The sequence below is a fragment of the Sceloporus occidentalis genome, unplaced genomic scaffold, assembly GCF_023333645.1.
Source record: "Sceloporus occidentalis isolate IW3139 unplaced genomic scaffold, rSceOcc1.0.p SCAF_13, whole genome shotgun sequence".
Taxonomy (NCBI): domain Eukaryota; kingdom Metazoa; phylum Chordata; class Lepidosauria; order Squamata; family Phrynosomatidae; genus Sceloporus; species Sceloporus occidentalis.
The window spans coordinates 10,970,798-11,259,155 of NW_028316993.1; the positions used below are offsets into that span (position 1 = coordinate 10,970,798).

General features: G+C 45.9%; 1 protein-coding gene across 1 annotated transcript; it reads left to right on the forward strand.

The window, feature by feature from the left end:
* Nucleotides 1–82,977: 82,977 nt before the first annotated feature.
* GRIK3 (glutamate ionotropic receptor kainate type subunit 3) lies at nt 82,978–220,248 on the forward strand. The gene is made up of 16 exons (XM_089479203.1): nt 82,978–83,324; nt 168,288–168,464; nt 170,879–171,136; nt 173,340–173,521; nt 179,475–179,528; nt 182,791–182,964; nt 184,119–184,262; nt 188,163–188,270; nt 191,037–191,150; nt 194,619–194,822; nt 200,110–200,333; nt 205,225–205,343; nt 208,139–208,356; nt 216,007–216,229; nt 218,072–218,322; nt 219,760–220,248. Exons 1-16 carry the CDS (start codon nt 83,114–83,116, stop codon nt 219,952–219,954), a joined length of 2,856 nt encoding a protein of 951 aa, XP_089335329.1. The 5' UTR covers nt 82,978–83,113; the 3' UTR covers nt 219,955–220,248.
* The last annotated feature ends 68,110 nt before the right edge of the window (nt 220,249–288,358 follow it).

The following is a 288,358-nucleotide window of genomic DNA, read 5'->3' on the forward strand; positions in this document are numbered from 1 at the left end:
CAGCCAGAGAGAGAGAGAGAGAGAAAAGGAAGGGGAGGGAAAGAGGGAGAAATCCCCATAAAAGAACAAGGAATTGCTCAGCTCTTGCATCAGATTGTTGAATATGGGCGGATGGGGATCTGGTGTGCATTGTGTATGTGTGTGTTTGTGTTTGTAGGCAGAGAAAGGTCAGCCCAGGCACTGTCAAAAGTGGACTGGGCCACAAAAGCTGGGCCAGAAAAAGAGCCTTGGGATCGTCCAGCTAGCGGTCAGGGTTGACCCTTGGCAACCCTTGGCCCTTGGAGGGAGCAGGACCCCTGAATGCTGATGATCTTGGGGGTCAAGTATTGGGGGGAAACAATATCAGATTGGGGGGATTGACAGAGAAAAGATAGCAGTCCCTCTTCAAACACCTGGATTAATCCATGAAACACCTGACGCTTAGCCTAAGAAAATTAACAAGCAAGATATCTGGGGGAAAAATAAATGTAAAAATGGCGATGTTTTCACTCCCCACCCCTTTTTTATCCCTTTATTCACAGAATTTATCTCCCTTTTGCATTTTTACAGAGTGGGCCCATTCTCCCTGCCTTCTTTTATCCTTTATCTGTTTTTAAAATCATCACAAAGAAATTGGTTATTTTTTTAAAAAAGAAAAATCTCACTAAAATGGGATTGCAGCTGTTTTCTGTGGGGCAGCGCAGGCCGGGGAATTTCAATATGAAACAAACAAGTTGGCTTTTAAAATTAAAATTGTTATGTGTGGCACTTTTTGGTTTGTTTGCTTAATGGCATTCACAAAGATGAAGAATAAAGCAATTAACAGGAGGGCGGCGTTTGGGTTTGGTGGAATTAGAAGGATGTGGTGAGGAGGGAGGAGATGTACAAAGAGAAGGAAGGGAGGAAGGAAGGAAGGAAGGGAGGACAGAGGCATCTCTTTAAAAAGTCCCAACCTGGGAGTCCATAGAGGAGGCTCCTCTGGCCTCATCTGCACTGTAGAATTAATGCAGTTTGTCACCACTTTAACTGTCATGGCTCCATCCTATGGAATTCTGGGATTTGTAGTGGCACCAGAACCCTCTGACAGATAAGGCTAAATAGCTCAAAAGACTTCTCTGGGAAAGCTTTCTTCCTGACCTTGATTCAACGGGGGAGACATTTTAACGGAAGGCATCCTTTTCAGCCAAATGGCCAAAGTGTCACCCTCCCAAGTGTTGGCGATGGCCGAAGGGAGCAGCAGAGGCAGAGGAGCTGGGTCCATGGCAAGGGGCTCCCAACATGGATGAAACCCAAAGGGATTTGAGTCTTGGGGCTGTCCAAGGTGCTTAGGCCAAGCTGGGCTCCCATCTCAGGGAGCCTTCTATGGGAGGGGGTGCCTTCTATGGGGGAGTGCCATGGAAAAGAAGGGAAAGGCCAGGGAAGGGGGCTTCTTTCCTGACAGATGCTCAGTTTGGGTAGAAGAAAGGCATGAGAGGATCACTGTGGAGGAGGCCATTTCCATCCACATTCCCTTCCCATTCCTAGGCCTCCCAAGGGCCCTTGCTGCCTCCTCAGCCTCGCTCGCCATCCTTTTGCAGAAACATCATGCCTGCACCCCTCTCTCCACCTCCAAATCTCTGGGCAGCCCCTCCCCCTTATCCTCATGCAGAACAGAGCTGAGCTGAAAGACCAGGAGACATCAGTTGGCAAGGAGTACCGGCTAATGAGCTCTCGGAGGGTTTCTGCCTTCACCTTTCTCCATCCTTGTGTCTTATTTATGATGGCAGTTGGCTGGTGGTGCCCCCTTTCAGGGCTCGAGAGCTGCCAGGGGCAGGAATTAGCAGCCCTAATTGCTGGTGGAACAGAGACCCTCCTCCCATCGTCTAATGGCTCTTTTATCACATTGTAACAGAGAAAGGAAGGCTGTGGGTTGCCCTGTAGAAATGGGGCAGTAGTGGTCCCTAACCTCCCCACTGGTCAGCCACCTTCCCTCAGGCCTATCATGAGGTCCAGCATCAGCTCTGCATTGCTGCTGGTGCTGCTGTTGTTTTGTTGTAGTGCGTTGTGTGGTTTGCATATTTTCATAAGCCAAAAAAAGCAGGGGATGGATATTGTCTCACCGTTTGATGGTGCAGCAATGAGAAGGAAGAGGTTGAAGACCAAAAGGAATAAGGAGGAAGAGTGAGGGACAGAGGCATGCAGTTACACACTGGGATCCTGTTGGTGTCCTCTGTAAATGCCTCACGACCAAGATGTAGGTAAATCCCATTGATGCAGTGGCTGCACTCTAGTGGGACCAACAACACGACCAAGACCCCTGTAAAAAGGTCATCCTTGCAGGATTCTGCTTATGCAGCCATGAACTGAATACTTCCTTCCAAAAAGAAGCATAGCTGCATATGTAAGGGAACTTACAGAGGTGGAGGACACCAATGAGACTCCAGCCCAGGTGTCTTTAATGTCAACCCCCCATCCCTGTCTCCACCCAAAGACACCCATCCTTCAGCTCTTTGGTACCTTCCCTTTCCTTTAAAGGTGGCCATGTTCTGGGAAGGAGACTCAAGCTGCAGGGGTCTTTCCCCCAGAAGGAAGGAGCTTCACATCTGGCTGCTCCAGACCCAGGCTTGGCCTTCTGGACAGTGATGGAGGAAGGCATGCCTCCTTCCAGGAAAGAGGAGAGATGGAGTCAAAGGATGGAAGGTTTCTCTGAAGCCTGGACCTGGCAGTTGGGGATGGAGGCCCCCTCCACCCACAAGATGCTTCAGGCCCAGGTCCAGCCCTGAAGGTGTGCTTCTTCCTCTCTGCACTTGTTTTCCATCCGGCTAAAATGCAGACGCTCCGCCAAAGAGAGAGAGAGACTCCAGATCAGTCCTGAATGAATACACAAAAGCATCCTTTGAATCTGTCACAACAACAATTTTCTTTGCCGTCAGACCCAAGCAGAGTGGTTTAAACAGTCTCTCGCTTGCTCTTTCTTTCTCTATTTTAGAAGAAATAAGGAAGAATTACCTCGCGGAAACTCATCCCAGGTGACTGCATTTGCAGGCTTGTTTCCCTGACACAAATCGTGCTGCATATACAGATGACAACAAGGTTCTGAGCAGAAATGGGAAGAGATGCCATCCCACCCTCTGGGAGGAAAAGAGGTCTCCCATGTGCCTCTTCCACCCCCCAGACCCAGCACATCTCTGATAGTGAACAAGGAAAAGGAGGCGGCTGCAGTGGAGATTTCCCATTCTGCCAGCATAGTCTTCCTTTGTCTTCTCAAGGAAGGCTCTGGGTGGCAAAGAGTCCATATGGGCATTAGAAAAAGCAACTCCAAAGCCGTTGTTGTTGTTGTTGGGTGTTTTCAAGTCGTTCCTGAGTTATGGTGACCCTATTATGGCATTTTCCTAGCAAGATTTTTTCAGAGGACTCTAATGGGACTGAGAGAGTGGGACTTGCCCAAGGTTTCCCAGTGGGTTTCCATGGCTGAGCATGGATTTGAACCCTGGGCCTCCATAGTTCAGCACTCTAGCCACTACACATGCTGGCCCAAAGCAACATAAAACAGAATCCAAGATCCACAAGCAGCACCAGGTCAACTTCATGAAGCCAACTAAAAAGAGCACAAAATACATCATGCAAGCTTTGGAAACTCCACTGGCTTCTTCATTGGGCAAAGGCATTAAAAATCCTACAGGAGAAGAATAAATGACGATGGTAGAGTTGTGGGCCCACATTTTGTCTTAAATTGTTCTTCTGTTGCCAGTTAAGATGCAGGAACAGGGCATCACTCTTTTTTGGCCATGTGGGAACTGCAAAACAAAGAGTAGTGAAATCCATTTAATCAAATTTGAACTCCAGTAGCCATAGAAAAAGTAGCCCTCTTTGAGATCCAAGCTGTCCATGCCCCTTTCTTAGGCAGAGACCCCCTAAATAAACCCCAAAGCTGTTTCTGGGAAGGGCACCCAAACTGGCAACCACTATGGCTTAAGATAATTATATCCCTCTGTTCTGCTTTGAGCGAGGGGTAGTGTTTTGGGCATTGGACTATGACCCCAGAGACAAGGACCAAATCCCCACCGAAATCCACTGAGTGGCCTTGGGCAAATCACACTCTCTCAGCCTCAGAGGAAGGCCATGGAGAGCCCTTCCAAGGGGGCTCTGGTTTAGGCCCCTGAAGGCAGTCCTGGTGCAGAATCCACCGGAGGCTGCCTCTCTGCGTTCCCTGCTTTCCTTTCGCTGTTCTTTGGATAAGTTCAAATTAGTTGTGATTAAGCTAATTTCAAGGTAATTAACTTCAGAAGATCTCCTCCACTCCTTAAAAATTCTAAGTGGCTGTTTATTAGGGACTGGAGAGGCATCCTAGAAAATGACATAATTGGAATCTGCTGGAACTACTAATGAAATATGAATATTCTTTATCTAATTAAATTGCATAATTAATGGCTTGTAATTGTAATAGCCTACGTGTGTGTGTGTGTGTGTGTGTGTGTGTGAGGAATTTTTGCAGATCTTTCCTCGTTTTTTTTTGCTTAGCTTCTGCTTTTGCTCCTTTAGAGGAGAAAGTGGTTCTGAGGAGATCTTGGAAAAGGATTGGAAACCCACACTTCCCTTCTTTCTTATGGATGAAAAAGTGGGGAGAGATCAATCCTTACTCCTGTTTGAGGGGTGAGATGGTGAAAAATTATCACACACTTCAACTAAATGTTCCCAAATAAGAAGCCAAGGGTCTGCCAGAGCCAACTCCAATGACACCCAGTTTGCTGCCCCACATCTTCTCTTGCAATGGAGTTGTGGCAACCCCAGTTGGGGTTATTGGCTCCAAGATGCCAACAGGGCTCCAATCATGTTGATGTTCCTGACAAGAGTAGAACCATTCAGTCTATTTGCTTTGCCTACATGTTGACCCACCATTTCGCCATGACCCCCTCTACATCTGGAGAAGTCAGTGCCCTTCTGCCCATAGAGCATAGTCAGCCTTGGCTCCTCATCTTGCCCTCAAACATGATCAATAAGCCTGCTTCCCTCTTCCCTGTTTCTCTGGGGTTGCTGGGAACCAACATCCCCATCCTCTAGTCTGGGGACGATGGGACCTCCCGCCCGCACCACAGATCCCATCCGTCTGGGCTACAGAGTCTCCTAGAGGAGCCCTGCTGGCTCTGAGCACATCAGGAAACGCTGCCGAATAATCCCCAGAAAATTATTCTGTAAGTGGTACAAGAATTCAAAAATTTAGCAGTGTCTTAAGAGAGCACTTTTCCGACAGATGAACATTTCCTTTAAGTCTCATCAGCTTGTAATAGATTAAAGGCAAACAGGCATTCATCAAAGGGAGAATTGTACTCCATTGTTAAACCAAATTGACTTGAGACAGATCTCACAGATTTGGCTTGTCATAAAGGCAGCCGCCGCGTCCCAGAATTGTGCCTGCCTGCTTTGCGGAGAGCAAAATGCCCCTGCGATCGAGGGTGTCACGTCTTCCATCTGAAAGGATATGTGCTGATGGGAATAATGGTTTAATCTCAGCCAACTCTGCCCTGGCCCACCGTTGTTTTTTCTTCTTCTCCATCATCAACACCATGAATGGCCACAGGTTCTGGACCCATGGCTCCCAAAGGCCTCTGCGTTGCCAGGACCTTAGGAGTCCCCAGAGATCTTCCACGCCTTCTCCCCAGACCTCCGCAGAAACCCACCTCTTAAGATGACACTTCTGTGGGGAGACTTCAATCCAGAGAAGCCTGAGATGATCTCTCTCTCCTTCAGATGGAAAGGCAGTTCTCTTCCTTGGTCTGTGAAGTCTAGCTATTCCACTTCCCTTTGGATTTCACTGAGAGCAGAACTGGGCTTTTTCTATGGTCTCATGCATTCTCAACCCATAACTGATCATTCAGAAGGAAGGGAAAAAAAACCCTAAAAGATTTGGGATGCCAGATGAAACAAGGGACAATGTACCTATAATCCTTTAACAGTTGTGTTGGAGGGAATGCTCACGCGTGCAACACCACTGAAATGCTCTCCTCTTCATAGCCATTAAAAACACAAGTTCCTTGTTTTACTTGGCCATCCTAGAAAACAGAGTACCCTTCCTTCTTTCTCCCCAAAGCCTTTCAGCCCATGGGAGAAGGATGTGGCTTCCGAGGCCAGAGGAAATAGCCACCCTTTATGGCTATCTTGGCCTACCAGGGATGGAATCAGTGTCTGTATCCCCAGGGGATCCCTCTGCTCCCCCAGAACAGCCTTCAGGCAACAGGTTCCTCCTAAGATGCTCTGAAGCAGACAGTACTGGCTTTGACCTTCCACTCTGCTGGGTTCCCAGTCAAATCCACTGGCAGCCTGGGATGGGATGTGGTCCCTGATCCGTGGCTCTGGGCTCTCTTGTGCCTCATGGGTTTTCCCAGAATCTGGCCAGCAAGCAAGCTCTCTTTGCTGTGATGCAACATCATGGTGGGACTCTGAAACAAACTGGGGGTGTTTGTGAGGGTCCCTTTGGGGCACCATGGCAGCCAGGGCCCCCATTCTGGCTCTGAGACGCAGAGCAAGTGAGCGAGTGAGAAAGAGGCAGCTGCAAAGAGACTAATTGCCCTCTAGATTAACAGCTTTTGTCACACCGTGTGCATTTCTATTGTCACAATATTAGATAAACGTTTTAATTAGGGGGGGGAATCACAATTCTTTCTTTCTTTCTTTCTTTCTTTCTTTCTTTCTTTCTTTCTTTCTTTTTAAATCTCCCTTGGCTTCCTGAGGAGCTTCGCTGTTACACACACCAACCAGCCTTTTCTGAAAGCTCCTTCCATCCTGAATGTCAAAACTCAAATTTTAAATGGCTGCCATGCTAAGTGGAAACATTTCAATGGGGCAGCAGGAGTCCTGGTTGCAGGAATATCAGCCCCATTTGCCCCTCTGTAGCTGCACCCCGGTTCCATCTTCATTCAGCCAAGGAGTGCCTGAAGTTGCCGGGGAGTGTGCCTCTGGACATGGGAAATGCGTGCTATTGTTTTAGTCAGAGCAGCCACTGCTGTGGTATCAAACTAGGGGCAAAGGGTCCAGGTAGAGTCCATCCCAGGAAATCTGTTTGTCCTCACATTACTGCTATTGTGTGAAATGGCCTTCAGCACCAGGCAGGAGATGGAGCTTGACAATGAGCAGGATGTCAGACTCAGCAGTGCCCCAAACTTTGCCTGATGGACCATCTGAACAGTCTCCTAGGGCAGCCCTGTGCTGACATGCAGTGCAGCAGTCAAGCTTCTCATTGCTGGGCTGGCAAACATCATACTCCAGAGGACAGGATTCAAAATTCAAAACAATCTGACTAGACTAGAAAGCTAGACCAAAGCTAACAAAATGAATTTCAACACGGATAAATGTAAGGTACTGCACTTAGGGTGGAAAAATAAAATGCACAGATATAGGATGGGGGACACCTGGCTTAAGGAGACTTATATGTGTGAAAGGGATCTGGGAGTCCAAGTAGAGCACAAGTTGAACATTAGTCAACAGTGTGATGCGGCAGCTAAAAAGGCCAATGTGATTCTAGGCTGCATCAATAGATGTATAGTGTTTAGATCAAGGGAAGGAATAGTGCCACTATATTCTGCTGTGGTCAGGCCCCACCTGGAATATTGTGTCCAGTTCTGGGCACCACAATTCGAAAAGGACATTGAGAAACTGGAACCATGTGTCCAAAGGAGGGTGACTAAAATGGTGAAGGGCCTGGAAACCATGAAGCCCTGTGAGGAACAACTTAGGGAGCTGGGGATGTTTAGACTGGAGAAGAGAAGTTTAAGAGGTGATATGATAGTCCTGTTTAAATACTTGAAGGGAAGTCATATTGAGGAGGGAACAAGCTTGCTTTCTGCTGCTCCAGAGAATAGGACCCAGAGCAATGGATGCAAACTGCAGGAAAAGAGATTCCACCTCAACATTAGGAGGAACTTCCTGACAGTAAGGGCTGTTTGACAGTGGGACACACTCTTTCCTCGGAGATTGTGGTGGAGTCTCCTTCTTTGGAGGTCTTTAAACAGAGGCTGGATGGTTATCTGTCCATGAGGATGCTTTGAATGAGAGTTCCTGCATGGCAGGGGGTTGGACTGGATGGCCCTTGGGGTCTCTTCCAACTCTATGATTCTATTATTTTATAACCAACATCCAGACCAGGGAGGAAGAGAAATGCCTTCTCTTCAGCTTTCCATCCAGATTGCCCTTCCTCAGCCGGGGCCATTGGTGGTAATTGCTGCTGGACCAAAGAAGCAAATCCTGTCTCTTCCTTTAGGCTTCTGACAGTCTGAGAAAGCAGATCTTGGCTTCTCAGAAGAGAGAGAAAGAAAGAAAGAGAGAGAGGTTTGTGAATATGTTTCCCTTTGCAAAAATCAGAGCGAATGGCTGCAGGCATTTTTTAAGGAAGAGGATTCTTAGCAGGGGAACTTGTTGGAGAGCTTGTGCATGGCTTCACTTGTAATGAAGTAGGAAAGATGAATAAATGCCTCCTGCACCCGCTTGACATGCAAGCCTCTCCCTCTCCCCAAATCTGTGCAAGTGGCAGCGGTTTGGGGGGGAGATTTTTTCCAAAGACATTTACTGCTTTGTCACAGGCATTCAAGGGAAGCTGAGAACTTACTTTTATTGCTCATCTTTGGGCCATAAAATTAAAATCAAAGTGCTCCCCTTAACTCAGAAGAAGCCGGCCTCCCCCAGACATTGAAAAGAGCAGATAAAGGAGAGGAAGGAGACTTTTTGGCCAGGTATTTATAGTATTCTGTCTTCAAAGCAGCACTTTCATTTTTTGTCTTCCCTCCCCTTCCCTGACAGCAGCAGCCTCCAGCTTTGTGGAGGGAGCATGCTCAGAAATGGTGTTGTGGGACTCTGCATATGCTCAGAATCACTCTGCTGTCACCAGGAATGCTCAGAGGTTGCCTTTTTGCACTGAAAGCTGGGATCTTGTGCAGTTCCAGGATGTAACTCTGCTCACATTCACATCCCAAAGTGTGCGTGTGTGTATGTAGAAGAGAAAATTAAGCTCTTTGGTTGTTTAACTGCCCCCGAAAGGTATATGTGGGATGTTTGTGGCCAAGGGGCATGCTTCCAAATACTGTATATGTCATTGTGCAACTAGGTGTGATTTCACCTTCATCCAAAGCATCGGAGAGAATTCTTGACAGCGTTCTCTGAAGATGCTGGCGAAACATCAGGAATAAACTCTTCTAGAACATGGGCAGACATAGCCTGAAAAACCCACAAAAAAACTATGGGTGCCAGCCATGGAAGCCTTGGACTTCAAACAACAACAACAACAACAACAACAACAACAGTATAGTGTGAAAGGACCTCTGGTTCAGCATTCTTGGAAAGACAACGTTGCTTTCATGCCACAGAATGGAACCGAGAGGAAACCATAAAGCCATAAAGTGCTGCTGTTTTAAACAGTTGCACAGAAGAGGGGTAATGCAAGAGGCTTTGCAAGATGGGGAGAATGGTGGGTTGGGTGGGTGTTTGCAGCCTTCTTGCTGCCCAGGCCTTGGCCAAGGAACTGAAGTGATGATGGGTTTCTTTCTGGATGAAGATGGCCAGGAGGTGGCAGTGCTGTTGTTTGAATGGAAGCTCAGAGCTGGCCTTCACCCACTTTGCTGCCTTTTGAAGGGAGGCTCCCAACAGCTGCAGGCTCCTCCTGGCTTCTGGGCTCTTAGGCTCATTCCACTGAAGGAATGGATGTGTGAAGGTTTCAGCTTGGGCTTGGCAGGAGTCCTCCTCTTCCCAAATATATGCATTTATTCAGGTTTTCTTCACGAATACTTGGTATTTCAGAGCACAAAGGCCCCATGCTCTGGGGCTGCGTATACTCAGGCCACATATGCTCAGGGGCACTCTTGCCTTGCTATGGTTTCCAGAGAGAGAGCGGCATGAGAAGACAGAGAGTTTGTAGCACCTTAAAGACTAACACATTTATTAAGGGGGGAAAGCTTTTGTGAGCCACGATATGCTTCATCGGTATGCATGAAGGGTTAGATCTGCTTTTTTGGTATGTGAGAATTCTAAATATTGAGGTAAAAGGAACATGGAACTCTTGCTTCTGTGTATACTGGAATTATTTTTTTGCCATAAAAATGTCCCCCCCCCCCCCCAGTTTTTCCCTAAAGGTGAATGGAGATAGGAATCTGGACAAGTTAAAAACCAGGACTTCTTGACATGGTTAAACATGGTTAAGCTGTGGAACTCACTGACACAAGATATTGTGTTGTTTGCCAACTGGGTCAGCTTTAATAGAAGATTGGAGCAATCTGCAGAGAATGTCTCATAATGGTGGGCCATTGTGGCCATCGATGAGAGGCTGGCTGACTTGACCCACGTGTCTCTTCTTACATTTTTATGGTGGCATGAGGTTGGGGTGATGGTGGATTAAGGTCTCCTCTTATCGTACCCAACAAACCTTGAAGGGGGTTCCAGCCATGCGCCCCTCCATCCTCCCAACCTTGCATTCCTTGCAGATGCAGAATTCTTTCCTTAATCTGGAGACATCTTCCCTTCTTCTCTCCAACCCAGTCCAGCGGCCTAAGTCCAGCCATGGACCCCAAATGGAGCAGGGGACCTCCCAAAGCCAGGGGTTGACTGACCCAGATCCCATGGACTCAGATGCTCTAGTCTGAGGCCAACCCCGTGGGCCGACAAGCAGCAGCACATGAGGCCGGTGTGCTGTCCAATGTGCTGAACCTAAGGCATAGGGTTTGGCACCTTGGATGGCTGGTTTAAAGTGTATTCAGACTAAAACCAGGAGTAGATTCACCAGCCTCACTAATGCGAGACAAGAAACAGGAGACATGAATCCGGATGTCCAAAAGATGGTCATTTGGTCAGAAATAAATAAATAAATAAATAAATAAATAAATAATCCCAATGTACTACTACTATTACTATTATTATTATTCTATTTATTTATATCTCGCCTTCCTCCTGGTACAGGGACTCCAGGCTACCCTTCTTCCCCACCTCTCAGGGAGCCCCTGCCCCACTTTCCCCACTTCTGTCTCACACCCCTTACTTTCTGCAATGAGGATCAGCCCATGCCAAGCCGTGGAAACAGGCGCCATTTGACAAACCGGGTGTTTTGTTCCTGTGTTTACAACATGTCACAGGAACATTAAGCAAGGCACCTGTTGCTGTGAGGTCTGCGATGCATTCAGGTGATCTTCTGCATTGCAAAACAGCTGCACAACTTTGGCAGTTATTATAAGGGCAGGTGTCCCTTCCTTCCTTCCTTCCTTCCTTCCTTCCTTCCTTCCTTCCTTCCTTCTTGTCCATCCTTTCTGAATGTAGCACTGTAGAAAAGTACCAAGCAAAGCAAAGGAAATAAATCCTTAGCCAGAGCAGCATCCTAGAAAACCAGTAGCAGCAGAAAGCTTTGGCAGGTATCACTTTTCAGTGTTTTAACACATATGAATTCATAGAGGAAAAAAATAATAAATTGGAACAAAGGGAGCGCTGCTTTAAGTGGAAGCAAACTGAGGAGGCGGAGGGAACTCTGTAAAAGCTGCCATAAAGTCCTTTTAAAATTAAATTACTCAAAACACAATTGGATGAGGAAATTGCATGCATCACTTTGAAGCCTGTCCCCCCTCCCCCAGTTTTTAAAAAATCTACTTTGGCACTTTCCTAGCTCATTTGTCCCTTTGTCCCTTGGCCTCTTTCCTTGCAGATTTTGGGGAGGGCAGCCTAAGATGCCCCACTTCAGAATCTCATAGGGAAAAGGTGGCTGTCTTCCCAGGCTGCATCTACACAGAGGAATTAATGCAGTTTGATACTGCTTCAACTGTCCTGGATTCAGACTATGGAATCCTGGCATATGTAGTTTGTTGTGGCACCAGGACTCTCTGGCAGAAAGGGCCAAATAGCTCTCCAAATGACAAATCCCAGAGAACTCCATAGCATGGAGCCATGGCAGCTAAAGTGAGGTCAAGGTGAATTAATTCTGCAATGCACATGCAAATTAAAAGAGACATGGTTACCTTCCTCATTGTTGATACAGGCAAGGGAAAGCTTTTCTGTACAGAGTCTTCTCCTTGCATTATTGGGAGTTGCTGGGATAGAACTTGAAAAGCTCTGGGAAACCTTGCAAGGTCTTGTATTCAAGGCTAGGCACTTGCTAGAGTTTGGTCTTCCCAGGAAAATCAAGGGGGGGGGGGAGAGAGAAGAAGATGGACACACATAAATTTGACCAGTATTTCTCTTCTAAACTAAGGATTGGACTCCAACAAATGAACCACCAATAAAGTCACTGGAGTCTGAGAAGAGGATCCTTTGATGGAACAATTTCTAGTTGGAGAAGAAACCCTTCTGGCTGTTTCTGGACTTGATGCAGACATGATGATGATGATGATGATGATGATGACGATTATTATTATTATTATTATTATTATTAAGCTTTATTTATATAGCGCTGTAAATTTACACAGCACTGTACATAAAATCATTTAATTAGACGGTTCCCTGCCTTCATGCTTACAATCTAAGAAGACACGACACAGAAGGAGAAGGGAATGGTTGAGGGGAAGGGGATCAGGTCCAGCATTCTTCTCTCCCTCTGAGGCCTGAACCAAGGCAGATGGACAGATGGAGGGCTCTGTATCTGAAGGATAGGCCTGATGGTATTGGCCTACCCTCTCTCCCCCTCAGAGGCCAAGATGTAGTCAGATGCCTTGTGGGAAGGGAAGATGTGCAAGATGTGTGATTGTCCCAAAGCAATGGATTGCTGGTGGGGAGCGTGCATTGTCATCTGTAAGCATATCTTTGGATTTTAAATAATAATAATAATAATAATAATAATAGAGAATTTCATGGGGATGCTCTGTCTGTCCTCATTCCTTGGCATCTTGGAAGGAGAGCCATTTTCCCTCCTTCCTTCTTTCCTTTCCCTGCCTCTGTCCTCCTTCCTCCTCTTCTAGTGGATTTGCTCCCTCTTTGCTCGCCTGCCTACCTGGCCTAGAAACTGAATTACCATTTGGGCTGGATGTGACAGAGCCGAAAGAACGAAGAAATGCAGCACCTGATTAATAATGGAGCACCCAGACCTTCCTCCCAATTTGGCTAAGCAGAAAGCTCTTCTCTGGCTCAGCAGGGAACCAAGAGGCAAGCTGGTCCCAGCCTTCATCTAAATTGGGGACAAGGAAGGAAGGCAGGGGAGGACACAGGGAGGCCTTGCATCTGATTTTCATGATTTTCTTCCCAGATTAAACACAAGTCAAAGGAATGGAGGTGCTGGATGAACCTCCCCTGGCTGTTCTCCCTGTGATTCAGCTTTTAGGAGAGGCCTGTGAGTCATCCGCGGGGGGCTTCCTTGGTTCCTTCCCATCATTTCAAAAGGAAGAAGCACTCCCTCCCAAAAAACAGCCCTCTAGCTTTGCCCACCTTTGAGAAGGCTGCCCTGAACACCCTGGAAAGATGGACAGAAATGGAAATGGCTGCTTTTATTCATTTTTTGGCTGAGAAGTTGGCCTAGGTACCCCGAAGGCATCAGGTCCTGTTTGTCCTTGGAAGCTAAGCAGGGCCCGCCCTGGTTATGACTTGGATGGGAAGCCCCCCAGGTGCTTTTAGACTGTTTCAGAGAAAGGATCTGGCAAAATCACCTCTGAGGATTCCTTACCAAAAATCCCAATGAAAATTCATGGGGTTGCCATGCATCAACAGGCAACTTGTAACACACGCGCACACACACACACACAGCATGGAGGAAGACTGCTCTCTGCCCCAAACCCCCAGAAGCCAAAGGGAAGTCATTCCTGCTTTTGAGAAAGGTGTGCAGTTCAGGGGTGCCTGCAACCTCCTTAAAGGGTGAGTTCTGTCTTGTGGGGACTTCTGGGACAAGTCATTTAGCCTTAGGGCCACCATAGGTTGGAAGTTACACGAAAGCACACCACCACCACAACAACAACTATATTCAGGACTAACAGTAGGGTTTTAGGTCCATGTGAAGTGGCGACTCTTGTGGAACTCAGCTTCTGTGACTGTGAATTTGGAAGGGAACCTGTGAGCAACATAGGACATCCGCTTCTGGGTTTCGGATCACAGAGCCTCTGGCGGGGGCATCTATGACTGCGTTCCCAGCTCTGAGGAGCCAGGTCCGCTTTGTCAGTCACCCAACGGACTGAAGGCCTCCCTTCCCTCTCCCTCCGAATTGGAAGATGCCCAGCCAACTGCATCAACAACAGCAGATGGTTCCAGATTGGTGCTCCCGACTTTTTCTCATGCGCCTTCCAGATTGATGTCTAATGTGAGCTGTCAGCCTGTCATTAATATTCTCTTCTCCTCCAAACCCCATGCCTGCTTTCCCCTTTCTTTCCTTTCTCCCACCCCTCTTTTCCTTATGGTTTGCGCTTCATGTTGTTTAACTGTAAATAGAAAAACCAATTAAAAACACCAACTCCTATACATAAGCTCATATGTGCAACAATGCACCTTCCATCAGTAGATGCCCCAGGTGTGCCACATTGAAGACAGACACGCATTTCTAATGTCCAGGATAGACTGCTGCAGTGTGCCATGCTTGGGGCTGTGTGCGTGGGAGCTGCATGCACAACCCTGTTTCTGCAATTGCACCCTGGACAGGAGTGTTGTGTCTTGGACAAGATGGTTCAGCAGGGTTCTGGATCATGACTTGGCAATGGGGGCTGTGGTGAATATGTGCATTTGTGTGCCATCCTTCTGCAACTGGCGAGTGAACCACTGATCCCTTTTTTCATCCCAAAATGAACAAAAGGCTTCTCCTTCTCCTCTCCATGGCCTTTGGGTGGCTTTTCATATCCTTAGTGGGTTGTTTCAATTGCTCACTCCTGCTTTAGTAAATGTTACATGCATTTTGTTAGGTCTGGTTTTAAAATTTTGTGATCTTTAGATAAAAAATTATTGCTTCTAGTCATTACTTTGGGAGTGTAGCCATTCCAGAAACCCCAAGACACTGCCAGTGAAATGTGTGCATGGGGTGTGTGTGTCAGGATGCGGAGATTGTCCTGGCCTTTGGGGATGTTGGGGACCCCCCAATTGCACCCATTTTTCAGTCCATGAGGATCAGCCCTGCTCCTCTCATGACTTGGGACTTCGGGGCAATGCTTCCCTTTCCCTCCTAGGCCTCCTTGCAGTTCTACTTCTGGAAGCAAAAGGCAAACAGCCACTTAGAAAGAGATTTCACACTGGAGAATTGAGGTCAAACCTGCCCAGTGAGTAATAAAGTAATAGTATTGATTTAGGTTAGTAATTATTTGCAGACATAAATTCGCAGATCAAGTACATTGTTCATGGGTAATGAACAAACACCCGCAATCAATCGCCATGTTGCTGAGCGAGAAGGATATTAGCCAGAGAGTCCAAGCAGCCGAAGCGCACGGTGAGAACAACAAACATGTATACTTTATATGCATAAAAAACAACAACACCAGATTAAACATCAGCAGATGGCTTCACATCTCCTTTCTTTGCCCGTAAGACATGCACACATCAATATTCCTTTATTTGGTGAATGTATATACAGTGCACTGCTCATTGTAACAAGAAGATCTCAGGGCAGTTTATGCCTTAGAAAAAATAGCAGTAAGCATTAAACACACACACACACTTAACGATATATACATATATATAGTTCCATATAGTTATAACTTCCTGAATTATGTTGTAATTTTAAAAATAATTCTTTGCCATGTTTCAAAGGCAACTAGTCAATTCTTTGTTACTTGGACTTTCTTTCATTCTTTTTTCCTTCCTTTCTTTGCAGAGAATGAGATCCCAGTGTTTGGAGGCCAAACATTAACAGCTGTCTAGTTGCCTAAGAAGGCTATTTTGCATTTTCTTGGTCCTGCTAGTTATTTCTATTTATTTCAAGGATTTAGATGGTTGATGATTTAGCCTGGAAACTCATGGACAGAGGACAGACTGGCAAGAGACTCGGGGAGCAAACTTTTCCATTGGCAACTTGTTAGTACCGTTCTCACATCTGTTTGGCTGGGAGATGGGTCACACCCCAATGGCTGACTGTCCTTTGCTTGGTTCTGCCCCATGCATCTCTGGGGCTCCACTTTCCATGGTGTTTGTGGCTACACCCGAGATGAGGAGACCCATTATCCGGCCATTCTGATCTGGGAGGATGGCTCTGGGATAGTGCCCCAGGTAGAATGCCTTGCTTTGGGACCCAGTTCCACAAGGGATGATGAAACCCAGCAGCTGAAGGCCTGGGATACCTGCCTTTGCATCTATTTAAGTTTTTAGTCCCAAATGAAGTCTTAGGAAGGCCTGGAGCTGTGCCATATCAGAACAGCCTCCAAATTATTTTGGGAAACGCTTGCTGAGTGGTGAGATCTAGGAATGTTTATGTGTGAATTGTGCCATAAAGACTTTAGCAAAGCTGCCAGAAGCACCCAGTCTCCCCTTTCCATCCTGATACCTCCAGCTTCCTTCTCCTGGGATGACCTGTGTCCATCTCTGAAGTTCAGGATCTACAGAAGGCAGGTCAAAGTCACACCATAAGCATTGGAAAGTCCCCTTTGGAGGAGACCAGAGGCCCCCAACCTCCTCCTCGGAGGGTCTCAGGCAGTTCCAACTTCTGCTTCATTCAGTTAAAGCTCTTTCTTTCTTTGGTGAAAAAAAGAGCCTCTTCTGATCTCTGGTTTTTGTTGGTGTCGCTTCCTGGCTCCTTTGTGACCCGATGGTCCTCCTCAACTGGAAAGTGCTGCATTTCCCCCCCAAGAAGGAACAACAAAGCGCTACCTTCCTCACTCATCTTCCTCTTGTATTTTCTTTTTGTACTCCTTGAAGGAAAAATGCTTCAGATGAGGCTTCGCCGAAACCTCTCAACCTCTCCAAGCTTCGTCTGTTGCCAGCAATGATTACCTACACACACACACACACACACACAACATACACACAGACAACACAGAAAGTATCTTTTCTTCTTTCCTGGGGAATGGCAATGGCTGGACTCCTTCCCTGTGTTATCTTTGGGTTTCCATGGAGATAAAGAGATGTTTGTGATCCCAGCTATTCTCTTATTGTGGGGAATTTGGGTAATTTTAGCAACATCACAACACCTGCCACTTACCCTTCCATCCTGCCTTCTCCAGGCCTGTCTTTTAATCACTAGTTAGAGGGAAACAAAGCTCATCGCTCTGCATGGGGGGGTCCCATGGGCCACCAAGAGAGAAAGCTGGGATGGAGTGCCCTGAAATTGCGCGGCAGCATTGGTTTCATTTGCCTTTCCAGGGACGGAGGCAGGCACAGAACTGAGGAGAAAGAATAACCTCCTCTTCATGAAATATTTAGTGCTCCTTTCCGTTATTTCAGCCTGCCTTTGTTTGCTGGCCCACGGCGCTTGGCTTTTTCAGGGTCGGCCCTCTGAAGTTCAGATCTGCTGTAGAGTCTTTTCTTTTTCCTCATTCTTTCTCCTCTTCCCAGCCACGATTAAGAATTTATTATGTCAGAACCTCTTAAAGGTGCATTTGAAGAGGAACCAGAAGGAAGGGATGGAAGGGAGGCTGCTGGGCGGGAATGGCCACACTGACCCCCTCCTCCCTGGAAAGAGATGGCAGATTTATCAAAGGGAGGTGTGGGGCCCAAGGGTCCAGTGTGTGGGTCTGGGGAAATCCCCATCAACCTGTATCTAGGTCCTGGCAACATGTACATTTTTGCTCAGCCAAAAAAGTGGCTTTGTGGCCAAACCCCCACATATTTTAAGGCTCCAACCCTTTTGTGGGGCTGCTCCATGTTGCTTTGGTACTGGCCCCACCGCAAACAGCTGGAGACGTGATCATCAGTGACCCACCATCACTTCCAGTCGCCAAAATGGCAGCCATGATGGGGCAGCTGTGACCCTTTGGAGGAACCAAAATTCTGGGTGTGTGGAATGAGATTCTGGAATGAGTCTGCCTCCATTGTACTCATAAGACAAGGCAACTGGAAGCTCCTCATGATGGTGGGGAAAGGCCATGGATGCTGGTCATTGGTCCAAGAAGGTTTGTCCATGGTGCCAGGTCTACTCAAGAATTCTTTTGGTGCCAACCACCGACACACATTAGTACCATAAAATCTGGTTTGTTGGTGGCCAGTGATGCAGCAGACGGTACACAGCAGCGAAGCCTTCCAGCCCGTTTGCTGATAGGGCTCAGCAGCCCCTCACAGCCACTGGGAGAACTGGGCCCCCAACAAGGACGTAGTCAAGGGGGGGTTCTTGGGGTCCGTACCCCCCCTTCCGTTAGAAAAATGAATGGTGCGTGCTGCTGCGCCACCGCACCCAAGCCCCATTATAATGGTGGCACTTAGTCTGGACCCCCCCTTCCTAAAATCCTGGCTACATCCCTGCCCCCAAACAAATCCCACCCAGACCCTTGGTTGGTGACTAGACTCCCCATTGCTAGGTAAACAAGGCCCCTGGATTGGGGTGCCTCCCCCCAGAAGAGGTCAATGGCTTCACAAGGATGATGGAGTGCAGAACCAAACAAAGGCACGCAAGGGTGATCTATCTCGGCCCCAATAGCAATAAGAACTGAGCAAGCAGGTTAACCATGGAGGACAATTCACGCTTGCAGTCCATTCTCAGCCTTCATCTCTTTTTCCCAGCTACAAAGGTCAAAGTGAATGCAAAGGTTTCCAACAAGGTCATCAATACAAATGAATCTTGCTACGCTGCTGGGCAGCTTCTAGCATTTGGCCGTGATGCCGATGAGGACTCCAAAGCCCATCTGCCTGCACCAGACCCCCCCCCCCCCGGCTGGCTTAGTTTTGCTCAACCTTTTCTCAGGAAGGGTCTTGCAATCTCCGTTTGCCCCTCTTGGCTCAGAGGTGCTCAGAAATCTTTCATGCAGCTGCGTTTTAATTTCTTTTTATCTCAGCTGGATCTTTATTTTAATCCTTCCTCAGCCTGCTTTTCCTTTCTTCTGGCTTTAAGCCCCATTCATCCAGGACTGGGAGAAAAAAAAAAACCCTTTTAATGTCTTGCTGGATGGCTCAGCCTGAAGCGGCTGCAAAGATTAAGAAGTCTTCCGGGGCTCCCTTGACATTCAGGCGGCCACTGAATCCCACCAAGGAAATGGCAGCAGAGGCCTAATCCAAAGGAGTGTTGCCGCCGGGCGGGAAGAGGATCAGCCCTCTCGGTTAGCATTGGCACCAGGCAAGAACAGGGCTCCCTTTGGCCGGATCACAGCTGCTGCCTCCAGAAGCAAGATCCCATTAAAGGGCTGCCCAATCAGGTCCATCCTAGGATGGGTGGGCATGCATGCGCATGCGTCTGGGACTGTGGGGATGATGGGTCCCAGATCTCAGGGCCAGGATGCAGGGTGAGGAGGAGGAGGAGGAGGAGGAGGAATCTTAGTTGAGAGCACTGTCTTGAAAACCCTGCCTTTATACGTTTCTCACTACCAGTTGAGTCTTCCTTATTCTCCAAAATGCTTGAGATCAGAAGTCTTGGGGATTTTGGAGTTGCTTGGAGGGTTTCTGGTTGTTATGACTCCAAGGGCTGGATCTTAAAAAACAATGCCAAGCAGAGACCCGACCGGCAAAGCTCAGGGACCGACCCTAAAGAGAGGTGGACTCCATGGTATCAGGGTTCCTCCCCTAGATGCCCTTCTCTTCTTGCATTTCTCTCTCATCCTTTCCTCCTCCTTCAGATAACTGCTTCTCTTGCCGACATTCTTCCAGGTCAGAAGCCAGACAGAATTTTTAAATGAATCAAGTGCCGTATAATCCATCAACAGGCCTTAAGTCAATAGCCCCCCGTGCCGGCTCGGCCTGACCTGGGGACCCGATCCGAACCCTTCCCGGCTCAGTGCAGGCTGGAAGCCCCCCAAGCCCCCCTCCTCATCCTCATTTAGTGTCATCACGACCCAGTAATAATAACAACACTCTTGTTCCAACTCTCTGTAGCATTAGTCAAACAGTCGCTGATAAGAGCGACCAACCAGTTCCCAGATGCTCCGAATTAATATTTATGCAGCCGGGAGGGCTTAGCTTTTTTTATATTAAAAAAAAGAAAGAAAAGAAAGAAAGATTTTAAAGTTGTCCTCCATCTTTCCCAGAGACAGATAGTTAAAATGTAGAGATACCACCTTCTTTCACCTTCATTCTGCAAACGCGGCGCTGCACTGTCTGCGTGACATATTTATAAGTCTTGCCTGCAGGGAAAAGATGTAAAACCCCAGCCCTGCAGTTCAGACGAATGAAAAGGGAAGAAGAGAAAGAGGAGGAAGATTTGGGAGGAAGGCAAGAGAAAGGTGGGGGCAGACAGGCCCCCCGGCCTCTTGTTCGAAGAGACACATGCTTTGGCTCTTGCTTGTGCGCACTGAAGGAAAGGAGTGCTTGGGAAGGATGGATGGACAATGTTGAGGGGAACTGTGCCTTTGATAGTCTGTGGTACCAAGGTGTCCACGCTCTTGATCCTGACTTTGCTTTCATGTTGTCAGGCCTTATAAAAGAATTAAAGCTGTGCTTGGCTTGTTGTTGTTGTAAACTGCCTTCAAATCAACCCCGATCCATGGATGAGACATCCCCAAGTCCTGGTGGATGTGGTCACTAGCAACACTGCAACACTGTGAAATATGGAGGAAGAACAAGGAGCAGGAAAGCCGAACAAAGAGTCTTGTGAAGTGGAACCAAACTGACTCTCCAAATATGGTGGCAAAGAAGGACCCTCAAAGCTTCAGGACCACTTTCCTTCAGCTGGACTTCCAAAAAGAGACTCAGAGGAAGAACCGCTTGGTGCTCAGAGCCAAGGCTGAGAGCTGGGCCAGCATCTCTCCTTCAAATCCATCCAAAGCAAAAAAGACAGGGTTGATGCAGGGATCCACATGGGCAGAATCAAATGGTTTGGCCTTCTTCAGTCTTTCTGTGGAGGCACCCCATAGTGAAGGCCTTGGCAGCTTGCCAGCCTGGCACCATCAAAGGTTGCTCTTGCTGCCATGCCAAACGCAACTCCTTGTATGGGACGCAATCTGGAACGGGTGGGAGGCTGCTTTGTTCTGACAGGGCAGATGGAGCCAAAGCCTGGACTTGGGATCTTGCAAAGGAGGATGGGCAGCTAGGCTTCGAGCGGCTGGCATCGCTTCTGTTGCTCCACTCTCTGCAGCCGGGAGGACAGATAAAGTTAAAGGGAGCATTACAGGGGTTTCTGGGATGCCAGTTCTGAGCTGCTTCCAGACAGAGAGCCCCTGCTGATCCCAGGCAGAAAAGCACCATGCAGCGGTTTCATCTTTCCCTTCAATAGAATGGAGGAGAGGGAGATGAAGCAGGAAGCCAGGGACACTATCTTGGCCTTGCAGGATGGAAACCTGTTTATTATTTATTTGTTATTTACCACAGTGCATGGTTTCCATCCCACCCTATATCAAATCCTTTCAGGGTGGTGCACAAGTAAAATAGATACCAATTGGTGAAAAGAGTTTAAAACAATAACCATAATGTAAATAGACTGAAAACAGTAAACGTACCAACAAGTTAAAACAGGCTTAAAACATTTGAATTGTTTAACCATCCCAGTCTCTGTTTCAAGGCCTCTAAAGGAGCAGAGTGTGCAAGGATGTCCAACCACAGCTGAATGGGTCTCAGTGGTCAAGCCAAGAGGTTCTTCCTAATGCTTAGGTGGAATCTCTTTTCTTATTACCTGAATCTATTGCTCCTATGTGTCCCAGTCTCTAGAGCAGCAGTAAACAAGCTTACTGCATCTTTCACATCAGCATCCCTTTAGATATTTAAAGATGGCTCTATCATCTCACCTCTCAGTATTGTCTCCTCCAAGCTAAACACACCCAGTCCTCTCAGTTGCTTCGCATAAGGCTTGGTTTCCAGATGTTTTACCATCTTGGTCACTCTGCTCTGGACACCTTACAGCTTGATCCTATTCTTCTGGGACAGTGGTCCCATTTCCCATCAGAACTAACACTTTTGGTCAAAACCAAGCAGCCTTCTCTGCCCTAAAAGCCACCATGCACATTTTGCATGACCAAGGAGGGATTCAAAGGCTGGTCTCCCAGTGTCCTGGTCCAACACCCAAAGCCTCTGCATCCTCTTTTCCATCTGCTTTGCCTCTCCATCTGTCTGTCTGTCTGTCTGCCCTTCCCTCTGTCCTCCCCAGCAAGGAATAGGAGAAGGGAGGGGCAGTTTTCCAAATATCCCATAAGGAAGCCTCTTTATTTACTCATAAAAGTGAAGATCAAAAGACCGTTTCCTATTGTTGTTGCATTTTTAAGCAGTTCCTAATTAGTGAGTCAGAGAAGAGGTGGAAGCCGAACAATGTCTCTCTTAGCATATAAAAGCACAAAGCAGCCTTTTTTGTCCCGCTTGCAGATTAAAGTATAGAGATGAAAGATTAGGACTGAGGCCGGAGGCTGCAAGACAATGGAGCCCATGGCAAAGGCAGGGAGGGAGAGGCTGGTAGATGGGCCCCCCTCTTCTTTGGGGTGCCCTGAAGCAATCACGCCTTCATTAACGCTTCTTAATTAAGATGCATGGATTAGGATTTCTATGAAGCACCTTCAGACACTCTGATGGTTCACTTAGAGTAGGATTTGGTGCTGCTGATGCTGCAGTGAAGGATGGGCAGCAGAAAGGATGGTTACCAACCCTGTCCCTTTGCAAGAGACCTGAGAGTCCAGCATAAAGAGGAAGGAAGAGAAGGGTTCTCCATTCTGAACATCTTTTTGGCCAGACCTCACCAGCAGAAATCCTGTGTCCATTTTGGGGAACCACAGTTGAAAATGGATGTTGAGAAACTGGAGTATCTCCAGAGGTGGGCAACTAAAATGGTGAAAGGTTGGGAAACTGTCAAGTCCTATGAGGAGCAGCTGAGAGAGCTGGAGATATTTAGCCTGGAGCAGAGAAGGTTAAGAGGAGACACGATAGCCCTGTTTAACATCTGAAGCCAGATTGTTTTCTGCTGCTCCAGAGACTAGAACATGAAGCAGTGGATTCAAATAACAAGAAAAGAGATTCTAAACTTTAAGGAAGAACTTCTTTGCTTTAAGAGCTGTTGAAAAGTGTGTTGCATATTTTGGAGGGACTCCCCATCTTTGGAGGTCTTGAAGCCGGAGCTGGATGGTTATCTTTCAGGAGTGACTATTCCTGGATGGCAAGGGGTTAACTAGATAGCCCTTATGGCCCCTTCCAACTCTGTGATTCTAGGAATATGTGCTTTCTTGGCCATTATTATTATTATTATTATTATTATTCAACTTTATTTATGAAGTGCTGTAGATGTACATAGCACTTCAATAAAATCAAAGAATATATAAAGCCTGCCCATGGTGTACAATCTAAAGGATAATAACAAATAGATAAAACAATAGATAATATTATAAGATAGAATTGAGTAAAAAGGAAGCAAGTTAAAAACATCAAATATAGAATATTGCAGGAGACATTTGGTACCTCTTTGCCCAACAAACCTGCCTTCTCATGCAACTCAATGGTGCAACCCAAAAGACAGCCATCCAAGAGCTATTCAAAATTATGTTGAACACCATTGCAATTTAAGATCCTGCAGTTTAAGTGACTCATTTAAAGACCAGTCTAAAGCCCAGGGAAGAGTCACCAACTCCATTGAGATGGGAGTCTTCTCTGGGACATCAGACAGGCAGGTAAGATGGCTTGGGAAGAGAAGCAAGTGGCATGGAGTTCCAGCTGTAAAACGGGGCAGGTTTGCTTCTGGGAGCAACCGATGCCAACCTCCAAGCCCCTTTCAGGCCCAAGAGAGCATCGGACCCCCTCCTCTCTCTCTCTCTCTCTCTCTCTCTCTCTCTCTCTCTCTCTCCCTCCTCTCCTGATGAAGTTCTTATCTGATTGAACTAATTATGCTGATTGAACTTCCTCCCTCCCTCCCCCTTTTGGAGCATGTGAAAGGGTTGCTTAATTGGATGGGGGTAATTGTTATGCGACACACTGTCACATGTTAATACATTAACATTGACTGACAGGTAATCAGCAGCACTTTGGTGGTTACACAGAGAGAGAGTGCATGTGTGCGTGAGTGTGTGTCGCATGCACAGATTGAATGGGAGCGTGGAATGAATAAAAATAAATAAATATTGCACTGGGTTTTTGTTCCCTGCTTCCCTGCAAAGAGAGAGCAAAATGCCTGTCTTTGCGTCAGGGAAAGGAGGAGCGGAGGAAGCCCTAAGTGCCCCAAGAAAGATGGCGAGTGGTCTAGGCAATCCGGGGGGGGGGGGGGTCACCTGTCCTCAGCCCCTGCCATGCACTGATCCACAACTAACCTTCCCTTTGCCAACCCCACTCCTGGCGATTCTTACATCAGGGCCCATCTGGATGCGACACTCAGGATTTCCATTTCCAAAAAGTGGACCAGGAGGAGCTGTTTTTTTCTCTCTTGCACAGTACTAGAACTTGGTGGGATTCTCTGCTTGATCTCTCTGGTGAGTCAAGCCAAACAAAAGGAAAGATCAAAAGGATAGACTGTGGAACTCACTGCCACAAGAGCTAGGGACAGCTGTCAGCTTGAAGGGCTTTCAAAGAGGTTTGCATACAATGGCGGAGGGGAGATGGCTATTGATGGCTACTAGTCCAGTTAGCTTTTCATCCTCTTCATTCCCTGAGGCAGTAGATATCTCTGAATGCCTCTGGCCTCCCAGTCTTCTCCCAGGATACTCCCAGCACCCTTTTGCTGTTGGCAGCAATTCTTCTGACTTCTCCATTGTCATCCCTTTTGGAAGAGGACATGTCTCCCTTGTTCTTATCATCTCTCCAGATGTAAAGGTCGCATGTCAGCTGTCATTGGGATCCAGCAGTGGGTTCAAGGAGTCCTGTCTGGGCCTGAATGTGGCCGCCGCTCTCATCCATCTTTGTCCATCATGGCTGCTTGCAAGAACCCAGCAAGTGGTTCCTTGAGCCTGGGAAGGCCAGACTGACAGAGGCCCAGCCAGAGGCCCAGCCGGGATCAATAAACCACCAATCATGGACATGTCAAAGGTGGCAGATAAAACCATGCATGCTGTTTGCATCAGTGATGTGGATAGCAAGTCAAGGGATGGTTTTTCAAAACCAGAAATGAGAAGAAACTGAAGCCCTATGCTCTGAATCACAAGTGAGCAAAATTGTGAAAGTTTAAAGAAAGCCTGAACAGCAGCAGATCTGTATTTGTTTTTAACTTCTCTCTTAAGTATTGCCTTAAAATGGCACATCTGGGCAGACAGAAAAGCCAGAATGAATTACATAAAGGACACCCAATGCCCACAAAATCCTGGTGACTGAAGGGCAGTTGGCTGGGATCCTGTGTCTGCTTTTGCAAGTACCAAGAGGTCTTGGCTGCAAGGTAAAAGAAACAAGTCCTCTGCCCTGGATTGATGGCTTTCTTTTCTCCATGGAGCTGACATGGGCTGTTGCTTGTTCAGCCAGAGAATGGCCACATCACTGACTTCTCTGGGCCTTGACAGCTGCCAGAAGTGTACCCATGGAGCATTATGCTCTGGGCATGCAACAGGCTTCTCCGAATTAGCTTTCTCTGGTGGGCAAAAGGCGGTCTGATGGTGGCACCTTTGGCTGCATGTTGAGGAGTGCTGGACCAGGGAGGCTGGTGGCGCTCTGTGGCACCTGGCCTGGGAAGCAGAGGAGGAGGGAAACGTCCGCCTTGTGGAGCGGAGAAGACAAGGAGTTCTGCCATGCAGCTGCAGAAGGAAGAGGAGGAGGAGGAAAAGGTCAGCCTTGACATCAGCCCATCCTTGCTCAGCGGCAGCACCAGGGATTTCCGCCCCCACAGCCATTAAGTAAAGCCAAGGGGGCTGCCAGCCTGCCCTTTAGGGTCCTCATTTTAAGGATCAGTGTGGCATGCTGGTGGGACTGGAGAAAAGGGCAGCAGGAGAGACACAGGCTCCTCTTCAGCCTTTGGATCTTGGTGCCCTGGGAAACTGGGCCCAGTGCCACTGGGCAGACAAGAGTTGGCCCTTCCAGCAAAGGGCCAAAAGAGGTGAATAGAGCAGAGATGGGGTCTGGCCCTTTTCCAGCATGGCTGGTTTGAGAGAGAAGGAGCAAAATAACTCCTATCCTGCAGCGTCGGTTGGTTTGAGGGTGAGCTGAGGGCCTGGCCCTGCTTCGTTAAGGTGCTGGGCAAGGGGAGGGATCCCAGGATCACAGTAGGACCCACTGGGTCAAACTGTATTGTTTATTGCCAAAGGGGCATTCAGCATCCCATTGCAGAGAGAAGGGCAGCTGGTGCAAAAGGTTCAGCACCCCCCAAACGTGAAGAACTGGCAAAGCTGGTCTGGTCTCTCAAAGTCTTCCCTCCTTTAGGCAACTGGCAGGGAGCAGAAACAAATCCAAATGGATTCGTGTGATTTCACAAAATGTTTCTCCCCTGAAAATATTTGTTCAGTCTCTATGGTGGGAACCCTGCATCTCCCATCAGCCCTTGGCAGAGGAGCCCATAGAGAAGCATACTAGGAGCTGCATTCCACCATCAACATCTGGTTGAAATGTGCATGATTCCCATCCCCTGCTCTCTGGGTCTCATTGGAGTAGGGCCATTAAATCACCTCCCATTGTCTTCAATATAAGCTGCATTTCATTCCCATTTGGTGGGTCTGCCCTAAGCCTGAACCCCATTCAGGACACAAGGCATGTTTGATTGTGTCCAGAATCATGACTGGGCAAGCCCACTTGGCTCCCAAAAAACTGCCTGTGCTTGGCATTATTTTTCCTTTTTGGCATTTATTATGCTCCTGAAGAAAAACCCAGAGGGGGAATCAATGAAACGAAAATATTTATGCAGCCTAAACCTGCGTCTGGCCGGGTGCCATCTCCCGCTGCTGTTTCCGGATGATTGTCATAGAGGTGTCCAGACCGGCTGATGCGCCGCGAGGTGCCAGCTGAAACCGCCAAAGCTGTGTCCCAGCGTCTGGGCGCTTCGCCACTGACATCTGTCTGTTTCACTCAGCCTCTGCCTCTCCTCCTGACACCTTGCTCTGCATAGCATCATTTCCAGGCCAGATAGTTAAGGGAATCATTATTATAAAGTTGCTTTCCCCTGGGAACATTGCTAAGGCCACCGATAAAACAGCAACAGAAAGGCAATAAAAACAAAAGTCTATGTTGAAGGGAAAAAACATTAAACAGTACCCTTAATACACACAAGAATAGCAGCAGCAGAACCAACATGAGCAAAGCCAACAGCAAACAGGGCTGCTAGGCCAAGACTATCTCAGGTGCTGAGATTTTAGGCCTAGAAACTAAACCCGAAGTCTAGGTAGAAACTCTTCTTGATGAGAGGCAGCCCCTGCCCACAGTTGCACAGAGTATGCCCTGCCAATAAGAAATGCCAAGTCTAATAAAAGAGGAAAACACATTTACGCTCACACTCACAGACACACTTTACACGCCAATGCTCTCGCCCAGGGATTCCTCCCCTTCGCCTGCAGGACCAGAAAAGCGAACATCAGAACTGGTCCTCCCAACAAAGCTACCTCTCAGCACCTAAAAAAGTACCAAAAGTCCACCAAAATTTAGAAAAGAGGCTGGTGGAGTTCTCAATATTATGCTGGCTGATTCAGGCAGCTGCTTTGCATTAGCATTGCTAAACCAGGAGTAAGCCAAGCTGAAAAGCAGAGTCACATATTTATTTACCAGGATGCTTTGCGCTTGGAAACAGAGCCACAGATCATCACCGGCAGTCATGGGCCAGTCCTGGACACCAGGGTCTATGGTCAGTTTGTGGTACATGTATGCTGTGCCTTTCTGAGCTGTGATGATCCATTATATGACACATATATGCCACAGATTACAGTGCTGACCGCCAGAGGTCTGCAGAAAGCAATGGAAAATGGTGGATTCTGTGCATAGGGAGGAGACCTGTCCAAAACCTTTTTGTGTAAGGACTACCTTCCACCTCCTGGTATCATCTCTCGCACTTTTGATGCAAAATAGAGCTACAAAACCCCATGTGAGAACACAGGTCCTTCACCATCCAGGTGACAAGTGCTCCTTAACCTTCACTTGGACCATCCTAGTTCTGAAGTTCTTCCTCACAATCCCTGCCTTGACGATCCGCTGGCACAATAATTTACTTGTTGCTCCATGCAGATGGACCTCAGGAACACAACCGTTTTAATTACAGTAAAACGCAAGAGAAGATTGGTTTATCAAGTCAATAAATCAGTTGAGCTGAGCACACGTTGCTTAAGCAGAGATAATATTTGGAGTAAGCAACTGCCTCATGAGCGATCATGGCACTATTACGCTCATCGTTTACTGCCACAGATATATTGCAAACAAAATTAAATGGAGACGTCAATTTGGCAGGGATGATGAAGCTTATAATTAAATGGAAAGCACCCCAGACCACCCTTGGCGTTCCTTGGGGAGGCGAGGGAATGGAGGAAAGGGAAGCGGAAGTAAACACATGGAAAACAGCCATTGGCGATGGGACAAAAGTGGGCCTTGGGAGCACTGAGAGAGAACCAAGCATTAAGAAGACTAGAAGAGCGTTGGATTGGAGCTGCTGGATCACACCCAGGGTCAGCTTGATTCACAATCTGGATTTCCCAAAAGGGAACAGCCAGGAGCTTGTCCACTCCAGGTTAAACTATGCATTTTCTAAGAGACTTGATTCTGGATCTTGCAGCATCCTCTACTTTTGCTCCATGTGGATTCCAGACCCTGCAACCCTGGCATAGTAGGCTTAGCCCCCGACCAGGACAATTTCTTGATGGAAACTGTTCACCTCCAAAGCTGCTATTAGCCACGGAGGAGAAACCATGAGTGACCTTCTTGAACGTGTGTAGCATGACTTGAATAGCCGTTGGTGGGTCTCCCTTCCTCCATAAATTGGACTTTTGTCCTTGCAGAGAGACGGTAGCTCCACTGCTGCTTTTCTCATTAGTAATTGCACGAGGCCAACATTCTCCCACTTGTAATATTTCTTCTTAGCAGATTTATGCTGGATTTTGAAAACCATATTTTGGGAGAGATACATTCTGTTCCACTTCCCTGTGATCAATTTGGCTAATCTGAAATATAGTGACATTTTCAAGTAATGCATATTTTCCCACGTGCAGATTTTGTGAAAAGGTGAAGGAGTGAAAAAACAGCCTGGTAAATGTCTGAGGTCAGGTTTCCAGAAACAGCTGGAATCTGCCACAGAGTCACTTGGACTTCAGAGGATGAACTTAGATGTGTCTCGGAAATGTGTGCCTCACATTTGGACATGAAGCATGTTTTTACTTTCCAGTGACAGTAGTAAACAAAATGCTCAATGCATAACACATATGCAAGGAAAATGATATGTTACAGCAAACATATCACTCTGTGCATGCATAAATACATGCATACATACAGACACACACACACATGTGATGAACAAATTGTATGGTTTGACCAAAAGGCTGTCTTCTGAGGGAGTCCAGCTCCTGAGCGTAAGGAAGAGCCCAGCTATGAAGCATCCCATCCCAGGCTGCAAAGTGCCAGAATAAAGAAAGTGAACCACTCAAATGAATGCAGTTCCCATAGAGATTCAACTATGGGGAAAGGAGAGGTGGGCTACAAATGAACAGGCGAGGATAATCACATGCCATGGCAAACAGACATCTTTCACCACTAGAGGGCACATGCCTTCTAAAAATGGCCATACCATCGGTTTTGAACTCTAATATTCACAGAAATGTGGTTTCAGTGGGTGAAAAATAATTTATGAGTCTTGAAAAGCTGTTATTGAAGCCAAGGCAAGGAAAGCAGTGCGGTGGTCAATCTGATTCAGGGTTTAGTGTGGATGATGTTGCAAGCAGGGATTCGACCCCGATCTCCTGGAGCCCCAGTCGAGTCTAAATCCCCAAGAGGATTCGGCACCCATTGACACCGAATCTTCTGTTGGATATGCTGACATGGAGGGTGGGTGCTGTTCATTTAATGATTGGGTGCCTTTTAAAAGCAATTAGAGGGAGAAGATGGGTGATGATCGTGGAAGAGAAGAAACAGGGCCCCCCAAATGTTTCCACGATTCCTCCTGTATCCCCTGGTTTGAAGCCACGGCTGCCTCCGTGTCAGTTTGCTCTCTATTTATAGCTCCTTCCGAGAGTATTAATAATACATGGGTGTGCATCTGATGAGAGCCTGTGAACTCGGAGGCATCCTCCCATAGGACCAAGCGGAGGACGGCGGCCTTCAAAGCGGAGAAAGACTGAAAGCTTTGTGCAGCAAACTCCTCTCCAGAAGAATCCAGGAATGGGAAGATCAGCTGCAGTGGGGCCAAGCAATGGGGAAGGGACGGCCTTCACCCCAAAGGCATCCGATGACCCTCCCCACTTAATGGGACGCCTGCACCCACCCTGCAGCCTCAGGGCCCCAAGGAAATTTGGCCTCTCAATTTTTGAGCAATTTTGTGCAATTTTTTAAAAAAATTGTGGTTGCAAAAGGTTTGTTTTTGCACAAAGCCCTTGAATTTATTGGACATGCAGAGACAACATAAAAAAAGTTCCAAGCGTGGGGAGGGGAAATGCACACAAACCCTTGTAATCTTTCAGACAGCAGTGAGAATCCTATTGAAATCATTTGTTTTTCCATGCAAGACCAAATGAGCAAAGATTTACATTTTTTAAAAAAGAAAGAAAACTCAATGCACCACAAGCCTTGTAAATATGTGGTTTCCTGAGGCCAGCTGTGCTCCTTTCTCAGGAGGGGAAGAACGGGCTTTTTGGTACAGAGACACAGTTCCAGTGGATTTCCCCCCAGATCCAATGGGATCTTCCTGTTCAGGTTACGTGATGCAGAAAGAAAAAGGATGGGGGGGGATCTTTAAATGGGAAACCACTATAAATATAACATGCTGAAATTCCTATGGAATAAGAGAGAAACAAGCAATTAGTGAGTATAGACATGAGAACATCACTGACTCCAATAAAGTGGTGCTATGGCCCCGTCATGAGAAGGCATGACTCATTAGAAAAGACAACAACGCAAGGAAAGACAGAAGGCAGCAGAAAGAGAGGAAGGCCTCACATCAGATGGATAAACAGGGAGGTCATGGGCCTGAACCTACAAGACCTGAGCAGAGAAATGCAGGACAAGGGGTCTTAAAGGGGTCTCAAGCACAGGGTTGACTTGAAGGAAATTGACAACAACAAAAACTGGATTCTGTCCATTGGATTAGAAGAGTTAGAGGGGAATCATAGTATCCTGCAATGCATTGCTCCCAGTTCATGGGCTGCAGGGAGATGGGGGCACTGGGGTGGCAAGACACTCTCACACAATGCCAGTTCTTTTGGGGGTGAAGGTCACTTGGTCCATGCCGTCTTGGTGCCCCAGACCTTTGGCTCCTCGCTGCCCCAGACTGGAGCCACTGGCTTTGACTGGGAGGCCGGGGTTCAAGGTTTAGGATCTGCCCATGCAAACTGGAAGGGAAGGCCCTTTCCTTTTGGCAGCTGTTGGGTGATCCCAATGCAGCAACATAACAGAGGGCTATGAGCTCCTGGAAAAGCACACTCCAACATGGGCCTCTACCCAAATTGTCCCATTCTTCCAAGAGTTAAAATACTAATATATTGCCTTTCCGCCCATTGAACCAAGTGATGGGATTGTAGTTAGTGGTAATTTGAACATGTTTGGTCATCTAGAAACACATAACGAGATTGAAACATGAAAACGCCGTACAAGTTTGTACAATTGATGTATTTGGGTTCGCTCAGCTGTTAACTTCATTGCAGGGAGGGATGGCAGAAATAATTTGCAACAGCTCTCACATTTGCTTGCTGAACCTTTGCAAATTAAGCATATTGTACCCTCCACCCCTATCTATCCCCCTTAATGCTCAATTGGAGAGCAGCAGTCATAGACACGGCTGCTGTGAACCTCATTAGATCACATATCTCACACTGGATTATATAACCAGAACTGGGAGTTGGAACATAAATTAGGACTTTCTTTTCCCCATCAAAGAAAGAAATGGAAAAAAAAATATTTTAGCTCCATCAATGATTTTCTAGCTTTATAGATGTCTTATTTGAAAGTGAAGGAAGGGAGGAACAGAACTTGGTATCAGGAGAGGAAGGCGCATGCTGAGCAGCCCCATGGCAAAGACTGGGTTTGAGGCTAAACCTCTATGGAGGGTCAGACAGGCAATTCTGATACTTACGGCCAAGATTAATGATATGAGACAAAGACATGGGAGACCTGCAGATGGTCCAGTGAAAAAAGCCCAAAGTGAGACATCATGACTCCCTTGTTTCATCCAAAAAGAAACACCAAGTGGAGGCTCTGACCTGCAGGAAACCTAGGATGCGGTGGACCTACAAAGGAGCTCTGTGATGCTCAGTTGAGAAGAGCTGGACCTGATGGAAGACATGGAAGATAAGGACTTAGGTGATGGAAACCCAGGCCTTATACAGTATTTGTAGACCCCAGAAAATGCAAAAAAGAAGCATACTTGACTAGTGGGAGTCCTTTTTAGATCCAAAAGACAGAGACCACTTGGGCTGTGCTAAACACTGGAATCACCAGGACAGATCCCACTGTCCAAAATGCAGGCAAGATCGGACCTCCTTCCTTTAGCCATAAAACAACTTGGAGGTGGACAGCGCTTGGCAAAAGTGGTCTCTCTCAAGGCAACATTGGCAGATTGCAATATATTCCTGTGGCAGTATGTCTTCCAAGCTGTTAGGCCAAGCAGCCTGACCACAGAGGCCAATAAGATCCATGTGGCAGATGACCCGACAGTTTAGGCAGTGGTTTATCTCAGACCCAAAAGCAGCCATTGGGCCGTATTTCAAGGCCCCCAGAGGTGCCAGTCTTATTGCCTTGGCTTCAAGTCTGATTGCTGCCCACCTGAGAGGCCAAGGCTCAATGAAACGCCCATAAATACTCCTGTCTGCCTTATTTACAAGCCACTGTTTTCTCTTCCCATCTAGTTAGAGGTGGTTTATGTCAGGCGTGACCATTTATCAGCCGCTATTTCAGTAATGGAAAAAGAATCTCAACACAGTCACCGTCCTAGGCTTCCCAAAAGCCTCCTGATGAATACACCCAACTGGTGGCTCAGCTGTTCCACTGACTAATCTGTGAGATCTTTTTTCTAAATAAAAAACTAATTAGGCAAATGGGAATCCAAAATCCTGGGTCATTTCCATTTGGGTTTTTAATGAATTTCCTTTGATTTTGAAATTGTTCTTGCTGTGGATGGAGAAAAGGAAGAAAAAGATATATTGACTTACAGGTCCAGGAAGACTAATCACTAATAAACTTGGGAATTATTGGATCAATCTTCACTGTCTCAGGTTCTGGCGCTTAATAGCACTCCCCCCCCGGCAAGAAGATCCTGCGCTTGGCCTCTTCCTTCTGGCCATTGCGCAGGATGGACGGACCAAGCTGCGCCTCAGACCCTGCAGGATTTCATCCTGGACAGAATAGGGCAGCTCTGTTGCCTGATGCCCCAATGCCCGACTGACCCTCCACCTGTGTGACTGCAGTCACTCTTAACAATTGGGTCCCTCTCCATTGGTTTTAACCCCATGACAATGGGGTCCCTCTCTCGGGAATTAGTTTTTGACAGGTTTCCCCTTTGACTGTTGAGCTCTTCCTTTCACTCCGTGATCCCTAAACAAAAACCTCCAGCTCTGCCAGAGAGGCTCCGCTGATGCCACAAATCACCTTGAGAGCAAGGAGCAGACAGAGCCTTTGCCTCCTTTACCTGGGATCCATCTCTTAGGCCTTTCTCCGGAGGGGAGGCTCCCTTCTCTTTGCTTTTGCAGGGGGTGGGTTTGGCAGCCACTTTCTGGATGGAGGCAAGACTGCCAGGCCTTCTGAGGCAGAGGCCAAGGGGCACGGCTGGGAAAAATAGAGAATGCTTTTTGGTCGGCAGCAACAGCACCGTATGAGACAGGAAGCAATTTCAGACCATTAGCAAGCCTATTTTCCCACTCCTATCTCTCTGGTGCTTTTGAGGCATTAGAGAGAAAAGCATATCTCTGAAATGCCCCCATCTCCAGGCACCTCTCTGCCCTCTTGCAGGCGCACAGGCTTTTTGGAGTCTGATGGAGAAGGCAGGTGAGCTGAAGCAGGCCGTGCAAAAAAGAGTGGCTGGGATGCAGAGTCACAACATCGAGGGTTGCCAGGACAGGCTCCTGTGCCATTAAACAAGAGGCAGTGTGGTATAGTGTAGTGGTTTGGGCATTGAACTACAGCGTCAGGTCAACCTGAAAAGACTTTCAATTTCGGCAGAGTAACAGCATATAGCAAGACATCGCAGTGGGGAAACCCACCTCTGCTCCAGTTACTTTGTGTGAAACTGCAATGGCACAATCCCTGCTCCTTGAAAAGTCCTGAGGGGCTTTGACCCCATGAACCCCAGGCCTACCCCCTCTGCTTTTCTTTTGAGATGAAGAACCTTATCTTATTCCAAATGAGGGTGTTATAGGACAGGGCCAACCTGAAGCTTCATTGCTTGACTTAAATCACAGGGATTTATTTTCAAACAAACAAGTCTGGGTATAAGGGGACCTAGTAAATGTCTGATCAAAAGCTCCACTGCCTTCCTCACCAGCCACCCATCTCCCCTTTCTCTTTCTGGCTTTCAGGGCTATTGTCTGGATGAGGCATGAAAGGGAATGGAAGGGAAACACAACAACAGAGAAAATTACATCTGAGGAAGCAGATGCAGCCTCTTTTTTTTTGGGGGGGGGGAAGGTTACACACAAAATGAAAAGCAACCTCTGTGAACCAGAAACACGCATCAAAGGCTGCATGCCTGAATCAAAGCCATAATGTCGGGTGCATTAAAGCAGCATTAACATGAAACCAGGTTTCCAAGGAGGAGGGTGAACTTGGAGCTTGGAGTCTGGGCTCTCCTGCTTCAATGGGGCTGGGACAAACCCCATAATAGTCTCTTCTGCTAACAGGCATCCACCTTTGGGTTGCCTGATTCAAAACCGGAGAGGGCTTCTGTCTTTTTAATGGTTGTGTAGAACAGGAAATTTCTGCAGGTGTTACTTGTTGTTCAACCAGGGAACAAGACTCACTTGTTGGTACCCCATCATCATCCCTTAAGGCTGGGCTGGGCAGCTGTGGTGGGGCTGGGCCACATTTGGGCATGTGGGGCTACTTTTAAGAAACCAATTGAAGGAGGGCTGGGAGGAGCCAACAAGGTTTCTGTTCGTTGACCAAAGAGGACTCTTGAGGAGAGCTCTTGCACCAAAAGAGGCCCCTATTCCTGAAGAGGTCATCCTTGCAGATGGACACATCCCTGGTTGGCCTCTGTCCAGCCCACGCTTTCACCCAGTCTTGGCCTTGGAGGAGGCCTTGCCAGCAACTGGCACTTCAGAGGGAGAAATGCCCTCCCATGAAGTTGCACAGGAAAGCATACCAGGAGGTCCTTATTTCTCCTATCCTACAAAGTAAAAACCTTCCCAAAGCCCTTGGCTGTCTTCTGTGGGCTTTCACTGAGAGCCAGAGGTCTGGATGGTGCTCTTGTGCTCTTGGCTTTTCCATTCACATTGAAGGCTCTTGCCCCTGCCAATTAATTGTGCCCTCCTTGCAATTAAGTAAAACACGGCTGCGCATGAGAGGAATCAATCAAGATCCCCAGCCCTCCTTTTGCTCAGAGTGTTTTGGTCCTGCTTCCCTTGCAGCTAGCTTCTTCTTTTTCATGGGCGAAGGAGGACCTGGCCCTTATACTGATGTGCTATTTCTGCATATGTTCAGAAAGGCAGTTTTATGTAGCGTGCACAAGAATGAATTAGTTTCCACCAGGAAATTCTCTCACCTATTTGGAAAGGTGTGAGGAAAATTACAATCTGTTTTGTAGCAGCTGTTGGAAGCCTCTGTTCACGCTCCATCACTAAGTAAGTAAGCCCACAGATTGGGTTAGATGGCAGTGGAAAGAAGGGGTTTCCTGGAGCTGACCAGTGACTCTGGCACCAAATAACCACAAGGTCCTGGCCTCCAGGATTTCAACCACTTCAGGAATGGCACTGTTGGTCTTTCAAGTGGAAGCCAAGATGCCTCTAGATCAGTGGTTCCCAATCTTTGGTCCTCCAGATGTTTTGGACTCGAGCTCCCAAAATTCCATGCTGTTGGTCAAGCTAGCTGGGGCTTCTGGGAGATGAAGTCCAAAACACTTGGAGGACCAAAGGTTGGAAATTACTGCTCTAGATGCTATCCAACTGAGTGAGGGAAGAGTCTGTGGATGTATTTGCACTGCAGAATTATAACACTTTCATTGCCATGACTCCTTACTATGGAATCCTGGGATTTGTAGTTTGGGCAGGTACTTGAAATTCCCTAGTGAATTCTCATGAGCATAAGGGCTATCTGGCAGAGAAGTCCAAGCGCATAACCAAACTACAAGTCCACAGGATGGAGCCATGGAAAAGCATTCTGATTGTATAATACAAATATGTTATGTGTCCCTTCTCTGAAGAACTTCTAGGAAAGGAAAGTTTTAAAAAGGTTCATAAAGACGTAAGAATATTTCAATAAGACAAGAGCAATGGCTGGGGTCTCTCTCTTGCTTTGTGGGTCCTTGGTTCAGATTTGAAGAGAGTCTCAGTTTGGAGGTTCCTTCCTCAGAAAGAGCAGCTTATTGATCCCTGGAATTATGGCTCCTGTCCTGCAAATTGGGAAGTTAATGTACAGGTTTCCTAAGCAATTTCTGTGCATTCTTTTTGTCAAAGTATTTGCAGTTGCAAAGTGCATTTTTGCACAAATTTTATGCAAGAAGACGATTGTTTATTGCTTAGTCCAACAACCATTGCAAACTGAATGTTTATGCATTCCTGCATGGTTTGCTTCACTTTCCCCTTGCATCTTTTAAAAATTCCAAAATGTGGCAGAGGAGCTCATGGTCCAGAGGAGGAGAGGAAAGGAGTGCTCTCCTTCCCAGGACCCCTTCCTCAGTGACAAAAGTGTGAAATCCTCTGCTGGCCCTGTCCTCATCTCAGCTCTTCAGAGACGAGAGACATTGCCTCCCTTCAAATAAGTGCCTCCCCTGATCTCCTTTGTGAAGGCAACATCTCTAAATGCTGGGCCTATTTTAAAGCACTCTCTTCTTCCCAAGAAGGGAAAGAGGAGGAGGAGGAAGGAGGCAGCCTTCTTTGGGGCTACTCTGCAATTAACGCTTAAACGCAAGAGGAGAGAGAGAGAGGGACGGGAAAAATGAAACGCCACAATTACCCCTTGCCAATTGAAAACAGACATTTAGGTTTCTTCTGGCTTCAACGCCAAGAAGTACTTATTAAAGGAGACAAAGAAAGCCCCGGCTCTAATTTGCGATGTGTTCGATTCCCATTGCTGTTAAAGACTTCTTAGTTCAAGTCTGCTGAAGAAGAAAAGACAAAAATGCTGGTCAAGTAATAAAGGAATTAGGACTGTGCTAATTTTAGCCCCAACAAGGCCTACATCTATAAGAGGAGCGCTGGACTAAATATAAAGCATGGACCAACAAGAGAGAATTGCTGCTGCTAACTACCAATTGCCTTCCCATGATCTCAGCCTTTATTTTGCAATGTTGCTGCTAAATAATATCCTTCTGTTGCAGCAATTTTACATCTGTAGCAACCAGGAGAGTGTTTCTTTGCTGGTTTTTTTCTTCTTTTTTGCCTCCTTTTCCCTTCTCCAATCACATAATCATTAATTAAGCTAAAAATAACCTTCCAAAGGGTGAGCCGCATCCTCCTCCTGCCGCCTTTCCCCATATTCTTGCAGTTGCCTTTAAAATCTGCAGTTGTTTCGCTGCCCCACAGAAGTGGCATCCACTAGCCATGATGTGGGGTCCAGGGACCCATGTCCAGGGGATCTTGTACTGTAGATCCCATGTTTGCCAGGAATCTGAAGAGCTGAGAGGGTTCCCTGTCGCCCTGAATTTTCTCAGCTTTTAAGCTGTATTCCCTCCCTTTTTTCCTGGTGAATCAAATCAGCCCGCCCTCCTTCTTTCAAATCCTACAAATCCATTTGTATTTATCAGATTTCTACCCTTCATTTATTGCCCCCCCCCCCAAATGAAATCTAGTGCGAGGTGGCGAGGGGAATCAGGCTAGGTTCCTGTGGCGATGATGATGATGATGATGATGATGATGATGATGATGATGATGATGATATTGATGTTTATTTATACCCCACCTTCCTCCTAGTATAGGGACTCAAAACAGCAATGAGTTCCAGAGCTTGGAACTGGCACTGGAGAAAGTCCTTTAAAAGTTGGACGGAGCTCTCCAGCTGGACAGCTCCTTTAAAATTTGGCCAGAGACCCACAGGAGTGCATGCACTACCCCACTGAAACAGGGCCCCTTGAGAGTTAGGTCTGCCTTTCCTGATCCATCTCTGGTGGATCTGAGTCTGAAAGAGGAAAGCAGAGATGGCAACAGTCCCATGGGGAAGTTTTGGGGCTCAGGGGTCCCATGGGGCTATGGCTTCCCTAGACGTCTCCTGGGAAACAGGAACCTGTTGGCGTGCCAGAGTGGCTGACTTTAGATGCTGCCTGTAAATAAATCATGTGTCACAGCAACACCGCTAAGTACTCATGGCCTGCTCCTTGGGTAAGCACTGCTCCTTGAAAGCCTCTTGCCACTCCAATGAGGTCTGCGCACACTTCCCTCCAACCTCCTTGTGCTCCGTATCAATGGTTAGTTTGATGACACATTTTTAGCATCCAGGCTGCATCCTGCTTGTCCTGTAAGGGCCCCCAAGCAATGGGTGATGATGGCATGGGAGCCACCATTTTCTGAAGGCAGTCCCTCACAGCAGCTTCCGTGGCAGCTGTGGTTGTGCTGGATTTGCTTTGGGTTTCAGTCCAAAAGGAGCTACCCAAGATGCTATTCCCAAAATAAGTTCAGCACGCAGGAGAGCTCCTTCACTTCGCCGTTTGGACTCCTTGTTCTGCTGACAAAGAAGCCATCGGCCACAACACCTAAAGTGTGGACCTTTTCATCACAGGTAAGTCACCTGGCACTCCCTCCTCTCTCTCTGTATGTATAGCATTTTGGAGTGCCAGGTTGTGTGTGGACTGAAGGGAACCAAGCAAGTGCCTTCAGGGAAAAGCTGGTCACTCTGGGCAAAGAGAGCCCAGCTGGTGGCATGGGGAGGATGGCAGCGTGGCTGTCGCCTGTGCTTCCATTTGGGAAGAGGGCTCTCTCGCATTGCCAGGGCCCATTAGCCCCTGCCCTGGGCACGCAACCAGCCCCTCTGTCACAAAGGAGCCAGACAGACAGGGTTGGCATTCAACCCACGTGGCAGAGAGTGAAGGAGGGAGGGAGGCTTCATTGATTACGCTAAGTACTCTCTGCTGTGTCCAGAATCCCGAATGAGGTGCCTTTGAGATGAGCTTCTTCAAACAAATGAATTCAAGCAGCAAAATATGGAAGCTAATGAGAGATTCGTGTGTGTGTGTGTGTGAGAGAGAGAGAGAGAGAGAGAGAGAAGCAGCTCCTGATGAGCTCCTGCTGAGGTTGCCACATCTTCTTCTGGCTTGCTCTTCTGCACATATCATCCAACTAGCCCCACCCTGGCTGTGCTTCTCCTCCAATGGAAACAACTGGGATGATGCCAGCTACATTTGGGCCTGGGGTTGTGCAGTTACACAATTGCACAACCCAAGGCCCAAATGTATGTTCTCTGTGCCCTCCAGATGGAATACCATCATGGATGCTCCCAAACAGGGGCATGATGGGAAGGATGCCTTCCAGTGGGGATAAAGTGGGCTGTTCTGCCGCATCTTTGAGTAGTCAAATGGCTGAGCTTTCCTTCCTGCGGAAGAGTCACTTTTCTTTTCCTCAAAGAATTTAGCACTAGAACTCTCTGAGGTTCATCATAGCAATTTTGCCAAACATTTCCCTGTTAAAATTACTCACTTTTATGCTGACTTGAGTCCCAATACTGTTGGCCAATTGAGGTATCCAGATCAGAGTCTTGTCCAGTTTTGTGGGAATGATTCCAGATTCTGGAGGTTGTGTGTGAAATGCAGGCATTGACATTACCCACTATGTGCTCCATTGACCCTCGACCATGACTTCCATCTTCACACACACACACACACACACACACACACACGTGTTGGGCACGTTGATAACCTGACCTCTTTCTAATCATCCCAGAGAAGGTGATGATTCCAGTGGCAGCTGGCAGATCCCATGGCACTGCGGGTGCTGAATCCACTCCAGTTTCCAAACCATAGATCTATCCATAGTGTTGACTCTATTGCAGATATAAGTTTCAGCATCTTGGAGAGCTCCTTTGGAGTGAAAGTCAACCTCCTTCAGAGATAAAAATAAAAGGCATCCCTGGTGCTGATGTTGGGGATTAGCAGCACGGTTGGATAATCCCATCCCGCTGTTGGTGTTCCTCACTGCAGGGCATCTCTCTGGCCACCGTCAAGGAAGCAGGTGGCTGACTGATAGCCTTCTGGTCTGCTGCAGTTTTACCCTGTGGACATTCAGAGGCTTTCCTTTGAAACCCAACAGGAGGCTTGGAATAATAAAGGGCTGTCTACTCCAACCCATTTCCAAGGCAAGAAATCTGCAGCAGAAGCATCCTAGATTCAGGTGGCTGTCCAAACTCTGTTTAAAAACACAGAGTAAAATGGAACCCACCACCTTCTATCCATCAGCAAGGCCTTCCTAATATCTCATAGAATCATAGAGCTGGAAGAGACCTTAAGAAGGGCCATCCAGTCCACCCCTCTTCTGCCATGCAGGAACTCTCAATCAAAGCACCCCCGACAGATGGCCATCCAGCCTCTGCTTAAAAAACCATGGAAGAAGGAGACTCCACCACTTTCCAAGAGACAGTCATTATCATCATCATCATTATTATCATGTTTATTTATATCCCACCTTCCTCCCAGTAGTGGGACCCAAGTCGTCCACTGTTCCTCCTAATGTTGAGCTGGAATTTCTTTTCCTGCAGTGCATTGTGCAGTAGGCAACCTTCCATGCCAGCACAGCAGGATGTTGTAGAAAAACAACATTTTGGACATTTGTGTTCAGTGCGATATGGCTGCAACAGAGTTGCACATGTGCTACCATTGTGCATGGTGCGCAGTTGCATGAATAAGTGCGATGGGCACCGTTATGCCTCATGTGCATTGCGTGTTGGTCTTGTCAGAACTAAGGAAGTAGCTGCAAGTGGGAGGCCCTTCTGGTCTGACTTCTTCTGCGCATGATGTGCCCTGTGTGTGCTGTTGGTTCACAAAGAAGGCAGCCTTGCCCAGCCACCATGCAATCCAGTGAGTGCAAAATTATGTTCTGCTTCCTCAGCGCAGGATCCTCATCCAAGCCTCATGCACAGGCTCCACTCTGATGAAGGCTCTTCAAGGCACATTCACCCCAAAGGGAAGAAAGAGGGAGAGAAAAAGGGAGGTTTTATTTTTATTTTTTAGCTGCTGCCTGGTTGTCTTGCCTGCCTCCCTCGCACATATTAGCTCCTGAAATCCATAGGTTTCAAAAGGCCTTTATGGATTTTTCCATTCCTTTTGCATGTCAGACACAGACAGGAGATTACCCTCTCAATTTTGCTGGAGCTGAAGAGCGCTGAACAAAAGCCTGGGAAAACAGGTATTGTTCTGGAGTGGAAACAGCCCTCCCCGGTCCATCTTCAATCAGCCAAAGCCTTTCTAACGTCTGATTGCGGCAAAGAGAAGAGTAAGATATTGGAGCAGAGACTGAAGGCCCTCGGATCCGGAGAGGAGCCCTCCGCTGCAAAGCCACTCCTGGCTCTCACCCAAAAAGGACCAGGAGCCATTCCCAAGCCATCCCAGGCTGCCAGATCCTGTTCCAGACTCTTAGTGACAAGGGAAACATATTGCAAATAATACAAATTATTCCTGGGTTTGGCGAGGATGTTTTGGTGCGGCTCTAGTGCTTCCAACCCTCAGGAGGGGATTGCATTCTTGTAGGGAAGAACACACAAATTTACAATTTCTTCCACACGCAAGAATATTTTGCTAATGCATTCTGTAATGCACAAGGAATATCTGACTCAAAAATACAGGTGGATTTTTCATCCAGAAAGCGGGATCCTCTGGTCAGGAAAACAACGCTTTCTGCACAGAAATACTCTTGTTTGCACAGCAAATCTTATCTTCTGCACAGGAAACTTGTTCTCGATGAAGAAAATACTATGTGCGTTTTTCATGAAAAAACAACTCCCTCCCACTTTCTTCTTGCCAGGTTTCCCAACATTTGGGGAACCCATTTTCCATCTGTCATTTGAATATTTTTAAATATCCCTTCCATCCCTCGCAGCTAGCAGTTGCTGCTTTCAAAGTTCGCTGCTTCCCGATTTCTCCTGCTGACAGGTTTATTTTCCTCAGTTGGGTTTATTCAGACAAGGCATATTGTATTTTCCCTTGTTCTCCAAAGTGCTCTTAAATGGTGTTATTTTGGTGTCTGTTTTAGCACCGGTGCTGTTTTAATATCACAACATGGCGTGGTTCGCCATGTATCTGTTTTGAATGAAATTGCGATTTCCTTTTGGCTCTGGAAAGGTGGCATAGCAACAGAGTAAAGAGTAATTCGTAGTAATTTCTTTCCTGTTCATAATTTGCACAGAGCCCTGTGTGCGAGAGACAGCAGTTTGACTGTAGCTTTGAGCTCCCTCGAAGCATTCATGTCTTTTCCACTCCGTTGTGTTAAAAAGGCCACTATGAAAATAAAAAGGACCCCCTCCAAACCCACTAAAATTGTGGAGAAGTGACTCTGTATGGAAGATTTTTGCAGAGCTCAGTAGGAAAGGCCAGTGTCATGCGCACAAAAAGGAAATACTTTTGGTGCAATCACATAGAGAGATGTATTTATTTTTTACGAAGGTGCATGGTTCACATTAGTAGCAGAAGCTGGAGAAGTGAATAAAGAGAAAGTTGCACAAAAGTTCATGCCAGAAAACATGACTTTTTATGAAAGATCGGAGCTGGTGTTGCAGATGGAAAAGGATTTATCCAAACAGCTGTGATGGTCTTCAGTTGTTTTAAGCTGTTTTAATTGATTCTTTTCTTTTTTTAATGGCCGCTGTGTCTGCTAAGCTTTTAGTCTGCATATATTATTTCTTACTGTTGTGGATTGTTTAAATTGATAAGACTGATTTTTTAAAATTGAACAATGCCCTGAAGGGACTGAAGGATGTATAGCCGAAAAAGAAACAAATACCTCCCTGCTCCAACGTTAAAGCAGAATTGTGGAGAACTGGGACACAAAGGAGGTAATAGGAGAGCAGAAAAGGTGGAACCGATATCATGGTACAGTGGGCTGAGTGCTGGACTCCTCCAGGAGAACAGAGTTCGAATCCTTGCCCAGACATGAAATTGCACTGGAATTTGAATTTATTACGACATACAGCCAGCATAAAATAATAAAACGTTTAGAAAAATGACCTTACATCCAGTTAGAAACATTTATATTCCAGCCTATCATATAAGCATTATATTCCAGCCTATCATATACATGCACGAGTTCATACAAATGTTAAGGATAAAACTCTGAGCCGTGTTTCTGGAAGGATTTAGGAATACAAAACTAATTGATTATCTACTATCAAAATAACGGCGAGGAGATTATACGATAGCTGCCCTTTAGATTTGGCGAATATGGATCTACACGGTCAATTGGTTTCTATAGACAAAATCATTTGTAATAAAAAAATTATGCCTGTAGCAGCTAAAAAAGCCAAGGGCATTTATTATATAGTAATTGACTGCACTGGATGACTTTGGGCAAGGCACACTCTCTCAGCCTCATCGGAAGGCAAAGGCGAAAAAACCTTCTCTGAAGAAATCCTACCCCTTTTTAGAGCCACCATGGTATAGTAGTAGTTTGAGCATTGGAAATAATAATAATAATAATAATAATAATAATAATAATAGATTTATTTCTAGGCCAACCTATCATGGAGAATCCAGGCAGGTTACAACAGTAAAATATATCAAGGTTACAATAAAATAAACTAAAATAAAAATCAATCCCTGTGCCCACCCCCTGATCCCAATGCTAAAACAAGATTAAACAATCATAATATAAAAACAGTAGAACAATAAAAACATTCGATTAAAATTTGAAGGAAAATAGGCAGATGAGGAGGCACTTTCGTGGTCATGATCATGTCCATATCATGTTTGTATCCAGATCTCTATATCCATATCTCAATATCTGGGGAGAGGTAACTAAGTTGGATTAGGATGTTGGGAGACCAGGGTTCGAATCCCCCCTCAGTCATGGAAACCCCGTGATCAAGTCACACTCTCTCAGCTTCAGAGGAAGGCAAAGGCACATCCCTCTGAACGGATCTTGCCAGGAAAACCGTAGGATAGCATTGCCATAGTTCTGGACCAACTTGAAGACAAACAGCAAGACCAACAAGGACAGCAGAGCGAGGCTCATCCTTCTTCCAGAAAACAGGACTTCCATCAAACCAAACTTCCCATTGACTTAGAGCTGAGATCGTATGAGTTGCCAAGGCTGGTGGATTTCCTCCTAGGATTATTATTTATCATCTTTATGTTTCCTTTTATAGGCTGCCTTTCCCCCACCGCTGGGACTAGAGCCAGCTCTGAAAGATTAAAACAAATACAGATTAAAACACATGCGAAAACATCAATGAAAGGACAGACAAGTAATTTTAAAATGCCATTAAACAATAGAGAGAATCAAAACCATTTGAAACCCATTAAAAAACAGAAGATGAAGCTCAAAGAAAACACCACGCCATCAGAAGCTCATTACGATGAATTTCTTAAAGACTGTTGGGATAAAAAAAGCATTTGCTTATTTGCTGAAAGAGAAGAGGAAGGAAGGAGGCTTCCTAGTTTACTGAGGGAGAAAGCACCAAAGTTTGGGAGAAGCCACCAAGAAGGCCCTGTCTCTTCTTCCCACCAAATTGGAGAGAAAGGCCTCACCAAAGACCTTAAAACCAGAGCAGGTGCATGCAGGAAGATACTGTCCTTTGCCACACAGCACTGGTTCCCAAACCCTGGCCTTCCAGATGTCTTGGACTCCAAATCCCAGAAGCCCCAGCCACCATGGGCAAAAGCCAAAGAGCCTGGGAACTGAAATCCAAAACACCTGGAGGACCAAAGTTTAGGAAACAGAGCTATTCAACTCTTATATCTGACCCACACCTCGGATTGTGGCTCATGCGCTGGGTGATGGGAGTGGCAATGCAGGCGTATCGGCCATAGTGAATGTGCTCCCCTCCCTAGGCCCTGGTTGTACCTGGTTTAATAATGTTTGGAGGGGATGATGGTCTTGCAATACCCCTTGCTGCTATGGCCTTCTTGTTGCTGTGTCCCTTCAAGTCCTTTCCAACTTATGGAGACCCAAGGTCGCCCAGTGGTTTCCATGGCCGAGGGGAGATTTGAACCCAGCCTCCAGAGCTGTAGTCCAGCACTCAGATCACTTCGCCATGCTGGCTCCTTTTGTTATTTTGCAACAAGATGAAAGAAAGCCTTGCAGAGGTTATGAAAAGCATCGTGACCTTTGGATCAGCCTAATAGTGGTATTGCCTAATAACAGACTCTGAAATGCTTCTTAGGAGCAACCCAGTGGCCTTCTGTCTCCCACCATAACAAAGAGTGAACTCCAGCCACTTTGTACCAAAGGATCACATCCTTCCCCCCAAAAAGTAAAAGGCCAGCAGCTTACAGAGGAGTATCTCTTGCAGAAAGGGCAGGTTTTGATCTCCGTAATCCAGCTTTTCTCCAGTGGCCTCAGGTCAAACCTAGGCATGAATAGCTCAGTGGGTGACAGAGGCTTCAAATGGGAAAAGGCGCATGCTTTGAAGGCCCCTTGATTTTGTGAGATCCAGCATGTTCACTTGCCCCGGCTGACACCCTCTTCGTCTCCTTCCAGCACAACAGCTTTAAGATACCAACCCCTTCATATATATATATATATATATATATATATATGAACCAGTTGCTTGCAGACAACCCAACATCCCCATCATTATGGTTTTGGGGGTGGATGAGGCAGGATGGGGACATACTTGAGGGCTTGATATTAAAACTGCCAAAAGAAACATCTCTGGGACTGCATTCACACTGGGGAAATAACCTAGTTTGGCACTGCTTTAACTGCTTTGGCTCCAGGCTATGGAATTCTGGGAGTTGGAGTTTGTTGTGGGCCCAGAGCGGAGCTCCGCTCTGGGCCCCACAACATACCCCAACTCCCAGAATTCCATAGCCTTGAGCCAAACAAAGAGTTAAAGCGGTGCATAAGTGACAACCATGGCCTTTTAGCTGACAGCTTTGAGCATCCGCTCACTGCAAGCCAGGCCATAAGCAGTGGATCCTACTAGACCATCCAAGAGCAGATCTCTAAGGCTGGACAAAGGGGTTCCCCCAAAATTTGAGTCAACTTATCCACAGGTCAATATCTAAGTACTGTACTTTCACTCTGTGCACAAGGAATGGCTCTTCTTTGTGGAGCTTCTTCAGAAAGCCACTTGCCACCTTGTGCTGGCTGCAGCTGGGTTTTAGTCTTGAGTGAGAACATTTTTAAAAAGCAAACTTTACACAGGAGAGACCCGAGACGCATGATGTGTGGGTGCCTGGGTGCCTGGGTGCCTCCCGTTATTGCTGAGCTGTGTCTGCCCAGTGCCACGTCTAAAGGTCAGTGCTTCGGCCGCTCTCTGGCCGCGGCTTCTGGAGCATCAGCTAATCACTCTTTATGCCACGTTCATCATCGACGCTGAAGAGCTTCAGTGGCAAAGCTCATTCTTGCTGGCGGAGGTTGTGCAGCCAGGTTAATAACACCTTATGTAGCAGAAAATCCCACTTCAGTGGAGCATGCTTGAGAAGGGGCCTTGATTTGGATGAGGACCAATATCAATTCTGCAAGGCAGAGTGACAGTCAGAAAGGAAGGAAGGAAGGAAGGAAGGAAGGAAGGAAGGTGTAACAATTAAACCTGGAAAACCCAGTCACTGCTGGCCATGCCCATGTTAAGTGGCACAATGTTGCCCTGGGATTGCAGCCATCAAAGAGGAGGGAAATGGACTTTGGTGCCATGTGCATGGGGACATGTGCAGCCAGTTTAAGGGAGTGGAGGGAGGCAGTTTCCATGCCAGGAAGCTCTGTTTTGGGTTTCACTCTGAAATTTAAGAGAGCTGTCCTGGCTTCTGAACCAATTTGGGGTGGATCTGTCTAGGGGTCAGCACTTGGAGAGAGCCTCTGAAGCCACAGGAACCATCCAAAGTGCTGAAACTATGCTGCGGGACAAAGCTTTAGATAGTTCTTTTATCATGCAGATTAAAACCCACCGCCAGCCACTGCTTGTTCAGGGCTGGAAGCCAAATGGCTGAAGTCTGACCCCAGCCAGCCCCGTTTCAAAATCTGGGGAGTGGAAGAACAGCCTTGAATGCCGCTCAGTGAAGATTTCATCATGCTTGTGAAACTGGAATGAAAGAGTGTTGCAAAATGTTAGGACCCTAAGATGCCCTTGTTGGTAAAGAAGGACCACAAATATTGTACAATAAAACTCTTACTCTGTACAATGTGATTGCCTCTTGGCTAACAGCTGTATAAAGTAGTATTATAGGTTCTTCAGTATTGTAGCTTCTTTTTCTTCCTCTTTGAAATAGGCTTATTGCAAGCCTTGGCATGTACCTGTCTGTCTTGAGTGCAGTTTTAATTAAGACCAACAAATGAAGGTTTTGCATGCAATATCAAGGACACTTTTTGTGCCGTTTGGTGTTTTTGCATCCTGATGTCTGTTGTTGCTTTCCTCATGATCTCTCTCTCGCATTTTCATATCAAAGCGGGAAGTGACATGAAGGCCTGTCATTGTCCCCACCTGAAAATCCTGATCTGATCAGACGCGGCAGACGCGGGGTGCCTGAGCGGCAGGAGGAGGAGGAGATGCGCACAAGAAGAAGAAACAGGGGAAGTGTGGGATGAAGAAAGAGGATTAGAGAGGGAGAAGAAATGGGAGGAAGACCCGCGTGGAGCTCTTCTGACGATGCCTCCTGGAAAGAAGCACTTCGGTTTCCCTCCCCATCACCCTCCTCATGCGGGAGATTAAATATTCACTCTGATTCCCACATTCCACCGTGGGATGGGTTTGCCCCATCTTTAAGGGTTTATTTTGTTACAGAGTTTTCACAGAGTTGATAAGGGAATCTTTTGATTCTGGAGATAAAATGAGCACACGAGTTGCTGAATGTGAATTCAATGTCCCCTTTAAGTGTATTAAATTGGGGTGAGCATCCCTTATGTATGACTCCCAGCTTTAGAGGGCTGCGTGTCTCTTTTATGCAGCTCATTATTGTCTGTTTCACATTGGAAACATCTGCTCAGGGAAAGCAAGTCCAGGCAGGCAGGGATTACTAAGCCCTCGCCCCGGGGAAGCCAGAAATGGGGGATTCTGGGTCCTTGGATCAGGTCCTTCCTTTGTCGCAGGACTTGAAGGACTTCAGGCTTGCATGCATTCATTCAAACAACAACAGCAACAACAACAAGAACCCTGAGATCCACAAAGTTATTCAAAAGAAAGAGCAACAAAGGCTGGGCACCAGATTGATGCTTGCATCGTGTAATTTGCATTTGTGCAGCTACACAGTGATTGTGATGCACCATCTTCCTGCTGAATACTGACACTGTGCACTTCATGGGGTCTCTGCCTGTGTGCCTCTGCTTCTTGGCTTCCAAGAAGGGAAGCAGGGGAAAGATTGCAAGAATGGTCAAGCAGTCAGTTCAGTCCAAATTGTCACAGATTATCCAACAAGATGGAGGGTGAACCAGAAAGTTGGTCCTCAGCCTATACCAGGAGTTCCTATAACAAGTCAGGAGTCCAGATACCTGGTAGGAGCTAGCAAAGAGGATAGGAAACCGTCAAAGCGGAGCCAGTCCAAGGTCAAGGAAACAGGAACGCCAGAATACCATCAATCATCTACTAGACACTAGGAGATTTATGGACAGCACCAGGTCCCCTGCATTCAGTAAGTGGTGGTGCCACTATGGCTCTTAAATGGCCAGAGGAAGGTGACAGGGCATATTGGACATTGTCTCCTGACCCCACTGCAGTCCTCCATTTCGCTTCCTCTCTCTAAAGAACTGCAAGAGAGGGAGTAAGCAATCCCTATTCCTTGCTCCTTGGGGTTGTTGAAATAGTAGTTGTTGCCCAGAGATACAGCTTGGCTTTTGGACACTTGGTGGAGACAAAGGGTCACAAGCAATTTAAACAGTGAACCCCTCGATTCCCACCTACCCCCCCCCCCACACACACATACATATAATCCTTTAAAATCCAGATCAGTTGAGTTTCTTAACCAGTCTTTCTGACCTTTGATAAGAGTTTTGTGGATTTCCCCCCCTGCTTTTTAAGTCAGGCATTTTCTGATGGTGGTCAGGATAATAAAACTTTCTAGGTTATTGAAGTGTGACTGTAGATGCAATTGCAGCTCTGGGCTGAGTTCTTCCTCCTTGAACACAATCTGAATATCAGGGTTGTGTATAATGGAGAAGCTTCCTTTCACTAACCTTTGGGAAAGGAAATGAGCACCCAGAAACAACTGCTTTAAAAAGGCTCAAGCTTGCTCACCCCATTCCCTGACCCCTATGAATCCTGCAACTTGCACAGACCCTGAAATGGCGCCTGCGTTTCAAAGGGAAAGCTCATCGCCTCTGGTCCCTCGGTGAGGCAGCTGTTTCTTGAGTTAATTCCTTCCTCCAAGGAGCAGTCTTTTATCCATTTAGCTATCTGTTTTAGTTGCTTAGCATGTATTGTGCTATTTGTCAGTTGTGAGCTAATTGATTCTCCTTTTGAAGCTGTGTGGTAATATTTGCTGTTCCCCATGGTGTGTACTCTCATTCCTGTGTGTTCAATAAGACAAAATGAAACAGATTTCCCCTGAGAAGCCAAGCCATATGAGCGTGAGTCACTGGGACCAATATGCGAGGAGAGGAAGCTCCGGCTCGCTTCAGGCAGGTCCAAAGAGCTTGCAGGCGCGTTTGCACCCAGGACACATGCCAGGCCTGGAGAGCACAACAGTAAGGCCCCCAGATGCTCATGGACCCATAGCATCCATACTGAGCCAAGCAGAGCTAGGCGGCCATGGAGGAGGGCTCTGCTGTGATGCCCCAAGGAAGAGCGTCTCCTCTCTTTGCGCTCTGCCTCGTCCCGCTGTCACTCCTTTCCTTATTAAACCCTGTGCAATATGTGGAAAGTCAGAAGCTCTCTGCCTCCAAATGATGTCCCTCATAAAGGACGTTCCCAGAGGGCTGGTGTCATGTTCACTCAGGTTCCTCTTCACAGCCAGGGCTCTGGATAAAAGACGCAGACAAATGCTTTCAAGAGACGAAGGAAGTGGTGATATTGGTGGAAGACGAAAAGCCATGGCAGACTTCGGCAGAGATCCTGCATTCAGGAGGTGGAGCAGAAAGCTACTCTTACAGAGCAACACGACAATTGTGCAGTGCCACCTCACTAGTTAATCTGTTCCTGCGGTGTGCCTTCAAGTCGTTTCAGACATATAGCAACCCTAAGTAGAACCTATCACTGGTTTTTTAAGGCAAGATTTGTTTGGAGGAGATTTGCCTTTGCCTTCCTCTGAGTCTGAGAGAGTGTGACTTGGCCAAGGATCACCCATTGGGTTCCCATGGCTGATCAAAGGGGATTCGAACCCTGGTCTCCCAGTGTCCTAGTCCAACATTCAATCCACTACACCACACTGGCTCCCCACTTTAAACACTGCACAATTCAGTGTGCAAGCAAATGTGTACACACAATGCACCCTGCGCAATGGTACCTTGAACAGACCACTGGACATTTTACATTAGAAAATGTCCAGTCAATCAATTTGTAGTCAATGAAAATGGACACCTAGAAGACAGGCCAGTGTTGGCATGGATGAGCCTTCATGGTCTGAGGAGGTTTGTTCAGATCCAGTAAAAAGCAGCAGGATTTGTGGATGCATGGAAGGGAGTAGAGAAAACTGACCCAGTACCCTGGATTCCAGTATTGCTCTGATAGAAAGAGAGGTTTTCCTGAAAGGACCATAGATGCTGCCCAGACAGAGTGACCACTGGAATCCTTGCCTCTCCATCTTGCTCTCTCTGTCTCCCTCTGTTTCTGTCTTCATCACTGTTTGTCCCATGTGGCTCTTCAGATGTGCTGGGAATGCAACTCCCATTGTTCCTCATTAGCGGCTCTGATGGCTGGCTGCTGATGGACACTGCAGTCTAAGATATCAATCTAGGGCCCACTTACAACCCAGGAAATCTTGGTGGGAGAAGGCAAGGCAACCCCCCAAATGCTGTTGGCCCTGCAAACACTTAGGAGGGATGGACGTTTCATTCATGGTTCCTTTAGATCCAGCAAATCACAAGCCCATAAACCAGGGCTCCTCATTCCTGTTGCCCCCAAGGGGCTGGCTATTGACCATAATGAACAAGCAGACATTTAGCTGGGTAAATGAGGGTAATTCTGTTCCATTGATTTATTGTCACAATTCTTTTGCCTTTTGTGCCAACAGAAAATTCATTGTGTCGGGGAGGAGAGCCCCAAAGACAACTTGACGGGGCTTTCAGATGAAGTGACGGCTCAGTATTTTATATGCAGAAGGATATGAAAGGGTCTGGGGTGTGCGAATTCACACAGACACTTGCACCAGGTTTCTGAACATTTATGGGAACCGTATAGGAACAGCTGGACTGAGAATATGATCCAGCTGTTAAATTACATGAGTCAGTTAGCAAAAGAAGAAGGTTTGCTCATCTTTGCTTATCGCCAGGGAACCTCTCAGGCAGAGCCTCACCTCAAGCATCCACATTTGGCCTTTGCACAGCGTCCATCTCCCAGCCTAGAACCAAGAAAAAGCACTAATATCCCCTTGAAAGTGTTTTAAAACATGTGTCAAGGATCAGGCAATTTACACACATCAAATACTTAGGAGAGCTTGCAAGCTTGGTTGTCTTCAGAAAGGAAGGGAGAGAGCTTGGCAATGACCTTTGATAATGAAGAATATTAATACTATGGGATGGACACATCGAAGCGAGTCTCCTTTTGTGCTCCTCTACACTTGTCCAATTATTAAAAGCATGGGGGACAGAAACCTGGATGCAAATCAGAGCAAAAGGCCAAAGCATGCTCATGAAGATTCAATGACCATATGGCCAAGATGCCAATGGGGAGAATGGCCTCAAAGAGAGAGAAAGGATGAGAGAGAGTCACAGAGGCCTATAGGATTCCCAGCCTGTCCTTTCCCCCAATTGGGGCCCAAGACCACCCGCAGCCCACCCAGCCCTGCACCGGGGGTTTTTCAGCCCGTCCTTGTTGGCTTTTATGTTGCCTTTATTCAAACGTAAAGCTAATAACCGCAGTTCAAACTGAAGTCGGATTTTGTTCTGTTTAACATCCAAAGGTCAGGCCTGTCTTGCAAACAAAGGAAGGATGGAGCTCAGCGCTGGAGGGAGGGGAGAGGTTGCTATATGAATGCTGGGCTCTAAATGAGGTCTTTAATCCACAAGGTTATTTCGTACAGTCTGAGCTGCCTCTTGGGGGCAGAGGGAGGATCCAACATTGGAGGAAGGGGAGACAGACCCCTCACTTTGGCTCCTGAATGCTCTGCTGCAAGAGAGGAAAGAGAGACTGAGAGAAAAGAGGGGGTCCCAAACCCTTCGTGGGGGTGCCCTGGTCCCATTGCAGCTCTGGTTCCTCTCCCCATTCCAATAGGATGCTTATGGGATGGGCGTAAATCAGTGCAAGTAGGTTCTACAAAGTAAGGGCTAGAATCCTATTGATTAGTCCCAACTAGGTAAATTCAAACGTTGAAGAGTGAGTCAACATTTAAATGTCTCTGATTCATATCTGAGTGGTATCCCACTGTCTAATTGGTCAATGTTTTGCAAAGGCCATCTCGAGGTGAAGATTAATATTGAAAGTCTGACCCTGAGGCCTCTCTGGGGTGATGCAGCAATGAAAAGGAAGGTGGTTGCTGTTTCCCACATGGAGGTTCTCAAGAGGATCATGCATTGCTCCAAACATTAAGCGACACAGCAAGACTGGGCTTGCTGCCAGTGGACCTGTGAGACAGGGGCCAACCGTGAGAGATTTCCAAAAAGCTGGAGCTGTGTTTGAAGGCTCATGGAGAGCCAGGAGGAGAGACACCAAAATGGCAGTGGTGATAATGACACACTACCCCACAAATCACAACCGTGGACACATCTTTCCATGAGACACATAGCTCTCATGCATTGGTGCCCGGCTGCTGGTAAGGCATTGGTGGGCATCCCTTCCTGCATCCATCAATCTGTGGTGCATGGAGGAGCCCACTGACTTGGGAAGCTTTGCAGGAGAACTTGGCAGAGGAAAAGTTGCTGACCGGCCCCCTTTGCCTTCCTCCCTCCCTCACTCTGTTCTGTCAGAGCTAATCAACATCAAGGAAGTTAATGGTGAACACAAAACCTATTTAAAAGCTACATTTACCACTTGGCTGATTCCATTACAGCCTGTAATATCCAGGTGTCACATTCTCCCTCGCAACGCCTGTCTCCTGGCTTCCTTGGGCTGCCCCCGAAATAGGAAGATTTGACTCAGGTTTCTGGTCACGCGGGAAGAAGATGATGAAGAAGAAGACAAGGAAGAAGGCCAGTGTTTGAGTGACTGAAAGTTTCCAGGAAATATGGTGAGGAAGAAGAGAAGGAGGAGGAGGAGGAGGAGGAGGAGGAGGAGGAGGAGGATCACAGCCGTGCCTCAGAGCCCAGTCCCAGGAGTCCTGAGGGACACCTTTCCATTGCAATCCCAATAAACCCCAGGGTCCTGGAGGAGAATCCTCTTTCTTGCCTTCTATCTTGACTAGCATTATGGCCTCTTCTAGGGAGCCCTGTCTTCTCATGATGTGGCCAAAGGACAACAGTCTCCATTTGGTCATCTTGGCTTCTTGGGAGGGTCCAGCTTTGATTTGGTCTCAGAGCCATTTATTTGCCTTTCTGGCCATCGATGGGACCCTCAGCTCTCCCCTGGCATCACATCTCCAATAAGTTGACCCTCTTCCTACAATCTTTCTCTCCTCTCCAGCTTTCACAGCCATGTACAGAAATCAGAAATACAAAGTAATGGACAATCTGGACTTTGATGTCCAACAATATCTTTGCCCTTAAGGGTATTGTCCAGTTCCTTCATCGTTGCCTTTCCAAGTCCTCCTCTCCTTCTTTCTTGACTGCAGTCTCCATTCTGATTTACGAAGGAGCCACATTATGGATAATTTCACTGTTTCAGCGTCTTCATGATGTTGTTTAAATGGTCTATGGACATTGTTTTTGCTTTCTTGATGTTCAGCCATAACCCTGCTTTTGCAATTTCTTTCTTGTCTTTCCTCAACAGTCATTCCAAGTCTTTGCTATTTTTATTTTTTAAAAAGGTGGAATTTAAAATGAAAATGGTATCAGGAGAAATAGGTTTGCTTTGGTTATCCTTTAGCAGTATTATGGATAGGATGCTATGGAATCCTGAGATCTGTAGAAGAGCTCTCTGGCAGAGAAAGCGAAACATCTCACAAAACTCCAAAATCCCAGAATTCCATAGCATTGAGCCATGGCAGGTTAAGCGGTGCCAAACTGCATTAATTCTGCAGTGTAGATGCAGGCTTTGAGAAAAGAATGAGTTAAACATAGCAAAATCCAAAAAAATATATTGCAACGATCCCTTTATTAGACCAAGCAAATGGCACAAAATATACTGTATATACTCATGTATAAGTCTAGACATTTTAGTCAAAACAGTGACCCCAAAAACGTGAGTCAACTTATCCATAGGTCAATGTAACTATATAGATAGATAGATAGATAGATAGATAGATAGATAGATAGATAGATGAACCATCTCCTGCTAAAACGCAAGAGAATAATCTGTCCTGGAAGCACTGACTTCCCTCTATTCTCCCATCCATCCAGCTTTTAATTTGAGCACAAACGGTGATCTCTCCTGGAATTTTGTAAGTTATTTGACATTGTTTTCCTTTGCTTCATCCTTTACATCCTTTGTTACATAGCCCTAAATTTTACCATCGACTTATCCATGGGTCATATCAAAATCCATAATTTTGGCTCCAAAACCTGCCCTTGACTTATATAGGAGGTCGACTTATAGTCGAGTATATATGGTATTATGCAAGCATTCAGATCTCAATAAATAGGCTTCTTCATCAGATGTGGGCAGTGAAAGTCATTTTAGGGGAAGAAACGCAATGATGGAGGGGAGAGAGCTGCATCTCCCTTGAGGAGTTAATGCTGGGTTTAAGACGGTGAGACGCTAAAGGGCACAGTTTGCCTTCCTCCAGAGGAAAGTGTCAGGAGCTGAGCTCAGCCACTTCTGGCTTCGCTAGTCTTCCTTCTCCCAAGCGGCAGAGAGAGAGAGCTACAGATCTGTCCTTTCTCCAGAAACATTAAATTTTGGCGCTTCAGCTTCCCTTTTATTAAGCTAATAAAATAATGGACCTATAAAATTCCTGGACCTTAAAGGTCACTTATAGTCAAGTGGGTGAAGCAAAAGGAGGAAGCAAACGCGAATTCTTCCAGTGCGAAGCGGACGGTTCCTGGACCCTTTTCAGAGGCCATAAAATCCCTCTCAGCTCTGGGAATCTTTCTGGCGGTTAGAAAATAAAATAAAATAGGAGAACACAAAGCCTCCCTGGAGAAGACAAATTAATTAAAACAGACGTGCCGAAGGATTTCTGAAACAAGAGAATGGTCCAGGCTGTACCTGATAAAGGCAAAATCCTTCAAAATGCAGAAAACAAAAACCTATTCTTTTTTTTTTTAAAAAAAATGTTTTTGTGTGTGCTTTTGAGAAGGAAAAAAATCCTTTGTACTATGTTTTTTTGACTTTGGGGAAGAATAAGAAATAATCCCTCGTACAGAAAATGGGAAGAACAGGCGTTGGGCTTTTGATGTGAACATTTAGCAATTTCTTCAGTGGTCTTACTTTTGAGAATTTTGTTCAAAAGGAAGTTTTGGGCTATAAATGTGCATATAAATGAAACAGGCACACGGTTTATTTGCCCCACCCGGCTCCAGGTCTGAACCAAGGAATCCCTCTGGAAGCACAAGGTGGTTTCCTATGCATTCTGGTTGCAGATGGACTGAGCTACAAAAGAGGGTTTTTGCAATCTGATTCGGGGATCCAACGCTCTTAGGAAGCTTCTGGCTGAAAGCATTTCAAATGGCTCTTTCCTGCTGCGCGCTTCCTTCTTTACCCTAAATAAATACACCTTACAAAAACTCTCTTCTCCAAAGCGGGAAAAAGTTCCACAGCCTTACAGGTCTTAAAACTCTGGAACAGAGAGTGCATTTTCCAGGGAGTAAGCATGATTGAATTCACTAGGGCTTATCTCTGAGTAAGCCCATGCAAGATCATGTTTTAGTTGTGGTTGTGGGAGGTTGCAAAATGCGGGACCAGATTCCTGGAAGATAAGACGGTTCTTAAATTCAGTTAAAATGGATGGCAAGGCATTATATGGCAGCGCATCCATGTTGTTACTGGAATTAAGCATGAGGAGGGGATACAAATTACCAGCAAAAAGTAGAATGAATATGATGAAAAATGTTTGATCAGTTGATCATAATAAATCTCTCTCTGTGTGCGTGTGTGCGCGCATGTGTGTGCGTGTGTATGTGTATATGTGTGTGTGTGTATGATGAAAACCTCCATAACTGACCAATGGAGAGATGATGTTCTTGGACATTCCTGGCGTTGCTCAGTTATGGAGGGTTCAGTTCACCATTATGTTCTTTCTCCTTAATAGTTAGTGTGGCTAGTGCTGCAGGAGAAGCCTGGATGTAGGAAGCAGGATGCACGTTGTTCCTACTGAAGAAGAACATCTGAAGGCACCTGAAGTTCAGGTGCAAACCTCTGCTCCTTTGCCCTCTGAAACTGCAGGAAGGAAAGAGACGTTGGAACCCTTGGACAGAAATTGCTTCTGGTGGCACCAGCGGGTTCAGGTTCTTGCAATGCTGGCCAATGGGCACATGCCCAAGTGGCCAAGGGCAGGCTGGACACTTGTCCCATCCAGCAAGGCACCGGAAGGGGGAGCTTTTGGGAGAGACCAAACAGCCTCCAAAAAGAGCTGCAAAACCTGTCAGGAACAGAGCCTCCCAAGACAGAGAGAGAAAGCGAAAGAGAGGGAAAGGAGCTGCGGAGGTGAAGAAAGAGAGAGCAAGAGGCCATGAGCATGAGCAAGGAAGTGATGACAGAACCGTTAGCAAAGTCTGCCTTGGCAGCTGCAGATGAAGCCCCTCTGAAACACCAGATGGGTCAAAACACTTCCTTTCCCCCAGAATAGCAAGACACTGAGCCTGCCTTTTTCTGTAAGGAGGAAAGCTGGCCTCTATTAAGAGAAATATCATTGAGAGGGAAGGAGGGATGGCATCCGCCTTCTGACTGTTTGCCTAAGGAAAAAGCAACAAAGCTTGTCCCTTGTAAGACAAGCGTGCACATGTGTGTTTATCTAGGGAATTATAGGCCACAAATGAATTTTATTATTTTTAGAAAATTGTGATTTCCTAGTGCGCTGTTACTAAGCGCCCATTGGCTGCTTTCTTCCGCGCTCTGCCTGGCATCAGTCCGACTCTTGGCGGGAGGCACATAAAAAGTATGGGATCTTAAACTTATTGTTCCCACAGCAACTGCAAAATGGCCATTATGCTCACCTTGTCCATTTCGGCTGCACGCGAAGATGTACGGACCTCCCAAATCGACACCCTTCTCCATCTTTTGTTGCAGCTTAAATACACTTCTCAGCAACCGCAGGTGGTCCAAAAGGCCAGCACCAAGGGCAGGAGCATGGCCGCCTTTCCCTTCCCTCCCTTTCTGTCCCGTCCTCCCCTTCCCCAGCATTGCCTTTGCAGCAAAGGCCCGTTCCCTCTCCCCTCGGCTTCAGAATTCAATAGGTATAATTTATTTCCAGTTAGATGGTTAGATTGACTCTTTCCAACAAACATAATTCATGGGACAGGCTGAATGAACCCCCCCTCCCCTTCTCTTTCTGTATATCATCTGTAATAAATATTGCCACAATAAAATTCATTGCTTGTGGCACTCCTTATTAATGTCAGCACCGCTTGGCACAGAGAAATAGCACTGCCACTGACTGTCCTGCCAGGCTGAAAGGACTTTAGGAGGGAGTGCAGAGGGTTATATGCCAACCCTCATTGCCCTTTGCAGAAACCCAGGGCACCAGGTTTATTCAGCTGATCAAGTGCCAAGGAGAGCCTCCTCTTGACGCCGGCAGGCCCTCCTTCCCAAGACCTCTCCCTCCTTGTTCTCCTCTGACATCAGCATTATCTGATCCTCTCCCCTTCTCTTTCATTAGCCATAATTCCCCTTGATTTATTTTGGCCTACACAAGGAGCACCCAGGAGAAGCAGGCTCCGCAGGAGTGTGCTTGCGCATGGAAGGAACCATGGACACGTTGGGACTCTTCCACAGTTTCAAGAAGGAGAGGAAGACCAGTTTGGCCCTGCAAGACTCAGGTTGCTTGGCTGGCAGGTTTGATCAGATCTGCTCCCGTCTTTGAACTTTAGGGCACACAGAGGCCTAGGAATACATTATGAATGATATTTGCTCCAGAGAGTGAAGCAGGGATGGAGGGTGAATGGAAGGACTCAAAGCTGCTAAGGTCCTTTTTAGATGGAGAAAATTTTGGGCATCTGGTCATAGTGTCCCCTTTGCCCCAAGAAAGTGTTTTGATATTAGATGATTATCATCGGATTGCAGCCAAGGCCAGCATCTCCCATCTGAAAACCAAGCGCTGTGATTGAACCGACCCAACCAACCCTCGGCTTTGCAAAGACAGAGGGGGGCATTCCCTCATTGTTTTTGTCCCAAGGAGATGTGGACTGCTGTGCTGATGCATATCAGGTTTGTTGTTCCCATTACATTTTGGGTTCATGAACCTCTTTGAGTCATTTTGACCCTTGTTTTATTCACATATGCCATAGTTTGGGGTTAAAATGGAGCTGCCACCCTTTCTTTAAGGATACAGAGCAATCCAAGAGAGTAGTCACAAAGCAAGTCAAGAGATCAGATAACCAGAGTCATGCATTCAAAGAGCAAGGAACAACAAGGCTACAAGACTGACTGTCGGTTGCAAAGAACCTCTGCAGCTGGAGGTCTTTTAAAAGGCCTCTGCTTCTCTTAGCTGAAAAGTATTAGTTCTCCTAATAGGAGACTTCTTGACCTGCCTTGGCTCCACTGGTCCTAGCACCTGAACCCTAGAGTCCACAGAGTCTCCTTCTCCCTCTGCAGCTTCATGCTGAGCTTCCTCTGGGACCTAGATCTGCCCCTCTCTCAGCCGCCTCCTCCTCCTCCTCCTCCTCCTCCTCCTCCTCCTCCTCCTCCATGTCTTCGGGGTCTGACAGGGACGTAGCCAAGGGGGGGTTCTTGGGGTCCAGACCCCCCCTTCCATTAGAAAAATGAATGGTGTGTGCTGCTGCGCCGCCGCACCCAAGCCCCATTATAATGGTGGCACTTAGTCTGGACCCCCCCCTTCCTAAAATCCTAGCTACATTCCTGGGTCTGAGTTCTCTGACTGTGCCTCTAAGTCAGGCTCAGGGCAGTCCATGACATTGTGAACACCAATGATTCAACCTGAATTCATCCTGTAGTGTAAAATGGCTGTAGACGGAGAAAGGAGGCAGTGAGACAGTAAGCAAAAGGTGTGGGAGATCTGGCCCTCCTGTGTCAGAGGAGCAGTCTGCAATGAGATGGATGGCAGGTGTATGTGTATCTGTGTGTGTGAGAGAGAGACAGCTGCAACCATGCATCCCCACCTGAGTCCAGAAAAGGGCAGGGGGCACTTCAGCAGATCAATGCTCTTTAAATGTCAACCTCTCAAGGAGCCAATCCAGGAAAAGGTAACTTAGGCGTCCCTCCCTCCACCTTTCCAACAACTGCAGCCTATTGCAGCCAGTGCGGCTTGGATTTTAGTCCACGTGGAGCCCTTGAAGCCACCATGTGGTGGCTTAAGCCCCTTCAAGGTGGGCTTTACCAGGCAGACTCTGGAAGGGGGGTTGCACCATGGGGCAGCCAGCCAGCCCTCCCACTGGCTGCTTGTGCCCTTCCAAGTGAGCCCCCAAAGGCACAGCACCTCTGCTGGTTTCCCTTATCTCCCTGCAAGGCTGATGCATTTGGGCGCCTCTTGGCTGTAGGAGATGATGAACGGAAAGCAGACAGGGTTTTGGCTGGCCTTGAAAGAGGATCATTCATTTGGATGGAGGCAGGGAGGCGGTTGCACACGCCTGCCGTGATTTCAGGGGCTGTTGCATTGCTGGGATTGATATTTTGTTCCTTCCTGGTAAAGGGCCATTGTTTCATTTGCAGAGCTGAGTTCCCAGTCTCACTGTGTCTCTAGGTGTCTGTCTGTCTGGGGTGTGACTTGACACAGCTTGGTTTCCTTTTCCTTTTCCTTCCACATGGAAGACCTCGTCCCGCCCTTCTTCATGGTTCGTCTTGTTCGCTCATCTCCAGATGCCTCTCCAAGAGAGCATTAATACTTAAATCCCACCACACAGTGCCTTGTTCGTCTTTAAACAGTATTAGTGTTGCCAACCATCTCAATTGGCTTAATATTCATCTTGTATTCAAACTGTTTAAAAGTGGTGGCACCTGATTTAAATTGCTCCTGTCACTTTTGATTAAAAATTAACCCAAGTACAGTTACAGAGAAATTGCATTAACATTCTTTTGGAGAAGTCCCATGCACTTTACAGGAACAATGAATACGTCTGGGCTGTAGATCTGCAAGAGACACAATGGCTGCTTCCCTATTATGGGATCTTGTAAGGACAGTCTGGAATCCTACAGATGAGGTTCTGCTTTTTTGGATGCTGTGCAACGGCTGTATTTAAGTCCACAGATTCACCCCCATCTTGGCTTACCATTCAACAAGGAATTCAACTAATCTCCTCCAGTTGGGATTAACCAACAGGATGCTGCACTTAGGGCGGAAAAATGAAATGAACAGATATAGGATGGGTGACACCTGACTGTGAAAGGGATCTGGGAGTGAAAGTAGACCACAAATTGAACATGAGTCAACAGTGCGATGCGGCAGCTAACAAGGCCAATGCGATTTTTGATAGAAGTATAGTGTTTAGATCAAGGGAAGTAATAGTCCTACTCTATTCTGCTCTGGTCATGCCCCACCTGGAATTTTGTGTCCAGTTCTGGGCACTACAATTCAAAAAGGATGTTAAGAAACTGGAGCGTGTCCAAAGGAAGGCGACTAAACTGCTGAAGGGTCTGGAAACCATGTCCTATGAGGAACGACTTAGGGAGCTGGGGATGTTTAGCCTGGAGAAGAGAAGGTTAAGGGGTGATATGATAGCCCTGTTTAAATACTTGAAGGGATGTCATATTGAGGAGGGAACTAGCTTATTTTCTGCTGCTCCAGAGACTAGGACCCGGAGCAATGGATGCAAGCTACAGGAAAAGAGATCCCATCTCAACATTAGGAGGAACTTCCTGACAGTAAGGGCTGTTCGACAGTGGAACACACTCCCTCGGAGTGTAGTGTAATCTCCTTCCTTGGAGGTCTTTAAACAGAGGCTGGATGGCCATCTGTTGGGGATGCTTTGATTTAGATTTCCTGCATGGCAGGGGGTTGGACTGGATGGCCCTTGGGGTCTCTTCTGACTCTATGATTCTAACTATGCAGATGCTCATTCCTAAATGATGCACAACTCTTCTTCCATGGGCCAGTTTATTTCACCAGGTTGCAGAAACAGCCCTTGTGCATTCCCCATGGCACAAGGGGACAAAAAACAATGCAGGCACATTGGTAGTCACAATTTTTTGAACTGAGCATCTATTATTCGTGCCTTCGGTGTCCCTCTTGATCACCTGGGCATCTCACAACGGGAGAAGAAGCAGAGGCTCATGGGAAGAGGCACCATTGCTCTCTCTATGCTGGCATTCAGAGGAGGGTGGCATGTCGCAGCATTCAACCATTATGTTTGTACAAAAATAACTGCTTTTGACCAAGGAAGACATTTGCGGACTTGAAAGGGAGACTCTCCTCATCACAGGAAACGTGTGTGATGTAGGGAGTCCAGGGCTTTGTTGTTGTTATTGTTATTGTTATTATTATTTTATTATTATTATTTGATGCACAGGATATCAGTGTCGGTTCCTTATTCCCTTTGCCTGTGTTGCAACATTGGTCACAACACACTTCTTGGCCTGATTCCCCAGGAAGCAGGACAACATTAGAGAAAAACTCTTTTACAGAGGCTCTCATGTCTTTGTCATCCCTTTGTCATAGCACTCCTTTAGCCTTCTGCTCTCCTCTGACAAGTCTCTCTCTCTGTGTGTGTCCTTAACTTCCCTGACACACAGCCTTGGCAAGTCTAGTAACACACTTCATTGTGCCATATTCTGGAGACTTGGGGTAGTAGGAGGTACCAGGGGGGACTTCATCAGCAGCTGCTTGCAGGCATGGCCTGAGGCACATGAATGTGAAATGGCAGGGCTGTCTTGGAACCCCCTCTGGGCATTGCTTGGTGGTGTGAGAGATGAGGGTATGGCATGCATGTGTGTAAGACCGAGAGTGTTTTGCGACTCCTGTGAATGGTGGTTGGTGTCTGCTCTCCTTGGTGGGTTGGAAGGACACCAGACCAGAGTGGCTAGAGGCAGGCAGAGATGGAGATGAATGGAGATTCAGACACATATATGCAAACATATATGCACATGGTACAGCCAGAAGGCGGGCAATCCTTCTCTCTCTCTTTCACACAAACACACACACACACACATGCACGCACGCACATACAGTCAGGCGGGCCTTCACTTTGAGTCAGTTTGGATTGGAGGCAGAATCAGTCTGAGGAAGGGAGTGTTTGGTCCAGTGGGCCAGCCTCCATCCATGTGCCAAGCCTCCGTCAAGACACAGCAGCTTGCAAATCTGTTTATAGAGAGAGCTGGGCCCAGAGGCGGTCTAAGCTCCATGAATCATTCAACAACTCTGTAAGGAACAGTTTCAGGAAATGTCAAGGAAGCGGATTGTTAACTGTTCCCACCGTGGGTGAGCTGCTCCTCATATACATCTGGGACAAGAGACCTCTCCTCTTCCAAGTGAAGCCAGAAGGTGCTGGGCAATGGCAGCTCTCATGCCATTGGGATGGTGCATCTGTTGTTGGTTTTGGATTCCAGCATAAAACTCAGATCGTCTGGGCAGCCATGGTGCGCTGTGGGGCCTGTGGGAGAGGAGCACTGAGCACCCACCAGCATCTTATAGGCCACGCAACAGACCTGCAAAGTGTGGCAGACAGAAGTGGTCACCAGACTCCAGAAAACCAGTTCCAGGGAATGCAAGCAATAGGAACATTTGGGTAGTTTACATCATAGTCATAGATCAGAGAGGAAGCTCCCTTTTCTCATCTGTATGGTAAAAGGCACAGGATGGAGGCAGGCATGTGAGAAACCAAGGTCCTGCAGGAACAAAGTCACCTAGCTTTTATATGAGTCTCTTATCTCCAAATGATGGAGACCTCATTTTAAAGTCAAGGGCTTCATCCACTATATATATATTCACATGCACTGTAAGGTGATGCAGTTGATGGCTTTCTCCATCTAAAACATCTCAAAGCTGCCAGGCTACCCTCCCTCAGAGCAGCTCATGTTGAGCTGTCTCCAGTGCCGGGCAAATGTGTGCAGATTGTGCACCATGTAGATTAGTGCCGCGACTAGGCATAGTTTAGGTTTGTCTCGCGGAGGCACCAAAACATCTTGAGGCAGTTTAATTATCCACATGTAAACAAAGGAAGAAAGCAGGGCTGCTTCTCGCAATTGTCCCTGGTCACCCCTCTTCACACCTTCAGGGACTAAGTGTGGCGGCAAATGGAGGAGCGCCTTTCTTCTGTGCCATCAGGCGCTCCCATTTGGAGTCCTTTTCAGCTGTGCCTGTGATGGTCTCTCCAGCAACAGGCTGGGGATAATTACAGTGCTTTTCATAAACCAAGTGTGGAAGGCACAAGAGGAGAAATTAAGCTGTCAATAGCCCTGCAACAATCCACAGATATTGTCTGAGTTTGACACAAAAAACCATCAATCCTCCCTTTAGTGCGTCTGAGTCTCTGAAAGGAACATAATGGCGCCGAGTGAGAAGAAGGATGGGAGGCGGCAGAGATGGGCACAAACCATCCACGAGAAGGAAGACGATGGGCCCCGGTAAGGCAAGGCGGAGGGAAGCGGTTGGATTGCAACTCCCAGCAGCCTCCCAGGGTGTGCTGCTCCTCAGTCTGTTTCCAAAACTCCCTTTTGGCTCCCTCATAACCCAGTAATAATAATAAATAATAATAAAAATTTATCTCAGAGGAGAAGAAAGATGAAGGAAGGGTGATGGGATCCATTTCACCCCTTTCTACCAGGATGATGGGCACTGCTGGACCCCTTTCTCTTCCTCTTCCTGACCCATAGAGCCCAGTTGTCCCCATTGGAGCCTCTCATCAGGAACTCAGCTCTTTCTGGGGCAGGATTTAGCCCCTGTTCTTCTAGGTGGCTTCAACCCATAAAAACCCACAGCTTCTGTGCTTCCCTTCAAAGACGGACCAGTCCTCATGGAGAAGGAGGAATCCCGAATGCCAAATTTAGTTTTTCACATGGAATCCAGAGGCCTCGTTCTCTCTCTTTCTCTTTTCTGCAGGTAAATGAAGCCAAAGAGAAAGCTTGCTGCAGCCGCTCCAGACTCAGCGAAGGCATTTGACTGACAGAGCCTCCATTTCACAAACAAAAACAACCTTCCAGAACAACTTCATTAATTTATTATTTAGATTTATGCCATGCCCTTGAAATTCATTATGAGGATGCCTTACAGTGAAACATTACAAAGACTGTAAAAATGCTGAATACATTAAAATAATTTCACAGTCTCCCTGCCTCTCAAAGGACTGAGAAGTTCCAAGACTAATTCCAGTTTCTGTTCCCATTGAACAGAGCCATTGAATCAAGAGGATTTACCTTGAGGAGACCCATTCAGTTAGTGGGTCTCTGTAGAGTCTGACTCCTCTGCCACAGTTTTCTTGGATTCCACAGGATGAATTATGACTCTTGGCCTGGACGTCTGTCCCTGACCCATGGGCCTGACCCAGGCAGGGAATGGGGGGTATGGGACTGTGGTATAGAAGGAAGAGGCATGTGCGCATGGATATTCCTCCAGGGAGTAGTGGACAATGTCCCCTGGTTCTGTCCAGCTGGTAGCCCTGCTCTGTAGGCCCCAGAGGCCCTAGGGTTCAGCCAAAGCCAGGCCCCACAGCGGAGTCCCCACCACTCCTTCCACTTCTCCAGCCCCTTCTTAGCACCTGGCACCATAAAATAGAAAGAAAGGAAGGAACAGAATCAGTTTAACTGAGTCTCCTGCACCACGGCTCCCCATTGAGCGTTTCACCCGTGAAGGGTGATTACTTTCCTCTTTAGCATGGAAGGAAGGCCTGAGTGGCAGATGAGTCTTTGGGGTCCCTTCGAAGGTTTGCGGAGGGGGAGGGGGGGAACGGCATCAGCATCCGCCGGCAGGCCGTGGGGGTCTCCTTCATGGCTGAAGGGCTGTCTATCTGTTGTTATTACCCTGAATGGAGGGGGCTGAAGCCAATAGATGTGCTGAGGAGGGGAGCGGCAGAATGAATCACAGGCAAATGGAGGTATAATAGCCATCTTATTAGCACAGTGGTGCTTATCACGATGCAAAGGGGGACATGCATACCTGGAGCAGCAGATATCTCCCGGTGAATCATGTCCTCCGCTTGCTTGAAAAAACTATGTTGTCAGAATCCCTCACCAAACAGGAGCAGATTCACACAGCCCATTGGGATGAATGAGAGATAAAGCAGGAGAAGATGCTTGATGCAGAACTTAGCACTTGGGCTGAGAGCCATTGGTTGCACTGGTGTTCAGAAACTCTTGGTCAGTGTAGCTCTGGTGGTGGTCTGGGGATGGTGACCCTGGTTTTATTCTCTGCTGGATTTTTTGGTGCAGATGGAGGCCCTGGGTGTGCATTCCCCCATTAAGGCCATGGGGAATGTCCTCTCATGAGCCATCCGCCTGCCCTTGCACATCCACAGGAAGAGAAGAAAGGCCCATTGATGTCCAGAAAAGGGGAGGAGCTGCTTCCCAAATGTGCAAGAAGAGTCCTACAACAGCCATTTGGACAGTCAGTGTCCAAAAGGGAGAGCAGGGCTGAATCCCTTGGCCTCTGACTGCTCCATCCCAAACAGGGGTCCAGGTTGCCTCCTTCCACAAGGCCTAAAAAAATACTTAGGTGAACATAAGCATGGATTTAGGACAGCATAAGCCACTGATAGGTGGCCCTGGTGGGTTTTGCATAAGTGGGTCCTTGGTATCCTCTGGGGTTTGGTTTGAGAACCCACCCTTCTGTGGATACCAAATCCGTGGATCCTCCTGATCCTCCTCCTCCTCCTTTAATATTACTATTATCTCATATTTCCTAGATTAATGCACAATGGTTTACCATGTACAGTTTTCAAATGTGCAGTTTTCAAACTACCAGGTTTCCTCTAACCTTCAGTTACTGTCTGGCATCCTGTTAGTGATTTATTCATGCAAACACTCCTTCATGTGGGTGGTTGTACATTATTGACATCATGCTGTGATGTCCACTTGCAGTTGAAGGTTGTGGAAGCAGACTTGAACACGTGGTACCATTGTGCATATGGTGCTATTGCACTCTGCAGATCCGAATACACATGGCACACTGAAATTGGGCATTTCACATTTGTTGCACATTCAGCATTGCTTTCACCAATGGACATGGGCCACGTAACTCTGTGAGTGTGAGGTGAGACTCCATCTCTTTGATGGAGGTTCTCAGCCACTCAGTGGGCTTCCATGGAATCTGGATGTGGCCATCATGGACATGCATGTTTTCATGAGCAAATTCTTGCAGCTCAGTCAGCTATTCATCCTTGAAGCTTACTCTTCTTTCTGATCACTTGGTGATTACCTATGTCTGCAAAATGGTAGATGTTGGACTGAGAGTGTCACACAAGACCAGACTGCCATAAAGGGCAGTGTGTAGCCTTCACAAACACACCAGGTTACAAAACCAGCATCAAGAAAGGTGAGAATTATGTCTCAGTCACCTGGAGACAGATAAGGTTTACGCTGCTGCACAATTTTTGTTGCCTCTTCATGATACTTTCCTAATGGCATCTTCAGAGAACACACTTAGATGCCATTTCTTTGTTCTTTTCCCTTTTTGGCCAGCATTTCTGCTTCAGTTTCTGATGCATCATAACCACCCATAGACGACAAGTGTATTATAGGAAAGAAAGAAGAAGAAGATGATGGGGGCAAAAAAAAGCTTTAATAAATCCCACATTAAAATCAGATCTTAAATTCTGCAGTGAAGTTGTTCAAAAGGGAGCAGGATCAATAGCAGTCTGTACTCCTCCATGCTATGTGTCAGCCTTATTGTTTCTAACAAAAAGCGAAATCAATAGCAAATGCAACTTATAGTTCATTTTCAACGCTCAATAGCCTCCATGCAATTTTGGCCAGCAGTTATGAATGATCGGTTATCTTGTCCAGCCAATCTTCTGCTTTACAATCGTGAGCAAGTGTATCCTTGCATGGCATGCGCAGGGTGTGCGCTCAGGAGAGTGGGGTGCTTTGAAATGTCGACGCTACTCCCCACATCTCTACGATAATTGTTCAGAAATAGGCTAGGCTTTGCTGATCAATTTCATCAGCCAAATGGAAGAGTTATTAATGCCTTGAAGGCAGGAGCCAAACTTTTCCGATCCATTAGCCATGCGCCCCATTGATTAAATAAACAAAGGACAGCCCCCCGCTGAACAGCTAGCGATTTGGAGGCTGGCTAGGTGCTTTTCAGAGCTGCCATTATAATGTAATTATGAAAGCAGCATGAAATGATGGTGCGATTCCAACACAATAACTTCCTCTTGTGGATGCAAACATCTCAGCCTCTTCCTCCACTTCTCTGACACCTTTGTTTGCCTTAAAAAAACAACAACAGCAAAACAACCCAACAGCAGCATCGGCTCTTCTTCTTCTTCAGTGAGAAATGCTTTAAAAAAAAAAGCTATAAAAGTTTGGATTCCAACAAGCACTTTGGAAAACAAAGCATGCTGACAAAGACTTAAACCCCATTGCTAGTTCCAACTAAAGAAGAGCCAAGGTACCCCAAGTTGGGGTATCCAACCCACAGCATTTCAGCCAAAGTCTTCTTTGCATCACTGACCAATGGAGATAGACACACCTGGTCACCATCTGCCATGATGGGATGCCAGCCTTTTGGATACCTGGGCCAATTTAATCTGCATTTCCCCTGATGGCTGACATCTGATTCCCAAGAGTTCTGGGCCCATGCCCTTCCAGGGCAGCTGGCAAGCATAGTATGGAGGGGAAAGACACAGCTAGCTCCTGGCTTCCATATTCTTGGAGGGGAAACCCACACTTTAAACCCTCAGATAGTTTGGGAGACTTGGATAACTCTTTACAAGTTCAAACTAAAACTTGGAGTGGATTCACTACCCTACTGACATGGGATGTGGTAGCCAGAAGCCACACCATAAGGACATCTTAGGGCTACACTATTATGCAGAGATGACTGTCCTGGTGGTCTTGGATAGCCGTGGGTATATATCCAGAAGAAACCACCATGTATGGCTAAAAAAGGGAGGAGATGGATAAGAAGTGGAAAACCAAGACATTTCCCTGCACCTAAATGTTCCAAATGAAACTCTAAGGAAGTGCACTGGGACAACTGTTGGCCAAAGGGTCCTTAGATCTGGAGCATCTTCTTTGTCACAGAGAAGAAGAAGAAAGGTCTGGAGAAGCAGCTTGAGGAACTGACCTTCTTCTGGCTTGTGCCCGACTTGTAGGAGAAAGCACCTGATACTTCCTCAAAGGGAGGTTATTCACAAGGGTTCTTGTAAGCTGGAGTGAAGCATGGTTTCAATTTTCCCCTGAAAAAACTTGGATCAGTGAATGCTGATGCTGCAAACTCTCCTTTTTGCTGAGAGACGAAACTTGGTCTCTGATCTTAAAGAGCCCCAGCGTTGAACTGCCCATGAAAGGCCCAGCAGCAGAGCATTGCAAATCCAGTTTCTTGGGAAGAAGCTGGGCTGGCTTGAGAAAAGTCAAGCCAGCTTTTGGCTGCCATGTGGAGGCTTGGCCATTCTGGAGAGCCAGTGGGCTCTTGGGAACAAAGAGGCATGAATCCCTGAGACGTGGGTCTGACTTGAGGATTACTCATCAGGCAGTGCACTAAAGCCAAGGATGGCTGAGAGGTCAAGTTGACCGTTGCTCTGGGGAAACCCAGGATTTCCTCAGGCAGAACAGTGAAGGCCAACAAAATGGCTGGGTGCCAGCAGATGGAGGCACCTGGGAAACCTTTGGGTGGTCTGCAATCCTCTTTGAGTCTCCCTTCAGAAGAAATGGCAAGATACAGATGCCCCCAAAGCTCCTGGAAGCTCTTTCATTTGCTCCTGTAGCTCCTGAGAAAGAAAAGGGGAGAGGTGCTGGAGACATCTTGATCACATTCTCATGTTGCTTGACTACACTTCACCTGTGAAATGTTGGAGGGTATGAGGCTGCTCCAGGCCTAGTGCATCCAAAAAATTGCATTGGTGTTGATTTGCAAAATATGCTCTCCTTCTTCTAACCTGCCCGGCAAACCCTGGAACATCCCTCTGGGGACAGTAACACTGCTGCAGGTGGCTGGCCAGCTATCCATGGAAAAAGAAGTGGAGGATAATAATAATAATAATAATAATAATATGTTTTATTTATATACCGCTATTCCAAAGATCATAGCGGTGAACAGCAAGTAAGCTAATTAGCAAGTAAGCTAATTTGCCCCCAACAATCTGGGTACTCATTTTAGCGACCTCGGAAGGATGCAAGCCTGAGTCGAGCTTGGGCCCTTTTGCTGGTCTTGAACTCGCAACCTTGCGGTCTTGAGTGAATGGCTGCAGTACAGGCATTTAACCACTGCGCCACCAGGGCTCCCTCTGGAGCCTGTAAGGTCAGGGCATGTACCAGGGCTCTGTTATTAGAGCTAATGCTGCTCTCCTGCACACCAGTTAATTTTCTGTCATGATGAGGCACTTAGAAGAAACAGCTATTAGTGTTCTCTCTTTTCCTGGAAAGGCTAATTGCAAATGCAGCAAAGAAGAAGGAGTAGAAGGAGAAGGGGCCAGGAGGAGCCAGGAAAAGGCCAACGTTTGCCTGGATGGGAGTGTTAGTCAGTCAGGGTAGAAGACTGGAGAGAGCTGTTGACCCCTGAAAATGACTGTCTTTATAGTAGACAATGCCACTGGAAATCAGGACTTTCTCTCCCTCCCTTCCACACCTGGGTTTTGAGAAACAGGCACATGCTCACAGATAGAGAACAAACATCTCCCTCCCTCCCTCCCTCCCTCCCTCTCTTTCCTTCCTTCCTTCCTTTCTCTGGTCTTTGGAAGAGAACCTCCTAGTTAGACCCCCCTTTTGCTATGGGAAATAATGTAATACAGTATCTGCAGACTGTAATCTGTTCTAGGTAAAGGACATGATGATAACGTGATCTGAAGCACACTTTATTCCTGGGGTGGGCATCTACAAGGAAGTAACTTGGGACCCTGGGATTCTGGGGTCCTGCTGCAGCCGTCTCTGGAGGCCCTGGTGTGTCAGTCAGTGAGGCTCCCTCACCCTCTTTGCCACACTCAGACCAGTGGTCCTGGCCAGGAGGGCATCCGTGGCCGCCCTTGCCATCCCTTTGCCATTTTCAGGCAGCAGTTGAGAGTGTCAGTAATGCAGCTGCATGAGCTTTGCTGCCATTGGTGTCCTTCTCCATGCAGAATGTGGCTCCATGTTAATAATTTTAATCAGGTCTGCAGTTGCATGGCTGGTGCTCTCTTTCCCACTGCATCTTCTTCCTCCTCCTCCTCCTCCTCCGTGTTTGGAACCTGATTGGGAGCCAGTTCTGAGGCTTGGCCCTGATGCCCTCCGACTCTCAGAGCCAGACTTCTGACTGCGCAGAAGACGCCTCTTTCCTCTCCTTTGCGCCTGGTGACCATCCTTTCCACTTAATTGCAAGCTGGGCCCTCCTTTGATCTCTTCTGCGTTGCTCCAGCTGAGGAAGCAGACTCTCCTTCCCCCAGACGCCCAGGGACTGCGCAGGAAGATCACGCCTCTCTCTTTTGCTCCCATTCTTATTTGAACACTCTTGGTGGATGAAACATCGCTCTTTGTTTGCTGTGGAAGCCTCTACACTGGTGCTTAGGAAGCACTAACTGTCTCTTCTCTGCCGATAGGAACAGAGGTAGAATCCCTGCAAAACGTGTCACAGTGGAAATCCAGTGATACGCTCTGGCATTGTCTTAGGACAGATGCCATTTCTTTACATCTGATGGCAGCTCTCACTGGCATCCTCTGGTTTCCACAAACTCGGCTTCTTCTCATCTCTTCCTTCTTCTCAACTCAGAGTTGAGCAATGGTGTCCCTAGGATTGGCATCACCTCCAGTGTGGGAACTCATGGTGTCACAACCCACCATTGGCCTCCCCCCATGCCACACCATACAGAATAGTTGCATTACGGGAATGTAAACAACTGGAAAAATTAAAATTATACCTTGAAATTGCAATGTCACATGCACAGCCTAATGTATTTACATTTGCACAGTTTCATGTGCTTAAGCTGAAAATTTGGTAAGATATGACATTTTAAAAGAAAATTTAAAAAGAGTAAAAAAAATTAAAAACCGCCGGAGGACTTGCCTTTCTCCATCCACTGAGCCTTGCGCCATTCACACCATCTTTTCCACTGAGCTCCAGGGTGAATGTCACAATCCATTTTGGTCAAAAGGCAGACCTTTGGAGATCGGTGGTCACCTCACCAATGGTCAACTGGTAAGCTCTGCACCCCATGGACGAAGGGGATGAGTTCTGGTTTACAGAGGAGGCTTCCTTTCTTTCTCTATAGATGGGAAGTCAGCAACGGCTTTTGTGTCCATGGAGAACCAGATGAAAAGCCATTTCAGGGATATGTACTTCCCTGCTTAGCTCCGGCAGCAGAAATTCACCCCAAAGGGCACTAAAGGGAGGCCCACTCGACATAAATTTAGCCACATTGCCCGGTCTGCCCATTGCAATGCTCTGTTAACCTGGCTGCCCATTTGGCATCGCAAGGTCTGCCTGCTGAGGATGGAAAGCAAATGAGTCACTGGGCACCAAGGCAAAGAAAGCTGACCACACCAAGAGAGGTAAAGCTGAGAGCAGAGGAAGAGTGTCTGTCCCAGCATCCCCCTCCATAACCCCTTTCTCGTCTTCTTGTGCAGTGGGGGGTAATAAAGCTCAAGGGTTGTATATGCTCTCGCAGAGCATCAAGTGGGACAAGGAATTGGTAGTTTGGTGAGGTTTTTAGCCTGGTTTGTCAGAAAGCTCTGTTTCCCCACCAAACTATAAATCCCAGGATTCTGTAGGATAGAGTCATGACAGTTAAAATGGTGTTTTTTAATTCTGTAATGTTTATCCACTCTTTGTTAGTCCCAAATAGAGGAGATCATTAAATCAACGGCTGAATGATGGGTCAACACACAAGTAGAACTCATTGATTCAATGGGCCTTCACCAGCCAAGACCGCTTGGATTTAGGCTCAGACCAACAGAGCTTAGCTGCTCTGTCACCAAGACTTCATGAACGCCAGACTTTCAGCTCCCAATTAAGAAAATGGATAAAAAGAAAAACAATTCTTGGTACTGGAGAAAAGTGCTGAGGATACCATGGATGGTCAAGAAGACCAACAGATGGGCTCTAGAACAGATCAAGCCTGAAATCTCCCTGGATGCTAAGATGATTAAACTGGGGCTGTTGTACTTTGGCCACATCATGAGGAGGCATGAATACCTGGAAAAGGCCATAATAGGTGGAAGGAAGCAGAAAGAGAGGAAGACCCCATGCGAGATGGATGGATTCTATTAGGGTGGTCATGGGTATGGGTTTGCAGGACCTGAGCGGAGATGTTGAGGACAGGAGGTCTTGGAGATGTCTCATCCACAGGGATTGACTCAAGGGGGGTTAACAACAACAACAACAACAACAAACAACAAGGCTCCAGGTCACCCAAATCTCACCGAGCACTAGCCACAGGCCAGCATGATGCATGAAGCACCAGAGTGGCTCCTGAGATTGCGAACAGGCAGCAACAAAGTTGGGCAAGCAGAGGATTTACCAGCACCATCTTTCCTTAAAACGATTAAAATGCTGGAAGTGCCAGTTAGTTTAAACCTACGGATTTCTGTGCTGCTTCCCATCTGCTGTGTTGAATGGAATCCCACCCTGGAGTTTGTAGTCAGAGAAACAGATGGAAATTTTCTTTTTTTAAAACCCAGAGGGGATGCAAAGGAAGGCTGAGCCTTGGCAGAGAAAGGAGGGGTGTTTTGAGTAGCCCTCCGTCCTCGCATTTACTCTCAGGGTTCCTCAGGCGTTTGCTCCACGATGGAGAAAGCACAAATGGGGAAATCCAGGCCTTTGTGTGGGAGTCATAAGGGGAAGACCTCTTACCTATGGGAAGGGACAGAAAGGAAATTTGCAATTATTCGTTTCCAAGAAGATTTAAAGAACCTTGTAGATTCAGTTGGGGGTGCATCTATTATGGAGCCAGCCATTTGCTGCTTGCACCACTTTTCCTACTGTGGCTTGCAACACACACAAACACACAATGTGCCAAAGAAAAAAATGCCCAGTAGCAGCTGTTTGCGCTACTTAAGGAGCTGAACATGGTTTGAGGATTGGGTTCAGGACGCTGGTCAGCTCCTCTAAAGATGAAGTACCTGCATCTCAAGGCTTTCTATGGAGCTTTCCATGGAGTTGAACCTATGTGCGAAGGGATATCACTTAGCACTAAGAAAACAATACCCCAAAGGTACTAGCTCCTGTCTGATCTTGGAAGCTAAGCAGCGTCAGCCCTGGTTAGTACTTGGAAGGGAGACAACCAGGTGCTGTATGCTCTATTTCAGAGAAAAGAACTGACAAAACCATCTCTGAGTAGTCCTTGCCTAAGAAAGCCAAGTCAAAAATTCATGGCTCGCCACATGTCTTGAAGGCACATGCGCACATGCCCAGATATGGTTTAGTACCTTGGATATAATCTAGGCCAGAAACCAGCAGTTGGCACGACTGTCTTCTCTCTAGCTTTTGATAACAGCCCAAGTTTTGGGTTCTTTTTAATGCTCACCCCCAAAAGCAGCTTCCACAGTGATTTTCAGCATCTTCTGGTCCCTCTTAAGTCTGCAAGGGTCCCCCCTTTCCAGCAGTCCTACTTTCTCTGGGTTTCTCAGTGGTTGTGTTCACAGTGGTGCCTTCATTTCCCCAGGCTGTTTAGGTTATTCTCACAAGTCAGGAAACTTGGATTTGACTCTCTGTGTACTGTATGTTAATATTCTATCTTGCAAATTTCCCCCGTAGCATTTATCCCCTTGACACTTTTAAAAGATTAGATAAACACCAGATTGTTAGGAACTAATTAATAATTTAAAAAATCTTCACTCCCTTTCTTGGGAAATGGAAGAGTGCCATGAGCTGCAGTGTATTCCTGAAAACCAACTATCCTGCCTCCCCTTCAGCCCATGAATACGTCTTGCTGAATAGTCAGTGGAAGTAAAAGGGTCCACTTGCCCTTTGCCAGAGCTTGGAAATCTGACTTCATTGAACTACAGTCCTCCCAAACCCTCTAGAAACCATGAATGTGGCTCCCCAGCACCAGCCAGATGGGTTCTAGAGTCCTTGCCAGCATCATGGTCAGATGTTAATTGCAGCCTAGTGACGTAAGAAGGGTTATTTTGTGTTCCCAGGAGCCTCGGTGGCATAGTGGTTAAATGCCTATCCTGCAGCCACTTACTCACAAGGTTGTGAGTTCGATCCTAGCCAGGGGCTCAGGGTCAACTCAGCCTTGCGTGCTTCCATAGGTTGCTAAAATGAGTACCCAGCTTGTTGGGAGCAGTCAGCTTACACACACTGTAAAACACTTAGGAAGTGCTTAAGTGGTATAGAAATGTACTTGCTATTGATACTGTTATTTCACTTTCACTGTAGCCTGGAAGTTCAAGGCTGGGAGAAAACCAGGATCTAGTCTGCACTGAAAAAAATAATAATGCCATTTGACACCACATTAACCATCATGGGATTTTGTGAGATATTCAGCATTCTCTGTCTGAGAGCTCCGGTGCCACAATAAACTACAAATCCCAGGATTCCATAGGATGGAGCCATGGCAGTTAAAGCAGTGTCAAATTGCAGTGCAGCTTAGACCTTGGAACAGACCAGGGGAGTAGGTCTCTCTGTTGGCAGAGGTCTTTTGTGTATGTTTCTATGTGTGTACTTTCTTCTGGTGCAGCTTGTTTGGCTCACAAATTTGCCACCAACAAATACTTTCCTAGAGCAGGTTGCTATTTGTGTGAGTTTTGGATACCAAACAAAGTCTTTTGAAGCCCTGCAGTGGCAGCACGTTCCAGCTCAGAACATCTGTTGTCTTAAAAAGTAAATTTCCGATTCCTCACAAGCTGGACCTATCAAGTCCACTTCTTTTGCCAAGCTGCTTGCAAACATCTGAAATGCCTTTCCTGGCTGGCCGTTTGTGGTCAGCCATTGGAACGGGTGTCGAAGGGGCAAGAGATGCCACCTTTTTGCAAAAGAAGGTGCTCTGTCAAAGGAGTCAACTTGTGAATGGGATGGAGGCTCCATGGGAATCCCTGGTTCAAGTGGTTCTGGGTTCAGGAATTGCCCATTGGTGGAGCAGAAATGTTGAGTTTCTTTTCCTTTTAATTGTGAAGCACCATCCTAAAACTTACCAGATGAAAACTGGGAATGAGGGAATGGTCCAGATTTCTGCCCAAATCATTTTCCCACGTGGCTGGTGGACGCCTCTTGGGTTTCGGCATTTCCCTTGAGCACAATTTGGGGCATCTGCAAAACAGGAGTTAGGGCTGGTCCTTGCGCTGGAAGAAAGTCATTGCATTTCCTTTGACTCTTGAGCGGAGGCAGGCATGTCACAAAGCTAGTCGGCCACATACAAGGACGAAGGCAGTGCGCTCTCCCTCATCTTGCGGCGGGTTCTCTCTCGTTTTCCTTGCCTGGCAGAACAGGCACAATTAATGGCCATCACTTGCAGGCAGCCCAGAATCCCAAGGGCTGCTTTGAAATATCTTTGGAGAGAAAGAAGATGAAAGGTGATTTCCAGCTTCCACAGAAAGGGAATGGAAACGAATGCAAACCATCGGAGAGGATCAGTGTGTGTCTTAGAGGCCTCCTCTGTCAAACCTTCCAGCTCAGTCCAACAGTCACCCAGGAATCAGTTGAAAGCAGCCAAAGAAGAAACAATGCAAGAGGCTGAACCTAGGCAGGGAAAGGAGGTCAGGCTGTGCTGAGGTTAACCATGGACACAGAAACAGAAGCCTCACCTGTCAATGCATGACCTTCCTGAGCCTTTCAAGGCACAATACAGGCTCCAAGCCATAGTTCTTCTGGCATGCATGGATCCCAAGGGCCACCTAGTCCAACCTTTTGCCATACAGGGGTCTATAGCTAAAGCCTCCCTGAGAGACGGACCATCCAACCTCTCATTAAAAGCTTCCAATGAATGTCCTCATAATGTCCTCACCAGAAGAGCTTGTGCGGATGATGGGACTGAGAGAAAGCCCCTTTCCCCATGGATTGTAAGCCTCATGGAGGTTCAAATGGGGAGATACAAGTTTTTGAATGGTTTGGACCTAAGTGACAGTATGGGATTCACCACCAACAAGTTCTTCCTAACAGTTAGTTGGGATGTTCTTTCTTGTAATTTGAATCCTTTGGTGCATTGGGTCCTACTCTCCACAGCAGCAGAAAATTAACCATCCTTCTCTACAGTCCATGGGATGATGGCCCTTTGCATGCTTTATCCGAAGATGGCTTTTGTGCCACGTTTCAGTCTTCTCTCCTGTTCAGTGACACCCAACAAGTCCAAAATCAGAGTTGCAAACTTATAGCAGAATTCCTCGCACTCCCCAGCAACCATTTCATCTCTTTCCCACTCTGTCTTTCAGTCCATGTTCCTTAGTTCAGGGATAGGCAGGTTTCAGACAGTGGCTTCATCCACACTGGAGAAATAACCCGGTTTGGCACCGCTTTAACTTTTTCTGGCTAAAGGCTATGGAATTCTGGGAGTTGGAGTATGTTGTGGGGTCAAGAGCTCTGCTCTGCTCTGGCCCCACAACAAACTCCACCTCCCAGAATTCCATAGCCTTGAGCCAGGATGCTGAAAAGCGGTGCCAAACTGGGTTATTTCTCCAGTGTGGATTTGTCTGGTCTTCTTCGGGGAAAACAATGTGAAAATTGGCCTGCAGGGGATTTTAAGCTGTGCCTTGCCTATGGCAACCAAATGGGCTCTTTCTTGGAAATAAAAACTTTCTTGTTTACCACCAGAAACCCCTTTCTCTGTTTTCACATCAGATGTTCCCATATCCCCCTCCCTCCTGAAACTGCTTTAGGGATCTAATTTTAACAAGAACATCGAGAAACACCAACCAGAGGCAGCTGCGAAATTTATGCACTTATTTACATATGTTTCTATCCTGTTCTGATGCCAACAGATTCCCAAAGCAGCTAATAATGAAACCAGCCAAATAAAATAGCAGCCCACCAATATGTTGGAAAAGCAAAAACACTGACCAGAGTTGTGGACTCTCGGACTCATCTGAGGCAAAGGCAGCTGGCGGTTTCTGTTTCAAGAAGGTGGTAAATCCACTCTGGGTTTGGGTCTGAACTTTAAAGAATCACTGTTTGGAGGAGAGAGTTCGGTGTTGGAGAGTTCTTTCAAAGCTCACAAAGGCAATCGCTCTGTTTCTGTTTGGAATGTGCTTCTGCATAACCCAGTTTGAGCTGAAAGACACACTGATTTAGTTTTTAAATTGCATGGCATATATTTCACCAATAAACCAACAAATCCAAGACCAAGTTCTATTCAAATGCAACTCCTCCTGATTCAGAGGGTTTTAGTGGGTGATGCACTGATCCTGAGAGATGTGCAACAAAAAACCCCACACTGGATAGCTTTTTAAAAACTTAGGGTTTAAATAACTGACCGATGGAAACTGCGGCCATTTCTATGACCCTCCAAAGCCACCCCTCCTTCCTGTTGTTACTCTTTCTGGCAGAGGAGTAACGCTTGTCCTCCGCTCTCTCTTTCCCCCAAAGGAAAGCAATCCAACTCATCAGTGTCGCTTTCCGTTCTCGCTGCCCTAATTATTTTCCACTTCCCACATCCTCTGTCGGCCACAACAAATTTTGCCCCAGGCAGGGAACAGCTGCCATAGGTGAGCCGGCTCCTTGAGGCCTGTCATTTGAGGCATTCAGGCTTGTGGGGAATTTTTTTTTTTGGGGGGGGGGAGAAGTTTATTTAAATTGTCCTTGGTTCCTATTTCTAATATGCCTTGCCCCAAGAGAGAGCAAAACTCATCCCGCCACAGAAGCAGATGCTTGGTTCAGGAAACGCTTGAGATCAGAGGCAAAGTCCTGTGCAGGAAGGTTATTTGCCTCCTTGTGAAAGGCAGAAGAAACCTTTCAAGGACCTCCATTTTCCATGGGTGGCATTTGCTGAGAGTCACCCCGAATGTGACATGGCCCAATTTGCGCCACTTCGCTCAACTCAGCAGATGTTGGCCTTCAGGCTGGAGCTGGTGCAAAGCTGCATCGGTCGGAAATTGGATGGCACCCTTTGGATCAGAGTTGCAATCTTCATTGACTGCTGAAACTCTGGAATCATAGCTGGAATACTGTGAGTGTCTGCTGGTAAATTCCCCAATGGAAACAGTTGGACATTTTGGTCTCTTTCACACAAAACATCCCCATTAAGTCCTTGTCTCCAGAAGCCCAGAGCGGCAGGCATGGTGCCTTTGCACACGCAGATGGGAACACCAATACACATGTTGATGAACACATGTGCTTGGTTGTTCATTGGGTGGTGTGTTCAGTTATGCAATGGTGCCATTCAGCACATGGTTTGCATACCACAATCAATGCACATGTGGAGACTTTATTTATTTCAAGGATTTATGTCCCGCCTTTCTCCCACAATGGGATTCAAGGCTTAACACATTGCAGCCCTAATGCAGAATCTCTGTTTGTGTGGTTACAAGAGAAACAAGTCTTTAGTACCAGAAGACATTGCATGGATCCAAAGGTTCTGCATTAGCTGAGAGCTGGGAATGTTTTAAGAAGAGTAATGTAAATCCGGTCCCTCCTTGCTTCTTTTCAGCCACACTCCTTCCCAGCAGGGCACCCAGAAAGGCAGCTTTTGGCCAGGCTCTTGCTGGTTTTCAGCAGCTCAGCACATTAACAGGCTTTTCTGCAATTGTGTTTGTGGTGTGGAAATGTGTTCATTTCGAACTGACACAGCAGAGTACAGCTGTAGCTCTTTCAAGGGCACATTCTGGGCAGGCCATATATTTCCCAGCTTTGCTTTCACCTCTCTTTCCAGATGTACAGAAATGACTTTGTTGCTTTTGCTTCCCTGGCAGATCTGCAAAAACACACTCAGCAAGGGCCGGCATCACGGCTGACTTTCCGCAGGCAGCCGTGGTACGTCTGGCTTCCAGATCATGCATCTGGCAACGGAGGAGGGCAAAGCCCAAACACTGGGCAATATATAGATAAGAGTAAATAATGTCCGCACTGGGGTACAAGAGAGTGAAAACACTGCAATGTCTGTAAATATATAGATGGGGGGGGGGACTGCAAATTCTTCACTCTTTTTTGGGGTGTCCCCTTTTCTAGGAGATATCTTACCTGTTTCATCTCTTGTGCCACAGTTGGTTCCTTGCATCCCACTGCTCCTTCCCTGTTCTTCTTCCTCCTCCTTCTCTTCTTTCCCTTCATCCTTCTAAAACATCTTTGTTTGCCAGCAAAAGAGCAGGGAGAGGGCCAGCTTAACCTCCCATATTATTATTATTCTTTATTTATATAGCGCTGTAGAAGGGGGTCTCCAGAGGTTGGGAGCAGCCACCCAGAAAGCTTTCTCTCCTGTGTTTCACCAAGGGAGCCTGGGATGGTTGCAGTATTGAGAGAAAGCCCTCCCTGGAAGGTCTTAGGGCAGTGATGGTGAACCTTTTAGAGGCCGAGTGCCCAAACTGAAACCCAAAACCCACTTATTTATTGCAAAGTGCCATGTCCCTCTGGCTTTCTAGTAACAAACTCTGGCAAACTCTGTGCTGGGACGATGGCACGTGTGCCCACAGAGAGGGCTCTGAGTGCCACTTCTGGCACGCGTGCCATAGGTTTGCCATCACTGTCTTAGGGCTCTGGCAGGTTTGTATGGAGAGATGCAGTGCTGGGCCTAAGTAGTATAGGGTTTTATAGGTCATGACCAGCACTTTGAATTGTGCCCAGAAATGAATTGGTAGCCAGTGAAGCTGTTTCAACAAGGGAGTTGTATGCTCCCTATAACTGGCTCTGGTCAGCCATTCTAGCTGCAGCATTCTGGATCCGCTGGCATTTCTGAACTGTTTCCAAAGGCAGCCCCATGTAGAGTGTGTTACAGTAGAAATCAAGGCATGTGTCACTGTAGCCAGATCTGACGCCTTAAAGAATGGGCACAGCTGGCGCACCAGGTTTCGTTGGGCAAATGCCCTTCAGCTGAAATCTGGGCCTCCAGGCTCAGAGTTGAGTCCAGGAGGAAAACACCTGAGTTGTGAGGCTATTTCAAGGGGAGTGTGTGGCCCCATTCCCTGACCTGCCTTATGACTGACCAGTGGCACCTCTCTCTTGTCTGGATTAAGTGGCAGCTTGTTTGTCTTTATTACTGACAACAGTTCAGTACCAAGACGACTGCCTTGGAATCATATGAAGAAAGAGAGGTTCCTTTTTATTGTTAGTGTAGTTCTATTTTTTAACTTTCGTATCGCGTGAATTTTTTAAATGGTGTCTGTTTTTGTAAACCACTTTTAATTCTGGACTGGGAAAAATGCAGAGTAATCATAACAATAATAATAATAGAAATTAATGTTGCTGTTAGTTTTACCAAACCCAAGAGTCCACTGTGAGCATGGACTGGATTTCTTCTGTGCCAGTCTCCTCCAAATTGTCAAAAGGCAGAGAGATCTGGGGAAGGTTTCAGCAGAGGGCACTCCAGACCGAGGAATCTGCCCTCCTCTTCCCCAAACCCGGCAGGTGCTGCGCGTATTTACTCCTGGCGCTGTTTTAGGAACTCCGGCGCATGAATCTCCGTAATGCGCACACCGGGCCTCATAACTCACCCTGATTGTGGCTGTATCATACCTGATGCATATAAATCCAGCCAGACAAAATGCAGCCGCTCCAGCTAATTCCGCCAAACACGGCTTTTAGGACCGTTCTCCCTTTATTTCATGTTTTCCAAAGTCCTTCTTTTGTCTTCATTAGTGCTGAAAACCCCAAAAGCCCCCGAGGCAAAACTGCTTATTCTACACCTCTTTCCCGGGAAGCTCATCTTTCAAACAGTGTTTTGATTTGGACTTGAAAACCCTCCGTCCCGCCACCCCCGGCCCCCACCGGCACACTTCTCCTCTCCAGAGATTAATAAAACGTTTCAACGTTTGTCCTCTCTAGTAAGCAGTTTTTCCCTTTCTACTCGAACAGGCTGGCGTTAAATTAATAGGACTGCGCCCCACTATAAATCCACACTTTTTTGTGCTCACGGGCATGAAAGGCTTTTGCGTATCTCAGCGGCAGCAGAGGCAAAGGCAGAGAGACAGGGAACCAGGGAGGGGGGCATTAGTGCCACGCCAGTCTCTAGGAAAGGACTTTTGCAAACATCTGGAGAGAAGGGACAGGGCACTGGAGGGCGTTGGCTTGGTGCAAAGCCACACTCACACAGTGGCACAATGGGAGCGAATATGGGCATTGTCCAGCCGAGGGTTTCTCTGCCCGGATGCGCCTGTGGCATCATGCACAGGGGGTGATTCTGCAAACCCTGGGAACCAATGGGTCTGTCAAAACTGTGGCATTGCTGCAGTTGGTATCACCCGGTGTGTATGTGGGGAGGCAGACTGTCCTACCCTCCCGCCCGCCCTCCAAAACTGCCCACGCACCCACCCAGAGTCTGCCGTGGCTCCTGCACAAGCAGCCATGCTGGACTCTGGAGGCACATGCCAAGCAGCAGCTTTTCCTCTCTTGCCCAGTAGCCACACCAGACCCTCCAGGTGTAGTACCCACCAGTGCCAACTGGTCTTGCACCTCAAACTGGGACCCATCTGGAAAGGGAAGCCCCCCCCGGGGTACCCCCCTCTTCCTTTGGCCAGGAGAGAGAGGAAGGGGCCAGCTGTGCCCATCCCTCTGGCAGGCGGCCCAAGGCTCTCTCCGCTGGGGAAGAAAAGGCCTTGGCAGCAGCTGGCTCTGGGTCGCCTGGCCCTTTGGCCTTCAGTGGTGAATTCATCCCACAAGCTCCTCTCTCGGCCTCTCTACTGCCCCACGGAAGGAGGGCCAGAGAGAGAGGGAGGGAGGGAGGGGGCCAGGGTCCCCCGGCCGCCCCAAGCCCCCTTCTCCCCGCTCCTCCCGCTCCTCTTTTGTGGCCGGGGGGGGTCCCTTCCCGCTCCGCTTTCCGACCCAGCCTCTCTTCTTCCCTTCGGAGGGCTGTCTCTGCAGGGACCCCCCGTCCTTCCCTCCCTCCTTCTTTCCTCCTTCGGAGGCGCTGCTGGGGAAGCCCGGGTCCGGCGGCGCAAAGGCACTCTGCACGTGGGCAGAGGCCAGGGGCTTCCCCTCCCCCTCCCCCCGCGTGACGTCCCCTCCCTCCCTCCCTCCCTCCCCCGGAAGTCCCCCTCCCTCCCTCCCCTCCCTTCCTCGCCAGGCGCCTTCGTCCGCCGCCTTGGCTGCCTCCGCTCCCGGGAAGAGCTGCCCGGCCGGGAGGAGCCCCCGGGGGCCCAGGGGCCCTGGAGCAGGTGCCGAGAAGGAGAAGCAGAGAGACCCACCGAGGGAGGGACTGAGCGAGGGCTGAGGCGGAGGTCTCTCGGCGAGTCAGGCGGCGTCGGAGCGGCTCCCGCTCGCCTTCCTCCTCCTCCTCCTCTCCTTCTTGCCATTCCCTTCCTTTCCGGGGCCGGAGGCAGCATGAGGCTCCGGGTCTCCTCCCGGGAGGCGCCTCTCTCCGGGCGGCCCTCCCTCTCCCTCTCCCTCTCCTCCTTCTCCTCCTGGGGCTCCCCGGGGGCCCCCTCCCCGCCCCTCCCCTGCCCCTTCCCCTTCCCTCGGGAGCCGGAGGCCTAGGACCCCCCCGGCCCCCCGCCTGGCCTTCCTCGTCCGCTCAGGATGCGGCTCAGGGGCCCCGGCCCCCCGCGCCCCACCGACAGAGCCAGCCCCGGGCCCCGCGGCGCCTCCTCGGCCTCAGCCTCCTCCTGGTCCTCCTTGTCTTCGTCCTCGTCCTCCTCTTCGTGGCTCTCGGCGGCGGCGGGCCTCTTGGTGGCTCTGCTGGGGCTCCACGCCTCCGCCTCCCAGGCCATGCCCCATGTCATCCGCATCGGTGAGTGCTCTGGGCTCCTCGGGGGAGTTCGGGGGGCTTCTGTCCGGCTTCAGGGCCAGGATAGAGGAGGGGGGCACTTGAGAGGAAGAGGGGTCCGGAGGCAGCCCAGCGCCAGCCTTTTGGGGGAGGGCTCCGTCCCTCTCTCTCTTCGGCCGAGAAGGGGCTGGCGGCCCAAAGGGACCTTCAGGGGGGGGAAGGGAGGGAGGGGGGCTTCCGTCCTCTGGCCCCCTCCTCCTCTTCCTTCGGTATCTGCCCCAATAAAGGCTCCCCCCCTTCCAGGCTTTCCTTCTCTGGGGCCCTGCGGGGAGGGGGACTGGGGACTTAGGCTCCGTCGGTGGGGCTCCCCTCGGACCGCCCCCCCGAAGAAGAAGAAGAGGAGGAGGATGCCCCTCCCCCGTTGCCCCCCTCGGTCGGACCCCAAAGCCCTGGGACCCCATAGCGGCCCTGGGGCTCCTTGGCCCTCCTTGGCCGGGGCTCCCCCACCCCTCCCCCCTCAGGGCAGGCCTTTCCTCGGAGGGGGCCTTGGCTGCTGGGCCCCTCAGGAAAAGGTTGGCCCAGCCCATGCCCACCGGGCAGAGAGGCAGGCTGGCATCCTCCGCTTCATGGGCTTCAGGGAAAGTTCGACTTTCTTTCTCTCCTTCAAAAGTGTGTGTCTCATCTGCAAGGAAAGAAGAAGAAGAACACTGGTGGTCATGATGATGATGATGATGATGATGATGATGATGATGATGATGATGATGGTGTGGGCTGACCTGTGCCCACAGGACCCGTGCCCCTTTCCCCATTGCTTTGCTCGTGTCCCGGGGGAGGGGGGGCTTTCCCTTTCTGCCTTGGCTGCCAGGGCAGGAAGGGCTCACAGGGTTGGGACTGCTGGGCCCTTTGGGGCTGGGCAGGGCAACAGGATGATAGGCCTTCCGATACTTCTTTTGAGGCACTTGGTTGGTAGTGTGGGATTGGCCCCCGGGGCTCTCAAGTACCACTCCTATTGGGCAAAGTGGGATTTCATGCCCTGGAAAAGGGCACCGGGAACAACAAGAGGAGCGACAGCAACCCTTTTTGCAGACAGAAGAGCTCCTGCCTTGCAGCACCCTGGACTTTTGGAAGGATTAATTCTGCAAGAACATTTAAGGGCGAAGGTGCCCCTGTGCCATTTCAAGATGACATAGTCCACTATATAACCATTCTGTCATAGGAATATATATATATATATATATATATATATATATATATATGGTTATACACTGTAATCACTATATTTGTGAGACCAAAAAAAACCCCACTTCTTAATTTTCCCTCCAAATTTTTCTTGATGGTTTACTATGGTTCCTTCTTTTTAAAAAAGAAAATGTTCCTATGGAGCCTATGCATCATTCTACTTCTTCATATATATATATATATATATATATATATATATGTGTCACTTAGAAAAGCATATGTGCTCAAACCTTGCCTTGCCAAAATGCCAACCAAGAGAAGGGAGCCAGGAAGGCAAAGCGGCGGCAAAAGGGGAATTTCTCTATATCAGCCGCAGCAATTTCTGGTTCAGAGGCAAGCCAACCCAGAGCTTTTCCTGGGCTAAGCGTCTCCCTCACCTTTCCTTTTTAAAGGAAGGCAACCATTTTCTTCCCCTGGCCTTCCTAATTTAATTTTTTGGGGTTCCTTCAGGTTGACTCGCGTCAGATTTTTACTATAAACTGAGAAGTGTTATTTTAAAAACAGCAACAACTCAGAGCAACTTCTTGGGCTTTTCCCTGGAATTGCCTAGCAAATGGATTCAAGGTTTTGATCCTCACAAAAAGAGATTCCAGGACATGTGTATCGGTGGCATTTCTTCCCTTTTCGCCGAAACCATGATTTGTTTTGCCGGCAGCCTTTGAGGTTTTGAAGCAATCTGCTTTAATCTGTATTTCATGCAAACTAATAAGTGCGATGCTGATGATATTCACTGGAACGTCTTCAAGTTCCCTAGTAGTGCAGTTGTCGTGTCATTTGGAGCACAGTCTCTTTTTGCTCTCTCTTCCTGGGAGCAATTCATTACACTGAGAGTAAATGTCATTGCAGTCAGAGCCATGGCAAAGCAATAATTGGGAGGGAGAGGGGCATCTGGCTTGGATGGATAATGGCAGGGGTCAAGGAGGTCCTTCTAGGGGGCTCTGGATGTGGCTGAGCAAAGCGCCGGTCTCTGGAGCAAACCTCCTTTCCTCCCTCCAGAAAGCCAGCGCTTTCCGCCTTTAGCTTTAAGTGCATTTTCAGCCTCTCATTCATCCCTTTCCTGAAAATGCAAGAAGGGTCTGGTCCCCTCCAAATCCAGGTCCCCATCCGTGCCTCTTTTGTGGTTCATGATGGCATTATTGTAAACCTTTGGGAACAAGGCAGCCAGCTCTGCAAAAAGAAATGGCAAATGGCTTTGCTCTCTGCAAAGCCGCCTTCCGATGGCGGATTGTGCCATATTTCGATTTCTCTGGCCAAGCGCTCTTTGGATGGATCCTCAATTACCATCCTGCCTTTGTTGAAGCAGGTCAAATATTTGTAGAGTTGAAACTGAAGTCGCTGGGGAGGAGGAGAAGGAGAAGTTGCAATGGATGTTTGCTTTCTCTCTGACACGTAAAGGGTGTGCGTCACATCTTTTTCCAGAGGTTCACACAGGTCTCTGGCGTCTCTCTGGGGCCTGCCCACCCTCTTGCATGCGTCCGTCGCCTTGCACTCTGTGTGTATGTGTGTTGTGTCTCTCTGTGTTGTGGCTTTGACTTGAATGGGAGAAGCCGATGTGTGGGAGCTGGCCTGGCACCTTGCCACACATTAGCCCCCACGGGGCTCCCAGGGACAGAAACCGCCTGCTTTTCCCGCCCCCAAACCCCACATGGCTGGCTTGCCTTGGCTTTCTGCATCTGGGATGCTGGGAGGAAGATGGAGGAGGAGGAAGAGGAGGTGGCACCTTTTGTGGCACGGTGCCCTCCTTGTTGCACTTGCATCCATCCTCAGCAAGGAGCTTTTGGCATCCGAGGGAGTTGGGCTGAGGGCCACGGTTCTGTTTCGGCTGGAATAAGAGACGTGTTATGCAAATTTAGGGACTAGGGAATAAGAAGGAGAAGGAGAAGGAGGAAAGGTTGTGGCATCCATTGTTTGGACAAAATGCCAGCGACACAGAAAAGGAGGCCTGTGGGCGGCTGAGAGTCTGCCGAAATAAAGCCGTCCATTGATTATTTTGCAGAAACGTTTTGTGAGCAAATTCAATTCATAATTATCTTTCTTGGAGAGGTAGGCTTATTGTGCTCAGGACTTATTAGGCTGTTTTTATTTTCCTTTTGGAAACATCCTTTTTCATTCTCCCCCTTCCTTCCTTTCTTCCTTTCTTTCTTTCTTTCTTTCTTTCCCTCCTTTAGGAATTTAACTGCTTTCCTCCCTTGACTCCCCCGTTAATAATTTGTAGACCATTGAGTTGCATCTGTTTGATATTGTTCTGTGATTGAATTGGCAGGAAAAAGAAAAGTCAAATATTATCTTATTCGACTTGGGTGTGATTAACAGCTTGGAGAAAGACTTGCGTTGTGCGAAGGGTGATGTTGGAAGGTAGACTGTTTCTAGAGGCCTCCAGCAAGACTGGGCTTCTGCTGGTACAGAGGGAGACCCAATTTCCTTCCTAATCCTGAGCACTTAGGAACCGATCCACCAAAGCGTTGGTTTCCACCTCGCTCTCAGCAGCTGTAGCCATTGTGCCGAAAGCACCACTAGATCCGTTGTCCCGCTAGAAACCCGGATCGATGCCTTGAAAGACAATGACTCGGCTCCCAATTTGTGGAAGCATAATTGAAAATCGATGCCACTGAAGTGAAACCAGGAGGGGGACGTTTGCGAGGCCGGGGGTGATCTTGTCACGCTTATTCCGCAGGAGTGGGATTGCTCCTGATGATGGGATGATAACTCCACACTTGTGCAAAGCAAGGCAGGAATGCACACTCCCTCCAATCTCTCCCAACACTGCGATCCGATGTGTCACCGCCGCCGCTGCAGCCAAACGGGTCCACAATGCCTGTCTCAAAGTTTGTGTCTCGTTGAGTGTAAAACAATGAGAGAGGAGCCCTGGCAGCGTTGGCGGCTGGTGATGCGATAAAGCTTAGCTGTTCAGGAGCAGACGCAACCTGAATGAAGATCAATATGTCCTCTCCCCCCCCCAATCCCCAGCCCACCCCCCTTTCCCTTCCTGGCACAAAGCAAATCGCTTCAGACAAGTGGTTTCTCGCCACCTGGGAATGGAACAACCAAGTTAGAAAACATTAACTTGAGGAACGGTCCCTGCCAGCTCAGGAAAACGCTACACACACAAATGCGCACAGCCCCGTAATAACAGAAATGGAAGCAAAGACAATGAAATGCAAGTCTGTTTGTACTCAGGCCAACTTAACAATAGGAGCTGCAAAGCCAGGCTGGAGCTGAACCAACCCCAGCGAGGAAGGGAGCTCTGCATTTAACAGTTTAATCAGTTATTTTTTTTTTATTCAGTCGTATTTAAAATGCTGGAAGCAAGCATGTGTGTCCTGCAGAGATCTTCTTCACTCCAAAGAGACCAAGTCTCAGTCTTTCAGTGTGGGAATACTGCAGTGCTGAATTTTGCCACGTTTGCTTTCGCAACAAAACAAACCAAATTTCTCTGTGCCCAAGGTGATATTTAGGCCTGGCTGGTTGGGGTGCAGTTGTGAGAAACACAACTGTGGAAATGCAGCAGCCCAGGCAAAGGTCAGGCGCTCTTTTTACCCATTTTATTTTCCCTTGCTTGTTGTGCAGTGTGAATGCAGACGCCGCATGGGCTCAGGGAGAGCATATTGTTGAAGGGTCTCTCTTCTCTTTTCCAGCCGGTGCTAATGTTTCGTACACCAGAGCTGGGGGGGAGAACATGTGGCCCTCCAGATGTTGTTGGGTTGCAGCACCCACCATCCTTTGGCATTGGTTGTGATAGGTGTTGCTGCCTAAGAGCACCTAGAAGGCTGGTCTATGACAATTATAAAGGTTTATCCTATTATTGTTATTATAGGGCTGCATGATTCTATGCTCCTAACTTAAATGATCCCAGGAGGTCCCACTGGAGGGACTCAAAGGAGCCATTTAGTGTCATGCTTGAAAAAACATTGCCAGAATCGATGTTTTGGGCCAGGTGGGGCATATACAGGAAAGTGGGGTGAACCTTCAGGTGTGGGGTGGGACTCTCCTTGCCAATGGGGCATGAGGACCCCAACCACCACCTCTCCCTTGAACCCTCTGGCCTTTATCTACAGCCTCATACTACAGCCTTAGTATTTTCCTCCAGGTAGGTTTCATATCCTGGTTTGGAAACTGTGCCAGTATATTAAAAACTAGGAATTTAGCCGATTCTGTGGCTTTCCCCTCTTTTGCCTCTGAAACCTTCCTCCATTCTCGCTTTCTTGAGCCTGAGAGTGTCATGCTCTTTTGATTTCAGGTCACACTAGTCGGCAATTTTTGTTAATTCAGCTGCTGGTGCTGTTAAAAAACCCGTACGGCAAGCGAGGTGAATTTCAACCCAGAGAATCCCCCTTCCCTCTTTGTAGCAGACAAATCTAATTACTTAATCCTGGCTCCTGAGAGATACTTGTACACAAGACGAAGGTCTGGCATGTGCATTTGGGGAGAGGAAGCCCCATGGAGGGACCCCAGCGGATGCGGTTGTGGGTTTGGGGAGGAAACAGTGGGGTGAAGAAGGAAGCCTGGTTGTAGGGGCATGGCCCCAGGAGGGAAAAGAATCCCTTCCCCTCAAATGGAATTTCCCTTCCGTTTCCAAATTTCTAGCATTGCGGGGGGGGGGGGGGGGGGGGGGGGAAGAGATGGAAAATAGTTCATGCCCAGAACCTTGCCACTTTCAGTGTTTCACCTTCCCCTGGGATCTTTTCCTTCCTTGGCAAGCGTAAGCTCTAGTCCTAAATGCTCAGTTCAAGATTGAAGTTGCTGCAATGCGAGATATCTGAGGACTGGAGGAAAATTTCCTATTGGGGCTCTGAATCCTTACTTGGGGAGGCAATGTGCCCCCAATGCCTGCACCTTTGCCTGGTTGTCATAGCCCACCCTCCAAATGAAATGGCTCTGTAGCTGAAATGCCTGATGCTTCCTTCTCCAATGAAACCCATGAGGCTGAACTAGAGGACCTTGGACAGGGGTAGGCGCAGTATCCGATCTGGCTATCTCTGGCCCTCTGATCTGGTGTGCTGTCTCGCTCTCCTTGCCTTTGTCTTGTAAGAGAGGCGCATGGAGAGCCCATGCCTTTTCCTTTGCTCCTGTTCCTTTCTCACTTTGCATTTCTTTGCTTTTTTTCCCTGGGAAGTGCTTTATAACAAGTCTCCTTGACTTGACAATGTATTAGCAGCACTGTTGCCCACCTGGTAGGCTACCTCACTTCATCTTGCACTTTTTAACGTGACAGCTCTTAAGCTGCTGTTATGTTAATAATGCCAAATGGGAGAGGTGTTGGGCTTGGTGTGTGTGTGCGCGTGTGCATGTGTGTTTCTGATGTGTTGCAAATGCTATAGCAGGTGTGGAGTGGCAGCTGGTGCTTCAGTCGCGGAGAGTCGGCAGAGGGCACTCTCTTTCAGTGGCTCTCCAAACGAAACCCAGACTCTGCAAGGCCTGCAGTTGGGCAGGATTGGATCCTACCTCCATCTTCTTCCATTGCCAGTCCCCTTGCCCCCCCCCCCCCCCAATGCTCAAACCAACATGGATTCAGGTGTATCTGGATAAAGAGGCACAGATAATCCTAGTATGCATAGCAGCGAAGAACCTGAGCGTTCTACCTTTTGCCCTATCAGTGGGGAAAAGAGGGGTGTCTAATATGGGCCACTGCATTTGTTTTATTTCCTCTAGCAAACAGTCCCCACCTCCTCCATGCATCTGATCCCAGCCTTGGGAAACAAAGATAATATCCATAGTTATACAAAGTGCAATTCAGAAACTGCTGATCTAAAGGGCTGTTGCAGATTGAGGTTTCCTGGTGAAAGTCTTTGTATTTCGTGCTCATGGGACATCCAGTCCATCTCCAACAAATCCTGGGCTGCCTTCCAATGAGAGTGAAAGGCCCTCTTTTCTGGTTCTATGGCCCCAGGAGTTGTCACACAGCCACTTTTCATGTCCATTGTTCACTCTGGAAAATGGTGGTTGCTCAGAGTGCTGTTGGGCTTTCGGCTTGTATTAAGTTCTCATACAGAAGTCATTGTCTGATGTGAAATGTTTGCATTCAGTGGAATGCGTTCAGTGGAAACAAATATTTGCACATGGTGCCATTCATTGCGAATGCACTGCACACGGTTGCTCATTGCACATGAATGCACACTTGGTTGTGCTCTCATTTGCACATTTGCTGTCTCGGTTCAGTTGTGCAATATTGCCATTCAACACATGGGTTGTGTTCCACAACTGATGGCTAGCTCTGCATGCAGATAAGAGCCCTGGCAGGAGCCTGGGACTTGGGTTTCGTATAGTCTTCACTTCAGTCGTCTGGGTGTGTAGAGCCGAGGGCAAAAAGAGAGAGGGCAACAGCTGTGCCCACAACAGACAGACCCCCTGCAGCATCTGGGTATGCAATTTAAGGTCATTTTGCTGTATATTAAATGCTCAGAAGTTGGTCTGTTGCAATGAGCATTTATTGCCAGCAAAACTCCACTCACATAAGTATGATAAGGAGATGAGCTGTCCAGCACTTTCTCAAAAGTATGCCCAACAAACTCAGAAAAAAACCATATAGATGCCAAACAGGCATATTTTTCTTTTTGAGACCCTACTTTCTTGAAAGTGCCCCTGCCAGCGAAAGGATACCCAGCTTGGCCAATGCCACCAACAGGATTCTAGCCATCATCAACCAGGACTGATGTCTCCCTGAAGAGCAAATATGCCTGGTTGAAAAACAAAACATCAGAAGGAGAGGGACACCTTCGCAACCACATTTAAGCTGGGAAGAAGGGTCATGATGGTTGGTGGGAGTGGGACCCTCTTGCGGATGGCAGCTGAGCCTTTTGCATGTATCACCAAAGAGCTGTGTGCTACCCTGGGGGCCAAAAGCCTGCCCAATAAACAAACAAACAGATAAGTATTGAGGCTATGGATACTGGGATGCTGTGCCAACCACCTATCCCTCTCCACAAGGCTCTGCACAGAGAGCTGTCTGTGGAAACAAGCCTGGCTGTTTATTCTTCGAAGCGGTGGCCCCTTGGGGCTACTATGTCAGTAGGGCAATGGATCCAGTGCGGGTTTTAAGGCAGGATTTAAAGACTCTCTACAAGGTGTTGAAATCCTATCCAGTGAAAGAAGTTCAGCATAGCTTGGAAAGCTTTTTAAAATCCATGTCAAAGCCTGGAGTGGATTTACCACCCTACAGACATGGGAGCTAACAGCTGCCACTGGAGTGAAGCAGGGTTTTCTTGCAGGGGCCACTTCCATTGTGGGCATAGCAGCAGCTGGTCCCTGCAATTCCTCTCTGCTGGTTTGCCTAGTAAAGAAAGACTCCCCCCCAATAAATAAATAAATCTGGCTTTAGCCTGGTCCATGGGGCAGGTGAGAGAGAAGGAATCGCTCCAAAGCAGGAACAGACTGCGTGGGGCTGGGAAGCCAGCTGCCTCCAAAGGTGCCAAAGTGGATCGTGATGAGAACCGAAATGCCTGATGCAGGGCTGTGTATTTCCCAGTTTAATAAATAGACGGCTGTCATCTTTTGTCTCCCACAATAAAATGCTGAATAAAATATGGAACAAGCCGCAAGCCGAGCGGAGTGAGCCAGGTCTGTGGGGGCTCAGTGGCAGATTTGCTTGTTGCATTTCTGCAGGGAATCCCCACCGCCAAGGACCCCCACTGCCCCCCTCCCCTTGACGGCTGGGGCATTTGCTTCGCTTCAGCAGGGAGGGGCTCTGGGGCGCCAGTGTGTGTGATTTTGCCTCAACTGCAGCAGAGTCCACCCCAAAACCATTGGGGCACTGGCTTGTGTTCTGTTCTTTTGCACTTGAAGGGCTGCGTTTTGCCAAACCTCTTCAAGGTGATAAAGGAGAGAAATCCCACTCAAGAGGCCTCTAAATGCCAAAGGTCTGGAGCTACATATGTTTTCAAATAACCACAACAGTACCATAAAGGGAGCAGGAGAAAACTAAACTCTGTGGCTGGTGTGTAGGGAAGAAAACAACCATGAACAGCTTTGTTATCCTTGATTTCTTGTGTAAGACTTGGCTCCGTGGGGTGAGGCAAAAGATGCTGAGGGGTCCAGCCCAATCCCAAATGTTGGTTATGATCTGCAAAGCTCCATATGGTTTGGCTTCAGGCTCTCTGGGCCCCAAGACCCCCAGCAAAAGCCTTCTCTCAGACCCACCACCATCACAGAGAGGGTCTTCTCAGGGAGAAAAGACAGGGTATACATCATGATGATGATATTATTACATAGTGGTCCTTTGCAGAGAAGGAGTGGGCATGCAAATGGAGCCCCCCATGCCGTGCCACGTCTCAGGGCAGCTTTAGCAGTGGAGGCCTGCATGGCAGAGGGTTCCACTGGATGCCCTTGCAGCCCCTTCCTGCTCTGTGATTCTGTGCCATGCCATTATTCTTCTGGGGATGGTGGTGCCAAGATGCCAGGAACCATGGGAAGACTTGCAAGGGAGGCCTGATGGGAACAGAATGGCTGAGTGGAAGAACAGCTGAGGATGAAAGGTCAGGAAAGGTTAAAGGGCAAGAAGGTAGATGCCACCAGTGGCGTGTGGGGATGCCCATTGTCTTGGTGGTGAAGAGGCTCAAAGATGGATTGGGGGCAAGAAAAGAAAAGAAAAGAAAGGGACACAAAGAACAGAGGAGCCAGCAGAGAGAGTCAGGAAAGCAGTGGCAGAGGGGGAGGGATGTCTGAGCTTCTTACAGTGATATATATATTTTCATTCCAGAGGCCTTTTGCGTGCAAGTTCAGACATTAAAAAGTCATGACTTTAGGCATCTCTGGCTGGTGAAAGCATAAGAGGGCATGCTAAATATAGTGGGTGTCCCTCTGCTCACCCGCCGGCATTTCCCAGAGTCTTTGAGTTGCAAGAGAAAGCGTTCTGGGATCTCAGCCCTTCAGGTGGATCCACAAAGACGAGATGATGGCTGATTCATCCCTCAGAAGCCTCTCTTTGGGGTTTCTCTTAGGTTTTTTTTGGGGGGTCTTCACAGACTGAACCCTGGGCACAGAGGGATCCCTGTGTCTGAACCAGTGGGCTTTCCTAGAGAGCTCTTTTGGGGTGTTGTTAATGCACTTATCTCCTTCCTTTTTTCTCCCAAAGTGGCTTACAAAACTTAAAACCAATGCAGGCAAAACCACGTGGAAAGACATAGGTAAGAACATCCAAAAATGTAGTGCTACCATGCAGCTTAAACTAGCAGTGGCATTACAGTCCTATAGAACAAATCCCATACTCAATTATATGGAATTCTGTGATTTGTAGTTTTTTGTAGCACCAGAGCTCTTTCTCAGAGGAGGCAAAATATCTCACAAAACTACAAATCCCAGAATTCCATAGCATGGAGCCATGGCAGTTAAAGCAATGTCATTTTAGCACCAGATCCAAACATGGCTTTTCAGGAAAGCCTTTGAGGTATAACAGTGTTTTAAACAGGTCTGGTTTCCATTAATTACATTCCTTAATACGTGTTTTTTTGGCTGTTTATTCCTCACTCATTTACATTTAAATTGTTGTAAACTGTTTTAATTTCCAATTTTGCCTGAGATCTCCTGATGATAGTGCGGAGTATAGATATTTTTAATAACGTAAGTGTTCCTCCCTGGCTCTCAGTTGTAAAGGGAGTGCAAGATGGTTGAGAAATAACTGGGAAAGAAATAACTGTTTTGCTTTCCACTTTTGCCTATGTGCCATCCTGAGATCTGGTGCTAATAGGGCAGAATATACATATTTTTTGATAAAATAAATTAAGTTTTCTCTCTGGCTCAGTAGTAAAATGAGTGCAAGATGGTGCAAAATAACTGAGAAAAGAAATAATTGTTTTAAATTCTATTTTTGCCTGAGATCTTGTGATAACAAGGCAGAATATAGATATTTTAAATGAAATGCATCAAGTGTGCCTCCCTGGTTCAGTTGTAAAAGGGGCACAAGATGTTAAGAAATAGCTGGGGAAAGGCCCCCAAATGATGGCTTTTTGCTTGTCTGGCAAATCATGGGAAGTAGTTCACCGTCTGCCTTCAGGGGTTTCTTTTGCCTTTTCGCTGCAAACCTGTTTGTCTCTTCCTTCTGTCATTAAAGGGGATAAAAAAAAGGACCCAGCAACTCTGCTTTCATGGGATAGAGAGTGATTTATTGAATAATCAATTTCTTTATCTACCAAATGCTTTCAAGTCATCTATCAGTGCCAAAGTAATAAATCCAGCCTGTGATCTTGCGATTTGGGCTTGCTCTGTTCTGCTTCCTGGAGATGTTTTGGTCAGGCAGAAGAGTTTTCCAACTCTTGGTTTTGCTCTTCCAGCACTTTTTGTTATTGTGTGTAAGGAGTAACACAACTCCTACCTTTTCCTTGATGTCTGTTTTGGTGCCAGGAAACATGATGCTGTTTTGGGGGGTAAGGAGCAGGCAATGTTAAGTTGCAGCATATGGTTGTTGTTGTTGTTGTTGATGATGATGATGATGATGATGATGTGTGCCTTCAAGTCACGTCTGACTTATGGCGACCCTGAAGGGGAAACCTACTATGGGGTTTTCTTGGCCAGATTTGTTCAGATGAGGTTTGCCTTTGCAGTCCTCTGAGGCTGAGAGCATGCAACTTGTGCAAGGTCACACAATGGGTTTCATGGCCAAGCTGGGAATCGAGGCCTGGTCTCTAGAGTCATAGTCCAGCACTCAAACCACTATGCAACGTTGTTTCTTGCAGCATGTGTACAGGGTTGGATGAACTCCAGAGCACAATGGTGGAGCACAATGCCTGGCTTTTGGTTCCTCCAGAGCTCTGGAGGGCTTTTGGTCTGGACCTGGCTTGAGTTCCAGGTTCTCCAAGACTTCATTTGATGCAGAAAGCTCTCACACACAAACACACCTGGTATGGAATGGCCTTCATTGGTGGGAAACGGATGCAGCAGAGGAAGTCCTCTTGGTCCATGAGCCAAAGGATTGCTGCATCTCCTCACAGCAGCTGATGGAATCAGGTCCCAAAAGTACCTGGGCCATTGCCAATGATCCAGATGCCTTGAGATGCAAAATGGGTCCCCTGGGTTTGGGTATGTCCCCTCGAATCAGGCCCCTGGAAGATGGGTCCTTGGGGTAATGCTATGAGGGAAGAACCAAAGCAAGGAAAGTGAATGGGACAGGCATCTCCCATCTTAACAGCTGTCACAACAGTATAAGCAGGTGGCAAAGAAAGCTTATTCCCTTGATCCTTGGACTGTTAGACAAAAGAAAAGCTTATTTAGCACACAAAATAAACCTTTTTATATCATGGACAGTATACCTTCCAACAGTCCTGATCTGGTGGTCACCCATTCTATGTATTTCAATGCACATTCTCAATATTTTGGGGTTAATATTTTTTTGGGGGATGTCAGGCGCTTTGGGGTTGCTGGGCACCACAAGGTCTTTCGGGCCACAAGATTGATTGACTGATTGAAAGTCTTCCTTAGGAACCAAGTTTCAGTTCATGGTTCTGATACTTACAAGCAGATGGTTTTCTGCTTCTGGAGGCTGTTTTGGTTCTTTGTGTTCCTGTGTTTCTGAACAGAAAAAAGAAGGGAAGAAAATATAAAAGGCGGCTCTTGTATCTTCCGAACAAAGGAAAGGTGGCTGTTTTGCATGAAATTGCAAGTTCCTTCTCATTTCCCTCTGTTGCATAATAAAGGGCACCTGTATTCTCTGCAAATTTGTTGGGCTTTAATCAGTTGATTGACTGAAACATGGAAACCTTTCTGTGGTCAACAGGCTTTTGAAATTATCTATGGTGCTTTTCAAGGGAAGATGAGAGAAGAGAGTGCTGTGCTGGCGCTTTCTCACTTTGGCTTCTCCAAGGATTGTTTTCACCAACAGCCTGAAAGGAACACAATGGGGGCTGGCAATGGAAACCAGGAGAGGCGCACATGGGAAACTGGAGGGAGGTTAATGCTTGAAGAGCTTCTCAAAAATGTTTTGTGTAGGCAAAAGCAAGGTGGGTGTCCTTGTTGTCCTTGGATGTGTGTTGTGTCTGCATTGTTTGGATGGGACGCATGGAAGTGGAGGGGGTTTATCCACATGTTTTCAGGCCCTTCTGCACATGAAGGTGCTCCATTGCACAAGGGAAGTGCGCATTCAGGGCCTGCTGCACATGGGACTATGTAGATGCAAAGTATTTAAGGATGATGCACCAACGTGGAGATCTCTCTTTCCAACAGCATGAAGTAGCCCCATAGAATCTGACACGACTTTTGAGACTGGTTACTAACACTCTGGCTAAAAACAATGTTACTGTTTACTCCCATTTTGTTATACAGTGTTGAAATATTAATGCTGCTTTGGATGTTTGGTTTTGGAGTGGAATCATCTCCTTTCCCCGCTGCGAGGCTGTTTTACATTTTGAGTACCTGGCGTCTGAGGCCGGATCCATTTCTTCCAATTAGAGCGAAAGCAAATGGCCCACTAAAAGCTGTAACCCAGCCCAATTTGCATCTCATTACCCATAATACCGTCCATTATGAATTCACATTTAATTTTAGTACGCATTTTTGGAGGCGACACTCAACCTAATTAAACCTTTCTCCAGGAGCAGGATGCTGCCCTCCTTCTCAAATGCCCACCTCTTTCCAGCTGCAACAACAGCTGAGGCACAATTGCAGGGAAACACATGTGAGGGACACAAATGCACACAGTCATGTGCATGCACACCTGGACATACACACCAGGCATGGGAATGGGAGTGTTGATTGTTCTGCTCTGTAATTATTATTTGGTGCGTTCACATGTTCAGTAATACATGGTTTTCTTTCTTGCTATTCTGGTTACATTGAGAATGAGAAAGAAAATGAAGGTTGGTGGAGGAGGAAGAACATCAAGGCCATGTTTTCTTTCTCAGCTTCTCACCAGTTGTCAAAAGGGCAGCAAAAGGACCTGGGCTGTCCATAATGTCTGCATCTAACCAACAGATATGAAGCAAATCCATTTGGCTCTAGAAACAAGAAGGAGTACCCAAATGCTTTGGATGCTCTTTACTTCAGTGACAACCCCTTTTGATTATGAAGCATTGAAGCCTTTTCAACAAGAATGACCCAGCCAAGGGTCTTACTTAGGTCTGTGGTCATTTCTGCGTTAATAAAGCATAGTACTAAAGTGATCAAAAATATGCATTGCAAAAAGCTGGTTTTTGTGGTTTATGAATAGTATAAGAGCACTAGTATGGTGTAGTGGTTTGAGCATTTGATTCCCTGCTCAAACATGGAAATCTGTTGGGCATGTCTCAGCTTCAGAAGATTGCAATGACACACAACAACAATAACATATGGTATGAACATGTTTGCAAAAAATTCCACTTATTTTGCACAGAGTTAAGTTTTCTCAAGAAATCTATGGCTGCCCTGAGCTTGCAGGACTTGCGCAGAGCAGCTGAGGACAGCTTGGAGATGTCTCTCATACATGGGTTGGATCCATGGGTCAAAGTCGACTGGAGGGCAACTAGCAACAACAACATTATGTTATTCACTCTTGAAGCCGACAAGAAATGGGAGGACATCTCATTAAGATGACCACAGTCCGGTCCATGAAAGAGATTTCCCATCCCTTGCCATTCTAGCTGCCTAGAATCAGTGAGCCATCCTTTTCCCAGACACTTTCAGGCTTATATTTGCAAACAGCAGGGTCAGGACTTGACCTTGTTTTCCTTTTTAATGCCACCTTTCTCACCACGGTGAACCCTGCACCCAATGCTATATTGGATACTTGGTGTGGAAAAGTGACATTCACGCCGCGTTGGAGAGAAAATGTGCTCATCATCTGACAGCCCTTTTCAGCCTAAATGCGTTTGTTCGTTTTGGCTAGAACAGACCCACCGAATCAATGGGAACCTGGGAACTTGAAATGTAGGAACTTTTCATCGATCCATTGGGCCTGCTTTAGTTAGAATGAACAAATGGATGAAGGTTGAAGTATGGGATTGAAGAAAGCTGAAAGGCAGGACATCGACACATTTGAGATGCTGCTGGAGGAGAGAGGATGCCGTGGATGGCTCAAAAGTCCAATAAATGGCTCCAAAAGCAAATCAAGCCTGAACGTTCACTAGAAGCCAAAAGGATTCAACTGAGGCTGTCATACTTTGGACGTATCATGAGGCAATATGACTCAATGGAAAATATGATAACGTCTGGTAAAGCTGAAGTCAGAAGAAAAAGAGGAAACATGGCAACACAGGTGGATTACATTTATCAAGGAAGCCTTGACTGTTGCAAAGTGAGTTTGCAAGACCTGAGAAGGAGATGACAGAGTGTCTCAGAGGTCTTTCATTCAGAGGATCATCATATGTTAAAGTCAACCTGGTGGCAGAAAACAACAACAACAACAACAACAACAACAACAACAACAATGGGATTGGTGAAAAGTCGGCAACATTTTGGTCTTTCCTACCATTATTTTATTTTTGGACTATAGCCACATAAGCACTCACCACAATGAGTTAGTGAAACATCTTCCTCTTTTCCATGCTACATGACTTTGTTTTCTGCAGTTCTTCATTACAAACTGTGCACCTCTGCTTCAAGATCCTGCCAGTAATATCTCTCTTTAATACATCCCTGAGAGCTGTAGTTGCACCCAGAGTAATCCTAATTCCAAATAATAAGACATTCCAATGAGCAGCTACCATCCATTTCTTGGCTCTGAACAGATCCCTTGGCAATCCTATACCTTTTCTCATTTTTGGAGGGTGTATTGTTGGATTTCTAGACAACTCATCATCCGGTACGGTGGGTTTTGGTAGAGACTCAGGATCGACACCAAGAATGGCAGCCATCTCCTCCTTAAACCTGGAGGAGCGTCTGCCTTTGAGAAGGGGCATTATTCCCCTTCAAGACGCTGCTCCATCTGAAATGGCTATGGAGATCTCAGCTATTGCATACACATTAATTCTCTCCTTAAAGTGTCTGACCTTAAAGGCCATCTTGCCTCCGGCTTGCAGCACTGTGATCATGCCTTTCCTGGGCAGGTGGCACCAGGCACTTAGCATTTCTTTCATATCATGAAGAACACAAAAGGTCGCTTTTGTTTGAGCTGCGGCAGGCGTCACGTGAAAAGGGCCCACCACCATGTTGAGGGTGCAGCGGAAATCATTCCCAGGGCCTTCTGGAGAGATCTGTCCAGGCCAACTTTTCGCCATCTAAAGTTAGCCTTTGGCTGTCCATCTTTCTCTTTCTCTCTCTCACACACAGAATAAATCTTCTGTTCTTCTTCTGACATGAGAATGAGAAACCCCACATGCTTTTGCTCTTTGCACCGGGAAGATACTTCCTCCCTTTTTCACTTGAGATTTTCTCATGAATAATTCTTGTGCCATCGCGCAATAGAGCAAATTGTGCAAAACTGTGATAGTGGCAGTAGTGAGTTGCACAAAAGGGCAGTACTTTCCATTAATCTTGCTCCAAGTCCTTTCCCTCCTTAGGTGCTTGGGGCTTTGCTTTGTGCAGAGACACTTTTGGAAACAATGCCAAAAAGCAAAATTACCTTGAGTCCTTCAATTTTTTGTGTGGCAAGATATAAATACAGTTAGTGATTATTCCTATAGTAAGAAAAGTGCTTCTTGTTTCATTCTCACCTTGAAGGAAAGAATTCTCCCAGACGCTGAGGGTTTCCTGAGGCATGGTCTCACATTGTTGAGAGCCAGCTTCGCTCATCCCCATTTTATTTATTGACTTAAGTATCTTATTTATAAGATCACATTCCTCAAATACACATATACACTTTCTCTTTTGTTGCGTTGCTAAAGCCTCTTTGGAATGATCCCCTGACTCTCTTGAAAATTTGTTTCTTTATAAATAATGGCTAGAATCCTGTTGGGTTCTTACACATGTTTAAGTCGCCCACCAGAGACCATTGGCCATTTTTGTCCAATGCACAATGGTGGCATTCTGTTGAAGTTGCGCATGCACTGGCATTGCAGGGGTTTGAGCATGGACACACATGAGTGTTGTGCATAGCTGCACATCACTGTGGTTGTGTCTTTCACACCCAGATGTTCATGCGCATTTGGCTGTGCTATGTCAGAATTCACTAACTGCTCCCCTGTGTGTGATATTTATGCCCCCTTTTCCTTGATGTAGGATTTCTGTTTACCTCAATGGAGGTACGTCTGACCTAGAAAACCTCCAAAGACCTGGAAGACCCAAAGACAGGCACCCAAGTGTCTGTCTTTCCACATTGGAAAGACAAGCCTTGCCATCTTCACCCGAGGAAATGTATTTGCCCGCTTGGGAAATAAATGTCCACCTGAGGGATTATTGATGATCATTATTCAACAAAAGTGTGTGTTTGCCTTTTTATGGGAAGAAAATGACTTGTAAACCGCAGGGGAGCTAATGAATTTTTTTTCCTTTAAAGTCACGTTGTATGCTTTATGGCTGGTATAAACCATCTGATTCAATTTATAATGGTAATAATTACCTCGAATCAGTCATTCTGGGAAATAATTGGCATGTTCAGGAGTCAGCCACCTTCGGTCTTTCGCTGGAGGAATCTGGAAAGAGAGGGAAGGCATCTACCTGGAGCGGGACAAGAGCGGACAGAGGCACACATCTGGAGGTGAACATCTATGCACATGAGAGACTGACATGTTTAAGCATAGATTTCAAAGATATGGGGAAAGATATTTGTCCCATCATGTGATTGCAGTCAGCTGTGCAACTTGCACTTAGCATGTGGTGGTTTTGTGGCTGGTCCTTGGAAGGGAAACATAAGCTTAACTTGGAAGTCTGATTCTTAAAGCATGTCTCTATGAGGAAGTAAAAATGTGCTAGTTCCACATCCCCATTAAAGTCCAGAGGACCCCCAGGTATCCATGGTAGTGAAAGCAAATCCTTGATGCAAGGAGGCAGCGTTAACATTTATAACTCAATAAGACTCTACCTCTCTCTCTGCCTTTGTCCCTTCCATCTGTGAACAGCCATCATCTCTGCATCAAAGACTCCCGAAGAGAGAGGAACTCTTTGGCTCCATGTTTGTCTGTCCTCTTCCTTCCAGCCAGCTGCCTTGTTGGGTGTAATTTGGAAAAAGGGGTTTTGCTCCTTACCGATGCCAGTCTTAAGGGCCAGGAACCTAAATGAGCCATGGGCTTTGAGAAACCCTGAGCAGCTGGGAGCTGGTGTTGCCTGGCATCTCTGTGTTGGTGGTTGCCTTCCGGCGTAAGATAAGATGCTTCCCTTTGGCTCTGGGACCAGCGCAGAGACCTTTAGCTTTGCTCTCCTTTGGGCTGTACATTTCAGCAATTAAGTTGGACTCTGCACTTCTGTCTCAAGCAGCGCAATTGGCAGAGAATGTGGCTTATAAATATTTAAAGCAAAACAATAACAATAAAAATCCACCGTCTTAGCTTAGAGGCAACGCTTAGCAAATATATTTCGTTTTGAAAGTTGGTGTGTCGTAAGTGCCTCTTAATAGAATAACCTTTAACTAAAAGGTCCCTGGCTTGCTTCTTCCCCAGCCCTTCATAGCTTGCCTTTCTGGCTGGTTTTCCAGAGGGTTAGAATGCGCCTGAGCATGTTTGCTGGGAAGTAATGCCTGGTGTGGAGGGCCTGACAATCTTTGGGGTGAACTAGATACATTTAGCACCTATTTAGAAGAGGTGGTCCTTCAACCTAAGTGGCAAAAGACATCTATTTGTCATAGCATGCAATTGGCATCATCTGTTGGGGCTTACCATTGGGAATCTGGGCCTGGGATAGCAACTGTCTGAGGAGGGAACTGCAAAAACCCTGCCTTTGTCCCATAATGGAGAGGTCAGACTCCTTTGCAAACACTTCTTCCTTATCCTTGCTTTGCAAAGTGACTGCCATAGCTTGGAAAGTTATTTTTTTAAAAGCAATTCTTTCCCATTACCTTCTATCATGTTAGATTAATAATCTTGGAGGCTCCCACATTTGAGATTTGTGATCCATTTGCTCCGAGTTTCACTCCAGAAATGTTCAAGGTGCTGAACCAATGTGGGGAATGCCCTGATAGCAGTAAATACCTCCTGTAATATTCAGGACCCAGTAGCTACTGTTGCTGCCCATTGCCATTACTTATTATGCTGCTGAAAAAATAGCTTGTCACAGTACAAGGTGTGTTTCCCATTATTTTTCTATTCCTTTTTGAGAAATAAAACCTTAGGATTGATAAGAGAACCTGAAAAAAATATCTTGTCATGATGCCTTTTGAAAATCACTACAAAATATTGTTTATGACACAAGTAAAGTAAGTTGAATTTTAGTTTTATGGGATTTTTAAGCCTGTGATTCCTTAACCCCAAAGGTTACTAGATGCAAGTAATATTACATTACGTGTAAGAAGGTACTCCTTTGTTCCCCAGAGTTACTCTGGAAGAGCACCATAGATGAAGCCTACCTTGGAAATACACTCAATGGGACAACTCCAAGACTGGGCCAGACCAGAACCAGGAGGAGCTAGTAGGTCCGATGAATCCACTCTGGTTCTGAGCCTGAACTAAAGGAGAGATCCAGTATTCTGGGACTCTTTGGAGGACAGATCTTAGCATGCTGGAGAGACCCTTGAAAATTCAGGCTGTGACCCAGAGCAGATCCACCTTCAGATCTTCATGGTTTGCTGCTGGAGATGTTCTCCCTGAATTGGCTTTCATGCCACCTCACTCTTTGAAGCTTTTCTTCTCTCCTTTGGCTGGAGCGCATGGGAAGGAGCCAGAGGTGTGAGCCCCCGGCCCCAATTTCCCCATCTTCTGCTGGCTGAATTTTCTGTGAAATGGTTTGCTAGCATTATGGCTCAGCAGCCAGATCCCAGACACAGCTATGCGTGTTGCAGACAAATGCATGATAATCACAGGATGCCCTTTTGAAACTACCTGTATAGGTCTTTCCTATAATGGAAGAAAGGGAGGGAGAGAGAGAGAAAGAGAAAGTAGGGGAACGGCAGTCAATTATGGGGAGCCTCATTTGAGGAGGTGCTACTGAGAAGGGAGCCATTAGTCTCACTCTCTGCCCAATTTTCAGGCTGTTTTGTATTTCTCTTCAATTATTTCAATTTAGGAACGGAGGCTGTGTTGCAGCATTTAGCCACAAATTACAGGTAGCAGAGATGGAAAGGAGCCTCTTTGGAAGATGGATAGGGTGGGGACAGGGCTGGAAGTGGTGGACACAGGGTTAGGCAAGGGACCGAGTGACCAGGAGTGACCAATCCTCTGCTAGAGAGTGAAGACCACTTGCAAATGTTCTCATCCTTTTGTAAAATGCATTTAGAAACCCCATTGACAAACAGACCAACTGCACCAATTTCTTTTTTTAGTTCAGGACTGTTTGTAAATATATTTATATATCTACTGGTATATATCCTTTGCATTTAAAAAAACCCTTCAGATTTATTTGCACAAAACCAACATTTTTGGAACAGAACACAGAGTTTGGATTCTTATGGGTTTGTCCCAACTGACTTGAATGGAAAAGCAATGCATAAGTCAATGCTGTTGGTTCAGTGGGACAAACAATAGGATTCAGGCCACAATATTCTGCACAAATTACACAGTTTTTCCTTTGCTCTCACTTTCTCCCTGACCTACCTCACAGGGTGGTTGTGAGGATAAAGTGGAGAGGAATTGTGTAGCCTTCAGTGACCCACTTCATGGTCCCTTAGGATTGCCGAATTAGCCCTTGCATATTACCTGTATTATTCCCCGTGGCACAAGGGGACAGCCAGCAGATGTGAAATGCACCTTTGGTTGCACAATAATCAAAGAATCATAGAATCATAGAGTTGGAAGGGACCCCCCAAGAGCCGTCCCATCCAACCCCCTTCTGCCATGCAGAAAGGCACAATTTGCGACAAATGGCCATCCAGTTTATGTGTAGAAACCTCCAAAGAAGGAGACTCTATTACTCTCAGAGGCAGCAGCATCTTTCACTGTTGAGCAGCTCTTACCATCAGGAAGTTCTTCCTCAAGTTTAGGAGGAATCTCTTTTGCTGTAGCTTGAATCCATTGTTCAAGGTCCCAGTCTCTGGAGCAGCAGAAAACAAGCTTGCTCCTTCTTCAAGATGACATCCTTTCCAGTATCACCTCTTAACCTTCTCTTCTCCAGGCTAAACATTCCCAGGTCCCTAAGCCTTTCCTTGTAAGGCTTCATGGTTTCTAGACCAGCAGAATGCTGGTGCAACCCAACCACTATGCAGCTACTTGAGTGTATATTATCAGCCCACAAGCACAATGTAGGGCCTTGGTGTTTCCCATCGACTACTCACTGCCATTAGATGCATGGGCCACAGTTGGGTAACTCCTGAGATCTGGGGAGAGGAGAAACAGCTGGCAATTGCCTGCAGTCTCTCAACCCACATGTCACAGTCCATCCTTATTTATCACCAGATACCACCATTCGCAGCCATGCTGCAGCTAATTAGAAAGACAGGAAAATGGTGTGTATGTGTGTGTCTGTGTGTGTTTGGAATGGAGCATTAATTTGTGGGAGCGAGATTGTGGATCTCAGAGACTTAGAGAGAGGCAAAGTGTTTTGGAACTCGTTATAGTCCTTTCCTTAATTAAGTGAATCAAATAAGGATTTAATTGGAAAGTAATAGATGCTATGACATGTTTTAAAGCAGGGGATTATTAAGCACATATTTAAAACAAACCTTTTATAGCCGTGTGCTGTGTGTGCATAACAATTACTCTGTCTCCCCTCTCTCTTTTTCTTCTTAAAAAAAGGATGAATGAAGTGGAATTGCATGCAATGAGAAGACACCATTGCCATCTGGGAAGTCCCAGCATGCCTTTATGGGTAGAGAAATTAAGGACATTTTCAGTGGAACCTCTTGCTATATATGGCGGTCATGGAGGAGGAGGAACAGGAGAGAAGGGTCTGGCTATGTTCCTATAGCTGAGTGCAAAGCATCATCCACAGGAATCCCAGAAAGACCTATGGAGACCCTCCAGAAGTCTGTCACTGAATATATATTTTCAGTGACAGACTTCTGGAGGGTCTCCATAGGTGTTTCTGGGATTCCTGTGGATGATGCCATCGCTTTGCACTCAGCTATAGGAACATAGCCAGACCCTTCTCTCCTGTTCCTCCTCCTCCATGACCGCCATGACACCAACCATGAAATGCCCTGGTTCTGGGGCCTTGATTACTCAATTGTTTCAATGCTCAGCCCTACCAGCATCATAAAGAGGATGGCATTATTTATTTCTAAAACCGGAGGGTGAAGGGAAGACTAGTGTTTCATTTGGGCGCTCCCTTGCCATGACTTGCTTCCTAGGATTTAGAAAGCCTAGCAGAAGTTGCGCTCTTCTCCTCCTGCTTTGCATTTGAAACGCCTCATTGTCCGATGGGTGGGAACCCAGCATCCATTTCCTTCTCTTCTGCTCCACATGGCGCATGTCGTCTCTCTCCGTCTCTGCCTCGCCCAGGGAGGCGTTGGCGCACGCGGCAGCTGTGCCAGGAGGAGTGATTGCGGCCCCGGCGCCTTGTCAAGGGCTCTCTTGTCTGGCTCCTTTGCCACCTGCAGCCGGCTGAATGCCTGGAGTGTGGGGAGCCTTCTCCGTGGAGAGAATAATTCCAGCGCTCCAGATATTTATGGTAAATTGTTTAAGTTTGCACTTGGGTTTTACAGCCTCATCACTCTTCATGCAATGGATCCTGCACACTGGCATTTTGGAGATTCAATTTTCCCCCTCCAGCTGCAGCAGAAGTTGACTGCAGTTAAAAAAGAAGACTGGAAGGAGGAAAAGGAAAACTTGAAGGAGGAGAAACTTTTGGGGGTCAGAGTTGGTCTCATCTTCCAACAAAGTGCCAGTTCCCTTCTCTCTTGCTTTCTGATTTAAGGTTTTGCTGTTTTTAATGCAACAGAAACACATTGGTCACCTGTTCGGACCATCCTGCCCAGATCACCCCAATGCAGTTACACCCAGATTTTCTCTTCTTTTATTTTATATTATTTTATTTCCTGCCTTGTTCTTCATAGGGGACCCAAGCAGGACTATAGCCACAGGTGGGCAAGGGTGGGGTAAATTTCCCTTCAGCCCCCACATTTCTAGCATGGCAGCAATTTAAAGCAAAGGGGAAGGCTGAGTGACGGAGGGAATGTGGACACAGGAAACACTAGGAGCTTTAGGTGGGAATGATGTTCACTGTCTCACTCTCTGCAATGCTAGAAGTGTGGGGACTGATGGGAAATTTTATTTGGGGGGTAGAATTTTGATTCCCTTCTTAATCTACTGTTGAAGTGCTCTTATAGTAAAAAAAAAAGTTCCTCCTAATATCTAGGTGGAATCTCTTTTCTTGCAATCTGAATCCACGGGTTCATGTCCTAGTCTCCGAAGGATCCAAAAACACCAAACTGTCTCCATCTTTGAATCTAACAGAAAGAAAGAAGCTGGGAGCGCATGAGCCTTTGTAGACTTGAGTGTTCTTCCTCAGATGCATGGAGTGGTCTTAAGACTTTAAGGTCTGTCCCTGGACTCTTGACTCCATGCATCGAGTCTACAAATGCTGATGTGCTCCCAGGTTCTTTCTTTCTGTTCACACTCTGATCCCCCATATTAACATGACTATATCTCTGAATGGCTCCATCTTCTACATTACTTCCCTCCAGAAATGTAATAATAATAATAATAATAATAATAATAATAATAATAATTTATATTCCACTTAATCACTCAGAATCCAAGCGGATTACAACAATAAAACAAGATACAGTTAAAAATTCTAAAAAAACACCTATCCCTCCCCACAGTATAAAAACATAGTAATACTAAACTAGAAGGACATAAAGATGTAAAGATGGCTCTCTCATGTCTTCTCTCCCCGTCTTCTCTTCTCCGAAGGTAGACATATCCATCTCTCTAAGTCGTTCTTCCCAAGGCTTGGCTTCCAAATCTTTGATCATCTTAGTCACTCTTTTCAGGATGCACTCCAGCTTATCCTTCTTGAACTGTGGTTTCTAGAAATTGAATTCAGGGTTCCTGGTGAGGTCTGACCAAATACTCCCTTCAATTGGGACACTTCTATAGAAGCCTAGACCAGTGTAGGGAATGATGTTTAAAAAAACCCTTGAGGTCCAGGGACTGAGAAGGAGAGCTCTAGGCATCCGTAGCTTGACAGCCACCTCCAATGTGGAGCTTCTTGGGTTTCAGTTGCTCCCAGCACAGAGAGAGAGAGAGAGAGAAAGAGAGAGAGAGAAAGAGAGAGAGGAGAAGGACGGTTTTGATGGAGAGCTGAAGGAACCAGAAGTCAACACAGCTGAGCCTCTTGAACTCCAGGCCGTCATTCCAGCCGCCTCATAAATTACAGGAATTAGTTGTGTAAAATGTTATTAAGTGTCTGTGGTTGACCCCATTGCAGGCAGCAGCCTCCGAAGGATGATTAATGGCGGCGTTAAGAGCCCCGAATGCCATGGGGGGAACCCCCTCCCTCCCTTCCCCTTTTCCTTGTATTTTTGGCAGATAATGCAAGCGCTCACTTGATGCTGCTGTCGTGGAAATATGTTTTATAGAGATCTGTTTACAGCTGTTATCAGAGGCCCTTGGATGTTTGACTCCTGAGCACATTAAATAGCTTTTATGGGAGCCTGTCTTATGGCAGGTGGGGGGTCTTGGGGGGCAGAGAGGCAATGAGACGGAGACGGAGGGAAGGAAGGAAGGAGGAAAAACCCTTTGGAAGGAGGCGGGGAAGACGAGGTTTTGCTTGGACCCGATCGGGGGAAACCCGTCCCATCCGTCTTTCCACCTGGTTGTGTTTCCTTATCCTTTATAAATCATCTGTTTGCTAGATGATGGATTTACAGTCTTTATGGTACTAGCCTGAAAGATGGTTATTTTTGTTTTAGTTTTATTGTCGAAAACATCCATATCTCTCATGGGGCCACTTGCAATGAATGGCCTTACATTGGAACATGCACAGTGTGTGTCTGTGTGCCTTCAAGTCCCCTGTTGACTTATGGAAGTGACCCCATGAATTTCAATGGGTTTTCTAAGGCAAGGAATACTCAGAGGTAGTTTTGCCAGTTCCTTCCTCTGAAATGGCTCCCATCCAAGGGACTGGCTTTTCTTAGCTTCCAATATCAGATGGGATCTAGTGACTTTAGGATATTTAGGCCTTTGCCTCTGTTTGTGTGTCTGTACTTTGAGGTTGTCTGCTGACTTATAGTGACCTCGTTAATTTCCTCTGACATAGAGCCTCATTGGGGCTTTGTTATTGTGGTGAGGCAATTGGCTCTCAGCTTTAACAACAGCTGGAATTCCCTGGGAAAAATCTTCTAGGGAGCCCCTGGACAACCTGGTGTAGCTGCGAAAGAGCTGGCGCTAAAATTGATGGCAGATTCCCATCCCTCAATAAAAACCATTAGCCTGACCCTGCTTAGCTTCTGAAATGAAGAGCTCAGGGTGTGTTCAGGATGGCTTTGGCAGTTTTTGGTCCTTAGTGGGAACAGGAGAGCCTCCTCCATTGTGCTTGGAGTAGGGAGGTGGGTTTAGGGATGCCAGGAGAGATCCAGCATGGCATGCACAACCATGCTCTGCCTGCCCCCCTTTCCTGCCTTGCACTTGCATGCCCCAGACAAATGCTGCAGTGCAGCAGCGATGGCACCGACCGGCGTCCCCCATTCAGATGCCCAGTGTGTGTGGTCTGGGCTGGCTGCCCATGCGCTCAGTCTGGGCCCTTTCCCCAGAAGAGTCGCCTCTGACATCTTGGAAGGAGGAAAGGGAGAGAGGCAGCCAGCCAGCCAGCCAACACTCAACAACATGCTCCGGTTCTTCAGGATTGAAAAATCAAGAACCTGGGGATGCTGTGCCACCCTCCTTCTGCCCAGGGCAGGGCTGGCCTTGGAAGATGGACACAGGCCACTGAAAGTACAAGAGTCTTGTCTCCCTTATTTTGGGACAGATTTTGTTGATGCAGCTGAGAACAGATACAGTGTGCAGAGCAGGAAAGCAAGACCCCTAACAGTCTTCTTTATGGCACCTCAAGACCTTCACTCTCCATTTCATGTGTTTTTCAGGTGGATCAAAACACAACTAAAGTGGTCATTTGCTACTCCTGGAGGCATTCAGGAGTGGTAGATTTGTAATATCCCCCAAATAAACTTGAGGAGAGGGGGAAGCCCCTGGAAGTCAATAATGCCAGTAGCTTCTGGGGCTGACTTTGCACTGCAAATGTGGTGCTTTATCCCAATGAAAGTACATAGGGGTGGAATTAGCACCTGTCACACAGTTGCTGATCCCTGATGGGAAGGGTTTACTAGCACACCTGTAGAGCATGGCGAGTTTTCATGTCCAAAAGTGACCTTGCCTCATCTCATGCACAGACATGTGGGAGGTTTGCAGGCACACTTTTGTCCCATAGAAATCACATGAGTGTTCTGCAACATTAAAGGAAATAAAGTGGCCTCTAAAAACAACAACAGCCCTTCCCTAATGGACACTTTGTCCTGTCTTGCTCTGTGTGTTTCACCCTCCATAAACACCCAACCAGCCTGACAGATATTTTGGCTCAGCACTCGCTTTATTGCGCAGAAACTGGTTCTGTCATGAGCAATATTGGGAGCCGTTTCTCAGGGAAAGACGAGACTCCGTGATGAATTGAAGCGCTCCCTGTAACCAGAAAGTTGCTTATTGGGATGGATTTCTTCCATTTGGGTGCTATGAACGTGATTGCCCCCTTTATGGAAAGAGATGGGGGGGGGGAAGCGTGAAACTCCTCAGCAACTCTTGGTGCAGACAGTGTAGCATTCTGGTTGTAAAATCGACAATGGCACTTGCTTTGATGTTCCAGGCCAGTAGACATATAAAGGTTCAGGAAGACAAGGAGATGATTTCAGATCATGCAGATAGAGGGGTGGATCTCTGCGTCTGGTGGTCCTCCATATTCCACTCCCTAGCATCCCACATTTCATGGCATCATAGAATTGTAGCATTGGAAGGGACCCCAGTGGCAATCTAACCCAGGCCCCTCCAGCCATTTTGTTCTATATAACAGGAATGGCAGTTCTGGGGAGAGGGCAAAAGGACCCTCTCCCCACTTTTCTTCCCCCAGAAACACTCCCATACAGCACACAAGAGTCAGATTTTTAAGAAACCCACATGCAATTGCAGTTTCCCTCCATTATTTAGATACACCATTATTAAGGGTTTGAGGATGTCAAATGCACTCTCCATCTCTCCATCCTTCATTCCCTCCTTCCCCTGAACTGACTGGTTCAGCATTCATCTAAACCAGTGTCTAAACTGCTCATAGATTATAGTTGATAGACCTTCTCAGCCTGCCAAAAGTCTGGTTCCCTTCCAAAACTGAGTGTTTTCTCCTTTGTTGCCTCTCCCAGAATGGAAGCGACAACTGCTGCTGGAGATTTAGGCGAAATCCAGAAATCCAGGAGATTGACATGGTTGCGCCTGGGAAGTAATATCTCTCCCCGAATCCATTTCCCCCAAAACGTAAAGGCAAAGATAGATTAAAGTCTGGAATAGAGAGTGAAATGAGTTTTGCAGGTATTGCCCTGTCGTTATGCCTTCTATTCTGGAAGTACGGAAATCTCAGTTTGGCCTTTTAAACCATGTACATATAGAAAACAACTTTCTTCTTTTAATTTACAGACTGTCCTGGAACTGTGTTCCCAAGGAGTTCTGCAAATATATAGAAACTGCTCACATTTGGGAGCTGGGTGGAAGATGGGAAGCCCAATAGACCACCCCTTAATGTTACTGGTTTGCTGTTTTTAAGTGATGGATTGAGTCCTCTGACACTTATAGTTTTTGAATTATAGACTATGTGCAGAGCCACACTTTTGTGTCAGAATGTGTGCAGTCAGTGAAGGAAATTTTTAGCAAATTTCACAGGGAGATAAATGTCTTCTCTGTTCTTCCTTTGCAGCCTTGGACTCTAGTCACTAGACTCCTCTGAGGCAGAGAATAGGATTAAGGTCCAAAGTCCCCCAGATGGCTGGATGGTGCCAGGCGATGGAGGCTGTTCCCAAAGCCCTTTCCCTCCAAAAAGAGAAATGGGGTTCTTTCACACTGCAGAATTAATGCAGTGCTTTAACTATCCTGGCTCCATGCTGTGGGATCCTGGGATTTGTCATCTGTGGCCCTGGGGTGCTCAGAGAGAAGGCTAGATATCTCACAAAACCACAAATCCCAGGATTCCATAGTAGTGAGCCATGGCAGTTAAAGTGGTGTCACACTACATTAATTCTGTAGCGTAGATGCAGCCATGAACTCTGCTGCTTCTCTTGTTATCTCTCATCAGCGATTGGAGATAAGAGAGGGATTGCTTCTGAAATACACTTGTATTCCCTCCCTCCATTGGGAATGCAAACTGGGCATGGCTTTGTGTGGCCAAGGTAGGAGAAAGGGCTCTGAGATATGTTTCCAGCCAGTGAACCAACTGGGGTTCTCCACAGGCTCCTTGTCTTCCCAGCTGGCACTTTTGCTTTGGAGAAGGAGAAGGGCATCCCTAGATCTCTTCTGGACCAGTTCTGGAGCCTTTGCAGGTTGGCAAGCCCCCTCCTTTGGAGTAAAGTGTTCAAAATCCTACTTCGTTTGTCCATTTTAAGATCCCAAGGAGTGTGCACCCCAGAGTCACAAAGGGGCCAGACACTGATGCAGACCAGTCATTCATCTTGTATTAATGCTGCATGCACCTGCATGCATGTACATGCGCACATGCAAGAATTTTCTCCACCAAGTGGGAGGATGCTGCATCTCCCTTGATCCCAAGGTGAAGGAATTTCATGAAGTGGTGCTTGAGGGTTGCCCTTGAGATGTCATAGATCCCTTGGTGAAAGCCGTTCTCTGGAGGACTTACCTACTTGCTTCTATTGTCCAAGAGTTGTATTAATGTCTCCCCCAAGGAGGCTACTGAAAGCTCAGACAAAACGCCCCCAGAGCTTGTTCTTGAGAACAACAAAAGCAAAAATGAGGCAAAGCAGATGGGTTTGGGCTGAGCTCTAGAGTGCCTTTCTCTCAGCATCCAGGGTGGTGCTCCTTTTTGCGCCTTCCTGGGATTGCATTGTAGCAATAACAAGAAGAAGGAAGAATATAACATTGTTCTGCCTCTGCAGCTGAAAATCCAGTTGCAAATATTGTGTTGTTTATTGATAGGGCTATAATACGGGAGAGGTATTGCCAGGCGGCTGCGTTTCTTGGCGTTTAGAGAGAATCGGCAGTAACGTATTGTAAAGCATTAGCATAATAATTGGTAAGCATTCACAGATGAATAGTTTACTGACTGATAGATTTTGTACAGAAACTGTGAAGGTTACACAGAGGGTGAAAACATTTCGCTGTGTCAATGAACATACTTAATTTTTCTGGAAGTGCTATTTAAATTGTGCAGCGCTGGAGCATTAGCATAACAAAGACATAATGCATTTGGTGGTGGGCTCTAATAGGGAACACTGCCCCTCCGTTGCTTAATCAGCTGACCCAGAAAGGATGATGGAGGTCGGGCGGGGAGGTCCTGGTGGTGGGAACATTGGGCTATTAATCTATAGCAGCCATGCGACGGCAACCTGCGGCCTGCCGTCTGCGCCAACCTTTCCAGCATGCTGGGTTTGTCTCTTCTGTGGAGCTGCAGGTGGACCCGCCTGGCGCTCCAATTACGGGACATGAACTTTGGAGCATGGCTGATTCTGGTGTGCATCTGGAGAAGGCTGCATAATCAATGGTGCTCTTGGAGCAAATGCTCCCAGGGCCCCAGCATCAGAGGGTTCCCTACATTGCTGGTAATAGCAATAGCAATAGCATTTACATTTCTATACCGCTTCATACTGAACTACGCAGTCTCTAAGCGGTTTACAACATGTAAGCCAATTGCCCTCAACAAGTTGGGTACTCATTTTACTGATCTATGAAATGATGGAAGGCTTTGTACCAACAAAGAGGTATGCACACATTTGTGAAACAAGCTGGGATGCCACATCAAGGAGACAGCATAATTCTTAATCCCCAACAGGAGTTGTATTTATTATTATTATTATTATTATTATTATTATTATTATTATTATTATTATTTTCATTTATATTCTGATTTTCTCCCAGTAGTGGGCCTCAAGGTGGCTAATAATTTTTTTAAAAATACAGGTTAAAAATTGCAAAGCACTAGATCCTCATCAAGGAGATCACATGGAAAGCATAGAAGGCTAGCCTGAAATGAGTTTCCTTGGCTGCCATCAGGCTGAGTTTGAGGTTTTGGTGATGATAGTCTAAGGCAGTGGTTCCCAAACGTTGCTCTTTCAGGAGTTTTGGATTTCAGCTCCCAAAATTCTTGATCGTTGACCAAGGTGGCTGTGGCTTTTGGGAGTTGAAGTCCAAAACACCTAGAAGACCAAAATTGGAGAATTGCTGTTGTAAGGTGTAGATAGATGGGGAAATGAGGACTTCAGGTCTTCCAGGAGGTCCCCCGCTGCGTCCCACCTCCAATGGGGAAATGTGGATGGGGTCCTCCTTGGCTGTGGCACCTTGGCTTTGGAGTATCTTCCCCAGAGGCTTAACTGGGACTGAGGCTGGCCTTGCTTTGGTGCGTGTTTATTTTTAGTGTGCGGGCCTGTGGGTTTTGGTTGAATAGTTTGCAACTGTTGTGTTAGTTGTGCCATGGCTTGAAAGCCTCAGGTGTGGGCTGTGACAGAAATATGTAATGAATGATTGAACGCACTGCATAGTGAACAGCTGGCAAGGAGAAGGCCCTTTGCACTTTGTGGCTGTGTGCAGAGGCTCCTCCACAGAAGCCGGAGCAAAGGAGCCCAGGAAAGGTCTGGCAACGACAAGCCCTTGGGGCCTCTGTCCTCTTGTTGTGCTGGAGCCACTGTTTCTCAAGGGGTCAGGATGGGTCCTCCTCTTCCCTCCTGGGGCGAGTGTTACAGCCAGCCTGGTTCCTGCATTCCATATTGGCGTGGCAATTTGTGTAGCATGTGCCTGAGGGAACCTTTGTGTTAAGTGGTGTGCAAAGCGGCGCCTCTGCATTTCCTGAAGTGGCTGACTCAGTTCTTTCTCCTTTCTGCTCCTTGCTTCTAACAGGGAAGAGGTTTCTTTGACAAGCTGCTCAGCGATCTTGTAAACACCTTTCATTGATCAATGGGGAAAGAGACTTAGAATTTATAGCACTGGCTTTGCTTCCCCTTGTTAAACCAACCCTTGTGTCGTGTGTCCCTGATGAGGAGTTGGACCTGTGGCTTGCGGCACCATTCAGACCCAGTCTTCTCCTCCAACAAGAGGTGGGATGTGGGCTTTGGATCGCCACTTTGATCCTTGGCCATTCCTCCAAAGGAAGACCGGAGGAGGCTGGTGATGAAAAGGAGGTTGCTCTTCTGTCCTCCGCAGAGAGGTCTGTTGTAGAACAAGCAGACTCATCTTTCTGATGTGATGTTTTTCCATGTCTGAGGAGATAAGTGATCTGGAGGCAGCTTTGTATGAGTGATGTTGCCGTATCACTTTCTGGGTGATTTGTTTTGGAACGCCATAGACATTATTGGCCTTATGACATAGCACACCTCTTGTGTGGTGGATGCAAAATTGCAAAGGTTACAAATAATTCTGCAGTACTTTCCTTTGTGATTCTCTGTGAGACACTAAGCACCACACTGAAGACATAAGACTATGCCATGATTGGCTTTAAGAATGTGTGCCCAGCCAATATAGGAAAGTCTCTTGTATTCTGAAGAATTAGACCACGCATCAGTTTAGCACACGGTCGGTCTGCCCCTGGCAAACTTGAGCACTCCCGTTGTTTCCTTCTTTAGACTACTTCAGAGTTTCCACAGCTTCTCTGGGTTCAGCTGGGCTAGAAGAGTGAATCATAGAATCATAGAATCGTAGAGTTGGAAGAAACCACAAGGGCCATCCAGTCCAACCCCATTCTGCCATGCAGAAACTCTCAGTCAAAGCATCCCCCATTGACAGATGGCCAACCAGCTGCTGTTTAAAGACCTGCAAGGAAGGAGACTCCACTACACTCTGAGGAAGGAGCGTGTTCTACTGTCAAACAGCCCTTACTCTCAGGAAGTTCCTCCTAATGTTTTAGTGGAATCTCTTTTCCTGTAGCTTGCATCAATTGCTCCATTGTGTCCTATTCTCTGGAGCAGCAGAAAACAAGCCTGCTCTCTCCTCAATGTGACATCCCTTCAAGTATTTAAACAGAAATATCGTATCACCCCTAAACCTTCTAGTACTCCATGCCACCTCCATATTTATGACACTGTAGCTGCAATCTCTGGATAACTTCTCCCAGAGGTTTCATACAGATGTTGGAAAGCAGATAACAGAGGGGAGAGAACCTTGAGGCACCCAAAGGCAAAAATGGTCCCATGGGGAAACAGGGTGCCATGTGTCACCCTCTGCGTTTGCCTCTCTAGGAAGTCCACTTGTAAGCGGAGGTGCTGACAGATTTGGGGTTCCTCATTTACTTTCATAAGTCTCCTACCAGATCTAACAAATCTGGTTCCCAAAGCAGGTTAGAACCAGACTGAAATGGACCTTAATTGTCATCATCATCCAAGACCACCAAAGTTATCAAAGATCAGGGTCTTCTGGAGGTCTTGCTCTGAGTCTGGCTATGGGGACCCCAACTCTCCTACCAACCGTTAAATGGAAAGGGGTTACAGCAGCTAAGGAGTGAGTCCTGGTGGTATTTTGGTCCTTGTGTGAGGTTGGTAGAGAACTCTGTCCTCCACAACAACAAGAATGGGAAAAACAACACAAGACCTACAGTGGCCTAGGTTGGACGTATGCCATTGCAATTCACTAACAGGATGCCATGCTATCACTAGTGAGAAGCAGGGTCTAGGTCTTCCTCCATGAAGCTGACTTTAAGCTGAGAGAGAGAAATGGATAGAGGGAGGGAGGGAGGGGGAGAGTGGCTTGGCCTACCTTGCTGGGTTCTTGTGATAATTCAGTAGAGCAATTGTTCATCATAAGCCACCTTGAGCATAGATGCCCAGGAAAGGGAAGGAGGGGTTCCTAGCTGAAATGCTGGATGGCTGAAAGCAATGCTGCCGGTCGCTTGCCATGGGGCAGAGGATGATGCCCAAGTCGCAGGGCGTCTCTTGCTTTCCTCTCTTCCAAGCATCCGGGTGCCCTTTCTGCCTGCCCCAAGCCAACCGCCGCCTGGTCCAAGCCCTGGAGTTACGCTGTTCTGTGCATATTTATATGCGCTCCATAAATAGCTCAGCATCAGAATTCAGAGTGCATGGGGTTATCTGTGCCACAGATAGAAGGAGGAGAAATCTATTTAGCTCAGGAGGCATTAGGGCTCCTTCCTCTGCAAAACAAATTGCCAGTGATGCCTGAAATATATCGCCCCTTGTTCTCTTTCCCGTTAAATGTGGTGATTGATGCTCATTCCAAGATATTAAGAAATTAGCACACGCAGAAGGCGAACCAGAAGCAGATTGAAAGGGGGATGGGGAAGGGCCAGGAAGAACAGCCACAAGCGCCGGAGGGGAACCAGTGCCCCCCGTCGGCCCAAGGAGCCCAATCCGCCAGGGGCAAATGCCACATTGGCCACGTCAGGCGCAGGGAGGCGGGAAGGTCACATCTGGCTCCAAAGTTCACTTCTTTACCTAATATGCAGAAGACAATACAGATATCCTTTTGGTTTTGCACTTCTTCTAATTCTGTGATGCAGCTCCTGGCTCAAAAAAATATTGCAGAATGATACTATGTCCAGTTTTGGGTACCACAATTCAAAAAGGATATTGAGAAGCTGAAGCGTGTCCAAAGGAGGGCAACCAAAATGATGAAGGATCTGGAAACCATGAAGCTCTATGAAGAGAGACTTAGAGAGCTGGGTACGTTTAGCCTGGAGAAGAGAAGGTTAAGAGGTGATATGAGAGCCCTATTTAAATATTTGAAGGGGTGTCATATTGAGGAGGGAGTAAGCTTGTTTTCTGCAACTCCAGATAATAGGACCCGGAACCAATCCTAGTAGGCCATTCATCAACCCACTGTTGACTGGGGGAGAGTTAGCAATAGGTAACTCCAAAGGACTAAGTAGGTCTACTCTAGTCAAGAGTCAGGACTAATGTGATTTAGGTCCGTGTGAAACGGTTATATTTGTGGAACTCGGCCTACACAACCATGAACTGAATACACCCATCTCACAATGGTTAAATAAAAAAGAGGACAACCGCAAGTGTAAGAGAAATTACACATGTGTTGGACACCAACAGGATCCTGGGCAGATTAAGAATAGACCTGGGCCAGGTGTTGATCTAAATCCAGTTGTTATAATGGAACACAGTAGACCCATTTTTGAAACACTTGGAATTAGGCAAGTCATCACACAGGTAGGTTTAGTTAATTTGATGGGTTTCCTGTGGTTGGGATTCACACTGCATTTGCATCAGGATGGAAATCATTGGACTTTTCAGATGTGGTTGGAAGTCCCATCGGCCCTGCAGCCGCTAGAATCATGGGCAGTGCTGGGAGTTGCAGTTTGAGGACATTTATTTAAATGTCTTTATATATGTATTGATGAAAACTTATCTGAAAACAACTGAATGCAGAAAGCTAAACATAGTAAATGTGTTCATGGTGCTGCATTTGCAGCTCCAGCATGTGCTCTCGAAATGGATGCAGCTTTGCAATTTTAGCCACTTGAGGAAGGCAGCAGAAAGGTCCCTTTCTAATTCAATAATTGCTGGGGTTTGCTTACACCCCAAAGAAGCATGTGGAGGAGGGAAGGAGGCGAGAGAAATGCAAATCATAAGCCTGGGGTAGTTGTCATTAGCTCACCAGTGGCGTGTTAATAGTTCCACGCTGATACTTCCCTCGTCGGATCAGGGGTTCTTTCATGTGAATACGGAACCGACGGAGTGAACACTAAATAGTCACACTACTCAGAAGGATGATTAAATGTTAATGGGAGAGAGAGAGAGAGAGAAGGTGAGTGAATTAGTCCTGGGTTACTTAGTCAAGGAATTTTAATGAGGCTGATTTCATTTAGGGAAAGTAAACGAAAAAAAGGGAGAGAATGCCAACTCTGTTCCATGACAGTAGATGCTGTCTTCAAAACTCTCAAAGTGGAACTTTGTTCTCTTTTGGGGAAAAAACAACAACAAGAGAGAGATCCTTTTGTCATGCACCTGAGCCTCATCCATATGAATGATGCTTTTTGTAGCCTGCTTTTTCTGAGGGAAAATGGGTCCTTTTTCCTTATTCTTGCGACATACTCATGGAAAGCTTGGGAATCCAACTCTGGGAAATGGAGGTGGGACAGCCAAGGTTTGGGCACAGAACCAACTGAAACACTAAGGCCAAGACCTGGTTGTACCCGGTTGCAGGACTGGACCGTGCCATTTTGCAACTAATCACACACCCAAGGATGCCCCCAAGTTGGTCCAACTCTCCATCCACCACTTAAAGGCCATGTTTGTGGGACGCTCCTAGGTGACCCTCCTAGTCTTCCACAGCCATTTGCTGGAGAGGCCTCTTGCATCGGAGACAGCAGGAAACTCAGGATTTTCTATGGAGGTCTTGACTGCAGCCCAGATCAGAGGATGGACCAGGAGAGAGGCGGCTTGTTTTCTTGGCTTGTGATTACATGATCTTTAGCTTTCAGTTAGATTAGAGTAAGCTTTGAGTTCAGAGGGGGAGCCTTGGCCCATTGGGGGTGATGTGTACCAAGTTATACACACTGCAATGGAGTCAATGGATTAGTGGGGACTAACTCACAGGACCCCACTTGTGCAGATGCACAGTCTTGGATGGTGACCAACCCTTCATCAGCACCTTCCATGCCTCACTTGAGTCCCTGGGATGCCAAAAACACCCCCCCCCCCGCTTCCATGCATTATTGCCCTTTGCACAAGGATGCAATAAGCAACCACACTGGATAGCACAGTTGGTTGCACAATGTGAGTATTCAGCAGAACGGAGGTGTCCCCCATCCACTGTTTTACTACACAAATGTAGACATTGGGCTTTAAGTCAGTGATTTACCCTGAATCCCTCCTGGGCTTGCTGCATCCTGTTTACATGATCCAAACCCCCAAATGAGGTCTGGTCTGTCTTCACAATGTCTGCACCTGATTTGTGGCATCCTCTTCCTGACCCGCATTTAAACAACTCACCTTTTCCTGCAGGGTTTTGCCTCTCCTTAGAGCAGCAATAATGTCTGCCTTCACTCATGGTCCAGTGAGGCGCCTGGTGCTGCTGCTCTGGGTGCAAATCACTCTGAGGTCAGAATGAGGTGCTTGGCGTTGATAACATGGATGGGCACTTCATTGTATCCTCAGCAATGGTCCTGAGTACTGAAGGGGAACCAAGTGGGAAGGTGAGGGCTGAAAATCCATAGCAAAAGAGAGCAGATAAGGGAGGCATTTGGGGGGCAGAGTACTCTGGGGTCAAGTGAAGACAGGGCCATATGCTGTGTAAGCACAACACGGGATGTCCACCTTCATCATTACTAGGAAGAGCAATTTTCTAAGGTCTCAGGGAAGGAAAGCTTCTTCCTTCTCCTTCTTCTCTCCAAGGGAGTATCAGTTTAATCACTGAGATGTGTCCATCCTCAGGATTTCTCCAGGTGTCAATACATCTGTTGGTCTGCCTTGTGAGTGTTTTCTACTGCAGCCCAATTGACGGACGTGCATTTCCCGGCAGCAAAGACGCAGGTGCTCAGAACAGAAGAAAGCACGTTGGAGGGCAGGAGGCGGTGGCCAGTGACCCACACCGGAGCTGGCCTTGTCCGTCGCTTTACCCGGCGTGAGGCAGCAGAAATATCAATAATGCCAGCGGAGTTGATTATGTGTTTGGGAAAGCTTCCCCTGCGGTTGTGCTTTCTTTATTGCTCACCTTCTGCGGAGACGGTCTTTCCTTGAACTGCTCTCCAGCCGAGCAATTGAGATGGTAATGAGAGATGGACGCTGTCCCTATTGAGCGAGGCTGGACCTCAGGTTTGCCGGTCAGTTTGGCAGCCTCCGTCCTCAGGGCTGGTGGGATTCTCTGCCTCTTCTTCCTCCTGTTTCTTATGGATTTGGGGTTGCAATGGCCTGGTTATCTTTACAAACCATTGGTATCCTTGTTCTCCTAGTATAGTGGTTTGAGCGTTGGACTAGGACTGGGAGGCAAGGGTCCAAATACCTGCATTGGCTGCATCCATACTGGAGAAATAGCCCAGTTTGGCAGCACTTTTCAGCATCCTGGCTCAAGGCTATGGAATTCTGGGAGTTGGAGTTTGTTGTGGGCCCAACATTCTCCAACTTCCAGAATTCCATAGCCTTGAGCTAAGGCAACTAAAGCGGTGCCAAACTGGGTTATTCCTCCAGTGTGGATGCAGCCTTTCAGAAACCTACCTATAAGGATGTGACCAGGGTTTACAATTGGGGGATTCAGCCAGCCCATTGGTCCAAAAGCCAAGGAGAGTCCCATGAATTTCTGATGACTGTTCCCTCAAAAAGCAAACAAACCCCAAACTCCCAAACCTCACAGCCCTCATCTATTGGATTATTAGTACAAAGGTTAGCAAATATGTAGCTCTCCAAGTACTTTCTTGGCTTTTTTTTTAACCACGACTTGTTGATTTAGCAAGACTGACTATTGAATCAAGCATTGCCAGGGAAATTGATTTTGATAGCGTTATTAGAAATTTTACAGAAAGATAGAAGAGCCTGTTCTATGAGCTGATTAGGCTTACTGTTGATTTGCACAAAGTATAGGGTTATCTGGTCATTCTGGAGCACAGGGAACAAAGCGTTTGCAAAAGTCTATCAGCGGCCATATTAGATTAGCCATTGTGCGCAATTATGCTTCCATAGTCATACACCAAAAGCTGTCTGCTTTTTTTCATATTTTATCATAACCGTATTTTTCTGCAAAAGCAGGAAGAACTACAACTTTAAAATTTCATTTCATACCATTATCTTTATCTAAAACACTTAACTGAGGATTTAAGGCCCATTTAGGTCTTAAATCCTCAGTTTTAAAAGGACCCCGCACCCCTAGCCCTGAAAGCAGTTTTATTCTGTCTTGCAAAATTTCTCTTAAAGGTCTTACCTATAACTAATTTAAAATGTGAATTGCCAGTTCTGGGGGCTTCCAGGACAGGAAATTCACCTTTCTCCCCTCCTTTTTTTTGCTAGAAAAAGGACAATCTGGAAGAGTCTGGAAGGGTCAAAGGATGCAAAAAAAGCCCTAAGAGTCCTTGTCCAGCTCCAGGGCCTTCTATTGTCCACCTCTTCTCTAAATCCACCTTCTTCAGCCAGTATGTACTGGTCTGTACTGGTTTTCCCACTAGTGCTAGTTGCTAGAATTGGCGCACTAGGCCCTGCCTTACTCCTCTCCTGTTCCTACAACGCGCATAATAACCTTGTCCTTGTGTGTGATTTCAGAGTCACCGACGATGGAAAGCAACGCTAATGCTATGAATTATGCAAACTTGATCAATCAGCAGAGATGATTAATCAACCAAGAATTCTTTAATTGAGCGTAATATATCTACGAGGGAATTATTCTATAATTTACATTCTGTTCTGCTTCTGGGGGAAATTAAGTGATAGTGGGACTCAGGAAAAATAAAAATAAAAAGGAGCGGGAGGGCCATCTTTGTTTTTACCGATCTTTCTGTCCTTTAAGGAAAGGTTTCTTTTACTCCATCACTTTCCATGGCAGAGGTTGGCCCCCAATTCCCCACTTTCCTGCCCTTTTGCTCCCTATTTTCCACAGGTGTTTGGCTTGTCCTGAGCTGACCCTCTGCTCCTTGGACTGTATTATCTTTTCTGGTCATTGTTGTTTGTTAGGTATTGCCTTGGTGTGGTTTTATCCTATCGCTTGCAAGCCACTGGGAGTGATGGTTTGTGGTTTGCATGTCTCTCTTTTACAATGGAAGGTCAAGATGGAAACCCAATGAAAGACTGAATGGCATTATTCCTAGTGCTGCTTGTTTCTAGGGCTGAGCCCTGGCATCTCTCCTGGGATGGTCTACCTTGCAAGGATGCAAACTTTCCCTTGTTTCATTCTGGCATGCAAGAACACAGGAGTCCATAACACTGAGCCACGGCAGTTAAAGCAGTATCAAACTGCATTATTTCTGTAGTGTAGATGCACCCTAAGTAGTCTTTGCCTTCCTGCTGTTTCAATGGATTCCAAATGCCCTTTAGAAGGAGGTCTTCCCCATCACCTGAATTTGTTTAAAAGGAGTCTTGGAGATGCCAGTGGGCCTTGAACCCAGGTCTTCCTCCATGCCAAGACCAGGTTGAGCTGCTATCTTCCTCTGGCACTACAGAAGGGCTCTCTCCTGGTGCAAGCCCCCTTAACCATCTGATCGGGGAAACTGAGGACTCTTTGCTGTCTCCCCCATTGATACCAAAGGCCCCTTCACACTGGCGGCCAAAGTGTCCTTTTGCAGTTTGCTTGATGCATGAGGGTGGCCTCTCCCCAGTCAGGAAGAAAAATGGACCTGGCAAAATGTTTGTGCATCTTGTGTACCTGGAGGAGAGCCAGCGACCCGCCTCTTATGTTTATTCAGCAGCCGCAGACAAGGGGAGATCTTGATAAGCTGAGAAATGTGGCTGCAGCAATAAACTCTTCATGGGAAGCACTGGAGGAGAAGGGATGGGATGGATCGGAGGGGGTCCGGTGGCCTCAGAAAGCGTCCAAAGGGAAGCAAAGGGTGCTGCTTTCCTCTTCACTTCTGCCTTTATTGAGGCTAGGAGTTATTGGTGTCCTATACCTGGGTAAATCCTCCCTGTGGCATTTCTCCAATAGACGTATTCATTTCATGGCTGCATACACAGAGTTCAACAAGTGTAACCTTTTTGCACTGACCTAAATTCCATATTCAGTGTTGGCCTGACTTAGCTGTATTTACTTGTGTGCTGGCTTACCATTCAGCGAAGGATTCAGTGGGTCTATATCAGTTTGCCTGAAGTTTAAGAGTTTCAGAGGAGGCCTTTCTCTTGGTCCCACCATCATTACAGGGGCATTTGGTGGAACACATGGGAGGGCTTTCTTGGTTGCTGCTCCCAGATTGTGGGATTCCTTCTCTGGGAGACTCAGTAATTTCTCCATCCTCTTTCAGCAGGCAAAGACCTATTTGCCCAGGCCAGTGGTTCCCAAATGTCGGCCCCCCCAGGGGTTTTGGATTTCAACTCCCAGAAGCCCTAGCCAGCTTGGCCAACAGTCTGGAATTCTGGGAGCTGAAGTCCAAAACATCTGGAGGGCCAACATTTGGGAACCATTGGCCTAGATCTCTGGCTCACAATTCATGGTGCAGAAGGTGCTCTTAATGGAGCTGTGCTGTTATAGTTTTATGTGATCAAAAGTACCCTGGAAAGATGAACCATCTCAGTTTTCTTCATAACCTGGAAAACTAGACTTGTCCCATTATTGTGATTTTTCAAACTCACATAAAACTCTGCGTGACTCTGGCCACAAAGAATTTGGCAATGAGAGCCATGCTGTGGGTTAAACCTCCTCCTTTCCCCTTCCTTTCACACAAGCAGAGGTTCAAATGCCATTTACAGGCCACTGGAGAAAACCTTTCCTGGAGCCCCCTTTTCTTCCTAACTCCTTCTCTTTCTTTTCAAGGTAAATTATTGTTGGCACCTTTATGTTTCAGTAAATCCCAGCTCCAGTGGCCGTAATTGTCAAGTGAAAAATAAATTCATTTAGAGCTGATAAAGCTTCATTTCCAGCCCAATCAACAGGAAGGGTGCATTGTCAGAGGAGGGTTGCGCTGCAGGGACATTTAATAGGGAAGAGGGCTTTCTCTGATGGGACTTTCTGCCATATAAATCTCTCAGAGCAACTCTCTGGCCGTCGGTTCCACCAGATTTTATGTGGATGGGGACCTTGGCATTGCTTGCTAATGTAATAGAGACTTTGAAAGCCAGAAAGGGTCCCTTTTTCCTAATGGCTGCCCAGAGCCCCATCTTCCAAATGTCAGATCAGGTTTCTTCTCCTCTGCCTCCTTTCTGTCTCCTTCTCTTGCACACTGTCCTCTCCCTCTTCTTCATTCTCCTTTCCTGGACTCAGAAAAGTTTGGCGAATTGTTGGGTGAATTCTGGAAGCCCAGAATCCCACCAGATTCCCCTTAAGAAAACAGTATTGACGATGGACCTTGTACCAGCCAAGGAAGGGAAGATTTGGGGGAAATATCTGGACATTGGCCTAGTGCTAACCACAAAGCTTGCCTGATGTCCTCTCAGTATCATATAAAGGAAAATGCTCTAGGAATTTCAGTATGTTTTATGGCTGGCTGTATACTAGTCTTCTGTGGAGTTTTATACTCTGGTGATGGACTTCCTTTTTTATGCTTTTGCTGTGGTTAGGCTTCCAATTTTCCTTTGCTTGTTTTAACATCACACCGATCTGAAAACCCTTGAGCTGCAGAGATGGATTATGATTTTAGCTGGCAAATAAATGCATTGTTAGTCATGGCTTTCTCCTCTCTGGCCACTGAGAACAACCACAATTTGCTTAACCAGGTGGAAATGAGGCCATGGAGGCTCCCAGTTGGCTCTTCCTATGTGCTGCAGACTCCCTGCTAGGCTCTTATGTGCTTTGAGCATTCTTGAGGTGTGATAGCTTCAGCCCAAACTCAGAAATTAATGGGTGACGGCTCTGGAAGACTCACAGGTGTCTGTTTATCCTGACTAATGCTAAGGTCAATCCCCTTCCCATAGAGCAGTCTCTGGCTTGCTTTTGCAGCTGCAGCTTCTGCTGGGATGGATCCAGTTTGACAGCTCCAGTTTGACAAGGAGCATTAATGCCCACGGTGTCAATGTGTGTGGCACTGGGAGGACGGCTGAGGTCTCCAGGCTGCCAGCCTTCTCCTATCTGGAGCGCAAGCAGGCTCCTCATCCCTTTAGTCATGCAGCCGTCTCTTCAGTGCTCACGCCTCCGTGGCTCCGGCCGCCTGGCTTTCTGGGGGGCATCTTGGCTCAAATGCAGGCTGTCAAGCCCTCCATCCCTGAGAGCAGTTGGATGGCTTCCCATCATCATGGCTTTGGGGTTTTGCTTTGTTTGCGAGAGTGTTTAGGAGCACTTATCTGTTTTGCACATGAGATGCCATTCTCCCCTCGCCTACTACAAGTACTCACCCTTGCAACACGCGGAGGCCAAGATTTGACACTGGTCAGCTTCCACAGGCTGAGCTGTGCATCGGTTGTGCTGTGCAAACCTTGTGTTACACAAGCAATGTGCAGGGGAGCATGCAACCACATGCACACTTTCAGCAGCTGTACAATTTCATCAGGGGCAGAGGGATGCCTCCAAGGGTCTTGCTTGCTAAGGCTGTACCCACACCGCAGATGTAAAGCAGTTCGGTTCCACTAAAACTGTAATGGCACAGTGCTATGGAATGCTGGGATTTGTCATTTCGTGAAATATTTAGCTTTCTCTGTCAGAGACCTCTCGTGCTAAATCGGACTATAAACCCCAGGATTCAATAGGATGGAGCCATGGCAGTCAAACTGCATTATTGGACACAGCCCAAATTTCTCTCCCAGATGATGATGATGATGGATGTTTGCTATCTTCATGCAGCTGCTTTTAAGGAATAAAATGCTTCTACTGGAGCAAGGTGTCCAGAAATCGCAGGCAATTGAATTGTTCCAAGTCCTTATCCTGGGAACTTTGGGAGTTTAAGCATCCTTGGTTTTCTTTACCTTCTGTGTCTTGAACTATACTTTATGTGTTGGGAAGCCAAACCCATTTGCAATAAGGGTTAGAAATGTTTGCTTGCCGTGGTTTAGGAAATGGCTGAGAGTTGTTAGGAAATGGTTTGGATCATGTGGTGGCTTGCAAGGGCCAAATTCTTGGGAAAATATGATCTGTGTACCATGCTTCTGCCAAATCTGCCCATGGTGAGAAATGTGGCGCATTGAACATCCGCATTGTCAAACATTGCCTTTGCTCCTATGGTTAATGTGCCCTGTTCAGGACTAGGAAGGTCTGTATGGGAAATTACAGAAAATTGCACATTTAGTGTTAGTAGAGATGCAGAGGGAGAGATGTCTGAAGCGGACCTTAAATCTTATCCATCCAGAATCGAGAAGGGCTGTTTTATGTGAGGCTATAAATTCCCAAGACACTCTAGGAAAGACTTCTGAAAATGCAGCGTCTGCAGGCATGCCTACAGAGAGAGACGCCAATTCCTCTCATATCAACGATGCTGAGTCAATTTACTTGGGGGGAAAAGTTTTAAATTCCACACAAAGTGATTTGCTTTGCAAGTGAGTGCAAAAGGATGGAGCGGTTTAATGGAGAGGCAGTCCAGCTGGCAGCCCAAGATCGGAGCATGGCTTGTGTGGAAGATAAGGATGGAATGGATATATGAAAATATTTTTTAAAAATTGATTAAAAAAACATGGTGGTTTGGGGTTGTTTTTTTGCATGTTGAGAAACTCTGATGAATAAAATCCTGGACACTTTGTATGGAAGAAACAGCTTTTTCTATACAGAAATATATATATATATATATATATATATATATTGCACAGAAAAACCTGCTTCCTGCACAGAAGATGCTTATTTTTTTTCCCCTGTCCCTCTGTGAAAATCAACCGCCTGCAAATTTTGCACAGAATAAATCCCAACTTGCGAACCGGCTTCGAAAAATGTGTAGTTCTTAAAGACTTCCTCACAGTGGCAAGAAAACAAACTTCCTAAAAATTAACAACATAGGAAAGTTAATGAATGATTAAACTGTCACAAAATTTAAACCAGCTAAAACATAAACCATAAAAAGTAGCAACAAGAGCAAATAAAATCCAACTCATTATGCAAGGCCATCTTGCTCCTTTTAAAAATCTGTTCTCGGAGGACTGCCAGAACATGAGGGTCTCCAGCTGCCTTTGGAAAGTTAGCAAGGAGAAGGTTAGTCTGACCACTGTTGGAAGGGTTTTCCAGTGGTTGGGGGTCACCACCGATAAGGTCCTACCTCCCGCCTTTCTGTTGGAAGTCCCACAAGTGACGGTGGAGGGACAGAGAGAAGAAGGGCCTCCAAAGAAGGCCTAAAGACCTTGGCAGACTCATGTATGGAGAGGTGGTCCTTCAGATAACCTGGTCTTGACCCATATAGGGATTTGTGGGTCATCATCAGAAGGGTGCAGAAGTGTTGCTTTTGAAAGGGATGGAAGGTGATGGAAGAGATGCCAGTGAAAGAGGCACGAGAAGCATGGGCATTTTTGCCTATACAAGTGTATGTATGCAGCTTGGTATTAGAAAGAAAGTGCAATCTGGTTTTGCATATTGTTTTCTGCTCCAAATCTGAGAGCGTGATCTGTGGATGATGGAGTGGATGAAAACACCTCGCCTCACACAGCCTCAGTCCTACTGTTAGTTAATCTTGGCCAGAGGAGACCCATTACATCAATGGGATTGGCCTAGATGTTGATGCTCCCTTCACACATTGATTCAGTGGGTCTACTCAGGGTTGGGACTAACCCACAGAGTCCCAGCCATGAATGCAGGGCAGAGCTGAGGTAAAGCCATTTGCCTGGTGCTGTGACTTCCCACAAAATAGCCTTGTGTTGTTTTGAAAACATGCAAGCTCACATCCCAGATCCAGGCGCACATTTCCCCATTTCTCTGGTTCCTTGGATCACTGACTTATCCCTTCGGTGGCTAATGGGAGTTGACAAGAAGGGTCTGTGGTGGCGCACGAGAGCCAGCCCTCCCCATCCTTGGAGGAAGAATAGAAATTGATTTCATTTTTGGACAGGAGGCCTCTCCTGACCTGGAAATTAGGCAGCCTCCCAAAGGCAGTGCCCTGGGAGGACTCCTCATTTGTCTGGGAGAGGAGCCCATCTGCAGCTGTGACAGAAGCAGGGCAGGCATGGCACTCAGCGAGAGGCGGGGGGATGCCGGACGCGGGGGCAAGGAGCCGGAAGGGGGTCGCTGCGACTCAGGAGCCCCTTCTGTGAGCCGTGGCTGGACTGAAAGCCAACGCAGCAACCGCTTGGCCAAGGACAGTTCACCAGATGTGGTCCAGCTGTGTCTTCCTTCTTTGCATCCTTTTTGTTGTCACTGGGCTGTCCTTGTTGATGGTGCCTCTTTGAGGACATGCACAGTCCCTGTGACACCAACATAAACAGGTGTGCAAGTCTTTCTAGGGGTTTTTGTAAGTGTGATCCTTAGTAAAGTATTGCACCAATTGTTGCTCTATAGGAAACTGTGTAGCTGTACCATTTGTTGTGCTCTCAGCTGCACAATGATGAGATTCAGGAACCTGAGCACACCGACGGTGGTGCAATTTTATGGTACCCAATGGATGAGCTATTTCTCAGTCTGTCTGTGCATTGCTTTCATGTCTATTAACCTATACTTCCATTGCACTTCCATCTTGTAGGAATGTTGCTAATGCAATTACACTTCTGGTAGAAACAGGAATAATTACCCAGAGTTTGTTGGAGTAACTGGACCCCCCCAATTCCAACTCCCAGAATTCCAAAGCCTTGAGCCAAGGCAATGAAAGTGGTGCCAAACTGGGTTATTTCTCCAGTGTGGATGCAGCCTAGATCCATGGAAGACAGGGGTGAAAAAACCCCAGTGACTGCCTTCCATTGAGAGATCCTCTCCCGCCGATCCCATTGAGCGCCAATACCTCTGTGCTTCCAACATGCTGAGATATTTTGTTGCTGTTTCAAAAAGCTCTCAAAATACACATTGCTGTGTTTATATCCTTTTGCAAAATACATTTCCTTAAACTGTCGAGAGCTGCATCACTGCATGAGGGGAACCGTGAAAATCTTTTAGACAGATGATGTGTTGACTCACACATTTGTCCAAGAAGTGAGTAGATCTGGTACATTTTTGTTCAGGATTGCACAAAGCCTGGGTTCTTCAGGCACAGCTGATTTTACAGAGGACCTGTACTTAATGCACAGAAATAACAACTCTTAGTGAGAATATTTTGCTATGCATGGAAGTATTTGAAAGCAAGGAAGGTGGTCCTCCATGCCCTGGCATTTCCCATTTGCAATGTGGAAATGCTTGCACATTTACAACACAAGCATGCATGAACCAAGAGGCATTTGTCCACCGCTCTGAGATCTAGTCTTTTATTTAGAAGTATCTGTAGCATGTCTTTCTGTTTAGACTGCAAAGAGAAGCATGCATAATATACAACAACAAAAAACGACACAAATCCAGTGCAGAAAACATGCTGATTTAAAGCAATATGTAGGAAGAGCAAAACCCACTGAAGAACCATAATCTAACAGATAGTTCCCTTGGCCACCTTTACCTTCTTGAAGGCCCCATGATCTCTAAAGCAAGCTAGACTTTAAGCAGAAACCACCTCCCAAAATCCAGTTTGCTATTTTTGACTTTCAAAAACCTCAACCTTCCTGACCCTGCTGTGTTTGTTTTCCAAAAGTCCTCTTCGTTCTTGTGTCCTTCAGCACTGTACCTCCGGCCTATTTATACACATTGAGCATCACTGGGGACAGCAAAGGTCGTCACCCAAATACTAGAGAGTTATTTGGCACATTAAGTAGATCTTAATGCATCTTTTGACACAGGCGGGAGGTGACCCAAGTTGAACCATCATTAACTCCAGAAGAGTCTTTGCCTTATTAGCATCTGAGCATATTTCAGTCTTTTTTAAGTGCGAAGGAAAAAGCAAAACCACAGACTCCCATTGGCTATTTCGTTCTCCCCCCCCCCCCCCGCGTGCATATTTATAAGATTTGGAGAGATCACTCCCAAAAATACAGCACTTCTCTGTAATAAATAATACATGTAAAACAGGCTTAACATCAGTGTATGTGCTCTCCCTGTAAAGGAGCCCCATTAAGTATTCAAAAGGATGAGGAGGAGGAGAAGTGGAAGAAGAATAGAGCTCCGCAGAAATCTGGAGGAAGGAAGGCAAGTTACTTTCGCAAGCCAGATATAGGCTGCATCCACGCTGGAGAAATAACCCAGTTTGACACTGCTTTAACATGTTGTCTGGCTCGAGACTATGGAATTCTGGGAGTTGGAGTTTGTTGTGGGCCTAGAGCAGATCAGAGCTCCACTCTGGACCCCACAACATACTCCAACTCCCAGAATTCCATAGCCTTGAGCCAGGATTCAGGAAAATGGTGCCAAACTGGGTTATTTCTCCAGTGTGGATGCAGCCTTTCTTTGCAAGTGTATCAGATGCATTCATCCCTTTCAGAGCAATTAAAGGGTTGTGTGGCTTTCCAGGTTGTGATTGGATTGCAGCTCCCAGTATTCTTTGCCCTTGGCTGCACTGGATTGGGGGATGCTGGGAGCGATAGTCTGGCAACATCTGAAGGGCCCCACGATCCTCACTCTTGTTCTAGAATTTCACCTTCCAGCTGTGGCCTTTGCGAGATCCCAGGTAAAAGGGGCAAACTTTCTTCATGTTGGTGCAAACAAAGGTCCGGCTTCATGCTCCATCATGCTGAAGGACAACCTTTGCAGAGCTGGGAAATCATCTAATTGGAAAAATCCAGAAATTCTTCCATCCCCTTGACATTCATTCTTTCATCTGCAAGTCCTCTTACTTGATATGAAATTTTGGGGGTAAAGAGTTCCAAACTCTGGCAAGACTGGACATCTGTCCCTAGTCAAGGCTAAGGGATCTTTTGACTTGTGTTCAAGCAGTGAATGATTCACCCGGTCAAAGAGACTAGCTAATACTCACACTAAAGAAAACAAAAGAGTAAACCCATGATTCCTAGCCAAATAACACCAATTATGGCTTTAGCCTTCTATGATCTGCTCCAGTGTTATATAATAAAGGGCCTGAACAGACAGGCCAAAATAAAGCTGCTTCGGGTCACTTTGGAGGTATGCTATTTAAATGCTGCATGCGTCCTAAGAAGCCAGAAGCTGCACCAAAGCTATGCTCCAGTCCTAAGGTCTGGAGTGCAGCTTTAGCGCAGCTTCTGGCCTCTTAAGATGCATGTGTCATTTAAACAGCATACCTCCAAAGTGACCCGAAGCAGCTTTATTTCGGCCTGTCTGTTTGGCCCTTTATTATATAACACTGGAGCAGACCATAGATGGGTAAAGCCATAATTGGTGTTATTTGGCTAGGAATCATGGGTCTATTCAGTGACTGGGCGGGATATAAATAAATCCTATTATTGTTGTTGTTGTTATTATTATTATTATTACTACTACTACTACTTCTACTACTCTGGTTGGGACTAACCCACAGGATTTCAGTTGTGCGTTCTTGGGTGGTGCATAGCTGTTCACCAGTGTCTTCGATGTACCATTACATTCCCTGGTGTTGCAGAAACTGCGCCTGTGCATTATCATTCCCCTTTGCACAAGGTCAGAGCAGGCTGGCAGATGCAGCACCAGTTGCAGAAATCAGCTGAAGAGTTTTGGAGGACAACCACAGCTATGTAAACACTGTCTAGGAACTTGGCCTGTGACTCTATGGTACTGTGTCATTTTCAGCATTCACTGAAGAAGAGAAAGATGAAAATCGTGCTGGGGGTGGTGATGGTGACGATCCTTCCTAACCCTCCTCCTTTGACTTCCCCAGCCCAAAGACCATGCGTTCTGAGCCATTGCTTCGCTGTCATGGCTGCCTGGGCAGGAAAGCGGGTGGGCGGCTGCTCAGGCGGGCATCTCCTCCTTCATGGAGCACAGCTGGACTCCTTTCACAGACAGCTCCATGTGCCTTTTGCTCCTGATAAATAATTCAACCACCGCCTTCTTGCAAAGGCCGCATCACCCGCCTGCAACCTCTGGCCTCTGTTTCCTTCTGAAGCCTTTTAAATGCCTTAATCCAGTTTTCAGAAACAGTCATAAGAAGGGTGGAGAACAACAAAGGGGAGAATGAACTACCCAAATGAACACTAGGCTTCTTGGGAAGGATTTGAAATCTTAGAGAGCAGAGGTGCTTGCTGTGAAGGAGCCATTGTGCCGATGCAAAGAGGATTCGTGTCCAGAGAGAAGAAGATAGTGACTTCTTGGTCCAGGGAGAAATCCATCTCTGAGACCCACAGACTCCTTGGCTCTCTCTTGGCCCATGCTTCTCTCATAACCAATGTGGTTGATCTTGGAGTGGAACAAGGATCATGGAGATCAGGAGATGGAGATTTCCAGGGATTCACACATGGATTCTTTTTGCTAAGATCTGCTCTTTCCAGTGGTCTTTGGTTTTTTTGGCAAGATTTATTCAGAGGAGGATTGCCATTGCCATCCCCTGGGTATGAGAGAGTATGACTTCTTGCCCAAAGTCTTCCAGTGGGTTTCATAGCCATGTGGGGAACCAGACCTTGGTCTTCAGGGTCCTATTTCAACACTCAAACCATTGTGCATAAAAAACTATAGCAAAGATGTTATGATCAACAATTTACATTCATTACATCCTTGCTATATTTTTTGTATATGCCTCACTGGATGTCTTAGAGATGAATTGTGAACATATTTGTTTGTCATGAGCAATCAAGATGCATGCTTATTTATTATATATGTGTGTGTGTGTGTGCGCGCGCGCATGTATGTGTGTTTATAAAAGTGGATTGATAGGAAATGCATGTTGTTGCATATCCCAATAGTGTGCATCTTCACCTGGTCAGAGGTGATGTGTGCCATGGTCATCCCAGGGAGGTCCTCTGGTGAAGAGGAGGCAGAGACCCCCCAGGACCAGAGATTTGCTCTTGCAGACCCCTTGCCATCAGAGGTGGGATGGGGTCTGCACACCTGGAATATCAGCTCCTCTTGGGGCAGGAGAGCTCTTGATGGCAGAAAGGCTGTTGCTGAGCTGCTGTCTGCCGCCCTGTTCTTCTTGAAACTGTATTGTGTCTTCCCTCCCAAGGCATGGCCTTGTGCTGCGTTTGACTTTCCCTCCTGGCATCTCCTTGCTTGTTTGTTCCACTTGGTGGATTGGACCCTGGACCTTCCTCAGCTTTGGATCCTCATCTACAGGCTCACTGTACTCCCTGTTAGGACTCTGTGTCTGACATTGGCATTTCTTGGACACTTCCTCTGTACTTCACTTTGCCTTCTGATGGCATAGACTTTGGCTGCCCCTTGTACCTAATCGATTTGCCTTTCTGCTGGGCCCTGCTCATGCTGGGACAGCTTGTTGTTGTTGTTGTTGTTGTCAAGTTGTTTCCAAATTGTAGCAACCCTAAGGTGAACTTATTGTGGGGATTTCTGGGGCTGAGCGTGTTCAGCTCACCCACTGTCTCTCAAAGGCTTTCCATGGCTGAGCGAGGAGTCAAGCCCTGATCTCCAGAACTATAGTCCAGTGCTCAGTCCACTATGTCTTGCTATCTCTGGGACAGGACAACAGTGAACAACCATTTAAAAGGTCACAAGAAATACTCTCTTTACCTCTGATAGGAAACCCAAAAGGACAAGGAAAATCTAATTTAATCTTTAATCTTTTTGGGAAGTCAGTTCCAGCTCCCATCAAGAAGACCCACTCATGTGCCCCTTATAGACGAAAGCTTCCAAGGGTAATGGGATCAAGAGAAAGTTTGTCCCTGTAGGTTTCCTCTCCTCCAAGGTTTTCCTCTGGGATGCTCAGATGGGAAGATCTGGTCCTTCAGGTGGCTTAGGCCAAGATGTATGGACTTCATCCTACAAATAAGTGGCATACTAATCTAAATATTGTGGCAAGACTATAGGTCTTTGCAGGTGGAGATCTCATTGCACAGATAATTAAAAAAAAGCATTGTGTGAGATTAAAAGGTTTTTTCTCCCCTTTCTTTAAGAAAAGTGTTCAAAGCTTCTTTAAGAGGGTTACAATGGGAGATCAACCCGCCCTATCCGTCCGTATAAAAATTCAGCGCATGAGGCAAAAGGCGATGACCAGATAAGAGCCTACTCTGGAAACACCCTTTTGTCAAATGCTTTTGCTGGAATCAAGATAAGTTATGTCCATCATATCCCTACAAGCCTCTGAGCCAGAAACTCGATTTAAAAAGCAGATAAGATTAGTCTGGCATGAGGATTTATCCTTACAAGTCCATGCCGACTTCTTCTGAATTGTTATCAAACGGGCTCCTTTTCATGAGCAACAATAAATACAAGGGGAGCTGGGTTGGCCTGAATGCAAAATCCAGATTCACGTTGCAGTTGTGCCTTTATTTTAGACCGTCCAAAAAAGGCACAAGGCCTAATAAAAGTCCCACTGTGCATCTGTAGGTCTAGAATATGGCCATAAGACCTTCCTATGGGGTCTTCAGGATGGAGGGTGCAGGGAGAAGAAGGGTCTTCCATCAGCCATGGAAACCCCATGTGCTTTATTGAGGTATGTCTTGCATCTGTGAAATGAGAGAAATGGCCTATTAGCTCTGCTCCGCTCTGGGCCCCACAACAAACTCCAACTCCCATAATTCCATAGCCTTGAGCCAGGGCACTTAAAGTCGTGCCAAACTGGGTTATTTTTCCAGTCTGGATGCAGCCTCAGTCAGCAGGCAAGAAATCAGAGAAGAAATCTCCTGCCACTATCTAAAAATAAGCACCTTCCCTTGGGTTGCAAGGAGGGAGAAGGAGGTTACACACCTTCCTTCCTTCCTTCCTTCCTTCCTTCCTTCCTTCCTGGATGGTGGAGGTTGTTTTTTTCCTAGGAGGAGGTGTGAGCTCAGGAAGATTTTCTTCAGGGCTTGAAGGAATGGCCTTGAAATCTCCTGTGGTTTATAACCACAGAAGGATTTCTCTCCCATTGCTGCTGGATGTGTGAAAGTGGCACCAATTTGGTTCTCAGCTTCTCGCACTGGCTGTTTATTATTATTATTATTTTTTATCTGAGAAAAGCAATTACGGCCACTTTGCCGAGGCAAAGGCAGCATCTGTGTGTGTGTTTCCCTTGATGCCGTGCCCAGCCTTCGCCGGTTTCGCATTTGCAAGGTCTCTTTGCTCTTCAGGAAATGTCCAGCCATGTCCTTCCTCTCAAAATGGCAGCCTGGACCTTCTTTCTTACTGGCCTGGGGCTCCAATGCAAGGGATGAATCTGCTCCGGCTTTTACTCCAAAATAGCTTCTCCAGCTTGGACAGCTCCCTTAGCTTAGCCCTGTTCCCAGAATAGGTCCAGCACTTTCAACCCAGATTTTGGAGCATTAGTATCTGATAGAGAAGAGGGGAAGAAAGAGAATCCGCTCCTAGTTTGGGTCTGAACTTTAAAAACTGGCCCAAGGGACTAAACTTCAGTGCTGCTGGTCCTGGTGGCTCTTATCACATTTTGGACTGGAAGCCAGAGTAGACTCTTTGCCCCACTGGCATGGGAGCCGGTGGTTGTTGCTGCACATGAACAAGATGTTGAAACAATACTCATATTTTGGCTGAACACACATTATGTTCAGTGCATATGACCAGTCTGTGGTTCTTTGTACACTTTATTTATGCATGTGTTATATGACTTTAATTCATTTTCAACTTATGGCCACCCTAATGCAACCCTATTATTGGATTTTCTTGCTAAGATTTGTTCAAAGGGAGTTTGCCATTGCCTTCCTCTGAGGCTGAGAGAGTGTGACTTGCCCAAGGTCACCCAATGGGCTTCATGGCTGAGCAGGAATCGAACCCAGATCTCCAGTGCTGTAGTCCAGTGCTCAAACCACTAAATGACACTTGCTCCTTTCTTCATGGGTATCGTTCAACATGTGTATAATCAGTGTACATTGCACATGATCTATGCGCTGATGCAGCCTCACACAAGTGTTTGTGTGGTTATTAGGAGTTATCTAGGTGATAAAAGCCATATTGTTTTGCTTATCAAAGGCTTTTTCTTCACCTAAAAGCCTTTTGTCTTTGCTGCTGCAGCATTCAGGTTCCTTAATTAACCGTAGAAATGAGGAATGTTTGGATACTGAGCAAATGGATGGCCTTTCCTTTTTCCCTTTTTAATTCAAACAATTGCTCAGGAAAGCCTTGTTGCTGCTGCTGATCCTCACAGAAATAAGTGTGAATGTGCTCCATAGGGCTCCAGTCACACTGCGCTGGCTAGAAGTGAGTTGTTGTTGTTCTGCTGAAACTGTTTTAAATACAAGTAGCCCTGTTGTGTATTATGTTTTAAATTAATTGTTTTAAATGGAATAAAATGCTAATTTAAAATAAAATGCTGATGAGACTTATGGGAGTGGAAGAGTGCTGCTGTGTGCCTTCAAGTTGTTTCTGGCTTATGGCGAGAATAAGGCAAATTTATCATGGGGTTTTCTTGGCCAGATTTGTTCAGAGGAGGTTTGCCACCCTTGGCTTTTTCTGAAGCTGAGCGAACGTGACTTGCCCAAGGTTCCCCAGTGGGTTTCCATGGCTGAGTGGGGTTTTGAATCCTGGTTTCTGGGAATCCTATTCCAAAACACAAACACCACCCTGGCTCTCTCTTAGTGAGGTTTGTTGCTGTGTGCCTCCAAGTTGTTTCTGACTTCATGGCGAGCCTAAGGTGACACCTGTCATGGGGTTTTCTTGGCAAGAATTGCTCTGAGGGGGGGTTGTCTGCTTTCCTCTGAGGCTGAGAGAGTGTGACTTACATAAGGCCATTCATTGGGTTTCCATGGGTGAGGAGGGATTTGAACTCTAATGACCCAAAGTCCTAGTCCAACACTAAAACTACACTGGTACACTCCGAAGGAGTGTGCAAATCCATACTGTGTGTTCAAGGGTGGCTGGTAGAACAGTTTGAGAGGACAGAGTGGGTTGGAGGGTCCCCTTGTTGGTTTGTCATGCTACAGATCCTTGTAGGCCTTGGGACTGACCACAGCTCCTTCCTCCTGACCTGTGCTGGACAACAGAGGCAGTCATCGCCAATGGCAGATGCTGGGTGGGAGCAGCTGGCCCTTGGCTGTTTCCCACAGTATTGGAGGGCCAAGGGAGACCATCCTGCTGGCTTCTCACACACCCACAATTAGTTTTTGCCTAATGCGGAATGACCATGTTCAGTTCAAGGTTGTGGAAGTAGAGTTCTTCATGCAGTGACTTTGCACACTGATGTGCAAATACACATTTAATGGCAAAATATCACAATCTACTAATGAGGCAAAGCATTGCACAACTGCCACCTAACTGTGAGCATTGTGTGGCATGCTGCTTCCTTTGGCAGGATCTTGACCAGAGAAGTCCCTTTCACCAAGCCTGTCCTGCCCCCCCCCCCTAAATTGTCCTCCTTGCCACCTAGTGTGATGGAGGACAATCCTATCACCTTTCAGATATGGAGGGGGGCAGGTGCCACCTAGTCATTTTCTTCAGGCATCCCAATATTTTGGGTACCTGCAGCACCCTCACTCTAACCCTCTGCAGCTCAAGATGATGCTGGTGCTTTAAGGTTTATGGTCTCCTTTTCCTCTGGCAGGTGTTTTTTTGGGGGGGAGGGGGGAGAAGATTGGGGTTGTAGGGAGGAAGAGCTCCAGCCCCACTTTGCATCAGGCTCCAGTCCAGCCTTGAGCCTCAAGAGCCGGGTCTTGGCCTACACCAGCGATGAGATTGTGCTCTACACAACCAGCAAGAACAACATTGATTTTCCCAAAGAGCCAGCTCATATATTTTAATTATTATGGCCCTGAGATCCATTTGTATGAATTACGGCCTGTTTTTTTAATTAAGGGAATCCATTGCAGTAGTGCTCTGGCTTGCAACATTGTCGTGCAACTTGGCATCAAGGAAAGAGGCTCTGTGTGTGTGTCTCTGTGTATGTGTATATGTGAGAACTGGTCAATGGCAACTGCCTCCCGAGGCACCCATAAATCCTTTCCCTTGCAAACTAGAATAAATAAAATAAATCCATCTTCTTTAGATCTTTTCCAGTTTGCAGCCATTCTAGCACTGCTGATCTCTGGTGTTTATCCCATCCCACTTCCACAACTCTGGATTTACTTTTTATCCTGTTCTGCTCCTCCAAAGTCCAGCGAGGCCTGGATGATGTTGGTTACTCCTGAGCAGACCCACTAAATCAAGTGTTGGAGGATGGTCAACACTTGTGTAAATCTGGCTGATTCAATGGGTCTGCTCATTGCTTGGGGTCATCAAAATCCACCACCCTCCGAGGCAGCAGCATCTTCCACCGTCAAACAGCTCTTACCCTCAGGATATTCTTCCTAATGTTGAGGTGGAATCTCTTTTCCTGTTGCTTGAATCTGACTAAACATGGGGAACAGCTTCCTAATGGTAAGAGCTCTTTAGCATGGGATTTCTTGGAGGGGGAGTGGATTCTCCTGCTCTGGAGTTTTCTAAACAGAGGTTAGATGGTCATCTTTTGGCTGTAGCTGGCTTGGAGCAGATGGCCTTTGCAGCACCTTCCAACTGTAGGGTTTTCCTTGAGTCCCTATATTGCCACCTTGAGTCCCTATATTGGGAGAAAGGTGGGATATAAGAAAATAAAACAATAATGCCGTATATACTCTACTATAAGTTGACCTCATGTATAAATTGAGGTAAGGGTTAGGGGCCAAAAATATGAATTTTGATATGACTCGTGGATAAGTCTATGGTAAAACTTAGGAGCATGTAACACAGGATCTAAAGGACGAAGCAAAGGAAAACAACGCAAAGAACTTATAAAATTCCAGCAGGCATAACTCTGTTCACACTAAAGGCTGGAAGGATGAGAGAGTAGAAGGTGCCAGTGCTTTCAGGACAGATTATACTCTTGCCTTTCACCAGGGGATGGTTCCTTCTTTTAAATAAGAGTTAAGATACAGTACTTACATTGACTTGAAGATAAGTCAACTCAGTTTTTTGGGTTACTGTAATTTTTTGACTAAAATTTCTAGACTTATACATGAGTATATACAGTAATAATAATTCTCTCTGCCCCATGGATTTACCCTCTGGCTCATTCTGACACCTGTATAGTGCCTCCAGAGGTCTCTCATCCCTTCCCAATTTCCTGCACAGCCTTTGAGAGAGACCACTGCCAACCTCCATATCTGGCTGGAAATAAATTCTGGGGGAAACAGGGCTCACTGGAGGTGCGGAAGGAGCATTTGTATCCACCCCAGGTTTCCAGGGCCCTTGGTTATCGAGAGAGGGTTGACCGGTGGTCATGGTGATGTCCATGTCCCTTCTGTCCTCCATGCCAGGAGGCCGAGAGAGAGAGCGTGTGCATGGTATCCCTGGCAGGTAGGGCAGAAGGAGGGGGCGGGAAGCAGCAATCCCTCATTAGCCATTCAAGGATCGGTTAGTGTTTCTGTTCAGTACTCCTGCATTTCACCTCTTAATAATTCTTCATTCTGCAAAGTTTAAGTTTGTCGTTAATTGGATTTGCATCCATTAATAAGCTTCCCCCTGCTCTGCCTCTTCCGTAATTGGTGTTAAATCACAAGAGTTCCAATTATGAGACTTTGTAATTGACTCGCTTACTTTCCAAACTCCTCGCTACTTGGCATTAGTTATGGGGAAGAGGGTCTGCATGGATCCAGCAGGGGATCATGGGGGTGGCGTTCCACTCAAAGGAAGGATCTCTCACAGTCATATTTCAGTGTTGGAAGACTGGAGCTTCTGTATCGCCCATTTGGGATCTTCAAGTTTGGGAAGACTGAGAGGTGTCACAGTTTGACCATACCTTTATTAGCACCAAGTGGGCAAAAGTTATGGAGAAGTGGACAGCATTGTGTAAATGACACACAGTGGGCTAGCGTCTCTGTCAGAACACAATGTGGCCCCAGGGCATGCATTGAAATCATCCCACACAACAATCCTGGAGGGATTCAGATAATCCTAGAAGGGACTCCCAAGGGCCATCTCTTCCAACCATCTTCCATGCAGGATTACACTGCTAAAGCATCCCCTCAAATGTTGGCCATCCAAATTTTGATGAAAATCTTCCAGCAAAGGAGAGCCTACCAATCCCAATCCATTCCCAAACAGCATTTAGGGCCATGAAGTCCCTCCCTCCCTGTATTTAGATGGGATCTAGTTTCTTGTCATTTGAATCCACTGGTTGTGTCCTTGTTTGTGGCTTGTTGCAAATGTTTCACACAAACAATGCAACCACCATTTGACTGCAATGTGTGCTCAGCCATGAAATTGATCAATAAATAACCCTCATAAAAATGCTTATTATTATTATTATTATTATTATTATTATTATTATTATTGGTTCTGGGGCTAAATTTGCTTGGCTTTTGTCACCAATGTAAATCTTGATCTTGGATCACTTGGTGGGCTTTTCTTTTTCTTCCAAGCACTGGGGCCCCTGTTTGATGTGTATACGTGTTTTAAGAGTTTTTCTTTTAAATGTAGATGGTCTCTTTGTTCTGTCCTTAATTCCATGAAAGATAAGGGTCATGGGTGCGAAACATTTGTGAAAACCTGGATGTACTCTATGAAATGAGAAATCTTGTCCCTTTCTAGGCTTCCCAAGGTGAGTAAGCGTGGAAAAGACCCCCCCCCCAACTTCTCTCCTTGGATTTAGGTTTGGTTTGGATCAGTGCTGTGTGACCTATTCTGAGCTGGAAGTGGCTGCAGTCCAGGCCTCTGTAAGATTTCCTTTGGAGCTGAAAACTGCCATTATTGCTATAAACAGTGGCTGCATCCACACTAGAGAAATAACCTGGTTTGGCACCGCTTTAACTGCCCTGGCTCAAGGCTATGGAATTCTGGAGTTGGAGTTTGTTGTGGGTATAGAGTGAAGTGAAATTAAAGAAGTGCCAAACTGGGTTATTTCTCCAGTGTGGATATAGCCAGTATTGGTAAATGAATGCAGGGGGTGGTCTGCAGCTGAGGAAAGCATGCCAGCCCTGGAGCTGATGGCTTCCAGCATCTCTTTGGAGGAAGCGGTGGAACTGGGTACCTACACACAGACCTCTACCTGGACCATTCCAGGGCCAACAACCCCCAGATCCCTGTGGCTGGATGAGGGATCCCCTGGGCAGGATGCACCCCTTCTTCATGGCGGGCAGCTGAAGATGGTTTGCTAGGTTTATATGGGTCAGACGTGCAGGAAAGGGGATGGCACAGGCATGACCCATCTCCTATCCTGATAGCTGTGAGGGCAGTAGAGGAAATTTTCTCCCCTGGTCTCTTCTTATCTGACTTTACAACCTCATAATTTCCTGGCTAAACCATCAGTCCATCTAAACACTAGGAAGAACTTCCTGAAAGTAGGAGCTGTTTTGACACTGGAAGAGTGTCCTCCTTTGGAGTTTTTTTTAAAGAAAGGCTGTATGGCCACCTGTCAAAGGGAGAGATTGTGTTTTCTTGCATAGCAGAAGGAGGTTGGATTGGATGTCCTTTGGGGGTTTCTTTCAACTCTGTTCTCTGATCCTATCTAGTAACGGCTTTTTTATGCCAGTGGCAGCTGTTAGCATTTGGCCCATGAGGCTGCCAAGGATTTAGATCTACCTGGTGATGGCGCGGCACACCCATTGCAGCACATGGTCCTACGTGGGTCTTATTTGGATCACTGCCGTTCTGGCTCTGCAACCATCATCAGGGCTGACACAGCTCCATCCTTGGATCCTTTCATGGCACCTTCCCAGACTTCAGGGTCTGGAAACGCAAGTTATTTTCCACCTGGATGTGGAAGATAAGGCCTCTAAACCCCAGCCTTCCCCCTAAGGATTGTATCTTCAGCACAATAGCAAGGCAGAGTGGCTTAATCACTGTTTTGGCAAACCACCTTCAAGTCGAGTCACTCTTCTAGTCCCTTTGAAACCTGTTGAAATCTATTACCGACCTTTGATCTCGGCCTTCATAGAGGGCTGGCTGCAGAGAATGGATGGGATTAAATAGAAAGCTCCTTCCCCTTAATTTCTTCCTTTCATTTCTTGGCCAAGACTTTCTTCTCTCTCCTCCTGCCTCCTCATTGCCCTCTTTTACCTTTTCAGTGTTTTTGAAGGACACATTGTGGAGGCCGACAGAATTGTCTTCAGCAGGAGCTGGTGGAGCTTGGATGGAGTTTGCTTTATCCGTTTTGTGTTGTCTCTCGTAAAGAAAGCAGCCATCAGCTTGAAAAAGCAAAACAAAATCCTGACTTCCTTGCAAGCATTTGTCAGAAGCAATCTAGTCATGCTGGCTGGGTAAATATTTGGGGCAGGCAAGGAGAGGAGTTAGCAAGAGGAGGAGGCGGTGGCGCCTTACATTGGCAATTGTCTCCTGCCCACTTTGTCTGGTGAATTTTGCCACCTCCAGAGTCAGCCTCCTAAAATCCTTCCAGTGGCTCTTAAAATAATAAAAGTAATAGTGCCACTCAGTTCTGCTTTGGCCAGACCTCACCTGGAATACTGTGTCCATTTCTGGGATCCACAATTCAAGAGGGATATTGAGAAGCAGGAGCAGAGGAGAACATCCAAAAAGGTCTGGAGACCCACAAGCCTTATAAGGAACAGCTGAGGGAGTTGGGTATGTTCAGCCTGGAGAAGAGAAGGTTAAAAGAGGACATGAGAGCCACGTTTATTTGTAGCAATATCATATTGAGGATGGAGCAAGCTTGTTTTCTGCTGCTCCAGAGAATAGGACACAATGGAGCAATGGATTCAAGCTGCAGGAAAAGAGATTCTGCCTCAACATTGGGAAGAACTTCCTGATGGCAGGAGCTGTTTTGCCAGGGCTGCTGGCATTCAAGCCATTAAATCAGTTTGACTAACCTACATGTTAACTCACTATTCAACACTTAGTTGAATGGACCTACTCTGTTTTATCTGAGCAACAGGATTCCAGCTGTGCCAGTTGCACATCCTTGGATGGTGCATAACCTTCATTTATTGGGATTAAATCAACAGCCCCTGTGCTCCGTTGCACCAGGGGACAAGGATCAGGCACATTAGTAGAGGTACCATTAGTTGCAAACTCCTAGACTGAATGCTGGCATAGTGCAAACACTGTGTAACTATGTGAGTTGAGATTTGCATGGTGCAGTCAGGATGTAGAACAGATTCACTGCCCCTCTGGCTTTGCAGCCATGATTTGGAACTGAATTCCTCCCATCACACCCCAGTGTATCTGAGAAGGGGATCATATTTTCTAACAACTCAGTCCCTGCACAGTAAAGCCTTCCAAAAAATATAGGAATCATGGACCCATGGTTGGCTTGCTCTGAGTGCCTGAAAAGCAACAAACATTGGCTCTGCCTCAACTCCCGAAGCATCCTCACCTTGCTATGGTGCAAAATGCAGCATCTTTGCATGCTGGAGGTCACCGGTTCAGCTCCTGATGCTTGTAATTAAAAGGATTCTGGGTAGTTCCGGGCTGGGAAGCTGTTGGCCTCGGAGGCCTGCTGTCAGTCAGCATCCGCAGCAGTTGCAAAGGAGGGTCTGCAGAGTCCTGTTCTGGATGCCAGCGGTCCTTGGCTCGGTCCCTGGCATGCCCAGCTCAAAAGGATTCCAAGGAGCGCGCAAAGCATATGGTCTCTGGCTTATAAATATGGATAGAGGCTGACTAGTAATCTGCCTCTGGAGTGATGAATGCTGTAAGGAAAGACTCTTTCTGTACAATATGAATTTATCACTCATAAATTATACAGGAACTCTGGAATGACTAAATAGCAACCCAAACTTTGGACTGGATCCAGAATTAACCATTTCAGCAGCAGCTCTGCTCTGTTAGGAAGACTAAGGCCTGAATCCTTAGCCTGTTAGTCCCAACTAGAGTCAACCCACTGAATGCACAGGATTTACACATATGTGCTCACTATTCAGCAATGGAGGCAGTGAATCTACTCTTGTGGTGACTAACCATTTGGATCCAGGTCTAGATCCCTTCCACTGGTTTCCATGTCAGGAAGGAAGTGAATCTACTGTGGATTGCAGTCCAAATTTTGTATTTTACTACCCAAGATTCTGGACTCATTTTCGGAGGGGGGATTTGATTTGGGGTCTTGAATGGCTCCTTTGATGTTCATGCTAAAATCACTCATGCTGACATGGAAGCCGTCTGCCTCCAGGCACCTGCCTTGTCAGCTTAGCATCCCTGGTCTGGCGACTGGATACCCAGCTGCCTCCCAGTCTCCTTCATGGTCCTGTTTCCCAGTCCATTTCTTCCGAAGAGCTGGAATTGCTTGAATTGCTTGACGACAAATGAGGAGGAAGAGAGCAGGGAGGAGAAGCTGGGAAATGGCTCTGGGCTGTTCTCTGCAGCCATAAGGACCAGAAATATGGAGATTCTCAGAATAGAGAATGCCTTTCCAGATGGCAACAGACCCTCCACTTACATAATGAGCCTTCAGGGCTGGAGGGGATCTTGAGAAGACAGCCGTCCCTGCAAACTGTGATGACACACACAAACACACACAAATAAGGACATGCAGACTCTTTTCTTTCACTGGCTTTGCCGTTTCATTTACAATTCTGACCTCCTTTTATTTTACTTGATTCCCCTCCCTCCCTCCCTTTGCCGTATCTGTCAAGGCTCTCCAGTCTTTGGTAGACATAAGGCACTTGTATAAACAAAGCCCACATGGTGGAACAGTAAAACTGGAGTTTATTTGTGGTCATGTTGCCTGGAATAAACCCGGCTCCCTTTTCCTGATGACTGATAATGGTTAGCTTTCCAACATTTCTATGTTTTGTTTTGCTTTTGCGGTGTGTTGAAGTTTAAAGGGTGCTTGTAGGTGAAAGACTGCTGTAAATGCCACATCTCTGTGTCCTTGATTTTTTCTCAGCTCCAGCCGTGCTGCACAATAGGATATCCATCTTTATCGAATAGGATGAACCAACTGGAGTGAGGGCAAGGAGAGGTGCCTGATCCTTGGAATGAGGTTTCTTATTTTCAGTGGTCCATCTCCCCTGTTCTTGTCTCAGGAACCCCCTGAAGCTGTTTTCCCTTAATAACTTGGAGTGAAGGTACATTGGGCCCTTGGTATCCGTTGGGGTTTGGTTCCAGGACCTTTCATGGGTACCAAAATCCATGGATGGTCAAGTCCCACTAAATGCAATAGTGCAACAAAATGGTGTCCCTTACATAAAACAGCAAAAGCAAGGTTTACTTTTTGGAATTTAAATATATATTTTCAAGCTGTGGATGGTTGAATCCATGGATAAAGAGTCTTTGGATATGGTGGGCCAACTGTAATTATGGCACTGTTATACTGTACCATAAGGAGCCTAAGATTCCTCCCAGCCATAAACTCCTAGTTCCACCCAGTGCCTGTGCCATAGTGTGTTCCTTGCAATTTTCCCATCACTGTTTTATCTCCAGCAATTGGAGGGCATCAACATTGATCCATTATCTAAATTAAATATGTTGCTCCTTAAGGCCTAAAAAGTAACAGTGAAAGGAAGCAAACCTGGGATGAGTTATTTGTTGGTGAGAGATCCCAGGGGAATAAACATTCATCTGACCTGAACGAAAGATTCTCTAAAGAATGGGTTTCTTGAGTCATCTGTAGTAACATATTGTTTCCATTGAGGAATTCGACCCCAAGGTGAGGATGCCTGGCAAAGCTTTTTGTCCGAATCCCAGAGGTTTAGGAGTCCAAATGGAGTGGAGTCCATAAATATGGCAGCATGAAGGGAGTGACCTTCCAAGTGAGTCAATGCAGCCTCTCTTTGGAAGCGTTACTCATTTCCCACATTGGAAGTGGATTTGGCCTTTGCCTGGCCCTTATCTTGATCTCCAGTTATTCTTGTGAGGAGCGTTTGTAGCTTTTGTTTTCTTTTCTCTTCTTAAATTAATACCGTATGCCAGTAACGCCGGGGAGTGGAGGCGTTTGGAGGGGGGATTCATTTTAATCTGGTTTTATGCTAATTAGCAATGTAAACATCTCCAAGAAATCTGTTGCTCATTTAATTTGTTTCCGCTGCAGCAATGCTGAAAGCTTTTGATCTCAGATTAGGACTTTGATCTACTCTCTTGATTGACAGAGAAGGGATCCTTGTACGTTTGCAGCTGCAAGAGTTTCCCATTTAGCACCCACCATCTTTTGGAAGGGGGTCAAAGTGGGTCATCCCATGACAGGCCAAAACCACAATTTGTAGGTAAACACACACGCTAACCTTGCATTGTAAAGGCAACCTGGATGTCCAGAGAGAGGATGAGTAAATAAGGTTAGATAAATGCCAGTCCTGCAGTCACAATGTTGTGAGTTCGATCCCCGAGGGCTTCAGGGTTGACTCAGCCCTCCATCCTTTTGTAGTTTGGTAAAATGAGTCCCCAGCTTGTTGGAGGCAATTGGCTTAATACACATTGTAAACCACTTAGAGAGTGCTGGGTTCACTATTAAGCAGTATAGAAATGTAAATGGTTTTCTTGGCAAGGCTTGTTTGGAGGGGGTTTGCCATTGCCTCCCTGTGAGGCTGAGAGAGTGGTACTTGGATCTGGGTCTTGGCTTGGACATCTTTTTCCAGCACTCTTATCTCTGTATCTGTAGGTTGGACTTCTTTGGTTGTTATGTAGTGGATGTCTTCAGTACAGGATTGTGTTACTAGCCTTCTTCAAGTGTTGCCATTTCAGAGGGGCCTCAGTCCTGTTGTTTGACCTGACTAGATTAGGGGTGTTCGTTCTATCAGATTTACTTGTGTCTTGACAATACCCCATTCCATAGTTGATCCTGTGGATCTCCTCTCAGTGGGAATAACCAACCGGATTCCAGCCATGTAGCTGTGCATTCTGGGAGGCTGGTGTGCATGCCTTCAATGCACCACTCGATTCCCTGTGGTTGCTGAAACAGGCCCTGTGCATGATTCCCAATGGCACAAGAGGGCAAGAAGCAAAAGCACACTGTGCAACAATGGATGGCATCTCTGCCAATGTTGATATCCAGCGGTGTAGTGCAAATACCTATGCAGGTGCCGATTTACAAGGATGGTGTAGGATCCCAGTGGCAGCATCTCTTTTTTGCTCATTTGCTTCCTTGTCTGTGCTCTTTTCTAATTTGGCCTGAAGCTTCAGAGTCCTCAGGTTACCTTTCTCATCCCTGGGAAATGGCAGTGATCTGTGACAAGAGTGAGTTTTGCCATAATTGGCAGGTAGTTGTGGGGCTATGGCAGAGGAGCAGCCAGCTTGGACTGAGCCAAACATGTGTCAAACGTGCTAAAAATGCAGGGACTGCGATGCCCCTGTGTCTGTGCCAAGGAGCAAGGCTGCCAAGCGGAAAGGGCAGGTGTGCAGACGGCGCCGCCAGTTGCGCAAACAGACATCTTCCATGGCTTCGTTTTCTCCCCTTGCAAAAGATTCAAAAGCAAAAATATTACTAATTCTTTTATTATTGCATTAATTTAGATCATGCATAATGGGATTCAAGGCTTCTGACGACATATTTTAAAAAAAACAGTAGTGGTTAAAATCTATGCAGAGATGCTCAGTTTTAAAAAAAGTGTAAATAGGAACTTTGTTGAAAAGCAATTAAATTATTCATAAAGTTAAAAATGTTAAACATTACAAGCATTAAAATGCATTAAAGGGCAACCTGCGATCCTTAAAAATAGCAACACACATCATTAAAAAGCCCACCAAAGGTTTCTGAAAGCCTGACAGTGGCCGCATCCACACTGGAGAAATAACCCAGTTTGGCACCGCTTTAAGTATCCTGGCTCTTTGCTATGGAATTCTGGGAGTTGTGTTTGTTGTGGGTTTTTTGGGGGGGCACATCTGGGTCCAAGGGCCAGATGTCCTTCATTTTGACCAGGCTCTGTTTTCCTGGAGAGCTTTGGCCATGTAAAAACCAAATTGTTTCCCTGAAGCCCAGTGGCCTCAGATTTAAGCAAAGGAATCTGAGTGAACCCTCCATGGTTCCTGTTGCAAAAGGGAGGCGAGTTCGACTTCAGCTCCTTCCTTCGCCATCTAATATCATTGGAGATTTTAAACCATTGAGCATCCCTTGGAAATGCTCCGGCCTGGCCTTTCATTCCTGTTAATCCGTCCCTAGCATGTAAATCCCATTACCTTTCCAGGCCGTTTGTGTCTGCTATTTGTTACAAAATCACCCGCCATATTCCATTAATTTCTCATTTAGTCTGCATAAAGTGCTGATATGTACATTTTTACCTTGGGTGTGTGTGTGTGTTTTCTTAATCAGTTAATTTAACCAGAAACATTAATAATGTAGTTCCTTTGCCACTTGGCTGCTCATCTGTTAAATGGCTTATGCGCAGGAGAATACTGTCACCCAAAGTGACAGGAAATATCTAATATAATGAAAACAGAATGTTTAATGCCAAAACGAACAAAAAGAAGAAGAGAGGCAGAGTCCCTTGGGAGGCTGTATTACAGGTTAATGGAAATAAAACATCCGCCGTTCTTTCTATCTCTCTTCTTCTTCATCCTTTCTCACTTGCCATGTGAGCAAATGCTCTTCTGGAGAGGAAGGGAACATAATAATGTTTCATGGTCACCATTCTCCTTTGTACATCCAGCTCTACCTGTGAAAAGGCGCTCAGAATTGCTATTAAGCACAAGCAGCACATGAGCCAGCAATGCAATACTGCTGCAGAAAAGGCCAATGCGTTTCTGGGACCCATTAACAGGCTTGTAGTTTCCAAGTCACAGAGTAGCTATTCTACTTGCTCATAATCTGAGTTTATTTGAAGAACTGTGTCTGCTTTTGGGTGCTCCACTTTAAGAAGAATGTAGACAAAGTGGAACAGATTCTGCGTCGGATCTTACATTAAGGAGTCAGAGTGTAACTTTTTACTCGTGGTGTTACCTAATATTGCTTTATTCATCAATTGTGACATTACACAGCTAACTGTGCAAGCAACTGTGTGGGTGCATCTTCATGCACAACGCACATCCATGCGCCATTGTCAGAATCATGCATGTCTTTGTTTTTCTTAGGGGACCTTACACATGAATAAGGCTATTCTTCAAGTTGGCTGTGATTTATGGAGACCCTCACTTAGGATTTTCTTGGCAGGGTTTCTTCAGGTGAGGTTTACCATTGTTGCCTCCCAGTGAAATGGGTTTCTGTGCCTGATGTGGGATTTGAACCCTGGTCTCCTAGAGTCCTAGTCCAACACTTAAGTGTCCATAAAAATATGAAGCCTAGGATTTCCTTGACAAGATTTATTCAGAGGTTTGCCTTTGCTTTCCTATGAGAGAGTGTGACTTCAGAGGGATCCCATGGCTGAGCGCAAATTCAAACCCTGGTCTCTGAATCTTTCAAGTTGACTCCAACATACGGCGACCGTCTCCTAGGGTTCTCTTGGCAAGATGGGAGGTTTGCCCCCATTGCCTTCCTCTCAGGCTGGGAGAAGAGTGTGACTTTCCCAAGGCGCCCCAATATCTGTGGTTGGGCAGGGATTTGAACCCTGGCTTCTCAGAGTTCTTGTCCAGCACTCCAGCCATGTAGAAGATGGTGGACTGCAGCTCCCATCATCCTTGCCCTTGCTTGTGCTGGTTGGAGCTTCCAGGGTGCACAATGCAAGAACATTTGGAGAGTTGCATGGTCTGGATGCTTCTTTTCTCTTGCGCTTCTCCAAAGATATTGTGGGGAAGAGACAACTGGGCTGCATTCACACTGGAGAAATAAGCCAGTTTGGCACCACTTTAATTGGCCTGGCTCAAGGCTATGTAATTCTGGGAGTTGAACCATAGCCTTGAGCCAAGATGCTGAAATGCGGTGCCAAACTGGGTTATTTCTCCAGCATGGATGCAGCCTGAATTAACCTTCCATCTTGGAGGCCTCTCTTATTTCTCTATTGGCAAGTAGTCCCATCATCCTTTATGTTTGGGCTGGGTGCTTTGCAGATGCCCGCATGCGCAAGGGCACTTTGACACAGCAAAGTAATGACTTTCACATGCCATGTTTGTGCCAAGGATGCTCTGTACACAGATGGAGCTGAGCTAGGAGAGTCCTCTTTCAATGCTCATTCCTCTCTTGGGACTTCGTAGCCTCCAGGGAAGAGCTTTTCTTAGCATCCGGGGGTCACTTGGCCAACTGGCAACCCTTAGAGCCGCATATAGAAACAGATCCCTGTTCTCATGTGCCCACAGAAGAGGAGGCTCTAGACCTCCTTTTGGGTCACAGAATCCTGTTGGGAGTCTGATGAAAGCTGCAGATGGACTCCTCTCTTCAGAGAAATGCATATGAACACAAGTCACAGGGGAAGAAAGAGGAGGAAAACAGAATTAGATAATGGTGCCCTGTTCAGGGAGATGCTGAAGTCCATCAAAGGACCCCTGAGGGATTCATGGACCGCAGATGAGTAGAGATGGACTAGAAGATGGTGACAAAGTCAATTCTGTTTCATTGTCCCGAGAAAGCCAATGTTAGAGACATCAAAATCTGCTTTAATATAGATATCTAAACTCCTGCATCAGCAGTGTCACTGGTAATGAATATAAGAGAGCAGAAAGAAGTGACATTAAACTGTTCAGAAAGGAAGGATCTTTTGGAAAAAGCTCCCAAGCAAAGCAGGATCAGCCAATATTTAGTGGATGAAAACATTTTTATTTTTTTACACAGAGGGCATAAAAATATAAATAAATGCAAGTCAAAGAAGGGGAGATTTCCCCATTAACCCTGGAATGGCAAGATCTGCAGGGTCTGCCTTGGAAACCATGGAGGGTCCCTGAAGATTTAAGTCCAGACTTTCCAGCTTCCCCTTAGATCAGGGCTGGAAACGCTATGGACATGTCACAAAATGGTGCCACGGCTGCATGATTCCAATATGCAATTTCAAAGGGGTGGGTGATCCTTTGAAGTTGCATGTTGAAAGCCTGTAAAGTTCTATTTTTAGCTGAGAAATGGATTTTTGTCAGCCAATTATTTGGCAAGGGGCAGCTGCCCAGGGCTTGGGGGTGCCAAGAGCCAACTCAGAAAGGCTGCAAAATTCCTACTTTTTCTCAGGACCCTGGACAGACCCTCTCTTAACAGGCATCACACTGTACCCTCCCCTCCACTTTCATGGCAAAAGATGTGCAAGTTCCTTCTTTCGGTCCTTGTTTTATGCTTCCAATGATGTCCCATAGCGTTGCATTGGCGTCCCCTCATGTTAAGCCAGGTCAAGCTGAAGTGGCAGGGTTGAGAGAGTCTCATGGCATATTTAAAGGGGCAGCGGCTGGGTGGCTCCTTTTCAGAGGCGGAAAGGAGACAGGCCTCCATGCTTGATACAACTGAGTGCAACTGGCACCGAGGCAGAGGTTGAGTGGATTGCTTTATCCTTGTCACACTTAATGAACCTGACTGACAAACCTCTCTCAGTTTCCCGGCCGGAAGCAAACCGACTCCTTGATCCTCCACCTGCATCTCAAGCATTTGACTTAAAGGCCACTCTGCCAGGTTTGCTGCCTGTCGTCATTATAGCCTGGCCTTTCCCCAAATTTATCTTCCTGGCTGCCATTGCAAACCTCTACATCTCCAGTTGCCCAACCTAGAGGGGTGGTTCATGGTTCATGAGAAAAGGAAAACTCACCCATTATTGCATGCCTTGACTAGGGATGTAAATTTTTGGCTATTTTGCATGGAAGCATAAGTGATTTCTGTACTTTTCTTCCCTGCTGTAGCAGAAGATGAACATTTCTGAGCAGGATTTGCAATGTGAAACCTGACTTTTGCTCCCTCTCCAGACATTTCTTCAACTTTGAGGCCTTGAAGCACTAGTTCCTTTCCAGGGCCAAGTCCACACATGGCTTGTTATTTAACCCTTTCTGGCCTAAGTTAATTTTAAATGTGCATTGTCAATGATTTTAATTTTAAGTCATAGTGATCTGTTGACATATTTAATACAATGGGGCCTTGGTGTCTGTTGAGGTTTGGTTTCAGGACCCTTTGTGGATACCAAAATATGTGGGTGCTCAAGTCCCATTAAATACAATGGGGTAGTAAAGATGCATCCCTTATATAAAATCGCAAAATCACGGTTTGCATTTTAGATTTCCCCCTGAATATTTTCAAGCGGTGGATGCAGACTCCATGGATATGGAGGGCCAACTGTATGTTCTTATCCTGTTTCTGACTGTTCATTCTTTTAAGCTGTTTATGTTTGCTTTGATCATAGGTTCCAACAATAAAGAGCAGAATATAAGTCTTTTTATTAAATGCAAACAAATAAAAGCAAAAAGCACCCGCCTTCCATCTGTTTGGGAAGCACTGGAACACCTTTCTTGATGATGATCTTGCTGACTCTCCAACCAACCAAACCAACCAAGCTCCTGCTAACCCTTTCAGAGAAAACCTTGTTTTGCTGCCTCTTGTTTAATGACGATTCTTAGGGAAATCTATCAGTTGCATCTGCTCCCGGATTCATCAGACTTTGTGCTCCTCAAAGAACAGGGAGATGAAAGGGGAAAACAAGCTGCCATTTAATTGAAAGCTTGCTGTGATCCTTGTGTGTGTTCCTAAAAGGTTTGTTTCAAGGAAAGGGAAAGAGCACCACAAAGACAGCAGTAGAGGGTTGGGTGGGTGGGAGACGGACGATGGTTGTGCTTGTATGCTAGGAGCCCAATCCCCCCTCGGTCCCCCCATCTTGGGCCAAAATATCTGGTGGTTTTTTTGTAAGAGTCCCTCTCAAAATGGTGACCATGTTGTGGCCCTTTCTGTCACCATTTTGAGAGGGGCTGTGTCAAAAACAGATGTTCAGAGCTGAGATTTCTGGCACATTTCCAGGTTTCTGTGAGATTTCCAAGCAAAAATAGGACCCCAAATATTTTTGAGGGCTTGGGAAATCTTTGGGAGCAGCAGAGATGGGGTTCGGAGGGGGCCATACTTTCTGGAGTACAAGAGTCAGTTTAGGGTTGCCAAATGAGTTTTGAATCCTTTTGAGAGGAAACCACATTGTTATCTGCTTTGAGCACTACTATTTTTTTCCATTGAAAGTGTCTCTGTGTGTATATATATGTCTCTGTGTGTCTGTTTATATGTAGAAAAGGCGTTATTTGTTGTGATAAATGTTATATAATGAACTTGCAGGGGAAATCCTGTGCGCTCTTGGAGGATATTGGGGCCTACATTCCACTTGCAAAGGACATGGCATATCCTCACAATGTTCCCGATGTTAGGTTTGCCGTCTTGCATGCTGGAGAGGGCTCCCGTCCCTTTCATGGTTGTGCAGAAGAGGCAATTGCACCAGGCGGTGTTCATCACACAACTAGATCACCAGCAACATCTGCTGACGTTCCCTTGCCTTTCCAGTTTCCAAACCTATCTCCCCTTTGCTGTTTTGGCTCAGGCCTCCAACGTTGTGGCAGTTTGCCATTTTCTGCCATGTGCTGGTGTGGTGGCCATGTGTGTGGAAGATGTGGGTTGCATTTAAGGGGTTAAGTGTGTCCCTTGTGTCCCTTTCTCCCCCAGAAATGCTGTTTTCCTGCCGTTTCATGAACAACATGGAGCAATGCCTTTTTCCAAGGGGGACCCAGATGCCCAGGGCCAATTTCTGTCGAGGCAACTTTTGTGCTTCGCCCCGCTTTCTGTGCTTTGTAGCCATGGATATGAGAGGACTCTATCTCCCCCCTTTTTACAGACTCCTTTCAGGTCCGTCTTGAAGCTCCCCAAACTTTCTGGATGCATTGCAGCAACACTGGCGGCAGGGAAGGAGGAGAGCGGCGTTACCAGAAAGGGACTATTAGCCAAACTGGGAGGGTTTGCTTTTGAAGGAAGCCTCCAGTGGAGTCAAAGACCCTCCTTGGATGTTCCCTCTTAGTTAAGGGACCTTTGGTTTGGGCTTTGTTCCCCATGTTTCTTTTCAGCATTTGCCTGGGAAGGTTCTCTTTTCATGTGGGTTCGCCAGCGCCGGCTTGACAATAATGAGCTATTTACATAAATGGCATTTGAGGCTGACAATTTGTCTGCTTAAACTGGCAGGAAGGGAGAAGCAAGAGACAGTGAACGTTGGGAAAAGTGTTGGGCTGCCTTGAGGTTCAAAGGAGGCTTTCGGAGACAAGCATCGCTCCTGCCTTGCCAGTGACAACAAGCAAATGTCTCCTCTGATGGTTGTCACATTTGCAAGGAGAGCGGAGACTGGGTTTTTTATTATGTTATATTTGCAATGTGTGTGTGTGTGTGTGTGTGATAGAGAGAGATGGCAGCCTGCGGGAAGAGAGGAAGACAATCCTCTGGGGAAACTGCCTTTTTGCAAAACCAGATTCTTTGTCCAGCTCCTCTGCACAAAACAGTGGATGTTGGGTGTGATGGCTTCCCTTTTCCTGAACTGTGCCCCTTTTGGTGCCATGATGTGCCACCTCCAGCTCCCCACCACAATATCAAGAAACCCTATGGAAAGTTAACTTGTTAAAAAATGAGTATGTTTGCATGTGTGATACAAAGTCTCAGCTAAAACTCTTGATAATTGTTGTTGTGTGCCTTTAAGTCATGTGCAGTTTATGGTGACCCTGTTATCATGAGACTTTCTTGGTAAGTTTTTATTCAGAAGCTGTTTGCCATTGCCTTCTTCCAAGCATGAGAGAGTGTGACTAGTCCAAGATGTCCCAGTGGGTTTACCATGGCTGAATGGAGATTTGAACCCTGGTCTTCCAGAGTCCCAGTCATAGAATCATTGAGTTGGAAGAGATCCTAAGGACCATCCAGTCCAACCCCATTCTGCCATGCAAGAACTCTCAATCAAAGCATCCCCATTGACAGATGGCCATCCAACCTCTGCTCAAAGACGTCCAAAGAAGGAGACCCCACCACAGCCCAATGCTCAAACTACGCTACGTTTGCTCTTTTGTTATGTGCCTTCAAGTCAACTCTGACTTAAGGTGACCTTCTCCTAGGGTTGTCTTGGTAAGATTTCTTCAGAGGAGATTTGCCACCATTGCCTCCCTCTGAGGCTGAGAGAGTGGGACTTGCTCAAGATCACAAATGGGCTTCCATGGCTGAGTCTCCAAGAACAGAGTCCATCCATCCAGAATTGGGTCTTCTTCTTTTTCTGTTGCCTTCTACCTTTCCAAGTATCATAGTATCATCGTTTCCAGTGAGTCGCATCTTCTTATGGTATGGCCAATCTATCGTTAATCTAGACATTCTTGTCTCCAGAGGAAGTTAGGCTTGATTTGCCTTTGGACTGACTCATTTATTTGTCTTCTCAGTTGTCCATGGTATTCATAAAACTCTCCTCCAGCACCACATCTCAAAGGAGCTGATTTTCTTCCTTTCTGCTTTTTTCATGGTCCAGCTTCCACAACCATACATAAAAATTGGAAATAGGACAGCATTCACATATGCTGGCATTCCCCACCTGCCAAATAAGAATTGTGCCCCCAATGCAATTTTCAAAAAACATTGGCACTGCGATCGCCTCTCCTGTTTGCAATGCTCTCATTCGCTGGGTCACTTTGCTGCCCCTTTCCTTTGGAAGCCTAAATTTTATTTCCAAATGTGCAATTGTTAAGTTAACTGTGAGGCTAGAAATTTGGGGACTGGAGGAAAATTTCACACAAGAGCAGAATTCTTGGAGAGCAATGGCCTTTTTTTGCCCACCCCATAGTTACACCTTTGAGCCCCCCCTTCCAAACCCACTGCAACATTGCCAAAGCACAGGCCCAGGTTTTGCCGGTCAATGCCATGCAAAGGGGAGCTGGTTCTAATTAGGGCCTCCTCTCATTTGCTGATTGAGAGACTCCAGGGAGCAATTAGCCTGCTTTTGAAATCCAGCAGAGAATGGGAAGAAGTGCTTAACCTGCCTGCCAATTGATATTTAAAATACAAGGAGAACATCCAGGTAATATTTGATGAGTCACCTCCCCCTCCCTCTGCCACGGACCCTTTACATATTTTGACAAATATCCTTTTCTCTTTCGTATGGGGACAATCCCTGGGAGCAGCAAGATAAAAGACGTGGAGACGGCTCAACTCCCAGGTTGGGAGAGGGAAGCCAGGCTGCTCTTGGCTTAATTATTCATCAAATAAGCTTATTAATTTTATGTTTGCTAATGAGCAGACATTCTGTCCATGGTTTTCCCACCCGACATTGCATCCCTGTGACTTGCCCAGTGGGGGCTTCAGAATGCGCAAGAAGACAAGGATGTGTCAGTCCGGCCACTGATGCGTCTCGCGGCATCTTTGAGATGGCCTCCCTTGACGGCTGCTCACGCCGCAGAAAATGAAGTGCCTCCGCTCCATCTCACGGGCCGACTGCTTCACTAAGGATGGTTTCTGGGGCCCTCTGTGCCAATGGACACAGTGACTCAACTGGTGGTGGCCAATGACCCAAACCCTATTCTTCGTCCCCAATAAAGTAGGGCCAGTGAATCCACTCCATTGACCTATGCGATCCTAGACTGCATACAATGTCTAGATCGAGGGAAGTAACACTCCCATTCTCTTCTGCTTTGGAATAATACTGTGTCCGGTTCAAGAAGGATATTGCGAATCCAGATCATGTCCAGAGGAGGGCCACCAAAATGGTGAAGGATCTGGATTTTGGAGAGGAGTTGGGCAAAATATGGATCAACCTGTAAATCCCCCCTCCCCAAGTTCATTTGTATTTTTCTATTCTGGAGCATGCTGCAGCATGATACCCTAGGTGGAAACGAGGTAGGCATGCACCCAAGCATCATCGCATCATCTCAGTGTTTTGTAGTTTGCGCTCCTGAGCCATCTGAAGGTATATCCTGGCGTCTCTTTCTCTCTGGGCATCTTTCCTGCAATGCAGCCTCTCTTTGGATTTGGCACAGGGTCAGTTTGGATGGTGTGGGTTAAATGGTGTATGAGAGAAGTGTTAGTAGGCAGTTCTCCTCTCCTTTGGCCACAGCCCAACCCGGAGATCGTATAACATCTTCTATCACGAGCAAGTTGGCTGCGCCGCTTTGCGTAGGTTGGGGTGTTGCACGTTGGAGAGATGCCACGTTCCTTTGTAGCCCGATGTGGCAGTGTGACGCTCTGAAACCTCAGGTCCAAAGTGCTTGCGAGGAAGATGGCAGGAGATCTTCAGCCTGCTGTTCTCTCCACTCTTGATTTGCTCATTAATGAAGTTCTGAGTCAAGAGAAATTGCAAAGCAAGAATGATGGCTTTTGTCGGAAGTTATGGCTGAGGTCGGTTTGACCCACACTGTTGCAGCAGGGAAGCGCATGGGGAGAAAAGCCCACATTCCAGATGATGACGGAGAGAAATAGGTTTGCTGGATGGGAGGTGATTGAAGATCTCTCAATGTTCTTTAAAAGAAAAAGCAAGTGGATGTTATTCTGGCAGGTTACAGTTAAGGCTGGTGGATTTGTCTTTGAGCCTGTGTGGAATATGTGCAATGAGTGTGTGTTCTGGAAGTGAAGGGAGGCTGGCCTGGTCATTTGAGGATAGATGCTGGAAAAGACAGTGGTAGTTGTGGTAGTAGCAGTAGTAGTTAAAAGCAACTCTCAGACCTTGTCTAAATGGGCATACCCTCCCCAAATTTCCCCTGGGCTTGCTGTGCCCTGTTCACATGACACAGGGTCAAAACCATAGGATTTTGGGTTTCCCTCCCTTAACTTGCATTTAAATAACTCACCTCTTGCTGCACTTTTTTTTTCTTTCTTCACTACAACAATGGTGGCTGCCTTCACTCATGGTCTCTGCAAGCCGCTTGGTGCCAGCAGGTTGCTCTGAGGTTAGGCTGAAGTGCCCAGGGTCAAGAGCATGGCTGGACACCTTGTTCTGATCATCTCAGCCAGGAGATGAATTGGGGACTAAGGCAGCCTCTTGACATTTTCTGCAAGAGCGAAAGCCTACAGGAAAAGAGAGCAAGTGGGGCTGGAATTTGGGGGTGGAATACTTTGGGGGAAGCTTGGTGTATTCTGGGCATTGTAGACAAAATGGATCACAATGGGGGGAACTCCGTGTCAGCTCCCAGTGGGTTTGTTGACCCTTCTCCAGCCCCACGTTTACCTCTTGCCCCATTGCTGGAGCTGTGGGAGCGCCAGTCGGAAGCAGGTCCTGAGTCAACGCATCCTTGTCATTTGTGATTCGCTGTCCAAAAATGAATAAAAACACAAACCTCCAGGTAGACGTTCGGAAACCTTGCAAACGGCCACATTCCTTGCTTAATTTATAGCCTGGGTGCATTTCCTCCATTTTGTTAAAGCAGAAAAGCTGCAACAATTATTTTCATAATTAACTGGCTCTCCAAATTAATGCCAATTATACTGTGTAATCATGATTAAGATTATGCATTAATCAACTGCTCCAAGTTAGTGATTAGACTCTTTAATGAACGGCGAAGAACTTGCACTGAGAAGTGTGTAAGTGTGAGTTTCAGGAGGGTGTTTATCTTCTTAAACGGAAGCAGAGACTACTTTTACCTGGGCTACATCCACACTGAAGAAATAACCTGGTTTGGCACTGCTTTAAGTGCCCTGGCTCAAGGCTATGGAATTCTGGGAGTTGGAGTTTGTTGTGGGGCCCAGAACAGAGCTGTGTTGCATTGGTCTTTCGTAGTCATTATTTCCTACCCGTTCATTTCTAGGCTCAATTGAAAGTGCTGTTTCCCAGAGGAGGTTTTATTGAACGAAGAAGAATGAAAATATATACAATGATTGCATTGGGGAATAGCAAACTGTTATAGTGGTGCACCATAAATGACAACCTGAAAGCAAATAAAACAACTACATAATAAAATACAGTTGCTTCAGAATGGGAAATGGTAACCCAAGGAAGCATATTTGCACAGGATAATTGCAAGACCTGGGAAGGTCAGATTTGGGTTCCTAAAACTGGTGAGGGTTGAAGTTAAGCAGATGTGGATTTTTTTTGGGTGTGTGTGTGTGTTTGGAAGCTGGAGAAAAAAAGAGGCCCATTTGTGACTTTTTCTAAACACAACACAACACGCATATAGTTAGAGTTACTGATGAAGAAACTTCCAGTGTTTGGGATGAGTCTCTCCTGGGGTTCCCTTGGGCTTTTATCAAGAGATGGTGGGAAGTGTACAGAGTCTATCCAAAACAGATGGGAAAGAAAGGGCAATCTTTGCCAGTCATCTCAGGGAAGGATGAACTAGCCAAGGTCCGCTAAGCCAGCACAGGTCCTTATGAAAGAAAATAAGCTGACAAGATTTTCTTGCTAAAATCCCAGGTTCCGCACTTAGGATATTGATTTTTTGCTTACGATGAGCTGAGCAAGACATCAGGCTTAGCTCAGTGATTTTCACCAAAGCTTCAGCAAGAGATGTGCAGAAAACAAGTCACTGCTGTTCAGAGTTGTTTGTTTGAACGTAGAAGTGTTGGACCAGTGTTGTTTGGTTGTAAGGATCATGGAACTGTAGAGTTGGGACCCCTGGGGCCATGAAGACCAAGCCTTTGATGGTATAGGAATATTGATTCCTATTTACAGGAAACCCCAAGAGGTGGCCATCTGGTTAAAGACCGCAAATGAAGGCGAGAGTCCGCCATCTTCCAAGGGAGTCTGTTCTGCCATCAAACAGCTCTTACCTCCAGGAAGGTCTTTGGTTGCTGATACTGCTGTCACTTTTCCATGCAGCCCCATGGATCTGTGGTCTCTTCAGCCTGATTTGGAGAAGGCTCCCAAGTTGTGCCTCATTCCCACATGGCCATTGCACACCCTTACTTTAAGAAAACTTATTACACTTGTCCCTCCATATTCATTAGGGTTAGGGGCACAAGACCCCTGTGAATATGGAAAAATCGCAAATAACAAAAACGCCATGTTTTTACCTGAGAGTACACCTGTCTAGAAATCTCTAGGTCCTCCAGTGCAACTCCGTGGTCAACGCCCGACAGACACTGATCATAGAACTGCACTGGAGGAGCTACAAAGGCCTAGTAGAGTATTCTCGCTAGGAATCTCAGTGCAACTTTTACTTAAAGTTGACCACAGAGTTGCATTGGAGGAGTTACAAATGCCTAGTAGAGTATTCTCTCTAGGAATCTCTAAGCCTTTCAGTGCAACTTTTAGTTAAAGTTGACCATAGAGTGGCACTGGAGAAGCTGCAAATGTCTAGTAGAGTATTCTCTCTAGGAACCTCTAGGTCTTTCAGTGCAACTCTATGGTTACAGTTGACCATATAGCTTCACTGTAGGACCTAGATATTGCTAGAGAGAATGTATTCATCAAATCCATGAATAATCAAATCTGCAAATAACAAATCCACAAATATGGAGGGATGAGTGTATATCCAAATGGATGTCTGGTGTGTGCATTTACCTTGGATCAAGTGTACAGCTGCAACCCCAGTCCTCTCTCTGCCATGTTGAACCATAAGAAGGCATGATGGCAAACAGAGAAGCCTCTCTACAAAAGGCATACAGGCTGAGCGAGACACACACACACACACACACACACACACACACAATATCTGCTGTTTATTAATCAGAGCCACACAAAATCTGTTGTTGTTTCAACAGAGAGAGGAGAGAGCTTGGTGCTAGCAGCCTGGAGCTGGGAAATGGCAATTCTCTGGGGCGTGTCACTCTGGCTGGGGCCTGATTCGTGGAGGGATTCATGCGCAGAGGCCAAGGGAAGCATTCCTTCCCCAGTCGCCCCCAGTATCTGGCCCCGTTTGACTGGTCCGTGGGCTCCCAGCTTGGTGTGTTGGCGCCTGTGGCTTTGCCCATCTTGGCTGGCGTCTCACGTGGCACCGGGCAGAAGGAGCAGATGGCCTGCTTTCTCTCTGCATTAAGTGTTTGCCTTGCTGGAGGACGCTTGGCAGTGGCGCGTGTCTTTCTAACATGGTGCTTGGATGATAAGGTCCTCTTTGACTGTATTATCCTGAATAATTGATCCCTTCAAGTCGGATTCAGAGTGCTGCTGTGATGGAAAAGGGCTGTCGCTTCATAAATACTTCATGGAGAAGAGGAGGGGGACGGTCCCCGAGGTGGGCTTGAGATAGAGAGGAGGGAGAGAGGCGCCATTTGCAAACAGAGATGGGATCCGCTTTGGGCTTGATCCCATCGCACTCTTCTTTGGATGGAGAAATGAGAGCATTGCAATATTTGCTTGTCTACTTTTCCTTTCCAGAGAAATGTGACATCCCATCATTCTGATCCAAGCTCAACCCATAGCTTCTAACATCTAGTTTATTAAAACCACAGCCAGAACTTTGTTGTTCAGTCAAAGCCATTGTAGACCCATTGAATTGGCTGTTGAATGGCAAGTCAACACGCAGGTAAACTCCACTCATTTGGTGAGTATATTTTGCTTAGGAACAGTGGTTGTTTTTAGGCCAATAATAATATATAATTTCACCAGGATATGGCACTCCAGGAAGAAACAGAGAAAGATGCAAGAAGGGTCAGTGATGAAATGTAAAGCAATGATGTTGGTTAGCCCCAATGAGAGGAGACCCATTGGCTCCATTATTGAACAGAGAGTAAATGCATGACTCAGTCCAGTGTGTTTAATTAATGGAATGAAGAAATAAATGGGAAAATGTCTGCCTGTTTTATTGTTCCTGTTGAAAGAAAAAAGCAACAACACCCAGTTGATCCAAAACATTGTCCACCACTACAAGGTTATCTTTTCCTTTGTGTGAGAGTGAAAAGATAAATATCCCCCCCTCTATTATTCATTGTTCTTTTTTTTCCTGATTTTTTTTTTACACAAAATTTCTTCATAATTATCTTTATTTTGCACAAACTACAGACTAAATCCTACTCTTGGGCCTGGCCAGAGAAGAGCCATTGGAGCCGCTGGCTTTATTTAGGCATTGACTCCCTAGTCAACCATTGATTCAATGGGTCTCCTTCCATTGGGAGCAGTCATGAAACTGTGAGGAACCACCATTGCCCCATAGTTATGGACCAGAAACAAGCCTTGCTTCACCTCCCAGGAATGAGGAAGACGTTGGGAGTGGAGCAAGTACTGGAAGGACTCCATTTGTAGCACATGGTAGTAGTAGCACGGCTTTAAACATCCATGGTTGGGAGCTGCTTTCTCAAAAGATAGACCTCAGGTCTTCTGGCTGCAAAGATAAGCCTGAGAAACACACAGCCAAGAATGAATGGAAATGCAAAAATGGTGCTGGAGGCTGTGGCAAAGCCCTTCCTTGTGCTTCGCATCACTTTCTGCATCATTGCTTTCTGTTCCTCTCTCCTGACCAAAAGCAAAAGCAAAGTGAGAAGAGGACAACATGTCCTAGAATCTACAGGCCAGGATCCTGTAGGGCAAGGGAGGCAAGGGCAGGTTTGGTGGCTCTGGCTGCGTCCGGTTCTGACCCTACAAATCTCCAGATGCTTCCTCCAATCTCACAGCAAGCCATAAAAGCTGAAAGAAGTCTACTCTTGGAGAGGGACTGCAGAGATAAGTGGTGTAAGAGGGGGAAGATACAGGGGTCTAGGATGCTTCTGGGGTTGGGGTGAGTATTTTGGGGGTGTTATCTGTTTGATTTTAATGGGTTATTGGGTCTTTGGGGACAGGTAGGGGCCTCCAGGGGCCACATGCATTTGGGTCTGGGGTCCACACTGTGCCCACTTCAAGGCATTCTTTCTCAGCCAAATGTGCCTCACTGCAAGGCTGTTGTGGGAGAGGAACAGGTGAGGATTCCTCCCTGAATCTTTTTGGAGGAAGAAAAGTAAAGGTAGCATGTAAATCAATAAAAAATAATGAAGTGCCTGGAGAACTGCAAAGGATCTGGCAGCGCTGAGCTGCAGCAACTGACAAGCTCTCCTGACACCGAAAAGGGGAGTTTGCTTTCAGCTAATGAATCGCTAGATCCATCTGTTCCTGGCTGCGTTTGCGTATTTCATGCACCCATTAATTATTCTGAGTCGCTTGTTAATCAGAGAGTGGGCCCAGTTTGGGTCTCTCTCCATTGTTCCAAAAGCAAGATGTGTGTGTTTAGGGGGGAAGAAGCAAGGATAAGAATGGGGAACATACAAGATTTTGGTTCCAGCATTTCCGAAACAAGGCCGAACGGTTTCCGCCGCCGGGTCTGTGGGTTGTGGGTTGCTTCAGCTGGAGAGAGGCTGTTGGTGGAGAATTGAGGACAAGCCTGGCAGACGGGGAGCCAAGAAAGCTGCGCTGAGACGCTGCGACATGAAGTGCTCTGCCTTTGGGGAGAGGAGATAATGGCATTAACAACTTCTGAACAGCAAAAAGCAGGCGGGCCGTGGCTCCGCACACTCCAACAGCCCCAATGGCTCCCCGAAGTTGGCTCCGGAGGATGTTTCTGCTTGTCTGAACTTGGAGGGAAATCAAAGGAGAGTGGGCAAAAGGGGGGGGGGGAATATATATTATTAAAACAAAAATGAAAGGGGGCTGGGCAGGGAGAGCCGGGTGTAAAATGACGAGGGAAGAACCGCAGTGCTGTTAATGGGAAGTGCGTTCATCAGGAGCTGCAACAATTGACCGTCCATTGGTCAATCAACCAACAACAACCCTGTCTTTTTAATAAAGAGTGAGACCCAAGGCAAGATACGGATTTTAAAAAGTGGAAGCAAAACCATGTGTTGCTAAAAATGTGCCCAAAATAAGATGGACACAGGCGCAGCACCAGATCTCATCTCATCTTGGGGGCTAAGCAGGGTCAGCCCTGGTTAGTTTTTGGATGGAAGGCCACAAACGAATGTGGTATTGCAGAGGCAGGGACAGGCAAAACCACTACTCAGGATTCCTTGACTAAGAAAGCCCTATGAAATCCATGGGGTCACCTTAAATCGACAACTTGAAGGCACGCATACACACACGCATATTCAATTGGGAATGTTTTGACCTTAGTGCTAATCAGATCCAATCACACTTAATGGCGGACAATTGCCCAGAAAGGCCGCTGTAATCACATTTGATTTTTACAAGGGCAAAAGGAATTTCATAATAGTTGGGTGATTAGATAACGGGAAACCAGGAGTTGAGAGGGTCAGATTATGCCAAGACTCTTGAAGGTTATTGAAAGCCATGCTAAAAGAAGGACGTACTGGAGAACCAAAAAGATCCACGCAGCAGATGAATGAGAGTCAAGGAGATTATAGTGGGCCCTCTCCATTTGCTGGGGTTAGGCACATAGGTCCCCCAAGAAAGTGGGGGGAAACACACAAAACACCTTTTTACCACTCTAGAAATCTTTAGGTCCTCCAGCACAACTTTATGGTCAGCAACCAGTAGAAGTTGACCATAGAATTGCACTGGAGGACCTACAAATACAGAGAGAATTGTTTTCTGTAGGAATCTCTAGCTGTTTCAGTGTGACTCTATGGTCAACGTCTGGCATAGTCGCAGTGGAGGACCTATAGATTCCTAGCCAGGCTGTTACTCAAATTTGTGAATAATCAAATCTGTGAAAGTCAAAGCTACGAATACAGAGGCCCGACTGCAACATTAACCATGGCTCATGTGCAAAATGGATAAAACCAATTAGGTCCTGAAGGCATTCATGTGGTGAGCCAACCATAAAGGCTTTAGAAAGAACTTGATTTTCTTCCACCATTAAGAATGCATAAAAGAACACAGACACTGGCAAAAAGAACTGTAAACATAAAATAAGACAAGATGGTATTAAGACAAAAGAGTGTGAGTAAACTGGTCAAAACATCCAGGCCAAGAAGAAAAGACCTGAAATAGACCGAAGGCGATGGAGGGATGGGAGAAGGTGAAGGATGCAAAGGAGGTTTTGGAGAAGCAGACTGCAATCCCTCCTTGGCTGAGAAGAAAACACTGAGCGGTCAGCCATGGACCAAGCTTTTCTTTTTCCTTGGGTTAGACATCGGAAAAGAGACACGGAGGGGAGCAAAACACTGAGCCAACGATTGCTGATGAGATACGAAGTTCTCAAGCTTATTAGCGAATTAAAAATGAACAAGCGAACAAGCTCAGATGGCATCTTTCCAAGGGTTCTTAACTCCAATGCATAATTGCTAATCTCCCAATGCAAATACACAGCCTATCACTACCATTGTCCTCCTTGTCAGAGGACTGCAGGAAATCTAACGTAATGGCTATGTTTTTGGCTTTAAAAAAGAAATGCACTAAAAAGTAAAAACTATTTTACTCAGATTTGTAAAAAAGCAGTATTTATGGAGTGTCTGAAGGACCGTGTTTGTTGGGGAGATAGGAGAAAAGGGGTTGCTGAAGAGTAATCAGCTGCGTTTTGCAAATGTCTGCTTACTTCTTCCTGCATTAAGAATTGCTGCTTTAATTCTCTGGATGTAGTTCATTTTCTGTTATCAAAAATTGGGTGGCTAAAAAGGGAAGAAATTCAAGCCCTGTTTAGTCGGTTGGTTTGGCCTTAGTTGAAGAATCAGCCTTCTTCTTCCCCTTTTCTCTGCCTGGCGCACTGTTGCATTTTCCCTTCATCTCTCTCTTCTTCTGAAGTTACTCAGGGATGTAAAATTGCGCGTCTTAAATTCTTGCATTCGAAACTGCAAACGTTTAAAAAAGTTTCCTCGCTGCTCTGTGAGCAATAACTAGAGATTTTGAAAATGTTAAATATCACTTGTCATATTGGAGAGGGGATCACAACTCGTACTTGGTGAAAATTTTGGAGAGGTTTTTGTTTTGGTGCAAACAAGAGACGGGTGCCTACATTGTGCTTGTATGGTGTAAATCTACACTCACATAGTTAGATGGTGGTTGTGCCAAAACTCCTTTCTGTTGAAATGCCAACATTGGACAAACTGTGAATCCGGTGAATCAAGTGGTACAAGACACCAAGGTCTCATCCCCACTTCCTTTTAAACTGGATTGCAAATCGATTTAAAGCTGTTTAAAAGAGTCTGGTTCACACTTATCAAAAAAGACATAGGAAAAATCAGTGTCAAAAAGATACAGGTTAAATGGGTCTAGCGCATGGCCTTCCTCCCCAAATCGCTTCAGCAATTCAGTTCAAGTGTGAACCAGACTCATTTAACCCGCTTCAAATCGATTTCTGATCCGGATTAAAAGGTAGTGAATCGTTGAAGCAATTTGGAGAGGAAGGCCATGCGCCAGACCCATTTAACCCGTGTCTTTTTGACGCTGATTTTTTTTCCTATGTCTTTTTGGATAAATTGATTCCGCGCAAGTGTGAACCAGATGTGGATCGGAATTGATTTAAATTTGCCCTTTGGCTGGCTGGAGCAGGTCCATTTTGAATCGATTCCTTCATCAGTGTGAACCACAAGTGGGTCATTTTATTTTATCTTGCAGCAAGAAAATGTGACTGAGGCAAATGTAGTGGGAACCATGCTCTGCTGTTGAACTGATCCATCGATTTGGATTGCAGAGCGATTTATTTGTAACTGGGAATGCGGCCCAAGAATTGCTGAACTGCATTTTGTAATGGTTACACTTGTAGAACTTTGCGCAACTGTGAACTGAATGTGGATGTTAAACCATGGCTGAAAAAATCCTTACACAAATTGGGTGCATGAGGGACTTGCCTGTGTGTAAACCTCCAATACAACACTAGACACCATGGTGGTGGTTGTCGTTTGCACAAAATAAAACTTTCCATGGCTTATTTTTTTTTAACTAAAAATCCTCAAATAAGAAAATTTCCTTAGAGCTGATGGGGCATTTGCAGGAACCACTTGTACCCAAAGGCAGCTGAATTGGGCCTCCTTTCTCCGGTGGTCTCTCTGCTAGTAGACAAGGCCTTTTAAAAATGTCTATTTCGGTGGAAGGAGCTGCTTTTGGAAGTCGAGGAACAGCTTTTCGCCCGGTTGGTGTTCATGTCTCTCTGTGTGTATATATTTGTGCGTATGTATGTGTGCGTTTATTGATGTACTTTTAAGAATCCTCTTCTGAAACCACTTTGAAGTTTGGGAGAAAGGATGGATACTCACATCAAAACAAAGCTACGGATGAGTTGAAGTAAAAAATTACATGTTGTCATCTGTCAAACGGTGATGATGAGTATCAGATGCTTTTTTGGATGTTGAAGGAGGATTTTTTAAAAAAAATAATACATGTAAAAAGGAGGCTTTGTTCAACTGAATGGCACCTGAGGATGGGACTTTTTAAAGGCAGGAGCTGCATTTTTCTTTTTCTTAGCCAGGTGTGGGGATCGTGTGGTCCTCCAGATTTTGCAGAACTATAGCTCCCAGTAGACCCAGTAAGCCTAGTTAATGGGATCCAGTCAAAAGGTGGCTACCAGGGGACCTTTGGGATGAACCAGTTTCAGGTCTATTTTTACTTGTCTTCAGGTGGGACACGAGATGATGGAGGATGTTTCATAGATTTCGGAGGACTAGAAAGCACAAGGAACTGGGGATAAATGGGCAGGAAAGCCAATGCTTGCTTGGCTGATATCCATTTCCCCCCTCCTTACCTGGAAAGTGGCTCTTCTTGTTATACACACACACACACACACACTGAATATATTCATTTTATTTTTATTCCAGTCATAATAATATACGTTGTCCCAATATGTACATTGTCATAATATGGACATATATATTCAAATCTAAGTTAAAAATTTAATATTCTCTTCATATTTATGCACAGATATTTCCAAATTTGAAATTTCCATGTGACATATATAACACATAGCTTCTTTCTTTGTATGTGTTTTGTATTTTCTGCTCCCTCTGATAACATATGTATTGTACAGTTGTTTCTTGAAATTAAGTTTCCTTCTGTTGAAAGGTTATGTTTTATATAAACTTCCGTAACCTTGACATTTCATTTCTTTTACTTATCCCGTTACTCAATATCGTTAATTATTTTTTAAAATCTTCTTTCTGAACAAAGTATTTGCCATAGGAACCAGAAAGGGCTTGGTTGACCCTTGGCCAGATGGCAGCCTTTGGAAGGAGCTCCGTGAATATACTACTACTACTACTACTACTACTAATAATAATAATGCATTTATATCCCGCCTCTCCTTACAGATCGAGGTGGGTTACAATAAAAAATAAGGATACTTAATACAAACATAATCAACATTACACAAAGCCCCAAGGAAAGGCCTTGTCTTGTATGAACCTAGCCTCTTAGGGATGATGGGACATGCAGCAAGGCTTCTGTTGAGCATCTCAGATTTTGGGCTGGTTTATGAGAGTTTGCTATAGTGATCAAACCATTGCAGGTACAACATTTCCAGACACAACACTCTTGCGTCTGCAACCTACAATAAACACATCCGGATACACCTCCACAACACATACCTCTTCCATGTGCCCCATGGCTGGTTCTGCTTCCTCCTCTTCATGCCCAAAGTGCCAAGCCCTGATGTTCCTCTGATTGTGAAAGACACATGGATTGGTGCCCAGAGGTATAATTTGAGCCTTGGCTTTGCTTCCTTGCAGGAGGTATCTTTGAATATGCGGACGGACCCAACGCCCAGATCATGAATGCGGAGGAGCAAGCCTTCCGGTTCTCTGCCAACATCATCAACAGGAACAGGACGCTTCTGCCCAACACAACCTTAACGTACGACATCCAGAGGATACACTTCCACGACAGCTTTGAAGCCACTAAGAAAGGTGGGAAGAAGAGGAAGAGCATCTTCTATGCTCTGTCCCATGAAGGGCTTTGCACCGGTGGTTTTGCCCCTCTGCCCCTTTCGATTTCGCTTGTCCTTCCAAGGGCAACACAGAACCAAAGGGGGAGATATTGTATGATTTTTATGGGGAGTTGGCAAAGAAAAGATGAAAGATCTGTGGGGAAAACACACATTTTCATGGTGCTGATGTGATATCTCTGGTCTATAGACAGGATAAGAACTGGGGTTGCAGACTAGTTGGTAATCATAGTGGCTACTAGGTGGCCAAGTGTTTGGGACTCCAAGGAGTAATTACTCTCATCTCAGTGGGATAGTGAATCTGCTATGGGCCTTAGTTTCTATTTTAATGGAGCTATGCAACCTATTTAGGGGACATAAACCTCAGAACATTGGCCAGATCCTTTAATGTTTAGTCACCAAATAACTCCATTTTTGGAATTACCGGGAAAACATTTGGCTGCCCCAGTTATTTGACAAACTTAACCATCCCTAAGGATAGGACAGCTTTGACATTAGCAAAGCTCCCCTCAAGTCTAACCCTTCCTCAGCAAGCCCTTATTCCTCCATTTTCCTCTGTAGTCCCTCTCAAAATGGCAACAGAAAGTGATAACTGCCACCATTTTGAGAGGGACTGTAGAGGTATTTGGGGGCAGTGAATGGTTCTGGAGTCTTTGTGGTGGTGGGCTTGGGGTATTTTTGTGCATTTTCACATGTTCAAGGCCAACAAATTGCCCGGATATCTTGCTATCTTGGGTGGCTGTGGGTCTTTGGGAGGGACTATTGGGGAGCTTCAGAGGCCACAAAAGTGTGGGGCGGTATTTCGTATGAGTCCCATGGAGCTCGCTTTGGCCTCCCTTAAGTTGCTGTGTTGTTTAAGGAGCTGGTCCTGGGTCATTGCTGACCTAGGGTTTGGCAAGGGCTGGGCCTAAGGCCAAGAAGGGAGGTCAGTGTGGGCAGGAGAGTGACCAGTCACCCTTGACCTCTTGTCCTGTGCCAAGTTAGTTAGGCAGCCCTCCTTTCCCACCCACTAACCCCAACCAAATTAACCCAGTTCTTCCTATCAAAGTTTTTAAATCCTCTTCTAGAGTTCCACTTAGAGATGATGCTAATGAGTTGTGACAAGTAAATAAGGTTAGGTTTAAACATGCACACACACACACACATGCACACAACATCTCCCTTGTGTTTAATTAATGTCCTGCTACTCAAGGCTTCTGCATTACTCAGGGAAAACTGTTGGAAAATAACCCCCTCCCCAAGAAATGCAGCCCTCCTCCAATGTGCATTCAGTGTGCAATGTGTGCGTCTTTGTGAACAAACACAGAAGCATCTGAGCAGATGGAGGAAGGAGTTTGCAGCCTCTTAAAGGGATGGTCCATATGGCTCCCTTGGACAGTTGGGGAGACTCACAAGGAAGATATTTTGGAAAGGATTTGGAAAGGGGGGATGCATCATGGAGGGATGGTCGGTGGGTACCCAGCCACCTGTTGAAGCGCTTGGTTGACCAATATTCCCAATGTGGAAGCTTCCTCTGGATGACAGCAGCCGGCTGCAGCTGTTTCCAGGAATGGCAAGACCAACTGTAAAAGTTAGTACAGAAATTCAATATCTCGCTGAGCTGTAAATTCCAAGATTGCACTGAATGGAGCCCCGTAGGTCTTTGGGTCCGTGTCCAGGTCACGAGAATCCAATGTACATTGCTGGATTTGACTTGACCTCCTTTGACTGTTCCTTGATTTCATCCTAGACATGACTGTCTACCTCTTTTAGGGGTGGAATGAATATCCAAAACTGTTTTAATAATAGACCAAAAGAAAAAATAAAATAAAATGCTGAAGGGGCTTGAGTGCCGGGAAACCCTGACAAAGATAATATTGGACACAGGGTCATCAAGTATAATGCACATAAAGGAAGTTTTTTTTTGGGGGGGGGGGTATTTTTGAGCTAGAGACAGCATTTTCGGGCAGAAACCTAATTTGAAGTCGAAGGCTTTCATAGCCAGCATCCATAGTCTTTTGTGGGTGTCCTTGAAGATGCCAGCCACAGATGTAAGCAAAACATCAGGAATAAACTCTTTTAGAACATGGCCACAGAGCCCGAAAACCCACAGAAAACTATGGAAACCCAATTTCTTGCTTTGGAAGCATGTACAAAAAAGAATGATCCTGTGCAGAAAAGAACATTTATGTACAAAAAATTCTGTTTTCTTTGCAACCCTGCTCCCTAGCCCTTATTGTGTTTTTGGCAAAGAATGAATCTCAAGCTACCACTCAGAAAGTCACATTTATCTCCCAGCTGCAAAGCCTTTCTTGGAGCTGGGAAATAAATGGTGAAATGGTTCATTCTTTTAAAACTGACATAGTTCTCTATACTGCCCTTTGCTTCCCTTCTCAGCCTGCGACCAGCTGGCCCTCGGCGTGGTGGCCATCTTTGGCCCTTCGCAGGGCTCCTGCACCAACGCTGTGCAGTCCATTTGCAATGCCTTGGAAGTGCCCCACATCCAGCTCCGGTGGAAGCACCATCCTTTGGATAACAAGGACACTTTCTACGTCAACCTTTACCCGGACTATGCCTCCCTCAGCCACGCCATCTTGGACCTCGTACAGTACTTGAAATGGAGGTCAGCGACGGTGGTGTACGACGACAGCACGGGTAAGTGGGACTCGGCCCATTGCGAGAACGTCCATCTTGTGTAGTCTTGTTGCCTAATAGGAGTCTATCTTGTGACCCCCGTGAAGAATAATAATTAGGAGAGAAGCAGGCACACCTTGGAACAAGTCAGGACAATGATACGGAAACTGACACACATTCAGGGGTGGCCATCTTGGCCATGAAGCAACATACAACAAGATCCAAAAGTGGTAGCTTTGTTAGTGCTACTAAAAATGCACAAAATACATCATGCAAGATTTTGAAGCTTCCCTGGAAGCTTAACCATTAGCAGTACTTTGCTAATTAGATTTGAAATTTTATTGCCTCTGTTTTACTGCCCTTTGTCCCTGGTCCTCTGGATCATCTTAACTGACAACATAAGTAACATCTGAGATAAAAATGTAGGCCTGGGACTCTAACACCTTCCCTTTGCTTCTCCTGTCTTTTAAAGACTTTTAAGACTTTGCCTGATGAAGAAGCCAGTGAAGCTTCCAAAGATGGCATGATGCATTATTGTGCATTTTAACAGAAACTAACAGATTTATTCACAATCAGACCCCTGTTGATGGCCCAGTGTCTGCTCTAGCCAGGAGTGCCTTTGCCCATTGCATCTGTTGTGTCAGCCCCCTCCTAAGGCAGGAAAATGTGTCTGCCAAGGTCCATATCTCTCATGTAGACTACTCTGCATGGGGCCAGCCTTGAAAATGCTGTTTTCTATGCACACAAAACATATACACACACAACCCAGTGTGTCTGTTTCTGGTGCAGAAAAACTCTTGAGCTGTGGATAGTGTTCCAAAACGGCAGTTTCTGATGACTTTCCTGCAACAACAAAAAGTATACTTAATGGTTCTAGCCTGCAATAACAAAATTTACAAAGATATACATCCCTACTGGGAGTTGACCCCAGAGTCCCAAGGCGACCCACAGAATCACTTCAAGGTGCTTCTATGTTGGCTTACCATTTATCCATGTATTTTAATGGGGTTCTAGTTGAAGAAATCTCTATGAAGTTCATGGCATCACCATAAGTCAACAGACATCTTGAAGGCACAGATACATGTAGTCCAGTTGGGACCAACAGTTAGGATTTTGGCTTTCATTTGCTCTTGAACTGTACTTTCTCAGTGAACTGAATGTGTATCTTTCCTGGGAGGGAATAATGGGGTTACTGTCACCCCTCAAAATGGTTGTTTGCTAACTGGGTTCCTTCGAAAGTGTGTCCTCTCTTTCACTGTGTTCAAGATAACAGCTGCTATCACTTGTGAATGCATCCTTTATTTTATTGTAAACTTCATACATTTAGAGAGACTCCCTTGTGGAGTTCAGCCCCACCTCAGAAGCTGAGGAGTATTGGCTTGGGATGGGTTGTTTATTCTGTAGGGGAGAGTTTTCTGGGAGTGCAATATCCTAATTGCCAAGCAGCAGGCTGTGCCGGTTCCTAATGGAATTAATTAGTGCAAAGGAGGCCATTTGTCAAAGGTTTCAATCCCGCTTGACCTTGAGAAGGTGGCTTGCTGTGGGTCTGTTCATAGGGAACGTTGCCTTGCAAGATCATCCAGAGACTTGGAGAGAGCAAAGAGATGGTCTAGACACACGGCTGAGTCTGTGGATCCACTTGGGAGAAGGTCTGCACATTATACCAGCCATGTGGAAACACAGGAATGCTGCCTTGAATGGCAAGAGTAATTCCACAGAGACAAGAAACAAGGGCTTTCCTCATGGAGCCCCCCAAATGCATGGGTTTTGGTGCCCTGAAGTCTGTGCTCATTTTCTTTGATCCCTCCAAGCATTTCTTAATTTTCATGCACTATCAAAACACTTTAAACATTGATTTGCAGGGTGGGCAAGAAATGAAGAGTGAAGAGCCAGAGCAGCTCCAATGGAGACTGCCAGAGAATCCCCCTTTTAGAGCCACTGCTGCATCTGAATAGTCCCACTGCTGTGGGTTTTTGGCACTTGGGGACCCAAGGAATTTTTTGGGAGCACTAGGAGTAGATTTGGGGGCTGGGGGCAGCTTCCATGTGCTTTCCTCCATGAGTTACCACACTGGGTAATGCCAACCCTGGTGATGCCACTGGGTCCTCACAGTCCAAAACTTTCTTTTTGGGGGAGTCAAAAGATCTGAGTGGGGAGTAGCGGCTGAGTTGTGCCTGGCATTTTCTGCCTCTCCTTGTCCCCACTTTCTCTCCTTTCCTCCAAGGCCTCATCCGGCTGCAAGAGCTGATCATGGCTCCATCCAGGTACAACATCCGCTTGAAAATCCGCCAGCTGCCCCTCGACACGGACGACACCCGTCCACTCTTGAAAGAGATGAAGCGCGGGCGGGAGTTCAGGATCATCTTCGACTGCACCCACACGATGGCTGTGCACATCCTCAAGCAGGTAGGGCCACTGCTGTGTGTGCCACTTTCTCTGCGCTTTTGTGTGTCAGAGGGAGCTGCAGTTGTCTGGTGCTGGACCTGGCACTGCTATCCAAGGTCCTAAATCTCAGTCAGTGGGTAGGAAAGTCACTCTGGCCATTCAAGGAAAACTCTGAGTTGCTGAAGAACCCTCTACATTTATCTAGCCCCAGATCCTGGATAGATCCTTTAAGGTGCAGCTTAAAGTTTGGGGTAGTGTTTTCACTTTTGGACCAGAAGTCTGGAAGGTCTAGGGTTCAAGTCCCCACTCTGCATGGAAACCCACTGGACAACCCTGGACAAGTAATACTCTCTCAGCCTTGGAGAGAGGAAGTGGTGTGAAATCGCCTCTAAATAAATCTTGCCAAGAAGAGCCTATATTTTTAGGACCTGTGTGGTATAATGGCTTGAATGTTGGACTAGGAGACCAGGGTCTGAATCCCTGCTCAGCAGTGGAAACCCACTGGGTTACCTTGGGCAAATCATCCTGCCTCAGCCTCAGAGGAAGGCCATGGCCAATATCCTTTGAGGAAATTTGGGGATTTTTTGAGCCAGCATTGATGTAGTATGTGAAGTCAAAGGCTTTCATGGCTGGCATCCATAGTTTTTTGTGGGTTTTTTGGGCAATGTGGCCATCTTCTAGAAGAGTTTATTCTTGATGTTTCACCTGCATCTGTGGCTGACATTCTCTGAAGATGCCAGCCACAGGTGCAGGCGAAATGTCAGGAATAAACTCTTCCAGAACATGGCCACGTAGCCAAAAAAGCCCACAAAAATCTGTTGGTGTAGTTGGCTGAATGTTGGACTATGGCTGTAAGAGAACAGGTTTCAAATCCCTCCTCCGCCATGGGAACCCAACAAGTGAACTTGGAGAAGTCACACTCTTCTCTTAGTCTCTGAGGAAGGCAAGGGCAGCAAACCTCATCTGAAGAAACCAGGGCAGGAAAATCTGGTCAAGTCAGAGTCAGCTTGAAGGCATGTAAGAAGAACAACGCTCTGAAGGAGCTTTCCAAGGGATGTGTGAGCCTCATCCTCAAAATAGGGTTAATGTTCAGTCTAAAACCCAGAATGGATCCACCACTGCCACTGACTTCCTAATAACTAACCCAGTCTTTGGCTGCAGATGTCAGAGAAGGAATGTCTTTGTGCAAATTATTGATTTTTTTTTTTCTGGAAGGAAAAGGGAAAGCCCCCAGAAGAAGAACAATCTCATTTTTTATTGTTCTTTTAAGGCTGTTAAGATGCCAAGGGAAATTATTTAGGGGCCTTTAACGCAGAAGTGTGTGAAGCTGGAGGTCAGCCTCCTTCCAAGGCGGCTGGCTGAGCCTCCCTTGCCTCGCTTGGTCCTCCTGCAGATGCTAAAATTAGAGGAAGCATTTTGTGGGTACCGCGAGCCGGAGAAGGATCATTCTGCAAAATGGTGAGCAGAACTGACGTCTCCTGCCTCTTCCGATCTTCTCTCGCCAGCTCTGCTGGGTGCTTTCCCCTGATCAGGCAGTTCTGTTATAGTTCATTTTGCCCATCTGCTACATTCATTACCAAAGGAAAGAGAGGGAAGGCGAGGAGCACAGCCCAGGACAGCCCTGCAAGGTTGGACCTGGGCTCTGGGTGGACGTCTGGCACTTGACCATGGCTTAACAGGCCAGAATCCAGCCCTGCAACAAACAATGTAGCCCATTAATGTGTTGGTGTTGGTGATATTTCCTATAGATGGACAATAACATCCCAGAATCAGATTGCTTGGTGCTTTCCAAGTGTTCTGAATCCTATGCTTGGAGAAAGGAGGAAATATTAATTATTTTTAATCAGCCGATGAATTAATTTTTTTTGTCTCTGCCCAAGTGTTAACAATGTGTAGCTCACCCTCTGCCACAGTGGATGAGATGCATGCAGATGTTTCTCCAGGAGTTTGCCAGAGAGGCGCCTGGAGTCAGTCGCTAGTGGCACCTTTGAGTGGAGATGTGCACCAAGCAAGTCCAGCATGTGGCAATGGGGCTGCATGGCTGGTTCATCCTGGGCCCAAATTAGCCTTGGCACAGACAGCTGACACTTACGCACAAGTTGCATGATGCCACTATGCATGGCTTGTTAGGGATCTGCTTGCCTGGAAAGAAGACACTTCTGGAGCTTTCCTGTGCCGATCCGTTCAGTGCTACTCAGCCAAGGCAGTGAAACAGACCTGCAAGCAAGAAGATTCTCTTCTTTCCTCTTCCTCTCTGTGTGGCTTCCTTGCTCCTTTTGCAAAAGACTCTCATGTTCCTCTGATCTAAATTCTGCCCTAGTAATTTCAGTAAAATTAGCAGAAAGCCAGGCGTCCCTCCAGCTACAGGCGGGAGTCTGTTGGCTGTTATGCCAAAAGCCTGAGCATCCTCCAGAAACACTTGCTTTCTGCGACAGTGGCTCAGAGCTGCACCAGACTGTGAGAAATGATGGGGGGGGGGGGTCCCTGAGAAAAGGGAAAAGAGGCCTGAAGAGGGACCCTCACATTGGACAGCAGACCTCCTGCCAGGCCAGAGATGCGAGTATATGTTCCTTTTATAAAAGTAGAAATCAGGATGGGGTTTCAGCCTGACAATGGCTTTTTCACTTCTGGAGGTGGTGGTGGTTGGCCATTAAGTCAACTTTGTAGGAAGATTTAAGTAGGACGCACAATTATGCCTCTTGTGATGGTCCAACAGCATCTCTCAGTGCAAGGCTTTGGTAATCTTGGCTTTGGGATAGTGGCAGCTGGTGGCTTCTGCATCGAGGGAAATGATGGCTTCCATGCTGGACTTCAAAGGGCCTCTCCATGGTGCCGAGCCCTATTCCCCAAATAGATGTAGGCTCCTTTGCACTTCCCGTTCCTCCACTGTCATGGCATCCATGGCATATGCGGTGGTCTCTTCCGAGCAACACATCAGTGGCCCTGGGTGCCTTGCCTTGTCCTGCATTCCTGCGTCTGTGCTTTTCCTGAGTGTTTCCTTCTCAACCTCCAGCTCTGACTCAACCCAGGGATGGAAAACGGAGAAACCTGACCTGCCTCCTTTACAATAGAAAATGGAACGGCTTTGCAGGCAGTCTATGGGGAGTCTTTAGAATGGCTCTGACTCACGATGATGAAAAGCAGAGGTCGCTGCTTAATGGGTCATCTGCGCAGAGGCACGCGTGGCGTATTTTGGCGGAAGGGAGGGAGGGGGCTTCTTTCCACAGCCACAGCCTCTCTGCCAGTTCAGTTGCACGGCTCTTGATTCCAACCCACTTGGTAAGAGCCTCTCTCTTCCTCCCTCCTTGGGAGCATTTAGGCTTTCCGTGGGTGTGAGCATCAGCAATCCTTCCCCAGCTATTTCGGTACTAGGAGCTTGTAGTTTGCACTAATTGATTTCATGTCATTGACAAAATACAGAAGAATGGTTTTTGCTTCCCTTCCCGCCACCCGCCTCGCCAACTGCGCATTTATTTCTGCAATGTTCTTTTCCTCTGGAAATGTTTCCAATTAGAGTTTCCCAAAGTACCGAGTGCAATTCTCCCTCTGATGAGGAAAGAGGGCTTGACTGTGGTTGCTTTCTTAATTAGCTGCCTGTGTGGGTTTAGAGGAAAGCAGAAAGAATCAAAACTCATCCAGCACACAAAGCGGAAAGAATCAAAACTTATTCAGAGACTGCAAGCTAAAAGCTTCCCCGCCCCATTGCTGTTGCATCACAATTTCTATTAAACAGGGGTACTTTTTTGGTTTGTCTATTTCTGCACGTCCTTCCCTCTCCTTTTGCAGCTATGTTACTCCATCCAAAAAGAAAAAAGGTGTTTGGAAGAGAAAGCCACCATATGGCACCACGGCGCACCTTGAAATAGCTCTGCTAGTTTATGGTTCTATCAGGGAGATACTCCTAGGCAACACTTACTCCTCAGACAATGTGTTTGTACATCTGTTCAGACCCAGGAGTGGATTGCAAATGTAGTGCTCCTCGGCTGGTGGCTGTCGTTTCCATGTCTGGCAGCAGGAGGTAAACCTGAAGGTTAAAACCAGAGTCTTGCTGGTGTTACACATATGTGAGTTTTCCTTACACATGCAGTTGTGTTTTTTGTTTCAGCTGTTATGCAATGGATGCATTTCGCTTCTTGGCTAAGTAAGCAGAATCCCACAAGCGTAACCCTTTAGCATGCAGTTGCACATTCTTGGATGGTGTGCAGCTCTGTCAGCCCTTCCAATGCACCACTTTTTTCACTGGGATGCAAGGAAGAATCCCTGTGAGTTATTCTGCATTGCAAAAGAAGTCAGCAGATACGCATGGGCAGGTACACCATTGGTTGTGTGATCCAGGTATTCACCATAGAGGCTATGCGGTGCAATCACCAGGTACTACACGAGTGTTGATTTGCATGACACAAGCATGATGTTGGATCTGAAGCTAGGTGTTAATGGCCAAATAGAATTCAGGATTGGGTTTCAGCCTCACAATGGCTTTTTCACTTCTAGAGGTGGTGGTGGTTGGTCATTAAGTCAACTTTGTAGGAAGATTTAAGAGGGAGATATGCTGGAAATGCTTTTTCTGGGATGGGAATCCAGGCAGGATCAAATGACATGGTTGTAGCCATGGTCATCATCAGTTGGGTGGCTTTCAAATCAGTTGCACAGTGAATCCACTTGAACTTTGTGTTAGCATGATAGGGGCCCAGGGATGGGACGTGTGTCACACCATCGCAAATTGTACAACTCTCAATTTTATTCAACATTCTGGAACTACAGTTCCCCTCATTTCCATACATTAGAACAGCCTTTCTTCTGCTTCATCCTTTCCCCTTCACCATCCAAGTGGGATTTCATTCTCAGTGGCCAGAAATAATAATAATAATAATAATAATAATAATAATAATAACAGTTCTTATTTGTATATTTCCCGCCTCTCCCTGTGGATCGAGGCGGGAGTACAACAGTAAATTTAAAATTACAATTCAGTTAAAATACATTCAAATGATATAAAATCCAAAGATCACAGCAATAAATCAATCCTATAAAAATTCAATATCAACATTTTAACTTCCCATACATGCTCAGAATGAAGTGTCTTTTTATAATTGTTATAGCAGATCAGGGGGATAAGCTTGCCGGAAGAGATCCGTCTTGAGTGCCTTCTTGAAGGTGTCTAAAGTGGTAATAAGATGGATCTCCTCCGGCAAACCATTCCACAATTTGGGAGCCATAGCAGTAAATGCCTTGTGGGAAGTAGATCTTAGTCTAGTCTTTGGCTAATCCAAGAGATTCTTCTCAGTTGTTCTGAGAGTGTGGGGCGGATTGTGTAGGGAGAGGCTTCCCTTCAAGTAAATCGGGCCCAAGCTATGTAGGTCTTTAAAGGTAATGACCAATACTTTGTATTGCGCCTGGAAACTAATCGGCAGCCAGTGAAGAGATGTTAGTACTGGTGTTATATGGTCTGACCTAGGGGTTCCAGTGATGAATCTGGCTGCCACATTTTGCACCAATTGATGTTTCCGAACTTGGTACAAGGGTAGCCCCATGTAGAGCACATTACAGAAATCAAGACGAGAGATAACCAGTGCAAGGACCACTGCTTCAAGGTCCTTTCGGTCCAGGTAGGGACCAGGTAGTAACAACCGAATTTGGTACCAGGCACTCCTGGCCATCGCATCTATTTGAGATGATCACTGTAGAGATGGATCCAGAAGTACCCCCCAACTGCGAACTTCGTCCTTTAGGGGAAGTGTGAACCCATCCAGGACTGGTTGACAAATCTCCATGCCTGGACTTGGGGAACCTATCACTAGTACCTCCGTTTTCTCTGGATTCAGCTTGAGTTTGTTTTCCCTCATCCAGCCCATTGTGTTTTGGTGGTCCAGGGTGCCAAGGTGGCAAAACTGCAGACCATTATAGTCCTGTCTTCTGTGTGGCTCCCCCGTTGTGATGCCTTTCTAACCATTTGCCTGTCTGCTTCTCTTCTCAGGCCATGGCGATGGGGATGATGACAGAGTACTACCACTTCATCTTCACCACACTGGTAATGCACCTTGGTTCATGCGCCTGGCTTCTGGCCCTCTCTGTTTCGTTTTTGGGTTGCTTTCAAGGGGGTTTTCACATTGTTTGAAATCTGTCTTTGAAAGACAGTGGTTCCTCCATACCCCCAAGTACTGCGTGTGGGGTTTTTTTTTGTACATGACTTTGGTTGCCATAATATATAAGTAACAAATACATGTGTATATAACAAATAATAAGACAAACAAACAAAGTGAAAAGCCCTGAATGGAACTTGCATCCCTCACACCAAAACATGGGGTCCTGATCCCATCCCATAAATATAGTGAAACCACACAAACAGAAACATCTGTGTTGAATCTTTTCTTAAAGAAAAAAAATTATATCCTTCCTCCAAAATAAAGAGACATTTTAATTACTGCTGCCACCGTTATCTCCGTGTAGCAGCTTTATACAACTTGCTGATAACCTCCCATTAATGGGGCCCAGCTGAGACACTGGAACAGATTATATATATATATATATATATATATGTTATTGCAAAATTGTAAAAAAGAAAAGAAAAGCCTGAAGGTGAAGATTGAAGAAAGGGGTTGCAGGAGGAGGGTAGGGAGCAAAGAAGAATTATAATAAATTAATAGATAAGCAATTACAATTAGTGCCACTTCCCTGGAATAACAGCTGTATCACAGGGAAGATGTTTTGTAAGCCTTGCGCTCCTTCAGGCGCCGTTCTTTCCAGAGCTGTCGTTTTCTGCCGTACGAGGCCCAAGGGCTGTGATTGAATTAGCCTGTTGTGTTAACGCTAAAAGCTCCCCAATGGACTCCGGTCAGAAAAGGAGGAGGAAGTGTTTCCACGGAGCAGATGGAGCCCTTCTGCACAATATCTTGGCTTGCGGGGCCGTTGTTTGGAAATGGGGTGCTTTCCGTGGCCCCGTCTGCTGCACGGATCGAGACGGAGAGGGGATCTGTTGGGGAGTCAAGGTTCCTGTGAAAAATAATGGATGAATATTCTCACCTCTTTTTCCTCCTGGTCCTAAGTTGATGCTTAGAGAAATGCCAGATTGTGCATCTCTGGAAAAGGGTGGCCCTAACCCTAGTGGTGAGTCCACATTGTGTAATTGTAGCACTGCTTTAACTACTGTTTTCCCATCCTGTGGAGTTGTGGGATTTGTAGTTTAGTGAAAGGTACTTGGAATGGTCTTCTAAAGGGCTCTAAGGCTAAACTTCATGGGAGATGGCCTGCTGTGAAAAGTGCTAAATTTTGGGCATCGCAGTAAAAGTGATAGCAGATTGCTCTACTTACACACTATGGAATGAGTAAGGGCAACCTGATAGTTCTGAGTTCTTCAGGAGATGTTCTGCAGTGAATGTGAGATCTGCAACAGCTTGGTTTGCACAGGTGGTCACCTTCTTTGTTCATCCATCCAATCCAGCGTTGTTTTGCCAACGGCATCCCCATTTTGCCAACTCATATACCTTTACAACTATCACAGCTGAAACTTTGGCACCTGGGCTGCAGAAGGCTTGACTGGGCATGTGGGGGATTTCATGTAACCGTTCAGAGCCAGAAAGGAACCTCTGGGAAAATGGTGCCCAGTTCCCAATGCATGACCCAAGGGCCAAATTCAGACACTGAATGATATGGTGGCAAACTGCAATGTCATCAGCAGCTGCAGTTGTGTTAGAGATGGGAGGCATGAGACAGTGCTGGTGGAGTGGTGGGTTTGCTCTGGATTATACTCTGAACTTAAACGTTGCTATCCAAGCTTCTGAGCCCTACCCTCCAAACTCTGTATGATTCTATGCAAGCATGCTTAGCATGATGAATATCTCCTTTAAAGACCAGGCTAAACCTTGGAGCAGGTTTGGCATGCCAGTGTGACATGGCTGCCCCAGGCCCTTGGGTCCTAGACCACTTCTTTGACTAGGGATGAAATCTTCGACCCAAAGCAGACTGTCTTTGGGGCATTCCCTCCAATGCTGCTTTTCCTCCAAGTGCAACAGGAATGCATCCCATGCCCACCTTATTTCCTCTTGTCTCCCCTTGGCTCCATTCAGATGTGAAACTGTGAGGCTGGAATTTCAGGCCTCCTCCCCATGGCAGGAGTTCATTTTCCAGTGCAGCTCTGCAGAGTCAAGGGATGCGTAAAGGCAATGTGCTTGGAGTAGGATTCGCACAGATTACCTCTGCTCCACTTGCGCTGAGTGCCAAGTGGCAGGACTGGGCCTCCCGCCAGCCCTCCCTGCCTGAGCCTTGCCTTTTCTCCTCTCCTCTATTAATTGCAGAAAAGGAAGGAGTAGGTGAGCCTTAAAAGCAAGGGAGGCATCTCATGCTCTTTTCCCTGATAGTGGTTTGCAAACGGAGGGGCCCAATTCCAGGTCTCCCACCAGTCAGGACTCACAGCTAAGAGCCAAAGGGTGGGAGCAGGAGAGAAAGAATAATGGAAAATATTTTGAATCCTTAAAGATCTCCAGTTTTAAAGATCTTAAAATTTTGCATGAAATTCTCTTTACCTGGGAGGTGGTCTGCAAATACATCTGCAGACTCTAAGCATTTTCTGCTCTGAGAAGAAGAACAGGAGATTCTCAGCCATGGAACCAAGCTATTATTTTTAAGGGGTAGGGGTCTATGTTGATCCTAAAATCTAAATCCTAAAACAGCATCCAGGGGACTCATGCAGCTTTATTAGGCCAGCCCAAAAGAGTAAAATCTCTCTCACTCGCTTTTGAAGCCAGCCTTTCTTGATTAATTTTTCTTCTCAAAGGAAACAACAAGTAACTTTAGCAATTTTCATCATTCTGTTAGAAAGTTTTTAAAAAATTCTCTGGTGGCAATTTGCAGTTTAGGACTTACCTGCGCAGAATTTGCACATAGTTGTTTTGCAGAGAAAGCGGCATTTTCTGTGCAAAAAAATAATATCGCTGCAAATTATTTTCTGTACAGAAAACAATGTTTCTATATATGATTTTCTGTACAGAAAATGATATTTCTACAAATTATTTTCTATGCAGGAAATGCTGCTTTCTGCACAAAACAACTGTGTGAAAATTCTGCATCGAATAACCCAGCTAATACAATCTTTTCTCTTCAGAATACAAGCACCTTGATCATGCAAGGCCTCCACCGAGTTTCCATAAGATGGAGATGCCCAGAAGGCTTTGGGTTAAGCAGATGTTCCCCTTCCTCCCTGCTGTGTCCCTCTTTTCATTCCCACCAACGCAGCACCTGAAGCTCAGGGGAGAGTAGACAAAGCTCTGAAATGGGGTTTCTCTCTTTTTCAAAAGGATCTTTATGCGTTAGATCTAGAGCAATATCGCTACTCCGGGGTCAACCTGACGGGCTTCCGCATCCTGAATGTGGAGAATCCCCTCGTCTCTGCCATCACCGACAAGTGGTCCATGGAGAGGCTCCAGGCGGCACCGAAGCCAGAACCGGGGCTGATCGCGGGGGTGATGATGGTACGAGGGTCTCCCTTGGCACTTCTTGGCACCCCTTTCTCCTGGGGTCCACCTGGGAAGGAGGGGAGGGAGAAGGGGCAGAGAGAGCGTCTGGCTCTCGGTTTCCTATTTTGGTGAAATAGCAACCTCTGGCTTTCATGCGCAGTCAGTCGACCTCATCAGCAATGAACCAATCAACAGATCAATGGGAAAGTTGACATCTACTTCCAAGGAGAACCAAGGGGAACAGTGCTTGGGAAAAGTTACTTTCACAAAACAATTTATTCCCATTAATTGGCACATTGGTTGAAATGTAACATACTAATGATACTCATTGAGATGATGAAAAAGTAAGTAATGGAATTCAACAAGGACAAAGATATATATACAGAAGAGCAAAAGAGTAAGTAACCCAAAGGGATTATATATGGGGTTTTTTAAACTCCATTGATTCAGATATTAACTAATTTCATTGCTCATTATTTTCTGCAGCTTTTAAGCTCCTGTGATTTAAAAAATACCCAATTCCATTAATTATTGCTTTCCATTGCTTTTGAAAAAGTAACTAATTCCATTAACTGGTACTATCCATTGTTTTTCTTTTTGAAAAAGAAGAGCCTTTAGCATTTGAAAATTGCAAAATGCCTCTAAAAATGCTCCCCAAAAGTAACATTTGAAAGTAGCCCGGAAACCGTTGCCCATTGTGCCAGTATAATAGCTGCACCAGTTGCATCTGTTGCATTGCAGTGTAACTTGGTTATACTCTCATTGGCTGAAAAAGATAACTGTCTTCATCTAAATGCTTCATTGCTTGGGAGGCAATGGCTGGGAGGACCCAAAGATGGTGCAGCAGGAAGGAGGGCTTAACCATTTCCATACTTGTTTCCATCTTATATTTCCCCCTGTTGCTCTCCGTTCTTTGGTTGCCATTGACTGTGAGGACAAGGTGTTAACCAAGACACTCAGTTGTGTTGGATAGAAGCAGGAGCACCATCTCATGGGGAGATGTGTAGTCCTATAGAGCCAAAAACAAGGGGGTGTTGTGAGCATCCTGGCCTAATCCTTGGGTTTAGGAATGAATGGGGAGCGCCCCTTCCTTTGCCCCATGGGCTCCTGGGTGCCCTCCTTGTCTGCAGAGCTGTGACCAGAGGCAATGCTCTTCCCCTTCATTTTAGACAGACGCTGCCCTGTTGTACGACGCCGTCCACATCGTCTCGGTCTGTTACCAGCGGGCGCCCCAGATGACCGTCAACTCCCTCCAGTGTCATCGGCATAAGGCCTGGCGGTTTGGTGGCCGCTTCATGAATTTCATCAAAGAGGTAAGAAGAGCAGCCTCCTTCTCAGAAAATTCTCTTGGCTTCTGGAGGGGAATGGAAACAACCCAGAGCTTCTCTCTGGTTTTGGCTGTGGAGTTGTCTGGGATATCCTACAGTGCTTAAAGCCTGAAGCCATCTTAATGGCTCAATCATTGAAGCTTGAGGTACTGGTTCTGTGGGCTCCCACATTGATCAGCATGCAAAACCTGTCCTTTTCCAGCTGTGATTGCCTTTGGTATGATGTGTTGTTGAGGCAGGGATGGAAGGAAGGGTGGCCATCTCTTCTAGGAATGAGCAGCTCCTTTTATTTATTGAATTGTGGGTCACTTTGTGTGCTTTCCTCCATGAGATGCCAGTCTTGAGGTTTGGTGTTATGGAGCAAGTGCCCAGAGGAGGGCAGAAGTGGTGCTGAGGGCCTGAAGACCAGGGCCTAAACCATATTCTCCATCTTAACCACAGTAGACCCATTGAACTAATTGGATTTAACTAAGTGCTGACACAACCATTTCATTATTTATTGCCTGCTTATTTAAGATACTTTTTGGTGTTGTCATGTGTCTTTAGGTCTGCTCCGACTTATGGCACTGTGGTTTGACGGTATGTTTTTCTTGGGCCAGATTTTTCCAGAGGAGATTTTCCATCTGAGGATGAGAGTGACTTGCTCAAGGTGGATTTCCACAGGATTTGAACCCTCCTCTCTTGAAATCATACTCCAACATTCAAAACTCTACATCACACTGGCTCTTCCTTCAGTATTCTATGAATTTTAGATGTATTTTAGCCGTGTTTGTGTGTAGTTTTATGCATTTGATGCATTTTATATTTGGTCTATGGCCATAAAATGAATGAATGAATGAATGAATGAATGAATGAAACCTTCTCTCTTGGAGTCATAATCCAATACTCAAATCTCTGCATCACACTGGTTCTCCCTTGAACTCAACTCTGACTTATATGACCATCCTCCTCTCCCTTTCCTCATCCCTGGCATCAACTGGAGGTGCTATGTGTGTGTGTGTGTATCTCTGTGTGTGTGCATTTGTGTGTATGTGTGTGAACATGCCCCCCCCCCCCCGATTTGTGTTGCATTTGCTCTGCTTCTGAACATTGAGCCACCCCTTCTCTGACCCATTCCTCTCTTGCAATAGTTTCCTAGTAAAATACAAACATCATTTGTGTGAATGACTGTGTGTCTTTTCTCTCTGCCTTGTTGAGGAGTGTTTGCTTGGCACATCTGTCAGCCACTTAGTGAATAGCGAAGACTATCATAGGGAAATTGGCAGCCGGCGCACCTCTGTGTTTGCTGACGAAGGATGCTTCTCTTTTGGCAGAGCCACAGAAAAGAGTGAGTGGAGTGTTAGGGGAGGGAAGAGGGAACTCACTTCATGTTTTGGGGGGCAATTGCCATCTCCTGGCCTGCAGCCCTCTCCGCTTTTCCACCTGGATTTGGCACAAAAGAGGTGCAGCGAGCATGGCTTGAACCTGAGGAGCAGAGATCCCAGGTGTGTTGGCAATCCCATGTGGCTGGAAGGTCAGACTTCTGAAAGTCCCAGAACACCCCATTTTCTTCTTGATCCCTTAGTACATCAGCTATGCAAAGGTGAACATTGGGGGCTGGTGCTCAAATATGTAGCCCTGTGGGAAAAAATTCCTGAATGGCATCGTAGCCATGGACATTTTTGATGAAACCCAAATGGTGTCTACAACGTAATTTTTGGGAAGAGGGCCTGGTTGGCTGGTGGGTTCCATGTTTGTGTGGTGCTGAATCATAGAAATGTAGAAGGGAACCCAAGGGACATCTAGTCTAACCCTCCTGCCATACAGCGGAAACAAGTAACCTCTTTGTGTGTATGTGGTTGCAGAATTGTTGTTGTCAACGCAATGAGCAAGACTTTGGCACAGGAAATGGTATTTAAAACAACACAAGCTGTTTCCTGTACAAAAAAATGTGGTTTTTTTCTGCACATAAAAAAACCCCCAACAACAACCATGCTCATTTTACTGCAAACAGATTTCCCCCGAAGTATGAATTGTGGCTGACGATGGTGTAAAAACTTGTATGTTCTTTGCAGGATCACTGAAATGGTTTATTTTTGCAGGTGGGAACGAAGTAAAAATTGCATCCCCAATTGCAACTCCCCAAATCTTCCAATCAGGGATTCTGGGAGTTGCAATGCAAACATGTAGCATTGCCCATCTATACTTGGAAGTAGCAGTTAGAAGCACTGCTGTTAGCCTCCATCTCTGAACCCAGCAATTGGGAATGGGAAGGCCAGTGACCTTTGAAACTGGAGATGAGGCACTGGGTAGTTCCACCTTAATGGCCAAAGGGGCAGCTGCCTCCTTGAAGCCACTCCGGAGGCCAGTGCTGACCCATGGTCTTTGCTAGCAAAGCCTCTCTCCCTGGCATCCTCTTTCAAGGTGCCTCCTTTTGAGTGGTCTCCGGCATCTAGAGATGAGAGAAACCCCCAGCTGAAGTGGGAGCGGTTGCTGCGAGTGCATCAGGCACCTCAGCTGGAGTGCTGCTCGAGTTGCCATGGAGGATATTCAAGGGCTGACCTCACCATTGTGCTCATGGAAATGAGAGGCACTCCAGGTTGGCATTTGCTTGAGAATGGCAGGAAATGGAAAAGAGCTAACAGAGGGCTGCAAGTTGATCTGCTTAAAGGTTTGGCCTCAAGTTAAGGCAACACATTGTTGAGGTCTGGATGAACAAGGTGGGCCAGTTCCTCGTTCAGCCTTCCCTGTCCTCCATTTGCTGTTGCAGCTTCTGAGAAACCCGCCAAGTGGCCAAAACAGTGGAGCTAAGGGCTTCCAACGTTGCCCTTCTTTGCTGCCCCCCCCCCCCCCTTGGATTTCTGGAGATTGCTTTGTCAGAGAATGGGCCTCAAGCCCATCTTTTTACTCCTGACTCAAGGAGACCCATGGAATCAATAGGACTGGCTCCTTCTGTGGGGCAACACAGCAAGGAAAAAGGGAGGCAGGGCGCGTTGTCGAAACTGCAGCAGGGTTGCTGTACCTTTGCAGATGCCTCTTCTTTCCAACCGAGCTCCCTTTTCTATTCCCAGGGTTGTTGCTTCCCAATGTTTCCAACCAGTTGCTCATTTGCAAAATCTGCCACCAGAAGCAGAGAGCATAAAGAGGCAGCATTGCTCCTTTGGGAGGCTGCAAACAGAAGGCATTTCTCTGCACAAGAAGCCAACAATCCCACTGCGGAGGCAGCAACCTGTGCTGCTGTTGCTGCTGGTGTTGTGCAGCAGTCCTCCCAAACCCTCGGCTTCGAGCGGAAGAATTGCTGAGTTGCTAAAGGCAAATGGAAAATACCCAAAGCCCACTCCCACCTTTGCAAACTGGCCTTTCTTCTGGTCTTTTTCACCACCCAAGATTTACACCCCTAAATGTCTCTGGCAACACATTTAGATCCAAAGCAATAGTTTCCTGCTGCCCATTTTATCTTCCCAAAATGTTTCCAGCTGGACATTAGAGTCTTGCCTGGACTGGGCAGGTGCTGGTTGCTGACCCCCTGCATTGCTTGGGGAGGGACCCCTTTCCTTCTGCCCTCCAGGTCAGACTGGCCAGTGACCGGGCCTTAGTGACCATTTGGTGAATTCCTTTCCATGCTGAGTCCAGAAGGCACATGAACATAAATCAGGGGCTCAGGGCGCTTTGGGATTTATGGGACCCTCCAGTCTACACATGGGGAGCAACAAGGGAGGCTTATGATGCATTAATCATATTCTTTGGGGACAGAGTGGCGCTGTGCAGAGTAATTAAAATGAAGCATTGTACTACTTGGAGCAAACAGTGATTTGTGGGCTTGAAGGATGGCTCCTTTGTCGCCTTTGGTTGCCAGCCCTCTTTCTGTGTGTCTCCTTACTGCCACTTCTCCTCTTCTCCCTCCAGGCCCAATGGGAAGGATTGACCGGACGCATCGTCTTCAACAAAACCAGCGGCCTCAGGACTGACTTTGACTTGGACATCGTCAGTCTCAAGGAAGATGGGCTTGAAAAGGTCAGTAAGGGATAGAGGGCTGCTTGTTGTTCTTCATTGCTGCCTATTTGATGTTGACTAATGGCGACCCTCTGAATGGGAGACCTCCAAGTCTCCCTCTTGTCAACCACTTTGCTCAGCTCTTCCAGACTCAGGGCTGTGGCTTCTTTGATGGAGTCCATCCATCTAGAAAGTGGTCTTCTGCTTTACCTGTTTTGCATTTTACCTTCCAAGAATAATAGTTTTTTCTAGTGAGTTGTGTCTTCTTATATGTCAAAAATATGACAGCCTGAGCTCAGTCATCCTGGCTTCTGGGGAGAGTTTGGGCTCTGATATCCTTTTGTTTGTCTTTTTGGCCGTCCTCATCTTGCTTGTTACCTCCTACTTCTTCCTTTGCAAAACTTGAGGGAGATTGTGAGCCCATGTGTAGCTGACCTTGCAAATCTCCAACAGTGAATAAAACTGCTAAGAAGATCCATCCCGCTTCAACTCTGTCATGTCTGGGAATAATCCAGTTTGGCACCATTTTAACTGCTGTGGCTCCATGCTATGAAATTATGGGAACTGTAGTTTGTTCCAGCACCAGAGATCTCAGACAGAGAAGCCTAAATGTCTCACAAAACTGCAAATTCCATAATTCTATAGCATTGAGCCATGGCAGTTAAACTGGTGTCAAACTGGATTATTTCTGGATACAAACTGTCTAAGATTTGCCCCAGACTTCCCAGAGGAGATGACAGAATGGCAGAATGTTTATATCTCTTTCCTATACTCCCATTTCATTATATAAACTAATTGGCGATATTGTTCCTATATAAAACCTTCATTGAAATAAAACCATGGCACAATGAACATAGAACCTAATCTAAAATATCAGCATCTTGCTTAACAGGTTGACTGGATTGGGAAAAGATAAATCATGCATTTTCCCCACTGACAGTTTACTGAAAGAAGAATACAAAGAGAAAGAGGGGTAATTATTGTGGGCAGTTATCTTCCTTGTATATGCAATTTTGATCAATTTTGTCCAACACGCAACATAAAAAGGGCCTCCAACACACAACATAAAAAGGGCTTTGTGCGTCTTCCAGAGGAATAACAAGCGCAGTGGCATTCATTTCCATCCTTTCCAGCAAATTCTTAGCTACCTGCATGGAGAAGCTATCTCTCTCTTTCTCTCTCTTTCGCTCTCTCTTTCTCTCAAGAGTGTGTGTTTAAGCTCTTTTGTTAGCTCAAGAGAGGCTTTAAAGTGTCCGTGTCAAATCTCTCCAGAGCCGGGACATTAAATTCCTGTCAATAGATAATCTGAATTAACGGCATGCCCAAACCGGGAGCAAATCCCGATATGTACTTTTGCATTATGTTTAATAGCTTACATTCGCCGGGGGTTTAAGCGACGGAGCTTTCTGATCTCCCCTTGCCTCCCGCAAGTTCGTGGATTACGGCGGTATTAACCATGTGTAATTACAAATCCTGTGTTATCCAACAAGGATGGTTGTGTCAGCCGTGGGTTTTGCGGGGGAATGGCACTGGGGGAGTTGAAAACAACAACAGCAACAGCCACCACCGCCGCAAAAGAGTGGTGAGATGTGATCAGGCTTTTCGGGTCTCATGCAGGGCTGGTTTTCTCTCTCTTTCTTTTGCCACATCGTCTTCCCATTTTGCTGGAGTGGAGATGGTGGTTTGTTGTTTGCTTCCCATGGATAATCTCTTATCACAGAGAACCCTGAAAGGAGAGAGAAGAGAAGAGGAGGAGGCTGGCGCTGCCCAAGCCTGGCTGGCAAAAGGGTGGCATGGTGTCCTTCATCCCCTTTGGCTCTGGCTGCAACCCAAACAGGTGGCGGTGCAATTGGGTTATTTTCCCCAATTTATGGCTAAACATAATCTTAAAGAAAGGGACTCATGACATGCAGATCTCCTGGGTTTGCATACTGTGGCCTTTGAGAAATGGGGACAGTCCCTCACTTCCATTCTGGTCAGACATTGTCAATGTGAGATGCAACCTTAAACGTCTGGGGCACGTTTTGGCCTTCTCATTCATTCCTACACATGGGATGTGCTTCCAACATACAACAGATCTCATTTTCCTATTTGCAGGTATACGCCTAACAGAAGCCCTAACAGCTTAATCTGTAGCAAAAACAACCAACAGTGCTGTCATAAAACCACGCAACCAAGAGTGTGAATTGGCTTTTCGGAGGATGTGCTTGAAATGACGTCAACTCTGAATTCCTCCTCTTCGGATTAATTTTCTTATGCATTGTTTCTTCATTCATAAGGCCCAGCTAATCTATTTTACATATGAACTCCACTTTTCCCAAGCCATCTCCTTCCAGATAGTTGGACTACAATCCCAATCATCCTTGACCATTGGTTATACTATCTGATGGCAGTGGGAGCTCTTTGTAAATCTACAGTGCTATATAAATAAAACATAATAATAATAATAATAATAATAATAATAATAATAATAATACTGTATCACACCAAGAGAGAACCTGGGTTACAGAAAGGTTGTTGTAACACACCCCTGGTGCTTTTGAGTTGTTTTTGTGGCTTACATAGAAGATGCAACTTGCCTTGATCATGCCGAGTTATGAGCCAAGATGTTAATGGTGTAAGCCTCCTTTGAGTCCCCTGTCGTGATGAAGGTGGAATATTAATTATTAGCTGGTTCTTAGGGCCGGTGTCTTTCAGAATACTTGACCATCTTTCTTCCTAAAGAGCCTCTTGATCTGGTCCTAAGAATCCTTTTGCTCATCCTTTCTTGCATTTCCTCCATGGCAGGTGGGAGTGTGGAGCCCATCAGAAGGACTGAACATCACCGAAGTCTCCCGAAGGCAAGGGCCCAACGTGACCGATTCCCTGACCAACCGGTCCTTGATTGTCACCACAGTCCTAGTAGGTGGTGGCCGGCTGTGTGCTCTGCCCTAATGTTTCCTACTTGCTCTTTGCATTTCTGAGGTTGATGCTTCCCCTGGTTTTCTGCTTGGAAACCAATGTGTGTCTTGAACACTGTTTTGATAGCTTATGTTCAGTAGGGCAATTTATCCTGACAGCAAAATGAGGTAGCAAAGGATGCCGCGTTGGATGTACGTCTGCTTGCAGCAAGGCAGAAAAGAAACATTACACACAGAGGCTGAATCTGCACTGCAGAAGTAATCCAGTTTGACACCGCTTAAACTGCCATGGCTCAACAATGTTCTGTAATTCCGGGGTTTGCAGCTTTGTGACACATTTAGCCTTCTCTGTCAGAGAGAGCTCTGGTACCACAACAAACTACAACCCCCAGTATTAGATAGAGTGGAGCCATGGCAGTTAAAGCGGTGTCAAATTGCATTAATTCCACAGTGCAGATGCAGCCAGAGAAACAGATATTCTTGGGCTTTGCCTCCCAGATCAACCCCTTGCTGATCACTTTAGATGGGAAAGGGTCAGGCACCAATCCTTTGGGGCTAGAACTGTTCTAGCTTGGCCTTCATGGGGAGAACATGGCCATTTGGTCAACCCAAAAGAGTGGGATAACACAGTAAGCAACATGGACATGTTGGGAAGCCTTTTCCCAATGAGAACGAGAAACCGTGGGTGCATCTACACTGTAGGAATGATGCAGTTTGACACCACTTTAAGTGTTATAGCTCCATCCTGTGGAATCATTGGATTTATAGTTTTACAAGGTCTTTAGCCTCCTCTGCAAAGGAGTGTGTGTGCCTCACCAGACTACAAGTCCCAGTATTCTGTAGGATGGAGCCGTGGCAGTCAACGTCATGCCAAACTGTATTATTTCTACAGTGTGGATGCACTCCTTGACCTGCCATTTTTCATTCAAACATCTACACACTCCCCCAATATCTCCTCCTGGGAACAGGACAGTCTGGAGCTGGCATGCAAATCTCTGCTTGTTTTGTTCCTTCATGCAAAGAAAATGGAATGATTCCAAAATGTGAAAACACAAAAGTATTTTTTAGTACATTTTCCAATAATTTCTCACATTTTGGGACTTGAAGTGAGTTTTATGCACACACACAGAGAGAGAAATTGTATTTTATGTTAAGAAAACCCCACACAATGACTTAAATCCTATTTCTAATCCTAACTAGAGCAGAGCCATTGGATTAATTGGGTTTAATGATATGTTGGCTCACCATTTAACCATTTTTTCAGTGGGTTTCCTTTTGTTAAGATGAACCTACTGCTGTTTTCCTAGGTTCGATAATAATTCAGTTTTCAAGCAGGGCATCACCTAAAAGAAAAAGAAAGAAAATAACCCACAGCTCTTTTGCATCCTTTCTTGCTTCCTTTCATGCTTCTCTTAAAGCGAGAACCATTAAAAACCTGGAAGCAGAGGAGAAGAAAGGGAGGCGAAGGCTGGCCGGACCCTCTTCCTCCCTCCTTCTCTTCACACTCTTCTGCTCACATCGCAGCAACTTGTCGTCTTCCCGCGGTTGTTGCCCCCAACAGACTGCTTCGCTCTCCTCGATCCACAGGAGAGCTGTGAAGATCCTGAAACTGAGGGCGCCTTCGCTGAGAAATCGATTAGCGAGCCCTGAGAGCTTGCGAATTGAATGTCTGGCCATTTCCAGTAATAAATTGTGAAACAGCCCATGGATAAATGCCTTGCAGAGTTCAGAAATTACCCCCTCGGAAATGTTTTAGGCCTCCAGGAATAGTGCTGTGCCGAGCGGAGCGTCCATGCGAGGAGGAGGAGGATGCTGTTCAAGATGGAGGCCTTCCCTCTGGTGCCTCCAGAGGTTAATGGGATGAGGAGGGCTCTGCTCTGGATGGCTCCTCCGTGGCTTCTTTCATAAATATGGCTCTTGAAGACCCGGTCTTCAGGTGCCTCTTAACCTTGTTCCGTGCTCCACTAACTATACACATCACAAGTGTCTCTTTACCCTTGTTGAGTGGATGGATCTCACACCTTTAACACCGTGTCCAGAGTCCTCTTGGCATCCTACACCCGTGTAACCTCCTTTACATGGATGGGTTCATCTCAACAAAAGGAAACCCATTGAAAAAATGGTTGAAGGGTGAACCAACACATTGTTGAGTCCAGTTAATCCAACGTACAGTGGGCCCTTGGTATCCGCTGGGATTTGGTTCCAGGATCCCCCATGGATATCAAAATCCGTGGATGCTCAAGTCCCATTATATACAAGGGCACAGCAAAATGGAATCCCTTATATAAAATATTTTCAATCTGTGAATGCTTGAATTTGTGGATTAAGAATTTATGGATACAGAGTAACTGACTGTACTTTTTTTTTGTCAAACAGATGCATTCATGATTATACAATTCCATAAATGCAACCATTTCACCTGAGCATAAACCCTATTAGTAGGCATAAGTAGAATAGAAGCATTGTCTCCGTTGGATTTACATAAGTGTTGATTCACCTTTCAACAATTGAGTCAGTGGTTCTGCCAGGATTGCAGTCCTGCCGTTGTGCCTCCTTGGATGGGCATAACAATTTGTTGGCGTCTTCCATGCCGCACTTGATTTCTTGAGATTTCAGAAACAGCTATTGCTCATTCCCTTTGGCACAGTGAGACAAGAACCAGACATGTGGGCAGACCCACCATCAGTAGCACCGTCCCATGAAATCCTGGGATTTGTAGTTTTGCAAGATCTCTAGCCTTCTTTGCTGAAGAATGCTGGTGTTTCACCAAATTGCAGTACCCTGGATTCTGTAGGATGGAGCCATGGCAGTTAAAATGGTGTGAAATGGCACTATACAGTGTAGATGCATTCATGATCACATCATGTGCCTCACAGAGTTACTCATGAAGGCAACGGTCCAATATAAAGAGTTAAGTACACTCTAGAGAGACCCATTGACTTCAGTAACTGGTCTCAGTGGCCTAGATCCAATTCCTAGTGCCAGTGAGAGTAAACACATTGAATCAACTGAGTGTATGGTCCGAATCATATAATGGCTTAACCCTACCGAATCAGCTACTGAATGACAAATCCACACATAGGTAAATCCCATCACTCCAATAGGTCTGCATTCAATGAGACTAACAATAGGATCCAGGCCTATGCAAGTGTCCCCACATATCACGACAGTATTGATTCAGTGGGCCACTCTAATTGAGACTAACTGTTGGATTTAGGCCAGCGAGTTGAACTTTGTCTTGGATTGTGGCCAGCCAGGATTGTAAAGCACTTTGCAAATTAAATTACAAATGGGAGGTGGAATGGCACCCATCGCCAACCTGGCCTGCAGTCATTTTGCGCCAGGAAGTAAGGAAGTAGCCACATACCATCTGTGGGGCTGGGAGGGATGTGCTGTGGGGCAGGGGATTTATGGTGCAGATTTTTATTGCCACCTTCTTTCTCATTCTTTTCCTCTCCTGGCTGCGTAGGAAGAGCCCTTCGTCATGTTCACCAAGTCAGACACCGTCCTTTCGGGGAACAAGCGCTTCGAAGGGTTCTGCATTGATCTCTTGGCCGAAGTTGCCCGGATCCTTGGCTTCTCCTATGAGATCCGGCTGGTGGAGGACGGGAAATACGGTGCGCAGGACGAGAAAGGACAGTGGAATGGCATGATGAAGGAGCTGATTGATCACGTAAGTCAGACCCCTTGCGCAGCCATCTGATGGGGTCACCTCTTCTCGCTTTTGCTCATCCTCTGGTTTTCAGTAGATATGCCCTGCCTTTGTGCAACCAATAAGCCTCAGTTTGGCTAGCAAGAACCCTTCTGCTCCTTCTCCTCTTATAGGGTTTTAGGACCACAACCAATAAACAATTAGAACACAGAATGCTAGGCACAGCTGGGGTCAAGAAAAAGAAATTTTGGAAATAATGATGGAAGCTATGACGAATGAATGGTCATTGGTAGAACATTGCTAGAATGTTTCTAATAGATCTTTATGCTGGTTATTTAGATTTATATTCTTCCAGGGACTGTAGATCATCGGGTGACTTCTATCCATTATCCTTCTGCCTAGCTATCTGGCAAGGTAGTTATTGGTGACACTTGGAGATGAGCAAAGAGGATCCAAGGTGCCGCTTTTATCAATAGCTGCGTGTGTTATCTCCAGCACTGCTGCCATCTTGGAAAGGCCATCAAGAGAAACATCCATCTTATCTTCCAGATAACAGAAGGAGCCTTGGTAGGACAAGGGCACAGAGTCTCTGTTGTTGTCACCGATACTTGAAATGGAGTCAGTCTGAGTGAATGGCAAAAAAGTGCCAAGAGAAAACCGTCTCTTAAGGAGTTAAGCCTCCGCTTACGGACCTAAGTCCCCGAGGCACTGTTTCCATGCAGTGATCTGCACTTGCATCTTTTATTGCCTGGCGGTGCTGCGGACGGTCTGTGGAAGAGAGGACCAGGTGTGCGAGGGACAATTTCATTTATTTGGAAATGCAGTTTTATTTTCAAAAGGCAGCCTGCCCCCAGACAGACTGTAAATGGCTCCTGCTTCCCAGCTGAGCAAGTGTCATTGCAACAGCAGCGTTTCTCTGCGCATGAGGACAACTCTCTCCAAGGCACCATCTTCTCCCCAGATTTTAGGAAGAAGGCTGATGCTGATGGACGGTGCTCACGGTCATGCTCCTAATGACTCCTCTTGGACCGGGCTGGAAGTTAGCCAAGCCAATTCCTCACAAATAGGGACCTATTTTGGCTGATTCCTGTGCCATTTTCTTTTTTCCTCCTGGCATTGCTCAGGGAAGCATTGCCCCAAAACATGGCAGGTTGCAAGGAGTCTGTGAGGAATTGTTCAAAAGAGGAATGGGGATTCTTCACTGTCTTGGATTATAATCTGAATTTAGGAAGTAAGCAAGGGTTGTGATGCTCTTTTCTTGCTCTAAAATTTTCTATATCCCTGAGTGCAAGGCTTAGTTAGGGCCAGTTTGGAGGTTGCAACCTTCTTCTGTGCACATGTGCACATGTGCAGTGTGCATATTGCATTATATTAGGGTTTTGATTTTTTTAAAAATTGGCCCAGTGTCTTTGGAGGAGGTTGGCCATTGCTTTCCTCTTAGGCTGAGAGAATATGCGACTTCCATAAGGTCACCCAGTGAGGTGGATTTCAAACCCAGGTCTCCTGGAGTCCCAATCCAGTACTCAACCTACTACACTATGCTGGTTTTCTTGGCCAGATTGCTTCAGAGGGGATTTGCTACTATGCTCTTCCTCTGCAGCTGAGAGAGTGTGACTTGCATAAGGCCACCCAGTTAGGTTTCTGTGGCTGAGCAGAGATTTGAACCCAGGTCTCCCAGCCTCCTAGACCAGCACTCCATCCACTGCACCGCACTGGCTCCCTTTACAACAATACCTTTATGAACAAGACCTCCAGCATTTACCGTCGTCTATTTCAGCCACTTGATAATTAATCTGGGATGCAGAGTGCAGGGAGTCAGGACTCTGGAACAGCGTCGCTTTCCTGTTGTTCTAATAACACCGTGACAAAACCCTAATTTCCCAGCCCACTGAAGTATCCTCATGCAAATTTCAGCGCCGAGGCCTCCTCTGGCTGAACCTGTAAAAGAGAACAAAAATAATTAATGGCATAATTACACTCTGAATGCCGCTTGAAGAGGGCCCTGAGCGAACGCAGGAGCAGCGCAGGGAGGGAGGGAGGCAGCAGACGCGAAAGAGGATCCTTTCCCTCAAGGATGGATTAGTCGGCTGAAGTGGCAGTAATAGAAGGGGGCAGCCTTGCATTTGGCAAAGGAAAAATTGGGGGGGGGGGGGTTAAATACATGCATGGCAGGGGGTTGGACTGGATGGCCCTTGTGGTCTCTTCAAAGTCTATGATTCTATTCTATTCTATTCTACATGCAATATGCGGCCCTGGGTGCAAAACTGGGGACCCTAATGGCCATGATGAGCAGCCTTCCAGTCATGGGTTTCTCCTTCAGTTTGAATAAGCCAGGCTGGAATTCAGTATGGGACTTATGTCTGCCTAAGCAGGAAATTGAAATGAGTAGTTTTACAATGTCCATTTTCAACAAAGTGGGCCTTGATATTACTACACAGGAAAGCCAGCATTTAGCACCCATTTTGAACTTTGCACATTATCTGATGCAGGAAAGTGGTTGGCAGGCAATGCAGTGGTGTCAGTATGATGGAGTACAGAATGTGTTTGATTTGGACCATACACTGTCTGTACTGCACATTTAATCTAGTTTTGCAACCTGTTCAACTGCCAGGTTTCCCATGTGAGTAGTTCTCAGAAAAGCTAAGGCTATTGAATTGCTATTTTAAAATATTATCCTCTTGCTTGCTTACTGTACTCACGGTGACCCTCAGGCAACCTCATCATGGGATTTTCTTGGCATGGTTCATTCAGAGGGGGTTTGCTTTTGCTTTCCTCTGAGGCTGAGAGAGTGTGACTTGCCCAAGGTTCAGTCAGTGGGCTTCCATGGTTGAGGGGGGATTCAAACCCTGGTTCCTCGAAGTCCCAGTCCAAACCATGGCACCATGGGAACTCTCAAAGTAAAACCCTAATTGCCATAATTCTTCAGGGGGGACCCTCAGTAGTTAACCCGTTTTCTAAGTGCTCTGGATATTTTCTTGCAGGTATTTCTATGGGGAGAAACTCCATGCTTTTAAATAAATCCACAGTCTATGGAGACCTATGGAAACCTGTGATTCTTTTCCTCCAACAGCAGGAGACATGCTTGGCCTCCACATCCCTTGGAGCGTAACTTTTCTTTATGAAGGTCAATGACTTTCTCCTGTGGCTCCCTTGACTTGCAAATGGGATCCATCGCCAGCCACTGGTGTCCTGCAAAGGGACGCAGCTCTTTATTTGTCTGGACTTGTGTTTTTCCATGCAGTGCCTGGTCTCCTTTGCCCCCCACTGTGTGATCCAGACAGGTCTGGCCACAGGCAGTGAGACCATGGGGAAAACACACCTTTTAGGAAACTTCTTTGTTTTCCAGGCTGGCCGTAAGCAACAAAACAGCTTCAGCAACAATGAATGTCTTAGAAAAATGCCTCTCCTTCCTATTCCCCCCTTCCTACTAAAAGGTCAAAGGTTTCCCCTCACACAACTGAGAAGCATGTCAGGAGGAGAGCAATGGTATCAAGATCATGATGTGCATGTTGACCACATTTTTATCATGTGCAAGCCATAACCTATGACCCTCCCCTGCCCCTGTATGGCAAGCTATGGGGCACAAAAATGTCAGGCCAAAACCCCATCAGTGGCTTATATGCTCATGTAGCTCTCAGTTATGTGCATGTATGCCTCTTTCTGGATGCGGCACAATGTCCTCTAACTCAGTGGTCCCTAAACTTCAGTCCTCCAGGTGTTGCGGACTTCGTCTCTGGGCAATGTTTTCCCAACTCCGTCTCTCTCTCTTGGCCATTGTGAATTCCCCTTGGCAGCAGAACAGAGGCTGGGTTTTGGTGGGAATGCCTCCCCATTGATATTAATGGCCACTCAGACCTCATCTCTGTCTCTGGGGGATAATTTGACAGCTGATTTAATGCTCGCACAATAAAGGAGCATTTATTGACAGTAAATTCTGGTGAATTGCTTCCTGATGGTTGCCTGGCCTGGGAATGTTTTTGCACAGAATCCAGGAGACTGTTTACTACAGTAACATGTCATTGTTAGAAATATATATATATATATATATATATATATATATATATAAAATATTGCCCTACTGGGAATGTGGCAATGGCTCCTATTCCATGCCATGGGTATTCTCTAGTGCAAGGACTGCACATGGAGAAGGATCTCCTCCAAGGAAAAGTGTTCTCCAAAATGCACAGTCCAGAATGCTATGGGTGTGTGTGTCTTATAATAATAATATTATTACTAACAATAACAACAAGAACTCTGCATGTAGAGATTATGTCTCCTTTCACCCCAGTGATGTAGCTATCAGGAGAGGGAAAATGAGAATGTTCCCCTCCAGAGTAAGAATTTTGCTCCTCCAACAAAACCGTCCTTCAGTCCCCAAATTTATAGCTTTGCAGTGACTAAAACACCAGCTGAGCATTTAGGATGAAGAGTTTAGGTTTCCAAAGAAAAGGGGCAGGGAAGGTTTACCAAAGAAATGCAAACACAGCAAACTGAAGAGCTCTTCTAGGTGCAAATGATTTCCAATGTCTTGATCTCTGCAATGCTGAGGTGTATTCTTCATTTGGGGGTCTCTCCCTGCCCCTGTTCCACCACCTCCTCAAAATGCAATGTGCAGGTGAAGCCCCATGGACCAGCTGATTCCCCCATGAATCCAGGAAGGTCATTTGGGGGGTGGCTGAGGAGGACTCAGTTGTCCTTGAAATGCTTTTGTTTTCCATTCTGACACCAAAAGTTGTGGGGGAGACGCAGGCGCTTGCTCTCCTTGCAGCTCTTTGACTGACCTCTTCCCAGACACTGATCCATCACTGACAGAAGCACCCGTGAAATGGCTGAAGGGGAGAAGGGCAGACAAAAGGCCAGTGGAGTCTGGTGGGATCAGGGCTGGCTTGGCCCCAGGGCTAGTCTGGTCAGTTGAGGAAGCTGAGGACAAAGGGAATATTAAGAGCTGGGGAGAAGTGTGAATGTGGGTTTTGTTCCTCCTCTTTGGCACAATATTTAGTTCAGATTTCTGCATTTTTCACCTTGGAAATTCTCCTTTGACATGATAGCTGGGCTCCGTCTGTCTGGTTTTTGAGTTCACCTTTTGGGGAGATTATTACAGGGAAGAACGTTGAAATTGTCTGGGTGCACTTGTTTGCCTCCTCATTTCCACCCCTTTAATAAGATGGATACTTTCCTTTTCTCACCCTTAACTATATCTAATGGAACTTTTGGGTGGGAGAAGACCATCCTTCTTTCCTTCTAACAGTCTCTCTCTCAGATTTTCTTTCCTCCGCCTTCCCTTATTCCTGCCTCGCTTCTTCCACAGAAAGCTGACCTGGCCGTGGCTCCACTGACCATCACCCATGTTCGGGAGAAAGCCATTGACTTCTCCAAGCCGTTCATGACTCTGGGAATCAGCATCCTCTACCGAAAGGCCAACGGGACCAACCCCAGCGTCTTCTCCTTCCTGAACCCTCTCTCGCCGGATATCTGGATGTACATCCTCCTCGCTTACTTGGGGGTTAGCTGTGTCCTCTTTGTCATTGCCAGGTAAGGAGACCCTCCAGGGCCAGGCTCAGCCTAAGCGCCTTCCACCCCCTTCTTCTCTGCCCTCATCTCAGCCTTGGTTCTCTGGGGAGGAGGGTTTCTTGTCAGGACCAGCTCTACCTGACACTTATTCCAAGGCCTTGGATGCTTGGAGTTTCCTTTTTGGTAGTGTATAGTTTGAGAGTTGGCCTTCAACTCTGGAGATCAGGGTTCAAATCCCCACTTGGCCATGGAAACCCACTGGGAAACCTTGGGCAAGTCATATCTCTCAGCCTCAGAGGAAGGCAATGGCAAACCACCTCTGAACAAATCTTGCCAAGAAACCCCTATGATAGGTTTGCCTTATGGTCATCATAATTTGGAAATTACTTGAAGGCACGCAATAACAACAAATGGGCAGCTGGCCAGAGTGGCATAAAAGAGCCATTGGATATCCAAACACACTCATTCACAGAAGCAATAGAGTCTGGCTTGGCTGCCTATTCTACTTCTCCAAAGCTGTCTGTTCTATCCCTGGCTTCCTAGATCTTTGGACTTTCTTTTCTGAGCTTCAGAACAAGAGGAGGAATCTCAGGGAGAGACCATTGCTCTGAAATAAAAAGTGTGCTACTAGCTGCCACGGATGCAGGTGGCTTCAGATTCAGAGTGAATCTATTCTAGTCAGGAGCAATAGAATAGATTTAGGTCATATACCGTTTTCGGTGTGTATGGATCTCTTGCTATTGGTGCAGAAATTCAGGATTGGTTTTTTCTGCCCTTTTGCACATGCAAAGAGGGTACTTTTTGGCAGAGACAAACTGATTCCACGAACACACGCAGAGTGCAAGGAATCATCAGGGGAAAAAATTGACATAAACTTTCATAATCTCTCCCAGTGGGTGAGAAATCTTTTGAAATGGCTCATTCTTGTGTGAAAGAACAAAATAAGCAAAAAGGGGGTCAGATACTTTGCAGCAGGGTTGGCTATTGCAGACTGGGGCCGATTGTAGGGCTGTTGAGGGGGAAGAGAGAGGCAGAGGGGACATTGCCGCTGGAGCATTAAGCAGCCTGCTAAACGCTAAAGCACTAAATGGCTTAATCTCTCCCTACCTCCTTGCTGCTGAGCTGGGTTAATAACAAATAATTCTTAGGCTGGTCTGCCAGGCCACTGGGGTTCAGCTTCCAGGCTGTTTTTGCAACCGCTGGTTCAGACTGGAAAAGAAGAGAGCAACGGAGCAGAATAGCAGCAATAGCCTGACCCCCCATTAGCCTCCCAATGATGCTCCGCTTGCGGCGTCCCTTTGCCTGGTTCCCTAGGGCCCCTGCGGCATTCGGAGGCGATTACCTGAGCTTAGTGCCTAATACCCTCATTTCGCCTAATGCCCTTCTCCAAATGGGCTCTGCAGGGAGCAGGCTTGCTGTTTGTTTACTAGTCCCAACACATCTGGAGTGGCTGAATGGAGACTTTCAAAGGAGGAAAGTTTAAGAAACACGTCAACCAACTTTGAGCAAAGCCAGCCCAGCATCCAAGGAACAGAGGCCTCATCCTAGAAGAGAGGCCCAAATGCAAGAGACCGTCCCAACTGGACCATGGTCAACAATAAGAAAGAATAAGAATAATAGATTTTATTTTATCCTGCCTTTCCAAAAGGATCAAGGCGGGTTACAAAAAGTGCATAAACACACACATACGCATTCAAAAGAAATATTAACTATCCAAGATCCTGCATTCATCCGCAACCTTGAACTGAATCAGGATGTTCTGCATCAGACCAAAATGCCTGACTTCTTCTGTCGGGGAAGAAGGCACCAGCGTGATTCCTCTGCATGTGCTTGTGTTACTTCTGCCTTCAAGGCTCCGAAGGCAGCATTCAGAGCCTCCCGCTTCCCGTTTTATTTGGAAGCGATACAGCATCTTTGAAACCCTTTTAGCAGAGATGGAGGTGAGATTGCATTCAGTTTTACAGCATCAGTAGCGCCTCCTCTGTCTGTCTCTGGGAAGACAAGGAGAGGCCAAGCTGCAGGAAGGATATTGCTCAGGGACAATGACTGAATTGCAGCCTCTGTTTACAAAGAGATCTAATCCATCCTTTTCATCCTTTTATTTAATTTCACCCCTAGTCTTTCCATTCATTCTCGTGGATATTACCTTTTTCTTTTCTTTTCTTTTTTTTTTTTTTTTGAGAATGCTATTTGTACAAATTGACAAACCAAATAACCTATAAGTCATGGATATTTTTTTTTCCAATCCTCTCTGCACCCGGAGCTTGAGGACTCACAAAGGATTATTTTCCCCTGGGCCTCTTTCCAATTAACAGTCCCATAATGGGAGCCTTTCCTGCAAAAAAATGATCTTTTTTCCTTCCTTTCATGCACAACCTGTTCTCCTTCTCAACAACACCTGACCTTCTGCCTAATGAAGGTTGTACAAAGGTTGTGTTGGGGGAAAGCGGACACATGAAGGGCTCCAGGAATGGGAAATGATCCAGATCTAACAGGAGCATTCCCCCCATCGATCCTGACCCTTCACCAGGCTCCAGGATTTTATCTCGAGAGGGAAATGTTGCCAAAATGGGCACAGCTTAATTCAAAGGTGCAAATTCCCCTTGAAACATGCCCAAGTCTCTCTTCCCTGCCATGTAATGGCCTCTCTCAGCTCCCTCATAGGTCACTGTCTGATGTTTCAAACCAGCCCCGTGGCTGTTTGGAGACCAGAAATGGGGTTTTTGTTTGATCCATCAGAGTTTCTATTAAGGCTTTGAAGCTGGTGGATGTCGCGGCTGCTGATTCCACCAAATGTCATCCAGGTTAGAGGCAGTGAATGAAGTCTTCCAGGTGGGCCCTTTTGCCTTCCACGGCTTTGTAGCTGCAGCCAAGGCAATGGAGTTGGGGATGAGGTTTAATTGCAGGCTGCTCAGGACCACATCCTAGGGTTTAATATATATACACACACATATACACAGAGAGACATGCACAGGCCTGAAGTTTTGCATTTGAGCAGTTCTGGGAGTTGGATGCGTGGCTCAACTCAGTCCCTTGGCATCCATTTCGTCAAAAACTTTCCCTCTGTTTTCTCTGGACAAAACCAACCTGCTCCCTTCCCTTTTTGTAATGAAAGAGCCTGGTGTCTGCTCTACTTAAGTGGAAAGCATTGAATTTGGACACTTTAAAAAAACTTTTCATTTATTAAAACAACAGGAACCATATCCAAGCAGTGTATAGTTGAAAGAGAGCCAATAAAATCAGCAATTAAAAAATAATCATGCAACGACGCAAACAATGAAATACATTCACAACAGTGATAGCTGACAAAAAGCAGTGATAGCTGATAATATGATGAGACAGAATGACTGGAAATGATAAAATATATCAAAGCTACCTCCCCTTCCTCCTCCATTTATTAAAACATTTTTTATTCCACAGTCTTAGTTTCACTTGGAGGCTGGCTGTGGCATGGAAAAGACAGGGCTGTTAGAAAGCTATGGGGATTTCTGGAGGGAGAAGCAGGGAGGATAATTAATTTGTTTGGTTCCAAAGCAATTACACTAATTATGCTGCATTTAATTTAATTTAGTCATCTTGCAAAATGCAGGACCTTTGGAAACCGAAGCAGTGCTGGAGGAAGGGGCCTCTCTTCGCTCCCTTGAGATGACCTCTTGCCTGCCTTTTCTTTCCTTCCACAAACTTGAAAGCCTCACTCAGTGCTTCTCTTTCTTTCTCTCTTTCTCTCTATCCCTCCCTTCCTCTCTGTCCTGGGAAGAGAGTTTTGGAACAGTAGAAGGAGAAAGAAGGAACCAAAATGAGAAGTTCTTTCAACAAGATTGCACCCATGCATTTTTCTTTTGAGGCCCCTGGACTGCCCAGGAGGAAGGCATTTGCTAGCCCCTTGTGCAGATTTACTAGCCCCTTGTGCACCTTCCTAAAGAGTCCTCCTCCAAGTGGTTGCAAGACCCCTTGAGAATAATGCATTGAGGCTGCTTCTGCAATCCTGGTGAACATCAGTAGGACACGATGGCACTGACAAGTAGGCATGCGCTATCCAAGAATAGGAAACAGCAGGGCTGTGATGCTGTGGGTTGGTCCCAGTGAGAGGTGATTCATTCACTCAGTGGTGAGTCAGTATATAGGAAAATTCAGTTTGCTGAATGGGTCTACTTCATTTGAGTCTAGCAAGAGGACCATGTGAAACAGTGAGCTTTGTGGAACTCTTCTTACACAGCCATAAGCTGATGACGTTTCACTGCGCAAGGGCCAAAAAAAGGACAACTACAAGCGCAAGGGAACTTTTGACATGCAACAAACAGGATTCCAGCCGGGGATAGAGAAAGCTGGAGTGGACACCAAAGACAAGGGTCACTTTGGACCCCTCTTTGGAGACTGGATAAGGGGAGGAGAAGCAGGCACACTGGTGCAATGCACTTACTCTAGATGGGACAAACTAAGTGGTTTCAAGGCATGCAGTGGTACATTTGTAGATGTTATGTGGCTATTGGTCAGTGCCTCCGATGTCCCACTTAATCCCTGGGACTGCAAAGGCACCCCTTGTGCATGATTTCCCCATTGTGCAAGGGGACAAGAAGCAGGTAGACTAGCGATATCCAAACTTTGGCCCTCCAGGTGTTTTGGACTTCAGCTCCCAGAATCCCAAACCATTGGCCAAGGTGGCTGAAGCTTCTGGGAGCTGAAGTCCAAAACACCTGGAGGGCCAGAGTTTGGACACTGCTGAGGTAGACCATCGGTTGTACAATGGCCATATCCAGCAGAAGGATAGTGTAGCCCAACTGTCATGTAAGTACATGAATGTAGATTTATTCTATACAATCACAATGTAGGATTTGTGCCCCTTTCTCACCTTCATCCCACATGTTAAGATTCTCATCTGGTTTACTGAGTTGCTCCTCCATCATTTTTCCAGGTTCAGCCCTTATGAATGGTATGATGCCCATCCTTGCAACCCAGGGTCCGACGTCGTGGAGAACAACTTCACCCTCCTCAATAGTTTCTGGTTTGGGATGGGATCCCTGATGCAGCAAGGTACGATCCCCTTCCTTTAGGCATAGTAATCCATTTCACCTTCTCTGGAAGCAAAAAAGACCCACCGCCTTCGCGTCCCACTTTGGTTTGGTATGTACCTGCGCATGCATGGCGCATGTCTCTCCCTTCTTGACAGGTGTAAGATAAACATAGTTTTAAAAAAAGCAACCGCCAATCTTTGGAGCAAGAAAAAATGATGTTGTGCCTCCTTCCCTCCTTGTCGAGAGGCGGCTGAGCAAGTGGAAAGGAGTTTCTGTCATCACACCTTGACAAGCAAAGACATTGGTTTTGAAACGGCGGAGTTTGTCTCCTAACAATTACAGGAGTGCTTGTTGAGAGCGGCTTTTGTCTCTCCTCTGCTGCAGAGGCCTTTTAGGTGCCGTGCCTGATCTCTCTCTCTTTCCTTCTCTCTTTCATTCTCTATCTTCCTCCTTCCCTCTCTTCTTTCCTCTCTGACAGCTTTATGTACAGCGCTGGGAGCATCGGGAGTGGAAGCTGATTGCCTTGCTTGCAACTCAAGCTGCATCCACACTGGTGAAATAGCCTGGTTTGGCACCACTTTTCAGCATCCTGGCTCAAGGCTATGGAATTCTGAGAGTCAGAGTATGTTGTGGGATCCCACACACAAACTCTGAACCCCATAATTCCATAGACTTGAGCCAATAGAGTTAAAGCGGTACCAAACCAGGTTATTTCTCCAGTGTGGATGCAGCCTCCCCTGGTAATTCTGTAGCAACCCAGAGATTTGCTTTTGCTTTCTGGGTTGTTCAGGGTCCCTTCATGGCAAGATTTGGGGCAGAAGGCTCTTGAGAGGCAGCAGAAACAGATGGAGGGCCTATCGCTGGAGGGATGGAAGGAAGTTTTTTGTGGGATTTCTGGGCTATGTGGCCATGTAGCTTGAAAACCCCACAAAAAAATATATGGATGCCTTCGACTTCACAAAAGAAGAAAGTGTTTGCAGATATTTCAATCCCTGGAGGAATAGTGGGTTTCCGAGAGTTAGGGAACTGTGATGAGGGGAATATCCTGGATCGACGAAGATCTTTGCAGTTCTGTATTTTGCATATAAAAATTGTGCGCGGCTCATTTTCCCACAGAGAACAGTGTTTTCTGCGTTCTGTGCAGGGGTTGCTGTTTTTGGTCCAAAAAAAATAAATCTGCATGCGCCACACATGCATGCTGTGTTTTAAAGCTGCTCTTCCCTCTGATGCTCCAGGTAGTATGGCAGCTGGACCCTGTTCTTCCTGATGGAGATTCAGGACCAGGATAGTTCCCATTCCTCGCAGGCAGCTGTGGGATGAGCAGTCATGAAGCCAAGAAAGGAATCCCCATCCCCACAACTATGGGTCTATTTGGCATTCCTGACCTGAAACTACTCCAGATTGTATGGATGCTACCTCTGTTGGGAATGAGTGTGGCCCAGTTCCCGAATGGTTCCTTGCAACCTGGACCAGCCATAAAATGGCAATGGATTCATAGCTTTCATAGCAGCAGATACACCAGCCACCCCAAGGAGAGAGTATATTAGGCCCAAAAAGGCTCCAGGTGGAACCTAGGAGTGGTTTAGTAGTTGGCATTCCTGGAATTTGGGAAACTAGTAACTCTGGGGACATGACCAAGATTTCCAAGTCCGTGAGAGGAGCTTTCTTTTCTGTGTCGCCAGAGGCATGTCTCTGAAAACATCCCAAAAAGGTTTGGAAAATGGGGTTCCCCAGTGTCAGAAAATCCAGATGAGGAGATTTCTAGGAAAGTGAGATGATTTGCAGGTCAGGACTTATTCTGCATGAAAAATGCACCTTCTGCTGGGAGTAGGATTACAAGAGGTTTTTGTGCATTTTTCTATGATTTTTTAAAACCCATTTTTAATGAAAAAACAATTTGAAAAAAAACCCAGAAAACCTGTTCTTTGGTGCAAAAGCAGTTCTGCTCAGAAGATGCTCATTTTGCAGAAGATGCGTTGTTTTCTGTGCAAAATGCTAGTGTTTTTTTAAATGGAAATGGTCCAACCGACCCACCTCTTCTCATAGTAGCCAGTCATTTCTTTCATGGGGTGGCCCAATGTGTCAAAAGATAACTTTTCCACCAAGGATGAAATATTTCCTTAGCTGAGAGTAGCTCCCAGATGCACCTCCTCCTGTATTTTTAATTCAGCACCAGTAATTTTTTATTTTAAAAATCCAATTGGTCCTTAATGACCTTCCATCCTTTTGGCTCAAAGTCATTGTAGACCTGCAACACCTTTTGCTGAAATGATATTTTCTTCTCTCCAGCTGCTATTTGGAGCCTTGGTCGTTTCTCTTCCGTGCGACTGGGTACTTAAAACGCACACTGCACACGCACACACACGCTTGTGTATTTGAAGAATTTCCCTAGAGTGAGCCCTTTTTGAAAAACAATCTGTATAAAAGAAGTGCCCCTTTTAATTTTAAACGGTAGAACAAAACACTCGTAAAGGTTCACAAACGGCTTGCTATTTAAATCGCATAAAAGCCGCTTAGTTAATTACTGCGGCTTGAAAGTTCCCCATAAATTGCTGTCTGTGCCCAAGGTCAGCGGGAACCGGGTGGGATTTCCAGGTGCACCGCCGAGTCGAAGAAAGGAATTGCACATGTTTTCCCCATGCGCCGCTGCCTAATGGCTAATTTCCATGCTTTAAAAATGGCTTCGCATTGTCTGCAGGAGTTTTTATAGTCCAGCCATGAGCAAGATCTGGCTCTTTAGTCTTAAAGTGCAAGCAATTCACATTCTTTCCCTCTCCTCCTCTTTTTCTTCCTCCTCTTGATTTTCTTCTCCAGGTTCTGAGCTGATGCCAAAGGCGCTTTCCACTCGCATCATTGGAGGGATCTGGTGGTTTTTCACCCTCATCATCATCTCTTCCTACACGGCGAACCTGGCCGCCTTCTTGACCGTCGAGAGGATGGAGTCCCCCATCGACTCGGCCGATGACTTGGCCAAGCAAACCAAAATTGAGTACGGTGCCGTGAAGGACGGGGCCACCATGACCTTCTTCAAGGTGAGATTATGCAGCTTTTTCGATCCCAGTCTCTGGGCAGAACTGGAAAGAAGTCTTTGGTGGGTGAAGGAGCATTAATCATGGCAAGACCTTGGAGGGGAAGCCTAGGAGCTCAGAGATGGCTGTGCCCCTCCTTCCTTTCCCTTTCCTTGGAAGTGGCAGACGGTCTCCCATCTCTTCTTTGTCTGTCCAGAAATGTTTGGGGAAGGATATGGGCAGAGCTGTGCCAAGGGAACAATTGTGGGGCAGCTGGAGCGTGTCACTGTCGACTCTCTTTTAGATGTGCAAGAGGCGCAGGTTTTGTTGTTGTTCTGGTGGATGGCCAGAATCCTGTGGAGGACTTAAGTGGACTTATTTCTGCTGGGTCAGTTTTGTAAGATCTGTATCCAGTAGAGGGCTGTTGTTACGTTACTATACAGCAGAGTGGGCAAAGTGGCCAATGCACATTGTGTGCCAGTGTGCATTGCACATCATGCACCAATATGCATCTGATACCAATGTGCATTGCATACCAGTGCACATTGTGCGGTGGTGCACATCGCACACTGGTATGCATTGCGTATTGATGCACATCACACACCAGTGCACATCGCAACTAATGTGCATTGGTCCTAATGTTCATTGGGCATTCTTGCTGGTGTCCCAATGCCCATCTTCACAATTCACTAACAGGGTTGCATAGCCTATCTGCTACTTATCTAAATGTGCATAAAGTTACATAACTAAATGGTGATATAAAATTCCAGCAATTTTTTAAAACCGGTTTTAATTTTTTTAAATAGTTTAATCACTTTTTAAGTTTTATATTTTGTGACTTTTAAACTGTTTTTTAAATCTGTAGTCAGAAGACCAGGGTTCAGTTCTCTGCTTGAGCATAAAAACCCATTGAGTTTGGGCAAGTCACACTTTCTCAGCCTCAGAGGATGGCAATGGCAATGAAGAAATCTTGCCAAGAAAACCCCATGATAAGTTTGTCTTAGGGTTGCCATAAATCAGAAACAACATGGAGGCACACAACAACAACAAAGCTGGCTTAAGTCCCAAAGTGTGAAAAAGGTGGGATGATGATGATGATGATGACGACGACGACGACGTAATAATAATCATCATCATAACCATCATCAACATTGTCATCATTGTCATCATCAGTGGACCTTGCCAACCCTATTCTTTCCCGACCAAACCATCCCATGAAAAGGGCTTATGCTAATTCCCACAATCTGAAAATAACTTAAATTAATTGAGGCAGCTGGTTGATAATAATAATAATAATAATAATAATAATAATAATAATAATAATAATAATAGAAGATACTATATTCCTCTCTCCTTTTTAAAAATTTCCTTCTCTTTACACAATGCTGTTTAAGATTCGGAAATTAATTAAGAGACTTAGAAAGGCTTTAAAAATGTCTTTCTGGGCGAATGTGGGTATTAAGAGAGGAAGCCTGTGATTGTGTGTGTATGTTGTGTGTGTCTTTGTGTGTGGGAGTGTGTAGGCTGTGCCTTGCCAAGGGATTATCCCCTCTTTCAAAAACCAGATCCATCTTTGCCAATTAAATTTGAGGAATGAATGTTAAGCAAGAGGGGAGACAACCAACATACGCACCCCCTTTTCACGTATTTTTGAAAATGGGCTGTGCAACAAACCGAGGAAGGGCTGCTTCACTTTCTTTCCATACGGCGCAATAGCGGGGAGACAGATTGCGAGTCAAAGGGAACAAGCGCAATCTTCCCTGGGAAGTCAGAAATTATTTAAAATTAAAAGCAGGGCTGCAGCCACACTGGAGAAATAACCTGGTTTGGCACCACTTTTCAGCATCCTGGCTCAAGGCTATGGAATTCTGGGAGTTGGAGTTTGTTGTGGGCCCAGAGCAGAGCACATAGCCTTGAGCCAGGGCACTCTGCTCTGGACCCCACAACATACTCTAACTCCCATAATCCCATAGCCTTGAGCCAGGATGCTGAAAAGCGGTGCCAAACTAGGTTATTTCTCCAGTGTGGATGCAGCCCAAGACTGTTGGATATCTTTGCACCCCATCCTTTTCCCCCTGCCCACCAACCCCAAATTTTGTCTGGTTCTGGGCAGCATTTTTTAAAGAAGGACATAGACAAAATGTCCAGAGGAAGGTGGCCAAGATGGTCAGCAGTTTGGAAATGAAGCCTTATGGGGAGCAGCTTTTGGGAGCTGGAGGTGGTTTATCCTGGAAAAAGAGAAGGATGGTGAGAGCCATCTTTAAATATATTGAGGGATGCCATAGAGAATAGTCCAATGCCAAGTAATGGTGGTCCCTGCACCATTCTGGCTCCTGTGCCATTGGCTCCTGGCCCTGGACCATTTTACATGGAAGAAAAAACAACTGTATCGCTTGCGCACAAATTTAATGGTGGTTCATTGGCACATTGGAGGAGGAATATCCCACCCACACCTCTATATATGATATCCTGAGAAGCACTGGTGCAAGAGATGAAGCAAGCCTATTTTCTGCTCCTCCAAAAGGTAGGGTATGACCCAATGCAAGAAAATAGATCCAACCTAAACACTGGGAAGAACCATTTGGACCATCAAGAGCTGTTTGAGAGTGGACTATGGGCTTCCACAGAGTTTAATGGGCCTTCCCTTTCGGAAGGCTTTTAAGCAGAGTTTTGGCTGGCCATCTACCAGGAGTACTTTAGCTGTCTATTCTTTCCTGGTAAAGGATTGGACCAATACCTTAAACTGAATTCAGAAACAAACTGGAAATGAGTGTAGGTTGTGATAGATGGTCCCTAAAACACACATCCCAGAACATGATGGCCACTGCATTTTGGCTTCACAGTTGGTGCAAAGAGATGTGGAACATGCATTCAAGTGCTTTCCATAATCTGTGAAGGAGGGTTATGCTCTGGATTTGGACAAAAAGCAAAGCCAGATTCATCCTTTTTGGGCTGGTTCCGGTGCTTCCTGGGTTGGCTTCCCTCGAAAGAGAACTGAAATGAGGCTGGACCCTGGGCAATATTTCATGTGGGCTTTGGGATCATCTTCAAGGGGATTAGCATCTTGTCAGTTTCATTACTGCGAATGGATCCATATTGAAGGAGGAGATGGAAGTGGGGTTGAACGAAAAGTGCACCTTCTAATACAAGGACACATCTTACCAGAGGCTCTCCTATCATTTATTTTGTGGCGAAATTCTGTATTGTACACACACACACACACACACACACAGAGAGAGAGAGAGAGAGAGAGAGAGAGAGAAAGTTCCTCTTCCTTTCAGTCATTAAATTGTTCTATAGCAAGAGAGAAGTGTATTAAACTTTCAGTATTGGGTTGTGGCCTTGGGTGGAGGAGGTGGTCTTACCTTCGAGTCCCATTCCTTTCTCTTCTCCTTTGTTCATCAAAAACCTTTCCTTTATCCTTCTCAAGTATCTTCAGGCGTTTTTCAGGCTCGCTCCTTCAGTGGGAAAAACTATCTATCTTTTATTCATGATCGCTTACTGTTGTTTTGGTTTCCTGGGTTTCTTGATGGTTGGGTGTGTTGCGTTGTCTTCGGGCAATCGATCCATCTTCCCTTCCTTCATGGCTAGGGAAGAGAAAACATTTATTTGAATTAAATTAGTATCTGTGTGTGATGTCTGGTTGTTTGATGATGATGATGATGATGAGGATGATGAGGATGGCGTCCAATCCTCCTCCTCCTTTTACTTCCTAAATGAAATTACTTCCTTCATTTATTCCTTAATTTTGGTGTATTATTCCCAGAGACAATGGGAGAGGGGGACGCCAGGACAATTTACCTGGGCCCAGGGTGTGTGGAAGGGGTCCCAAAACCTGACTATGGTCTTGTCTTCTTCCCCCCTCATTCTGGCATCATCCTGTTTGGATCATGCATGTCCCAAGCCCTGGTTCCGGTGCGGACAGTCCAGATGACCACCATCATGTTCCATACCAGAACCAAGGAAGAGCAACATTAACACAAAGTATTAAAAAATCTCCTGTTGCTCCAGATCTTCCAGAAAGAACCAGAACCCACCATTTCCATGTCCATGTCCTTGGAAATCTGTCCGCTTGGGTATTCTGCTGGGCTGCTTGGGATGTCCACTACAGGTCACTCACTCTGAGGTCAGCATGAAGTGTGGTCATGCCTTGTTCTGACCTCAGAAGTGAGTGACCCATGGTGGCCACATAGGCACTGGGTGGACCTCTGGGATAACCCTGCAGACAGCCACCTCCCTATGGAAATGGAGGGAGAGGTAATGGGGGCAGGTATGGGGCCAGGATACTCTGGGCTGCTCATGAGGAATCCTGGCCAGTGCAGGCAAAGCTTAATTATGCCCTTGGTTTTGACCTTAGCACATTGGATCCAGGTGAGCTGAAGGGCTACCAGAGCCCATAAGAAACCATACAGATTCTTTTCAGTGGCCCATCCAGGCTGGTTAGATGGTCCAGCACCAGAGACAGGGATTTCTCTATGGTGGGTCCTACTCCTTGGACCACTTTGCTGACCAACAAATTGCTGGCCTAGATTCCTCCAGGCATTTTGTCTTTTTAGCTGCTGTGGATAACCAGGACATCCTCCTCTGCCCCGAAAAAGACACGGCGTAGGAAGTGACTAGTTTAGGGCCAACACTAGAGATTCCCTGTCGGGCAGAGTGTCTTTTTGGCCAGATTTCTGCCGACAACCTGTGCGTTTCTGGCTCCGTGATACGATGCTTTTGCTTGAAGGTTGTTAGGCTTCTCAATGCAAGGGGTGGCGTTTTTGCAAAGGAAAGAATTTTACACTTGCAGCAGGGTTTCCTGGCAACCTGTGCCTAGGGTCTATTTGCCACCAAAGGGGGAATGGATGCCAAAATTAGCAGATGGGCTGCCTATGAAACGGCTGCTTATTGCAAGACGCTTCTATTAATTTGAACAAAACAACCCATTTATACTGCTATTCACTTGCAAAAAAGGAGAGAAAGAAAAAACCAACCCCAGAGTATGTTTATAACATCCAATCCTTATGTAACAAAGGGTGCAGCCTCTCAATAAATCTTCTGTTTGATTTTCTTTTTTAAAAAATCGCCGCTTGGCACTTAAATCAATACATGACAGATACCTGATTAACTTCAAAAGCTGATGCTGTTAATTGCCTGCTGTATTATTGACTGTTAGCTTTTAATGGCAAGCAATTACAGTGGACATTTGACAACTAATATGGTTATTAAAGAAAGGGAAAAAAGAAAGGGAAGATCCCCGCTCCGAAGTGTTGTGGCAATAAGAAAGTGGGAGTTTAATTTGCATGTAATCAAAGCCTAGCCCTAATTGGAGATGCTTTTTTTCCATTGGACCATAAATGACTTTTTATGACAATGGAAACATCATGCGTTCATGATATACATACATATACACACATATATACCAATATTTAGATGTTCAAAGCTTGGACATTCAGCATCAAGATGGGACAGAGTAAAGGAGGTGTAGCTTAAGATTTTCTTATGTGTCTTCCATGGTTTTCTTCTTACTGTGAGAAACTGTACAGTTTTTGAAGGCTATTTACAGTGTGCAAAAATTGCATGGGGTATTTTGGCACAGAAAGCAGCATTTTCTTTGCAAAAAATAATACTTCTCTGCACAGAAAATACTGCAGGCATATGCCGCTTTCTGTGCAAAAGAGCCACATGGAAATTTTGAGTAGAGAGTCCTCAGTTGTGAAGATCCTGATCATTCCTGGATTTCTCAACACTCAAGAAACATAGATTTTTGTGAGTTTTTCGGGCTCTGTGGCCATGTTCTGGAAGAGTTTATTTCTAATGTTTTGCCTGCATCTGTGGTTGGCATCTTCAGAGAATGCATTCTCTGAAGATGCCAGCCACAGATGCTGGTGAAATGTCAGGAATAAACTCTTCTAGAACATGGCCACAGAGCCCGAAAAACCCACAAAAATCTATGGATGCCGGCCGTGAAAGCCTTCGACTTCACTGAAAAAACACTTTTTGGCAGACAATTCCCAAATCACCGTAAGAAGCATACAGATGTGGCACTCTCCCTCCCCCAGAAACTTCCAATTCTGCTCCCCCAAAACCCATTTGAGGAAAGGGGTGCATGCATATCTCCTGGCTATACACACTTTGGCCACGCTGGCCATCCTTTTGCAAGAGATATGGCCATTGTGGGGTCACCAGGGCTGTCCTCTCAGCTCCATGGTGCGACAAGATGTCGCACGAGGGTTGTGAAATGGTGCTCTTGGCCGTTTTTCCTCCGTCCAGCATTGATCTCCTCACTGTCTCATTCAGCTTTCACCATTATTTTTAGTAGGAGGGATAAATAAATCCCATAGAAACATATGCTCAGGAGAATCATTAAGAATATTATTACTTATTAAAACATTCAATAATTAATTTTGTAGACATTTACCTTGAGGCTGCTGCATAAAAATGAATATTTGTTCTTCTATTTGAACATCAATGCTATAATTGGAAATGTTTGTCCATTAGGGTGAACAGGTTCACACACTTGATGAGCATCACCAGACTTGTCAAGTTGAGATTTGCTGTTGTTATTTGGTGTCAAGTCAGCTTTGACGTATTTGAGTGACAACCCTCCAAGAGCCATCTTCGGCATCAATATCCCCCTCAGGTCTTGCAGACCCAGATCAGCCATGGTTTCCATCTATCTGTCATGCAGCCTTCCTCTTTTTCTAATGCCTCCTATCTTCCCAAACATTATTGTCATATCTTCTCATGACATTTCCAAAGTACAAAAGCCTCAGTCTGGTCATCTTGTCTTCTTGAGCAAGTGGCATGGAGGTAGTTGGTAATAAGCCCAGGGACAAGTGAAAAACCAGGACTGTCTGCACAGGAGGTTGGCCAGATGTTGATCTTTGGTGAACCCATCTTGTGCCCTTGGCACTCATGGGGAAACAGTCCTTCTTGTGCCGGCAATAAATGTTTCCGATTGAAGGAGAATTTTAGGCTGCATCAATAGAATTATAGTGTCTAGATCAAGGATAGTGCCACTCTATTCTGCTTTGGTCAGGCCCTACCTGGAATATTGTGTCCAGTTCTGGGCACCACAATTCAAAAAGGATGTTGAGAAACTGGAGTCATGTGTCCAAAGGAGGGCGACTAAAATGGTGAAGGGTCTGGAAACTATGTCCTATGAGGAACAACTGAGGGAGCTGGGGATGTTTAGCCTGGAGAAGAGAAGGTTAAGAGGCGATGTGATAGCTCTGTTTAAATACTTGAAGGGATATCACATTGAGGAGGGAGCAAGCTTGTTTTCTGCTGCTCCAGAGAATAGGACACAATGGAGCAATAGATGCAAATTGTAGTAAAAGAGATTCCACCTCAATATTAGGAGGAATTTCATGAGAGTAAGAGCTGTTCAACAGTGGAACACACTCCTTCCTCGGAGTGTAGTGGAGTCTCCTTCCTTAGAGGTCTTTAAACAGAGGCTGGCTGGCCATCTGTGAATGGGGATGCTTTGATTGAGAGTTCCTGCATGGCAGAATGGGGTTGGACTGCATGGCCCTTGTGGTCTCTTCCAACTCTATGATTCTATGAGCAACTCTGGTACTTTCAGGCAGACTAGAGATGGAGAAAGAAGGAGAGGTTCTCAGCCTCATTGATTCTTCAGTCATTTTCCTCCTCTCTTTCTTTGCTTTTCCCATGGGCCTGTCCTTCCAGAAGTCCAAAATCTCCACCTTTGAGAAGATGTGGGCCTTCATGAGCAGCAAGTCCTCGGCTCTGGTGAAGAACAACGAGGAAGGGATACAGCGCACCTTGACCTCCGACTATGCGCTGCTGATGGAGTCCACCACCATTGAGTACATCACCCAAAGGAACTGCAACCTGACCCAGATCGGAGGGCTCATCGACACCAAAGGCTATGGGATTGGGACGCCAATGGGTGAGGACCAGCAGGAGACCTTGGGGAGGGCAGGAGGACACAATGGTGGGTGACTGAGGCAGCAGGAGGAGATAAAGGCATCTCCGTAAGCCATTGATATCCAGCAGTGGCATGGAGGCTCTAAAGACAATGTTCTGTCCTCTGCTTGGGTCCCAGAAATGTAAGTGGCATACACTCATCCCTCCATATTTGCGGCTTTGATATTTGCGGATTTGATTATTCACGGATTTGATCAATATGTTCTCTCTAGGAATATCTAGGTCGTCCTCCAATGCAACTCTATGGTCAACTTTAAAAGTTGCACTGAAAGACCTAGAGATATCTAGAGAGGACACTTCTACTAGGCATTTGTAGCTCCTGCAGCGCAACTCTATGGTCACTGCCTGTTGAATGTTGGCCACAGAGTTGCCCTGGAGGGCCTAGAGATTCCTAGAGAGGTGTCCTTTCAGCTAAAAACATAGTGTTTTTGTTATTTGTGGTTTTCCCATATTCATGGGGATCTTGTGCCCCTAATCCTAGCAAATGTGGAGGGACAAATGTATTGGCTTTTAAAATCAAGGTCTGGATCCTATTCTTAGTTCCAATACAGTAGCTCCATTTAATCAGTGGGGTTTGCCTACAAAATGGCTCACCATTTGATTGATTCAATGGGTCTACTCTAGTTAAGATGAACCAAAAGCCCCAAAACAACCCCTTTGTAATGTCTGTAAAGAGACTGCAGGTATCTGGAATTACTGGAGGGCTCTTGACCTGCTGTTGTGATACAAGGAGACACCCAACACCAAGGTTGTATTGTGTTGTGTAGTTTTACTTACACCTTGCCTGTTCCCTAAAAATGGGACTCAAAGCAGTTTAGAAGATAAAAAGAAACACGAGGTAAAAACACCTGTAGATGAAAGTGTACAAAAACTTTATCCTTAAAATGAAGGATGTTGTGAGAAGAGGTTTCCAAGAGGGTGCCGTACTGTTTTAATTTTGTTGCTTTTAGCTGCGTTTTATCACTTTAAAGCCTACATTTTAAGCTGTTTTATTATTGTTAATAATTTAATTCCATTTAGTGTTGCTCTTTTGTATGTTTTTAAACTATGTTGCATTCATTTCAATTTGTAAGATTCCTCGTGTCCCAGTTTTGGGGAATGGGCAAGGGATGTCCAAATAAATACGCAAATAAATAAATTGCTATTAAGCTGTCCCTACTAGAAGCAAAGCTGTATAAAACATGCCCATTAAAAAGGTGGAAGATAAAATTAGTACCCAAGGAAAAGCCCTTTTTCTAGTAAATCAAAGACATTAAGGAGGAAGTCAGTTTAGGCTGGTTACTGTTTCCAAGAGACCTGATCTTGTTACATCAAACATAAACATACATATTACATTACATATACATATATGGCCATAAAAGTCATACATCCACCAAATTAACACAAACCTAACACTACCTCCATTAAACATATATCTCATTCATTCTGACAATGTAAAAGGTAACTTCCTGAATTCCAACCAGATTAGGAAGTTACGTTTTACGTTATTTGTCAGAAACAAACCTTCTGAACATAAGTGTAGCTAGATTTGGGAGCCAACATTGACTAATAGTAATGTGGGGAATAAAAAAAAAATCCTGACCCTGTGCACTGTCAGCCTTGGTTAGCACTTGGATGGGAGACCACCAGGTGCTCTAGGTGATACTTCAGAGATAAGAACTGGCAAAACCACCTCTGAGTATTCCTTGCCTTAGGAAATTCATGACTTGACAGGCAGCTTGAAGGCACAGGTACACACAAACACACAGCACCAGGTCCCATGCTTGACGTCTTTGCCTTCTTTTTCGGCCTCTCCTACCCACAGGTTCTCCCTACCGAGACAAGATCACCATCGCCATCCTCCAGCTCCAGGAAGAGGCCAAGCTTCATGCCATGAAGGACAAATGGTGGAGGAGCAATGGCTGCCCTGAGGAGGAGAACAAAGAAGCCAGTGCCCTTGGGATCCAGAACATCGGCGGGCTCTTCATTGTCCTGGCGGCTGGCCTGGTCCTCTCCATCTTTGTGGCCACGGTGGAGTTCATCTACAAGCTGCGCAAAACTGCAGAGCGTGAGCAGGTATGGTCATACAGTCATGGAAGGCTACTCCATTGGTAAAGAACTCATCTAATGCGTTTCCAGTGGAAGAGATTTCCAAGGTAGCCTGTTCCATTGTCAAATGGCTCCTCTTATTCCTAGTATTTAAGTGGAATCTCCTTTCTGGCCATTTGGTTTGGGTCCTGGTCTTTGGAGCAGCAGAAGACAAGCTGGCTCCATCTGCTACTTGGTGGCCTTTTAGATGTTAAAAATAATAATTTGTTTTATTTATATACCGCTATTCCAAAGATCATAGCGGTGAACAGCAAGTAAGCTAATTAGCAAGTAAGCTAATTTGCCCCCAACAGTCTGGGTACTCAAATGGCTTTGTCATATCAGCCCTTCAGCCTTCTCTTCTCCAGGTTAGATACGGTCCTGTTTATCCATGCCATGCATGTTTCATGTCTCAGGAATCAACAGTCGGAATCATAAAATCAGAAGGGTCTAACCTTCTGCTGGTGCAGGAATCCCATCACTAGTGCTTCCCTGAGAGAGGTCCACCCAATTTCCAGCAAAAGGCTTGTCACATTAACTTCCATGATAGTTGGTCCCATTTTCTGACAGCTCCTACTGTCAGGATGTTCTTCCTAAGGTTTAGTTGGACTCTCATGTCTTGCAATTTGAGTCCAGTGGTTTGGGCCCTATCCTTTGCAAAAGTGGAAAATGCTTTTCCATCTTCAGTGGAACATCAAACCTTCAGATATTAATTAGATGGTATATTATCTCCTCACCTCCAGCCTAAGTATGCCTGAGTCTCCCCAGTTAACCATGTCTCCTCCCAACTCCATGGATGCCAGGAGATCCTCCTTGGGCAACCTGGGCTATGGGGCATAGCTCCATCTGAATTACATTGACAGTGACACTGAATAAGCTCTATGGAATGGCTGTGCATGCAAAGTTAAATAAATAGCCACATAGGAAGATGCCCTTGTACTGAGAGAGACCCATGAGTGTCCTTCTAGCCCAGTTCCTTTGACTTTGATTGGCAGAAGCAGCTCTCCAGGTTTGCAAGCAGAAACCTTTTCCTGACCTTCCTGGAGATCCCCAGAGCTCTCTCTTTGTGATCTCCCATGTAAGTTATAACCAGATCCAGTTCTCTTTAGACCCTGAAAGTCTAAACAAGCACCTTGAGCAATGCTTTGTTGTGCTGGTGGTGGAGCAATCATGAGATTGAGAATCTTCCACTATCCATTCTGGTTATTTTTCATAAATCAGTGTCTTTGAGGCACACTGACCTCTCCATAGGGCTTTCTGGGCACCCTGGCATTTCAACAGATGCATAAGGACATGTATCTTCTGGTCACCTGGACAGGTATCTTCTGGTCACCTTCCCCCCTTAGCTCTGAGATCAGTACAACCCAAGGATGTCCATAGCCAATAATGAACATTTCCCTCTTTCCTCTTCCTTCTCCCTTCCAGCGCTCCTTCTGCAGTGCCATGGCGGACGAGATCCGGCTGTCACTCACCTGCCACCGGCGCGTGAAACACAAGCCCCAGCCCCCGGTCATGGTGAAGACGGACGCTGTGATCAACATGCACACCTTCAATGACCGGAGACTCCCTGGCAAGGACAACATGACCTGTAACACGGGACTGACCCCCGTGTTCCCATAACAGAATGTAGGGTGCCAACTGGGGAGGGGGCTAGCGGGATATGGGTGGGAGAGGAAGACGAAGAAGATGAAGCCAAGGCACATCCATATCCCGGAAGGAGAGAAAGAGCCCAGCTTGGGGTTTCCTTTTTAGAAATATGGCCTTGGATGCAACTTCGGTCATCATGTGACAAGAACTTGGGAGTCAGGGTCATGTCGTCTCCAGTTTGGGATTATGTACCCTCACCTGCCTGGTTTTAAAGTCAAGGTTGAAGCAACACAGTAAGCCTTTGGGCTTACAATTCTCCTCCTCCTCCTCCTCACCTAAAAGACATCCCAAAGTCTTGATGTTTACATATCAAACTACTGGAAGAAACCGAACATGTTGGGAGGGGAGAACAGACCGATGTGGCTGGGAGACGACTCGTCAAGGCCTGAATCCGAGGCTTCCTTTAAAAGTATGGCAATAAACAAAAGGACATTCGGTCTGAGCTCTTATGGCTCCCACCGGACGTGGACTTGGGGCGGTGGGTTGGGGAGGGAGGGTCAGAAGAGGATCCGTTGTCAAAGCCACTGCCTTCTCTGGAAGGAGCAAAACCACGACCTGTTACCTCAGTGCTGTCCTGAACTCTCATGTCTCTGGAAGCTCCTCCAGGAAGGTCTCACGAGGTTGCCCACCTTGTCCGGTTGTCTGGCATCTCCCTTCCAGTGGGATGGATGGGAAAAGGAGGAGATGCCGTGGAAGTCCTGCTCCCTTTAAATGCACAGCTGAATAGATGGGTTGCCCATCGAGGAGCAGAGAGAGGCATGGAAGGGATGCGCGAGGAGGAGCCCATGAAGAAGTCAGTACCTCCTCTACTTGCTCCTTGGGAGACAGAGCCATCTCCTTAAAACTGCTACTCTTTGTTTGCGTCTGCCCATTGCCTCCTGGTAGCTTACGCAGATGTTGCAAGGCCCTAGACCTTAAGGGAGAGAGAATATCAAAGGAAACAATGGCAAAGCCTGCAAGGAGAACATGACAACTTCATTGACACATTGGCAGAGGAGCGTCTTGGGAAGAGGATAAAATTCAGGATTTCATATGGCAACAGGTTGACATTCCACACAACGGGACCAAAAGGCTCCCCGAGGCCAGTAGTGACAGCTGGACTGTGTTAGGACTGAATTTTGAGTCAATCTCAGAGTATGTCTTTGGCACTAGGAAGTGCAAACGTATGCCCAGGTACTCAAAGGATAAGTCTGTCTGTCTTTGGGGTGGCGGGGGTTACTCCCAGGTAAATTGGCCCAGGACTGTAGCTTGAGTCATTGCATTGCAATTGGAAAAACACAGCTGAATGGCCCCTTAGTTGTCTTTTTTCTTTTCTTCTAGAGTTATTCCCCCCATTGACCAAAGACTGCCATTGCCTGCCATTTGAAGGAACATGGGGCAAGGGGTTTCACTCCCAAAGGCAGCGTTGAAAGATTTTTGCAGTTTTCTTCCTGATGCAAGAGAGGCTGCGTCCACACTGGAAAAATAACCCAGTTTGGCACCACTTTAAGTGCCCTGGGAGTTGGACTCCACAACATACTCCAACTCCCAGAATTCCATAGCCTTGAGCCAGAAAGAGTTAAAGCAGTGACAAACCGGGTTATTTCTCCAGTGTGGATGAAGCCTAAGTCTTCAAAAACTTCAATTTCCAAAGATTTATTCACAACTCGGGATTTTTTCTGTGCACAATTCACAAAACCTTTTTTTTTGCACCTATTATTTTCTGTGCAGAAAATAATATTTCTGCACTAAAAGTGCTATTTTCTGCAGTGTGTGAATCTTTTCCAGAATGAATCCTGAACCACAAAGATTCTCATTGATCCTGAATTCTTCTTGTCAGAGGTCTCTGGTACTCAAGGAACATGTTTTTGACTAGAGCGTTTTTTTTCCAGTGGAATACTAAACCGATGGAACTAATCCAGCATACAGTTTGCAGATGGTTGTTTTGTACAAAGTACTGCATTTTCTGTGGCAGAGAACTGAATTTTATGCACAGCAATTGAAATATTCTTTTCCATGCACAAAAGGCTGTTTCCTGCACAGAAAATGCTGTTTTCTGCATAAAACAGTCATGTACGAATTTTGTGCAGAATAAGCCTTGAATTGCGAACCGCCCTTGAAAATTGTGTCGTTTTCAAAGACTTTCTCACAACAGGAACAAAATTGTTGCTGAAATGAATCGTTCCTTGAAGGAACTTGTGAAGAATTACACCCCTAATTTTGATCATTTTCTCCCCAAATATTTTCACATATTCTTACCTCTTTCTGTATTCTCCTCCTCAATTGAATCCGCGCCCCCCGAGGTGGGAGATGGTAGACAAGATGGAAGGGTTACAAATAGATGATGCCTGGATCTTCAGCAAAACACTGCAAAAAAAAAAGAGCAGTTGTTTGACTGTGCCATTAACCTAAAGCATCATTCAGAAGCATCCTGGAACACGAATGCCAGATCCTCAATGTGCCTCACTCACAGCTTCAGTCTGAGCCAAGCCTTTGCCAATGACGCACGTGGCCAAACAAGTTCCCAGCCATATTCTGGTTCCAAAATGTCTGCCGTCGATCCGTATTCCAAGTCAAACCCAGTCTTTCATCGGAAATACTCAAATCTAGGCTGAGATCCTGGACCAGGAGTGTGGAGATGTGCATCTTCATGCTGTCCCTTTTCCCATCGCAGCAATGTTTCGTCCATAAAAGAACCAGGTTAGGTGTGAATTGCTCCCTGTCTAAAAGAAAACAGATGCACATGAAAACTCATGTGACGTACGCACATGTCACACCAGCAGGACCCCAAGCCTTCCAGGAGGAGAGCGGACATGTCCAGATGTAGAAGAGTAGAAGAAGTGGAGCTCCGTCTTGGTCCTCCCATGGAGACCCTTTCCAGGTCTTGGTGGCTGCCTCGTTTCCCAGCAAGAAGAAACCCAGAACGAAGAGGAGGTCCTGGGTTTCAGATGCTAGATGTGGTTGACAGCAACCAGAGGAGAACCCTTTTGTGTGTGTTGTTTTGCAGTCAGCCAACTTTAACTTTTTCAAATCCAGCTGTGAAATCCTTCCGTTATCAGAGCTTGGAAAGTTAGGGTTTTTAAAAGGGTAATGATTTCTTAATATTGATGATTTGGCAACTAACCTGTTGTTGTCGATGTAGGGAAGGTGAGGGTTTATTTCATTGCATTTATCACTAATTAGTTGCTAGTTAAAGGGGTGGTTTTTAAGGGCGTAATGGGATTTGCAGGCAGGGGCACAGAGGGGCTTCCCTTATCACAGGCAGAGAGGTTGCTGTGGCAGGAGATGTCCAGGGCACTGACCGCTCCCCCCAAAGCAGTTTCCAGCATCATCTTGAAGAGGTCTGTCAAAGTCCATAGGAATGGACGCACCATCCCTGCGGACATGAGACCGACCGCTGCTGCTGCAAAGGAGACTCCATAACAAGCAGCTTACAAAATAATGCCCATTGAGTAGTTCCCAATATCAAAGTGATTGTAAAAAGCCGAAACCGTAGGTCTCTTGAATGTATTTAAACCAAAGAACAGAAAGGACGAGGCAGAAGAGGACAGCCAGTTCGGTACAAGAGCAGGAAAGCAAATTGGAAATCTCTTCTCACTTTTGTACATTTTTCTTTCTCACACATTCCCTCCAGAGTCTCTTTGCATTCCTCCATCAACCAGGAAGGCAGGTAGGCAGGTCTTTTTTAAACAGACACAAGCCAGCACTGGACTGTGTCATCTTCCTCCTCTTCCTGAAACCACTTTCTCTAGCAAACAACAAGGCAAAAACCTGCTACTCCTTGCACCACAGGCCCAGTGAGATAGTCCTGGGAGGAAACAAATTGACACCTAAAGTAACTGGTTTCAAGTGGTACATTTATCAAACTGTATCCAAACTGTTACAATAATGTTTAAAAACTCCTAAAAGCAGTGTAAAATACACCCTGAGAATCCAGTTTTGCAACAGTTAAAAGTCATGCTTTTGTTGGTGGCAAAGTCCTTTTGACTAGCACTGGCCTGAAGTAAGTCCTGGTTTTGTGCATCATCACCATCATCGTCATCATTTTGGCCTTTGATTGCAAACATGCTTCAGCCAATTCAGGAACCAAAACTAGTTTCTTGAAACTGTTCTTAGAGCCCTTTGGGGGGTGGGGGGGGGACCCTGGTTCTTCTTTTATGACTACTTAGAATCATAGAATCCTAGAGCTGGAAAAGACCACAAGGACTGTCCAATCCAACCCCATTCTGCCATGTAGGAACTTCTCCACTATCACCACCACCTTTAATGTTGCAATAGCCTTGCAATCTCCTTGACTTGTGCAAAACACAGACATATACACTCACTTTCTTTTAGGCCAGGCCTGTTTGTGCAACTCTTTCTTTCTTTTTACTGTGGGTATAACACTGAATAAGGTTCTAAAGATCCCATAATGAGGCTGAGGTTTTGCTGGATGCTGAGAGCAAGTGGACGATGGGGACGGAAGATGCCATTATTGTCCTGGGTGCATGCAATGACCCATCCAATGGTGAGAAGAGACTGTGGTTTGAATGGCTGGGGGTTGAGGACCCTTCTGCAATGTATTCATAGTTGAGGATGCTGTGTAGAGTTACTAGGTGTTTCCCAACATGTTAGAAGACTGGAATATAAGGGGGAAGAGGGGGGATGGAGGGAAGGTTGCCATCACTCTGCCAGAGACAGAATAAAAGTGGCAGAGTTTCCAACAGCCGAAGATTTCTCCAGGGCAGTGCCCTGGGAGACAGAGAAAGGGACATGCCTTCTGCTTCTGTGAGAGCAAAGGGTCCAAGCAAATAATGCTCCTTGTTTGGGGTCTTTTCCAAAGGGACGGTCTAGATTGCCTCTGGAGATCCCTCCTGGCTTTGGATGGAAAGCTCAGGACTGCAGGCTCCCACAAAAGGTGCGAGTCCTTTTCCAAACACCCGTCGCATTTTCGTCTCACAAACCACACAGATTTTTCACGTTGCTCGACCACCGATATTTAATTTGACCCTGGAGACCCACATGAGGACAGTTGACGGGAGCCACGGTGGACCCAACCGTGGCCAAAGCGGCCATTTTGGCTACCTGGTCCAAGATAGCCATGTGCGCTTTATACCAACGACAACGACAACCAACAGAACTCGTCTCTGGTGACATTTCAGAGGAATATCCCTTTTGTGGACATGCAGAAATTTCTATGAATATAAGTTTTGAATTTTGATTTTTGATTTTATTTTATTTTTTGGTAAACATTTTGTAACAACTTTCGGTTTCATAGTAACTGTGTTACTTGCGGATCACTCTCTAGGCAGATGTAAATAAATCAAGTCAATAAAAATTTCCAAAAAACAAAACGAATAATAATAAAAAAAATTGAGTTTCAAAGTTTTAAAAAAGAAAAAGAAGCAGCAGCAGAAGAGAAATATCTGATTATTTTCCTTTTTAAGAACACTGTGATATATCAAAAAGTGCACAGTTTGCTGTATGATGAGGTAACCTTGTTTTAAATTTTAAATAAAAAATAATAATTTCTATAAAAAGGAAAAAAACAAAAAACAAACACCAGGTTATTCCTTCATGGATTTGTGTCTCCATCTTTTGCAACGTCCAGCTCTTTCATCCGAGGCATTTGTGCATTTTTTTGTGGATTTGTGCAGTGGTTTCTGCAATTTTGAATTCATTTGCATTGGGATGTTGTGCAGTTGCAATTCCCATCAGCCCTAGCCAACATACTCTGTGGAGGTGAATGCTGGGAGTTGCAGTCTGGGCTGGGGAACATGGATCCCACCCTTCTGTTACATTATATTGAAAATGAACCACAACTCAATTTAAGTTATGAGTACCAGCAGGTGAGAAATTCCTGTGAAATGGAGAATGTCCCTCCTTCCTTCCCAAGAGGGCAAAATTCCCATAGAAACTCAACTGACTCAATTTATTGTGATATATCACAATAAATGGAATCTGTGGAGTTTCTATGCGAAATATAGCAGATAAAATTCTACCTAATGCTACGTGAAAATTAGAGGAGGTGCGTATCAGCCAGAACAGATTAACAGACGAGACGAATAAAAAAAGAGAGAAAGGAATACAAGCAAATTCAGGTGAGTCTGAGAGTCCTTGTTCTGCAAAAATGTGAGGAGATTGAATGCACTGAGTTCTGAATTTATTTACTCCAGAGTCTATTGACCATTTTCCAGAGTAAAAAAGGAGCCACATAATGGCGCTGAACCACAGCAATTAAAGTGGTGCCAAACTGCATTATTTCTGCAGTGCAGATCATACTTCTGATACATTTGGGAAAGCTATTCTATTTTTCCAGCTGAAAGACTTTCCTGGCACACCATCCCTTTGAATTGAAATGTACATTCTGCTTGTGTAGTGTATGTTTGCAATCACAGAGTGACATGGTGGTTGTCTTATACCAACCTTTTGCTGACTACCAAAACTGTGCAACCAGAGATGTCAACATGGAGGTAAATCTGTTCAATGCAATGGCTCTGTTTAGTTAGGGATAGCAATAGGACTGAAGCCCATATAGGAAGGTTACACTTGTTGAGTTCATCTTATGCAACCAAGAGCTGAGAATGGCCATTGTACAATGGCCAAAAATGTGCAACCGTGGGTTCGAGGGAACTTGCACAAGTGTTGATCCGTTAAATCAATTCTTTGAACTGATCCATTGCATGGTGACCAAAAAATGTGCAACGATGAGCACAAGGGAACTTGCACAAGTGTAGATCCGTTAAATCAACTTTGAATCAACCCACTGAATAATGGCCCAAAGTGTGCAACCGTGTGCGTGCAAGGGAACTTGCACCAGTGTAGGATACCACCGGCACTTTTAATTGAGGTTTAGTGGGAGATTGCTGATAAAAGTCTGAGCAGCTCCGAATGCTTTGAATGGCCCGATGGAGGGAAGGTGGGCAACTAAGCTTTCCTGAACGAATAGCCCCCTTTTTCTTATCTAAAAGACTATGCCTCTCATTAAATGGAGGTCTTTGCATCAAATGCAGGAATGCCGGCTCCCTGCTGGCTCCAAGCGCTGGGAAAAAGCAAAAAAACCTGTTTATCTCCCTTCATCTGTTTGATGTGGCTAAATGCAATTAAAATATCTCATTAGCTTGATGAAAGCCAGCCAAACTCCCAAGGATTTTTTCTTATTAAAAATAAATAAAGCACATTTAAAAAATTACTATGGACGTTCCTGCACTTTGCTTGCTTGTTGAAGGCCAGTATAGAGGCAAGTTTGTGCAAAGTCCATTTAAGATGGATGGATAGATAGATTGATAGAATTATAGATATATTTTCCATCTTGTTTTAGAAGGAATTTGTGGATTTTGAAAAATTCGTATTTTTAAACTATTCGTGCAATATTCATAATTGCACCGCGCTTGAAAGTGGCTTCTGGTCTTGTTGTGATCATAAACATGGCAGTTTTTCCCATACCATCTGCTGCCTGCGAATTACCTGGAAAGTTTAGACACTTGTTGTTGTTGTGAATCATAACGCCTCACCTGTGAAGACAACTGCCTAATGCTTCCCTGTATCTCCCCAAAAAAGAAAGGTAAAAGAAAGAAGGAAGATTCTGCCTAAACCTTAAGAAGAACTTCTTGATAGTAAGAACTGTTTGGTAGTGGAATGGTGATGGATTCTCCTTCCTTGAGGTTTTTAAATAGGGTTTGGAGCACTTTTCTAGGGGTATCTTGATTTGGTTCCTGGACTCCTCTGTGGATACCAAAATCTGCAGATGCTCCATTGTATACAATGGGGTTGTAAAATGGCGCCCCTTATCTAAAATGGCAAAACCAAGGGTTTTTGGGTGATGGTGGTGGAGGAATATTTTCCAAGCCATGGATGGCTGAATCTTCAGATGCAGAATGTGTGGATTTTGAGGACTGTACTTTTGTTGTCTATTCCTTGGGATCCATAGTCACTCTATGAGTCTGTCCTTCTGTGCAAAATGCACATGTTAATTGTGCATGGCTTTTTGGCAGCGCATTCACTTGCACACTTGGTGCCTTTGTTCAGTCAGCATTCAGTCATGCAACATTCAATGCGCATAGCATGATCAGTGCCTAATGCCGCATGCTGAGATTCATGCAATGAAAACCCGATGTAGGATCTCATAAAAAAGTCTTGACAAGAAAAAATAAAAGGGGGGGGGGGGGAGAGGACAACCTGGGAAGGGAGGAGATGTTCTCCAAAGCAACTGAGAGTGAAGAGGATCTGACCAAAAATGAAATGGGAAGCAAGATTTTAAAAAGGCCATGGCTGAGCCAGGTTGGCATCCAGCCTGGCAAAGAGCTCCCTGCTAATCAATGCCACTTAATCGCCGCCTTCTAATTGCAGGCTGCTGCACTGAGCTGGATGCCAGGGAGAGCCACGCTTGAGTTGGCAAGGGAGCAATAATCATACCTTTCCCAAATAGAGGCAGGCCTGGATCTGTGCAATTCAGAAAGGGTTTTAAATAGAAGATGGGCAGGGAGACTGGGGAGGCCAGATTCAAGGCAAGGGCTGCTTGCCAGGAACGGCCTTCGGAAGGCATCTCAAAGGGATCTGAGAAATGACAGCTGGTGAAGGTTCTCCATTCAACAAGAGACTCATAATCTGGAGTGTGCCCTTGAAGCCAGGATTGCTCTGGGTTCACAGTCTTCATCTCTGTTCGGATCCTTCTACTCCAGGGTCTACCATTGCAATAAACCCCAGTGCTCGGGTAAGAGCACACTTTTGCTACCTTCCCTTCCCCAAAAAGGTGTATTTCGTCTCCAATGGAAGCAACCAGGGCCCAATTCACACTACACAGTTATAGTGGAATGGTTCTGTTATGTGTTAAGTGTCATGGCAGCATCCTATGGGATTTCCAGTTTGGAGAGGTGCTAGAGGTCTCGGGTGGAGAATTCTAAGAGCCGCTCCCTAAACACCAAATCCCAGGATCCCAAATGATGTTGCCATGGCAGTTATAGTGGGACCATAGTGCTATAACTACATAGTGTGGACAGCCCAGGAGAGGCAGCTCCCCTCTTGGTTAGGCCACTTGCGCTGTTATTAACATTGACAAGAGCAAAGAGATAGCCACATTGTACACTGAGAATGGCTGAGATCAGAGACAGAAATGGGTTTCAAGATGGATTATAAAGATGCTGTCCAAGGAGATCGATTGATCTATCTATCTATCTATCTATCTATCTATCTATCTATCTATCTATCTATTGTGTGTTGGAAGTCAGGACTCCTTTAAATTCTGGACTAAAACCCAGAACTGATTCACCATCTCCCCAATATGGGACCCCAGCAGCCACTGGTTTGGATCCAGTGTTTTAAGGATTTTTCCTTGGTTTTCACCCATTTGGCCTCCCATGTTTTGCACACCCATAACATACTTCATATTTATTTGTCTCTCTCTCCCCCATTTATTATTATTATTATTATTTTGCCCCGTTTAGTTTCTATCAAAACGTCAAGGGAATAAATAGCTCCTGTATTTCTGTCCCTGTAAAACAGTCCCGGCGTCAGATTATTTTGCCTGCGCTGCCTCTAAAATAGAACCATCCGACATGTTGATATAAAAATCAGATATAAACATAACTACAGAATGAGTGAGGAGTAGTTGCAGAGGGTTATATACGAGGTGCTATTTCTGCATTCCTCAGCCTTAAACTTTGGCTCCGGCACAACAAAACGAGGCACGTCCTTCAGCCTTAATGATAGCATTGTGGTTTTGGCTACCATTTTGAATTTTCTCAGGTCTCAGAAAGCTCCAGGATCTAGATAGATAGACAGACAGACAGACAGACAGACAGACGGACAGACAGATTTGTTGTTGTTGTTGTTGTGTGCCTCCAAGTCATTTCTACTTGTGTTGACTCTAAGGTGAACCTATCATGGAGTTTTCTGGAGTGCATGACTCACCCAAAGTCACCCAATGGGTTTCCATGGCCAAGCGGGACTTGAACCTAGGTCTCCAGAATCCTTGACCAATACTCAAACCACTGTGCCACGCTGGTTCAACCTATTTTCTAGTGTGTGTATATGTGTAGACTGGAGAGGTGACCTGGTTTGGCACCACTTTAACTGCCTGGCTCAAGGCTATGGAATTCTGGGAGTTGGAGTTTCAAACTTGAGCCAGAAACCAGGTTCTCTCTCCAATGTGGATGCAGCCTTTGACCTTTTGGATCCATCCATTTCCCCTTTTCCCTCCATCTGAACTCTGGACCTTTGGCTTTGGATATCATCCCAATGAGAGACTGGTCCATGGCCTTCTATGTCTCAGCTTCCATCCATCCATCAAAAAATCCCAATGAATATTGGGGGGAAACAAAGGAGCGTCTTCTCCCATGCGAAACACTAATGCAACTTTATGGGACTAACTGCCTGCTGATGATTTTTATGCTTTAGCCCTTCAGGTTTTTTTTTTTTACTAGGCCATGAATTCACAGGGTTATGCTTTTTGCAGAAGGAAAGCAAGTCAATACTGCAATAGGTAAAATATAGACCCACTTAAAACACTCTACAATTAGCTCCTCGAAGAAGGTTACAAAGGGGTTTTATTTTATTTATTTTTTTAATAACTGTAACACTGTCAGTAAAGTCAATGGAGAGGCAGGCTGGATCTTAAAAATCGATGGAAACATCAAAACGAACAGAGGCCTCTAACGTCCATTTGACCTGCGTCTGGAAATTTGGAAAGAGGAAGGAAGGGTGGCTGTTTCCAAGCAGATATCCATGATAACCATTTGATACTGCCCAAATCACTTTCCTTGGTGGAAATGGCAAGCAGAGAAATCCCATTGTTATCTCCTATCTCCGATCAGAGATAAGAGCATCATGCTCCTCCTTGCCTTGAAATGGTCTTGGGATGAAGGTATTGAAGGCAAGTTATTCAAAGCTCTCCTTTAGTGCTTTTAGTAGTTCTAAAGTAGATCCCTGCAAGATCCAGGGCTGTGCAATTTTAACTTTTTGCATTTTTCAGTGCTGGAAATCTGCCGCTGAATCTGCGGCTCTGACTTGCAATGCTAAGGGCTCCTTTGGACTGAAAGATGGCAGAGCCATGGATTTGAACCAGGCCAAACCGCAATCGCTTTACGTTTGGCATCTGGAACGAAAGCCATCGATATGTAAATGTGTAAAGTTGAAAAGCACCTGGAACAATTTAAAGACAGGTCAGCACAAAGCCCCACCATGCGCCCAGCGCATTACGCAGGCACACAACACGCAAAAGTGCCCATCAGATGTTGAGGCAGAAAGAGAGAGTTGTGCATGCTTTGCCCATGAATAAACAGGATCCAGGCCACATGCTCCAAATTAGCAGCAATTAACTGTGGCTTGCGCGTCTCTCTCTCCGCATTAATACTGCAGAAAATGAAACTCGTATATTTACTGGGATGGCTACAGCCAGCTCCATATTCACTTTAATTATATTGGCACTCCAGCGCTGGACCTTCCTCCAGCAGAAATAAATCAAAATCTTTCTGCACTGTGGAGTCCAGGCAGGATTTTGGAAATGAGAAGAGGGCATAAACATGGAAGAGGAATGAGGAATCATGCGGTCTGTGATCCTACAAAAGATGGCAGGAGAGGAGCAAGGAAGGAGCCATCCCAACCTTCCTAGGAAGGAAGTCCCAAAGTCTGGGAGCAGCCACCAAGAAGGACCTATTTCCACCAAACGCATCCGAGAAGGCAATGGGACATAGAGAAGGGCCTCTTCCATAAACCTTAGATTTGGACAAGCTTATGTAGGGAGATACACATGATTTCCAATGGTATGGACCCAGGCAAAGAGGGCTCTCCTTGTTGTTGCTGTATGCCTTCAAGTCATTTCGGCTTGTGGCGGCCCTAAACCAAACCGATCATGACAGTTTATCTGCAATATTTGTTTGCAGGGGGGTTAATAATAATAATAATAATAATAATAATAATAATAATAATCCCACCTCTTCCATTCGGATCAGTTGCCTTAGGCGGAAAGAGTGTGACTTGCCGAAGGTCGCCCAATGGGTTTCTATGGCTGAATTTGAACCCTGATCTCCTGCAGGGCTAACCCAACATTCAAATCTGGCTGATCAGTTGTAAAAATTGATTACTGCAAATGCACAAATAATTATTGCAAGCGCACAAATAAAATGCACTACACTGCGCCGGCTCTCATAGAGGGCTGCCTAGATCATAAATAGCATATTTGCATTGTGCCAGAAACTGGCAGTCAATGGAGTTGTTGCAATGCGGGAATCGTAAGTGCTTTTGTTGCAAATATCCATAAAGACAGTGGGAGCCAATGGGAGAAATGGAGCCATCAGGGAAAAATGAATTATAAAATGTATGCATTAGGAGGTGGTTTCCTTTTTTAAAAAAATAAAGAGTTAAAATACAGTCAACCTTTTGACCTAAATTTCTAGACTTATACATGAGTATATATAGTATGTTGAAATATGGATATGTGTCAGAGAAGGAAGGAAAGACAAAGTTCTGCACTTCAATGTGAAAAAAGGGATGGGAAGTTAAAAGGTGCATTGATGCAGTTATTACTGTGCTGGAAATAGCAGACTATATATATATGTTGGGAAATTCCTGGGCTTATCAGCAATGTATTAAAGGTGTCAGGAAGATCAGTCGCTTTTGCCATTACAAGGGACAACGAACTCAAATGTTTAAATCAGGAAAGATACCAGGCACTTGGTGTGATGCCAATATAATCTTGGTACCTAAAGAAGATTGAGATTTGACTATAAAAAGCCTTGGAAGTAAACGCAAGTAGGAAATGCAGTGAAATCAGAATTGTGAGACTGTTTTCTCTTTGTCAAGTATAATATTTTGGGGGAGGCCCTTCTGAACCTTTACTGGAACCCATTGAAACAGCTGCTTTCGGAAGGAGGTAGGACTCTAGTTTCTAGACGTTTTTAATACAAGAATCAAATAAATAAAGCATTAAAGAATGGAGGAGCCATAGCTGGTCCCAGCTGTGAAGCAGTATGTGAAATAACTATCCAAGGAAACCCTACTTTTCTCGGAATACTCATCTTCTCTCCTTTCTTTTTGTTCAAATAAATGCTCTGACTCTGAAAGGTCAACTTTGGATACAGCAAAATTATCAGTAGAAATCATAGCGATGGATAGATTTGTAAATGCAAACCTCCTCTGTGGAGACCAATCCAGACTCTGGATGACAGTGCAGTCCATATAATAATAATAATAATAATAATAATAATAATTATTATTATTATTATTATTATTATTATTATTATTATTATTATTATATCCCACCTCTCCAGTTGGGTCAAGGCGGCTTCCAATGAGAATAAAATACAATACAAAATACAATAAAATACCGAATAAACCCATTATCCCTCCCTCCAACACACACTTAAAATTCCCATTTAATAATCATAATGATAAATCATATCCAATAATAAAATAAGAAGATGGGAATCCTGGGATATTATACACGGGGGTCCATATTAACGTATTAACGGGGGCTGAGTAAATTAACCAGAAGAGTCAGTTGGGGCTTTTCCCCTTCCTCCGAAGCAACCAGGGCATGATGGGTCCTGCAGTCCATTTGTCCAGCTACGCTCTGCGTCCATTCGGATGCAGAGATGCCTTCTGCTTCTAGCTTTCTTAGGAGCAGAACTGAACGCAGGAACTGCTATAGCTTGCTGCTTAATCGCATCAATAATTATTTGTGCATTTGCAGTAATCACTTTTTACAACTAATCAGCCAAATTAATCAGGGAGGGAAAGATTCCCATCAGAAATAATTGATGGAAATAAATTTCCACTCATTCTGAAAAAAAAAAAAGGGACCCATTTCCTCGCATGATGGGTGCTGTAAATTCCCATTAGGCTAAATCTGGAAAGGAATGCAATTTGCGGGGAAAGCCCTGATATGGCAATAAAAGTTTGATCTCGCGCAAATGGAATGTGTAATGGAAGAAAACGGCTGGAGGGAGGGATCGCTTTGCGCTTCACAAACATGGCAATGTGCACTGCCTTGGCTGCGGTTGCTGCCAACTCTGTTTCTAGATAGGAACCCATATTGGAAATATATGACTATTTGGTATTTATGCTGGCAGAAAGCAACCAGCTAGTGCTGTGAACATATAAATGTGAAACTAGAACAACTACTCTGGCTGATTGTTGTAAGAAAAGAAGGAAAAACCACTGCGATCCCACATGGTGCTTCTCTGGTGTAAATCTATACTTTAGTGACACATGCAGTATGCAGATTTTTGCCGAATATTGATCCTGGGCAACTGGTGGTCTATCTGCCAGTGTGCTTTCCTATTGCACCTGTTTCTGGAGGTTTGGTGCTAGACCAAACCTAGGCAGCTGTAGGACACCAACAGGATCCCAGCCGTCCAGTTCTTTCATAAGCCAAAGACAAATATTTTGAGACCAAGCCTGGTCTCCCCTTTGCAAGTCTCCTGCCTTGTTTGCTGTTGGGGTGTATACTGAGTTAAAAATAACAACAGCAGAGTCTTGGAGGTATGTTAGCTTTACTTAGCAGAGTCTTAAAACTGAAGCAAAACATAGTACAAATGGCTTAGTACAAAAAAGCCAAAAATAAAGCATTACATGGCTTTAAAGTACAGCAGTAAATCAGTTCAGCATTACTAGTTTAGCAGCATGTAAAACTCACAGAGAGCAAAGACAGCCAGCATGAAGAGCACTTCATGCTTCAGTAGCATGGAAAGCAAGCCCAGAATACTTCCGAAAACTATGGAGAGCATACATAAAATGCTCCCTCAAACCCAGCAGACTTGAAATGCAGTTATAGTCTGCAGATTGGCTATGATAGCCACCAGGCCTAATGGGCCAATTGCTCTCTGATTTACCAATTGCAGGCCTACCTTATTTTGGTTACACCTGCCATTTGCTACACCTTCATCCAGTCACAACTTACTGTGCTGACTTGCACATCCTGACATTTGCATGGGGCAATCCCAAGCCTAGAAAACTCTTCTTAACTAACCTAGAGTTTCCCTCCTCTGGGGTCCTGTAATCTTTAGGGTTTTTTTGCATCTCCTCCTCACTCTCATTGTACTCCAGGGAGGAGACACTACATGTCATACCAGATGAGCAATGCCATGCGTCTTACGGCAAGGTCCATTTGGAAACAAAAAGCCATGGCCACCTGTGACATCTCATAATAGGCAATCCCCAGTTCCTTCCAACAAAGGCTCTCCAGAAAGGGCACCCCCTACTGGCAGATGTATGCCCCATTGGGCCCTTATCATTGTCGTTGTTGTTGTTTATTTCTATAGCACTGTAAATGTACACAGCACTTTACATACAAATAATCAAATCATTAAAAATATAAAACCTGCCAATGGCATACAAGCTACAAAATACATATAAACAATAGGTAATAATAATATAAAATAGAATAATATAAAATAGAATTAGTTTAAAAAGCTCAGGAAAAGACACTCCCATAAAGTTGCATTAGCATTGCGTTTGGGAGAAGATGCTCCTCTGTTTTTCCCAATCTTCATTAGGATACTTTGATGGATGGATGGAAGCTGAGCCATAGATGGCCATGGACCAGTCTCACTTTGGGATGATGTCCAAAGCCAAAGGTCCAGAGATCAGATGGAGGGAAAAGGGGAAATGGCTGGATCTGAAAGGTCAAAGGCTGCATCCATACTGGAGAGATAACCCAGTTTGACACCACTTTTCAGCCTCCTGGCTCAAGGCTATGGAATTGGCGAAGGAATCCCCTTGCCACACAAAGTGTGCGCTGTGCCAAATCTCTGGTGCATTACGGAGATTCCTCCTCGTTAGCATTCCATTTACCCAGCTGCATTTTTAATTATTGTTTGTTTACCTGCCTACCTGTTTGCACTCGTGTTTGCAACGTCGCAGGTCTCTCTGGGGCACCTGCACGGCTGAGGCAGGAGGGAGGACAGCTTGCGAGGAGCAAGGAGAGTTGTTGGGCTGTTTGTTTTGCTCACTTGAGAAACAGTTTTGCAGTGCTTAGCGAGGGAAAAGACCTTGAGGAGCCTGGTTTGATTCAAGGCGGCCAAATGTGTGGCAGAGAGAAGGAGGCCTTCCTCGGCTGAGATTCTGGAAGCCTTCCCAGTCTTCATGGCTCCGGCACTGCTTCTTCACTCAGCAATTCCTGAAGCCAAATGGACACAGGTTGCTTTGCTGGGGAGAAAAGGTCCCAGAAACAAAGAGCAGGAGTAATATCCACCTGGTACTTTGCTACAGAACCCAAGTCGGTTGGGCTCTGAATACAATACAGGTTTTGGATCATTTTCAAAGAACTATCCAAGGTACTGAGCCTGGGTTAAAATCTGAAGTGGATTCACTGCCCCACCAACATGGGATATGCCTGCCAATGCTGCATTTTCCCCAATGCATAAACCAGGAGTGAGCAAAATGCAGCTCAAGGGCAGCACACAGCCCTCCCTCCAAGGCAAATTTGGAGCTGCATGGTGGTTGTGCACCTCAACCTTTGGCTGGATTGTGTAACCCATTGTGCAACCCGTGGTGCACCTGTCAATGTCTCTGTGTATGTTTCTGAAGCCTTGCAACTCTCAGGGGCTGTTTTGAGCATCCTGGGGAACCAAGGGGTGCATTGAATAGCATTTAGCAGTTACATTTCTATACCGCTTCATAGTTAACTCAGCACTCACAATGTGTAAACCAATTGCCCCCAACAACCTAGTGACCTACAAAAGGATGGAAGCCTGAGTCAACCTTGAACGCACAACCTTGTGGCTGAAGGACTGGCATTTAACCACTGAGCCACCAGGGCTCCCTATGAAGGCACTGATAAATACAATGTCAGAGGCTTTTGCGGCAATCATAGTTTTTGTGGGTTTTTTGGGCTATGTGGCCATGTTCTGGAAGAGTTTATTCCTGATGTTTCACCTCCATGCCAGCATTCTCTGAAGATGCCAAAGCCACAGCTACTGGCAAAACATCGAGAATAAAGTCTTCCAGAACATGGCCACATAGTCCAAAAAACCAACAAAAAGCCATTGATAAATACTTGCGTGCCAGCCAAGGATGCATAGGTGGGATCCTGTGGTTTATCCCCAGCAAAAACAGAGCCATTGAACAGAGGGCTGAATGGTGAAATCAGCATGCAGGGAACATCTGCAAATGGCTTTAACGCCACTCTCTATTTCAATCTGATATCTTATTTAATTTTTTTGGGGAAAAAAGCTCATCCCTAATGCTATTATCTTTAGCTGTATTGATTTAATTCATATCCCACTGTGGATTCTGAGTGGGGAGGAAGGGTGGTTAGAAACGAAAGAGATACAATGGCGGAATAGTTTTTAAAATCCCCTCCAACTTGTGTTTTGAAGAGCGTAGATCCTCTTTGTGTCTTGATAATCAGCGGGAGAAGAAGGACCTGGACCTTTTGGGGCCGAAATGTGCGGAAAAAGTCGCGGAGGTGTCTCCTTTGCCCTCTCCTTTGGTTTTAATTACATGGCAGACTTTTACTGCTCTCCCCTTCTGCCCCTGAAAGAAAACACACAATAATAAACTCAGGAGAGAAAAATAATTGTTTCTCTTCACACAGTTTGAAGCAAAATGGCTTTTGCCGTTGCACTGAACAGCCAGGCAGTATTATTCCGAAGTGCAATAAACTGCCATAAAAGATATGTGATTATTATTTTGGCCAGAGGATATGAACTAAATAGAAGTTAGTCACAACCGAGCAAGTCAAGAATACAGCTGTTTGGTATTTTTTTTGCTCTTTGCTGCTGCCAAAAGGAGTTAAAAAGGAGCAGAGGGGCTTCCACCAAATCTCACGTGGAAGGAAACGCAAGTATGCCTGGTATTTCCTCTCCTTCCTCACACATTTCCGGAAAGAAGACCTGAGCAAGTCTCCCTGAATGGTCAAGACATCAAAATAGAGGACAGCTTTATCACTTCTTTTTGTCGTATGTGCTCCTCTGCCCCCACCATGGTAAAAGACATCCGTTTCCCATAACACATGATTTTCCTCACCTTCATCTCTTGCATTTAGTGTGCTGTGTCCTGTGATTGGTCATCAGAAAATGAACAAGGGCTCAGTTTGTATGCCTGATGGCTGGAGCAAGGAGCCCTAAGGAAATCCCACTGTGGGAGAGAAAAATGGGTCCATCTCTGGGAATATATGGCTACTTTGACCCAGTGCCCTTCTGTTTTCCTGAACTGTCGCTGCCAATGCTACTTTTTTGGCCAACCTTCAAAGGTTTGGGGCAAATAGACAGACGCTGTAGGATTCTTTACTATGCTGGGACCAGGCCATGGAGGGATTCTGTTTTGGGCAACATGGTTCAATGTTTTGAGTGTTGGAGTAGGACTGCAGGAGGCTGAGTCCAATTGCAAGCAGACTCCATTCTTGAACTGTAAAGAGTTGCAGATTCCCTTCAAGGTTTTGCTGCAGTCATTAAGCACAATGCAATGCAACACAGCTGAATTCAAACCAAAAGCTCCAGCTCTAACAAATGAGGAATGTAGGATACACATATCTTTGGAAGAGGCACTCTTGCTTTGGGTTTCTTCCTCCTTCCTTTGAGAACTACATAAGCCAGATGGAGAGAGGTTCTTGGCTTCGGTTTCCTCTTGTTATTCCATACATCAGGCCTCCTGAATTTTGAGGACCGGACCAGGTGCAAAAGTAACCACAGCCTGTCAAGAAATTGTTTTGCTGAGCGCTAGACACCAAGGGGGTCCAGCCCCCAGCCCTTGCATTGAGCCCCTCAGTTCCCTGCTGTTTGGGTGGCATTCGCATCACTTTTGCACCAGGATCTGCCTCCTCGCCATCACAGGCTTTGTTTACAGCCAGGGGCTGATGCATCTCCTACGCAACACCAGAAGGCACCTAAAATTATCCAGAAGGCATTTTGCTTCCTCTGAAGAGAGGCCTTTGTCATTCCCTCCTCTTTATGACAAAAATATCTCCAGCACTGAATTCCCTGCTAAACTCAGAGGAAGTGTATGGGAGGAGAGGAGCTGGGCTGAGGTTCTCCCCAGTTAATGCTGTGGCTGAAATCCCACAATATTTATGGTTAGGCTTTGGATCTCCCCATCCGAATCTTGCTGCGGAAAACTGGGCAGCATGATGCTCCCCATCTAACTCGGTCTCTGCTGCTTCTGTCCTTTCTGCTTGGATGACCCATTGCTCTTCTTGTCTGCCTTCAAGTCATTTCTGATTTATGGCAACCCTAAGGTGAACCTGTTATGGATATTTGTACCACTATTGCCTTCCTCTGAGGCTGAGAGAGTGTGACTTGCCCAAGGTCACCCAATGGGTTTCCCTGGCCAAACAGGGTCTCTAGAGTCCTGGTCCAATACCCAAAGCTTGGTCTCTAGAGTCATAGTAGTAGTTGTAGTATTACGTAGTAGTCGTCGTTGTCCAATACCCAAACCATTGCACTATGCTGTTTCTCATGATGACCCATGAAACCCAGGGTTTCTTGTCAAGATGTCTTCAGAGGAGGTTTGCCATTGCCTTCCTTTTGAGGCTGAGAGAGTGGGACTTCCCTGAGGTCACCCAAAGTACTACTCCAACACTCAAACCATTACTCCATGCTGGAAGTTGCAGTGATAGTAGAACGCAGAGCGGAGTGAGAGAGGCCCAGTCTGTAGAGGCTGAGGACACAATCCATGCAGATGTGCATGCAGATGTGCATTTGGCTGCGCATTATGTTCCACGCTGACCATGCACAATGTTGCCATCCAACACAAGGGCCTTGTAGCACAACCAATGTGTATCTGCACATGCGGAGATACACACTCCACAAGCCCAGAGTAGGATCCCAGCCAGAAAGGGATTGAGCAGAAGGATTTCCAAAGCCCCAGCGCACGTCACATTGACAGATTGGGAGCAACCCGCTCTTTCCGCGCGTCACAATTGTAGCAGGCGACTGTTTCTGGCAAAAGCATGTTTGACAGTGTTCGGCTGCTGGCCCCTCGTTGCTGGCAATTAATGAGGCATCCTTCACTCTTTAGCCAAACGGCTCCTTCGCTTTTCTCGGGGGATCCATTAGACTTTTAGAATATCAATCCCGCCGCAGACCTTTCTGAGAATTTTTAAATTAATCACCCTGATTACTGCTTTATTTACTCACCCAGGCCTACTTAGAACGTCCTTTGTTGCTGTAAAAAGCTTGTTATTCTCTTTAATTGAGCTGGCTTTTGTTAGCGGCATGCATTCTTGCTAATCACTTTCTTTGATGAGAGTAGAATTCCTAATTGCTAGTTCTGGGCTGGAAATTCATCATCGGAGGAGAGGCGCTGAAAGGGAGCGCATGCTAATGGCGGGAGCGCAGAGCCGGTTGAATTATGCCCATCGCCCCTGACCTCTCCAGTGCTTCCATTTTGTCTTGCTTGGTCAGAAATTTATTTTTTGGGAAGGGGCAGGCGGCTCACTGCAAACGCCTCTCCAACAGGACTGAGCTCAAACCATCTGCTGAACATCTTCAGATGCATTAAAAACATGGCTCCGTTTCATAACCACTTCCTGGCACTCCTTGCAAAAATGTCCACATAAAGGGCATTTCATTTTCATTGCCCCTCTGTTTTGCTATATCAATGTTGTGCCGCTTTCCTGCAAACACACAAACTCAAAGAAGCATACAGTGGGTGAGATCCTGCATCCTGCTTGTGCTTTGTATATCTGCATTTGAATAGTTTCAGGGTGATTTGGTCCCTGGTGAATACAGACATTGTGATGGTACAATGGCATCTGCTTATGGTGCCAATAACCAAAGAGAGGAAATGCACAATGGATCTTACTACAATCCCAGGGCATCAAGAGGGACATTGAAATTGGCGATGAAGAAGTAGGCACCATTCAAGGATGCTCAGACTCCCAGCTGGGAATCTTTCTGGTTCATCCCAAACACAGGTGACTCACTGAACCGATTATGGCATGGTCAGTCATCATGTAGGTAGATCCAATGGGATCAATGGTTCTTTTCTAGTCAAGACTATCAACAGTTTCCAAAATCAGGTGTCCAAGAGGTCTAGGAGGATGATTGCGGTCCTCTCCTTGGTCACTCCCTAGCCACAAAATGGCCACAAAATGGTGCATCCTGGAAGAGAGAAGGGAGAGGATCTCCACCAAATCCCTGCAAGATTTCAGGTGGGACTTTCAAAATCCTGATTCAGATCCTGGGTCATCTTGGATACCTGCTGCGCATCAGTTCTAACAAACTTGTATCTAACCATTTGCTCACAGTTCGTACCATAGAGATGCACAAGGGCCAGAAGGAAGGACTGTCTGGATGAGAGAGAAAGAGATCTCTGTAGAAAGCTACTTGCTTTGGTGTCAAAGAACAAGCATAACCCATTGTCCAGGTCTAGCAAAGTTTGGAAACATTAAATGTTTGGATTACCGATCTCAGACTCCCCTTTCTGTTGAGGCTGCTGTGGGATTTCGGTCGCCCCAAAAGTTACTTTCTCCCAAGCTCTGCATTGCAGCTAACCCAGTTTCTCCTCTTTTTTATTTTGCAGCCCCAACAGCTTTTTTTTCTTCCACAGAGAGAGAGAGAGAGAGAGTGAGGACAAAGGTTTTGGGCTTCGTGCCAGGGCTGGATTTGATGGCAAACAAAACTAGCCGGTGTTGCGATGACACCATCCGATGATGGTAATCCTTCCTGGCATCTCCGGGTTGCTGTGCGTTCGGTGTTGTGACAAGACCAGCGGCTGCCACATCCTGGGATGTGTTATTTTGGAGAGGTGATTTGTGTGAGGCAGCAGCAAATATTTTGATTTAAAAAGAAAACAGAGGGTGGAATGAGAGAGAGAGAGATGGCTCCATTTTGGAGGAGAAAGCAGGTGTGTAGGAGGACAGCAGAAACAAAGCCACCTCTGATGGAGGTTGGATAGACGGCCTCCGGGAAGCCGGCTGTTGGGGCCAAACCAGCATCTGTGTCGCTTTTGGAAGCAACGCGCCTCCTGCCTTGCAAACTGGCACGAAGCGCCTTTCCCAAACCTTCCTGAAGAATCGGTGCCTAATTGCCTGGCACCGAGCGAGACGGAGGCTTTTGTTCCCCCGTCCAAACTTGGCCATAAACAAGTAAACAACAAATGGAATATTTAATTGTTTGGGTCTCCATCCCCAAATCTCTCTGCCCCGGTCTTTGATGAGACCCATCAGGACATCAACACTGCAAGGCAGGAGACAGCAATGGAAGGGAGGCCAGACTTGGTTGATGGGAAGAGTGGGTTGGAAATGGATGACATCCTGATTGAAATGGCAGATTTAAGCCAAGATAAAGGGTGGCTTTTTCTTTTTGCAAAAAGTGCACAAAGCTCATCTGCTCTGCAAGTGCTTCCTGACTGGGATTTTCTCCCCATTTTTCTCAAGCATTTTTGTGTCAATTCACTGTTTAATATTATTATTATTATTATTATTATTATTAGCCCACCTCTCCCTATGGATCAAGGTGGGTTACAATAAAAAGAAATCAAAATACATAACACAAGATAATAATCAATACATAACCCACCAAAGTAATCAATTGTGTGCCTTCAAGTCGTTTCTGACATATGGCGACCCTGTCATGGGGTTTTCTTGGCAAGGTTTGTTCAGAGGAGGTTTGCCATTGCCATTCTCTGAGGCTGAGAGAGTGTGACTTCTTACCCAAAGTCAGCCACTGAGTTTCATGGCTCAGCAGGGATTTGAAACCTGGACTCCAGAGTCGTAGTCCAGAATGATGTGGAATTCTGGGAACTGCAGATTGTCATGGCACCAGAGCTCTTTGACAGACTAAATGACTCACAAACTTGCAGTTCCCAGAATTCCAGTTAAAGTGGTCTCAGCCTGGATTGTTTCTGTACTGTGGATGCAGCACCTTTCCCTTCCAACCACAGCTCTATTATTTTCCATATCATGAGCCACAGACTTCATTGTGTCCAAATGTCTTCCTCTTCCCCGACCACAATGGCATCTCTCTCTGTGTTGAGTTACACACCAGCTTTGTGATCTGAGATGTTGCGGCATGTTGTCAGCTAATCTCCAGCCAAAAACCCATTACAGAATTGTGTTGCAAGAGCCGGCAGAGAGCATCAAGTGTTGCCTCTGTTGTTAACCAACCTCTGAAAAGCTCTCATAATTTACCTCTCCTAAAGCATCATAACAGAGCTATTCACAACAGCTATTAAATAAGGCAATATCTCAGCATCGATTTTGTGCCTTTCCCCACTGGGGAAGCTGGCTTTTGATAATTCAAACTCTATAGATTTTCCTATAAACAAAAAATTAATATCTGCAAAAAGAGAAGGGAAGTAGAGGACTAGTTACAGCTGGGACAATATTGCAGAGCGACAGGAGATGGATTTTCCAAAACAGCAGTTGCACATTAAGGGCCGATCGTGGGACAAAAAAGACGCCCGGAAACAAGGCATCTACGGAGATGGAAAAGGCTCATTTTCAAAAGAATATGGATGCCTATGCCTATGGCTTCTGGTGCACTGCATGTTTCAAATTTTTGTTCATTGATTATTATTATTTTTAAATGTCGGAAACGAAGAGTTATCTACTAAGTGAGTAGTGCTGTCAGAGCTCTAGATTTGCCATGAGAGTGCAAGGAAGAGGAGCAGAAATGTACCTCTTATGGAGTTTGCAAGGGATAAAAACAAGGATCAGGTGAGTCTCTGCCGTCTTCCGAGCATCATTCCAGGTGCAAAACCTTTCTAAAGCAGTGGTTCCTAACCTTTGGTGCTCCAGATGTTTTGGACTTCAACTCCCATAATTTATGACTGTTGGCTAAATTGTCCTCTGGGATCTGGAGTCCAAAACAAATGGAGGACCAGAGCTAGAGGACCATTGTATAAAGGATGGATGCAGTGTGTGGGGCACAGCATCTTCCTGGTATTGCCTGGCATCATTCCTGTTTCTTGAGGATGGGCTCACAGGTCAACATGGATGCGCAAGCAACAATACCAGAAATATGTCCATTGAGACCCGCAGCAATTGAAATATTTTTGCCAGGATCCTACATCAAGGAGTCAAGAATGCACCTCTACATCCATGGAGTTATGCTACAATTGTACATGGGTGAAATGCAATACTGTTGTTTGTTGTTAAAAATGCTGCACAAATGAATGTGTAAGCAAATCTGAAATGCACAATTGCCCTGTGCAATGCCTGTCTGCATGGGAAATGCGTGATGTGCAATCAGTGTGAGTCTGCATATGCAATGCACAATGGCCCCACATGTACAACTCTGCTTCAGCTACTTTCAACAGAATATGAATGTCTATGTCCAGCAAAAAGTGTCTCTCCACTCCTTCAGGGAAACTTGTATCTGTTCACCTCTGGACTTTATGGTGACCCATGAATTTTGGAGGGTTTTCTTAGACAAGGAACCCTCAGAGGTGGTTTTGCCAGTTCCTTCCTCTGAAATATTGCCTCCAGCACTTGGTCTTCATTGGCCTGAGCTGACCCTGCTTAGCTTCCAAGATCAGATTTTGTTAACAAAAAACACCTTACATTAAATATCCATTTGTTTCTATAGCAAGAGTCAGAGTTCTCTGTATTCCCTTCCAAAGAACAACGTGGACCAATGCTGCTCCGTGATATTTCTCCTGTGGTGTGTGGCAATGCTTCCTTTCCCCTGCTTCTTCCTCTCTCCTTGAGCCATAAACAGGCCATGTGCCCATTTTCTTCCCATTCATTCTCTCTCCAGGACCAGAGGGAGGTCAAGCGCACTCTTGTCCCCATCATCTGTGCACCTCTTTGCAGGTTCCTGTGACTCCCAATTCCATTACGAAGAAGTTAAAAGATAATTGACAGATGGAGACACTCCGGTCAACTTCCATCCAAAGATAACAGGTTTTTCCTCCTCATTAGCTTAGTGCGCTGATAGGCTGCCATGGGTTTCACACCAACCTGACGCATGGCCTGGAATCCAAGAGTGCATAATTTAATGATAATGGGTTATCAGTCTGTTGATGCATGATAGCAGGTAGTCATCAAGTGTGAGATCTCCGCTCTGTGTTCACTCCATTGCTAAATGCTCAGGTGAAGTTTCAAGTCCCTGCAAAGCTAGAAATCTGGGGACTTAAGGTAAATTTTAATTGAGTGACACAATTCTTATCTTATCTTATCTTCTTATCATTTTGCCCACCTTTAGCTCCACCTCTTAAGTCATGGACTGGATGCTGCTGGGGCAGATGAAGTGGGATCATAGTGGTTTTAATGGTGTCTTGCGAAGGGCCCTTGGAGACCTGGCTGGACAAATTTAAGACCAATCCCCCCAAAAGCTCTAATTCGGGGCACTGGGGTTGTAAAGAACCTTGTCAAAGACAATTCCCTGTTTTGCTTTTGTCTGAAATCATGTTGGGTATATTAATGCTGAGCCAATTAGTCGTGGGGTCTCCCTTGGCGTTTGGAGAAGGGATTTTCCTCGTGTGTCACAATCCTTGTTGAAATAGCTGCTTCTCAATGGTGGCAAGAAGTCAAATAGCATTTGGAGATGGGATTTTATTTGTAAATATGAAACTAATCTGGGACTCTATTCATTCGGTGTCGAGTTCACGTCTAGGGGACGTGATTTGAATGCCGGGTCTTTGTGAAAGGATTAGCAGCGGAGGGGATCTGGCTGAGCTGGAGCTTAATTTTAATGTGGAGACACAGAAGGCTTCTCCGAGTGCCTTAACATTTCCCTGTGGCCCATGGCTCCTGCCAGCCTCACTGCAAAGCCAATTATCCATCAGTGCCATGAAAAGTTCTGCTTCGGATGCAGGTCATTCCTCCCTGGAGATTTGGGCTTGCATTGCTTTAGTGGGTTGTACTGATGTGAGTCCAATATAGGGCTGTGCAACTCACTCTATGGGTCATTGCAGAAGTCAGGACCCTATACCCCCCTCACCAAATGGGGAAAAAGGATGGGCAGGACCTTAACAATACCTAGTGGTTAGTGATTAGGACTGGGGAAACCCAAGTTCATCTCTTCACTAGTCGCAAAGTTCATTGATTCACTTTGAGCCAAGTTGCCTTCTCTCACTGGATAGTAAGCACTGATAATATTGACAAGATTGACTAACTGGGCTTATTTGCTGCCATCCTCTTACAGAAGGTTTCTGCAACAACGGCTGGATAAAGGTATGGTCCTCCTCTTTGGGTAGATGGAGAGCCACCTCCCTAACACTCTTCCCAACCAAGAGTTTAGGGTTTGCTTTGATCTTGCAAGGATAGAGCTTGGATAACGAAACAGACTTGGCTTTGATACTGGTGACCCCTTTACTTCACCTGAGCACCAGCAGTTCCAATAAATACCAGTCATCACTCGGTGGAACCCAATAAGGGGATGAGTCCCAACTCTTTTGCACTGGCCCACAGTCCTGCAAACTGCTGAAACTTGGTCCAGTCTCAGTGGGAAAGTAGTGTCTCCAGTTTCTGTAGGGTGGTAGATCTACTCAAGGGTCTAAATGTTCATGGTCCCAGCCTGAGTAGAAGTGTTGAACCAGTGGGATGGACCCACTCTAGTTGAGACTACACAACAGGGTCCCAGTCTATTTTTTAGTCTTAACCAGTGGTTCCCAAACATTGGTATTCTAGATGTTGTGGACTTCAACTCCCATAATTCATGAATGTTGGCCAAGCTGACTTGGGCTTCTAGGAGTTGAAGTCCAAAACACACAGAAGGCCAAAGTTTGGGGACCAATGGTCTAAACCATAGAGAAGGCATCCCAGTTGCAGAATCCTAGAACCTAGGATAGCTCCTTCAACTTGGAAGAAGTGATCCCAGATAGTGCTCCCTATCCCCCAAATACCTCCATCACTTTGGGAAGCTTCTGTAAAGTTCACACTGAAACCAGGAGCGGATTCACCACCCCATTGGCATGGGATGGCACCCACTTGGCATACTGGTTTTGCACTGGTGAAGCCACAAGGCTCTCTGGAAAGCAAATAGCTCTCCGTTTCCTTCAGCCCTAGCTTCCCTTGGATGCAACGCATGATGGCTCTGATCTGGGCAGAAGCCATGGGGCTCCTCACCATGGAGATGATTTCCAGTGTTTTCTTCTCCGGGATGGAAGCTGTTTCTTTCCCCCAGAGCCGGAGCATAAGGCAAAGTATTTTTCCCTCTTGACAAGTGTCATTAAAACACCACTGGCTGCCATCTGTTCTGCTAATTGGAAATTTATTACCTATTACTTTTTATTAGCATAAATAACATGACATCTCAATTTCATGATGTTTAGGCTGCAAGTAAATTGGTGCCAATTGTCCACAAAATGCAGTGATGGTACGCAGAGACCCTGATACAATTAGATGGACTTCATTAGGTTCGCGAGAAATAAGGTCACCCACTTGCTTTTCTTGTATGAACGAAGCAGCCAAACTCTGTGAAATGTGCTATTTCAGCCTGTATACACATTCAATACAGTAAGAACAATTTGCGATACATGCGAATTACAACCACAAAGAGCTAAAGAACACCAAAGAGTAAAGAAAAATAAATGAAAACAACCAGAAAGTGCACAAGATTAAAGATACCATTTGGATGAAAACATTCCTCATTTTTTTAAAAAAGACAAAGTAATCTTTTAATAAATGTAGGATGCCCATAGTTCTCCAAACATACTGTCTATTTGATGCTATCTTATGCAATTCTCCATCTCTTCATCGCAGCCCAGTTCACTTCCTTCCTGCATCCTTTTCGGACAGCCTTTAAGCTTCGGGGCAACCATTTTGTTCCAGCTGGCTGTTAAATTGATTTTAGCAGCACAGAGGAGATTAATTAACTCAAGGTAAATTTAACTTCCTGCCCTTCATTGCCAAGGAAAACAGTTCTCAGACTGAGAGTCAGCTGACAGCCGGCAATCTCTTCTAGAAATTGAATTACACTCATCCCTCCATTTTTGAGGCTTTGATATTTGAGGATTTGATTGTTCACGGATTTGATTAATAGGAATCTTTAGGTCCTCCAGTGCAACCCTATAGTCTACTTTAACTAAAAGTTGCACTGGAGGACCTAGAGATTCCTAGAGAGACTACTAGGCATTTGTAGTTCCTCCAGTGCAATTCTGTGGTCAATATTTGGCAGATGTTGACCGCAGAGTTGCACTGAATGACCTAAAGATTCCTAGAGAGACTACTTTACTAGGCATTTGTAGTTCCTCCAGCACAACTCTATGATGTCTGTTGAACGTTGACCACAGAGTTGCACTGGAGGACCTAGAGATTCCTAGAGAGACTACTAGGCATTTGTAGCTCCTCCAGCACAACTCTATGATAAGCATCTGTTGAACGTTGACCACAGAGTTGCACTGGAGGACCTAGAAATTCCTAGAGAGACTACTAGGCATTTGTAGCTCCTCCAGTACAGTTCCATGGTAAGTGTCTGTTGGACATAGACCACAGAGTTGCATTGGAGGACCTAGAGATTCCTAGAGAGCTGTTCCTGGATAAAAACACAGCATTTTTGTTATTTGTGGTTTTTCCATATTACCACAATATGGAAGCATAAGACCCTAACCCTAATAACGCAGAGGGGCAGTACACTTGCCCCTCTGCATTATTGGGGTTAGGGTCTTATGCTCCTAACCCTAGCTAATGCAGAAGGGCAAGGGTACTGTCTTGCCAATGCCTATGCGTTTTGGAGGTCTCCTCATCACCCAAAGAGGAGTCAAATCACTGTGTGGACAACCATGGCCTCAATCCTATTCTTGGTCCTGAATAAAGTAGAGCGATTGGATGAACTGGATTTAGTGACATGTTGACTTATCACTCAATGGATGATTCAATTGATCTCCTCTACATCGGATTAACCAAGAGCTTTCCATCCTGCATCTCCAACTGTTCGCTTACTCAGTATACAAGTTGTGGCAATGGTTTTTTCCCCCCCAACCTTAATAAGCCATCAGATACTGTCTGATAAAAAATGTAATGCCAGATTTTCACAAAAATAAATTTGAGGATCCATCGAACAAGACCCATTTCCATTCACATCTTCCATTTGGATAGATTCATGACTTCTTTTCGTCAACATCGTGGGCCAATATATTTGTCAAAATATGGCTTTTATCAATCCATCTTAAATGACTAATTGTGGTTAATATTAGGCATGTGTATACTCACCACAAGATCTGATTCAGATACTTATTCAATGATTCAGAAATCAACCCAGTTCATTCTGAGTGAACTGATTCAGAGACAGATTTATGCAACTCAGAAGTGACTCCAAATTCATTAATCCAGATCTCTGGGCTTCCTATTTACTATCGCTGGCAGTCAACAAATGGCTCTAACTGTCCACACCCCATATCTTCATGTTGGATTAAATTTGCATTTGTAGTAACTCTTTGAGAGCCAATGTGATGTTGTGGTTTGATGGTTGGACTAGGACTCTGGAGAACAGGGTTCGAATCTCTGCTTGGTCATGGAAACGTATTGGCTGACCTTGTGCATGCCACACTTTCTCAGCTTCAGAGGCAGCCAAGGGTGAGATATTAGTAAACAGTATTGTAAACACCATGGTTAATACTTGGATGGGAGGCCACCAACTAATCCCAGATGTTGGAGGCTCGGTTTCAGAGGCAGGAACTGGCAAAACCACCACTGAAGATCCCTTGCCTATGAAATCCAATGGGGTCTCCATAAGTCAACAGGCAGCTTGGAAGCACATATGCAATATAGGATGGGCCCGAATACCCCAAAGACATCGGATCCTGCCTGATCTTGGAAACTAAGCAGATCAGCCCTAGTTAGTATGTGGATGGGTGACCACCAACGAATCTCAGGTGCTGGAGGCTCTATTTCTGAGGAAGGAATTGGCAAAACCATCATTGAAGATTCGTTGCCTAAGAAAACCCTGTGAAATCTAATGGTCAATGGGCAACTTGGAAGCACAGAGGTACACAATATAGGATGGAGGCTGAATACCCCAAAGACATCAGAACTTGTCTGATCTTGGAAACTAAGCAGGTCAGCCCAAGTTAGTATGTGGATGGGAGATCGCCAACAAATGTTAGGCACTGTAGGCTCTATTTCAGAGGAAGGAACTTGCAAAGCTACCTCTGTGTATTTTTTTTGCCAAAGAAAACCCTATGAAAAATATTCATGGGTCTGCCTTAAGTTGACAGATGACTTGAAATTACATTGTGTGTGTATCTCTCTCACACACACACACAAAAACCCAGAGGTTTAATGGCATTCCCCCAAATACCTCCAGCCCCATGGAGAGGCGATTTGGCTCCAAAAGAGCTGCCCAAGGCCCCGAACCCAATCTTTCAAATAGCTTCAGGAGTGGCTAGTCCCTTTGGCTTTAAGATGCTCTCTAAGCTGCTGAACCCCACAAATCCTCTTGGAAATCCTCTTTAAAATTCAGACTATAACCTGGAACAGACTGACACAGGAGTCGCAGAAGCGCACAGATAAAGACTTCAGGAACTCCTGGAGTAGACTGTTGCTAAGATCTTTTCTCCTCTATTCCTCTCCAAGAATTTAAAAACCAAGTTCAGTGGCTGGTTTGCATCAAATGTGGGGGGAAAGAAGCACTTTGCGTTTGTCATGGAACGCCAAGCAGAAAAATATTGGCTTCCCTTCACTCAGAGGGAAGTAGCAGGTGATGTATATATGAAGAGAAGGACTGCTCCTCCAACGTAAACAGAGGATTTTTCAAAAGCTCTCAGAGGAAGATGATTGATGCGCCAACATCGCCCGTCTCAGCGGCGCGGAGAGGGGTCACCTGACGCTAAGTGATTGATGGCTTACTCCATCAAATGTGGCAAAAAAGTAACCAGAAAGCGAGCCCCAGCCCCACAATGTTGTGGTTTGTGATGGAAAAGCCGTTGTCACACTCTTGCAGAGTGGTGCTTAGCTGTCACAACTGGGTGCAAGGCTTCCTAGCATTGAGGCAAGACAACTATTGAACTATTTAAAGAATTAGAACCAATTAAAAATAAGAAAGAAAGAAAAGGGGAGAAATAGAAAATCTAGCACGTTATTTGAGTCCCATTCGCCCTAATTGATCCCCTGAAACAAAAGGGTCTTCTCCTGCCCTTGGAAAGATGGCAAAGAGGTTGCCTTCTCCAGGAAAGGAGTTCCAGAGAGCCTGGGAGCAGCCACTAAGAAGGCCCTGCCTCACCTGTCTTCTCACCAGATGCACCTGTGATAGTTTGGGGATGGAAAGGAGGGTCTCCCCTGATCTCAAAACATGGGGGACAACACAGTCCTTTGGATAACCAGGACTTCCATTGTATGAAAAAAGGAGCTGTAAAATAATGCACCAGACTACAGAAACTCATTGGGAGACTTTGGGCAAGGGACACTCTCTCAGCCTCAGAGGAAGGCAAGGGCAGAACCCCTCTGAATAAATCTTGCCAAGGAAAACCCAGGATAGGTTCGCCTTAGGATCACCATAAATCGGAAATGACTTGAAGGCAACAACCACAAAGTTAGGCCCTTGCCAGAGCAAAGGCAATAGAAACCTTGTTGTTTAACTTAACTCAACTTAGTACTGAGGCAATAAAGCCATAAAAACCATCCAGAACATGGGACGTCAAATGGAAATTCTTGCCTGTTAGCTCATTTGCAAATGAACCTGGCCAGAAAGGGTGACAAATTTCTCGGCTCATGAAATTTTTTTTTAAGAGGGTTAGAAAACAAAAATCTGTGCCATTTACCAAACTGCAAGGAATGGTTACAAACAGAGGCTGGATGGCCATCTGTCAATGAGGCTGCTTTGACTGTGAGTTCCTGCATGGCAGAATGGGGTTGGACTGGATCAGGGCCTTTTTGGGGGGTCTCTTCCAACTCTAGGATTCTGTAATTCTATACTTAGGAGTACTCAGCTTCCTTGCCCTCAAAACACTTAAACCTCTCTTAGGATCAATAGCCCTAATCAGCGTCCATGATGGCTCACCTGACGGAGAGGCTGTCAGTGTGGATTTCATGCGCTTTCTCCATGCGGAGACAAACATGCGGCAGTTGTGTCTCAAGGATGCTCTGAGTCACCCAACAAGCCTCCGACAGCCTCGTCCCACATTTATCTTCATTTGTCAGGAAACATGGGCCAACTCTGGTTTGACTCTGTCTGGCTATTCCCAACCCGTCCCACTGGTTCATGAAGATTGATGCCCATATTGATGGCTCCGGCACATGCCTCCAAGCCCTTTTGGGAAATTGGGGGGTCTGTTTTTCTTGGCTGGTGGGTGCAAAGTGAGGGGGGGAATACCATCCATCCCATGCGTATGTGCGATGCGCCATCGTCTCCTTGTCAGCGCTCCCTTTCTGTGGGTTCTCCTTCCACGCCTCATTATGTGCCATTAGCCCAGGTGTGTTATCAGCGCCTCTCTTTCTCCTTGTTCTCTTTATCATGCTGTCATTGTTTTGTCTCAGGCTGCTGGGCTGGAACACAGCCTTCCCACATGAAGATAAAAAGGGAAGAGGGAAAACGAACCACAAGACCAGCCTCCCAGAAGGGTGTCCAGTCCAGTTCATGCACTACTCTGTGTGTAAGCTCTGCAAGAACACACACAAAAGCCCTGTCCTGTTTTTCGCCTCTCCCTTCCATTCTTCCAAACTGAAGCATTGCTGTCGAGTGACTTCAAGTCATTCCCTACTTATGGTAGCACTAAGGGGAACCTATATTGGGGTTTTATGGAGCTGGTAATGTGCAGGTCACCCAATGGGTTTCTATGGCTGATCAAGGAATCAGATCCTGGTCTCTAGAGTTGTAGTCCAATGCTCAAACCACTACTCCACACCATTTCCATTCTTCAGCATACAGCCAGGGGGAATCCATGCTGCTTAACAATCACCAGCTGAGATCCTACACCAAGGAGCTGGACCACAACCATATGCGCATGGAGCAATATCTTGTTAATGAATTGTGTGACACTGTGCAATTGTGCTGCATGCACAACTCCGTTCCTGCTCTCTTGAAGTGAATGCGGGCGTTCTGCACAAGTGAAAATTGCCCAGAAAATGCCATAACTCCAGCAACAAATTGCTATGTGACGTGACAGTTTACTATGGCCAAAGACCAGCACAGTTTTGCATACAACAGAACTGGGATTTGAACCCTGGTCTCCAGAGTCATAGTCCTACCGCTCAAACCACTATGCCATGCTGGACTCTCATACCCTGCAATGCTACAAATGTGGGGAGGATAAATTCCTCTTATTTGGAGGTGCAAAATTCCCTCTGTCTCCCATCATATAGGGCCGTTACTGTGCCAAGCCCCAAGACCCTGTTGGCTTTGCTTGCATTCTGCTTTTTCCTGTTTAGATAACCAGCAACCTTCCTTTTTAAGGCGCTGTTTCTGTCCATACTCAAAGCCAGGGAAGAGGAGCGAATCTCTCTTGCCGCAGCCAGGGGTGGCAAAGGAGTGCCATTCTCCATTCTCCATTTAACTGCAGCAATCAGCCTCCCAATAGGAAGAGGGGCATTTTTGGACGGCTCAGGCTGGGCAAAGCCAGTGGTGGCTAGTTCTCGATTTCATCCTTGCCAGGCATCAGGGAGCGGGTTCAGAGCAGCCGCCGTGAGACGACAACAACGATTTTGAGCACTGACAACGGGGTAAAAGTTTGGAACAGATTAAACATCCTACCAGACACCCATGCTCTATGTTTTTTAAGTCTTGAAATCTAATTTTATTTGGTCCAGTACACTTCTAAATTACCTACCAAGGTGTTGTCTCCTTGTTGTTGTTTTCCCTTTCATTTCAAACCCAGCTGGTGGCACGCAAGTCCATTTCAACGCCGCATTACTGCGACCGGTGACATCCCCAGAGCATTTGGCGCGCATCTTTTTACAATTACAAAAGGAAATACATAAATGGAATGAGCAAGCAGTTTAATGTAATACAATTTTGCAAGGGGATGGGGGGGGGGGGGGAGAAAGAAAAGAAGCAAATGATGTCTATGTGGCCAGATATTGAATGGGATAAAGGAAATGGAGGCAGCTCACAATGTAAAGGTATCCTGCTGGATTCTTAAATAAGATTGCATGACCTCCGTAATTGCCCAAGAATGCTCTGCAATTTGCACATGGAGAATGGCTTCCTGCTGCTGTCTTTCCCTGTCCCCAAAGGGCCTTAATATGGAACGAAGAGTGTAAAAGCTGCTGCAGAAGTTACATCCCAATTCTGTCAATGAAACTGGAAATGGAGTCTGTTCCTATCTGAGGCTCAGCAACAAATCATTGGGGGATCTATGAGGGTGCAGCATCGCCAACCCCAATATGAATCCATTGCCAACCCCAATACGATTCCCATCACTAGCCCCAATACAAATCCATTGCCAACTCAATATGAATCCATCACCAACCCCAATACGAATCCATCTCCAACCCCAATATGAATCCATCACCAACCCAATACGAATCCCATCGCCAACCCCAATACGAATCTCATCGCCAACCCCAATACGAATCCATTGCCAACCCAATACGAATCCATCGCCAACCCCAATATGAATCCATCGCCAACCCCAATACGAATCCATCGCCAACCCAATACGAATCCTTCCTGCAGTCCCCACATTTCTATGTCACCAACACGATTCTAGCTTTGCATTCCTATTGCCGGTTTCAGTAAGCTAAGGAGCCCTACTAAAAGTTTATTTAACCTCCACTTCTTACGAGAACCAAAGCTCTCCTGCGAAATTGCGACATTAATTCTATGTATATAATTAAAGAAAATTAATTGCAAGGATTATAAATTTAAGTACAGGATGTATTTATTGCTCTTGTTTAAATTGATTTAGAAAGCTCGAGAAGATCAACCCGACGATGGCTGGCACTCGTGGAAATTTTTAAAAATGAGTGACAAGCAGATGCTGAGCTCAGGATGAAGTTATGCCTATTGAATATGACCCAAGATTCACAAATGCCTGGATTTAAGGTAACAGGCCAAGATGGAACCCAGAAAGACAGACAGACAGAAAGAAAGCTCCACACGTTTGTTTAACTGGAGGAATAGGGGCTGACTAAGATTGGTGTAACTCTAAGATAGAGCTGTGTTAGTCTGTAGAATCAGTATGTAGAGGGATCTTCCAGCACCTATTATTATTATTATTATTATTATTAAAGAAAAAAGTTGACAGCATGAGCTCTCCTACACCAAAGTCTACTTCCTCAGATCCATATGCATCCAAGATCGGTGGAATCACTCTCTTTCCATTTTGTGTGTTGTTGCATCCCTTCGTGTTGTTTCCAGTCTTGCTAAGCACAGGTTAATGGAAACCTTCCTCCTTGGGGGACTTTCATGACCGGGGAAATATGTGCCGCCATTGCGGATGGACCAGTTCCCTGCAAAAAGGCAGCCAAGTGGGCCAGCATCTCATTTCCAGGTGAGCCGAAGAGGCCTCTTTGCATTTCTCATTAGCATTGCTCTGGGATGTGGAGCGAGAGAAGTGGCAGTGGGAATACCCTGCAGGCTGGAAATGTCTCTGAAATGCAGCTGCATTAATCTCTATCTTTATCACTCTCTTTTTTGGGGTTATATATTTTACTGAAAAGTCTCTCTGCCGTTTAGAGACAGAGGAGAGAACTGCATTTCAAACCCAGGCTTGGAGGCACATCCTAGTAGATGGAAGAACCCAAACTCTCTTTCATAGCCGAGCAGAGAGTCTATTGCCTTGCATGGCCAGAAACTGTTTCTTAAGAGGGTGAGAGAGATGGAAAAGATTAATTCCCGTCAGGAGGAAGAAAAGATGGGGAGACTCTTCGCCGGCCTTTGCTGAGCAGTTTCAAGATGTATTTGCTACGTTTTTGAACCTAACTTTTAATTTTCCTCTAATCAGTCTGTCTTGCACAGGGCAACTTAGGTCTCCGTTTGTCTGGGAACAGCCCTTTTTAATCTAAATGTATGCCTTCTCTCTCGATCAAGGAAAAAAAAAACCCACCGAACCCATTACATGGCAAATGGTTTTGAATGTGTGCAGTTTCCATTTTCCAAAATGCTTATTGCTTTGATTGGGATTGATCTGGGGTCTCTAAGGCATCTGTGGCTTAATAGGCATTTCTTTCCTAGGGAATTCTGGGAAGTGTTTTTGAGACTGTTAAGGCTCTCAGCACTCTCTCCAAAATGAATTCTTTGGGGGGACAGCCATGACAGTTCAAGTCTTAAACCCAGTAGCTAGACACATTCTGCACCAGAACTGGGCTATTAGAGCCTTAAAACGGTTTTAAAAAATATACCTGTTGGCCTGCTTCTTCTGGGACGATCTGGAGCCCTTGGTTCCTGTGACACAATGACTGTCTACACAGGCTTCTGGCTTGGCCGCCCGCTGCATCGGTCACCATGGGTCACTCCCTTCTGCATCTGTCACCATGGGTCACTCACCTCTGAACCAGGTGCCTATCCTTGCAAACATTGAGGGACACTTAATTCTGACCTCAGAAGCAAGCATCCCACAATGGCGGTGGACACACCAAGTGACCCAGTGGGATGTCCATGCAGACAGCTGCTGTTGCACAAGAACGGAGGGTCAAGTAAAAGGGGCAGGTCAGGGCAGATGCAAGACTTAGATACTCTGGGCTGCATCCTGATCAACAGGGGAATAGATCTCTGTCCCTTGCAGGAGCTTCTGCCCAGTAAAGCAGGATTGGTGGAATGGGGCTGGAGATGTCTGCATGGCCAGGATACTCCAGAAGCAGCCCATGCAGACACAACTAGATAACGTCTCCTTCTCCATTCCCCCAGTCTTGTTTTACTGAGAAGCTTCTTCTGCGAGGGACAAGGAACTGTTTTCTTGTTGATCCATATTCAGCTTACTGACGTTTCCAAACTCCCTCACCACCAGCCATCTCCAGTGTCAAAATCAGAACCAGTATCCTTCTTGCAATTCCTCCTCACTGCAGAGTTTGCTGGCAGGAGGACGATGGAAACATCATGAAAAACTCCCTGAAGTGCAAAGAGACCTCTCCTTGGTTGACCATTTCCTCAAGAGACACTATTTTGTGTGTGTGTGTTTGTGTCAAGGATTAGAAAACATTGGGATATCCTTTCCTCCCTGAGTCTCTGGGATCCTGGAGGAACCAGAAGCATTGCCTGAGACAAGGCAGAAACCTCTTCTGAGTCGAGCCACTCTTCCAAAGTGTTTTAGATGCCTCCGTTGCGCTCTGTTAAGGCACAATGAGGCTCAGAGGGAAAATCAGCTTCATGGCTTTTCTTTGCCTTTTTTGGGGTAATAGCAACATTCCTGTCAATTAAGCAGCTGGTTGGAGAGGCTCCAGAGGCTTGTCTGCAGGAATCGTACATCTGTGTTTTAATGGAACAATTCTCTCTCTCTCCCATCCTTCCACAGTCCTGCATTCAAGCTGTGAGTTGGTTCAGTCCCTAGTGCAAGACACTCCAACTTTTCAGCTCTGCTTTCTTTGCAAAGAGTAAAGAAAAAGTGAAGGTTTCTAACCTGTCTGAAGTTCAGGACCTCCAACCAACAAATGCACCGTCCCCTCCATGACATCTCACCATTCCCTACTCCTTGGCTCTGCCTTGGTGCAAATGCCATTGTGCATGTGTGGGCACTTCCTTCTGCAAAAAGTGATATCCTGCTGCAAAGCATTGAACGAACCCTTGACCTTGTGGCAAAACATTGCACAAGCCTAGAATGCAAGTGGGGATTTTGGGGACTGTGGTGCAACAGGAGACTGTGCTTTTTTTGCCACTCTCAGTAACAGTTTGGTTCTACCCATTGCAGGACCAGGTGTTAAGGCCTACAACCCAGCCCTACCACCTTTGTGGCTGCTGTTATGCACCTTCAAGTCTGGTTCAAGTTATGGTGGCCTTATGAATGCAAGACTTCCAAGACTCTCTGTCCAGATCATGCATTGGGAGATGCATATGTATCATGTACATCTCGGTTATTTTGTTTTCCAATAATATTTCCCAAACCCACCTTGTAGGCCACGCAGCCACCCAATATAACTGATTCTGGGTTGTCAGAGACTAAGGATAGGATCAGCAGCAATGCGTCCAACTATTTTCCTTGAGCTCGATGCACTGGGACAGGTACTGAGAGGTACTAAGTGGTCCTTGGGGTGTGAAGTTGAAGGCTTTCATGGCCAGCATCCATAGATTTTTGTGGGTTTTCCAGGCTATGTGGTCATGTTCTAGGAGAGTTTATTGCTTGAGGTGTCTCTGCAGATGATGTTTTTACAGAGGAAAACAGCTGGATGCATTGCCACTGAAAGAGTTTGAGCACTGGACACTGAAGATAAGGGTGCCTAATGCTCCTGGTAGCAAATGTCCCAGGAATCAGATGCTTAGAACGCAAGAGATGGGGAATACTTAATTTTAGTCCAGGTCAGTCCATCAGGATGAAGGGAGAAGCAAGAAAGCAGTTGTCAGATGGTCCAGGAGCCATTCAGAAATCGCAAAAGTCCAGATAAAAAGAGCCAGCAAGAAATGGGGGGATACAGACCAGCATTTTGTGCTGGCCTTTAGGTGGAGCCACAGTGCAGCGTCCGCACACTGGATGCCATGACTCCACCCCATCATGCCATAATGCCACGCGCCCTTCTACACAGCGTGTGGCATCATGGTGCAACTCCTGTGCAGTGCCCAAATGGTGCAGCATGGAAGGGGTGTCATCATGCCACACCATCATGGCTATGATGCCCCTTCCAGGGAGCTAAAAGAAGCCCCTGCTGAGGCTGCGGCATGTGGTTGCCACGGCCCAAATCTGGGGTAAAAAGGGGTGGCATCTTGATGCCCATCTGTACAGTCCTAAGTAATACAGAGTCATAAAGCACAATCAGTCCAAGGTCAAGAAAACAAGGGTCAGTCACCCAGATAAAATGACTGTGTGCATTAGAGAGATTTATGGGCAGCTGTCTCCAAAACACCAGGTGCCTGATTAGACTCTGGTGCCACTAATGAACATGATATCCTCCTGCATCCCTAGAATGGACAATGTCCCCATCCTACAAGCAGTCCATCTTATAGATCAGTTTCCATTGGACCAACCCCATCTTTGAAGCATTTTCCAGCTCAGGAAGTCTCTGGTTTCAATGCTCCCAATGTTTTATGATCCACCGTTTATAAAATCGCCATCCAGGTGGTTAAGAACAGATGATTTGATTTGTCTTTGGGGAAAAGGTGGAGAAGAGGAGAAGAGAAACAAGAACCACGCGTCTCAAAGGTCCAAAGACATTCTACAAGGACCCATTAACTGGGACGCCAGCACATATTTCTTATGTAGTATAAACGTATTAATATGTAATGGTTTAATAAATATTAATAAGAGCTCGTGTCTGGCGAGATAGGAGTTTACATCTCCTTAGAGTTTAATTAACACAAAGACTATATTAGTTCTGGGTTTGCTCCTGGGCGAAAATGACACCGCAGGAAACACTGAAGAATTACGCCGAAATTGGGGAGACGTTTATAAAGATACACTTCCTCTTCCCATCTCTCAAGTCTCCCTTTTTTTGCTTAAGAAAAGGGAAATAAAATAGCTGAAACAAACAAACGCAACCAATACTTCTTAGTTATCTTCCCCCAACCTTGAAAATATTGATTTAAATTGCTTCAGCCAGGGATTATTCCTTTTCCCTGTTACTTTTCTGGCATTTTTTTTCTTTTGCTTTCTAGGAGATAATTTCAAGCCGTATCTCAACCATCTTATCGATACAACTTTAACACAGTGTGATATTTTCCAGATTTCTGACAGGCTGGAATGTCAGGGAAATGCCAAGACGCTCCGCTCCTTTAGATGGCAGGTTTCAAAGCTGAGGCGTTCTTCGTTTCCCTTTTTCGCTTAATTTTGAAAGGGCTGAACGTGTCACTCCCACGCCGCGGGTGGTGGCCAAAACACTTTGATGCCCCAGACGTCCGAATGCCATTTGGAGGAACTGGCACATGGACCACTGTCATGGTTCCCCGGGAAGAAATCTACGTCAACCATCTCTCCGTTAAATTCATACTTCCATCACTGACCACTTCGAATTAAAAACATTTTAATTTTGATAAAAAATAGATGTGTGTTCATCTCACTGGAGAAAAGGAAAGGGAGAGACAGAAAGACAATGAGTGAGAAGTTCTTTGGAATCTGGATTTCCAGAAGGATGCAAACAGGAGTTTTGTGCTGAATGTATTTCTGACAGCTGTCAATCTCATGTTCAGGAGCATGTCTTTCAAGGTTTGGGGTGTTATAAAGTTGGTTCCAAAGTACAAAATAAATAAATATGCAGCAGCAGCAAAGCAGCAGAAGAGGACTGAAAAGTCAAAGCCAAACTAAGGAGAGGCAAGAGTCATAAATGTAAATATTTTGCATTTAACTGCAGCATCAGGAGGAGGAAGGAAGGAAGGAAGGAAGGAAGGAAGGAAGGAAGGAAGGAAGGAGATACAAGTGCAATATGGAAGAAACAAGTTGAATATCAACCAGCAGTGATGCAGTCTTGGACTGTACTGAAGGTGACCAGATGTCCTCCGTTCCCTACATTAAAGCATTCTGTTCAGGAGGAATTCCAAGATGTCCTCCATCTGGAGCATGACTAAGAAAAATGAATTTATATTTGTATGAATGTTTTCAGCTTTTATTTGGCAATGCTCTACATTTTTCTTGAATGTCCTACATTTTGCGGTATCTTGTCCTCCATTGCAATCAGCCTTTGGCCACCCTGACGGTACTCCCCCCTCCTATTATTATTATTATTTTGCAATCTTGGACTGTACTAATCAGGAACATTGGGACCAGGTCATGTGAGATAGTAGTTCTGCCCAATTCTGCACTAACCAGCTAACATTAGGAGTATTGTGTCTTCCCCCCCACCCCGAAATCCCCATTTTAGGAGTAAAAACCAAAACAAAAAGGCTTGCAATTGAACCCAAAGCTCCCCTCCGGTCTCAGACCTTGACCATTGGGATACTTGTTTGAGAATCCTCCTCGTTGGACTCTCACAGCTGAGGTTTCATGAAGGTTCATCCTTCACTGGACAATTGTTCTTTGTGTTGTGCAAACATCATTCGACTGCAACCGGCGCTCTTGACACAACAACAACCTCCCTGCCCCTCTTGTCAGCTGCATCACAGAGCCAGAGGCACATGGACTGCAGACAGTTCATGTCCCCTGGAAAGGAAACAAATGCAGCATTGACTTCAGAGGCTGGAGGCCATGCAAAGAGTCCAGGCAGCTCCTGCTGTGGAGGAACCTTTCCCTGCTAAGTGGCACAGGGACGACCAGACGCCTCTCTGAAAATCCCACTGAGACCAAGCCCTCATTAGCATGGCTGGAATGTTTTCGTTTTAATTGGATGGATGCAGAGATTTTGCCAATGTTGGGGGAGAGAGAAAAGGTGCTGATCACAGAGATAGTTTGTGCAAAATGTTGGTTCCAAATTCCAGGACTGGAATAAAAAAAGAGAAGACACAGATGTGGAGAAGCATAAGGCCATGGCTTTCCAAGGAGTGGTGAATCCATGCTCTGTTGACCCGATGGTTAAGACCAACAAAGTTACTTCCAAGAGTGTGAAGTCGAAGGCTTTCATGGCCGGCATCCATAGTTCTTTGTGGGTTTTTCAGGGGTATGTGGCCATGTTCTAGAAGAGTTTATTCCTGACTTTTCGTCAGCATCTGTGGCTGGCATCTTTAGAGAACTTCCAAGCGTTGGCTATCTTGCTAGAGCCAGAAGACCATGGCTTGGCTAGAAGAAGAGACATTTGGCCAGGAGAGGCAAGACTGGAAACAGGGAAGGACTTTTTCTGACTCGGCCAAGAGTTGCAACAGCATTTGAATTGAATTCCTTCAAAGCTCAGTGTAAAGTAGTCCACATTTTACAGTCTCTCTCCCGATGCCTTTAAAATTTGGTCTAAAACTCAGAGCCAATTCCTCACCTGCTGGCACTGAAGCCAACCACCGCCTCTTATGTTCCAGGGGTCCTTCTGCAACAAGAATAAAACAGGGGTTTCTTATGCATTTAATGCCTCCTCAAATCTCTGTCTCTCTCAGACACAGACATAGAGCTCTCATAACTGCCTATGGAACTGATGCCTGCTTTGCAAAAGAAAAAAGTTTGGGAAGCGTTGGCCTTGCTCTTCCAAAATCTGACTTTCACCCGGTTACTGTGGGCAACGTTACCTTGTTAGCTGCCGGTGACCTAGTTTGGCTGCCGCCGTCTTTCTTTCAATGATCAGCCTCTCCAAGGCCTTCCACCTGGGTTCACAATTTCAAACTCTTCACATTTTTAGCTGCTAATTCGGAGAAGTGCCATCGCTTTCTCTCTTTCCATATCACCCATTCTTCCTCTGTCTGCATGGGAACTTTAGGAACTGGTGGAAATTCTCTCCCTTTCCTTGGAGATGTTGCCCATTATTCCAAAGAGAAGTCCCAACCAATAGATGATGATGATGATGATGATGATGATGATGATGATGATGATGCTAATACTAATGTTTATTTATAACACCCTTTCCATCAAAGGGTGCAATATCAAACATACATAATCCAAAACAGATGATAAAACACAACACTATGAAATGCTCAAATACTATATGCTTCTCATCAGTCACAACCCAGAAACATACGCAGCAACTCAGTGACGAATCGAAGAGGAAGGCCTTCAACCCTTTCCAAAAGTGGGTAAGATCTTCCTCCAGCCGGAGGTGCAAAGGAAGACTGTTCCACAAATGCTGTTTGTGTTTTAAAAGAGTATTTCCCCTTGCAAACGTATTATTTCCTCGCCTCTTTGATTCTCCCTTGCATTTCTTTGCTGGCACACAAATGCGTCCTGCTTTGTTTACTCACCTCTGGGGGAAAAAGGGAAAAACAAACTGCACAATAATTACTGGAAGTAGGCAACCTACTTTATTTATCGCTTTCCTCTCCATGTCTCTACATGCTGGGATCTGGAGATGCTCATATTTTATTTATTTTTGTGTATTAAAACAAGTCAGTCTTGTGCTGCATCATGCAATCCCAGGGCAGGGCTTTAGAGTGGTCAGGCCGAAGCATCACAACCAATGTGTTGTCATGTTCAAGGCCAGTATTAAAAGCAATGGCACTCTGAGGTTTGCACCAGGAAACGCTGTACAAATGCGTCATTGCAGGACAACTTTCCTGAACTGCCAAGAGTTTTACCACTTGGAGTCCAGGGCTGGAGATGGCCTTTTTTAAACTTGCAACATAATCCCTTTCTAAATCTTATGGGTCTAGGTTCTTAACTGTGACCAACACAGAAGTGTGCTTGCATACACAAGTATTATTATTATTATTATTATTGTGCTTTATTTATATAGCGCTGTAGATTTATTAGTAGTATAAGGCGACATGCCAGTGTGTGCTCACACATCCATTCAGTTCCAGGGTTCAGCTGAATTGCTGTGAAGTCACAGAACATTCCTACTTTTGCAAGTGAAGTGCCAGATTATTATTAAAATCCAACGTAACCAACACAGGAAATGGAAGGTCAGCGTAAGTGAGGCATAAGGAAGAGGATGAACTCATGAAGACTAGAGCTACAACAACAACAACAACAACAACAACAATAATAATTGTTATTATTATTATTATTATTATTTTAATTTATATCCCGCCTCTCCAAAAAAGGATCGAGGCTGGTTACAACATAAAATAAAATACATAGATATATACATAACTCAGTACTAAGATATAAGAAACTAGGATTACTGGAGAGCAAGAAAGACACTGGATTGGCTTGCTTGCTTGCTTATTTATTTATTTATTTATTTATTTGTGATATTTATACCCCGCCCTTCAGCCCTAAATAGCAGCTTAGCTATTGGCCAACGGTCCATTGGAAGATGCCACTACCCCAATCGAACCCCTTTCTTTGGGGTTTTAAAAACACAGTCTGGATGGCTGTCTGTCGAAGTGGATGCTTTGACAGCGTCTTCTTGCATGGCAAAAGGGGGTTGGATTGGATGACCCTTGGGATCCCTTGCAACTCTATCCTTCTATGTTTCTATGGGTACCAAAGCCAGAATAACTCATGCATATTCCAAAACCATTCCTGCAAAGCATGGTTGTCAAAAGCTGGCGTCCGCTCTGCTCCAACACTAAATCTCCCCCCCCCCCAAAAAAAACCCACGCAGATGGATGCTGTCGATTTGTCTCCCTTAAAAAGATATTCTGCTCGACGTCCATCCATATTTGTGGCCACGGGAAATGCAATCTGTCTTCCTTGCCCTCTTCTGCCAAGGCATGTTGTCGAAACGATGATGATGGCTCTCTCCAAAATTAGGACAACAGCTGCCACCTTTCCCCTCCCATGCAAGGATATCTCTCTCTCTTTTTCCCTGGTGATCTATAGCGGCTTCCCTCTCTCGGCAATTAGCTAAATATTAGGGGCCTGAGCCTCTCCGCGACATGCCTAGATTTCCATTTGTGAAATGCCACTTTCTGATGACCTTTTACTGCTCTCTCCGCCATTCCTCCTCCTCCTTTTCTTCTTCTTTTTCTCACCCCTTTCCTGATATTTCAAGAAGAGTCCCAGAGTCCCTTCGGAGGAGGAGAGCAAATTGAATACTTCTGCGGCCGCACTTCAGAAATGTGGCTTCAGAAAGCCAAACCCTTTCCACCTTCAGAGACAGAACTAAATGTCGCCAAGGAATTTCTCATCTCTCGAGGCAAATTAAAGAGACATCGGTCTTCCCGGCACGTCTGACAGCTGCCATTCAATCTCCTCCGGGAGGGAGGCAAGGAGGCAGCGATGGAGAAGTTTCTTCCCAGAAATTCGTGTCAAGCTGACTCCTCCACATTTGAGGCCTTTTCTATAATGGGCCACGCTAAGCCTCAAATGAGAGAGAGATGTCGTCTTTCCCGCCGTCCAATTAATTTTCCTTGGAGATCATAGAAGGGGTAATGAGGAGATGGCAGAGGCACAGGACAAGCTCCAGCCATGTCTCCTTGTCCTTTATGGCAGTCTGAGGTTTAGCATCACCCACATTGTATGTGTCTGGGTTTCAACTTGTGCAATTGCAGCTCCAATAGGAATTACGTTGGGCTCCTGGGTTTTGGTTCCAGGACCCATTTGTGGATACCAGAATTTAATGGGACTTGGGCATCCACAGATTTTGGTATCCACGAATGGGTCCTGGAACCCTGCAGATGCCAAGACACTCATCCCACAACATTTGTGGCTTTGACTTTTGCGGATTTGATTATTCACGGATTCGATTAATATGTTCTCTCTAAGAATATCTAGGTCCTCCAGTGCAACTCTCTGGTCAACCTTAACTAAAAGTTGCACTGAAAGGCCTAGAGATTCCTAGAGAGGACACTCTACTAGGCCTTTGTAGCTCCTCCAGGACTGTTCTATGGTCAGTGTCTGTCGGACGCTGACCACAGAGTTGCCCTGGAGGACCCAGCGATTCCTAGAGAGGCGTCCTCCCAGGTAAAAACATGGTGTTTTTGTTATTTGTGGTTTTCCCATATTCACAGGGGTCTTGTGCCCCTAACCCTATCAAATGTGGAGGGACAAGTGTAATTCCTATTGTACCTGCAACTGCACAGGTTGACAGCCAGACAGCCATAGTGACCCTGCTCAGAAATTCCCTGGCTGTCTTTCAAACCTACTGTCCATAAAATGGTGTGTGCAGTGTTTCAATGCCTGTCCTGCAGCCGCTCACTCACAAAACCACAAGGTTGTGAGTTCGATACCAGCTAGGGGCCCAACTCAGCCTGGCATCCTTATTGGGGGCAATTAGCTTACACTTTGTAAACTGCTCAGTACATCTGTAAGTGGTATAGAAATGTACATGCTATTGCTACGTACTTGCTAGTGAAATGGTTTCTCTTATATAAAATTGCAAAACCAGGGTTTGCTGTTTGGAATTTATATCTCTTTGGAATATTAATTTAAGTCGTGGATGGTCAGATCCATGGATAAAGAGTCTGTGGATAAGGAGGGCCAACTGTACTAGGATTTCCATCAGAAACCCAGCCCTAAATCAGAAGCCTTGTCAATGTGAAATATTTACCAATAGGAGAAACAGGGGTCAAGAGTCTGAGATGAAGACCTGCTTCCCCTCTCTTTCTTTCTGCGCATCACTTAGGCCTCATCTTGGCTAGATTATGATTAATTCTCACAACAACAGTGTGCGCCTCTGTCTCTGGGCGCACTCGCTTCGGTCTCCCATGTCTGCCGACTCCACTCCTCCAGAAAGAGAGAGATGCAAACCTTGGAATATTTCTCAGTCTATTAGATGTCAGCGCCGCGAAGTTGAGACACGCAGTAATGCACTAGATCAATCACTCAAATAGAGATCCGCAGCTCCAGAAGGAAAACGAAAAGGGACATTTCATACCTGTCACACTCAAGGGTAAATGTCCAGCTTCTCAGAAGTAGAAGGGGAAAAAAAATAAGACTCTTCAGCTTATTTTCAAACTCGACAGTTGTGTCGACTTTGGGACGTAATCCAATGAAAAATAGAGCGTGGCTTCTGGGCAGCAGTACCAGCAACCACCTGCAGAGGCACCAGAGAGTCATCAGTTATTGTCATTGAAAATCTTTGCAATGAAATAAATTGGGAAGTTGAAGAGACATTCGGAGCTTTTGCTCCTCTGCAGGTGGCAGGATGACCAGTTGGCAACCTGGGTGCGAGGTCCCACCTGGCCATGAAGCTTCTCAAGAGACTTTGGGGTGGTCCTCATTTCCTAAAGTCACTTAGGCAGTGTGTTGGGAGAAAGAAAGGGTTTTTATTTTAAATTCCCACCCTCACAAATCCACTCTGAGTGTTAGTCCAAATTTTAAAGGATGTGCCCAAGGATCTGAACCTATTCTGGGGTATGATTCACCACCTCGAGTCTCTCAGACTAAAACCCAGTGTGGATTCATCCACCAAAGGCACAAAAGCAATGAACCAAGGCTGTTAGAGAGGGGATTGCCCTCATTTCATGGTGAGCCAAAATCCCTCTTCCCATCCCTCCCTATTTGCCCTTGTGGGGTCCCTTTATGGAAGGTTTGTGGAGTTGCAAGAGAGGCTGAGAGAGTGTGACTTGCCCAAGGCCAACCAATGCGTTTCCATGGCTGAGTGGGGCTTCAAATCCTCGTCTCCAGAGTTGTAGTCCAACATGTACATATATATCAGTCCTCCTTCTTCTCTTTTTGGATTAGACAAAGAAGATATTCCAAGTGATGGTTATGAACGATAAAGCCCTGCATGACTTGGGTCCTGGCTATCTGAATCACTGTATCTCCCTATATGAGCCTGCTTGCTCTCTACAGTCTTTTGGGGAGACCCTTCTCTTGGTCTCACCACCTCCCCAGGTTTATTTTGGTGGAAACATCATCATCATAAAAGTAATAATCATAATCATAAATTTGTGTATGTCCCGCCTGTCCAATGAGATCGAGGTGGCTTACAATGTTAAAATATAAATACAACACAATAAAATCTCCCACAAACCCACCCGCCTATGCTCCATAAACCCAAAATTAAAAACAATAGGACATGATCTTCTTGGTGGCTGCTTCCAGGCTTTGAAACTCTCTCCTTCGGGATGAAGGAAAGTCCTGCAAAAGGGAGGTAGTCAATTTCTCCTTCTGCAACAACCCAAGACTATACATAACTATGCATCACACCGAACATTTTCCATTGGGAAGCTTCCCAAGGCCTTGCATGGGCTCAGCCAGTCTATCAATCAACGTCTTCTCTTTGGACATTTGAGTTGCAAGAGGGTTCCTTGGTTACGAGGAATGGCTTTGTACTCTCTATTAAGAGCAAATTGAGACTTCTTCGCTGCCTAAAACTCTGTGCCGCACTTTTCATTAGGAGCTAATTGGGCTGAAGTCTTGCTCCTCTGAAAGCCACTTCCCTGAAGGAGTCCGGGTCCCAGGGCTGGCGTCTTCGGAAGAAGAATCGAGTGCAATTACTAAAAAGCCTCCTCCTTCCCTTCCTGTGGTGAGGATCTGATGAGTTACTTTGCAACTAACAGGAAAGCATCTCTCCAACTTGGAAGAATTTGCTGTAAGACGACAGTTTCTGCATCTTGCTTTGAACATCTGAGTAAATGCTGTGATGTGAATCTGAGCAGGGGTTTTGCTTCCCCTTTCTCCAGAAATCATCTGCAAATAATAATAATAATAATAATAATAATTAATAAGACTAGACTAGACTAGACTTTTATGGCTCCAGCTTGGAGTCAGGGTGCAGATTTCCTCATCCTTGTTGGTTGGATGGAAAACCTCAGCTCATTGAGGGTGCATCTACACAGTAGAAACAATGCATTTTGACACCAATGTAAAGGTTGTAGCTCCATCCTATACAATCCTGGGATTTTTAGTTTTGCAAGATTTTTAGTCTTCTCTGCCAAAATGGGGTGCTGCCTCACAAACCTACAAACCCTAGGATTTTGTAGGATGGAGCCATGGCAGCTAAAGTGGTGCCAAACTGCATTATTTCTCCTGTGCAGATGCTCTCTGAAAGAACTCCATACCATTGGAAAAAATGTTCAAGATTTTTTCTCCCCATTGTGGACTTTTGGTGAAAAATTTATTGCTTTGAAAACAACGCTCCCGGTTTTGCACAAACCTCAAGGTTTCTGTGCGGGAAGATGCTGTGCAACTCAGGTCTTTGCAGAAACATTTGCAAAAAGCAAACCTTGCCGTGACCGACTGTCATCTCCATGGGGTTTCTCAGTAAGTCAAGCCGCCATTTGTCATGACAAAAAATGTGCAATTATTCTTCTGCGCCCGAGGACCGAAGGGTCATTGCAGCAGGAATTATGCCAATAATAACAATGATTTCTCCATGTTACGCCTGTATTGTTTGAACTTAAGGGTTAAAAAGTTGTTTGTCTGTAAAAGCGACAGGACTAAAGCCTATTCTGGGCATGAAGCCAGACAGACCAAAATATATAAACTGGTTTTCTCAGGCTGCAGAAATAATGCAATTTGATTCCGCTTTAAGTACCATGATTCAATGCTATGGAATTCTGGGGTTGGTCATTTCATGAGCCGATCCTTTGGGAGAGGCAGGACATAGATATATTATTATTATTATTATTATTATTATTATTATTATTATTATTATTAGCCTTCACCCTCAGGCAGCTCTGGCGCCACGATGAACTACAAATCCCAGGATTCCACAGGATGGAGCCACGGCAGTTGAAGCATTGTCCAGCTACATTATTTCTGCAGTGAACCAGCAACCTCTGAGTTGCATAATTTCCACAACAAATGAAATGTGGGCTATGTAACAAATAGGATTGCAAGGTGTTCCATATGTCTGCAAAGTACTACAAGGTCCATGAGGCTTATATAAGGGTGAGAAATGTTGCTTATAAGAGATAATGTGCATAAAGGGCCCAAACATGTAATGTCTTTGCATAATGAGAATGAGCCTAGAAGGGAATGTCTATGGGAGACGAGGAAGCTCAACAAGGAGTGTGCAACTGCATCACCTAACTGCATTAGTCAGTAAGTATACGTACAGATTATAAAGCTGCGTGTTTATTTTCCTGCCATTCAGATTTACTGAACACTCCAAAGCGTAAGAGATTCTCAAGGAGAAGGATGACGTTAATCTGCTTACTAGACAACACTGTTGTTTAGATCCTCGAAAGCACCAGGGACCGAAACGACAAACTCCAAGGAACACTGGAGAGATATAGATTGAGAAGCAAAAGGACCTTCAGTCCCTCTATTGAGAGACAGGGATAAGGGAACTTTACCTGTTTCACTATGTCTTCCTAGCATGAGCCTGAGCAAGCTGCTCCTAGACTTTGGAACTCCGTCCCTAGGGATTATTATTATTATTATTATTATTATTATTATTATTATTATCCCACCCCTCTCTGCAACACAACCGGGGTGACTTACGAGATTAAAACATACATCCCCATATCCCACATTACCACCCCTCCAAAAATACAATTAAACAACTTACAATTTAAAAGATAGTACCATAGTACTACATAGTACTGTGTAGTACTTAGCAGAAACCAAACCAAAACATTCCCAAACTATTCCTGCATAGAGTTTTCATTGCAATTCTCTAGGTACAAGTATAAAATTTACAACTCACCATTACAAAATCTCACCAAATTATTTAAGCTTTAGCGTTTCTTAAAAGTGAGGATGCCACCCTTTTATATCTTATGTCGCAAAGTGATTTTGTTGCAGAACCTGAGTCTCATCGTGTGAAAGGGAATACACAAAACCTCCAGTTTTTCAACACTGTTTTAGAATACTGTGGAATACAAAATACCTACATATCTATCCGCACTGCAGAATTAACACAGTTTGACACCACTTGAAGTGCCATGGACCCATCCTCTGGGATTCTGGGATTTATAGTTCATTGTGGCACCTCTGGCAGAGAAAGCCAAACAACTCACCAAGCTACAAATGCCAGAATCCCACAGCATTGAGCCAAGGCAGTTAAAGCGGTGTCAAACTGCATTATATCTGCAGTTCAGATGGAGCCTAGGATGGCACCCTACTTGCTCTCCTTCTGCCAGCAAGTAAAACCTTTTCTGGGTTGCTAGAAATTGACTATATAAAGGGCATTGAACAGTATGCTGATGGTTGTTTTTAAATATCTCTTGTATTATGTTTTATTGCTTTTGTTGCTTTAATATGATTTGTTTTAAATGCCAGAAATGTGGGGAGGAGTGGAATATTTCATTTGGGGGCCCATGCCCTCGTTCCCTTTCCTCATCCCACAGGTATACATCCCTGGGCATGTAGACATGGATTTGCACACGCATCGGCCGCGCATAGTTTTGGCCATGGGATGTGAACCAGGTCTCCATGTTCTCCTGCAGGTGAGCTGCATTTATTGCCAGATTGACTACATGCTCTGTAACAAACTCAGGCTCCTTGCTGTGCGGTTGGGAGGGCAACGGTCCTAAAATATGCCTTGTTTTGCCCGAAGGAAGAGTTGGGAGCATGAGCAGAATCAAGTGGCATGCCTTCTTTTGGAACCTATTTAGGTCAAGGTTGCAAAACAATTGAGCCGTCCGGAGAGGAAGCAGAGACGGAGCTAAAGATGCTCAGGCCTCCCACTTGCCTCACTCACCTTCCACTTCCCGGCCTCCAGCACACCTTTACCTGTGAAATCCATGCATGATGGACTTCATGCCATGATCACCCCTTGCCCACAGTGCCAGGCTGGCTTGGTCCAGGGCCATGTGGAACAATGGGAGCTGCAGAAATCAGCGGCCGGGCTTTGTCCTGCACCAATGTAAGCAATGCTCATTTCTGGAGAACAAGCTTCTGTAAAGGCAATGGAAGAGGGAAGCAGGAAGGCTTAGCAGCCTTGGTCCCCAAGTAGTGGGCAGTTAGAGGATACAGCCTTTTCAATGGCAGCCAACAAGGTTTGAGTGTTGGTCTAGGACTCTGAGAGACATGGGTTCAAATCCCTGCTCAGCCATAGAATCTCACTGGCCAACCTTAGGCAAGCCCTTCTTTCTCAGCCTCAGAGGGAAGCCAGGGTGGCAAACCTCCTCTGAACAAAATCTGGAGACTCCATGAGACCAGGGTTCAAATCCCGACTCGGCCATAGACACCCACTAGGCCAGCGGTTTCCAAGCTTTGGTCCTCCATTTTTTCTGGACTTCAGAAACCTCAGCCAACTTGGCCAACAGTCAGGTATTATGGGAGCCCATAAGAGGACAGCTCCTTGAATCCCATCCAATAAAATAAAATGCATGGGCATAACCCTTGAATTGGATGGATGGGTAGGTAAACCCATAAGATTCCCTCCAAAGTGATGCACCCAGAGCAGTTTGTGGTAAAATACTATCAACCTAACCAAATCAAAATACTACTACTACTACTACTAGCCACCTTGACCTCATTGGAGAGGTGGGATATAAATAGCAACAACAACAACCCATACACATATATACAAGAAAGGGGAAAGGACACATCAGTGCTTTCAGCTAGTAAGCACTGAAAGGAATACATGAGAGGGAAAGGATGTGTCTCCCGTGTGTGTGTGTGTGTGTGATTCCTCCCAGGTTTGCATCAAGACACAATGTGTGTGTGTGTTGTGCAATTGGGAGGAATGGGTTTGGCTCTTTCTCTAGGTGTTGCTTCTATAATTCCGTATCCTGGAATGAATAATGTACTCGCCTTCCCCAGGAGGCACACAAACTAAGCAGAATTTCTCTGACTCCAAGACAAAACACACACATACATACACACACACACATACAAAACGTGTTACACAGTAATGGAGCCTAAAGACCTCTCACGTCGGCACTGCTATTGCTGCTATTTAGAGCTGTGCGTTTTTCTCAGCTGGCTCAATACTTTACATCGAAGGCTTGCTATTCCCCCAGCGCTAATAAAGGTTTTAAAGACAGAGGGAATGAGAGAGAGAGAGATGAATGAATGAATGCATTTGCATGCGGGGAGCAGCAGCAAGAGTCCTGGGGCTGTAGGGCAGCTCAGAGGACCCACAAGTGGAGTTTCCCATTGCCTTAAAGGACCCCTGGGGCTCTTTCTTGGAGGAAAAGGAAAAAAGAGCTTGTAGGCAATTGCTCACTTGGGAGCCGGGAGGCCCAGATTCGGTCCAATGCAGAGAGAGAAAAGAGATGGGGCTTCTTCTGCCGGAGAAGGATGAGATTCCTGCAAAGCAGGTCTCCCTCGATGTTGCTTTCATGGCCCTCCAATCTCTCTCTATGGCCAACCATAGAAAAGAGAGTGCATGGTCTCTCCTGGAGGGACCTTTTGCCTTATGAACACGTTGCAATTTAATGGCCATATTTTCAACATTGTTTTTAATTTCATAAATAGTTCCATCATTTCTGGCATCCTGTTAGTGCGGCGGTTCTCAACCTGTGGGTCACAACTCCTTTGGGGTCGAACGGCCTTTTCACAGGGGTTGCCTAAGACCATCGGAAAACAAATATTTTTGCACTGTGGCAGCAACCTCTGAGTTGCATAATTTCCACCAGAAATGAAATGTCAGATATGTTGTGCTTGTGTGCAATGAACAGGATTGCAAGTTGATGTCCTATGTGTCTGCAATGTACTACAAGTACCACGAGGCTTATATATTACAAATATTTCCGATGGTTTTAGGAACCGAGACATCATCATTTTATGATTGGGGCCCACCACAACATGAGGGAGTGTATTAAAGGGTTGCGGCATTAGGAAGGTGGAGAACCACTGTGTTAGTGGCTTCATCCATGCCTCTGTTCCCTTGCATGTGCGGTTGAAGTTTCTTTCAGTTGGGGCGCATTGTCTGTATTCAGCTGAAGGTTATGGAAGCAGAGCTGAACATGTGTGAACAGCTAAAGTGGGACCAAACTGTTATAAAAAGGGGGGGTATGGACACGGTCTGGGTCACTGGGAAGGCACTGTATGGAGGTATCCCTAGCAAAGGTATTCCTAGCAAAGGAGACCTCAGGTGCAGAAGTGCGTCTTCCCACATCAGGAGCATCACAGCTCCAGCCCCAACAAGTGCTTGGCTTCCTTCTGGCCACTGACTCCGTCTCTGCATCTAAATAATCCTTTCAAGTCACAACACTTCTTTCTCCCCCCACAACATCCCATTAATATTTAACAAGGCAGCCCACAGCAACTAAGATAGTGTAGCAATTAATTTTTAAATGGTGACATTTATTACAGCATGTAACTGCTACCTAGCTTGCTGTGGGCTATCTGGGTAAAATGTCAGTTAAATATCTCATAATTCCCTTCAATTTAATGCAAACATAAAAACTGTAATCATCCCATTATTTGTAAAATATAATTGAGGTTTTTCGTTCTAATGTTTCTTCCTCTTCTTCCTCTTCGTCTTCGTCTCCTTTTGGCTTTGCTCGCTTCTCCTCCAAGGCAAAAAAGCTGAGTGAAGGGAGGGGAAGGCGTGTGCGGGTAATTAATGCATACATTAAATTAATTTAATTTCATCTATACTTGAGATCCGGGCTTGCCCTGCTCAAGATAACGGCAGAGAAAATGTTGATTAACGCTGAAACAGCTTGCAGTTGCCACATCCACAGCCGCTGCGATGCGACAAAGACAGCGGTGGAGATACAAAGGCGACTGGAGAGGCCCCATGGACATTGCAACCCCAAACTGGTTCCAAACAGGAAAACCAATTTCAGGAATGCCAAAAACTGTAGAACAAAGAGACCCCCCTGAACATTTTCTGTTGAAGGTCCTGAGCTCAATGGCAAAGGTCCTAGCAGGAATCGACCTGGAGACTTGCATCTTGAGGAGTTATAGTTGGGAACTTGCATGGCAGAATGGGGTTAGTCAGGATGGCCCTTGAGGTCTTTACCAACTCTATGATTCTACGTTCTGCAGGAAACAGAACTGAGAACTATTTGTAATGTATGCATTCAGCAAGGTGTTCCTACATAGAGGTTCCAGCAAAGTGACTATTGAACATTAGCTGCCAATGTGCACCACATACTCCCAATGCACATGGGCACATTCATGTTGCAGCCCTGATATGCATCTCCACAATTAGAATCATAGAATCATAGAGTTGGAAGAGACTCCAAGAAGGGCCATCCAATCCATCCCGATTCTGCCATGCAGGAATTCTCAATCAAAGCATACCCAACAGATGGCCATCCAGCCTCTGTTTAAAGATGTCCAAGGAGGGAGTTTTTCATGACTCCTCTGCTATTTAGCTAAGTATGCACAAAGTCACACAATGTTGACCATGATATAGACTCATGACCGCAGTTTAATGCTAGTAGGCAAAGCATAAATCATTAGAATCATAGAGTTGGAAGAGATATCAAGGGCCATCATATCCAATGCCCTTCTTCCATGAAGGAATATGACATCAAAGCACCCCTGACAGATGGCCAGCCATTCCCTTCAAAGAAGGAGACTCCATTAAGCTCTACCAGAGGACCTCTGTGGATGATGGTCATGGCAGTGATGGAGAAGCATGGACAGTTTGAGGAGCAGCTTCCCAGCTGGTTTGAGGGACAATCCAGTAAGTAATCCTTCTGGTCATGGGATGGGGCTATTGATCCTGGAGAAGATGCCCTTTCTCACCTAAAATCCTATAATGCTAGCAATGCTTTGATTAATCCACATAGCATGGAGACTCATTCCCAGTGAATGAGACTGCGTCTATACCACCACATTTATCATAGTTTGCTCCCACCTTAACCATCATGGCACCATTCTGTGAGACCCTTCGATTTATAATTTGTTATCTTCCCTGACTGGTCTTCGGAGTGAAGCGTCAGATGTGGCATAGCAACCGAATCATAGGGGCCAAGACCCCCATTTCCAAACAGTTGCTTGTTTCTCTTGCAGACTTCTGAAGAGGAAATGCAAGATGTGACTAGTGGCCAAAAGAACAGTTAATTTCAGAAAGAATCATCATAGCAAACCCTCCCTAAACATGTCTTCAAAAAAGCAAAAAGGAAGAAGAAATTAACATAAGTCAGTGGTAGGTTGGGAAGTTTATGGATAATGCCTCCATTTGATTTAGTTGTTTTTCAAACTCTGCATTAAGCAAGTCTCTGTGCTTTTGCCAGTTGTTTTTGTATTATTGTTATTATTATTTTGCATCCCCAGCCCTCTGCATTTTGCATCCCGAATGAGACCGCATTATGGCCGGAATACATTACCAGGTTGCTTCATCCCCTGAGATAATGTACTTTTCTCTATGCAATGCTCAGGTTCGGAAATATATTAATGGAACAGAATGGCTTAGCGTTGTTGAAAGAGGTAATTTTCTGTGTCTTTCTTTTTCCATTGCAATTTTCAAAATTATATCTATCTTTACACCGAAACATAAAAACAAAAATGAGCATTAAGGCTCCGCAAAGAAGAGGCTCCTGGTTGCAAACCTTGGACACACTGGCATCCTATCAGCATAGCAAATTTAAACCAAAATAAAAATAGCACAGTCAAAATATTGTTTTATATGATTTTATTATTGTTATTATTGGAATTTTCAATCCTACTATTCCAGGACAACTTGTAAGGTAAGGAAAATGCAAGGCTGTTGACATTGTGGGGAAGGGGACAGGGCATTTTTAAAAAGGGGTTTTAATTTACAAAGAGACACCAAGTTATCTCACAGAATTTATGGGAAGGTTAGGGTTAGGGTTAGAGTTACTGGTAGGATTATGGCTAGAGTTAGGGCTACGGCTAGGGATAGAGTTAGGGCTAAGGTTAGGGTTAGGGTTCTGGGTTAGGGTTAGGGCTAGGTTAGGATTAGGACTAGAGTTAGAACTAGGGTTAGGGCCAGAGTTAGGGTTAGGGTTTAGGGTAGGATTAGGGCTAGAGATAGAGTTAGGGCTAGGTTCAGGGTTCCGGGTTATGGTTCCAGGTCAGGTTCCAGTCCAGCTTTGGGTTCAAGTTAGGATTAGGAACTGGACATCCTTACACTGGTCAGAATATAAGAAGAGGCCTCCTCTGAGGCAACTAATGGCTGTTCTGTTTCAGCAGGGTTTTCCTCTGAACTTTAAAGGAGCTGAGCCCTGTCCCTTACGTATCCTCTCCTCTCCTCTCTTTCTCCATGCACCATGAACAATTTTCTTTCCCTCTGCTGTGTGTTGTGTTGTTGTGGGCCTTCAAGTCACCTCCAACATTTGGTGATCTTAAAGTGATCTTATCACGGGGTTTTCTTGGAAAGATTTGTTCAGAGAGGGTTTGCCTTTGCCTTCCTCTGAGGCTGAGAGAGTGTGACTTAGTGCCCAAAGTCACCTAATATGTCCTTCTTCTTAATGCACTCACTCACAGTTATTTCTACCAAGGTCCCCAATATCTAATATTTGCTCATGTTGGCTGAGGTCTCCTTTCTATCAAGAAGATGGAACATAACCTGACCTTTGCAGAGCCAATTCATGTGTCCATCAACTGCACCACTGAATGTGCATATAAATGTAACACACACAACCGCAGTGTGCAAAGTAAATGCGCTGTGCAATGTGTGCTCACAAGCACAATTCCAATATGGGCACTCTGCACTGGACAAACGTGCCCAGCCATTTCAAACATATTCCTAAATCACAGGCTACTAGCCATTACTTTTTCCCCTGCTCACTTGCATTTGCCTGCCCCAAATGGCTGCCTTTTCCCCTCTTGGCTCTTGGGGCATTTTAGGGGGATTTTAAGGCTGTTAGAACTTCAGTTAAAAGCTGCACCTTCTGCCTCTTTTATCACTTTCTCTTCTGCATGAAAGCAGCACAATGCAGAGTAGCTTCTGACCCTTAATGTCAGTTTCTGTTCACAAAGAGGAGGCCTGAACTGCCAATTTTCTCTGAGTGATTGCGATTTTAATTGCAAACCATTTTTTGTTAGCAGAGTCTAAGAGCCAGCAACATCCCATCTCTACACCGAAGAGGAAAGAGAAATGGTGGGAGCAGGGACTGCAAAGTGGAAATTTGCAGAGAGGGACTTACATCTGAGGATGCATTTTTGGTGCATCTGGGAAAAGGCATTGCTAATTCGTATACAGCTACATAACTGCAGTTTTAATTCTGTTGCTAATATTTAGTGGTGTGAATGCAGAAGGTGGTGTGAACGGAGGACAGGCGTTGTTGTCTATGGGGCCATTGGGAAGAAGTGCAACTTTCTAACACTTTGGGACAACATTGGGCCAACCATCAAAGACACTCCCTTCACACTTTATCAACTAGGGTTCCCTGGAAACTTAGGGTTCTCCAAGAGGTCATTACGGGTTCTGCAAAGTTTTGTTGTGGCACCAGAGCAGAGCTACAGTTCCCAGGATTCCATAGCACTGAGCCAAATGGCAGTCAAAGTGATGTCGAACTGGATTATTTCTGCCATGCAGATGCAGCCCCAGTCGTTGCAGGACTTCTCAAATGCTTGACCCCCAGTGCTGTTTTTAAAGCTTGGAGAGTGCTGTTTTTCTCCCCTTGTTCTCGTAAGCATCCTTTCTTCTTCTTTTAAACATGCGCCACAGCATCTGCCCAGCTGTGGCAGACGAAACTCAATTTTCGCTGATAAGAATCCCAGTTCTGAGCTGGTCTCTCGCCACTGGTCTCAGGAGACGGATGTGCGTGGCATGCTTTTGGATGCTGCTGCAGAGGAAGATGCTGTTTTTCCCTTTCTTGGTGGGTGACTGATAAATGGCAGCTGGGCAAAGCCTCCCGCCGTCCGACGTAATGATGGTCTCCCTCCAAAGAGCCGACCTTGGATCCTGGAGGGCCTGAGCTGAGCACTTCTCGGCTGGTGCGCCGCGCAATAATCACAGCGAAAGCTCCATCTCCAGAAAAAGGGCCCTGGGAGTATATTTCATTTTTATTAGAGGGAAGATTAATAAGGCCTGGGGTGCTTTTGTTTTCAGTGCAAAGAAACCTCCGAGTCCCTTGTTTTGCGTTCAAACCGTTGCTATAATCTGACATTAATAAACCTAATTTGGAAAGCACGTAAAAATAACTGTGATAGAAAAGCAGGAGCGCAATGTTGGATTCTCACCACACACGAACACACAGACACACAATTTGAGAGCTTGTTAGCAGCCAGGTCTTGCAAGTGATGCCCAGCAAAAGGAACGCAATCGGACCGCTCTCATAAAGGTTGCCATGTTGACCCCGGATCCAGGAGAATTTCAGGGGTGCAAAGGGAAGTATCAAAAAATGCCATGATGCATAAACCAAGAAGGAGCCTGTTTCTTTTAAAACCTCAGATTGTCTGCATTTGTGTTGATGCCATCGACTAAAGTGTGGCATTTTCTGCCATCACAATGGCCTCCTAGATAAACTACTGAGCATTTTCACCCTGGAAAATGCAGCGACATGAATTGTGTTTGACACAAAAAGGGGTGAGAGGTGACATCTCTCCAGATATATACAGAGATGGCATAAAATGGCCACAGCTTGACTGACATCTCAATATTGCTGACTTACAGCAACCTTAAGGCGAACCAATCATGGGGTTTTATTGGAAAGCATCTTCAGAGGAGGTTTTCCATTGCCATCCTCTGAGGCTGAGAGAGTGTGACTTGCCCAAGAGCACCCCAATAGTTTTCCATGGCTGAGCCGGGATTCAAACCCTGGTCTCTCCTCTAAAAACCCTAAAAAATGCCCTGTCCCCTTCCCCAAAATGTCATTGGAGTTGAGGTGCAAAGGTGAAACCACTACATCACACATTGGGGACAGTGGGACCAAAGTGAGCCAGAATCCTGCAACAGAAGATCATTTATTTATACCTGCATCCAGCATTTTATGGAATGAAGGAAAAGTAGGGAGCCATTACCTCCTTCGTAGCCCTATTTCCTTGCAAGGAAGGCTAAATTCTATGCATTTAAGTGCGGAGAAAGGGAATTAATGAATGAACAAATAGGCCTCCTTTCTCCCTGCAAAGGATACATGTGCTTTCAAGTCAATTCTGACTTATGGAGATCCTAAAATGAATTTATCATGGGGTTTTCTGGGGCTGAGAATATATGACGCTCCCAGTGGGTTTCCATGGCCAAGATGCGATTCGAACCCTGGTCTCCAGAGCGCTAGTCCAATGCTGAAACAGAGAACAAGTATCTTGGAGAGAAAAATAAAGTTTCTCCACATCGCATGCTTGTTTGCTGTGCAGAAACCATGTTTTCCATTCAGGAAACTTGTTTTTCTGCTCCGAAAACTTTAATTCTCAAAAAATTATAAAGTCTTTGTACTCGATAATGGCAGAATAGTGAATAGTCTTCACAAACTGCCACTTCCCACACCTTTTGTGCAAGGAAGAGGGGGGAATAACACGTTATTATGATTTGTCCTTGCCCTAAAGAATGAAATTTGCAAAGATGGGCAAATTTCGATGTTGGTGGAGGGTTGTGTTGTGTAATTTGGATTATGTTTTGCTATGTGTTTTTATTTCTTTTTACTGCAACCCGCCTCGATCCATAGGAAGAGGTGGAATAATAATAATGATTATTATTATTATTATTATTATTATTATTATTATTATTATTGGTATCCCTAGTTGCTAGTTCTGTATCACATCTCCCAGTAGATTACTGCGGAAGCATAAAAGAGTTGTTGTTGTTGCTGCTGCTGCTGCTGCTGCTTTGAAATATATAACTTTTGTTTTAAAAAAAATGCAATTACAAAGAAAAGGGGAGAAGAAAGAAGACGCAAAAGAAGGAATGGCAAGTGGGCATGGCATCTGCCTTAATACGTTGGTGTTATCCAATTAGGTAAAATGGCCACCTTCGTTTTGAAAGGAGGAGCAGCAACAAAGAAGGATGGTGCTGCCAATGGAGCCAACGTCTGACTATTGCTATTGCATTTTCCCTCTTGCGATGTGTGTTTGTAATAATGGCATAGTGTATAATTGAAAGAATGCAAAGGGGAATTGAGTACTGAGGCCTAAACTCGCATTCGGTTCCTTCCGCATCCCGAATTTTCCCATTTTTTGCCATTCCCCCGAAAGCTGCCCAGCGTCTCCCTACTTTCTCCGACTTGTTACTCTCTTGCCCAAAACACCTCCTCCTTCATTACTGCTAATACATCCACCGCTATTTCTTATTTTAAAAACATATTTTATTTTAAGCCTGAGAAGCGCGCTTGCGTTGGGGGAGACCAGGCGGCTGCTTGTATATCATGCATTTTCTTGCCATTTTTTATTCCCTGGACATTTTATTACAGAGGGATATTTGCATGAAAATAACATTTTTTCTTTCGCAAGAATTCATCTGCTCCTGCTTCGCCGGTCTCTCAGGATTTTACAGTGGATGAGCATTGTGTATTCCTGATGCTGTCACATACACACACACACACACAAAACCACCCAATTATTTAAATTATGGCAACTTGTGTGGGTTTATTTTCTTATTTCTGCTGTGCCCCCCCTTTCTTCGCGAATTTTCTGTTCATTCAACGCTGCACTGAAGTGAAATAGAGAGAGTCCTGAGCAAAACAGTTGTACTAAATTGACAACAGAGATGCATTAAAAGGATCTGGATAACAGTACAGTTATCCTGCTAGACCTTTCAGTTTGTATACAGTTTTGTATAGAGTTTTTACTATATTGTAAATGTTAATGTGTAATATTTTTAATTTTTTAAAAATTGTTTCATTACTTAAAAAAAAACCTTTGCATTTACATTGTAATGTTTGTAACGTTTTCAACTTTTATTTTTAACGATTTTGGCCCAGTACAGACTGGCACTTTGCGTTGGCCTGGGGCCAATGTTAGGGCTCCATAGGGCTGGGCGTCCATATGCGCCCAGTGCTACTGGTGGCACTCATGCACCATATTGCTATGCCCCCATCCATATGACGTGCAGCGTTGTGACGCATGGGCATCCAAGCGCCCAAACAGCGCTCTCTGGAAGAGGTGGTGTCATGGTGCACAAGCACCATGATGACGCCGTTAAAAAGAAGCCACTCTAGGCAGCTTCTTTTTAGGGAGCGCATCGGTGTCACGCTGTGTATCTGTCATGGTGCCAACGAGGGAAAAAGACGGGTGTTATGGAGCCATCTTGAGGTCTATACTGGGAGAAAGGTGGAATAATAATAATAATAATAACAATAATAATAATAGACTTAAATCAAAGTGGGCATACTCTTGAGCATCCCTTCAGTGATTGCAAAATCAAGATGGAAAGCTGTGCCCTGCATTGGTTTGGGTGGCAGAGGGGCATTTCTTTGCCATTGCTTCCTTTGGGGATTGTCCATCTTTGCTGCTTGACCCCAGTCTTCTCTGGCCCTGTTTTAGCTTGACCGTCTTCCTGCTGCTGCTGTTGTTGTTGTTGCTATTATTATTATTAGTATTATTATGCTTTATTTATATGGCATTGTTGTTGCTCTTGTGGAGACTGCTCTTCCTCTTCCTCCTCTTCCTTCTCCTCCTCTTCCTCTTTTTCTTCTTCTTCCTCTTTTTTCCCCTCCTCTTCCTCTTTTTTCTTCTGTCTCTTCCTTCTCCTCCTCTTCTTCTTCTTCCTCTTCCACCTCCTTCTCTTCCTCTTCCGCCTCCTCCTTTTCCTTTTTTAAAAAATTATCTTTATTAAACTTAAATAAAAATGATGACATTCCAGAATGTAATAATACCATGTTCATCTGTACATACCATACAAATAAAAAAACTGTAATAAGAATAACATCGTTTTTTCCCCTATACGTTCCACCAAAACTACGATATTCTATCATTCTACTCCTAAGCGTTACCTTATCATTGCAGAGACCAAACACTTTCCCAATTATTAAGTGTTTTAATCTCCTTCATGTTCCATGTAAAATTTCCACCAGTTATACTTATCTTACAATTTGGTGACTTCCCTTGTACTATTTAACCTTTCTTTCATCCTTTTCATCTTTCGGCTTATAGGTCTTTTTATCCTTTCTTCCATCTCCATTTGTGTTCCTGCCTTTCATTTCCCAAGTGGCCCTGGCTCAGCCTCCAGATGCAAAAATGCACCCAAAGTTATTATATTGTGCCTCCATCCACTCCCTTGTTTATTTAATTGGCGCAAAATAAAAAGTGTTCCCACTTAACCTTATGCATCTCCTTTTCCTCCGGCCGTGGCAACTCTTGCAATTTATACCAGCAAAACAACAACCAGGGTCCCTTCTTCTCCGTCCTGTTTTGCTTTACACCGAAAAGCAATTTAGCTCGCCGAAACCATCCAGCTTGTGCCATGTGTGTTCATTAGCTACATCCACTTAGCTGCTTGAGCAGCTGTGCCATTTAATGGCGTTGGAAATAAAAATAAAAAATATAATAAAATGAGATTGATGGCATTTGGAAATAAATAATTAAAAATAGAATGAGGCCTGTGGAGAAGGAGCCGTGATCACATGGCAATGCCTGCTGCCTCTTCCAAGACTTGGGGATCGGGTGATGTGGGGATGATGGTGCTCCTTGCGTGGCATTGCCAGCTGCGCTTTGCAGGCCCACAAGTGGCTTGTGCTGCCCTCCTGTGGTGGAATGCACTACCTGTCTCCAGGTGAGCATCTATGTCCTTCCTCAGCAGATCCAACTTGCATTGCTTTCCTTTGGACACGATCCAGTTTCTCAACATCCTTTTTGGGCCCCACAATTCAAGGAAGATGTTGAGAAACTGGACTGTGTCCAAAGGAGGGCAACCAAAATGGTGAAGGGTCTGGAAACCATGCCTTATGATGAGAGACTTAGGGAGATGCTGTGTATGTTTAGCTTGGAGAAGAGAAGGTTAAGAGGTGATACGATAGCCCTGTTTAAGTATTTGAAGGGATGTCATATTGAGGATGGAGGGAGCTTGTTTTCTGCTGCTCCAGAGAAAAGGACACAATGGAGCAATGGATGTAAACTGCGGGGAAAGAGATTAAGCTCAACATTAGGAGGAATTTCTAGGTCTGGAAACCATGAATCCCTATGTGGAGAGACTTACGGAACTGGGTATGTTTGGTCTGAAGAAAAGATGGTTAAGGGGTGATATGATAGCCCTGTTTAAGTATTTGGAGGATTGTCATATTGAGGAGGGAGCAAGCTTGTTTTCTGCTGCTCCAGAGAACAGGACCCGGAGCAATGGATGCAAGCTACAGGAAAAGAGATTCCACCTAAACATTAGGAGGAACTTCCTGACAGTAAAAGCTGTTCAACAGAGGAACACACTCCTTGCACAGACAGCGATGGAGTCCCCTTCTTTGGAGATTTTTAAACAGAGGCTGGATGGCCATTTTTCAAATGGGGCATGTTTTTTGGAGAGTTCCTGCATGGCAGAAGGGGGTTGGATTGGGTCAGGGCCCTTCTTGAGGTCTCTTCCAACCCTATGATTCTATGATTCTATGAAGTTCTCAGTCTATAGCAAAATGGTCTACTGTGCCCAGCGGTGCCTCTTTGGCTCCATCCGCATTGTGGAATCAATGCAGTTTGACACCTCTTTTAACTACTGGATTATTTGCAAACTGCAGTATGGATGCATCCCTCATTAAGTAGGCTTAACCAAGCAACCTCTCCTGGTTTTGTTTCTTTGGGGTTGCAGAAACAGCCCCTGCACCTTAATCCCAGCTGGAATAATCTGCAAGAAGCAAACGCATCTGAGGAAGTAGACTTAAGTCTAGGATATCTCATGCTGCCAACTTCTTTCTTTCAGTTAGTCTCAAAGGTGTCACAAGTTCTCTCTACACACTGATTCTACAGACTAACATGGCTATGTCTATGGATTCCACAAGAAGCAGGTGACCATCATTACAATGTCCATTATTCATTTCATATTCAGCAATGTCCATATTCCAGGTGTAAGTACATGAGTGCAGATTTTCACTATATAAGCACTATGTACAATCTCAGCCAGAGAAAGAGAGAGGAAGAGGAGGAAACCTGGCCTCTCCTCCTTCATGCACCTTCCTCTCCATGAGCCCTTCACTTTCCATTTTTGGAGAGAGAGCAGAGCACAGTTTCTCTTCTGCATCGAGCTCCTCGCTCTCCATTTTCTCCGGGGGCTTCGCTTCCTCGGCATTAAAAGCTGTGAAGTCAAATCTGTAAAAGGTGTGACCTTTTGCAAAAGGGCATCTCCTGCGTCAGCAGCCTCTTCCGCCGTTTCCGTATCGAGGATCCCAGAAGGTGAAGGGGGGACCTGCCTTACCTGGTCAACAACCTTCCCAAACCTCCGGACACTGTTCAGTGTTCGGTATTGCAAAGCCTCTGCTTTCAGAACCCAGAGGCATGCTTTGCAAAACAGAGGCAGTTTCTGTGCACATCCCAGCGAAGTGCAGTTTTGGGGAGGCAGGGAGATGAGGGCATTGTCCCCCACAATATTAATTTTGCCCTCTTGATACAATTTTCCTTCACTTTCCACATTTCTAACATTGCAGAGAGAGGGAAAGACACAGAGACTCATCCCTGTCTCAATCTCTTTCTATTTTCAGTGTCTGCATTCCTTTGGTCCCTTGGCCTTCTCCTTATTTGGGCACCTAAAATCTTAATTCTGAAAACACATGTGGGTTTGCTGTTGTTGAATGTGTATCGAAAATGGCATTTTCTGCACACAAATGTTTATTTTCTAGATAAGAAACTGGATATTTTTTGCAAAAAGGACAGAAAAGATTGCTTTCCATGCTAAAAAAGAGAAGAAGACCCACTGCCATTCTTGTTTCCTGTTCCTTTTGGTGGCGGTCAATGAAGACTATGGAGCCCCATATGCCAGCCCTCCCAGGCCTTGGCTCTCTCATACCCCTTTTCTCCTCCAAATAGAAATGTCATTTTATGTTATCATTTTTTATAGCCTCTGAGTATAACTATGCAGCTCCTTGAGCTAACGGAGCTACAGTAAATCTACTCTTTCCCCCTTTTACATTGTAATTTTCTGCCCAACTTTTCCTTTAATTTCCTTCAATTGCACCTCGAGTTGCTGAAGTCATCACAATCAAAGCACTGGAGTCAGCTCAACGTTGGGACTTTTTAAACATTTCAAACAAAGTCATATCATTTTCCTTTAGTTTTCTTTAGAAAGAAGGGCCTCAAAATGGTTTATTGTCCTTGTGCCCCCCTCCGCATCCCCTCTCTGTGACTTTCTGCCCTTGCTTTCTGTTATGTAGATGTCAACATCTGACATTAAAAATCCAATTAAAACAAGGATGGAAAGAAACAACAGGCTCACTGTGGCTGATTAACTGAGTGTTTGGGTTGCGGGGAGAGGAAAATAGCATTAGGAAAAACAGGCGCTGCGAGAGGTCGCCTTGGTTTATTACTAAGCTGCCTCTTCCTCTTCTTGGATTATATCCCTTTGTTTGGTGGAAATGGATGCAGAACCGAAGCAGTCCATTGCTGCCGTTGTGGGTCTTTGCTCTGGTCTGGTGCAACAGCCTTCCACAACTTGGCTATCTCCAGGTTAAGAGTGTGCATTGTGCATTTACAGGAGTTTGATCCCACTTTAACCACCATCATATGGGTTCTTGGGACTTTCGTCATGTCTTACCTGGAGGAAGCCTTTTTGGATAAAGAAGCAGGAGAAGAGAGCTAGGAAGATAGGCACCATTTGCAGCTGGAGGAGGCTGGCAGTCCTGCCATGGAACCAGTAAAGGCAGAGCCCAGTCCAGATGCAGATTGGGAGGAAAAGGCAAAAATGTCAAGAGACATAAAGCGCCAGGAGCAAAAGGACAGGCAATGCTCTGCTTCACTTTGAAACAGGACCCTGAGCTAATGAGGCCAGATGGGCTGATTTATGCTTATAAATCAGCTCAGCAAAGTCCATTTTGATGCTGCAGAACAACAGTTCCCAAACCTATATTGAATCCTATCTGATATCCATTTTTTACCCATCTTCCTGCATGTTTGCTATTTGCTGTAACACATTTTTGCAAAGTGATCATGGTGTGCAGATACTAGTTGGACTAGTTGCCTGGACAGTTGCCAAACCTCTGTTGAAGCCTGTCTGATATCCATTTTTTACCCTCCTTCATGCATGTTTCCTAAAGTGTAACAACACTTTTTTGCAGTGTTAAAAGTGTGCAGACACTAGTTAGTTGGGAAGGGATGTATGCCTGCAACATTAAAAAAGGATGTGGACAACTAAGAGCATGTCCAGATAAGGGCAGCCAAAATGGTGAAAGGCCTGGAAATCATGAGGATTGTCTTAGGGAGCTGCTGGGTATATTTAGCTTGGAGAAGAGAAGGTTAAAAGGGTGATATGATAGCCCTGTTTAAATATTTGGAGGGATGTCATATTGAGGAAGGAACAAGCTTGTTTTCTGCTGATCCAGAGACACAATGGACATTTTCACATGGAGAAATGTATCACCATCCCAAAAGAAAAAGAAAGGGGGGGAGCAATCCAAAAATGCAAGAAATTGCATAGTAGCTTATCATATGCACAGACGAATGCAGCGTCCACCCGAAAGAGAAAGCACTGCGAATACAAATGAATTCATCACATAAGTACATACCAATTGGCTTCTTGATTTCAAATTAGCAGGTTTGCATACGCGCAGGGAAGACAGGATCCCACGGCCGAGAGTAATGCCATGGATGAACCGGAGATGCATTTCATACTAATGCAAATTCAAATTGACTGTGAATTCGCAGTGGAAAAGAATTTATAAATTCGATATTTTTCCAAACTCAGCTCTTCCTAGGATGTCTCATGATTGCGTTTGGATTGAGTTCTGTTTGTGTTCGGAAATCTTTTGCAAAATTATGTGAAATACCTTGGATGACCCCCGGATTAACCATTGGTTAACTTTCCAATTTTCCCCATGTGATAAAGTCCAATGGAGCAATGGATCCAGGGTGCAGGAAAGGAGACTGAAAGGAGAGCAGAGAGGGGAATTAAACTCCAGAATTCATTTTTGTCTGTGTTCATATGCACACACACAATTTATATATCCTTTTCCTTCCCCCCAAATTCATACAAAATAATGCAAATCCTCGAATGAAAGCCACAGATAGAGGAGAGACCCAGGGAGAGCTGCTACATCTAACAGCCTGGTTTTGTCTGAAGAAGAACTTCATCTGTCTCAATCCAGTTCTTCCAGATGTCACCCCAATACTTTATTCACTGCAGCAAATCGCACAAACAAATGAAAAATTAAAACGATTGTTATCCAGATAATCCATCAAGGGGGTTGTTTGCTTCCCTCCCAGTTCTTTGCATATTTATAATGCCTCCGAAGGCAGCAGGTCCAATTAGAACAGATGGTTGATAGGTTACATTGACTTACCTTCCCCGAGAAATTGGGCAGGTAGCCATAGAGACTTTGCAAACGTCTGCCAGGATAAGGCTCTTTTCAACATTGCTTTTTAAAAAACCCAGTTTATGCTAAGGGTGATGCCAAAAGAAGCTCCGACTTAGCTGAAGAAAATTGCCCCCCTAAAAGTGTGGTGAAAGTATTTAATAAATAACTAACTATATGCATCTTACGGGTAAGAGGGGATTTTTTGTGCTATTTCAGATAGAGCGTGCTTCAACTGGGGAGGGAAAGATTGTGTTAAAAATATTACAAAAATGGGAGAGGAAAAATGTGTTGGAAAGCCCTGATGAGGAAAATGCTGGAGCATGTCCAGAGAAGGGCGACCAAAATGGTGGAAGGTCTGGAAACCCAAAGCTGTCTAAGGAGAAGCTTAGAAAGCTGGGTGTGTTTAGCCTGGTGGGATAGACAGAAGGTCAGTTCCACAAGACCTCAAAATAGGGACAGGTAACCTGTGGTTGTTGTTGTTAGCTATTGTCAAGTCCACCTCAATTCATGGCGACCCTGTGAATGAGTCCCCTCCAAGACCCTCTGTCCTCTGCCTCTCTGCTCAGAGCTTGTAGGCTCAGGACCATTACCTTCCTGATGGAGTTAATCCACCTGGCATATGATGGTCTTCGGGGCTGTTCACACCAGCCATTAAGACCAGTCTGGGCACAGACTTGGGGTGCTGCGTCCATATGACGCACGCGCCAACTCTGCCCCCAGGATGCCATGACACCACACCACATGGCGCGCAGCATCATGGCACTCCTCTGGTGGTACATCCATACAATGCAGTGCAAAAGTAGTGCCTTCAAGCTGCAGGCCCGCGGCTATCGCACCCTTTACAGGCCACTTTTTGTTTTGCACCCTGGAAAGGCCAGATCGGGGTTGTGACAGGCGGTTGCCACGGCCCCAATCCAGACAGAAAAGGAGCTATGTGTAGAGCCCCTTCCTCCCTTTCTACTCCCTTCCACCTTCTTTAGCATTATTCTCTCTTCCAGCGAGTT

Excerpts from the sequence above, each read along its gene's own strand:
- GRIK3 (XM_089479203.1), top strand. The coding sequence starts at position 83,114 with ATGCGGCTCAGGGGCCCCGGCCCCCCGCGCCCCACCGACAGAGCCAGC. Across the intron at positions 173,522-179,474 it reads CTGTGCACATCCTCAAGCAG|GCCATGGCGATGGGGATGAT; the intron begins GTAGGGCCACTG and ends TTCTCTTCTCAG. Across the intron at positions 179,529-182,790 it reads ACTTCATCTTCACCACACTG|GATCTTTATGCGTTAGATCT; the intron begins GTAATGCACCTT and ends CTTTTTCAAAAG.